The following is a 267105-nucleotide window of genomic DNA, read 5'->3' as shown; positions in this document are numbered from 1 at the left end:
GATGAGAGTGGAACATCAAATAGATCAAATAGCTGGAATCTCCTGTGCGTGTGTGCTAAGTTGCTTCAGTTGTGTCCAGTTCTTTATGACCCTATGGACTATAGCCCACCAGACTCCTCTGTCCATGGGATTCTCCAGGCAAGAATACTGGAGTGGGTTGCTATGTGCCCTTCCAGGGGAATCTTTCCAACCCAAGGATTGAACCTGCATCTCTTATGTCTTCTGCATTAGCAGATGGGTTCTTTACCACTAGCTCCACCTGGGAATCCCAGAATCTCCTATTATCCACCAAAACGATCTTACGTGTTGAGCATTTCCAAAATGGCCTGGCTCAATTTGCTATAGATAAACAATTAATAGAAACTTCTGCTTTCAAATGTGCCTTTCAAGTGTTGGAAAGTTCAGCTCAAAAAAGAGTTCCTGGAGCATCAGGCCACTCAAGCCTAGATATTGATAATTCTAGCTGCTGATTACAGGGAGTATCCCGGCTGTGACTTTGGCCTAACCCTCATGATCACTGACATAGGCTTCCTCATGTTACACTTGTAACTTTGTTCCCAGTTATGAATGCTACTCTCATCACTTCAATATTTGTTTTGATTTTATACATCACAAAATTTATGTCTCCAATGTTTATGTGTCTCTCTGCATATATGTATATGCCTAGGATATTAATGTGGAAGATTAGTACAATGAAGAAGATTCGTGTACACTTTAGACAGAATGTATTCCACTAAAGTGAGCACTGACTTTCAAGAATGTCAAACATGCAATTAAAAATTCAACATTAAACAATGTTAAATACAAGGCATTAATGTAGCTTGTATTCAACAAATAACATTTTCAGCTGAGACTGGATCATAGCTTTGGAATCGAAATAACTTAGACAAAGAGCATTCGACTTAAAATATAGAAGGTTGATGGCAAACTGGCTCATCACAGCTAGCATTTTTAAGCATGTTTCCTTAGAGGGTTTCAAAATATTTTACCAAGAGTTTTTATCTCTTTATTTCTAAAGCATTGCCATGCTCACCTAACAGAAGGGTAAACTGAAGAAGAAAAATTCCAATGTTTGGTCCTCCAGTAGCATATGAGAGGTATAAGACCAAAGGAAAGTGACTGTTTGAATGTGCTGCTGCTGTTGCTGCTGCTAATTCGCTTCAGTCGTGTCTGACTCTGTGCGACCCCATAGACGGCAGCCCACCAGGCTCCCCTGTCCCTGGGATTCTCCAGGCAAGAACACTGGAGTGGGTTGCCATTTCCTTCTCCAATGCATGAAAGTGAAAAGTCAAAGTGAAGTCGCTCAGCCGTGTCCGACTCTTAGCGACCCCATGGACTGTAGCCCACTAGGCTCCTCCATCCATGGGATTTTCCAGGCGAGAATACTGGAGTGGGGTGCCATTGCCTTCTCCGCTGTTTGAATGTATCTCCCTTCAAATCCAAATCGTACAGGTAAATATTATAAAAGTTAATTAGTCCTACAAAGACCATGGAGAAAAATAGCAGTGACCAGCCTCACCCCTGCCCATACCCAGTCCTGCTTTCCAGTGGCACCCAGTTTTCAATCTTAACTATTTCCCATAGTAGTCATTCACATTTTAAAATGATGTGTGTGCTGCTATTCTTAGTTTATGAATTTTACATGATAACCTACTGGTTTCCTATTAAGGAAATTGAAGACTCTGACTCTTGAGCTCATTGGCAAGGTTAAATTTACACAAAGAAGTCAGAATGTGAAGAAGAAAGAAAATTTGAGAAGAATTATTTGGAGAAATTTATGCTGGGATAACCAGTTCTTTTCCACAAAAGGGCAGGGATGTCATGTCAGTTTCAACTTCCTTAGCTTCAAGTCCAAAAAAAAAATTGGGCTTCAAAGTGAACACCAGAGGGAATCACACATTATCCTCCAGTGGAACACAGTAGAAATGTCTCTAACTCCTGCCCAAGAAATCTTAAAGGAAAGAAAATCCAGCAGGCTGCTTTGGTGACAAGACAGAGAAAGCGGAGTCTGTGTTGAGAATTGTACTTCCCTGATGGTGGTCAAAAGTCTGTGAAATTCAGGACCCAAGTGTGGAACCTATAGAAGGTATGGTGAACATAAGGAGATCGCCAATGAATCACAGCTGCATACAATTCCCTCCTGTTGAATGGGGACGGCACCTGTGACTGGCCCCTAGCTGATAGAATATGACAAGTGACTGGATATCACTGCTTTGATTATGTTACATTGTGTGATGAAGTGTTGGAATGTCCCTCCCATGATTAGGCAAAGATGATGGGATAGTCACTTGTGTGACTGTGTTACATTGCATTGCATAAAACTTCCTCTTTGCAACCAAGATAGAGATTCAGCTTCTCTCTTCAAAAGAGCTGCTGCCATGCTGTCTAAGTGCCTGTGAGAGGGAATATGACAGAGAACTGCATGTTCTAGGAGCTAAGAACAGCCCCTGGTTGATGGCCAGCTAGAAAAGATGGACCCCCAATCCTACAACCACTGGGAAACGGAATTCTGCCAACAATCTCATGAGCTTGGAAGAGAACCTTGAGTTCCAGAAAGGAATGCATCCCATGTGAATCTTGACTACAGCCTTGTGAGACCTTGAGCAGAGGGCCCAGCTAAGTTGTGCCCAGAGTCCTGACCCATGGAAACTGAGATAAGAAATGAGTGTGACTTCAAGCCACTGAGTAATTATTTTGTGTGACAAAATAAAATTAATATAATAGAAATGTTGTCCTGGGGTAATATAAGAAAGGAGCCTGCCCAGAGCACAAAAAGACCTTCAATAGCAGGATTCCAAGGAGTGATCATCTAAAACCAGAAGCTGACTGAGGGTTGGGAGTGGCCTGTCAGAGGGCAACATGCACTGCCCATTGCATCTGAGGTATCTGATGATGGGCGTCTCCAAAGAACTCACAGGTCAGGGGAGAAGAGGTGAACTGTCTGGTAAGTCTAGGGAGCACATAGCCACTGTAAACAAAGAATGCTATTAACAGGCCCTCGTCCAGAAATAGCACACTGAGGGACCTAACAATGAAACCCTTGCCTGACCTAGGAATAAGCCTTCCTAGCACCGTGAGACAAATTGGTCAGGAACTGCCTCCTAAACCTTGGTCAAATTTGACCAATGAGGGCACTGTAAACAATGTCCCCTACCATCCCAGTTCTATGAGGGTCAAATCATTAGCCACTATAGTTACTGACCTACAAGTATGCCTTGAAAGGAATTCAGGATGAAGCATTCTGTCTTTTGGATATATGGTAGTAGGTAAAACACATATCTAAGGAAGAATTTCAATGACCCCAGAGTCTTACATCTTCTCATAATACAAAAGCACTAAAATCATCGCTTTATCTGATCCTCATGACTAGTAGTAACCTTTTGCTGAAATCTTGATCTTGACAGCATGTGTATGTACTGGCTCCTCCTATACTTCTTTGGACTAGTTTCTCAGAGCTATGTGAGATACTGTCTTCTGTCTCCTTGGCTATAGTCTTTAGTAAGAATAAACTCAACTCAGCTCTTATGTTGTGTCTGTGTGTTTTTTGTTTGTTTTTGAGTTGAAATACCAAGGGCCAGGGCAAATTCCAGACTGACAGTGGGTTAGCAAAAACAGCTATCCAGAGAGGGGAAAGTCCTGACTTACAGCACTTACCAATTTCTGTGGGATAAACATACCCACCATGATTGATTGGGAGATGGAAATGGCAACCCACTCCAGTATTCTTGCCTGGAGAATCCTGCGGACAGAGGAGCCTGATTACCTGCTGTCCATGGGGTCGCACAAAGTCGGACATGACTGAAGCGACTTAGCATGCATGCATGCATTGGAGAAGGAAATGGCAACCCACTCCAGTACTTTTGCCTGGAGAATCCCGGGGATGGCGGAGCTTGGTGGGCTGCTGTCTATGGGGTCGCACAGAGTCGGACATGACTGAAGCGACTTAGCAGCAGCAGCAGCATGATTGATTTCAAGCTACCAACAGTTTAAAAACTCTCTCATAGTTTTCCTGATACTTAACAACTAGCTCTTGGGAGCCATTGCTCTAACACATCAGGGCTGCCTTCACTTTCCTCTACCCTCTTTCTTCCACCCTGGAAGGATTAACCAGCTTCCAGGAAGAGGGGTTGCCATGGAGAGAACAGAAGTCTGACCTTCAAAACTTGGACTTCAGTCAGGGAGAGGGTAAGAAGAGGCTTAACCTTGACTGGAGATTGATGTGGTGGTTAATACCTCAGAGTGGGCTGTTAGAAAGTTGAGCCTCCATGTTCATGACTTAAGAAGATGTCAAATTGCCTATTTTACAAGGATGAGTGAAAGGTCATAGGATCTGTCCAGAGTTTCATATACACATTCACATGCATGTGCACGCGCGTGCACACACACACACACACACATAATGTGCCAACAAAATAAAGCAATTTTCTCTGTAGGTTATCTCTATTCAAGATAGAGATAAAAATTGCAGGGCAACCATTTTCTTTGTTCTTTTTTAAAACACTATTTCTTAATATTTCCCCCTTTAATCAAAATGCCTTTCTAAACTAGGTGCCTCATAAATTCCAAAGTTCTAATCAGAGAAATGAATGATTAAACGTGTAGAGTCAATTTCCTAATGTTGTTTGTCTGTTTCAAAGTGCTGCTGCCATCTCAGGAAGCATCTACCTGTTTAAATGCTTATTCAGTTAAAGCATACAAGAAGGTGCTCTGCTGTGGGGCATCTCAGGAGATGCCAGGAAAAAAACATCTTCTTTTAAAAGCAGTGAGATGTGAGTGGCTTTTCATACCTAAACAGACCTGACAGCTAAGTGCGGCTAAGATGAATATTTGCTTCAGGAAACTCATAGAGTACAGAAGAGGAAAGACTCTTCAACCTTGGGTGGAGCCAGACCTCTGGGGTCAAGATGAATTTGTCGATACTGTTTCCATTGGATTTCCACTCATTAGTCCTTGGGTGAGTAATATGGGAGTGGTTTGTGCAGTTGGCATGGGTTACCCTTTTAGAATATTCTCCAAGGGATCAAAGTCCCCAAATTTCCCACAACATATACTGAGTTCTGGAAGAATACCACTTTGAGTCATACATCAAAGAGCTAGACATTAGTTGCCCATGGCAGCTATTCTCTGTACACCCTATTACAGTACTTTTCAAACTGAACTCTTGCCTCCATTGATTCTGTGTAAGTGAAACTGGAAAATGATGCTTAACAGAAAGAGTTCAAAAGTAAAACATTTCTTTGACATAATACTTATAGCTTCGTAAAATTTTTTGACTATCCTTGCTCTCAGATGCTGACCTCAATTCTCTCTTGACTGGGAAATAGAAGCAATTAGAAGAAAATTTCCACAAGCAACTACTAGAATATCCACCCACATTCTCTGCATACCCACCTCTTCCATGGATGAAATTTCCATTTTCCTAAGTGTCAGCCCCTCTCTGTGTATACTACATCCCATCCTTCTTGTCTAACCAAGGATATTGATATATCAACTCTTATCTCCTACACCATTCATTTTCACTGTCCTTTGAATCATTTCTATCACTATTCAAACATGCTATTATGTGTCTGATCTTAAAAAGAAAGCACTTATTCTGCCCCCACTTTCCCTACCAACGCCCTTCCTTTATCCCTTCCCTTCCTCCTGGATTGGTAATTCTACTTTTCCCTCAGGGTTAGTATTGGAGAGCCCCCAAACTCAGTCCTTGGCCTCTTCTTCATCTACCCTTTCTCCCTTAGTGATTCCATTAAGTCCCTGACTTCCTCATCATTTATATGCTGATAACTCCAAAATGTAGATCTTCAACTCGAATCTCTCTCCCAAATTCTAGATTCATAGCCAACAGCTTCCTTCATATCTTCAATTGGATGTCTAACCTCTCAAATTTAACAGATCCAAAACTGAACTCTTGACTTCCTGAATTCTGCTCCAACAGCAGCCTTCTCCATTTCATCTGGGGAAAACTCCATCTTTCTACTTTTCTCAGGCCAAAACCTTTAGAGGTATCCTCGCTTTTTCTTTTTCCCTAAAACATACAACCAACCAGAAGACTGCACTGGCTTTACCTTCAGAATCTGAGCACTTCTTACCACATCCCCTGCTCCCTGACGGTCCATGCGCTGTCCTCACTCATCTGAATGACTGTAACAGCCTTCTATAAGTCTCCCAGAGTTATTGCCCTCTAGTGTCTTTTGCAGTATAACAGCCATTAATTTGAAACAAAGTCTGTTATTCCTCTGCTTAAAACCCTGCAGTCCTCAGCATCTTCTGCAAGACAACTGCCTCAAGGGGGCCGCTGCTCTCTTCAGGCTGAAAGTGACTAGCTTCCCTAGTCAGAGAGGAAAAGATGCTTCTACTATCAAAGTAAGCAGAGCTTAGAGGTACACTCTACAGCTACATTAGATTCTACATGTTTCCATTCTAATTTTCAGGGTCCACTACTTCACAATAAATGCCATCACTTCAACATAAGAGATCCTGAAATGTTCTGAATTCAATTTACTGCTTGAGGGTAGCTTACTATGTTGCATAGGTTTCAATAAACAGTGCTTTTCTCATCACTACTTTTTTCCTAGTTGTTTGTAATTGAATTTGATATCCTTGTTAAACCAAGAGTTGTTTGAAAGGGTGTTTTTAAACTTCTAAATGGATATATATTTTTAAAAACTATTCCAATTCTGTTAATGTCTACTTTTGTGAGACTGGAAACAGTGTCAGACTTTATTTTTCTGGGCTCCAAAATCACTGCAGATGGTGACTGCAGCCATGAAATTAAAAGATGCTTACTCCTTGGAAGAAAAGTTATGACCAACCTAGATAGCATATTCAAAAGCAGAGACATTACTTTGCCAACAAAGGTTCATCTAGTCAAGGCGAACTAGTGGTTTTCCTGTGGTCATGTATGGATGTGAGAGTTGGACTATGAAGAAGGCTGAGCGCCGAAGAATTGATGCTTTTGAACTGTGGTGTTGGAGAAGACTCTTGAGAGTCCCTTGGACTGCAAGGAGATCCAGCCAGTCCATTCTGAAGGAGATCAGCCCTGGGATTTCTTTGGAAGGAATGATGCTAAAGCAGAAACTCCAGTACTTTGGCCACCTCATGCGAAGAGTTGACTCATTGGAAAAGACTCTGATGCTGGGAGGGATTGGGGGCAGGAGGAGAAGGGGACGACAGAGGATGAGATGGCTGGATGGCATCACTGACTCGATGGACGTGAGTCTGAGTGAACTCCGGGAGTTGGTGATGGACAGGGAGGCCTGGCGTGCTGCGATTCATGGGGTGGCAAAGAGTCAGACACGACTGAGCGACTTATCTGATCTGATCTGATCTGTGAGATAGTATGTTATGTATTGCTTCTTTTTTCTTGAATGTGTTAAGATTTTATATGTGTTCTAATACACAGACAACCGAATATAACTATTTCCTGTGTGGTTGGGAAACAATTACATTCTGTACTTCTACATATAGTTAATATGTTAATTTTGTTTATCAAATTCTCTCTAGCCTTCCACAGGCTAGAGACTTGTATGGACTTAATTTGTCAATTTCTGACAAAGGTACATGAAGGGAGAGAAATACCTGTTGTGGCTTTCATCACATGCAGAGAAAAAACCCCAGTCCTTACAGTGGCTGCAAAGCCCCCCTGCTTCATTGCATCTCTGGCCTCTTTTCCTATCCTCCTCCTCCTTCCTCACCACTATCTCTCTTCCAGCCAGAAGCCTGTTTGCTGCTCCCCAAACATGACTTTTGCTCTGTGTTCCCTCTGCCTGGAATGCTCTTCCCCAGAATCCACCCAGCTAACTCCATCACCGCCTTTGAAAATTTGTTCAAATCTCACCTCTCCAATGAGAACTACCCTCTCACCTTATTTAATACACAATCGTTCCCCACCTCCAAATGGCAGTTTCAATCCCCCCTTCCCTGCTCTATTTTTTTCCTCTTTTTCATAGCATTTATATCACCCTTTGACCTACTATGTCATTTACTTATTTTGCTTATTCATTATTGTCTATCTTCTCTACTTGAAAGTAAACTGTGAGAGACAGATGTTTGTCTGTTTTGTCAACTAGTTTATTTCAAAACCCTGGAACTGTGCCTGGCACATAGTAAAGACTTTGTAAACACTTGATGAATGAATGCTCTATCTCTGAGCAGAGGCTTTCATTTTGGTCACCCTTTCTGAGAATGTTCATTGCATTCTGAGACCTTTCTCAACTCTCTATTGGGAAAAATAAATAACATTTTATATGTGTTCCAATGGGTCATTAGCCATAGGTCTTGTTATGAGATCACATCACAATGCATCTATTTGCCAGTTATTTACTTTAAAAGTGTAGCAATTTAGTTAACATAAATGTATGTTATCATTACCAAAAAGACCACACACAGCCAACATTACTTAACTTTTTATGGCTTACTGCTATCAGGGCCCAGAAAAAAAAAATGTATGTACACATATTTTCTTTCAAATTCATAGTCTAAGGAACCCCGACTCTTCTTCATGAATCTCTAGGCATCCACAGATGTCAGTAAGAGACTCCGTGTACACATACACTCACAGAGGCATGTACGAACACTTGGGATATAATTTACATGGACTCTCTGATTTCAATCTTTTTCTCCATTGCTTTTTAACTTTCCCCTACATCTTACCAAGTTTTTTTTTTTTTTCCTGTTTATTGAAATGACTTTAGAGTGTTTCAGTTTCACAAAAAGCGTGCAAGTACAGGACAACCACATGAAAATCCCACGGGCAAGACATTGTGTAAATTTTCACTTCAAAGCAAATGAAATGCAAAATGAGGGTGTGGAAATAATTTCTTGGCTCATAAATATTTAATAGGCTTTTGGGTTGATGGGTGTCAAGTGGAAAACTTATAATGTACTGTATTTAGAAGTAAAATACATAGTCATGCAATTCTTTGTGTGACAAACTATATTAATCTACCAGTTCTATTCCTTATATTCAGAATGCCTTATTAATTTGTATACTGTTAATTATAATTACAAAAGGCAGTTCTGGTTGTGGTCTGTAAGCAATTGTTTACTGTAAGAAGTTTAAAAGTCTACCTAGGGGAAATAGGCAGGCTTTGTTTGTACTATAGACAAGTGGTTTTTGCAATACCTGAAGTATATGAGGCTCTTCTTTGCCACTTTACAATTATGTATTGTAGTTTTCCTGACTCAGTCACATCCCACTGAATCGGAATCTCCCAGGTGGTGCCCAGGCATGTAATTTTGAAAAACTTACAGATGAATCTTTGAAGACAAATTGAGAAGCCCTGCACAGACAGTGAGATGTATTTCTTTCTTTCTTTCCAGCTTGTATTTTGGGGTAATACCTGATTTATAGAAAAGTTGCTAAAATCAAACAGAATGCTCCCATATACTTTCATCCAGCTTCTCCTAACCTTAACAGTTTACATACTCATGAGTCATTTGTCAAAACTAAGAAGTTAACATTAATTAGTTCACTTCAGTCACTCAGTCATGTCTGACACTTTGCAAACCCATGGACTGCAGCACGCTGGGCTTCTCTGTCCATCACCAACTCCCAGAGCTTGCTCAAACTCATGTCCATCAAGTCGGTGATGCCATCCAAACATCTCCTCCTCTGTCATCCCTTTATCCTCCTGCCTTCAGTCTTTCCCAGCATTAGGGTATTTTCCAATGAGAAATTAACATTAATTAATTAATAAACATGTTAATCCCAAAGAAAGGCAATGCCAAAGAATGCTCAAACTACCGCATAATTGCACTCATCTCACACACTAGTAAAGTAGTGCTCAAAATTCTCCAAGCCAGGCTTCAGCAGTACGTGAACCGTGAACTTCCAGATGTTCAAGCTGGTTTTAGAAAAGGCAGAGGAACCAGAGATCAAATTGCCAACATCTGCTGGATCAGCAAAAAAGCAAGAGAATTCCAGAAAAACATCTATTTCTGCTTTATTGACTATGCCAAAGCCTTTGACTGTGTGGATCACAATAAACTGTGGAAAATTCTGAAAGAGATGGGAATACCCGATCACCTGACGTGCCTCTTGAGAAACCTATATGTAGGTCAGGAAGCAACAGTTAGAACTGGACATGGAACAACAGACTGGTTCCAAATAGGAAAAGGAGTACATCAAGGCTGTATATTGTCACCCTGCTTATTTAACTTATATGCAGAGTACATCATGAAAAATGCTGGGCTGGAAGAAGCACAAGCTGGAATCAAGATTGCTGGGGGAAATATCAATAACCTCAGATATGCAGATGATACCACCCTTTTGGCAGAAAGTGAAGAGGAACTAAAAAGCCTCTTGATAAAAGTGAAAGAGGAGAGCGAAAAAGTTGGCTTAAAGCTCAACATTCAGAAAACTAAGATCATAGCATCTGGTTCCATCACTTCATGGGAAATAGATGGGGAAACAGTGGAAGCAGTGTCAGGCTTTATTTTTGGGGGCTCCAAAATCACTGCAGATGGTGACTGCAGCCATGAAATTAAAAGACGCTTACTCCTTGGAAGGAAAGTTATGTCCAACCTAGATAGCGTATTTTGCCAACAAAGGTCTGTCTAGTCAAGGCTATGGTTTTTCCAGTAGTCATGTATGGATGTGAGAATTGGACTGTGAAGAAAGCTGAGCGCCGAAGAATTGATGCTTTTGAACTGTGGTGTTGGAGAAGACTCTTGAGAGTCCCTTGAACTGCAAGGAGATCCAACCAGTCCATTCTGAAGGAGATCAGTCCTGGGTGTTCTTTGGAAGGACTGATGTTGAAGCTGAAACTCCAGTACTTTGGCCACCTCATGAGAAGTGTTGACTCATTGGAAAGGACCCTGATGCTGGGACGGATTGGAGGCAGGAGGAGAAGGGGATGACATAGGATGAGATGGCTGGATGGCATCACAGACTTGATGCATGTGAGTTTGAGTGAACTCCCAGAGTTGGTGATGGACAGGGAGGCCTGGCGTGCTGCGATTCATGGTGTTGCAAAGAGTCAGACACGATTGAGTGACTGAACTGAACTGAACATTAATTAATGAGGAATTAACATTAATACATTACCTTTAATTAATCTACAGACTTGATTTGGATTTCACCAGTTTTTCCACTAATATTCTTTCTCTGTCCCAGGATCCAGGGGACCACATTGCATCATGTCTCCTTAGTCTCCTTTATCTGTGAAAGTTTCTTATTTTTCCTAGTTTTTCATGACCTTGACACTTTTGAAGAGTACTGGTCAGATATTTTGTAGAACATCTCTCAATTTTAGTTTATTTATTGTCTTCTCATGACTTGAGGGAAGGATACTCCAGAAGTAGCATGCCCCATTCATCCTGGGGAACATAATAAGGAACATAATGTTAAAACCACTTATCAATCACTGGTGAGGTGATCACATGATTAAGGTACTGTTTATTAGTTTTCTCCACTGCATAGGGACAACTTTTTTCTGTTTTCTATAGCACTCATTAGAGGAGTGATGCTAAGTCTACCTACATTAAAGGAGAAGAGAATTAAGTTCTCCCCCTCAGAGAGGGGAGTGGTTATTAATACATAAATTATTTGAAATTCTTCTGTAAGAGAGATTCGCCCCTCCCCCCTCATTTATTTATTTAATCAACCATTTATAGTAGAATGAAAGTTGGAATTTATAAAAAATTCTTTGAGATACACTTCAGTTCTCTCTCTCTCTTTGCTGAAATTTGTTGTACCTTTGGCGATTTCAAGCTCTTTCAAGTTGGTTCCTGCATCCTTTTGAAATGCTCCATCTTTTTTTTTTCTTTTTTTAATGTAGTGCCTCTCTTTTTGGCACTGTGAGTGCTCCAGGCTCATCACTGATTTTCTGTGACCCAGGACTAGAATCAGACATTTCTCCAAGGAGCTTTGATTCCTAGTGTTGGAAAATGACTTCTGGAAAGCAGGTCTAGGTGCTGGTGTGCTTGTTGCTACTGGGGGTTCACTGCTTCTCAGCCCTCTCAAAGGACAGAGCTAGGAAATATACACATGTGTACTAACTCATGTAAATACACGTATCAATAATTCTTTTGTATCCATCTGTCCAAGTATCAAACTACACATGCATTCGTACTGATGATTCCAACTCTAATCTTCTACTGTCAGGCTTATTTCAGCCTTCTTTACTTATTTGTCACTTCTGTCCGTTCCAGTTAGAAACCTGATCCCATTATCTGCAGTTTACTTACATATTTGTTCATTCCTTATATACTTGTAAAGTAGTCTCACAACTGCTAACCCATAACCCTGTGAGAAATGAATTTCCCAACTAGAGTTCAGTGTTATGTATCATTCTTTTCATTTTCAGTTTTATAGCATCTAGTAAAAACACTATTTTCCAAAGTTACTTAGAGCAGCTCCTTTTAATCCCACCAGTTTACTTTTAAATAATATTTTTGCCTTGTTACACAAGTAACATATGCTCAGTATAGAAATATGAGCAAACAAAAATAAAAAAATACAACTCATTCCAATACTACGACTCAGCAATAACAAGATAAGCACTGCTAACATTTTGCTGGACTATGTATATGTATGTTATCTTTACTAATATTGAAACTATTCTTTATATTCCTTTGTATGATTTTTTTTTTGCCTAACACTATGGATCTTTGAGGAATTATAGATTTATAGACAGAGGCATCTACTGTTAAGATTTATGTTATAAAGGCCACTCTGGTGATATGGAGAGAATACATTGGAAGTGGAGAGAAGGAAGGGGGTACTGAAATCAGAAACATTAATCCATAAGATAGAATTATCTAGACTGAGAGATAATATGTGACATATTTAGAGGGACAATGGGGATAGTTGGATTTGAGAGGTATTCAAGATAGAATTGCCAGGATTTTAGCAAACGATCGGAGATTGAAGTGAGATAGAGAGAGAGAAGTTGAAGAACTCTGACGTTTTAAGATAGAACGGATCCATCAGCAGTGATGACATTTACCAATGTCCACCAAGCAAAAGGATGGGTTTTAGAGAGAAGGTGATAGTTTCATTTTTACACATATTGAGTTTGAGATGCTTTAGGTCTTCCAGCTGGAGCAGTTGAAGGATCAGTTGGAAGTTTGTGTCTGGAGCTCAGATAAGAGGATCAAACAAGAGGCAGAACTTGTAGAGAAAATTTTGAAGTTCATGCCAAGAGATTGGGTGAAAGTCAGAGTGATCTGTAAAGCTGAGGACAAGAACAAGAAAGACAGTTGGAAACGTAATAACATTTAATATTTAGGAAGAAGGAAGAAGAATCAACAAAGTAAATAGAAGAAAAGGAAAAGTGGTCAAAGAGCTAAGAAGAAAACCAGAGGCAAGTTATCTCTAGAACGTGAAAAGTGTGAAGACTTCAGAGAACAGAGTGGCCCACTGTGCCAGGGCTGCAGTCACAAAGAGGAGAAGGTGTCCAAGGACTGGAGAAGGCAAGGAGGCCGAGATAACAATCAACTCTCCTGCCAAGAATGCGAAGGTGAAAACAAGCCAGACCATAGACTGGGATCTTGAGGAGACGTTAGGGTAGATGAGAAGCATTGTTTCCTTTCTTTCTCTCCTTCTCAGGACTGCAGACATTAAGAGGCCACAGGCTGGAGGAGAGGAGGCTTTCCAAAGTCTGATGTCCAGGTGAGTCTCCTGCCCTTTAAGTTACGCTTATAGATGAAAGGCCTAGTGAGAAGTTATGGCCAATATAAAGAAATTGGAAATTCTTTGTGTGGGTTAGGTGTGGGCAGGGCTCACAGAAAATACTGTAAGTCTTCACCATTTACACACACAAACATACAGAAGCAAGAAGAAATAATCAATAAGGTTACTTGTTTAAAATGGTGTGTGTGGGGGTTAAAGTTACAGTTGAAGCTACAGTTAGAAATCCTGAGATTCCTTGAAGAGAAACATAATGCAACTTTGTGCTTTTTACCCATGATATAGGTTTTAAACTCAGTCTATAATGTGCAAGTGGTTCAAGAACAATAATATGATATGTTTCCTGAGGGTTTCATATGTGTAATGAACTTGAGCATGAATGGAACTCCAGTTAACCACTATAATACTGTGAGAAAAATCTATGCCTCAAAAGAAAAGTCTACATTTCATCGCTTGTGTGGGAGTAAATGTTTTAGAAATGTCTAAACAAACAATTTTAACTTATTTATTTATGCTACATTTTATAGAAGAGTGCATTGAAAACATAAACAACACTGAACTGAAATAAGGGCTGTTTATTGAATGGCTCTTTTCAAAGATAATAATGTGACTCACAGAAGTTAACTGTTCCCTTTTATAATACAACATGGAATTTCTTTTGATGTGAACAAAGATACAATTATTTACAAGTAAATAGAATTTTTAATTTTTAAAATTAAGATAAGAAGACTGATTTATATCAAACTCTGACTGAATATAGGACTTCCCTGGTGGCTCAGACGGTAAAGTGTATGTCTACAATACAGGAGACCCGGGTTTGAGCCCAGAGATCCCCTGGAGAAGGAAATGGCAGTCCACTCCAGTACTATTGCCTGGAAAATCCCATGGACAGAGGAGCCTGGTAGGCTACAGTCTATGGGGTCGCAAAGAGTCAGACACAACTGAGCGACTTCACTTTCACTTTCTGACTGAATAAAGACAGAAAATTCTACTCTGTGCTCCGCACTTGCTATACTACGACACTATTCTGTGCGTGCACACTCAGTCACATCTGCCTCTTGGCAACCCTATGGACTATAGCCTGCCAGGCTCCTCTATCCATGAGATTCTCCAAGCAAGAATACTGAAGTGGGTTGCCATTCCATTCTCTGGGGGATCTTCCCAATCCAGCGAGCAAAGCTGGGTCTCCTGCACTGCAGGCAGATTCTTTACTGTCTGAGCCACCAGGGAAGCCCACCACTGTACTATACTTTATACTTATTACAGTGTAAGTATATTCTGTAGAAGAGCCTTCATGGTGAGGAGTGAGAAATAGAGCTGTGAGTGCCAACCCCAATTCTGTTGCCAAATGGCAGGTCACTTGCCGTCTCTGGATTTTGATCAGAGTACATTTTGCCAATTGTTTGATTCCAGTCTCCTATATGAAACGTGTGCTTCCATTTTCATTTCTGGAAATCAGAGAGATAAAATCTTCTGATGAGGTGACTAAGGCAAAAAGAAATTCATTGACTTACTGAAGACAAAGAACGAAGACATCAAAAGAACCAGATAAAAGACAGAATGTCTCAGTTCACACCAGCACAGTCCAGTGGCCAACAGCAAAAGCTAAGGATTGGGACTGCCCGGGCTGGAGCCCGGAGTAAGTTATTTTACCTCCACATCCCCATCCTAAAAACGGGCTAATAAAAGACCTACTGCTTAGGGTTGTTGTGAGAGCTGAGGAGTTAGATAAAGAAAAATGCTTAAAATAGTGCCTACTACATGTAAAAGACTCAAGAAATGTTAGTTATTCATATTATTTGCACTATCTTCCTCATATTTAACCTTCAGGGGCTTAAATTTCTTAGTCAAACACGATGTAGATTAAACTACTCAAAAAGTCAGTCAACCAAAGCCAGATGCAGGTATTAAGTGGCCTGAAGAGTATACAATTTGGGAAGATTATGAACGCAGCAAAGCCCCTGTCAGAAGCCAGGCATTTGAGGATCCTGAAGTGTACGCGTGATCAGCATCCTTTTCTATCCATCCTCCTCTGCCCTCCACCATCACATTATAGAACACAGCATGTTACTACGCCTTGTAAACTCTCTGGTTGTGAAACAGAACAAATGTAGGAATTCTAGTCCTGACTCCACTAAGAGGTTCTTGGATCCTCTACAACTCATGGCTGAGACACTCACAGAATGTTTGAAGTTGGAAGAGCCCAGCTGGATGTTTTTATTATGAAAGCATGCTTTACGTGCAGGCCCACAGGCCAGCTCTGTAATTGCTGGGTCCTGACATCCAGGGGGAGCAGACGGGGATGGTGAGGCTGCCAAAGAGCAGGGCCCCAAGCAGCTGCTTGCAGTACGAGTGTTGAGAGCCAGCTTTCTCAGATAGTGAGATGGATGGCTCAAGTTACCCAATGCCTGGGTGAAGTGAGCTTTATTTATTCTAAAAGAATAGAACTGAGGTGGGAAAAGAAGAGGATAACAGTAAAAGAAAGGGAAAGCAAATGATGTTTCCTGCTTGTCCATTTGAAAAGGCAAGGAGACATTTTCCTTAGTGACTTCGCTCTGACAGGACAACACTCCCTTGAATACTTCACTACAAGGCAGTGAAAGGAGAGCAGGAGCATTTGAAGGCAAACAAATGTGGAGAGTTTTCTTTTTAAAAAAAATTTTCCTAGCAAACCATCCAAAACCCGTGCAGTTGTAATTATTTATCTATACTAAGCAAGCTTAATCATGAACACACTAATAAAATTTCCTCTCCCTTTGTGGCGGTCCAGGCAAGGGTAGTGTTATGAAAGAAGGAAAAGGGGAACATTGGAATTATCTTTATAGATCATCTGTAAAATCCTTTTGAAGAAACCAGTACAGCTCAGTGATTAACATGGCTTGGCTCCATTTCTTTTCGGCTGCATCCTGGATAACGGGTAAACCTTTCTTAACCTTAGTCTCCTAGAATGTGAAACGGGGAGGAACAAGGCGCCTGTCTCATGGGAATGCTAGGGAGGCTGAATGACACAAGACAAACCAAGCTCCTAGCAAGGCACCTATTAAGTGCTCTAAAAGTGCAGTATGAGTATTGGACTATTGGGCGTGACTTGATAGTTTCTTAATCCAACATATCAATCACTTCAATAGTCAAAGCAAATATAATCTGAAGCTTTCTTAAAAGTTGTTGTTTAGTCACTCAATTGTGTCCAGCTCTTTGCAACCCCATGGACGGTAGCCCACCAGGCTCCTCTGTCCATGGAATTTCCCAGGAAAGATACTGGGGTGGGTTGCCATTTCCTCCTTCAGGGGATCTTCCCAACCCGGGGATCGAACCCATGTCTCCTATTTGGCAGACAGATTATTTACCATTGAGCCACCAGAGAACTCACAACAATAAATACACTTTTTTTTTTCTTTTTCTTGATTGTTAACTTGCTGTTCCCCAAATTATAGCTTTGTGCTTTCAATTTTTAAAATGTGAAAAATCACCAACTGAAGGCCTCCAAGTTGAACATTTCCATAGAACACCAGCTATGGCTGAAACTGCTTTAAGAAATAGTGCTCTCAGATGAGAACACGATGTTTGGAAACTTGTCATTAATATCCTATTAAAGCCTGAAATCTATTCTTGGGAGTATACTCAGATCTGTTGCAGAAGTAGAGTGAGGTCCTTGGCCCTGAGAAGTTTATCATTTAATAGAGCAACTGGCTGTAGACAGAATCACATAAATAAATGGAACAGAAGCACATAAGCAAACATTTATACATAGCTGAGCACAGCTGCTTAGGTTTACACAGGTGCAAAATAATATATCAGGGGAAATATTTTTAAATGGTTATTATAGTACTTGGCAACTAGCATACAGAGCAATGTAAGTTTTGAAACTGCATAGAACAACATACGCATGGTCTTCATAGTTGCTAAAAATATGTGGAGCCTAAAGAAGCTCAGAGATTAATGCAGAATCAAGGATTTCCAAATTTGGGGAAGTGAAAGGCAAAGGAGAAAAAGAAAGATATACCCATCTGAATGCAGAGTTCCAATGAATAGCAAGATAAGATAGCCTTCCTAAGTGATCAATCTAAAGAAATAGAGGAAAACAATAGAATGGGAAAGACTGGAGATCTCTTCAAGAAAATTAGAGCTACCAAGGGGAAATTTCATGCAAAGATGAGCACGATAAAGGACAGAAACAATGACCTAACAGAAGCAGAAGATATTAAGAAGAGGTGGCAAGAATACACAGAAGAACTATACAAAAAAAGATCTTCACAACCCAGATAATCACGATGGTGTGATCACTCACCTAGAGCCAGACATCCTGGAATGCAAAATCAAGTAGGCCTTAGAAAGCATCACTATGAACAAAGCTAGTGAAGGTGATGGAATTCCAGCTGAGCTATTTCAAATCCTAAAAGATGATGCTGTTAATGTGCTACATTCAATATGCCAGCAAATTTGGAAAACTCAGCAGTGGCCACAGAACTGGAAAAGGTCAGTTTTCATTCCAATGCCAAACAATGTTCAAACTACAGCAAAATTACACTTATTTCACAAGCTAGCAAAGTAATGCTCAAAATTCTTCAAGCTAGGCTTCAACAGTATGTGAATTGAGAACTTCCAGATGTTCAAGCTGGATTTAGAAAAGGCAGAGGAACCAGAGATCAAATTGCGAACATCTGTTGGATCATAGAAAAAGCAAGAGAATTCCAGAAAAGTATCTACTTCTGCTTCATTGACTATGCTAAAGCCTTTGATTGTGTGCATCACAACAAACTGGAAAATTCTTCAAGGGATGGGAATACCAGACCACCTGACCTGCCTCCTGAAAACCTGTATGCAGGTTAAGAAGCAACAGTTAGAACTGGACGTGGAACAACAGACTGGTTCCAAATTGGGAAAGGAGTACATCAAGGCTGTATATTGTCACCCTGATTATTTAACTTATAAGCAGAGTACATCATGAGAAATGCTGGGGTGGATGAAGCACAAACTGGAATCAAGATTGCTGGGAGAAATATCAATAACCTCAGATATGCAGGTGACACCACCCTTATGACAGAAAGCAAAGAAGAACTAAAGAGTCTCTTGATGAAAGTCAAAGAGGAGAGTGAAAAAACTGGCTTAAAACTCAACAATCAAAAAATGAAGATCATGGCGTCTGGTCCCATCACTTCATGGCAAATAGATGGGGAAACAAAGGAAACAATGACAGACTTTTATTTTGGGGTGCTCCAAAATCACTGTAGATGGTAACTGTAGCCATGTAATTAAAAGACACTTGCTCCTTGGAAGAAAAGCTATGACACACCTAGACAGTGTATTAAAAACCAGAGACATTACTTTGCCAACAAAGGTCTATATGGTCAAAGCTATTGTTTTTCCAGTAGTCATGTATGGATGTGAGAGTTGGACCATAAAGAAGGCTGAGCACTGAAGAATTGATGTTTTTGAACTATGGTGTTGGAGAAGACTCTGGAGAGTCCCTTGGACTGCAAGGAGATCAAACCAGTTCATCCTAAAGGAAATCAGCCCTGAGTATTCATTGGAAGGACTGATGCTGAAGCTGAAACTCCAATACTTTGGCCACCTGCTGTGAAGAGCCAACTCATTAGAAAAGACCCTGATGGTGGGAAAGATTAAAGGCAGGAGAAAGGGATGATAGAGGATGAGATGGTTGGATTGCATCACCAATTCAATAGACATGAGTTTGAGCAAGCTCTGGGAGATGGTGAAGGACAGGGAAGCCTGGCATACTACAATCCATGGGGCACAAAGAGTTGGACATGACTGAGCGACTGAACAACAACAATATATTTGGGGAAGAGCAAGTACAATGGATTCAAAATGAATGGGGCTGAATTGTTGTTGACAATTATTTGTGATTGATATTTGAGCGTTTCCAAGGCAATGACACCCCACTCCAGTACTCTTGCCTGGAAAATCCCATGGGCAGAGGAGCCTGGTAGGCTGCAGTCCATGGGGTCGCTAGGAGTTGGACACGACTGAGCGACTTCACTTTCACTCTTCACTTTCATGCATTGGAGAAGGAAATGGCAACCCACTCCAGTGTTCTTGCCTGGAGAATCCCAGAGATGGGGGAGCCTGGTGGGCTGCCGTCTATGGGGTCGCACAGAGTCAGACACGACTGAAGCGACTTAGCAGCAGCAGCAATGTCCCAAGAGAGGCTTCCCTGATGGCTCAAATGGTAAAGAATCTGCCTGCAATGCAGGAGACCCAGGTTCACTTCCTGGATCAGGAAGGTCCCCTGGAGAAGGAAATGGCAACCCACTTCAAGATTCTTGCCTGGAGAATTCCATGGACAGAGGAGGCTGGCGGGCTACAGACCATGGGGTCTGTAGAGTTGGACACAACTCAGTAACTAACACACACAATATACCAAGAACAAGGCTTTAAATGAATCTCACAATCCAAAAATGTTGTGTCCTTGTTACTCCACGTTTCACAGACGAGGAAACTGAAACTCTTGAAAATTCAGTGCCTTCGGTGCTAAGTGTCAGTGAGTGCCAGTACTGGCCTTTGAACCTGGGTCTGTCTGATTTTAAAACTCCTGGTGCACTGAGACAACCCAGAGGGATGGGATGGGGAGGGAGGTGGGATTGGGGGACACATGTACACCCGTGGGTGATTCATGTCTGTTGGGGGCCAGCGTGAGGCACTCCACCCGTGGCAAAGGTCATGAGGAAGGAGGCTCGACATATGCAAAGGCGGGATCGAGCCTCAGGAGTCGCCCTGGAAATCCTCAAGCATCTACCCCCATAACCAGAGCCTGCATACTTTACTACTTTGTGCTCTCACCTACACCTCTGACTTTATGGGGAGCTGTCCCCCACCACCTCTTTCGGAGAAGGAGTTAACTTAGAGCTCCAGTTAATAAAAACTCCTGGGCGTGACAAGAGTGTTTTAACCTACAAACTCCTCTGAAGGTTCTCTAGCCTGCCTGACAAGCTTGTCCGGCCACATGTGATTGCTCATAGCCTCCTAACCGTGAGAGGCACGAGATGCTTTAAACCTTCTAAAAACAGGTTCCTTAGAAAAGTTAGAAAACCATTAGTATAAGTATAGTGGGCTGATTAGAAATTGTATTGGTGAAGGGTTTTTCATTTGTTGAGCCAATGTTTGTTGCTAAGTCTCCACATCCCCTGCCCTTACACACATTAATGAATATATAGAAGAAATAAGTATTAACCTTTGATATTAATCACGTTAGACCTTAGGCTAAGCAATTCTTTCCTTAATTAAAACCCACTACACCCTCACCCTATAGGAATGTAACTTTATCTGGTACCTTCAGAAGGTGGAGTCTTTTTTAAGAATAATCACCCCTGGAGAAATAAGTGTCCTGGTTGACTGACCACTGTCACAAGGAGAGGGTCATAAATTGTCAGCAGGCCCCCTGGCCAGAAGATGATGTAACACCCCTAAGACCTCTGTATACATTTGTATGAAGCACCTGACTTTGATAAAAGTCAGGACTGCTGACCCCACGTGACTTTTGCATTACATCTCAGTGTATAAAAGTAGACGATGGAAAATAAAGAATTGGGATCAGTTTCTCGAAATACTGGTCTCCCCATGTCGCTCTCGCTCTCAAACTCTGGCTGAGTCTCCATCTGGAGCGCGGAGCCTGCCATGCTTACTAATTATGCCTGGGCTTCTAAGATCCGACCAGGGAGGCCTCAGTGTCTCCTCTCCTTCAGGAGAACGGAAGGACGCCTGCGGCCTATGTAAGTGGTGCAAACTTCTTGTCTTGAAGTTTTATTGGTCTCCCATGTAAACCAAGCTACTCAGCCTCTTTTCTCCACTGAATTTTCCTACTGAGCTATCCTCATTCTATTACTCTTTACATCTCTAATTAATACCTAATTGAAGCTATTGTATCCTGATCCTCGCCGACGCCATCCTCGCTTCGAACTCCCTGGATCAGCCAGAGCTGGACCCCGGCACATGTCAATGTATGGAGAAAACCACCACAATATTGTAAAGTAATTAGCCTCCAATTAAAATACATAAATTAACAACAAAAAAAAAACTCCCTCTTAAGTTATTATTCCACTTCCTTGCTGTCATGAACTGAAAAGATAAGAGAGGTAAAAGTGACTAATATTAAAGCAGACAGTAGGATGAAAGGCTGTTAACTAAGCCTCTTAAAGCCCCAAATGAAGATCATGACAGGACCAAACTGTGCAGAAAAGACGAGGAGGGTATGGGAAGAGGAGCCTTGGGTGAGGAAGAGCCTGCAAGAGGGGCTCAATGGCATACATTTATCTACCATCTAAAGCATTACACGGAGAAGGCAATGGCACCCCACTCCAGTACTCTTGCCTGGAAAATCCCATGGGCAGAGAAGCCTGGTAGGCTGCAGTCCATGGGGTCGCGAAGAGTCGGACACGACTGAGCGACTTCACTTTCACTTTTCACTTTCATGCATTGGAGAAGGAAATGGCAACCCACTCCAGTGTTCTTGCCTGGAGAATCCCAGGGACGGGGGAGCCCGGTGGGCTGCCGTCTCAGGGGTTGCACAGAGTCGGACACGACTGAAGCGACTTAGCAGCAGCAGCAGCAGCAAAGCATTACAGACAAACTCTTCCTTTATTACTAAGCAAATTGTTTTCACCTGAAAACTTTAACTCCCTAACAAACACTCCAGCATCACAATACCACACAGTAAAGAGCAGGTCATTCCAAACATGCATGTAGATAACCATAGATTTGGTGACGTGGTCAATTGGTAAATGAAGTGGAAAACTATCTGCTGCCTTAACAACTACTCCATCAAGTTACCTTCTCTGAATGAGCTCCTTGTACAGCATTCTCTGTTAACCTACCCATTAGAGTAAGAGTGAATGTCTCAGAAGGATGGACCTGGACTCAGGTCTCATTGGCTTTGGACCCTAGACAAGCTTCATATGAGCTCTAAGCATCATCTCTAACATATGCCGAGGAGATCTATCCTAGGGTTACGGAGAGGACTAAGAGATGATACATGTGAAACACTTAGTATGAAGACAACGCTTACCCCATAGTAAGTGCTGCAACAATTGCAAGTGCAAGTGTGCAGTCATGCCCGACTCTTTGCAACCCCATGGACTACAGCCCACCAGCCTCCTCTGTTTATGGGATTCTCCAGCAAGAATACTGGAGCCATTTCCTCCTCCAGGGGATCTTCCTGACCCAGTAATTGAACCACATCTCCTGCATTGCAGGCGGATTCTTTACGGAGGAGCCACAGAGGAAGCCTGCTTTAACATATTAGCTGTTGTTATTAAAGATGTTATAAGATAGGTAAAGCACTTTATAAGCCCTTCAAGGCAGTCAGAGGCATCCTTTCTCTTTGCTACTGAAATTACCAATGATATTCTTCTGTTGAGGATATAAAAATCTATGATTTAGCACCTCTGAATTAGACAAGCACACTTCTGCTTTGGATGGTATCACTTATTCATGTGGGATAGAGATCTAGTTAAGCACAATACACTGGAATTCCAGTAGTCAAATCTTATAGCTGCAGTGGTCTGGGGTCAGGGGTGAGGCTGCACTGCTAATCTGAACATTTCCTCTTGGGCTTTTTGTTTCCCTCTGGCTTCTTGTGAAACTGCTTGCTGGGCTCAAATGCAGTCAGGGTTTGCAGTGCAGTTGAATGATGCTCCTATCGCACAGTTGTACAAGGTTTTGTTTGGGTGCTGTTCAATCAAAATGATGTAGGGGTGGGGTGGGGGAGGGAGTGCAATCTACTGCAGCTGTTCATCATTACCCAGATAAGCTGGAGAAGCCTCCCAATTAAACTTCATGTGTAATAAAGCCAATCAGTACATGAAAACAAGAATTTCTCATTTACTGAAATTATATTTGGCTTGTAATTGCTGTCTGGGAATGTTGAGCCAGGTAGAAAACATTAAGAAAATTGTCCTCCTCCCCACAAATTTAAGCTTGGTGATCACTGAAAAAAAAAAGACCAAGAACTTCATTTGATAACCTAAGCTGTTTTTGTTCTGTTTTCAATGTAAGAATAGAAATATACATTATTTCCTCTGCTGTAAAATAATAAACTAAAGCATACTTGCAACTTTAAACCTGAAATAAATGTATGGGGCCTATAAATGTTTTCCTAAGTCCTTATGGCTTAAAAATCTAAACAACAGAAATTAATTTGAAAACATATTTTCCTTACATGTATGTTTCATCTTATCAGAGAACAAAAACAAAGTAAAGAAAATGAAGCATTTATGTAAATAAGAGATGGACACATCACCATAAAAAATAAGGCCAGTCAAATGATACCATTTTTTGAAATCTTGCTGCATATATATTACTGTACTATCTTTGCTGGATGATCAATATAATATTAAGGGTGAGAAGAATTAAGCCTCATTAATTTTGTGACTAATGGGCCCTCAAATATTTATTGAAATGACTTTAACTTAATTGAATTGAATTATATTGACTTGAAACAGGACAATTATAAGTCACTGCCACTATACTTAAATCTCCAATCTAACTAAAGAATTAAAATACAAATGCATGAAATTTTGAATGGTACAACTATGAATAACAAAACATGACTATATATAATTTTAAAATAATGACTGTTCTCCAGAACAGTAGTTGTTTATCTCTGTCCATCTTCTCTCCAACCAAACATGTGCCATCAACCTCATGGAAAATTCAGTGAATGTGGGGATGGACCCTGAGATTCCAGAACTATCTTTTTGGTTGTGAACTAAAGGCCAAAGAAGATTATGATGAATATGAGCAACAGTTATCTTAAGAACAGTCCATTCAAGGGCTAGTGCAAAGGATGAATTGCACCCTATTAAAGCAGAGGCAGTGAGTTATGAAAGCAGTCCACTTAAAGTAGCACTGGCAACTTTGAAAATGTCTACTCAGCCAGCAGTTTCCTGTGAGAGCTTTGAAATAACACCACCTGGGATCTTACAGTTGAAGTGTGGTTTAGGGCTTGTGCATATTAGTGCACACACTTAGTAGCTGTAAAGGAAGATACAGATTCAAAAGATGAAGAGAAGGAGGATGTGAAACTCTTTAAGTATATCTGGAAAACCTTCCTTCCCCCAGAAGTGATATCAAGTCAACAGAAAAAAGTAAAATTTGCTGCTGCTGAAGATGACTACGATGTTGATTTTGGTAATAGGAAAGCTAAAGAAAAAAAGCTCCAGTAAAGAAATCCATATAAGATACTCCAGCCAGAAAAATGCACAAAAAACAAACCAGAATGGAAAAAACCTCGAAAACTTCAACACCAAGATCAAAGGTCAAGAATTCTTAAAAAAAAAATAGGAAAGAACTACTAAAACACTGAAAGAATCTAGTTCTGTAGAAGACATTAAAGCAGAAATACAAGCAAGTATAGAAAAAGACTGTTTCCCAGAGTGGAAGCCAACTTCATCAACTATGTGAAGGATTATTTCCAGATGACTGACCAGGAGTCTACTCAAGATCTCCGGCAGTGGAAGTGGAGGAAGTCTCTTTTAAAAAATAAGTTTAAATGGTTTATTAAAATTTTCCATCTAATTCCATTTCTGTAACAATTGACATCTGGCAGTCCTTTTCATAATGAAGAAGAGAACCATCCCTACCATGTCTGATAAATGTTACCCAGGTTCCATTGCCAAAAGTGTGCTGTCCAAAATGCCTAGTTTAGTTTTTAAAGAAGGAACTCCACCCTTTGCTTGGTTTTAAGTACACATGAAATGTTATCATAGAGCATAGGTATAGTGGTAGGAAGACAAATGGAAATGGTGAGGAGACAAATATACACATGAAATAAATTCAAGATGTTAAATAAAAAATCAATCAATGTAATCACTAAATCATGTCCGACTCTTTGAGACCTCATGGACTAGAGCCTGCCAAGCTTCTCTGTCCATGGGATTTCCCAGGCAGGAATACTGGGGTGGGTTGCCATTTCGTTCTCCAGGGGATCTTCCTGGAGTCAAACCTGATTTTCCTGTGGCTCTTGCATTCGCAGGCAGATTCTTTCCAACTGAGCCACCTTCAGTTCATTTCAGTTCAGTCGCTCAGTCGTGTCCAACTCTGCGACCCCACACACTGCAGCACACCAGGCCTCCCTGTCCATAGCCAATTCCCAGAGTTTACTCAAACTCATGTTCATTGAGTCAGTGATGCCATCCAATCATCTCATCCTCTTTCATCCCCTTCTCCTCCTGCCTTCAGTCTTTCCCAGCATCAGGGGCTTTTCCAAGGAGTCAGTTCTTTGCATCAGGTGGCCAAAATATTGGGAGTTTCACCTTCAGCATCAGTCCTTCCAATGAATATTCAGGACTGATTTCCTTTAGGTTGGACTGGTTGGATCTCCTTGCAGTCCAAGGGATTCCCAAGACCCTTCTCCAACACCACAGTTCAAAAGCACCAATCTTTAGCACACAGCTTTCTTTATAGTCCAACTCTCACATCCATACATGACTACTGGAAAAACCATAGCTTTGACTAGATGGACCTTTGTTGGCAAAGTAATGTCTCTGCTTTTTAATATGCTGTCTAGGTTGGTCACCTTAGATAAATATAAATAATGATAGATACATAGAAAGTTGCAAAAATGGCACACAGAATCCCATTGATCTTTTACACAGCTTCCATGGTGCCACCTTATATGACTGTAGTATAATACCAAAACCAGGGAACTGACATTAGTACCATACTGATAACTAGACTACAGTCTTCATTTGACGTTCATTTTTTGCCTGCTACTCAATTGTGTGTACGTGTGTGTGTGTGTGCTTATAAGCACATGTAGTTTTATGAAATTTAATCCCCTGTATAGAATTGTGTAACCACTACCAAGTCAGGACACAGAACCATTCCCTCACCACAAAGCAACTCTTTCTGTATACCCCATTGTAACCACACCCACCTTCTACCACAGTCACTAATCTGTTCTCCATTTTTATTGCTTTGCCATTCCGAGAATGTTATATAAGTAGAATCATATAGTATGTAACCTTCAGAGACTGTCTTTTTCCATTAAGCATAATGCCCTTGAAATCTATCTAAGTTGATCCATTATGGCAATAGTTTGTTTTTTTATGGTTGAGTAGTATTCCATGATAGGAGAAGGCAATGGCAACCCACTCCAGTACTCTTGCCTGGAAGATCCCATGGATGGAGGAGCCTGGTGGGCTGCAGTCCATGGGGTCGCACAGAGTCAGACACAACTGAAGCGACTTAGCAGCAGCAGCAGTAACAAATTATTTGTAGCTTGCCATGCAGTTAGAACCTGAGAATTTACTTTTTTTAATCAAAAGTTATAAATGATCCTGAGGCACAATAATATTTGATTGACGTAGGAGCCTGGTAGGCTGCAGTCCATGGGGTCACTAAGAGTCGGACACGACTGAGCGACTTCACTTTCATTCTTCACTTTCATGCATTGGAGAAGGAAATGGCAACCCACTCCAATGTTCTTGCCTTGAGAATCCCAGGGAAGGGGGAGCCTGGTGGGCTGCCGTCTATGGGGTCACACAGAGTTGGACACAACTGAAGCGACTTAGTAGCAGCAGCAGCAGCAGCAGCAGGTGGCTCAGTGGTAAAGAAAGAATACTTCCACTAATTGCAAAGTGATTTGTCTTTTATTACTCTATTCTTCAGCTATTCATTCATCCAAAAAGTATTAATTGAGGACCTTATATGTAGAAGGCACTGAAGAGAATAACTTAAGGTTCAGTGATGGAAAGTCCTGGCAGACAATTAAAAAATGGAACAAGTACCAGGGTGGGTAAGCACAGGAGCTTAAGGAGATTACAAGTGTGGCACCCCACCCAGCGATAGTAGATATAGTTTGAGACTTGAAGGTAGAGTAGAATTAGCCAGGCAAAGAGGGACAGAGGAAAGAATGTAGAGAAAAAACCATGTTTAAAAGTTAACAATAGAATAACATGCCTTGTTCAGAAAATTTTAAGATCTTTGGTATGGCTGGAGAAAGAAGGAAAAGGAATAGACATAAACATCTAAATACTCAAATATTTTAATCATATTACTTTAATGTCTCTAATAAAGTAATATCAATAAATAAGAATCAATGGCTATGAAAGGGTGAAGTCATTTTTCTTAAGCAAACAGTAATTGCTAATTGCAGCCTGAAGGGCTTTTGAAGATTCACTTGGAAATAAACTTCACCTCATTAAACTCTATTAACAGCATTTTATTTTTTAAGCTTCTAACCCTGCCCAAGAGTCGTTGACCTCAACTTCAGGGTCAAGAGATTTGCTTCAGGCACTTATTTCAGACCCCAGATTTTATGGGAACTAAGTACTCTTTCTTAATCCAAGCGTTCATCTCTGCTGAAGGAAATGGCTCTGTTCTCTAAATGACACTAACACTTCACTTTTCAAATACATGTCAGCTGTGTTGCTGAGCAACTACAGCATATGTCATTCTGCTGCCTGAGCCAGTGACTCAGAGAAGCTGCCCTTCCAGCAGCGCGCGCACGCGTGTGTGTGTGTGTGTGTGTATGTGTTTGGAGAGGCTGGAGGGGATTAAAATATAAGATCCCAGTTGAAGCACTTTAAATTGCTAAAATCTCTGTAGCACTCCATTGGAACCAAAAGGTGATGAATTCTTCAACTGAACTGTTGAAAAAGTTATCAAGAAAACTGAAAAGGAAAAGGAAGTAAGTAAAATTTCATTTTCAGAGGTTAACTTTAAAAAAAAAAAAGCAAGTCTCTTCTCACTGGGGATCTTTGTTGTTCCAGAATGGCTTTAAGTTCACTTAGGGATATTTTAGTTTTATTTATGTTTTGGCAAAATTTATGAGCTGCAGATCATTTCCTGAAAACAAGACACTCATACTGTCACTGCCAACACTGGAATAAGTTTCATTTTATCAAGCAAAATTATTCAGGCTCACAATTTTTAAAAAGAAAAAAGTTATCCCGGATGCTACAGAGGACTTTTCTTCTTCTTCTGGAACTCTGAGGAGAATAAAGCCATGGTGTCTGCTTATGGGAGCAATTCTGCATCAGAAGACTCTGACCTGGATGTCTCCACCGACCAACTATGAATGAGGGCTTGCCGCTGCCGTCACAACAAAGCCTTAATTAAGAACCTTTCTGAACATGAGGCCATGTAGACAGACTAGCTATGGAGCAGATCTTCTGATAAATTTGAAGGTATTTCAAGAGCCCACAGAGCAGAACATCTGAAATCAGGGCTATCTTAGAAAATCTAAGCCATGTCAGCACTGTTCCTACCCTCAATCAACTTGCCATATTAATCCTGTTGACATGGATGAAGACCAAACCAAAGAAATAAGAACATGCGGTAAACATGGTTAAGAATACATATTCTCAGCCAATTATGTTTTTTTCACTGTCAGCAGTTATCAAATCCTTTGAAGGCTCAAAATGCTATAATGTAAGGGCATATCAAAAAGCCCCACTAGCCAGCTTCTCGAGCTCCTCATCTTTGCCACTTTATGTAATAAAACTAAAAAACACACTCTCTTAACCAGAACTGAGGCTAGGGAGGTGTGTGTGTGTGTGTGTGTGTGTGTGTGTATGTTGGGACAGGTCAGAGCTTGAACACACACTAAAAAGATTCTACCCATGTCATTATTAAATACCTTAAGCCAATATTATTGCATTTGTGACTGCCCTCTTCAAAAGGTAACTCTGAGTGTGACAGGCCACCCCTTAGAATATCAACAGCCCTTGATTTTCCCTAAGGACAGCCTGAGAGTAGCAGGGTCTTTCTCTCCTGCCTTGAATCCATGTTCACCCAACTTTGGCCCTTTGGTTAATGGAGCATTCAATATGAAAATAAATAAAACCCTCCTCCAAATCACTGCCAATGTTATGGCGATTGGTCTTCCCCAAATTCCTACATTGTGTATCTCTTTCCCACCCATCCCCTGGGATGGGTGGGAAATTAAATAGGACAGGCAGAAGAGCAGCAAATTTCAAACTAACCTTTTCCTCCTTTCCTCCCCACCCCCCACTTCTTCCTTGAGTCTTTGTCCTCTGCCCTAAAAGTGTCTTGTTTTTTTCCCCTCTTGTCATCTGGCAGCCAAGAATACTGACTGCAGCTTAAAGAAATAACATATTATGGAAACATCCTTTTATTAAGACAGCTGACTACATATGTTAGTGCATGTACTCATTCTTTAGATTGCTATGCCATTTTAGGACAGAGAGAGGATTTGGATGCAGTCTTCATGCTACTTTTTAAAATTTCATGTGCTGTGGGAAAAAAAAGTAAAGCTTGCCATTTTTCATTTTTGCAAGATTATGAGGATTAAGGAGTATTTTTTCCATCCCAAGATTTAACATGACTTTGAAAATTGCCCGTTAACTCCCAATGAGATCTTGATATTGTAAAGCCTGAACAATCTTTAAAAAGTAAAAGCAACATGGACTCTGTGGGAGAGGGAGAGGGTGGGAAGATTTGGGAGAATGGCATTGAAACATGTAAAATATCATGTATGAAACGAGTTGCCAGTCCAGGTTCAATGCACGATACTGGATGCTTGGGGCTAGTGCACTGGAACGACCCAGAGGGATGGTATGGGGAGGGAGGAGGGAGGAGGGTCCAGGATGGGGAACACAAGTATACCTGTGGCAGATTCATTTTGATATTTGGCAAAACTAATACAATTATGTAAAGTTTAAAAAATAAAATAAAATAAAATAAAAAAAAAAACACACACACACAAAAAAAAGAAAAAAAAAAGTAAAAGCAAAATATAGCTAATTAACAAGGAAACAAAGATTCCTTTGAAAGAATGGCATAGTACATTTCCGGAGTCTGGCCCAGAAAAGATGAGAAAGGTGATCCTCAAACATTGGCAAGTTCAAGCCTTTAGGCACCATTGTCTTTCTGCAAATGTGCACTTTCCAGCTCACATATGAGACCCTGGCATGTTTATAAGCTGGCTGCTCCTTTCTTGCCCTTCCCTCTCCTGTCTCTTTTATAACTCTTTCTCTTCTCTTCTATAGGAACTAAGCTGCAGGATGGTAAAAGGAAATGATTTCATTAGGGTGGAGAAGGAAAAAGATAGAGCTTTAGTCCCAAAATCTTGGAAGTCAAATGTGCTGTGTAAGAAAAACAGCTGCCTGCCAAGCCACCAGCTGAGTCTCCTTAAGTGGCAGAGCCTTGCTAAAGCAGATGCCCAAGGGAGGGAACAGTGTAGGGTGGGGACAGGGAAGAGACAGAACCAAGACTTGCACCATGGTTCCATGTTCACAATTCTCTCTATCCTACCGTCCTTTCCCTCTCTGTTCGAGCAGGAGCAGCACTCTCCAGAGATCTAGAGTGCTCTGCTGGCAGTCATAACTTCTCTCTCACAAACTGCAGGGAAAGTGAAAGGATTACTAATCTTCTCTGCCTTGGATTGCACAAAATGCCTATTTCTTAGATCATTGCATAATGTGCTCACTCTGAAAACTAATCTAGAAATAGTTTCGAAAAGTAAGATGCTTTTAAAAACTTGGATTTAAGATTCCATCCCAAACCAGAAAAGCACAGTTAATCCTCAGGGGGAAAAATATTGCAAGACATGTGCTTACTCTCACTGACTCTTGCTCATCCTGTCGAGCTTTATCTCCAGCACGCTTCAGAGAGGAGGAGATGCAGAATGTATTAAAATGGTCTGGGTTTTCAGTTCATGATCACACCCAAAATGGATGCTGGTGGGTTTCCTTATGTGCAGTGGGGGAACTTGGCTACTCAATCCAGCCTTTGGAGGGTTCAGATTTGGGAACAGCTGTGAACTTCTTTAAATACCTATTTTATTAGTGTCTCTATTAATACTTTTGGATGGAAATCTTGGAAATCTCACATTTATTTCTGTCCTCATAATGAGAGGATATTCAAATTATTTAATTGTTTGATGACTGGAGGTCTTTTTTTTTTTAATTAAAGTCCACCATCTAACGCACCTCTTTCCCTTTGTCATCTCACTTCCTTTCTAACTCTTTCTCAAGGGGAAGGCCTTGTCAAACTGATCCAGAAAATTGTAAGACATTGGCTGGGTGACAATTCACTAGGAAGTAGGGTCAATCTTCATCAGTAGACCCCAGCTCACTTGCATTTCTTATGGTCCTTCTAGAGAACAGACGTAACTGTTCTTTCCAACATCCTTTGTCCATGAACCTATTAAGAGGGTGCCTTAAAATCTCTTGGCTGGGCACTACAAATACTACCCTATTCGATTTTATCACTAAGTCTTCATGATAATCCGTGCTGCTGCTGCATCACATCAGTTGTGTCTGACTCTGCGCGGCCCCATAGACGGCAGCCCACCAGGCTCCCCCGTCCCTGGGATTCTCCAGGCAAGAACACTGGAGTGGGTTGCCATTTCCTTCTCCAATGCATGAAAGTGAAAAGTGAAAGTGAAGTCGCTCAGTCGTGTCCGACTCTTCGCGACCCCATGGACTGCAGCCTACCAGGCTCCTCCACCCATGGGATTTTCCAGGCAAGAGTACTGGAGTGGGGTGCCATTGCCTTCTCCAGATAATCCATGAGGTATGTACTAATATTTCCATTTTACAGATGGGAAGAATGAGTCTCAAAGAATGTCAGTAAGTACAAGTAGAGAGACAGCATCTAAAAGGAGGCAGTCTCTTCAGCCCTTGCTCTTGACCTCTGAACTATGGGACATTTCATCTTAAACTCTACTGCTGGACACTCTACATGAGTCCTGATATCCTGCCAAGGGTGCTCATGCCCAGTGCTCCCAAAATGGGGAGTGACCAGGGCGGGGAGGGGTCCTTCTACAGGCCATGGTCAGCTATATTCTAAGCAAAGGCAGGAAGAAAGCCATGATCACCCACTCATTCCTATATGGGTTCTTGTTCTTTAACTTCATGAAAACCATTCTTCAGTCCTGCCATAACCATTCTTTCTAAGGACAAGTCATATATCTGTAGACCACAATTTTATCCCCCAGTCTCCCATCAGTGGGTGATTGGACTCTTTCGTGTTTTCCTTGTCATGAGCAGCACTGCTATGAAGATTCTGTTGCACGTGTGTGGGTTTCTCCTAGGAATTCAGGAAGATGCGGAATACCTGGGTCACAGGTATGAGGATGGACTTTACATTTACTTTATAGGTCCCTGGCAAGTGTAACTCCTAGTTTAGGTTCAAATGGGGACCCCATTCCACAGGAAAGTAGTTCCTCCAAAGATGTGGGTCAGAAGCCCTGCAGACTCTAGATTGTGGAAAATAGCATACTGATGAGCCTTAGGCCACAGATAGCTAAGGACTTTACTTACAGTGGTTTAGAAGGGCTCTGAGCTAACATTAGAACCACATTAGGAAGATCTGTGTTTTATGATGTCTTTTTATGATCGAGTTAGAGTTTAGCAAACTATGCATAGTTACTTTCATACTGTGTGGGCTCAGTCATTCTCAATAAATTCCTTTACTGGTTTGTTGCAAATATTCAAATTAAGGAGCTTCTCCAAGTATTGTTATTGCTACCTCTTGATCTGGGGGAGTGACGTAAGCGCACTAACAAATATAGCAAGATTCTAGTATCTGAAGGGAGCAATCAGATAAGTCAGATACTGTTTGCAGATATTGCCTTACTGGCTTATATGGGTATGCTACATTAAACCACCATTGTAGAGATGCTTCTCCATGCCAGTTATATAGAACTGTTTTCATTTTCAAGAAAGAATCCAAATTCTGTATTTTTTAATCTCTGATTTTAATTTTTTTTAAGTTTTCTCTCTTTTCCTTCCTGCCAAATTATTAGACATCATTTCACTTTCTTTTATAATTATGCTTGCTTTTCCCCTTATGAAATAGTTTTATAATCCACTGTGGGCTTAGAAACCACTAGCCAAACCTGTTATCACTGTGGGTAATATGAGTAAATGAGGTCCGAGAGAGTCTGGAGAGGCTTTCTTCCAAGTAAAATGAATCTCATGCACTTCACTTCTAAGGGTTAAAGACCTTTTTTGCTCACTTTCTTGTTCTCAGTTGTGTTTTCAGTGGGAGAAGAAATTAAATGCCAAAATTCAAACTATTTAAGATAACTGAGCAAAGGATTCCGATCACAGTTCAGATTCTATTTCAATCCTGAAGTTTGATTTCTATGTGATTAAGTAAGACACTTAATCATCCCAATCTCTCTCAGTTTATGGAACTAGAAAATGAAAATGGCCACCTCTCCTAAGGTAAAGAAAGGCTTAATTATCATCATGTACCTATTTCTTCAGCTGGATAGCCTTGCCACAGCATGGCATTATCCTAGTGAATTGAGATTACTTAGAGCATGTTGATCCCTGGTTAGAAACCTCTAGGAAAGTCCCAGGTTTCTAAGCCTTTCATTAGGCAAAGAGCCAAGTAGCTGAGCTTTCCTAACAGATATTCCAACTGGTACAGAAACATCATACCAGGCCTGAAGGCAACTATTTTACATAGTTGAAGAGAAAAAAAATCCAGAATATTGGGTATCTAGAAGTCGAAGTTTGTCTTAAACCATTATAATAGTGTTGTACTGAAGTGGATCAAGTGAAAGAAAAAGTCAAGGAGAATGGTACATTTATCCTTCTAATTATCTTTGACTAAAATTTGCCAAAGCAGATAGCAGCAAGCTCAGTGTGGTATATTGCAAACATGATCACAAACTTGTCACTTTGGGCCAGTAGGACATTAGCAAACTGGACACAAGCAGAAGCGGAACTGACTCTTGCACACTGGAACATGCCTTCTCATTGTTCTGATAACCTGCCTCTACCATGTAAAGAAGCCTAGACTAGCCTGCTAGAGAACACAAGAACTTTTAAAGGTGAAGCAACTTCCCCAGCTGACAGCCACCCAACCCCCTCAAAGTAGAGCCACCCATAGCTGACTTCAGACATGTGAGTCTGAAGTTCAAAAACAAATGCAAAGAACCATCCAGATGAGCCTAGCCTAAATTGCTAAGCCCCAAATCATACACCGAGTAAATGGTGATTATTTTAAGCACTAAAGTTTTGAGGTGGCTTGTTACACCATAATAAACCATTGCTACATTGAACATCTCTTTCTCCTTCTTTCTTGCTGTCAGACTTCAATTCAGTCAAGTGATTTAGAGGATGGTGACCTAATCCCCACCTCTAAGAATGAGTCTTCATTGATCTAGACCATTGATCTACTATCTTGCCAATTATGGTTTATTGTCTATGCCATTGATATCTACAAGTGGCAAATGATCTATTGCCATTGACTGGTAAATAATGAAATCTGAGGGGGCAATCTGTTAGGAGGCTGGATCTTTCTCTGCTTCTAGATACTATCATGTATGGCTATGAGACCTGGAATTGCTGCGGCCCAAGGATAATCAAGATACAGAGAAAACCAAGAGACTCGCAGTAGCGCAGAGCTTGAGCTCTCACACCCTGTGCCTGTGGCCACAGCCCCTGCTTCTGGGCCTCTAGTGATGGGAGGACCTGAATTTCTCTATCGTCTGTGCCAGTTTGAATAGGGGTTTTCAGTTTCTTGCCTTCCTTGAATACTCACTCCCTGTACAGCAGGACATGCCAGCTAACAGCTAGAAATGTCACTTGAAATAAACATTTTACAGCTATTGCATAAAAATGTTTTAAAAAGAGAAACACATAACAAACAAAATATTTATTTTTCATGTTTCCACACACTTGGATTTTATTACATTCTGGAAATATTCTTTGATGTAAAAAGAAACAAAATTATGCTGGTGTAGCAATGAATACAGTTTTGGGAACATAATTTCAGAGCTACATATAGGCTTGGGTAGTTATAACCAAAGTCAGTTCTAAGACCTAAAGAAAAATGTATTTATTCATCTGTTATCAAATAAACTGATAAATTTGGCCTTTATAAAGGGCTAACTATAATAATCTTGGAGCATAGTTTTTCTACTTGTGGATGGAAATAGTAGCTTTCAATAGAAATTAGTAAATACGTAAAAGACAGCCCTTTATAAACCCAAGCAAGACCAAATGAGAGACAGAGTAAGATGTCTGCTGCTGCTGCTGCTAAGTCACTTCAGTTGTGTCTGACTCTGTGAGACCCCATAGATGGCAGCCACCAGGCTCCTCTGTCCCTGGGATTCTCCAGGCAAGAATGCTGGAGTGTGTTGCCATTTCCTTCTCCAATGCATGAAAGTGAAAGTGAAGTCACTCAGTAGTGTCCAACTCTTCACAACCCCATGGACTGTAGCCTACCAGGCTCCTCCATCCATGGGATTTTCCAGAGTTGCCATTTCCTTCTGGAGTGGGTTACCATTTCCTTCTCTGTAAGATGTCTGCCGACCACTTAAAAGAATTTTGAGCTATGGAACACTAAGTATGAAATTGTTTTTATCCATTTTTTAAAAGCCTGTGCATCTGTGATTACCTACACATTGATATGGAACTGAAGTGCAACAAACTACCAAATGTTTATTTCTGGAATCAAAAATAATGTTAAGCACGAGTCCACATCCACTCTGCATATAGCTTACTCCTGAATGAATTCAGTGAAATGACACATCAGATGCCTTTTTTAGAGGATGATTTTTTCTCTGCATGCATTTGCCAAAATGCATTCCTTTACTTCCAGAAATTCCTCAATAGGTTTCTCTTGAAGTTCTCCTTGGTCTAATTAGTGGAGAAATGCATGGGACCCAATACAAGGCTCTGAGAAGTATTGCTGTTTATTTTTTTTTAACTTTGTTTATCCTGTTATCTGTAAGATGATACTTTGTGAAATGCTTTCATATAATCTATTGACTTGGCAATATTAATAGGCAATGAGGTTCAAAAAGGATACAGTAGTAAAAATTGTGTAGATATGTTGAGGCTGGATGATTGGGAAAACAGTGGTTATTTTCATATGAAAGGAAGCATGAAGAAGGTTTCAGGTGTGGGGAAATGATGAGTTCCATTCTGAGCATACTGAGTTTGATGTGAAGACCCCTTTGGGGCTATAATTGTTCATTAGCTGGAAATTTAGGACTAGAGCTTACTAGACCAGGTTTCCCTGGCAGCTCAGATGGTAAAAAATCTGCCTACAATGCAGAAGACCTTGGTTCAATTCCCTGGGTCGAGAAGACTCCACCGGAGAAGGGAATGGCAACCCACTCCAGTATTCTCGTCTTGAGAATTCCATGGACAGACCATGGGGCTGCAAGTGTTGGAAACAACTGAGTGACTAACACACACAAAGCCTACTAGAATGATCCTGACCAGAGATTAAGGTTTCATAGTCACATACAGAAGTAACAGTTAAAGCCAGGGCAATAGATTAAATTTGGGAAGGAGCTTATGAAAAGAGAAGAAAGCGTGCCAAAAGCAAAACATCTCACTGTATTTAGGGAGCCTGATCAGAGAGTCCATATCATTTATGTCCTTTATTGTGCCCATCTTTACATGAAATGTTCCCTTGGTATCTCTGATTTTCTTGAAAAGATGCCTAGTCTTCCACATTATTTTCTTTTCCTCTTTCTTTTCACTGATCACTGAGGAAGGCTTTCTTATTTCTCCTTGCTATTCTTTGGAACTCTGTATTCAGAGGAGTATATCTTTCCTTTTCTCCTTTGCCTTTAGCTTCTCTTCTTTTCTCAGCTATTTGTAAGACCTCCTCAGACAACCATTTTACCTTTTTTGCATTTATTTTTCTTGGGGATTGTCTTGATCACTGCCTCCTGTACAATGTCACGAACCTCCGTCCATAGTTCTTCAGGCACTCTATCAGATCTGATCCCTGGAATCTATTTGCCACTTCCACTGTATAATCATAAGGGATTTGATTTAGGTCATACCTGAATGGTCTAGTGGTTTTCCCTACTTTCTTCAATTTAAGTCTGAATTTGGCAATAAGGAGTTCATGATCTGAGCCACAGTCAGCTCCCAGTCTTATTTCTGCTGACTGTATAGAGCTTCTCCATCTATGGCTGCAAAGAATATAATCATTCTGATTTCAGTATTGACCATTTGGTGATGTCCATGTGTAGAGTCTTCTCTTGTGTTGTTGGAAGAGGGTGTTGGCTATAACCAGTGTGTTCTCTTGGCAAAACTCTGTTAGCCTTTGCCTTGCTTCATTTTGTACTTCAAGGCCAAATTTATCTGTTACTCCAGGTATTCCTTGACTTCCTACTTTTGCATTCCAGTCAAGAATGGGGATACCAGACCACTGGACCTGCCTCCTGAGAAATCTGTATGCAGATAAAGAAGCAATAGTTAGAGCTGGACATGGAACAAATGTCCAGACTGGTACCAAATTGGAAAAGGAGTACATCAAGGCTATATATTGTCACCCTGCTTATTTAACTTTTATGCAGAGTACATCACACAAAATACTTGGCTGGATGAAGCACAAATGGAATCAACGTTGCCAGGAGAAATATTAGTAACCTCAGTTACACAGATGATACCACCCTTATGGCAGAAAGCAAAGAAGAACTAAAGAGCCTCTTGATGAAAGTGAAAGAGGAGAGTGAAAAAGCTGGCTTAAAACTCAACATTTAGAAAACTAAGATCATGACATCCAGCCCCATCACTTCATGGCAAATAGATGGGGAAACAATGGAAACAGTGAGAGACTTTATTTTCCTGGGCTCCAAAATCATTGCAGATGGTGACTGCAGCCATGAAATTAAAACATGCTTGCTCCTTGGAAGAAAAGTTATGACCAACCTAGACATTATATTAAAAAGCAGAGACATTACTTCACCAACAAAGGTCAGTCTAATCAAGCTATTGTTTTTCTAGTAGTCATGGATGGATGTGAGAGTTGGACCATAAAGAAGGCTGAACACTGAAGAATTGATGTTTTTGAACTGTGGTGTTGGAGAAGACTCTGGAGAGTCCCTTGGACTGCAAGGAGATCAAACCAGTTCATCCTAAAGGAAATCAGCCCTGAATATTCATTGGAAGGACTGATGCTGAAGCTGAAACTCCAATGCTTTGGTCACCTGATGTGAAGAGCCAACTCATTAGAAAAGACCCTGATGGTGGGAAAGATTGAAGGTAGGAGAAGGGGACGACAGAGGAAGAGATGGTTGGATGGCATCACCAACTCGATGGACATGAGTTTGAGTAAACTCCAGGAGTTGGCAATGGATAGGGAGGCTTCGAGTGCTGCAGTTCATGGGGTCGCAAAGAGTTGGATATGACTGAGTGACTTAACTGAACTGAACTGATGGTAAGAACCTAAGCTTTATGGAAAAGGCTAAGAATTGAAGGAGTGCAGAGGAACGAATGGCCAATGAGCACTGTCTTAGTATGTCATTGATGAAAGGAATGAGAAAGATAGGTTGGTAATTTAAGCAAGAGAATAGAGGAAAAACTCACATTTTTAAAATGTAGGATGGCCTAAGGTTTTCTGTAGGCAAAGGAAGTGATTCCCACTGTAAGCTAAAAGGGAAATAGTTGATAAAGTAACATTTCAAAGAAGTGGGGGACTAAGGTCAGGAGCCTGGTTGCTATTGATGTAAGACAAATTGATAAAGCCTTTTTAGAGAGCAATGTGACAATATCTATCAAAATTGTAAGTGTGAGTACCCTTTGATCTAGCAATTTCACTAATACAATTCTGTCCCACAGAAAAACTATAGCAGGTATGCAAGGATATTCATCATAATATTAATTGTAATAGCAAGAAATGGAGAACCTAAATGTCTTTCAATAAAGAAACATCTAAATAAATCATGGTAGACCTCTTCTACAAGATAACACACAGGCCTTAGAAACAATTAGATATATACATACATATGGAATGAAGCTGAAAAAGAATGGAGTTCAGTATCTTTCCACCGCACTGTGGAATGGACTGCATAGCTCTCCTGGACCAAGAACCATGTCTGTTTGATCAGCTTGTATATCCATACCCTAGCATAGAGCTTGACCCAGAGTAGGTGCTCAATAAATACTTGCTAAATGGAATGTTGATTTTAGAAACATGTTGCAGAATAACATGTAAAATGCAAAAATACACATGCTTAAAATATATATGTGTATGTTGGCATGTGTGTAGGAAAAAGTTCTGGAAGACTATTCAGCAAATCAGTTATCTTTGGGAAGTAGGGTTGGATGCAAAGTAGAGCAAGAGAAGTAAGTACATATTTTATTGTGACTTTTATTTAAGTATTTAAATTCTTATTTATTTATTAATATTCATTTGGCTATGCTGTGTCTTAGTTTAGGCATACAGGATCTTCATTCTTTGTTGCAATATGTGGGATCTTTAGTTTCAGCATGCAAGCTCTTAGTTGCAGCATGAGGGATCTAGGTCCTCAATCAAGGATTGAACCTGGGCCCCCTGCTTTGGGAGTATGGAGTCTTAGCCACTGGACCACCAGGAAAGTCCCTATACTATTATTTTAATCACTTCTGTATTTTCAAATTCTTAAATTCAAACATGGATTTCTTTCATAATTTCACTATGTCAATAAAAGATACAAAAATCACTGGGGAAAAGGAAAGTAGAGTGCAATAGAATGGACTAACCTTGAACAGGGTCAACCTCCTTCCCTGCAAGAAGGTAGTGAGCAAAGCCAATGTTACAGAAAGAGGGAGAAACTGAGGAGCCCAATCATTTTTATCAATAAAATAGGAGCCAGTGTCATCCCTAAGAGTGAGGGTGGTGGTAACTGGCATCTGAGAAAGATTGTGAAGGTTCGGAACATGGACTCTGTTTTAGAGCTGGGGAGGCATTGGAGATGACTCAATCTAACCACCCATTTTCACAAAGACTTGTCAAAGAATACACGTTTTTGTGAGCAACAATGCCGGTTCAGTACAACAGCCTCTAGAGATATGAAAAAAATAATTCAAAACTGATGAATACATGGATTACCAGGCATTTGTGAGGACTCTGAAAAAGAGGAAGAATTGTAATGTAGCATCTATGTCATACATGGCGTTCTGTGTCAAGGCCAGGCAGAGAAGCTGGAGCAGAGGCAAGAAGTAGTGAAGAACGGGCAAGCTGCTAAGGGGAGATGGTGATGAGTTCTGGCAGATTAAAAAAAAAAAGTTTCAAACAATAAATACATAAAGAAATGGAATGAGGAGCTGGAACTTGTGAGCTAATGAGAAAAATTCTAAGCTCAGGAAAACGGTGTCAAAATGGGAGACAGTTGCAACAGGGACTGACAGATTGGAGTTTAGATCGACGGGCTCAAATGAGGGATAGGTCACTGGGTTGTTCCACTTTCATCTGAAGAATCATGTCTATGCTAGCATCATGAGAATAGATAAGAGGATGGAGGTGCTGCTTCAATTGTAAAGGCAATATTCACTTGCCTAATAAAATATGAAAACATGCTAGTGAATGAAAAGTCTGTTGGTGAATGCTGACCTACCATTTCGAACAAGTTTAACAAGCAGTTCAGCCCTTCAGGAAGACACTGACTGATTAAGGCTAAACGCAATAGCAGTTGTGTCTGACTGTGACTTAACAGAGGGGTGACTTAAGGACAAGAGAAACATTCTTAAATTCTTTTCCTTTTGTGGTCAGCAGTGGCCTTATTTTTTGTCTGATCTACAGGTCTGAATCTGGCAGAGTTTAAAATGATAACTCATCTTTCTCTTTCCTTTACTGCATTTGATTTATTCCATGAATTGTCCACAGGCTTTCCTGAGGTACCTATCTTCAGGCAGAAATGACCAGATCCTGAGTTTCATTATTCTCCTGGGGATGGTCACAGAATAGCGCTCTCAATCTTGCTTTCTAAACCATCCATTTGCTACTGGCCACGGCCAGAATCATCATGGTGTCTGGGGATGGGTCCTTTTCTAGAAAATCAGAGCTACAAAGCTGAGTGGAACCCCAGGCTCGTCCTGTCTCTTTTTATTTTACAGAGGGAAAAAGTGAAGGCCAGGGGACTTGAGACGAGCTCAAGGCTGTGACTGAGAGGAGCAGCCCTGGGATGGAAACATCAGGTCTCCAGCACCCAGGCCAGGGCCTCTTCTCTCCACTGTGCTCTTCCCTAGGCCCTTTAGGGATCTGCTAGTCAGCACTCATCATAACACCAGGTTAAAAACCATACTAGACCTTTCCCAGAGGCGATCCCACTGAATTAAGCACAGAAATGTCACAGGCTCATCTTCAGTAGCTAGCTGGAAAGTGAAAGTGTTAGTCAACCAGTCATGACTGACTCTTTGCAACCCCATGGACTGTAGCCTGCCAGGATCCTCTGTCCATGGGACTTCAAAGACAAGAGTACTGGAGTAGGTAGCCATTCCCTTCTCCAGGGGATCTTTCCAACCCAGGGATCAAAGCTGGGTCTCCCTGTATTGCAGGCAAATTCTTTACCATCTGAGCCACCATGGAAGCCCCCAGATAGCTGGAAGAACTGCTTGTTTCAAGGTCTTTAGTATACAAACATTTTCACCCAGATTTCTTCCCTTAGAATACAAGCCTGGGCCATGATAACCCTAGTCCTTAAATTGTGCTCAGATAGCCCAGTTCACAAAGAAAGAGAATAAGACTTCATTTTTGTTCAGTTGTTTAATGATGAAATATGTCTCCTTCCATACATACATTCCCTCTCTCCAGTCCCATGGGAAGAGATCACGCCAGGCAGAGAACTTGAAAAGCAGCCTTTGCGTCTTGGTCTGCTACTGCCTGATGTTTCCCTTTCTTTCAGTTTCAAGTTGGATAATGCTGCTGACTCCACAGCGTTGTCAGGAAAGTTACTTGGGATAGTTAGCGTAAGTGTCGGCATTCTGCTTACTCAAAATGAAGAGAAATGAAGTCCTATGTAAAATGTCATAATTCTAAAACATTTTAGTAATTATAGAGTCTGAATTTGAGTGCCTGAGAATACTAGACAGGAAACCGTCCCTTAAATTATGGTCTGGGTGCTGTGTTGCGCTAAGTTGCTTCAGTTATGTCCAACTCTTTGTGACCCTGTGGACTGTAGCCCGCCAGGCTCCTCTGCCCATCGGATTCTCTAGGCAAGAGTACTGGAGTGGGTTGCTTAGTTCCCTAGAAAAGCCTGTTCACTTCTATGAACTTATTCATACGGATTTTTACTATATCTGAGTCAACAAAGGAAAATTCAAATAGAGAACTGAGTCCGTTAAAGGCATGATTCATAATAAAATCACTTTGGACTGAAAGACCCAAGTAATTAAGAATGAAGTAGTTGGAGCCATGAATTATTTGGATGGTGCCAAGGAGTAAGATGGGACCTACAATGAAGAGCTAGATGTTATCTTAGATTGATAGTGTGACCACAGCCATGTGATAGACTGAGTAGCAGGCTCCACAAAAAATGTTACCAAATATTAGGTACCATATTGATAACAAAGCATCTATAATTAAACTATTGCTTCTGAATATTAAAATGACTAAAAGTGAAAAATAGTTGCTGAATTGCTATAGATAACAGAGAATTCTATTATCATCATTAACCTATCTCTCTGTCTTCTAGTTTTCTCCAGAACACATTATTCATATAACCATAGTAACAATACTAAATTAGTAATAATAATAGCGGCTAGAATTTATTGAGTGCTGACTATTGCCAGGCATCATTCTGGGCAATTTATACACATTAACTTATTTTTACCCTCACAAAAACTCTATGAAATAGGTACACTCCCCATTTTACAGATGTGGCAGCTGAGGCTTCGAGAATGAATTAACTTCCCAAGATCACACAGCTGGCAAGTAGGAAAATTGAAGAAAATAGACAATCTGAATCTACAGACTGGGTTTTTAACAAATACATCTAAATCCTCTTCTAATAAATGACTCCAAACTGACAAACTTATGGAAAACCAATATACACCTTGTTTGCCTTTCTGTTGTCTCCTTCTAGAAGAATAACATAGCTGCTCTGCTAGTGATCTATTTCTCACTAATACACTCATTACAGTCTCTTTCAAAAATCACATTTATTAAATCCCTACTTTTTTTAATCAGAATCCTTTTCTTTGTATCAGAAGCCTTGGGAGTTGATTTAATAGGAAAGATTAGCTTTTTCTTAAAGGAAATATGTACTTGTGTATGTGTGTACTGACTCAGTCGTGCCTGACTCTTTGCAATCCCATGGACTGTAGCCTGTCAGGCTCCTCTGTCCATGGAATTTTCCAGGCAAGAATACCGGAGTGTGTTGCCATTTCCTGTTCCAGGGGGGTCTTCCTGACCCAGGGATAGAACCTGAGTCTCTTGTGTCTCCTGCACTGGCAGGAGAATTCTTCAACACTGAACCACCTGGGAAGCCCCAATGTGTACTAAACTTTAGGTAAATGTAATTAAAGACGGTGTAGGACTTTTGAGAAAACAAATGAAGACCAAAAAAAGGAGAAGAAGAAAAGAAAGCAAGAATGAGAGGGAGGAAGGGAGAAAACTATGAGTGGTTATTTGGAAGTAGTTGAAATAGTCAAAGTAAACCCAGGGTCAGTAATTAATCAACTTTACTCAAGTATGAAGTATATGATGGATAGAAGCTATCTTAAGGAATTACTGTCAAGCTGGCTGAATTACCTTCCACTGGCAGAGGAGAATGTGTTGTTGCCTGGCAAGCTCATGATGGTGTGTGTTGGCAAGTATAAAACATGGTTTTCTTTCTCAGCCTATCCATTCCCTTCAAGGGTGAAGTGTCAGGGGAAGGGTGCGGGGGGCTGACTTGAAATTCAGCTCAGTTTCAAGGAAAAATTGGTTTTACAGATTGAGATGGCTGTGATGCAACTGGATTGACCCAGAGATGGGGAGTTACGTTTGGGAGACACAGTGACGGTTCATAAACATTATTCTGTGTGTCACCTGAAGCCTAGACTGTTATTGCAACAATCTCCCAACTCGTTCCCCAGGCTCAGTCTCTCCACTTCAGCGCTCTCTCCACATGGTTAACTCGCCTGTGAGCCTCTCTCTCCCCTAGTAGTAAACTAACTCTCAGGTCCATACTTATCCATTCCATACTATCTCCCATTATCCACCCAAATGAACTTCTCACAATGACTCAGCCAGTCTGCCTTTGCCCTTGCCCTTGCATGAACATGCATGTGTCTTCACTTTTCTATTCCTATGTCTATACTGTTCTATTTGCATGACATTCCCTTCTCCATGTCCTTTCCCCACCAGTCTTCCCACGCCTAATTCCTATATCTTTGTGGAGATCTGGCACAAATCTATAATGCCTTCTCTTAACTGAGCTCAAAGGGCTCCCTTCCTGCTTAAAGCAATGGATTTGCACCCACCTTGACCACCTACTGTTACCTACATGCTACAAATCTCCCTTACTAGACTATAAGGTTGTCCCTAGTATTATCCACAGTATGACCCACAATAGCTTGTAGATCCCAAGTAAAAACACAATTTGCACATAATGTATTATGAATTTATAATGTTTTAAAAACAAGTCTTTAAAACAGGAAGGAATACAGTGTAAGAATCTTATATAAGAGGCATTTCAAAAAAAAAAAAAAAACTTGTCCAAAACTGAACTTTTCATCATCTCTGTTACCAACTTGCACCTTCAATTTTCCTTTCCATGTTAGTCTGCTCAGGCCAAAAGTATGGACCTCTGCCTCGAGACCTTTCTTACTATCATTTCTCATATCCAGCAAATTTCATTAGTTCTACATTCAAATAAATCCAGAATCTCATGACTCTTCACATCTAATGCTAATACTGTGGACCAAGCCGCCATCATCTCTCACCTGTACTATTGCAAAAGCCTCTGAGTAGTCTCCCTACTCCTTCCCTCATCTCTTTTGTCAAATCACATCACTTGTGTACAGAATCCCCAGATACTTCCCATCTCACTCAAGGCAGAAGCCAGGGTCTTCACAATGATCTCAAAGGTCCTGCATAATCTACCCGACATGGCCCTCTGCCTTTCTGACTTTATCTCCAACTACTCTTTACCTCAATCGCTTTATTCTAGCCTCTTCCTCAACAAGGCCCGCATTTTCCATACTCTGCAGCCTTCGATCTCTATCCCACAGCATTTTATTCTTATCCATAGCACTTACTTGACATAATGGATTCCATACATATATGTATTTCTCTTGCTTGTTTATTCTTTCTCCTAACCTTGCCTCAGTAAGAATATAAACTTCACGAAGGCAGAAATTTTGATCCTATTCTTATTTACTCTATTCTAGAGCCTATAAAAGTACCATTTTTGAAGTAGACATTCAAAAATATGTGTTGAATAAATAGCTGATGAATAAATCTTATTTAGAGTGTTAAATTTTCAAAGGCTGTAGGTCACCTAATGGATATAGTGGACAGTGACTTGAGAATCTTTCTTCTAAATGTCAGAATCTGCACATTTGAACTTTTAGAACCTAATCAGTTTCTCATTTGTTAGAGGAGCAAAAACTGTACTTCAATTCCAGACTATAAAACACTGTGGAAATATAAGGCATTGTTATGGTTATGTGCTCCCTATTTGAAATTTGTTTTCTGAAGTGTGTTGATTTCCCAAGGTGAGCATGTCCAGCACGTGTTTTCTGGAGAATAATGCAAGGGATGCAGAGCAAGACTATAAAACATGTGAGTTAGCATCTTACAGCCTAGCCCGCAGCTGCTCACACAAAGCAGGTTAGAACACATTTTGGACCTCTGCCCTGCTTATACACTCATCATACAGCAAGTCTCCTCTAAAAGAGTCTTCTCTTCCCTTCGTGGTGCTGGGGGTGGGGTATGTGCAAGGACACACAAAGCCCTTTTCTCAGACCTTCTCTTTTGAATGCTGCCCAATTCTCCTTAATTGTATAATTTCATTGTCAAGTCTCAGGTGCTCCTGTTTTCTATTGATCTCATCCCTGAGTTAATGGATGCTGATGCCTCCCTACTCAGTTGATTATATAACCACAGAGCATCCGTCACTTCCCTTTAGCCTGATGAAGTAATTATTCTAGCAGACCTAAAGGAAGGCCATGGCAGAGGCAATCAATAGTCCTCATTAAGACCATTCTCTCTCATCTGTTGGCTTCATCCCTTTCTCCATCAGGCTTGGATCAGGACATCCTCATTTCTATTGTCATTCCCAAATGCTCTCTGAGCCCCTTCTTCATGGGCACAGTCCCTGCCCTTGAGGCTGATGGAGCCACTGTGAAAACAAAGGACTTCCCAGCCTCCTACTGGTCCCTCAGCACAGCACTTATCCACACTAGCCAATCTTCCTAAAATGCTGATCTGAACACTGTGAGCTATACACAGTAACACTGGAGTTAAGCAATATGACATGGAGAAAAAATATATACAGTTTGATTCATTTCTATAAGAAAAAAGTAGATGGAATCTTTAAAATGGACATATATTAAAATATATTTTACATACAGAAAAATATATATAATGGAATACATAAAATATAAGGATGATGGAATTCATTAATATAAATGCAACAGAAGCCTGAAGGCATATGCATTTTCAGTGTTGTCAGTCATTGCCCCAGAGTGGTGTGATTCCTGGTTGCCCCTCACTTCCTTCTTGCTGGATATCTGTAATTTCCTATTCTACTGTAATTATACTGTATTTTACTATACTTAATATATTTGGTTTTTGAAGCTGAAACTCCAATACTTTGGCCACCTGCTGCAAAGAGCTGACTCATTTGAAAAGACCCTGATGCTGGGAAAGATTGAGAGCATGTGGAGAAGGGGACGACAGAAGATGAGATGGTTGGATGGCATCACCAACTCAATGGACATGGGTCTGGGTAGACTCCGGCAGTTGGTGATGGACAGGGAGGCCTGGCGTGCTGCAGTTCATGTGGTTGCAAAGAGTCGGACACGACTGAGCAACTGAACTGAACTGAATATATTTGGTACTTAAAAAATTCTTTAAATGCCAACATGAGCGAGTCATTTCCGGCCTTAAATTTCTTAACTTGAGAAAACGGATCACAATTTTATGATGTGATTGGTCAGAGAAGCAAGTATGAGCTCTCCTCTACTATGAGATTTCCAGCTGACCATCAAGCAGCAGGAAGTTAAGGTTGAAGAGGGGCTCTTCCGTGCACTCTCCTCTCCAGTCACGCATCTCCTCTTTGAATGATTCCAGTGGGAGTTCAGGCCACCTGAGGAGGAGCAACAGCAAGAGTTCTGGGAGAGGATGGAGCTTTTACAACTGGTTCTTCCCCATAGATAAAATGCCATGCTGTACCCTTCAGAACTGGTTAAGAAGGTAGGTCTCATGTTCTCACCACAATTAAAAAAAAAAAAAAAAAACGCCTTTTTTTTCTGTTCAAAGTTGTTCTTCCTCTCAAAAGTCTTCTCAAGCTATTGAGCAGGACGTCAGTGTAACTGAGAACAGCTCCCAAGTCTTCAGATCTGCATTTGGGAAGGATCCTTCTATTGCACCTAGAAGCGAGTAGGAGGCTGGGAAGCCCTTTCTCCTTACAGGTCTCCTCTCAAGTCCCAGAAGGCCATGCATAACTATGCATTGTGATGATGGGGACTCAAAGAGCCTTTGGATATCCCATGGTCTTCCCACCCTCCTGTGGCATTGGGGCTCTGATGCGTTTGTCCTCGACATATATGGTTCTCCCCTTGGACCAACATGCTTCCCCTCCTCTCCACAGTTGAGATGCACTGTTTCCCCTTCTGCAGCCTTTGCCCACCCTCCCTAGCCAAGTCCCAGTAAAGGGCTTGTTCTATATAGATAATTTGATGTTGTTGTTTAGTCACTCAGTTGTGTCCAACTCTTTTGTGACCCCATGGACTGCAGCCCTCCAGGCTCCTCTGTCCATGGGATTCCCCAAGCAAGAATACTGGAGAGGGTTGTCATTTCCTTCTCTAGGGTATATTTCCAACCCAGGGATCGAACCCGAGTCTCCTACCTGGCAGGTGGATTCTTTACTACTGAGCCACTAGGGAAGCCCATCAGATCAGATCAGTCGCTCAGTCGTGTCTGACTCTTTGCGACCCCATGAATCGCAGCACGCCAGGCCTCCCTGTCCATCACCAACTCCCGGAGTTCACCGAGACTCACATCCATCAAGTCAGCCATGCCATCCAGCCATCTCATCCTCTGTCGTCCCCTTCTCCTCCTGCCCCCAATCCCTCCCAGCATCAGAGTCTTTTCCAATGAGTCAACTCTTCGCATGAGGTGGCCAAAGTACTGGAGTTTCAGCTTTAGCATCATTCCTTCCAAAGAAATCCCAGGGCTGATCTCCTTCAGAATGGACTGGTTGGATCTCCTTGCAGTCCAAGGGACTCTCAAGAGTCTTCTCCAACACCACAGTTCAAAAGCTTCAATTCTTCGGCACTCAGCCTTCTTCACAGTCCTACTCTCACATCCATACATGACCACAGGAAAAACCATAGCCTTGACTAGATGAACCTTTGTTGGCAAAGTAATGTCTCTGCTTTTGAACATGCTATCTAGGTTGGTCATAACTTTCCTTCCAAGGAGCAAGCGTCCTTTAATTTCATGGCTGCAGTCACCATCTGCAGTGATTTTGGAGCCCAAAAAAATAAAGTCTGACACTGTTTCCACTGTTTCCCCATCTATTTCCCATGAAGTGGTGGGACCAGATGCCATGATCTTCGTTTTCTGAATGTTGTGCTTTAAGCCAACTTTTTCACTCTCCACTTTCACTTTCATCAAGAGGCTTTTGAGTTCCTCTTCACTTTCTGCCATAAGGGTGGTTCATCTGCATATCTGAGGTTATTGATATTTCTCCCGGCAATCTTGATTCCAGCTTGTGCTTCTTCCAGTCCAGCATTTCTCATGATGTACTCTGCATATAAGTTAAATAAACAGGGTGACAATATACAGCCTTGACGAACTCCTTTTCCTATTTGGAACCAGTCTGTTGTTCCATGTCCAGTTCTAACTGTTGCTTCCTGACCTGCATACAAATTTCTCAAGAGGCAGATCAGGTGGTCTGGTATTCCCATCTCTTTCAGAATTTTCCACAGTTTATTGTGATCTACACAGTCAAAGGCTTTGGCATGGTCAATAAAGCAGAAATAGATGTTTTTCTGGAACTCTCTTGCTTTTTCTATGATCCAGCAGATGTTGGCAATTTGATCTCTGATTCCTCTGCATTTTCTAAAACCAGCTTGAACATCAGGAAGTTCACGGTTCACATATTACTGAAGCCTGGCTTGGAGAATTTTGAGCACTACTTTACTAGCGTGTGAGATGAGTGCAATTGTGCGGTAGTTTGAGCATTCTTTGGCATTGCCTTTCTTTGGGATTGGAATGAAAACTGACCTTTTCCAGTCCTGTGGCCACTGCTGAGTTTTCCAAATTTGCTGGCATAGTGAGTGCAGCACTTTCACAGCATCATCTTTCAGGATTTGGAATAGCTTAACTGGAATTCCATCACCTCCACTAGCTTTGTTCATAGTGATGCTTTCTAAGGCCCACTTGACTTCACATTCCAGGATGTCTGGCTCTAGGTCAGTGATCACACCATCGTGATTATCTGGGTCTTGAAGATCTTTTTTGTACAGTTGTTCTGTGTATTCTTGCCATCTCTTCTTAATACCTTCTGCTTCTGTTAGGTCCATACCATTTCTGTCCTTTATCGAGCTCATCTTTGCATGAAATGTTCCTTTGGTATCTATGATTTTCTTGAAGAGATCCCTAGTCTTGCCCATTCTGTTGTTTTCCTCTATTTCTTTGCATTGATCACTGAAGAAGGCTTTCTTATCTCTTCTTGCTATTCTTTTCAACTCTGCATTTAGATGTTTATATCTTTCCTTTTCTCCTTTGCTTTTCGCTTCTCTTCTTTTCACAGCTATTTGTAAGGCCCCCCCAGACAGCCATTTTGCTTTTTTGCATTTCTTTTCTTTCTATGGGGATGGTCTTGATCCCTGTCTCCTGTACAATGTCACGAACCTCATTCCATAGCTCATCAGGCACTCTATCTATCAGATCTAGGCCCTTAAATCTATTTCTCACTTCCACTCTATAATCATAAGTGATTTGATTTAGGTCATACCTGCATGGTCTAGTAGTTTTCCCTACTTTCTTCAATTTAAGTCTGAATTTGGCAATAAGGAGTTCATGACCTGAGCCACAGTCATCTCCTGGTCTTGTTTTTGCTGACTGTATAGAGCTTCTCCATCTTTGGCTGCAAAAAATATAATCAATCTGATTTCGGTGTTGACCATCTGGTGATGTCCATGTGTAGAGTCTTCTCTTGTGTTGTTGGAAGAGGGTGTTTGTTATGACCAGTGCATTTTCTTGGCAAAACACTATTAGTTTTTGCCCTGCTTCATTCCGTATTCCAAGGCCAAATTTGCCTGTTACTCCAGGTGTTTCTTGACTTCCTACTTTTGCATTCCAGTCCCCTATAATGAAAAGGACATCTTTTTTGGGTGTTAGTTCTAAAAGGTCTTGTAGGTCTTCATAGAATCGTTTAACTTTAGCTTCTTCAGCGTTACTGGTTGGGGCATAGACTTGGATTACTGTGATATTGAATGGTTTGCCTTGGAAACGAACAGAGATCATTCTGTCGTTTTTGAGATTGCATCCAAGTACTGCATTTCAGACTCTTTTGTTGACCATGATGGCCACTCCATTTCTTCTGAGGGATTCCTGCCCGTAGTAGTAGATATAATGGTCATCTGAGTTAAATTCACCCATTCCAGTCCATTTCAGTTAGCTGATTCCTAGAATGTCGACATTCACTCTTGCCATCTCTTGTTTGACCACTTTCAATTTGCCTTGATTCATGGACCTGACATTCCAGGTTCCTATGCAATATTGCTCTTTACAGCATCGGACCTTGTTTCTATCACCAGTCACACCCACAGCTGGGTATTGTTTTTGCTTTGGCTTCATCCCTGCATTCTTTCTGGAGTTATTTCTCCACTGATCTCCAGTAGCATATTGGACACCTACTGACCTGGGGAGTTTCTCTTTCAGTATAGATACTTAATTATCAGGATACCTGGACTTCTGCTTTCTATTCCTGGTAATCGCTTTTTATTCCTTACAAGGGTCTACATGTGGTCTGTCCCACCAGTCTCTGAATACCTTGGGAGACAGGATCATGTTTTTATTATTTTACCCTCAGCATCTCACATGCCACATAGAAGTGTTTGATAAATGCTGATTAAATAAATAAGCAAATTAATGAATACATTAAGTAGATAATGGACAGAAAGGATGCAGGCGGCACATGCTAAGGCCAGATGGGGCTGTGACAACTGTCAGAGTCAGGAGACTACGCACAGAGAGCACGTATTACCCACATCCTGAACAAAAGCCTGAACAAACTGATGGGTAAAGAACCACTTTTAGAAGTCCCATCCTCTCCCAGAACTCTTGCTGTTTCTTCTCCTCAGGTGGCCTAAATTCCCACCAGAGTTGCTCACAGAAGAGACTCGTGACCAGAGAGGAGACAACAGGAAAAGAGGAACAGGAAAAGAGACACCCCGCCCCCGCCCCGCCTCCTTCCTCACCTTCCTGCCACTTGACTATCCATTAGAGACCACATGGCAGGGAGAGTTCATACTTGCTTCTCTAACCAATCTCATCACTAAATTGTCACTAGTACACAGTCCCCACAACAATCCTCTGTCTAATTATGTCCAAGATTAGCACTTAAAAATCCAAAATAGCATCTGACGTGAGTTTCTATTTGCAGAAGGGCACATGGGATGCATTAACAACACCCTCGCTAGATCCTTGGATGCTATGGACAGGCCCAACAACCAAGTGTTGAAGGGAGTGAGCAGCCCTGATATTCATCTGTTGATAACTGTAGTAGGGGACTCAGAAGAGAATTCCAGAACCCTCTGTTGATAAAGCCTCCAAACCACCAGATCAGCTGCTGCCAGAACTAAAAATAGCTTGGTCTGGTTGGGAAAGGATTGGTCTAGGAATCAGAAGGCATGGGACCCTCATCCTGCACTAACCAGCCTAATGTCCTTGCCATTTAACACCATCTAGTGAAAGTGTTAGTCGCTCAGTTGGGTCTGACTCTTTTCGACCCCATGAACTGTAGCCTGCCAAGCTCCTCTGTCCATGGAATTCTCCAGGCAAGAATACTAGAGTGGGTAGCCATTCCCTTCTCCAGGGGATCTCCCCAACCCAGGGATTGAACCCAGGTCTCCTGCATTGCAGGCAGATTCTTTACCATCTGAGCAACCAGGGAAACCCCATTTAACCTCTTAGCCTATCGCAATGTTGTGCTCTCTTCTGTGCATTGGGAATGACAGAGCAGCACCCCTTCCACCGCAGGGCAGGTGGGAGTCCCAAAAGAGAGAGTGGACATGAGGTACTTGCTGAACTCCTGGAGAGGGAGACAGAGAGAGTCGTACTAAGAGAGCAGTCACACTGGAGACACTTCCCAGTTGTAGTGTTAGCAGAAATAAAATTCTCCCTTATTCAGGCCATTGATGGTCTTGAGGTGGGCCTTTGATGATGATTACCTTTGTTCTAGTGCCTTCCAATTTGCCATAAAATAGCCAGTCTCCCTCCTCGCCTGCCTGCTCTGTCACTCTAAGATCCATGAGTACCTCATTCATGGTTATACAGGGAAGTCCCAAGCAGCAACGAGAAATGTGAACAGCTATTTTCAGCAAATGGAAGGTTACTCAAGTCACAGGATAAATAAACATAGTTATTTTTTCTCTTTAGAAATAAAGATTCTATCCTTTTTTAAGACTTTAAAATACAGTGTAGTTAAATACTAAATACTGAGCACTAACTTTATGCCAGGCTGTGTTAATGCTTTAGTCACATTATTTCATTACTCAATGAAAGTAGCATCATGATCCCATTTTACAGATGAGGAAACTGACATTCAGAGAGACCAAGTTCTGTTAAGCTCCCAGAACCACTGTAAACAAACCTAGTATTTGAAGCCTATTTTATTTCATACAAAACCCATGTTCCTGTGTATTACTTGCTTTGTCTCAAAGATAATAGTAGTATCTGTAGAAAGAAGATGAGGAGGAAGAGTTAGAAGTACACATTTAATAAAAAATTAAAAGCTCGTATGTCTTGAATAAGTGTATTTCTACCCCCACTGCTCAGGGCTCTCAGAGAATCTGAACACTACCTGGCAAGCAGGAAAAAGAGACTCTGAATGAAATAAAAAGTGTGCAGTTAACTGACATTAAACGAAGGACAGGACATAATCCTTCAGGAAACAAATGTGAACAGCTTCTGTGTACTGATGAGGTCTATGTCTGAAGTCAGAATATTATATGTACATAAATAATAGTAACAATAATAAAAATTACTATATTGAAAGTTTTTTTTTTTTTTTAGGTGAGAGTAGGACAGGATATTTGAGCATCAAGTTTTTCCCCTTTAGAGTCTGGTCATCTTGTTTCCCAAAATAAGTTTCTTGAAGAACCAACCAAACCAAATATATATGCTTAAGTTCTTTTACTTAATTTAGCAAGTTAACCAGCTTATGTGGAAGAAGATGATCATAAATTAGCTTAATGGTTCATTACAATACTATTTTTATATCTTAAAATGAGAACATTACAGATACTTTGGGATATAGGAAAGCTTTTTGCTTCTTCCAGCTTTGGTACTTTTGCACTATACCATTTTGTTCTTGAAAAATCAATGACTTTAGCATCAGATTTACCTGTTCTAGTAGTACTTTTACCACATACCTATTACCAAATGTATATAACAATACTTACCTCATTATAGTGAAGATGGAAATAAATTACATAATGCAAACTTTTGACACCTAGAAGGTACTCCAAAAAAATGGACATGTCATCTCTTCTGTCTCTGAATTTGTGGCCTTTATTTTGCAAGTTTCAGTGTGGTATAAATGTGAAAGATAGTTTTGGAATCAGTGAGAACTGAGTCCAGCTTTCTACCAGCTGTGTGATGGGCAAATGTCCTAGTCTTTCAGAACCTCCCTTTTTAGTTCTATAAAAAAGAAATAATAGTCCTATTTTGCAAAAATGCTGTGAGGCTTACAAATAACACATGCAAAGTATCTGGCATATGATAGGTGCAAAATAAATGGCTGCTTTGTATATTCTTAGATAAAATGATTTTTGTCCTATAAATAGAGCTAACAGGTTTATTGAAATGTTTTATTGCACGACTGTGAGTGATTTCAAACACCTCAGAACTTAAGTGTCATTGTATGAGTGTCTCATCTAATCCTTTTAAAGACATGTTTGGGTCTCATGGAAATGTTTAAAGCTCCTTATAAAGCCCATGAATGCAAAGGTATCTTAGCTGTAGTGGCCACTGACCCATCCACATGGGTACCCCAACATAACTGTAGCTCAACTTCACCCCAAAGTCTTGGAAAGGTTACATGACAGACAGATGTAGTAGGCATGAGATAACAGGCCAAGAGGAAGAGGTCGGGCTGTAGGCAGTATATTTGACAGGCTCATACACTGCAAGCCTTGTTTCGGGCCCCTTACAAAGCACCGCTTTAGGAGGAAAACAAGATGTCCTTTGTAAATAAAAGTTCATGCATTTGAGTAATGAAGTCATTTTCCAGCGCTGGAGTGAAAGATATTCTTTTCCCAAGCCCTCTGGGTGAGGACTATTGGGAGGAAGAGGGTGGCCAGCCAGTCTCCAGGGAAGGTATGAGCACAAAGACCGCAGCAGCCTATCCCTAGAAAAGGAGAAAGCTGCCCAAGGAAGTGGGTGCCCTCTCCCCTGCCATCTGGGAGCATCCACCTCTGGCTCCAGCCCGAATCCCTCTCCCACCCACTTTCCTGCAAACCAGCGGGGCCACATAAAAGATCTGCATAAATATAGATAAGACATCCGGCACCTTAGCTAAATAAATAAGAGAAGTGAGGAAGCAATTACAAAAGCTGAATATTCATCTGGGGCACTTGGAGGGGCTCCAAACTGAGAGGGGAGGGGAGGACGCCAGGAAAGGCCCAGCCAGAGTGCCTGAAAGACCAGCTTGGAGGGGGAGGTCCTGGAAGAGAAGGTAAAAAGGGAGTGGTAAGAATGGGTGTGGGAAGGAAGCCAGGGCAGCGCAACCCTTAGTCCCCACCCGACCGCCGGGGACAGGAGGTGGCCTGCGCTCCCGGGCTGGTCCCAAACCCATCCGCTGCTCCATGCTGAGCTTTAGCTTCATCCATCTGTACATTCTTTAGCCAGTGTCTCTGGGGAGAGAGAGAGAGAAAGTGAGAGAGGGAAACAGAGGGGAGAGAGAAAGAAGAGAGAGGGAGGCAGGGAGGGAGGCCGGCTCTAGCTTACTCTCTCACTCTCCCTTTTTCTACTAAGTTGCTCCCGGGGCTGCCCTGAGTTCCCACATCTGGATACCGCAGACGCAGAGAAGGTACCATAAGCGAGGCACCACCTCATCACAGCGGGGACTGGCAAGAACTAAGAGTGGCCGAGCCCCTGGACGAGCCCTGTCGAATGTCAGCGGAGAGATGGCTTTGAGCTCAGCCTGGTGCTCAGTCCTGCGCCTGTGGCTCCTCTGCGGCGCCGCCTGCTCCCGCGCCGCGTCTGGGGACGGCAGCGCCTTCCCTTTTGACATCGAAGGGAGCTCAGCGTTCGGCCGACTAGACCCGCCTGAGACCAGCGAGCCCCGCGTGGCTCCCGGAAGCCTGCCGCCTGCTCCCAAGGTACAGTGCCCCTGCCGTTGTCACCCTACTGGGGCACCTGCGCCCCGTGCTGCGTGCGCCACACTCGTTGTTCCCCTCCCCCGCCTTCCCTTTTCCACCCGCCTTAAGAGTTTCACCTGGACTAGGTCAGTTCAGAAACTTGAAATAAAGAGTTTTACTTTGTATTTTGGATTTGGACTTTGTGAGTCGAGAGCGGAGACTTTGGAACACGTCCTTGTTCGAGCTGGCAAAAGGGCATGTGTCCTGAATACTCTGAGTCAGTAGACTAGACTCTCGCCTAGGGCCACAGCGGCACTTCTGTGACTTTCTGCCGTTTGTATGTTCCAGTAGAGGCATTTTTGTCAAGTCACACCTCATAATGTGTGTGCCCTGCCACTGGCTTCCTGCTGCTCCTCTCCGTGATATTAGGACAGTAGGAACAGCAGTGCGCAGCCAATCTTTCGGTCACAAATTAATCAGAAGGTCCTCAGCAACAGGGGAGGGTGAGGGGTGGGTGAGGGCACCAAAGAAGCTGTTAGGAAACTGCACAGCAAATACCTTAAATAGACAGGGGCCATTATATTCCAGAAACAAGAGGTCATGACGAAAGTCAAGCCCCAAACCAAATGTAAAAATGATGAATATATGCTATTGATGATAGTCAAAGAGCTGTTGTTTGAATTCCTTGCAATAGCATTTACATTGAAAACATAACCAAAGTGTAGAAATTGGGTAAAGGAAGATGGATCCAGAGTAAGTGATTTAAGAGCTCCTTTAGCCAAGACAGACAATAGCATGTCCAGTGCGTGGGGGATGCTAAGTAGGAGGAAAATGAAGTCACCTAAGTTCATGAGAAAAGAAAGAGCAGTTGACCTAAGAAGACACACATGCATACACCCTATAGCTATGGTTACAGCAACTGTAGAACCAAAGCTAATGTGGATTGATACCATTTCTAACAGCACTGAAGTCTGGATTATTGCTACTAGTCCTACTAATTGTTAGTATAACTGTAGCTTTATTAATTACTACTGATAAGATATGCTGCGTGAAGATGGTCCTTCTCCAGGAGTGAGCTCTACCCACGCCCTAAAATGAGGGGAGGATGGGTAGGGCCAGAGCACACCAACCCCTATTGTGGTGTGAAATGTAATCCCCATGAGAAAGAGAGGCATGCCTTCTAGTCAACTTTGTACTCAGATGCGGAGAGAAGCCAGATCGGGAGACACTCCACACAGTGGGAAGGCTTCACTTCTCTACAGGCTTGGAATCAACCCCTCAGGAAGCATTATCTCCACCTGTTGCTTTGAGTGTGGAAAGTTCCAGGATGAAATGCTTGACTTAAGAGTAGGAATGCCAGATAGAATACAGGACACCCAATTAAATTTGAATTTCAGAAAAACAACAAATAGATTTTTAGTTATGTCTCAAATATTTCATGAGAAGTATTTATGCTAAAAAGATTTTTCATTGTTGATCTGAAATTCAGTTTATCTGGGCATTCTGTATTTTTACCTGCTAATTCTAAAAAGACAGGCGCGCATAACTTTTTGTAATTCTCCTCTCACAAAAAGTAAGAAAATCATTATTTTATTCTTAGGGAACCTTAAATTTATTGCTGAAACCCCAAACAATTTCTTATGCCCTCACATACCCAGTGAAATAATATGAAGTCAGCACATCAGAGTTTTAGATTGTAGGCTTTGCAGTCTGATGGTCCCAAGCTCAAATTTTAGCTTCTGTGCTCCTGACCTTGGGCAAACTACAGATGCCCAACTTGCAGATAAAGAAACTGAGGCTTAGAGAAGTTACTGATGTCTACATCATACTTCGTATACTAACGGTGATGAAATTAGATAAAATACAGAGAGGGCTTAACACAGTGACTGACAGTGTAAATGCTTTATACATCCCAAGTGTTGTCTTTATTATTATTATGAGGAATACATGGATTATTGGACTGAAAGAGACCCTTATTTGGGAATATTTCTCAGAAGTTTATTTTTATGCTGCTATTTTACTTAATATTGCTTGTCTGTACCTTTTCAATCAAAAAGAATGTCCTGTAGTGAGTTAAATTTGTAATACTGTCAGAGACTAATAGGTTCAGAATGCCCATTGAGGTTTTTGGTTTAGGGAAACAGAAAGAAGCTATTAGTCATTCAAAGTATATGATGTAGAAAGGGTGGGATTGGGATAATTATGTTCCCACTGCATAGTTTCACATAATGCCTCCAGTCAGCCTGTGGTCCCACAGAAATCCCAGTGCCCCACCAGTCGGGTTTCCCATGCTCTTTATAGCCAGGAAGGAGACCTGAAATCAAATACATTCTGGAGATTTAATAACATGGTACAGCCACTCTGATGAATTGGTTCAGGAGGCTGTATTTTCATCTATAGAAAGAGAACATGGGTTCATACAGAACATTATTCGTGGGAGGTTCGAGAAGTAGATGGAAGGATATTCTAAAAATATTCATTTTATTTGAATTGGATATATACATGTGTGTATATATATGTGTATATAAATGGTTATTCCTCAATTTGCCTTCAAAGGGAAGGAAGAAAAATATTAACGCAAGCATGGAGCAGTGGGAGGTGCTAGGCTGGTGGTCTTTCTAAGGCTCCCCCATGCTCCTCCATAGCAGGACTGACATCCTCTCCACCCCTGAGCCCTCCACCCTCAACACAGAGGAAGGCACACTGGTGCACAGTGTGAGTTGGAGAACAGATGCACTAAATGTGCAATGAGGAAAAGGATAGGATGTGCTGGCTGACCAAGAAGGAAGGCCCCTCCCTACCTTCTAAAATAAGCACAAGCTTCCCTCAGGATGCTGAGAATGTGAAAAAGAGGAGCACCCATGGGTAACTCTGTGCTAGTTGGCAGGATTTCCTCACTATCTGGGTGAGGAAAACACTGGCTTTGTTTTTTTATATAAGCAGATAATTTACTGAGTCCATTATTCCTGAGTGTATGGTGACAAGAATGATTTCAGTAGGTAGGGGTGGGGAAAGGGGAAACTAGGTAGTGTCATAAAGTAGATTTAGTATCCTAATATTCCACATTTAAGAAAACAAAGTCTTAATTTTATTATACAAGTGAATAATAGGCACAATTGAAACTAGGCACAAATCTTCGTGGCCAATATGGGGATGCAGAAGACGGGGCGGGGATGCAGGGACAGAGAGAGTAACATCCCCAGAGGAGGGTATCAAAGTGTCCTTGGAAAGAGTGACATTCTTGTCTATCAGAAAGAAGCAGGAGTTAAACAAGGTCACAAACACTAGGTTAGAGGTTGATTAAAAGAAACCATTAAAGTGAAAGTGAAGTCACTCAGTCGTGTCCGACTCTTTGCGACCCCATGGACTGTAGCCTATCGAGCTCCTCTGTCCATGGGATTTTCCAGGCAATAGTAACTGGAGTGGATTGCTATTTCCTTCTCCAGGAAAAGAAACCATTAGTTGGGCATATTTCTCAGGACTTTATGGTGCTGTTTTACTTAATATCACCATTTGTCTATATTCTTGGTGGCTGGAAAGAAGCCACCCAGAGACTCAGAAGGAGAATGGGGACTCTGCTGGAGGGGCAAAGTGTGAAGTGGTGGAGGGCCACAGCACTGTTACCGCCTTTGGTAGGTTATTGAGAAAATAAGGGAAATAACTGACAATATTGAGCAAACTTCTCTGAGAGGGGAAAACAGGAGTTTATCTCCTAATAAACCTAGTTTATCTCCTGGGTTTTGCTGCTGCTGCTCTTAGCTTCCCTCCAAGAAAATTGTGCCCCATGAACTGCATGTACAAGTATACCCTGCATGAGACAAACCTGCTTGCTAAAGACAAGCACTATGAAGGAGACTCATTCTGATGTACTTTTCTTCTAGACTCCCTTCATGGTCTATTTGTGATCCTGTACTCCAACACATGGTTAGGTGCCTGGCCACTAAAGGACTGCAGTATGTCTATTAAAAGACAGCTTAGATCTCTTTCACTATCTGCTTTCCTTTTCCTTATCTTGCTCCCAGACTTTGAAAGAGGCTCTGTAGAATCACACTAAGACTTCCAGTCACTGGCCTGGGCCATCATTCTGTACGGTTCTTCAACAGTGTGGTTGGTAATTTGACACCCTCACATCCACCCTGGCACACAGTCATTATTTCATTCACTTATGTGTGTGTGCTCTGTTGGTCTGAGTCTGTCTGACTCTCTGTGACCCCATGGACTGTAGCCCACCAGGCTCCTCTGTCCATGGAATTTCCCAGGCAAGAATACTGGAATGGGTTGCTGTTTCCTACTCCAGAGGATCTTCCCATCCCAGGGATCAAACCTGCGTCTCTTGCATCTCCTGCATTTGGCAGGCAGATTCACTATCACTATGCCACCTGGGAAGCCTATTTCATTCAATATCCTCCAAAGAGGAGGTTTTGAGTTCTGCCATGTAAACAGCAATAAAGCAAGGGCCAGGAGGAACACAAAAAAAAGCAGTCACATTCCAACCCTCAAGGAGTAAGCAATCTAGATAGGAAGATATATATGTAGCCACTATATAAAGCAGAATGAATTCATGTTCTGTAAGAATGACTATCACTAATGCCATGGGGGTAATATAGAAAAAGTACTACTCCTGGGGTAGGAGAGCATAGCACAGCCACTCATCAAACACTGAAGAAGGCTCATAGGAAACATTATTTTAGAAGAACTGGAATATAGTAACAACAAAAACAATAATAATAATGGTAATACCGTGGCCTATAGATGACATTCATTGAGTATTTACCATGTGTTGGACACTGGCCTAAGCACTTGCCATGAGTTACTTCCTTTAACCCTCATAACAGTTCAATAGACTGGCATAGTCATCATCTCATCTTACAAACATGGAAACTGAGGCACAGAGCATTTGCCCAGGCATCCTACCTGGTAAGTGGCACAGCTAGGAAGGAGTTTATGAAAGTAATTCAACTTGCAAGAGCATCTAGGAAAGTGTGGCTAGGTAAATAGAACTATATGTGGAAATAATTTTCGTCAAAGTTTGGGAATAAAATGAAGATATATAAAATACCATTCAAAGACCATTTATGCAGGGCTTCCTTGGTGGCTCTCAGATGGTAAAGAATCTGGTTGCAATACAGGAGACCTGGGTTCAATCCCTGGTCGGAAAGATCCCCTGGAGAAGGAAATGGCAACCCACTCCAGTATTCTTGCCTGGAGAATTCCATGGACAGAGGAGTCTGGCGGGATACAGTCCATGGGGTCGCAAAGAGTCGGACATGACTGAGCAACTGACACCTGACCTGCTAGATGAATAGCATAAATTACATGACCTATATTACAGAATTTATTATAAGATTGCTGAAAAATAGAGAATTCCATTTGCTGTGATTCTAAAGTTCTCAGATGTAACCAGAAGAAAAATTTTAATTGTGGTAAAATATACACAAAATTTACCATTTTAACCATTTTTAAATGACATCAGGTACCTTCACCATTCATCATCATCCATTGCCATCCATCATCATCACCACCATCCATCTCAAAGCTTTTTCATCTTCCCAACTGAAACTCAATACTGTATACATTAAACAATAATTCTCATTAGCCTTTTCCCCAGGCCCTGGCAGCCACCATTCTACTCTAGGTATCTCATATAAGTGGAAGCTACTTGTCTTTTCTTATCTGCCTCACTGCACTCACTATAATGTGTTCAAGGTTCATCCATTTTGTAGCATGTGTCCAAATTTCATTCCTTTTTAAGGCTGAATGATATTCTATTCTATGTATATATCGCATTTTGTTTATCCATTTACCTGTTGGTGGACATTGAGTTGTTTCTACCTTTTGGCTGCTATGAAAAGTTTTGCTATGACCATTGGTCTACAATTATCCATTTGAGTTTCTTCTTTCAGTTCTTTTGGGTATATACGTAGAAACAGAGTTGCTGATCCTATGGGACAGAGAAAGTTTTGAAGCTCAGATTTTTATAGAGGCCAAGCAAAAAACAACTGGGCAGTGAAAGGAACATGTCCTATGAGTGATGGGGCCCAAGAAACAGCAGAGGAAGCGTGCCTTTTCTGGGGGCACCCACCTCTGTGTTTAACGAGAAGATAGAATCTGGATTCTTCAGTGAAATTGATGACTCAATCTTTTTAATGCCCTGAGGGAAGCACAGCTGATGGTCCAGCTCAGCCTGAAGACTGTTTATTTGCAGTCCTCTGCTTTACATTTGAAATTCACCTTTCCTCAAAGGCGTGATGTGTGCATCTGGCCAGACAGATGTGGTAGGAATCTAGCTCCCCTGCTTTCTAGGTGTTTGACTTTTAGGCAGATTAGCTCAGAGGCTTGGTTTGTTTGGTTTACAATGAGTACAAATGTATTTGCCTTATTTGTGAAATTTAAGTGAAATTATGTATAGAAGCTGCCTAATGCAAAGTTTGCCCTCATTCTCTCTTCTCTCCTTCCCTCCTCACCCTCTTCCTTCCACTATCTGTTTTTATCTACCTGCAAATTTATGTTTGTAGTATTTGCTTATTTTCATCTAAATTTTTATTTATTCTGTAAATTTGATTACTCTCAACTTTGGCTTACAAATTTGTTGATTATTCAACATTGGAGAAGGAAACTAGCTTAATTATTATAATCATTGTATCCCTAATGGTTCTTTAAACAACCTTTCCCCAGGAATCTGAGTAGTTAAGAGAAATGAATGAGTTTTTCAAAATCTCGAAAAAGTTAAACAAAAAGAAAAAACGCAATAAATTTGATATGACAAGGACTATAACTTTTCCCCCATTCATAATTAACAAAAAGAAAAAACGCAATAAATTTGATATGACAAGGACTATAACTTTTTTCCCCCATTCATAAATTAAATTGTTATAATTTCCTTAAACATATAATGCCACAATACTCCTCCCCTTTAGGAATGGAGTTTTTCCTTGCTCAAAGTAACCAAATAATGATGGCCAGACATAATTCTGAGACATTTGATTGATCAGAAACCATTAAAATCAGATCATCAGCACATGCTCTGAGTTCCAAAACTTAGCATTTCCAAACAATCACTTACGTGTTTTCTAAAGCAGGTAATCTACTACTTGACTGAGATATAGTCATCACATAGAAGAATATTTAAGTATCTACTCCAGCATTTGCCAAAGAGCAGCATTCTTTTTTCAGCTGTTTTTTCTTTTTGCTCCTCGTGTGGTACAGTTAAATTCTGGGAAATGGTTTACTAAAGGGAAGTTTAACCACAGATGTTTGTAATTCCAACTTAAGTTTCCCATCAAAGTCTTAATGAAATTCAGCTGCCAGCAGTGCAGCTCTGAATCTGAGTCTTTTTATCCTGAGAAACTTGGGGAAAACAGCATTCCGAAGATGAATGGTAGTGGGAAAATGTCCATATTAAAGCCCAAATCCTGTACGTAAAGGAAAAAAAAAATACACGAAGAAACAAATTCTTTAAAAAAACAAGAGAGGAGTGGTCATATTGAGTAACATGCAATATGGCCCTCTTTTCACTTCCAGGAATTTCTTAGTTTGTGTGTTGTGTTTTCTTGGAAGCTAGAGATTCTAGTGTTTACCTAAATGGAGTCAAGTATCAACGTTTATGACTCCATGGGAACCAATGAGTTGGAGAAATCCCATAACATTAAAAGCTGCATTAGCCCAAGTCTCTTGGAGACTAGAGCAGTGATCCGTGCTGCATTCTACAGCTAACAGGACTCTCGAGCACAGTGCAGACTCTGCATATTAATATTTATTTTGAAATTATGCCCTCCATTACAGGGAGTGGCATGGCTGCTTTAAAGGAAATCGGGATGTCTAGAGATCAAAGATGTCTTCACTTAAATTCACTGTGGACGTGACTGTTACGTACTATACTGTTGTCTATTTACAAAGTGAACTACAGCATGGCACCCTGCACTGAGCAGCTCTATAAAGCTAAATGTGGGACCAAAGGAATGCATTTTATAGACACCAGCAGAAGGCAAGACAAATGTCTAGCAAAGCTTTGAATTATGGGATGCCAGGGCTGTAGAACCATTTAGAATCACAAGAGCCAGAGCAAAATCAGGGTTTAAAATCATGGCTGGCTTCTTCTTCCATAGCAGAATTATTCTATAGTGCCTTTCAAGATTCACAGTCCCAGTGTGTATGCTACCCTTTGATAAACAGTGCTATAATCTGACAAGCTAAGTGTGCCCTAAGTGTAACCTCTCTTCCTGTTGGTATGCTATTAGTCTGGGAACAGCAGAGCGGTTCTGTCATCTGTGATTCTGTCAATCCCCAGGTCACAGGTGAGGTGCTAAGTGCCTGTTATTTGGAGGCTGAACTGAGTCTGAAAGCCTGGCGACCGGCCAGTGTTTCTTTGTGGTGCATGAATGATTGCCTCATTCTGTATTGTTCCCTTGGAATTATTGTCTGTTGTGATTAATACCAGCAGACACCTTGAAATGCAACTTAAACCAGAGACAAGCCCTGAAGCCTCTACTGCAGCACAGAATTCAGCATAGAGGAGACCTGTTTGAATGCCAGCCAGTGGGCGGTTATCACTGGATGTGTAACTCTACTGGACCTTGCAGTGGGAACTGTAAAATCAAAGGAATCACAGGATATTAGATCTGGAAGGGGAGTTTAGGGATTCAAACCCTCTCATTTTATAGGTAAGGAAGTTGAGTCTTAGAGGGGTTGAGGTGCTTCACTCAAGGACACAAAGCTCACAAGCAGCAGTGCCAGGAATCATGTCTTCTGACTTCCAGCCTTATTTTCTTTCAAATTGTTTCAAGGGACTTAATCATCTTTAGCTTTAGAACTGGGGATCATTAAGTGTTTTATATATGTGTGCTGTGCTTAGTTGCTCAGTCATGTCTGACTCTTTGCAACCCCATGGTCTATAGCCCGCCAAGTTCCTCTATGGGGATTTTCCAGTCAAGAATACTGGAGTGGGTTGCCATGCCCTCCTCCAAGGGATCTTCCCAACCCAGGGATCGAACCCAGGTCTCCCACTTTGCAGGTGGATTCTTTACCATTGAGCCCTGGTGGTAAAGAATCTGCCTGCCAATGCAGGAGACACAGGTTTGATCCCTGGGTCAGGAAGCCCCTGGAGAAGGAAATGGCGATCCCATATTCTTGTCTGGGAAATCCCATGAACAGAGGAGCCTGAAGGGCTATAGCCCATGGGGTCCCAAAAGAGTCAGATATGATTTAGTGACTAAACATCAACAACAATATATATATGACTGCAGCCATGAAATTAAAAGACCCTTACTCCTTGGAAGGAAAGTTATGACCAACCTTGATAGCATATTCAAAAGCAGAGACATTACTTTGCCAACAAAGGTTCCCGTCTAGTCAAGGCTATGGTTTTTCCTGTGGTCATGTATGGATGTGAGAGTTGGACTGTGAAGAAGGCTGAGTGCCGAAGAATTGAAGCTTTTGAACTGTGGTGTTGGAGAAGACTCTTGAGAGTCCCTTGGACTGCAAGGAGATCCAACCAGTCCATTCTGAAGGAGATCAGCCCTGGGATTTCTTTGGAAGGAATGATGCTAAAGCTGAAACTCCAGTACTTTGGCCACCTCATGCGAAGAGTTGACTCATTGGAAAAGACTCTGATGCTGGGAGGGATTGGGGGCAGGACAAGAAGGGGACGACAGAGGAAGAGATGGCTGGATGGCATCACTGACTCGATGGACGTGAGTCTGAGTGAACCCCAGGAGTTGGTGATGGACAGGGAGGCCTGGTGTGCTGTGATTCATGGGGTCACAAAGAGTCGGACACAACTGAGCGACTGAACTGAACTGAACTGAACTGATACATAGATAGATAGATAGATATAGATATCTTTAAGAAAAAAACTGATTACTTCTAATATACTATCCCTAGAGGAGGAAATGGCAACCCACTCCAGTATTTTTGCCTGAAGAATCCCATGGACAGAAGAGCCTAGCGGGCTACAGTCCATAGGGTTGCAAAGAATCAGTCATGACTAAGCAGGCATGCATGCAATATACTATCACTTTACTCTTTACTGTTTCTAGTTAACCTTAAGTTGAATTATCAATAGGAAAGTCTCCCAGAATTGAGTAGAGTGGGAAGAACTAACTATTCTGGTTCTTGGCCATGCCACTGACAATCGTATCACCCTTATCAGTTAAAGGAACCTGAGCAAGTCCCTTCACCTCCCAGGGTGACTCAAAAAGAATAAAACAAAAGAATATAACAAAATTAACAAAGTCAAGGTTAATGCAACCAACAAAGTTCTATAATTGTCTAATAAATAGATCAAATTATAAACTGTTAAAGAGAAGCCAACTTAAGAAACAGAATCACTCAGGGTCCAGCTTCTGTCCTAGTTAGAACCCAAAGATGTAGAGGGAAACATGGGGTCCTGATCTGGTGAAGAGGGTGGATGGGAATGGTTTAACAGAGTCCTTGTTCCTGCTTCCTCAGAACCCCAGGAACAGGACTGAGGATGGAATGCAGAACAGAGCACTGGCCCAGCCATGGACATGAGCCTTTCCAAGGTGACTCACCCAGGAGGTTCCCAGGCAGTATCCAGGACAGAGACCTAAGTGTGCCCAATGAACATTTACAGTCTCCCACATCAGGGTTCCTGGATACTGCTGTCTGCCACTCCAGACCCTTCAGGGTGACTCTAAGCATTAAGCTCCACATGGAAAAACAGGAAGTATGACAATAGACAAGATGAGGGACATGGGGACTCGTGTCCATGTGTTTTCTAACACTTAAGTGACCTGTGACCGAGGGTCCAGAGAGGAGACTGTCTTTTCACTCTGCAAAAGGAAGGAAGAGCCAGTGAGAGATTACTGACTCATCATAAACATCAACTGATATCACTGTATTATAATAGACACAGTATCGCTGCTGCCAACTGAGCCTTTATGATAAGGTAAAGAGGAAGCCTAATTTGATAGCCTTTTCTAGCCTGGGCAGAAATCAGAACTCAACATTTGAAAGCAAATATTTTTTGAAAGGACCTTTCTGGAAATCAGAATTGTCAGTGTATCAGAATTGCCCAGGAGCGTGAATAACTATGGGGAGGAGGAGTCGACGTCATGGAGACACCAAGCATGGCCCAAGGGCAGCAGCGCCAGCAGCACATGGGCCTGTGTTGGGCATGCAGACCCCCAGGTCCCACTCAAGAATCAGAATCTGCATTTTCTACCAGATGCCCAGGTTGTTCACAGGCACATTAAAGGATGAGAACCACTAGTCTCAAAAATGCAGCTGGGCTTAGACTTTAATGGACTTCAGGAAATTGAGAATCCAGAAAAGGAAGTGTTTTTGACGTAATTGCAAAGAGGTCTAAAATATAAAACTAAATCATGGCTGCAAGAGGCTAGTGAGAGAGCTTACAGGTTCACCCCAGTACTAGTGCCTGACCTGGAAAGGTACACTTCAGAATAAAATTCAAGCTTCAAAGAAAACTGCTGCTTCAAACATCACTTCCTGAAAGCCTGGTGAGCACATAGTAGGTGTTCTGGATGGGGATGTCAAGAAAGACATGAAATGATGGGGAAGGTTTCTACTCTCTCCTACTCCCAGCACATGCAGCCTAGGAACAGGACCACTGGAGACTCTGTGTCCTTCAGAGGAAGGGAGTGGAGATGGGGAGAATTTACTCATGGAATCTTCTTGAAAACAGGGTATTGCCAGACTCAAAATAGTGGGATTATAATGTTTCTTTTGCTAATAAGAGAGGCTTTCTATAGGGAAGATGATGTGACTTTGGGGAGGGAGGAGTATGGTCTCTGATATAAACTAGAAAGATACTGACAAGAGATTTGGAAGAGCTAGTTCCCCAAAATGAAAATTGCCAAGGCTAGTCCTCAAGCTAGTGCTTTTCTAGAGGGGGCTGAGATTTGCAGGAAAGTGCTCTTGAGACAGAGCCTCTGTCTCTTCCTGCATCAGTGGAGTAGTCCCCATCCTCCTGGATGATTCCAGGTCTCCCTGATGCAGCCTCCGCCCTGAGAGGGCCCCTTGTTATTTTATAACAACCTTACAGGACAGCTGTCCTTCTTTTAATGCCTAAGCACCTGCTTAGCACTTGCTGTGTCCTAGGCATTGTTTGAGACACTCTATTATTAGTTTTGCTCGTAACATAATGAGGAAGTTACTACTATTAGCACTATTAGTCTACAGATGAGGAAACGGAGTCGTATAGAAGTTGAATAAAAAATTGAGTTACTCATTCAAGGTCACAACGCAGGGAATCTGACTCCAAGGTTTTAATCTCTGTCTTGTAAATATCCTCTAACATCTGTTTCTAAATCTCAGAGTGTCTTACAGTTGCTCAGCTAACAAGGGTCCCCAGTATCATCCAGGAATGCCAGAGTGGTCTTAGTAGCTGATGAGTTTATTTAAAGAACACTAAATTAGTGGTATGTTTATACTTTGACTTGTTTTTCAAGTTCCAGAGTAAACTCACTCTATCATCTCAGTAACAATGGGAGGTTCTTCTTTGGGCAGAAAAGCCTTAAAGATTGACATAATATCTGAATGTGTATGTATTTATTTATCTCCCCTAAGCTAAACATTAGTCGCTTCAGTGGCATCCTGAGTTTACATTAGGAACCTATAACTTGAAAGAACTTGATAGAAAGCTAAAGAAAGACCTTGAACTGTGGTAAAGGCAGAGACTCAGGGGAAATGATTAGACGAAGTATGTCCACTATAAGAAAACTGAGTGAAGGCTTAGAAACTGTTTATCTTTCTATTTTTTTTTTTTCTCTATAAATGACAGTATGGAAAGAAAGGGAGCTTAGAAACTGCAGGTTTCAAGTCAGACCTAAAAGACATATAGGCTGTTAACTTCTTTCCTAGGAATTTTCAAGCACTATATATTAATAAAATAACATGTCTGAAATAAGTGAGTTACTCACTCAGCTCAAAGTGGCTAAGAGCTGAGAGGAACCAGGCAAGGCATCAGTGATTCCATCTGGAACAAACCCAGGTAGCCTCTGCCCTCCTGAACTAGGACAGCTCTGCTAGCAGTCACTTGTGGGGTCTGTTGTTAACCTTGGAGAAAGGAAGGTGTTGGAGCAGTGCTTCCCCAGATCGTCAGGCCCAAGAATCTCCACTGCTTCTCCCGTTCCTCTAGTCTCTGGTTTGGAACTGTTTTGCTTACTGTAGTAGTTTGCTTGGGCTGCCATGATGTTATAGCACAGACTGGGAGATTTAAACAATAGAAATTTATTTTCTCACCTTTCTGGAGCCTAGCAGTCTGGAATCAAGTTGTCAGGATTGGTTTCTGGTGAGAGCTCTCTTCCTGACTTGTAAATGACCATCCTCTCTTTGAGTCCTCACATGGCCTTTATTCTGTGCACATGCAGAGAGAGAGAAAGAGAGAGAGTGAGATCATCCTCTTTCATAAAAACATCAGTTCTATCAGATTAAGGACTTACCCTTATGATCTTACTAAACCTTTATTACCTCTTTATATGCACTGCATCCAAATACACTGATATCATGCACAGAACTTTAACATATGAATTGGATGGGGGTAGGGCAGGGCGCGGTACACATAATTGAGTCAGTAACACCTACCAAGGGAAGTATGTTATGCAGTATCTCAGGTTTTAATGAGGCAAAGTAATTTATAACAGCAAAAGAGAGCTTCTGATAAAATAATGTGTTATCACTCTGTATTAACTTCAGCCAAAAGCAAAACAAACACAAAAATTTAGCATTTCAGTTCAGTTGTATGTTTCTATGAGCATGTCACAATTAATTTTATTAGATATTTTGAAATATGAAGAACAGTATATTCAGTCTTATATTGCCACTTTGTATTCCTTAGGTGTCCAGAGACACTTGATTGATCAGCATCAATGTTTTTGTTTTCTTATTTCCAAAGGGTACCTACTACCTCAGCAAGTTGCTTTGTATGCTACAAGGATGCATAGAACACAGTCAAAGAGATAAAATAAGTAACTAATAGTGTACAACAACTAAATTGGTATGTTATCAAAACTCTTATTTAGGAGGCTTTAGAAGGAATATTCACTTCTAGTGGGAAGTTCATAGGTGACTTCATGGAATAGGTGACATTTAAGTTGAATCTTTAAGACTGAGGAAAATTCAAGCTGAGGGGATCAGATAAATAAAGATCAAAGACACAAGGTTCTTCTGAAAAGGGAGATAATCCAAATTGGTGGGACTGGACAACAATGAGTCACTGAAAAATTCAAAGCATAAAGAAGCTCAATGAGAATTCATTAACATTGATCTGGAAAGGGGCTATTGGATGGATAAGGCAGTAGGCAACAGGGAGCCTGGAACCAGAGTAACATGTATTGGTAATTGTCCAGGAGAAAGTAAGAAGGGTCTGGATTTAGATGGTGGCCATGGTCTACAACAGAGAAAACAGATGCTGGGGTCATTGCAGAGATTTTATTAGATGACTTGCCATGTTTTGGAGAGTAAGGATGACAGAGGAGTCAGAGGTGCTACTGTAGAATTGTACTATATTGTTGCAATACAATTGTAGAACTGTAAATACATCATAGGGAAAAATCTCTTTAGAGACCTTTTAACACAAGACCTACTAAATCAGTAGCTTTCAAACTGAGGCTTCATGGAAATGCCCTGCCTCAGGTACAACTTAGGGTGTGGGAATGTGAGCAGTAAGAGGCAGGGACTCTGCTTCCTTTAACCAGTGTATCTTTTTAATCAGTTTCAGAGGTGAATTCTATTTGAGATTTCCCTCATGTAGAAAGAGAAAAAGGGAATTCTTTGCTCTACAATGTTTGAGAATCATGATACTGGGAGCTTCCAAGCTGATATTCTAAATCATGACGGATCTCCAAAACGTTGCCCAAAATCTCATTCAAATCAGTGCTTCCTAGGCAGTGTCTCTGTGTTACACACACCTGCCTCAGAGTCACTGTGAACTGCTGATTGCAGAGCTTCCGGTGCTCTGAGCACCTCTGCTGCAGCTCCAAACACAAGCTAGGAATCTCTAAACAATTGGTGCTCTCCTGAGAGATATTTTTATGCTTCCTGTTCCTGTCAGAAGATATTTCTGGCCCTTTCCTAGGAAATTAGGAAATTCCACTTTTGTCTCAGTTATTACCTGGGAATGCTGAGCAAAACAGCAAATGAGTTTTGGAAAGTTTTGGAGAGTGGTATTGGGCAGAGCAGATGATGGTATCTTTCAGCCCTCATAGGAACAGTCAGATGTTTGCATGGTTCTTACTTTTCTAAACCAATTATTTTATCATTATTAACATCATCTTAACTTAAAATCTAACCACCCTTTCTCACCTGCACTCTGACCTAAAAAGATAACTCTTAGTCTTACTTTCCCCTCCCTCAACACAGGATTACAACCATCTGTAGTCCTTCATCTCCAAAGGCCAAAATGCTTCCACTATGAATACTATGTCTACTAAAAGGGAGAAAATAAATACTTTAAACTTTATCTTTTTTTATTTGAATAAAAAAGTACTGTTTATAATAGCCAGGACATGGAAGCAACCTAGATGTCCATCAGCAGATGAATGGATAAGAAAGCTGTGGTACATATACACAATGGAGTATTATTCAGCCATTAAAAAGAATACATTTGAATCCGTTCTAATGAGGTGGATGAAACTGGAGCCTATTATACAGAGTGAAGTAAGCCAGAAAGAAAAACACCAATACAGTATACTAACGCATATATATGGAATTTAGAAAGATGGTAACAATAACCCTGTGTACGAGACAGCAAAAGAGACACTGATGTATAGAACAGTCTTATGGACTCTGTGGGAGAGGGAGAGGGTGGGAAGATTTGGGAGAATGGCATTGAAACATGTAAAATATCATGTATGAAATGAGTTGCCAGTCCAGGTTCGATGCACGATGCTGGATGCTTGGGGCTGGTGCACTGGGACGACCCAGAGGGATGGAATGGGGAGGGAGGAGGGAAGAGGGTTCAGGATGGGGAACACATGTATACCTGTGGCGGATTCATTTTGATATTTGGCAAATCTAATACAGTTATGTAAAGTTTAAAAATAAAATAAAATTTAAAAAAAAAAAAAAGTGACACCTTAAGCTTTTCACAGTGTCATTAAGGCAAGCTGCCAGATATTTTATTTTGCCTTATGACATATGTTCAGAATACTGAGACAGAACTGATCTTCTGATAAGTTAGGAAAGCTCCCTATATATCTCAACCCAAGTTTAAAGAGCACAACTTTCAAAAAGCTGCTGATATTGGACAAATGTTATTTACAAATGAAAAATAATGGAATTTCCAATGACTAACTTAATCAAAAAACAATGTTAATACTTAAAAAGCTTCCATGATTTACAAGATATATTCATATATATTTCCACCTTTATTCCTTGCAAACCAGGCAGGCTAGCTGTTATCAGTCTAATTTATATAAATATGTTAGTGTTAGGTTTCCCTGGTGGCTCAGACAAAAAAGAATCTGCCTGCAATGCCAGAGACTGGGGTTCCATCCCTGGGTCAGGAAGATCCCCTGAAGAAGGGAAAGGCTACCCACTCCAGTATTCTTGCCTGGGAAATCCCATGGACAGAAGCTACAGTCCACGGGTTACAAAGAGTTGGACATGACTGAGCTACTCACACGTTCACTTTCCAAAATGTGGACATGTTAAATAATTTGCTCAAAGTTTCATAGCATGGAACAAATATGAAACAGCAGGAAGGTTTACAGAATTCTAGATCATTAGGATGGGAAAAGCCTAGAAAGCATCATGCCACAAATATCATTGAAAGAGGACGAAACTGGAGCTTGAAGCTAAGTCACTTCCTCAAGGTCCCACAGCAGGTTTCCAGAACTGGAACCACCTCAAGTTTCCTGACTTTTAGAGCAATCCTTTTGTCCTACTGAATCACAGCATGGGCACCATGCTGCTGCTGCTGCTGCTAAGTCGCTCAGTCATGTCCGATTCTAGCGACCCCATGGACTGCAGCCTAACAGGCTCCTCCGTCCATGGGATTTTCTAGGCAAAAGTACTGGAGTGGGGTGCCACCATAACCAAGGCAAATAATAGGGGTGAGGAACATCTGGTGATCTGTGTGTTGGGATATTAAACAAGTTGGATCAGACAAGAGTGTATCCATGTTCACTTTCTTGTTGTGACATATCACCATTGATGCCTTATTCCTAAATAATTTAACTACTAAGATATCAGAAATTCTCTTGGCTTTTGATCAGTATATTTATCCAAATTTTTAATTTAATTTATAACCACACTACTCGTAGCTTCTTTCCTTTCAATAATTTTTGCTTAGGCCCCATATGGCTACTGATCTCTTCAATTATGCTTTCAGCACCTATACTTAAAAAGAAAGCTTTCAAGTGCAGTAAGATTTCAGAATTTCCGGCTAGAGTTTTTCTGATGGTCATATAAAAATAAACAACACATCCTGGATCTCAAAAGGAGGAAAGAAAAAAGATCTACTTCAAAAATGAACAATGACCCTTTTGTTTTAAAACAATTGAAGAACTAAGTTTAAAAATTCCCAGACCACATTATGTCTGCTTTTCCTGCTGCACACAGTCATCATTCAGGTTTCCACATGACTTTAAGAAATTTCCCTATCATCATGCAAAACAATTACAAGCTGAGAAATTAATGAAGAAAATTAAATGTGTGCTGGCACCAAAGTGGTCTTTTCTGGCAGTTGTAACCCATTGTGACTGTCCAAACTGCTCTGTAACAGTTCTGAGTTTCAGCATCTCCATTTTTATCTGTGGAGCTTTTTCACTGCTGATCTCAAAGCCAAGTCACCCTACTCTTCTAACAGAAAGTTTCTCAAAGATAATCTACCAATTCCCAACAGAACTATAGTTAGTAAAATCCAGGGACTGCCCCTGAAAACCAGCCTGCTAGGCTCCTCTGTCCATGGGATTTCCCAGGCAAGAATACTGGAGTGGGTATTTCCTTCTCCAGTGGATCTTCCCAACCCAGGGATTAAACCTGCATCTCCTGCACTGGCAGGCGGATTCTTTACCACTGAACCACCAGAGAAGTACCCCCCACCTCCACACACAAAATCCAGGGATTGCCCCAGAAATAGCACTGCTTAGATGTGCCCCGAGTCTAATAGGGAATGAGAAATAAGAACGACTTCAGGGGGTTAGGGCAGCCCCCACGTAGTCAGCAAAATAAAAAGGTCTCTGGGAGGCAGAACAGCTCTAACCTGCTGCGCACTCAATGGTTCACTTTCAAAACAGTGGGCACCATCATCCCTTGTTATCCTCCCGATCTTTGTTGTGGGGAAGATCCTCAGTATGGTGAAAGTAATACTGTTTTTAAGAAAATATAAATATATTTGTAAGATCAAGTAATTATCTTTATGGGGGAAGGATAATACTCTTTGTAAGGTGCTTAAAATCTCTGGGCTTTATTAAAGGGCTGGGCTCTTCCTACTCTCAAAGACTATCTGTGATTATTTTGGCAGGTGAAGTACATTTTTCCTGTGACCTGTGTTTTAGGACCTGCAATATATCAAAATGTTCAGTGGAAATAAGCCTTTTGTTGTTTTCTTTTTGCAGAACATCTTTTTGTCTGCTCTCCCATTCAGTTGTTTTGAAAGCTAACAAGTGTTGTACCCTTGTTTTGATTTTAAGACATTGTATCTTCATCTCTGATTACCTAAACTGTTTTGATTTTCCTTTGATTACAGTCTCTCTTTTTAAAATCTGCTAACATAAATTCATCTAGAAAATGTGCTCTCTCCTCAAAGTCATGAGTCAGCATGGATTTCCTTGGAACTTAGCTCACATCATCTAAGAAATTTACAAACTTTTTAAAAGGAGAAAAAACTGAAATAGCAGTCAAAGCTTTAAATGAGGATAGAGTTTTGCTCTGTTTCAACTGTTCAGTGACTGGGCTATTGACAGTAGAGTCAAAAAACCCAAGTGCACAAGGTTCTTGCTTTAATTATTAATAGATTCTCAATCAATTAAATCAATCTTATAGCTACTGAGAGGGCCATACAACCAAGTATTTCTATTATCATGCTTTGGCTCATCTCACTTTTGCTTAAAATGCATTAGATAGCAGAATGAAAGAGGATAATATGAAAATATTCTCTTCTTATAGTTGAATGACATTATCCCTATGCACAAATTTTCACTTGGAAATTATTGTCAGTTCCAAACTCCTAACTCCTAGCTACATAACAGTTCTTCATGGGATCCCGGTGACCACAAGGAATTAATGAGGCTTCTAGGCATACCTAACACTTAGTTCGGGGTTTAGGGCATGCCTCCAGTGTTATCTATGAAAACAGAAGGTGGTGTAGACAGAAAGTGGTATCTCCATGTGGGTATACTGTAAGCCAGAAGGTTGCTGAAGATGTCACATGAGTTTAATCGCTAATATTAAACTAATCCTTCCAAAGAAAATCCCAGAAAGTAAAAAAAAAAAAAAAAAAAGTCATTCCATCTGGTGCCTTTTATTGAAGGTTACTAGGGGCTGGGAGGAAGGGAGCAGGGAGGATGTCTACTTGAAGCAATAAAACAATGAAAGGAATATGAGTGCTAGCCTCTCTGCCTTATGGGAAGTGATTAAAAACCGTCTTGTGTTTTCCAGCCTTTTGGCTTCAATGTTCTCTTTCAAGAAAACCCTGCACAGATGCTACCTCCTCTGAAGAATCATTCTTGATCCACTACCCACCTCCAGGTTAAAAGTAAATTTCCCTTCCTCTTCACGCTCTCAGCATTTCTTTGTACTTCTCCTATATTATGACTCTTAGCACTTTCTACTATATATTATAGTAAGTTACATATATACCTTAAATGCCCCAACTAACCTCCTGGAGGCCAGAAGTATCCATAATTCATCTTCTGGTTCCCCAAATTGCCTGGCCAAGTGCCTTCAGGATAATAGTTCTTCAAGAAAATAGTTCATGCTTTCCTTATTTGTTGAATACCTGCTTTGTGCCACACACTAAACTGGGCCCTGGGTAAACAGTGCTACATCAAAGAGAGACGGAGAGCGAGTAAATGACCATACCAAACACTGAAAGCCAAAATGGTGCTGAGTTTTCTATTTGTGGCACATGTGCATTCTGACATAATCCTGTCATATACTTCTGGTGAACAAATCAGCATTCAGTGAACCATGTAGTCCCTAGGCTGTTCATTCCAGGAGCTCTGTGCCACGGGCAAGAATGCCTTTTAAGCTAAAAGCTTTGTCTTTCCCACTGTATATGGAAAAATTGACTATGCACTTTCATGGAGAAGGTCTAGCTAAGAAATGTTTATATTGGAACAAGCCCCATCTCTAAATCTGGGCTTGTTGTTGAATGGTATTTTGTTTCCTTGGATCAGGGAAGGGGTCTGGAAACATCTGTAACTAAACCATCGCTTTAAAATCAGTACAATTTTCCCCGCCTTATATGACAGATAACAAAATTACTTTAAATCAAACACTCTCAGCCTTCCTCATCCATTTCCTTTCATAAATGTGCATTATTTTGCTGTCATTAAAGCAGCAGTGCAGAGAACAGATCTATGGCACTTGAGGAATTGTCATCTCCACAGTCATTTTCTTTTCACTTTGTGTACTTTACCTTCACTTTTATAAACATGATTTAACAGAATAACTATCTGGATCAAAACAGTAATTTGGGGACAAAATTTAAAAGCTACAAACAGATGATACCAGATTGTAAAGTGATTCTGAAACTACCCTTCAGCATTTTTACTAAAAATAAAATGTGCAGGTTATTTATGGTATTTATCAATGTAAAATGGAATGAAATAAAGATTTAAACTAAATAGTATTTTACTAAAATCATAAAATAAAATTTTAGAGCAGGGAAGTTAGGGAGAAAAATTGTGGGAAATAATCGCAAATAAGATGAAAAGAATGGAAATTCTATACCAACTTTGAATATCATTCATGTTCTAAAAATAATAGAACTTATGAACAGTTCATGATATTATAGTTAACATTTTGTGAGTATAGATTTACAACTTGTTGGAAAAGTTTTTCTGTTGTTGTTTTGTTTTAATTAGCTCCCCAAATTGAGGAGCTAAATGTTCAGGATGGTAACTCATTTGCCTTGCCTTCTGTAATTGGTTAGTGTTTGATATATTTGTTTATTTATGAGCTGTTTGAAAACGGCCCTGTCATCAGAGTCTCTGAATAGACCACCACTCTGAAATACTTCATTTGTGGCCTAAAAGATTCCATCTCCTGAGCCTTCTAAGTGCTTGACACGTAGAGATGTAAAATGTTAGCTTAATGAATTCTACTGCTCCCATTCTGCAAATAAGAACACTTGGGGTTAGATCACATTGTCATTTGCCTCATAAAATTTGTCTTGTAAAATACATCAAAGGCAGCACGTAGGTTCAACTTACAATCCTAAGCTTTGAGCCACTCACAAACCCTCTGTGTGGGATCTAGCCTCCTTCAGTGTTGAAGGACGAAGGTGTTGGTTTCATGGCCCAGTCAAAATGGGAGTGATGGTATTTTATTAGTACAATTTACAGGTCATAGTTTTCCTGCTAGGTGGGGCCAGATGTGTGTCAAGCTGTCATACATTCTGCCTAACGAGACATCTGCTTCTGACTCATAAGGGAAACACCTGCATATGTTACATGAAGGGGGCATCCTTTCCCAAGGCCCATTGTCAGATCCCTCAGATGAAGCAAGGGAGGTGTCAGGGATGCAGCTGGATGTCACATAACCAGCTTCTAACAAGAGTTGACTTCTTTAGTGAGTAATTACATTATCTGCACTAAATAGAAACTGTTAAAAATTGAAACACATCAGCTATAAATTATTATATTTCAATTACAAATAATTGCCATATGCCACATCTAGTAATGCAGAGGGCTGAGGGACAATGTTTCCTATCTGAACTGAGCCACACACTCAGCGCAAACCTGAGTGAGGTTTACAGTGTTCTCCTCCCTCACCTGCCCAACTGCTCCATCCCGTCTCACCCTACTCCCTCACCCGCATGGCTGGGGACGGGTATTCAGACCCTTTGATGATTGATAGCACTCAGTTCTGAAATTCAGGAGATGGTACTAATGGAATAACTTTAATGAGATTCTTCATAAATCTAGTAACGATAAGCAAAGTTGATTCTTATCCCAGATATGCCTGGGAAAGGCAGAGATAAACAGTGTGGGCCTGTTTGCAGTCCCAGACGAGGTGTGAACTTCAGCGCAACCTTCACTTTTTTTTTTTTTCTTTTTCCTTTGGCCATATCATGTGGCATGTGGCATCTTAGTTCTCCAACCAGTGACCCGGGTACTGGAAGGCAGAGTCTTAACCACTGGACTGCCAGGGAAGTCCCACAACCCTGCACAATTCTTAACATCACTTTTCTCATCATCATCAAAAAGAAGTGTGGTTTAGTGGAAGGTACACCAAAGGTGGCATTAACTTGCTCTATGTAACTGACTTTAGATAAGTCCCTTACTTTTCTAGGTTGCAATTTTCCAAACTTTAAATGAGAGGTTAGATGAGGGAACCACTAACATCCTTGGCAGCTCTGGAATCCTGTGATTCTGTAATGCCAAGATACATTCACTACATATTCATTAAGCACCTGCTATGCAAGGCACATAGGATACAGCGACAAACCAGAAAAATCCAGATTCTGTTCTCAGGGAGTTAAGTCTTCTGAGGAAGAAATCCAGTGAACCAGGTGTCACTGCTGAGCTATGTCCCATAAAGACAGACTTAGAGCTTAATGAAGAGCTATCAGTTAAAACAGACAACCCTGGCACAGACACATCCAAAAGAAAGGGAGAAAACTAATAGCTATTGAACCCCTTCCATTGGGCTTTAAATGCACAATATTAGTTGATCCTCACAACCACTCTGGGAGATAAAATGGTGATCATTCCCTTTTCTTTTTTTTCAGGAAAAACAAAAAAACAAAAAACCTGAGACCTCATGTTAAATAAGCCAGGCAAGGTTAGTAAAACTGGAATTGGAATCAGATCTCATGCTTTCCACTGCTCCAGTTTGTCTCCAGGGGATTTAACTACAGTGAATTATGGCTTCTCTAAGGAACAGATTATAGTACACCACATCAATACACATAGGAGATAAAATGGTGAGGCCTAGAATCTGGGGGTATCCTCAATGCAAACATATTTGGAGGAGAGATTCACTCAACAAATATTTACTGAGCTGAATCACTGCCAGATGCATGGTTGACAAATGGGGACTTGAACATGGATATACATGTGTGCACTTCTTAAAATGCCAAAGAGTAGATTTTCAACATATCCTGACAACTTGGGGTGCAAATTCTAAAGAAAAATTACCTACAGATATATGTTACAGAGGGAGTGGAGGATCTATTAGCTATTGGAAGAATAAGGAGAAAAAAGAGACAGAGAGAACACATTTGAAAAGAAAATTGCCCTACCTATGAAATGCTCTGAATTTAACAACTAACTGACTGCAATTCATTGAGAAATCTATCAAAATTGATACTTGAAAGGGATCCTTCCTTTGAATACAATCTCTTATCTATGTGGATTCCTTAAAAATATGCTTTATCAACTGAACAGGGGAAATCTGTCACTTCTCCCAGATTGTTATAAATTATGAAAGAAGGGTCCAAATATGTGAAGTGCAATCCATCTTTAGATGGTGCAGTTTCAGTCTCCAGATGGATAGAAGTCAATTTGCTGGTTCTTTTCAGTCTATAACTGGCTATTCCAAAAATATGCTTTGTTAGAGACACTCATATTCATATACTTTTCTGACTGTAGTCCCTAATAGAACCACTTAAAAATCTGTTGTCACCTCAAATTAATATTTAGGATGATTACTGCTTAAAAAAGACCTTTCCACTTCAACAAAGAATAGTTATTTTCCAAGAATTGATGAAATGTACATGAAATGTAAAACTGGGTTCAGGATGTTGGAGGAGATCATGGGTGTGGTTATGGTTTTGTCTGCTTTCAGAGGTAAGTCCCAACTAGAATAAATAGGCACCCTTAAAGTCCTCCATATTGCACAGGTAGCCTAGGACACATAGCTTTACTGACAGAATAAATTAATAAGTGTAAATCAAATGGTCATTTAAACATTTTAGAAGAGTCTAAAAGTTGATGTATGTTTTAATTTAGACAGACATACAGACATGTGAAAGGCTTCCACATAAGATGAGGTAGTTATTAGCTGTATGGTAGAAAACAAAGGAAGAACAAATTAAGTAAGGAATGTTCTTCTGCTTATTTTTTTAACTGTGTGTGATAATGGTACATAAGATGAATAACAAGGAAATTAATATACACAGGCAGCTGAATCTATTATCATGACCACATTAGTCACTTCCTAGAGATGATATTTTAGAGACCTCACCAGGTCTAGACATGGAAATCCAATAGCCAGGCAATCTAAGTGGGACCTTTCATTTTTCTTCCTTTCTTTTGTTCTTTCTCTTCCTTTCTTTCTTTTTAATGGGCATTTGTATCCCCTACATGTATTTTAAGAAATAAAATATTGCCCATATATCTTCAATCTCAGTCCTCTCCTTTACTCTTAAATTGCCTGATTTCGTAGGTTTCAATTTATTTCTTTTTTTTTCCATTTCTTATACTTTTCTTTATATGCATGCATCCCTACACATTATATAACATAAAATTATTTTGCATGTTTTAAAATACAATATAAATATTATACTGTTTCTATTCTATGGCTTGCCTTTTTCTTTAATATTTTTTAAAGACTCATTCATGACTGGAGGTTTTCATTTCTGAGATTTGTCAAATTGCTCTTCAAAGTTTTTACATGACTTTTCCCTCTCTTCATTCCTTCTTTACAAGTTCAAATCCACTTTTTCAACTAACATATTTTCAGCATCTACTGGCTATTTGTTAATTACTCTAATATTAATAGATAATAAGGATACAAAGATGAATAAGACACTATCCCTGTTCTCAAGGAGCTCATGATGATTTCAGGGGGGTGGGGGTGGAGCATAAATTAAAACTTGCAATCGGGATTGCACTGGCAGCTCAGTGGTTAAGACTTTGTCTTCCAATGCAGGGGGTACAGGTTTGACCCCTGGTCAGGGAGCTAAGATTCCACATGCCTCATGACCAAAAAACAGAAGCAATGGTGTAACAAATTCAATAAAGACTTAAAAAAAACTTGTAATAGCATGTTCCATGTGCTCTAATGAGGTGTGTACAGAGTGCCATGTGAACACAGAGGAGGAGCAACTGAGTCTGAAACTGAGGAAAGGATTCATAGGTGATGAAGATAAAAAAGGCACCCCAAGACCCTGTAGCACAGTACATGCAAAGTCAAGGTGGTCAAGAGAATAGTATGCTGTGGGGTGGAAGAAATACGTAGTAAATTAGAGCAGAGGGAGCTGAGGTTGAACGTGAAGAGGTCGTTAGAAATTGTATTGTGAAATAGAAGCCTTGTATGTCATGCTAAGGAATCTTACTTACTCGTGTATGCAATGAATAAAGAGCCACTGGGAGGTCTGAGGCAGAAAAGTAGTATGGTGAAGTTATTAAAAATTACCTCTGGTAATAAAGAATGGACCAGAAGGCAGAAAAACTGATGATCAAGAGAAGAGAGTGAAGGTAATTATGATAATCCATGAGAGAAATGCCAAGATTCTGAGCTAAACATTGGTATTAGGAACAAGGAGGAAGACTTATTTTGCTAAATATTTCAAAGGAAGAGTGCAAACTCCATGAAATAATAGTATACAAAGGGTGACAGGAGGTGGGATTAGTCTTACCCAAGTGGAGGCAATAAGGGGCGCATTGTGTGCAGAGAATTTTAAAACAGTAATAAAACTTACTAAATCACAATCTGCTTTTTATTAGCACTGTGTGCCAGCAATTCTAAATAATGTCCATGACAAAATTCTCTTCCCTAAAAAATCTTCTGTTGTCTAAGTTCTAACCAGTCACTGTGGTAACTGTTAAGTTTTAACAATATAACAAATACGTAAGCTTCAAATTAGCAGATTCCAGTTAACTTAACCTTGATAAACATTGTATCCTACACAGAAATTAATTTGGAGAACATCCAGTCCTACTGTCCAAACAGATAGAGATATTCATTTAAAGAGTAAATTTATAACAGTTCAGAATTGTGTAGTTTCTAACTTGAGACTCTAAACTCTGTGATACTTCATTTACCTCCATTTAAACCACATATTTGAAATAAACAAAGATAGCATAGTGCTTGTAAAAAAGAAATAAAATGTGAGCACTTAAACTTTGTCATTCTATATGCAAACCATTCCCTGATTCTTGCAGAGTTCACTCTTTTGGAAACATTTCCAAAAACTACATTAATGCAAAATACATTCATGTGATTTAAAAGCATTAATTCATTACTTTTTCCTTTTATGCTCCATAATCTTTATCATTAACCGAGATATAAGAAGAAAAATAGATTAGGGAGAGAATATAATAAGGTCACCATGGGATACATTTAACTCCATGTGCTTAGAGACCTGGAAAAGGACTTGTCTAACAAGCACTTGGAAACAAAAGTGTGACATAGAAGAGTGAGATCGGGGTTATGTAGCGAATTTTGGGGAGAGGTTGACCTCACCAAACAAAAGTATGTAGCTAGAAAACAAGGATACAAAGGTTATCTTGGGGAACACCAACCAAGTAGGAGCAGCAGAGGAAGAGGAACAACCTACCTTCCTTCCCCTCAAATGCTCCCTGACCCCAAATACTGAAAAAGACAGGCAGGAGCAAAACCCAAAGAGGGAGTTTTCCTGCAGAGAGAGGAGAGAACTTCAAGGCATGGGGGTGGGGGGAGGCGGAAATCTCAAAAATATTAAGTGCTGGATAAGAACAAGTAACATTGGAAAAGCAAAGCCACAAAGACATCACCTGACAGCTTTGTCAGGGCAGTTTCAGCAGCACAATGGAGACAGAGGCTGAGATCGGCATAGAAGGAAGCAGAGTCAGTGTGACTGAGTTCTCACTCACCAAGCTTGGCTGGGCAAGAATGGAGGAAAACGAAGAAGGGGCAGAGCTGAGGGAAGGTGTTCTTACAATTTGAACCTGAGGGAAAAAGTCAGGGCTCATCCAATACAGGACCTGGCACCTAACTGTACTCTGCTTCTCCTCATCCCTACGGGTGCAAAGAGACGGGTGGCACGTTAGGGAGGGAGGCTAGGTGTTGGAACAGAGCCTGCTGGCCACAGATGTGCGAGCCCCAGAGCATGGATAGAGGGTGAGTCTTTCCTAAGAGGAACACGACGTCCTCTGAGGTGGGCAGAGGACATTAGGATGAATCACGATAAAGATGAGTTTTGAGAAAGAGAAGAGAGGTAGTATGAGATTTTGCACCCAATGACCTCCATCTTCTCATTAAAAGAGGAATGGTTATCTCCTGAGATTAAAAGGATAGAGTAGAGATTTGGCATGCATTTCTCCTTTCCTACTAATTCACCACAGTATTTCTTCTGTGATGCATAAACCCATGAGGAAGAGCATAAAGAATGACAGGTACTGCCAGTCACATTCTGCTTTGCATCCTGAGTGGTCCAGTGTGAAGGCAGCAATGAACTATACTGGGTACCTCAAGACAGAAACAGGTACATCTACTAGCAATGGAAATTGATGAAATACCTCAAACAGAGGCCTCATCCAAGGAAGCACTGCTGCCTTCCCAGGGCACACTGAACAGGAGCCATTGTCAGTCTATAGACAATTAAACTTCTCAATTTCTTGTAAAAAGTAATGGTAATTTAGGCAGACATTTGCAATCCTATGGGTAATGATCAAATTGGAATATCTATGGGGTCGCACAGAGTCGAACACGACTGAAGTGACTTAGCAGCAGCAGCATAAAGAGCACTTAGCTCAGTGCCTGGAGTCTGTCAATAAACGTTAGCTGTTATATTATTCACAAAAAGCAGTTGAAGAGGACAGAGATGTCTTCATCTTACAACACTGATTCCCACTAAGCCGTTAAGGAGTCATATCAAAATCCCCTAAACCTTGTAACTCTGAAGTTATTTCTCTCTCCTTGCTCTTAAGGCTAGCCCTAGTGGTTTGCATCTCTTCCTTTCTTGGAAATGTGTCCATGGCATTTGCCCCAGTAAATTAAATAAAACTGAGTCAGTTTTCAGATATTAAAAAAAAAAAAAAATTGGCAGAGGCTATGTTGTGTAACCATAATTTGGAAGGCAAGGAGTGAAATGCATAAGCCAGCAACATGAGGCAATGTGAGGAGGACCTGGAGCAGAAAGGCAGATGCTAGCAGATTTCTTTTCTTTCTTTCTTTTTTTTTTAGAAAAAATCGAAGGGAAAAAAGGCATTGCTAAAGCCCCATTATGTTTTATAAGTGGTAATCACTACTATAAATGAGCAACTTAAAAAGTGTTTTAAGTAACTTTTCAAGGAGGAAATTAAAGAAATTTTCATCAGCATTAATGAACATAATCATGCTCCAATCCAACTCTTCAAAAGAAAAATTTTTATGGCTCTGGGGCTCTAAACTTTTCTTGTTTGATCCTCTTGGTTTTACAACTAGAGAGAGCTATTTATTAGCATGCACGGTAAGTATTTCATCACAGCCTGAGTCTGGTGTTATCTACAAGTCCAAATAAGCATTTGATCAAGTACGGGGTTTGAGAACAGTTATTTGAGATCTTTGAGTGGAGTACTGGTTTCCACGCCCAAGAGAATACCAAGAAGATCTACAAAGTGTGCTGAGGAATAGCCACAGAAATACAAAGTAAATGCCACGATAAATCTCTCTCCGCTCTACAAAATTAAACGAGCTGACTTAACTGTGGACAAGATAGCGGTGTTGTGTTCCTCAGAATTCCTCAAGACCTTAATCAGTGTCTCTAGTTCATTTGATTATTAAATTGAGGTCTGGAGAGCTTTATAAGCTTGCCAAGGAATGGCAGATAGAGCTCCTAAGCAATAAGCACAAAGGTAGTTCTAAGAGCCAACTAGGAGAAACCAGCACCATGGTTTGTGTTCAGCTGATACCCTAGCTTTATGATGCCAATCCTAAGAAGAAATATCTTTGAATTGGATAAACCCCTGAGGAATGTTGAAACCACTTTCCTAATCAAGCTATGGTGAAATCACTGTCAAAATTTAAAAATTAACTTAGCTTATTGAAATGTAGGGAATTTCAATTACGCAAACGAGAGCTTAAAGAGACCCAAGGGAGGATACATGGGTAATTCTCTCCATATTCAAGTAGAGTCAATCAAAAAGGCAATTTCTTGCTAACTGTAACCCATTGCATAATGCATTTAACTTATTTTGGCACTTCCATTACAGTTTTGTATGTGAATAATCAGAACATGTTAAGTCCTATCAAAAAAAAAAAGGCAAAGTTATCAATAGCTTAATTAAGGACTGCTTTCCATGACAGATATTTTATCTTTTGTTTTTATAGATATAGAAAAGAATAGCCTGTGAGATGCCTGCATGCATGCATGCTAAGTCGCTTCAGTCTTCAGTCGTGTCTGACTCTTTGTGATCCTATGGACAATATGCAGCCTGCCAGACTCCTCTATCCATGGAGATTCTCCAGGCAAGAATACTGGAGTGGGTTGCCATGCCCTCCTCCAGGGGATCTTCCCAACCCAGGGATCAAACCCATATCTCTTATGTGTCCTGCACTGGCAAGTGGGTTCTTTACCACTAGTGCCACCTTGGGAAACTCGTGAGATGCCTACCCATGTAATAAATTATTATGTTCTTAGAAGTCACTCTTCCCCAGCAAAGGCTAAATTGATTGATTTTTATTTTTTAATATTTATTTTTATCTATGTATCTGGTTGTACTGGGTCTCAGTGGCAGCACGTGGGATCTTTGATCTTCCTTGCACATGGGGGATCTTTTAATTGCAGCATATGAGATATTTAGTTAAGGCACGCAGGACCTCTTTTAGTTGCAGCACGTGAGATCTAGTTCCCTGACCAGGGATCGAACCCAGGCCCCTTGCACTGACAGCCCAGAGCCTTAGCCACTGGACCACCAAGAAGTCCCTAAATTGACATTTTTAAATAGATTAAACTACTGGTTGCTATTAGGTCCCTAGATACTATCTGATTTTAATTCTGCTCAAGTTTTAAACAGATGGACGTCAGCATTGTGTAAGATCCAGAGACCCTTGAGTAAAGGCACAAAGCTTTAGATCCTAAATTAGCATAACATTCTATCTTAAGGTGACTAAATTTTAAGGTGACTCACACATTAAAAATGAAAAAAAATGGAACTCACTAAAACTAAAGCTAAAATCATTGTTATCTGGAAACAAGAGAAAAGTTCCCATACATTATGCCCATACAAAAATCGAATCAGGAAGGTAACTGAATGTGGGCTGTTAAATTTTAAGAATACTAATTTAGAAGATAGCAGTGACTCTGTATGCAAGTGAATGAATTTAGAGAAAAGATTTTTTAAAGCTTTCCACATCAAGTCTTAGTAAGTTAAAGCAAAAATTAATGAATCAGAATTTTAGGAGTCCAATTCAGAAAGCAAGATGAGTTGAAACATTTGTAAAATGTTTGTAGATACTTGGTTGAAGGCACAATACAAATATTCCAATAATAGGTCGAATCCTATTAAAATAGGCACAGGGCTGTGGAGTATACTCTCAGTAATGGAATTTTATTATCATTAATTCAATGTTTGTTGGAACTGGAGATGAGAGTCTGTTTCTCTCTGGGACATCAAGAACCTACTCAGAGATCTCAAGATATGTCTCACTCTCTCAGATGACAACTTCAGGCTCCTCCTAAGTCTGGTCAATTTTGCCATTATTAGTTTTTTAATGGGTGATTGGAGACCTGATTCCTAAAGAATGCTATTAGACCATTTAAGCTTTTTGGTCAACTGGGCTTTTCAACAGTAATTTTGAAGGTCCTCAGTTCAGTTCAGTTCAGTCCCTCAGTCATGTCTGACTCTGTGACCCTATGAACCTCAGCACACCAGGCTTCCCTGTCCATCACCAACCCCTGGAGCTTGCTTAAACTCTTGTCCATCAAGTCAGTGATGCTATCTGATGGTCCTAGAGATTCAGTATCTATATGAAAGAAGTGGCTTGTAGCCAATTCCAATTAATTGGCTCCTCTGTGATAATATTTGGAAAACACAGTGAGATTTTTGTGAGTTTTTAACTTGAAACAGTATTACTTTGCTTGGTACTCACTTTATTTGATAACTCCAAGAGATTTTTAGGGATTTGTCACAACCAAAGGATGCAGACTGAACTGTACTTTAAAAGACTACAATTTAAGAACTTTTAAGAAAATTCAAAACATATGATGACAGTATTGTTGGTTTAAGTCTAGTGTTTTCAAGGGGATTTTTTTCAATGAGGACAAAAATGATCAGCTGTATAAATGTTATCCTCTTTGTTAAGAAATAATCTTAATTATAACTATATATAGTGAAATAATTAACATTGTGATTATGTGATGAACCTCTGGAAATAATGCCTTCTGCAGGGATATCAACATATATATACTGTCATTTTGAGTTCTTTTAAATATAAGTGGCACATGGATATACCACACTAATTTCCTCCTAAGGATCATCTAGTTCTAATTTCTATAAATATAAAATTAGTCAAGTACACATACATTGATTTTTACTCCAAGTCAGACATCACACTAATCATAAAAAAGTAAGCAAATGGCAATTTTAACTCTTATTCTTCAAAGGCAGAAGTAAACGTTATTGATCAATCCAATCTCAGTGTCAGAGCAGGAGGCAAACTGTGTATTAAGAGTGGCTTAACAGTGGAGAGCTGTAAAAGGTCTACAAGTGATTTAGTGGAAAGTAATTGGTCAAAACAACAATGTGGCTGAAGTAACTTGTTTAGAAAGTAAATATTCTCATTCAGTGGCTTTTATATATTAATAATTGGCTATATTTTTAAGCATGTGCCTATTTTTTTTTTAATTTTCTGGGCCTTAAATGAGAGAGTTTACATTTTTTTCATTTTAGCCTGCTTTGGATTTGCTGTTTATAATAGTAAAACATTGGAAATAACCTGAATGCCCAACAAAAAGGGTTTGATTAGCATATATTAATGGTACACCAGATGGTTAACAGCTCAAATTGATAGTCAAACAATGGATCTAATTTCTGGGTCCACCATTTCTTATCTTTGTTATTTGATCTGGGTAACAATTACTGTAAGCCACACAGACCTGATCAGCAAAATGCAGGTAACAGAAGCTACCTCACAGGGCTATGGTGGGGTAAAAACAAAAGACCTATGCAACATGACCAAAGCAGTGACTTAAGCATGGCAGACATTTATGCTCAAGTAATTTAAAATGTGAATTAAATACATTTAAAAATTTTACTTATTTACGAGGGGCATCATGGTATAGTAGAGAAACAAGATTCGGGTCAGTCTGAACCTCTTACAAATCTATGTGATACTGGATACGTTGCTAATCTTCTCTCACTCTCAGTTTGTTCATTGCTAAAATCCAAGTGCTGTGCTCTGCTGTGCTGTGCTTAGTCATTCAGTTGTGTCAGACTCTTTGCAACCCCATGGATTGTAGCCCACCGTACTCTTGCCTGGAAAATCTCATGGACGGAGAAGCCTGGTGGGCTGCAGTCCATGGGGTTGCGAAGAGTCGGACATGACTGAGAGACTGCACTTTCACTTTTCACTTTCATGCATTGGAGAAAAAAATGGCAACCCACTCCAGTGTTCTTGCCTGGAGAATCCCAGGCCGGGGGAGCCTGGTGGGCTGCCGTCTATGGGGTCGCACAGAGTCGGACACGACTGAAGCGACTTAGCAGCAGCAGCAGCAGCAGGCTCCTTTGTCCACAGGGAGTGGGTTGCCATGCCTTTCTGCAGGGGATCTTCCCAACCCAGGAACTGAACCAGGGTCTCCTGCATTGCAGGGGGATTCTTCACTAGCTGAGCTACCTGGAAAGCCCAAAATGCAGATATTTACATCTAATTCACAGAGTTGCTGTGAAAAGTAAATACTATAACATGGATAAAGTACTTATCACAATACTTGGTACATAGACTTTCAGTAAATAGTAATTATATTATGATTATCATCATTATTGCAATTATCATCCTTGTTATTATCATCAATTTTTTAAAGGTTGTGGCACCATGCCAGAAGGTACATATCCCCCAAGTGCTCTCTAAATCACCCATCCACATGTTATACAGTTGTCTGCTGTAGGTCAATCTTGGAAAGGTAAGAGGATTCAGGGTGGCATTGAAAAATTGATTGTAAGACTTCTCTTGCTTACACACACATGTATATACACAAACACATCTTTGTTTAGTAAATTCTGGAGAATACTTTCAAGGAAAGCAGACAGGAATATTTTCTTTGTGAGAAGACTATTTGGCTTTCAGTTCAGTTCAGTTCAGTCGCTCAGTCGTGTCCGACTCTTTGCAACCCCATGAACCGCAGCACGCCAGGCCTCCCTGTCCATCACCAACTCCCAGAGTCCATCCAAACCCATGTCCATTGAGTCGTTGATGCCATCCAACCATCTCATCCTCTGTCGTCCCCTTCTCCTCCTACCCTCAATCTTTCCCAGCATCAGGGTCTTTTCAAATGAGTCAGCTCTTCGCATCAGGTGGCCAAAGTTTTGGAGTTTCAGCTTCAACATCAGTCCTACCAATGAGCACCCAGGACTGATCTCCTTTAGGATGGAGTGGTTGGATCTCCTTGCAGTCCAAGAGACTCTCAAGAGTCTTCACAGGCCTCTAAACATCACAGGTCTTGGATTACTTAAAAGATTGTTAAGCAGGAACAAAACTAAAAAAATAGCCCCATTTTCATTCTTAAAAATATCACAAAGGTCAATTTTATCAGTTTCTATAGAATTTCAAGAAGAGATTTAGTAAATATTAACAGAACTTTCTGGGGGGGAAATGATGAAATATTTTTACATGAAAGACTCAGCCTTAAACACTCTTCCTAAGGATACTCAAGCTTCTCTCGAACCACTTAACAATCTACCATTTCAAGAAATCCTCCAAAGTTCTACAATACAATGTCTAAGGTATCAAGTGTATGGGGTCTAGTAATGGCATCAGAAGCTCCCCATATCCAGGATTTTTATTATCTGATAGTGGTACCTTTGTGTGAATTTTAAAATGGTGCCTCCCTTCTGGATAGAAGAGTTAGAAAATACCATCCTTCCAGGTGTACAAAACCCAGCAACAAAGGAGCTGGCCAGGCTTCCAACTTTTGGTGTCCTCTCAGCAGGGGGCCAAATGACTGTTCCACACAGCCTTGTCCCTGCCTCCCTTGTCTTCCATCTCTCACAGTATGAGACCTGAGCCAAGACATCTTTCACATAAGGTCAGAGCCTTTGCCTAGTGGGTGGGTAAGTGGAAAATGACAGAGTGAAGTCACCTCCTAAACTTAGCATAAAGTAAAGATTTCATCTAGTACACAGTCTAGGTAGTGGGTGCCTGGACTGTGATGAGAAAGACTGCAGACCCAATGCAGCCCCAGTAGAGAGCAATGAGTGGGTTAGCAGGATTAACCACTGGTTTCCAACAGTATGTATGCCTCAGACGTCCTATCCTAGTCCAAACCATTCAAATCACAAGCGTTCATTGAGCAATGACCGTGTACAAATCACTGTGAGTGCCTCTTTGAAATAATCTTTTCAAACCTGGTCTCACAAAGAAATTTCATGGGGTCTTTTAAAAATACATATCCCTCAAATTTTTTCAGTAAACCTAAAATTATTCTAAAATAAAAAATCTTCCCCTATTTTGTTGCTTTTTGGGTTTTTTCTTATGTTGTGATAATTTTAGTTTTTTAAAAAATGAGTTTCTTAATTTAGCTAGGGCCTCAGGGATATAAGAGATTAGTCACTGTCATATTTAAAATGATGCATTCATTCAGGGCAAATCTTAATTTTCTTTGTCTCCTTCAGAAGAAAGAGCTGCAAGAATGCCTAAAAGACTTGAGCTACTATCAATTTAAAACACCCTTACAGAACTTTGATTCCTTGGGCCAGAGGAAGGTCTTTACTATAGTTGATGGTACAAGTGGAGCTTTTCATGTACTGCTTCCAGGCATCATGTGCTGCTTTTCATGTACTGCTTCCAGACTCTCTGCCACCACCAGGGTGTTTTTCTGTTTCAAATATACCTCCGGTCTCTGCCCCACTCCTTGGAAGGCATAGAAACAGAGGCCAGAATGGTGGTTACAGGGGCTGGGATGAGAGACAGGCAAACTTGAGAGAGGCTGGTCAGAGTATAACTTCCAGTTAAAAAGCTAGCAAATTCTGGTTATCTAATGTACAGTTAGTAATACTGTATTATACATTTGAGAGTTGCTAAGACAGCAAATCTTACATGTTTTCACCACAAAAAAGAAATGGTAATTATGTGACAAGATGGAGCTGTTAGCTAATGCTATGGTGGTAATCATTTTGCAATCCATACTATCAAATCAGCATGTTGTATATCTTAAACTTATACAATGTTAGATGTCAGTTATATCTCAGTAAGGCTGGGGGAAAGAGTTAAACAATTTTTAAAATACAATATTTATTTTATTAAAAAATGTAGATTCTTTTGCTTCACCATCAGACCTACTGAATCAGAAACTCCCCAAATCAAATGTCCTTAACTTGGGCAGTTAGAAAACTCAGAAACCACTGGTTTGGAGGCTCCTGAGATAACTAATACTAAGCCCTTCACTACTGTTATCCATTCCTCTTATAATTAAAAATTTCCACCATATGTGAAATTAGGTGGTCTGACTTAAAAGCTTCTGGTTATCTAATAACCTTTTCCTCTCTTTTGTTCCCTAGTGGAAACTGAAAAAAGGCTTACCATCAACTATAAAGTCTCCATTATAAACTGGTCCCCTCTCAGCCTTTTCGCTTAGAAAGACAGAATTTCTTTACCTTTTCTTTATTAAAAAAAAAAGTCATTGTGCTCTATTAAACTTCTTTCAAACGGAATATATTAAATTTTAGCTTTAGGACTACAGTGTTTTTATACTGTGAATGGTATCTAGTGAGTCTCTAGAGAGAAACAAGCAAGAGGAAATGGCTTTGTGTAACAGTCAGGGACCTCAGCCAGATACAATGAAAAGTTTCCTGGTCAAAGGACAGCACAAACTACGCTGAGTCAATGAGGGGTGTGATGGGAACCCTCTTACTTTGTAAGTTTGTGGAAACAACCCAGATTCTTATCTGTCTGGAATTCTTTAGATGTAAATCTGTCTGATAGGCAAGGGCTGAACTTCCAGACCTGTGACGGCATGGCATTTCTGCCTTGCAGCGCTGAAACATTCCAAAGAAATGCAAAATACATATCTGTAAAAGCCAGGAACCATGGCATACAGGAGGAACAATTTCACAGTTTCTCAACCTGACTCCTAGTGACATTTGGGTAGGGCCATTCAGCAAATGCAAGGTAGTCTACCATCACAACCCACAGCATCTCCGGGCTTAATTATCTCACCACTAGAAGGAAGGAAAACAATGTATATCTCACAGTAACGCGGATAAACAAAATACAGGGACGGCACCTACACACAACCCACGACATGTGTAAGGATTCATTAACTTCCTAACCCCTCCGTTCAAAACTTTAGGATCTGAGAAGAGGATTTTTTTAAGGGTTCAACTGTACGAGGCACATCTTGTAAGTCGTTCTGCCACAGCCAATAATTTCTGAACCCGTTAAGTCTTTATTCACAGGGATCACGATGTAGTTCTTCACCCTGATGTGGTTTTTTGTCTTGTTTTGGAGTGAAAGAAAACATTAGAAAATTTCTCCTTCATTGTTACCTAAAATCTTCTCATTCTTCCAAACAACGTTGGACGGTGTTAAAGGTGTTTCTGTTGTCCTCAGAAAGTGACAGGAGGTCGCGCAGTGCAGACGAGGTCACGGTGTGCGCAGGCAGCTGCACATCGCGAGAATTGGGTGCCATTTGTCCTCGCGGTGTCCAGACTGCGTCAGGAGCCCTCCCCCGCCGCCCCCCAAAATCGGAAAGACTGGGAAAAGAGGAAAGAAAGATATATGGCAAAGACAATTGAATGGTAGCATAAATAGTTCATTTCAGTATGTGTGCTGTAAAGAAATATGTAGATCGTTTACTAATCATCTCTTACTTCTCCCAGAAAATGTTGCCCAAAATCGACCTTTTCAATCACGAAGATGCTTTTGTTATGTCTGTTTCAGAAATGTGACGCTGGATTCTTCTTTGCCTACTCGGAAGAATGTCTGCCCTGTGACTGTAATGGTAATTCCAATGAGTGCTTGGACGGCTCAGGACTCTGTGTGGTAGGTCGGGGGCATGTATCACTTTTCATATATTTCACTGAGCCTTTGCATCTCTGGTGGAGATGAAATATTCTTTCTGGACATTTGAGCTACGGAGGAGCAAACTGCTCATCATGCTTTCTGTTTACCCTTCAGCTTTTCCTGTAAAACACCTCATATAAACTGCTTATGATTGTAAGTGGCCACCAAGGTGTATCTGTGAATGTGCCCCTGTCCCTGGTGGTAACTGCCCCACCACTTTCGGCAGCTGATTTCCAGCTATCGGCCACTGGGGATGGACCTGAAAAATAATACACAGAGGAGGAAACCATCCATCCAAATTCCTCTGTAATAGTATAGTTTGCCATATGTTTGGCTTCACTCCACGTAAACCAGGAGAATAAAACAGTTGTTTCATAGCCTATTTTATAACTTAAGATAGTCAGGTCTATAGATCAAAATTTTGTAAAAAAAAAAAAAATATTTGAACCAAATAGCTAATAAAAATGAAAACTTTGGCATTGTGGTCTTTGTAACTCTGTAATCAAGCCCTCCCCAGAGACTTTTTCCCCCTTAACTGAAATGAATTTTCTAGTAGACAGTGAAACATGATAGAGATTTATGAAGGAGACTGAGAAACCTTTTAGCAAAAGTGCTTGCTACATATTTCCCATTTTCACTGAATGGATTGAAAACCTAGTGAAAATGGGGATTGAAATATTTACCAGAAGTGACTTCAGTAGAAGTCGTAGGAGGCATTTTTAAAGACTTACACTCTAAGATCATGTTTTCCTTCATGAGCTATACTACATAGCAGAAGTGGATTCTTCTAGTTCCCAGGAGGCAAAAGAAGCTTTTCAAAATGCAAGAATATTTTTGCATAAACTGAAAACTGCAAGAATACTTAAATGCACCTATCTACCTCAAAATTAGCATAATTGATGGCATTAGGCAGATGGTTTTGATTATAAGTGGTCTTCACGGTGTGTACATGAAGGTGGTGTTTTACTCGGGCATTCCATTAAGATGCAAATTAGAACATTTCCATTTATTTTAAAACTAACAATTCACATTTTTCTAGGGACAGAAGTAAGTGGCAAATACTAAAGGTTGCTAGTGCATTGTAGTGTTTGTTTAGTCCTGGTGTTTCTATTTTCCCCTTCCCCCATCTTCTTAAATAACCATTACATCCAGGATGTCCTCTGTAGCAGTGTAGGCACACGCAGCTGCCAAATCGACCCCTTTCTAATGCTTCCATCTCCGGTTTCCTGTTATTTTAATCCCAGTGACATTTGAAAAGAGAATCCCATGAATGCACTTGAACTAATAATGTACATCTCTGATAATTTGACCAATTAAGGGCTCTTCCTTATCTGGTTTATTTAAGTATAAGACAATAGGGACTGGCCAGCCCATCAGCTGCTTTTAGGCAGTCAGTAAGATGGAAGACTGAAATAAAGGGGGAAAAAAATCTCCTGTTATGCCTATGGAGAGCTATGATAAAACTACTCTTCCTTACAATGACCTTGTCAAGAAAGGAGCTATCATGATTTTATCTTCGACCTGGACTTGAACTTCCAAAGGGGGCGGTCATCATGTGATTCCTTCATTGTTCCTGGGGCATACAAGGTTCTGATAAAAGTTTGGGGATGAACTTGAGTATAAACGTTTATAAACACACTCAGGTCAGTTGCCAATCTTCCTGAAATTACTTTGTTCCAAGATGGAACATAAAAAAAAAAAAAAAAGCCATCTTACTTATCCTAAAAGTGGTCCCTTCACCTTACTGTACCTAGAGGGAAGTGTCTTTTCCCCGATTAAAGTAATATATGCTCAAAGGAAAAAAAAAAACAACACAGATATATACTATACATGGAATTCAGAGTGAAAAATCACCCACAATCTTATCTCCAAGAGCTAAACAGGTGTCTGTATTCCTGTAAATTTAATTTAGGTAAGTAAGACTAGATGATGGGCTTCCCAGGTGACTGAGATTGTAAAGAATCTACCCGCAATGCAGGAGACCGGGTTCAATCCCTGGGTCAGGAAGATCCCCTGGAGAAGGAAGTGGCGACCCACTCTAGTATTCTTGCCTGGAGAATTTCATGAACAGGAGCCTGGCGGGCTGCAGACCATGGGGTTGCAAAGAGTCGGACACGACTGAGTGACTAACACTAAATGTAAGTGAGGAAGCGGAAGAGGCTTGCCAATATAAAAAGAATATGTTGTTACCTAGTTGGCAAATACATTGTCTGTGGTGGCACATTGGAATCAAACTCATATTTTTCTGTTTCCTTTGTCATCCTTGTTCCAGTTTGCTGGTCAAGCAGGGCCAGCTTCTCAGCTCCTGCCCTGTTGGAGCTGTAACCCCAGCTCATTCTCAGCTCCTCCTAACACCTGGCAGCTCACTCTGGACACCAGAGTTTCAGTCAGTTCTTACAGTTTGCCTGACCTAACTCATTTCTCCCACCTTCCATAAGCAACCAAAAACAAACGGCTTCTTTTGTTTCGTTTTATTTTGAAGGCTTATAATGCCTCTGTCTTGTCTTCCCCTATTTGTTTTTAATTCTCCCTCCATTCCCATGTTCAGTTTCAATTTAATCTTGTATTTTACAAACTGATTTTTAGAGACTAAGCCATTTGACAATAAAATACAGAGAGTAGACAAAGTTATGCTACCGTTTTAGACACACCAAAAAACTTAAGAGATTTCTTTACAAGAGGATTGGCAATTCTTCAAATGCAGAAAGGTGGCCAAATGAAAAGTGGCTTAACTAACGAAATCCAATATGTATTGATGGTGTTTTCAAAGGGCGGCCTTGCATCTTATCAGAATTTTGGTGCATTGGGGTTTCAGCAGAATCAGCTAGGCAGAGCCCCAGAGGCCAGGCAGCTCCAGTGGGCATGGCAGATTCTCTAGGAAAGCACCTGAAAGAGGCATGAGAAAGGAATTAAGGTGTAGAAATAGAGCAGACAGATGGCTAGTGATGGGAATGCCTGGTCACTAATAACCCATACTTTATTCCAGTTCTAGAGGCTAGGTACAGAGAACCAAGAAGAGGTCATGACTAAGGCCAGTTACCACCTAAAGAACCGGTGCTTCATCATTAGCAGAAAGCATGGAGCCCGCTGACCAGAACTAGGGTGGAGAAAATCTGACTTGAAATTCACCACTTGCACGGGGTTCCTTAGATTCTTTTGACTAGAATTGATTTGTTGATTTCATTTATCCACTTAACAAAAAAGCATTTTTTGAGTACCACTTATCTGCCTGATACTATTCTAGGATCTGGGTTAAGTGGCCTCCACTGTGTGGACTGAAGGGCTGTAGGGCAGAACACTAGTTGAAAATGCCTGTGGATGTGACCAATGTAATGAAATTCAAAGTAAGAGGACCATGGGAGCTTCAGAAATATATGCAGAAACCCCCACTTGCTCAGTAACAATTAAAAAAAAAAAAAGATAAAGAAATTTCGAGGTCTGTGCCAGAATTTCAGGGGGAAAAAAAAAGCTAAATCTGAATGAAAATAGATTTGAAACCACTCAACCACAAAAACATAATTGAAACCTAGAGAGAAAACCATCAAGCTGTTAAGTGTTCACATCTGGCTGGTGGAAATGTGAATGGATTTTTATTTTATTCTTTTCGCTTTATAGTATACCTGCCCAAGTGTTCTACAACTGTCTGTAATAATTTTATAATTAAAAAGATTGATGTTCAGATGAACTTCTACCTCACCCTAAGCACAATGGAGAAAGGGAAGTAATTCAACATATTTAAGGCGAATGAATTTTTTATTACTCCCAAAGCCTAATTAAAACCTAATTCAGGAAAGCAAAGATTTTACATCTCTAATTTCTGTAGCATCTTTCTTGTGACTTTCAAACTCTCCTTTACGTGTGTAAAGCCAAAATCAACCAATATAAGTCCATTTAAGACTACACATTTGTGATCGGTAAACCAACACCTTCATTAGGTATCAAAGAGAAAGACGAAACTGAGTAATAGGGAACTTTTTTTTTACCCCACTCCAGTACTCTTGCCTGGAAAGTCCCATGGACGGAGGAGCCTGGTGGGCTGCAGTCCATGGGGTCGCGAAGAGTCAGACATGACTGAGGGACTTCACTTTCCCTTTTCACTTTCATGCATTGGAGAAGGAAATGGCAACCCACTCCACTGTTCTTGCCTGGAGAATCTCAGGGACAGGGGAGCCTGGTGGGCTGCTGTCTATAGGGTCACACAGAGTCGGACACGACTGAAGTGACTTAGACTTAGCATAAAATCAGTATCTAAATCGAGAGCATAATTCTTACATTAAAATCTTGACAATTTTCCAATCTGTTGCAAGCTTGGAAAAGCCCAAATTTTGCAAATAGTGATTTATTTCCTTGCTAGCTAAAGTTTTGAAATAAAGTCATAAAATTACATGTGCAAAGGATTCTAAGGATGGCTAGCTCAGTGGAGTCCCCTGGTGCTTTGTGCCTCTAGCATAATAATATGATGAGAACCAAGACAGGTAATAAGTTCTCTATATGTTGTTTTTCCTTCTCCCAACCCTGAACGTGCCTCTCCTTACGTATTCCCCACCTCAGTTAATGACAGCACCATTCTGCCAATCCTCCATACTTAGATGTCCTTCGTGCTTCATCAACTTCCTTTTTCTCTTCACCAACATTTAGCTGAACACCAAATCCTACTAGTTCAACCTAGGAGAGAGCCTCCTCTGTTCTGTGCCATCCTACTGTCTTAATTCATGCCCGCCCGATGTTAATTCATCCCTCCCTGACTACTAGTAACACCTTCCCAGCTACTCATGATGCCCTACTCCAGACTCTCCTTCCCTAATCTGTCTTCCTCACTAGCAATGGAGATATTTTTTAAAAACAACTTAATCAAGGCATCCCCTTTTCTAAAATCCTTCAAGGATTTCTATTCCAGCCTCAGTGAGCTTCTCTCTGCCATCTCCCTGGACATATTTTGAGAACCACAAGTCTAGACAGACTACAGTGACTCATGAAGCATCTGACCAGCCACTAACCTGATCCTTTTAGGCTTTCTTCTCACCTTATATTGGTGCTGTGGCCCAGGTGTCTAGAGACTCCATTTCTCACATGAAGGAGACACAGCTGGTGCCCAGATGTCATTCCTGACACCTAATCTGTGATTGATTTCCAGACATAGCTTTCTTAACCATTGGCCAAAGATTCAGAATGCTTTTTTCATTTTTAAGTGAGGTCAGTTTTATTAAAAAATTAAATTTTTAAAAATTTTCCCAACAACAATATACTATTTATTATTGTCATTTTTTAATGATGCTAAAGCTGAAACTCCAGTACTTTGGCCACCTCATGCGAAGAGTTGACTCATTGGAAAAGACTCTGATGCTGGGAGGGATTGGGGGCAGGAGGAGAAGGGGACGACAGAGGATGAGATGGCTGGATGGCATCACTGACTCAATGGACGTGAGTCTGAGTGAACTCCAGGAGTTGGCCTCTAGGGAGGCCTGGCGTGCTGCGATTCATGGGGTCGCAAAGAGTGGGACACGACTGAGCGACTGAACTGAACTGATTGTCATTTTTTTCCTTTCTGGTTTTTCTTTTTTTTTTTCTTTCTGGTTTTTAAATGGCAGAACAATTAAGGTAAAGGATATTTGCAGTCTCAGAGTAAAAGATTTAAGAAACATTGTATACTGTCTCGGCTAGATCTTTGTTTTACAGACAGAGAATAGAGACCTAGAAAAGTCAACTGAGTTGTTCAAGTTCAGTCATCTAGAAACCAGAAGAGCTAGGGAATTCTCCCTGCTGCCGGCCCTGTCCCTGCCAATCTCACAGAGTGTACTTCATTTACCTTTTAGGAAATTTCATAGCAAGCTCTTTAAAAGAAGGCTGATGACTAAAGTCAGTGTTTGCACTCTGAGCACTTAGAGGTCATAGTGATTTAGAAGCTTTGCCCTTGAAGGTAATTGCTCCCTGTGGCTGCCATGGCAGAAATAGGGCCCTGACAAGGAAGCCAAAGCACCCATGGAGTCACAAAGAATGGTCTGACATCTTACAACAGGCCTGTTTTCTTCTGCACAGATGGGTTTCATCTGTCCAACAAGGACTCGGACTAGTTTGACCCCACTCTAGAGTAGCCCTGCCAGATTGCTTATGGCTTGTGCTGCATGCTAGGTCACTTCAGTCATGTCCAGTTCTTTGTGATCCCGTGGACTACAGCCTGCCAGGCTCCTCTGTCCTTGAGATTGCCCCAGCAAGAATACTGGAATGTGTTGCGATGGCCCCCTCCAGAGGGATCTTCCAGACCCAGGGATCGAACCCATGTCTCTTACATTTCCTGCATTGGCAGGCGGGTTCTTTACCACTAGTGCCACCTAGGAAGCCCTGCTTATGGCTTAAATTCTGGGTAGTTGGACAGGGCTCATTGGTTTTCCCTGGGATAAGAGACTGCCACCAATTTTGAGCTGGCTCTGGGTGTATGTTAATTTCCTTTACTTGCTCCAGATACTAATTCACCCTTTCCCACTTTGGCCTTCCTCTTTCTTTTCAACAAATATTTGCTGAAGATTCACTCAGCACGTGATGCAGTGTTAAGAACAGTGAGGAAAATGTGTTAACATCTTGTTGTCTGCACATCACACTCTGTTTTTTCAGTTTCTCATCTGTCAGGTGTCCTGAACTAGCCTCTTAATCCTATTCTGTTAACATAATTCTAATCAACAGTCAAAGGTGGCTCATGGCCATGTCTAATGGCTGATCAGTTGGCTAAAGACCGTTCAACCATGATAGCTGTGGCCCTCTGTCTAGTGTGTGGCGCTTGAAGTCCAAGCTGTTAGCGAAACAGTATGACACTTTCCAGTGCAGTCATTTTATGACTTTTTGGGAAAGGAACCTTTTCTCCAACACACTGGAGAAGCAGTATAATATGGGAATTTCCAGCCTAACTTCTAGAGCCAGATTGCCTGAGCTGAAATCTCACTTTTGAGACACACCTACCATCTGTGTAACACTGGGCAATTTGCTTAACCTCCTTGTATCTCTATTCATTTTGTAAAGTGTGAAAAAAAATAGAATTATTTTTAGAATTATTATGAAATTATTATTATGAAATTATTCATATTATTATTATGAAATTATTATTATGAAAATTAAATTAGTTAATCCACATAAAATGTTTAGAGCAGGACTTCACTATTATTTTATTTTGAGCCTCAACATAGAATGTAGAGACAAAATAAAGAGCTCAAAGTTAAGTTTGCAGTGCCTCCATCTTGCCTTTCCCAAGATTCCTCCACAGAGCCCTGTTTGAAAAAAGTTAACTGTTAAAGTTCTGGTGCATAGGTGTTACCAGGGGAATTGCTCAAACAGTAGGGTGTCTCTTCAGTGGTGTTCTAATTCTAGCAATACAGTTTTTCACTGAAAAGCCTATTCAAACTTTATACACTCTGGTGAATATAAAGATGAAAACATCGTCATGCTACTGGCGTTGCCCTGTGTGATCTAGTCTAGTCCAGTTGGAGAAAATACCAGTAGACCTGCATCACTGCCTCTTACAGAGGACTAGTGAGAAATTAATCCACCAGTTCAACAAACAGCTGCTGAGTACAGCTCCATTGAAGCTGACGGCAGGGCAACACTGGGAGACAGCGTAGGGGGAAGCACTGCTGAGGCTGGGTGTCCCTCCCTGCTCAGTTGCCTCCGACTCTTTGCAGCCCTATGCACTGTAGCCCGTCAGGCTCCTTTGTCCATGGGATTTCCCAGGCAAGAATACTGGAGCAGGTTGCTGTTTGCTACTCCAGGGGATCTTTCCGGCCCAGTAATTGAACCCGCGTCTCCTATGTCTCTTGTATTGGCAGGCAGGTTCTTTACCACTTTGCCACTCGAAGCTCAGAGCTGATGATAATATGTGTAGGGAAGGAGGGAAGGACCGAGAAGGGGTCATCAGGAAGGAATCCTGAAGCTCTCAAAGGCCTGGTGCAGATCTTGAATCATAAACAGGCATTCTAGGCAGAAGAATCAACTATTGTGAGCTTTTCTTCCAATTATCCCCACCATAAATGGAAGAATGACACAATAAACCAGCTTACTATTTCTTGTATATCATTGCATGAGATACCAGCCCATTAGCAGAATATTCTTTATCTACCTTCTAGTCCATTTATACTTTACTTGGACACATTTTATTCTTCTGAGCCCATAAATTCTTAAAATGTTTCCCCTAGTGTTTACCAGGAGGGGATTTTTTTTTTTTCGTTTCATATTTATTCCTGGTCAGTAAACTGATGCTTCCAGGATATTCAGAGCTTGATCATTCTGATCATCATTCTGAATTAAAATCATTTAATGACTAATAATCTGCTCTTCACACCAACTCTGAAGAGCGCCCCCAGGCTGCCAGCACAAGCGCAGAAGTCTTCCCCAGGGTTCACACTTTGTAGCATCCACTGGGCCCAGCATAGCTCCTCTGTGCTGACCAGTAAGTATCATTACACACCATCTGTTTTGTCAGGCCCGATATCCCTTTTGCTTGAAATACTGCTTGGTTCCCACATTTGCTGTGTATAAAATTTCTTGTGTGCCCTTGTCAATTTTCTTATCTTTTTGTCTCATAGCACTGCCAGCGGAACACAACAGGCGAGCACTGTGAGAAATGTCTAGATGGTTATATTGGAGATGCCATCAGGGGGCCCCCCCGGTTCTGCCAGCCATGCCCCTGCCCCCTGCCTCATGTTGCCAAGTAAGTCTTAAAGGAAAATAGCCTTTTCTACTGCTTGTCCCCTTTGTTTTTCTTTTCTTTCTTTTCCCTATACAGAGTTCTAGGGGTTTTGTACAATCAAAATTGAGAATCTCCTGTTGTAATGAGATTGGAAAAGATACAGGAAAGTTTTCTAGCCCAAATCCACTTTCAGGAAAACTTAAACACTTGCAGTATAGGTGATGACTCTGCTCCCTGAATACTGGGGGTGGGTTGCAGGACACATCACAGACACAGTGAAGTTCCCCAAGCTTTATAAGCAAGGCTAGGCTCATTTTTTCTCTGCTGTCCCTTGACCGAGAGAAATTGCAAATAGTGATGCCAACAGACATTATAATTCAGTGTTTTCAGCAGTAGTAGTTTCTTCCAACTCACAGAGCAGACCTTTTCTACATGTGGCAAAGTGGATTTTCAGTTAGAAATAGAGCATAGATAAACAGAGTGCTTTAGACCAGTCAGCACATAGAAGATTTCTGAGAAGATGAATTTTCACTTCTGGCTGTGTTTCCTGAATGAGAAGTTAAAGACAATACGCATACATCTTAGTGGAAATAATGGAATTCTTTTCAGGCACATGTATGTATAAATCCAGTAGTCAAGTCAGGGCTAGCCATTTTATTGGCTTAAAAATGTAGAATGTAATGTAGAATTAAATGTAGAATTAAAATGATGTAATGGTATTTAGTTTTCCAACATTTTGCATACTCGGTATCAGGTGCTCTTCTGATTGTTTGGATGTAATATTTCCTTGATAGTTGTTGTAAAGATTAAATAATGCATATAAAGTAACTAGAAAAAGTCCTGAATGCCTTACATACACACACACTCTCTCTCTCTCTCTCACACATACACACACACACACACACACACACACACACACACACTCTCTCTCATTCTTGTTTTCCTTTTTATTATGGCTTAATACAGGATATTGAAGATAGTTTCCTGTGCTATATAATAGGATCTTGGTGTTTATCCACCCTATATATAATAGTTTGCATCAGCTAACCCCAGACTCCCAATCCGTCCCTCTCCCACCCCTCTCAGGCCACCTGACAACCGCCAGTCTGTTCCCTATGTCTGTGAATCAGTTTCTGTCCCATAGATAAGTTCATTTGTGTCATATGTTCCATTCCACATATAAGTAATGTCATCCCACACACTTTCTTAGAAAGAGAAAGGAGGTGACAGCCAAGCTTCCCCCTGTTTCCCCTTATTGAACACCAGTGTCACCTAACGTTTCACCTCATCGCTTGTGATTTGTTCAGAGCCTCTGGTGAGTCTGGCAGGCAGTGGAGAAGTCAAAAGCTCTACAGTCCCACCTTTCTTTAGAAACCATTAAACTGCCTTAGCCCTTGCTTTGTAACTTTTCCTGTTCAGTGGTATTGATAATGTGTACAGAACGGATGGTACTGAGAGTGGGAGTGGATAACTCAAACACTGTGTTCTGTTATTTTTATTCATTCAAGCATGTCCTGATTTATGAGCTCCCTTTGTTTCATCAAGATATATTATTTAATTGTTCATTAATATTCTGCTCTCAAGCATGAGTCTTAACCATATCTGATGGTGTGTTCAATGTGCCATTCCCTTACCGTGGTATAGTTACTTTGTTTAATATATTTACCTCCAACTTTCTAATAACAAGTGTCACTCATTCTCCCACATGAACAAAGTTGTTATATAGCATCATCTGCTCAAAGCAGGTTTATAAGATTAGAGCTGCAGTTTCTTTAGAAATTAACAGATGAATTAGAAAGGTAATCCCAAATTCTTCATTGTGTTGTCTGACTTTTGTACTTTTTTGCACCATACATACGACAATTACTTATCTAAATTATGTGACATCAATGCTTTGAGATATGAGGCTTCTGGAACCTCATTGGCTGAGAAGTCTTATCTACATAAAATCATTAAATATTAATCAGGCACTTATTTCGTGCCAATCATGTACTGGTTGTTGGTCACAGTTGTGAATAGAATGGTCAAAAACTCCTGCCTTCCTTAAAATAGATCAGATTACAACAGTATTTTGACGCTTCTAAAGCATATGACCTCTTTATCTATGAGACAGATTATCCAGTGTCTTAGTTCATCAAGAAGCTCTTTTGAAGATTGTTAATGCTTTTAAATAAAATAAGCAGAAACTTGCCAGTCGGGTAATGAGCTTCATGTCTTAAAAGAGAAAACAGAGGTACTTTCATAGGCACCAAGAAATACCATTTCCACCCATGTTCTTTCTCTGCTTGTGTGTGTAGATCTGAGTTCAAAAGAGCAATTGAGGGACTTAGGGAATGGATTGTGCAGTTGGGTACATATTCACAGATATTCATAGATATAAAAGCTGAAGTTTCTAGAGGACAGATTTGAGATGAAAAAACCTGTTGAAAATTAACACAAAAGCAAAAATATACAAGCTGTAAGTAAAGAACATATGTGAGAGTATGGAGGAATGGGGAAGGGTAGGAGAGATCTGCTTTCTCTGTAGTGGCAATAGTTCTATTTCCTGAATCCCTTCGGAGAGAAAACTGGCTCCAAAAAGCTGGGAGTAGTCTGCAATCCTAGAATAGGACAAATTGGCCTGGATCCTATAAAGTGCTAGTCTTTGATCTGGCCTTATTATTGACTGAGTTAACTAATCTCAAATACTAATCAAATATCATATAAAATCAGACTCCCCACTGCCTCTTCCAGCTTTTCTTAAAATTCATATTGCTGCTTTCTATAAAAATCATTCATATTGCTGCTTTCTATAAAAATCAAAGTGCCAGGACTTTTATTTGAGCTTTCAGAAAGGCACCATGTGTGGAATCTCAGTTCTGTTAGAAAGATTCACTAGTTGAGCCTACAGACCCAGGATTTGGATCCCCAGTTACAAGAGCCACATCTGAAAGCAAGCAAGTGATGCTTGAGGGAGTTTTGCAAACAAACAGTGCTGAGTCTGTTTTCCTTTAAGTTCCCTGAGGGTTTTTCAAAAGCATGACTCCCTTCCACTTGGAAAGGGCACCATGGTGGTTAGTGTGGCCTGAGAAAGGCGCAGTGATTTCATTTCCCTAGCTCCAAACAGACTTTAGCCTAAGCAAAATGTAAACAGTTAATGCTGATGAAAAACCAAAAAAGGAGCTCTCGATGGCCCTGCTGCCCCTGAGTCTCCCTCCACCAAGACCAGTGGTCACATAGCTGTTCCCAGGGTGCATTTACACAGAGCTCAGTTATTTATTTGGGGTTTGGCCAGACATCCTCCATGTCTACTAATAATTGCTCCAAGTAAGGGAAATGTCATCTGTTCATAACAGTAGGACGTTAGCTCAAAGAAGATAACTCCAGGCAGATATTTCATTCCTTCAGGCCATGGGTGGGCCACTGGGTGGAACATCTTCAAAGAAATATGCATGTTCTGGAGGCTTAACTGATGGTGTTTCTTTAAGGAGGCTGAGGAATAAGAACAAGAAAAATAAAGGATAAATGCCAAAGAAATGTAATTCATTGGAGTGTTTTTAACCAAACTGCTAGAGAAAATAAATTGTGTGTACTGCCTTTTACTGAGAAGCACATGTTGTTTTCTGATTGATTTTATAAATGTATTCACACAAAGCAAACATATCCATTTGCTTTCCTCCAAAGACCATTAGGTCTTTGCTGATACATGCAGAAATGTGAGAACAGCAGGTCACGCTCCATGAATTGTACACTACCTAAGCCAAAACTAATTTAAAAGTCTTTAAAATTTTGTATACCATCCTCATAGGGATAGATTCCTGTCAACGTAGAATTTTCAAAACGTATAGAGTAATACTCCATTTCCCTGCCTTGATAATTAAAATATTTATTCTGCTGAAACAATGTTTGTTTGTTTTCTGTTCTGTGTCCTACTTTTTATTATCAAAAAAAGAAGAATCAAGAGAGAGGGTTTCATGGACTAGAATCCTTTTACTGTGGGTCCTATTTTTCGCTTGAGTACTTGCTTTGTGACTTTGGTCAGTTGAGCCAGTCCCTGCACCCTTTATTCCCAACCCTTAAGGTACACATGAAAGAAATTAAAGTTCTGTGGAGATTATAAAGCATAGTTTAGAACTGGCTTATGACGTTGAAGAGTGAAAGAGAGCTAATGCAGGAAAAAAGAGGGAAACTTTCAACATCACAGAAAGTGATGGAAAAAAGAGAAAATTCTCATATGAATCTAAAATCACAGGTAAAATTTGCTTATTTTGTATCCAGCTTTGGAATATGTGGTTTAGACTTGCATTAAATACATACACACACACACACACACACACACACACACACACACACAAATATATGTGATGTTCTACAAATTCCCACTGTTTCAAGTCAAAATAATGAAATGCCTCTATGGAAAAATAAATGAGGTAGACAATGGTGTCACCAGTGGTGTGTCACTTTCTGTCTGAGCCTGATATTCTAAGCTTTCCTAAAAGGAGGGAGATTTAATTTAAATGAAGCAAGTAATCACACCCATTTGACCTTGAGGGGGACCAACGTAGAGATGATCTAATCAAAATTAAGACAGCCTCTTCAGTGATGTATGGAATTGACTTCTAATATTCTCTTTCAATTCTAGTTTTGCAGAGTCCTGCTATAGGAAAAACGGAGCTGTTCGGTGTATTTGTAAAGAAAACTATGCTGGACCTAATTGTGAAAGGTAGGTTCCTGAACACCCGTATGCTCTGTGATAGTAAAAGGAAACTTCCTGTTTCCTACATTCATCAGTTCTGCCATGCTCTCATTCAATAGGTCTTAAGAAGCAATGAGGGATAGCATTTCGGAACCCTTTAGGGGAACTTTCCCAAGCCCCATGCTGTAGATACAGCTATAAGAATGCTCCCTAGGGACTTCCCTGGTGGTCCAGTGGATAAGAATCTGCCTGCCGATGCAGGGGACCACGGGTTCAGTCCCTGGGTGGGGAAGATCCCACGTGCCACAGAGCAACTAAATCCGTGTGCCACAAGTACTGAAACCTGTGCTGTCTAGAGCCTGTGCTCCACAACAGAAGCCACTGCAAGGAGACGCCTGTGCACCACAGCTAGAGAGTAGCCCAGCAGCAACAAAGACTCCGTGGAGTCAAAAGTAAGTGAATTAGTTTAAAAAAAAAAAAAAAGAATGCTCCATAGGTGTCCATAGCTACATCGCAGGATAAATGGGTAAGGAAAGAGGAAAATGAATGTCTGTATTTTGAAGAGATGGTTTTGGCAACGGTCCTTTCTCTCTCTCTCTCTCACTGAGAACTAGTAGTACAATAATTAATGTCCAAAAGAGAGGGAGAAAGAAAGACTTCTTCAGGCATTCCTTTATTAACTGGTCAGTTAACAGTGATACATTGAAAAAGGCACAAACCTATTATTTAACCTATTTTTTATACCATTTCCTCTCCTGAAAAGTAATTCCATGAGTTTGGATTTTCTGAATGCCTTTTTTGGTATTTATACCTAACACGTTTTTAAGTTGCTTTGGGCTTTGCTCAAACAGGAAAGGACTTGGCAAACTAGATTGCACGGCTTCCCACCAAATGATTTCTGGCAAGATATTTCCCATCCTCCCTCAGCTGCTCACAGGTTTCTAATTTAAAAGGGCTTTCACTAAAAGAGTCTCACAGAGAGGCCTTCTTATTTTTAACACAAATGCCATTAACGTCGGCCTCCCCATGTGTTTAGGCAGCAAAATGATGCGTGGTGTCCTCAGGACAGGGAAGGAAGGGCCAGAAAGGACGGGTCAGACGTCTAGTCCCATGTCCCCACGGCCGTGGGGTGCTCACTTCACACAGCACACTGCCTACTGCCCTGGTGGGGCTCACAGACTCAGCCTAGGGTTCAAAAGGTAAACCTTAATTACCGTTTCACATCCAAAGAAAACACCCTCCATGTCTCAAAGTGTAGCTCTGGAACTGTTTTGAAAAAGCCAGAGTGTCTATGGAACATAGAAAATCTCTATTTTGAGGAGATTGTTATTGTAATTGTTAAATATGCAAAATATGGATAATTCTTTTGCTAAAGAGTTGTGGGATTTTCCCCCTTTTTACTGTAAGGGAAGAGGATCATGAAAGCTAAGAGACCATGTGAAAGTCATCCTTTAGGGGGACCGCTAGAGATGATCAGACGACCTTCGGCTGATGACTGTTGGTGACACGCTTTTTCTGTATGTGGGGGCCCAGGAACATGAACCATCTGATTTACTCATTATCTGGCTCCCCAGGGATGTGAGAGGTTGTTCATCAGCCAGGGATGGAGCTTCTCATCAGTGTCTGAGGTTAAACTCAGTTTCGTCTGATAAGGATTGAGCAATATTCCTGGCTAATGGGTGCTGGATGGCTCCTGAGAGGGGAATTAATAGTCTTAGAGTCTTGCTGACTGAACACACATTCCCCCAGAAGTGAAGTAATCTGGTCCCCAAGGGCTCAGTTCTACAGAATCACACAGGGGTGTGGATAGGGTTCTGTCGGCGACAGTGGGGGGCCTGGCACAAGACAGCATGTACCCTCAGACGTGGAGCTGTGGGTGATAAATCCCCTGGCACACATTGGAGGCTCCTGGAACCTGGCATTAATCAGCAAGGCTCAGTGAGATCTGCTGCTTAGCTGGACCTGGATTGATAGGATGGAGGGGAGAGCACCAGTTTGGGAGGTGGAAGTAAAGCGCTGAGATGTAGCGTCAGCCTGGCTGAGTCCATCTCTCGGCTTTGGATTCCTTTGCGATCCCTTTGTGATTCTCCTGGGTAAGTTATTTGATCTCTATGTGGCAATTTCCACGTCCCTAGAAAGGAAAAAAATGAAAAATACCCACCTCATAAGACTGGTGTGAGGAATACTGTGAAGTTCTTCGTATGGCACCTGGGACTTAATAAATGCTCAATAATAATTACTGGTGAGAGTGTGAGTCATTGTGCCTATTGTCCTGTTTCCACCACTGGCATAATGTGTGCTTGGGACCAGTTGGCTTGTTTCCCTAAATCTCAGTTTCCTTAACTAGAAATGGTGCCTTTACTATGATTGTCTCTTACGTCCTCCCTCAGCCTCATAACTACCCTTAGAGGTTCTCATATTTTATCATTTTGCAGGTGAACCAGGATTTGGAAAGTTTGGGCTAAACATTTGTATTCTTCTCCCATTCTGCTTTTCCCAAATGTCTTCCTAAGAGTGTCCTATTTTAAACGATGATGATTAATGAGCTAGATGAACTTCTGATATGGAGGAGAAAAATGGTTAATCTGTTGACTAGATTCTCTTTGACAGGAGGCTACATCTACAGGGGTGCTGGAAGTAAGCGTCTCTTCCAAGACCTTTCATCTGCTTTAGGGGAGGATCACTTAGAGCAAATTTCTTCATATTTCCTGTCCATCCTTCCTCACACCCTGCTGTTTTAAAGAGAATGTACTGAGGTCTTTTACATTAAAAATTGACCTGATAATCCAGGGAACTCTTCCTCAAAATAGAAATGACCACAAAAACAGATTGTGGTGGAGTGGAGGTAAGATATGGTCTCTTGTCCTCAAAGAAGTCAAAGCTAGGGGAGGAGACAAACCTCAAAAGCATTGATTGCCAGACAGAAAAAAGGAAACGCCGAAGAGAAGGCTAGCAGAGGCTCTTCACAACTGTAGTGGAAGGAGAGATTTCCTTCCCATAGGGGCTGGGTCATCTCACAGGAGGTGGCCTCAGCTGCTTGTGATTTCTTTGACTCTGGAACTGATGGGAGGGGGGTCTCTGTTTTGAGTTTAATCATCAGATTGTTAAGTTTTTCCAGTTAAACTTCATCTAATATGTTTTCAGTTAATTTGTAAACTCAAATCCGCCCACAAGATCTTTTCAAAATATGTAGCTGGTTTGTATGGCTATCTCATTCGTCCAAACAAGAATGCACTGGGTGTTTCTGCACTTAGAGATCTTTTAATCAAAGGTGGTTTTCAAGTCTGACTTTGTGTATGTATCTCCTGGAAACCTTTGGATTCCCGGGCCCTGCCTAAACCCCTCCATGCCCCACTGAAAAGAGACCTCTCAGGTGAGGCTGGGGACCCATATTTTGACTCCCCGTTGGGTTCTCACAGCAATCGTCTCACTGGCTTGTGAACTACTGCTCTGTTTCAACCTTTGATACCACACCCACAGACTATAAAATAGTGCTTCCCAAACTGGGACCCAAGAGCCACAGATGTCCTCAGAAATATTTGTGGAGGTTCATGGGTTCTCAGCGAGTTTTTTCTTAATTTTGTGTTTTATTTCAGTGATAATCCCGAAGGGAAAAAAGTTCACTGAAACATGTTCTATACATTCTGTAGTACCATGTTATAATAGAGGAGGATCTATCTGCCTCAGAGCTAATGGCTGATGGTGTGTCAGTGAGACATTACAGACAGCTGGAGGTCCAAAGACATGACATTGAGGCAAACTGAGTCATCATACAGCAGAAGATAATAAGAAGAGGTGCCAAGAATACCAGAAGAAGTATACAAAAAAATCTTAATGACTCAGATAACCATGATGGAGTGATCAGTCACCTAGAGCCAGACATCCTGGAATGCAAAGTCAAATGGGCTTTACGAAACATCACTACCAACAAAGCTAGTGGAAGTAATGGAATTCCAGTTGAGCTGTTTCAAGTCCTAAAAGAAGATGCTTTTAAAGTGCTGCACTCAGTATGCCAGCAAATTTGGAAAACTTAGCAGTGGCCACAGGACTGGAAAAGATCAGTTTTCATTCCAGTCCCAAAAGAAAGGCAATGCCAAAGAATGCTCAAACTACCGCACAATTGCACTCATCTCACACACTAGCAAAGTAATGCTTAAAATTCTGCAAACCAGGCCTCAACAGTATGTGAACCATGAACTTCCTCGTGTTCAAGCTGGATTTAGAAAAGGCAGAGGAACCAGAAATCAAATTGCCAACATCCATTGGATCATAGAAAAAGCAAAAGAGTTCCAGAAAACATCTACTTCTTTATTGACTATGCCAAAACCTTTGACTGTGTGGATCACAACAAATTGTGGACAATTCTTCAAGAGATGGGAATACCAGACCACCTTACCTGCCTCCTGAGAAATCTGTATGCAGGTCAAGAAGCAACAGTTAGAACTGGACATAGGACAGTAGACTGGTTCCAAATCAGGAAAGGAATACGTCAAGGCTATATATATTGTCACCATGTTTATTTAACTTATATGCAGACTACATCATGCAAAATGCCAGGCTGGATGAAGTACAAGCTGGAATCAGATTGCTGGGAGAAATATCAATAACCTCAGATACACAGATGACATGACCCTGATGGCAGAAAGCGAAGAACTAAAGAGCGTCTTGATGAAAGTAGAAGAGGAGAGTGAAAAAGTTGGCTTAAAACTCAACATTCAGAAAACTAAGATCATGGCATCCAGTCCCATCACTTCATGGCAAATAGATGGGGAAACAATAAAAACAGTGAGACTTTATTTTGGGGAGCTCCAAAACCACTGCAGATGGTGACAGCTGCCATTTAATTAAAAGACGCTTGCTCCTTGGAAGAAAAGGTATGACCAGCCTGCTGCTGCTGCTAAGTCACTTCAGACGTGTCCAACTCTGTGCGACCCCATAGACGGCAGCCCACCAGGCTCCCCCGTCCCTGGGATTCTCCAGGCAAGAACACTGGAGTGGGTTGCCATTTCCTTCTCCAATGCATGAAAGTGAAAAGTGAAAGTGAAGTCGCTCAGTCATGTCCGACTCTCAGCGACCTCATGGACTGCAGCCTACCAGGCTCCTCCGTCCGTGGGATTTTCCAGGCAAGAGTACTGGAGTGGGGTGCCAGACAGTGTATTAAAAAGCAGAGACATTGCTTTGCCAATAGAGTTCCATATAGTCAAAACTATGGTTTTTCCAGTAGTCATGTATGAATGTGAGAGTTGGACCATAAAGAAGGCTGAGCACCAAAGAATTGATGCTTTTGAACTGTGGTGTTGGAGAAGACCCTTGAGAGTCCCTTGGACTGCAAGGAGATCAAACCAGTCAATCCTAAAGGAAATCAGTCCTGAATATTCATTGGAAGGACTGATGCTGAAGCTGAAACTCAAATACTTTGGCCACCTGATGCGAAGAACTGACTCATTGGAAAAGACCCTGATGCTGGGAAAGATTGAAGGCAGGAGGAGAAGGGGACAATAGAGGATGAGATAGTTGGATGGCATCACCAACTCGATGGACATGAGTTTGAGCAATCTTCGGGAGTTGGTGATGGACAGGGAAGCCTGGAAAACTGCAGTCCATGGGGTCACAAAGAGTTGGACATGACTGGGCAACTGAGCTGAACTGAACTGAGTCCTTACACAGCACAGGGCAGGTCATGCATGCTGCAGTCAAACAGTCCTCTACCATCTCACATTGTAAATGGTCATTCAGTTGCAACAACATCATCTGTTGCCTGAATTATGCTGTTAATTTGAATTTGATTCATTTTATAGTTTTGTTGTGTTTTATTTGGAAAATGTATTCTGGTTTTTCAAGATATATAAGAGTCATAGACATAAAGAGCTACACTTAGTTTTCTTTTTGAAGTATTTAAGGATGATTTAAGCGAACACTGGAAGAGATAGTCTGTATAAATGTTTTCCTTTTCACAAGGATGCATACAACATACATGTTTGAGCAACACTGGTCTAAAATAGGAAAGACATGAGCCTCTTTAGTACTGTGCAAAATAGCTCAAACATGCTGGTCTTCCCAGTAAGGTCTGAGTTATTTAGCCTACTCTGGGCCCTGCCTATCTCTTCCCAAAGCCCTTTCTCACCTGATAATTTAAACTCCCCACACTGGACCTGCTGCTCTTAACACCAGCTGTAGAGCCTGCCACATATTGTTGCATTTAGATGATGATCATGGTGATAATGGTAAAAATAATCAGGAATATTAACTAGTGCTTATTGTATGCCAGGTACTGTTGTCAGCACTTTCTTTGCAGGCAATGATGCATTTAAACCTCAAAGAAAAATCCTATGAGATACCATTTTCATCCTTATTTACAGAAAAAGAAAGTGAGACACAGAGAGGTTAAGCCATTTGTTCAAAGTCAAACAATTTTTAAAAATCTCTTTGAACTGTGAGCTTCTCAACAGTAGTATCTTATTTATGTCTCTCTCCATTCTTCCCCCATTACAGTATCTAGAATATTGTAGGCACTGAGTTACATTTGTTTCAGTAATGTAAACTTTAAAAATTTTTTTTACTAAAAATCCCAGAACTTTTATTATTCCTTTAAAAAGACTCCACGCAGTGACAAGAGTCAGATATTTCTTGCACCATTTGACACCCTACTTCTCACCCCATGCCTGGAAAATCAAAGACCCAGAATTGAATAGAGGTTGCAGATGTAAGTTATCTTCTGATGCAAATAATTATAAAATGAACAATCATATGGACAGGAGTTTTGAATCTCATTCTCCTTCAGAGTGACCTTCCCTCTGCTCCTAAGTAGTAAATTTTATTTAAAGATGGAGGGGCCTGAGACTCAGATCCTTGAGGAGATTTAATCTAAGGTCACACAATTGACCCTCATTGTTCAATGAAGAGTTTTCAGTTACTCAAAATATATGATATCCATGCTCTAAGTAGTCCATATTGTCTCTTGTGGCAGCTTTAACAGTGTACCTTCATCCATTCAGCTCTTTGGGGGATCGAGAGACATGCTGAAACCATATGAGGATTTATTAGGTGGCTCTTATTGCTTAAGGATCAGGAAAGAAGAATGGAGCAAATTAAAGTAAATTTAAGGGAATCTGAAAATCCTAACAGGAAAGGCTGAACATAATATCATCAGAGACCATGATGATGAAAGTGACAATGATTTTGATAATGACCTTGAAGTTAGAAAAAAAGTAATAACGAGGAAGCTAACATTTATTGAGGATTATATTATGATTCAGGCTTCCGAGATGGCACAGTGGTAAAGAGTCTGCCTGCCAGGGCAGGAGACTCAGGTTCGATCCGTGGGTTGGGAAGATCCCCTAAGGTAGGAAATGTATTCTTGCTGGGAATATCCCATGGACAGAGGAGCCTGGAGGGCTACAACCCATGGGCTCACAAAGAGTCAGACGCGCCTGAACGTGCACCATATTATGATTTGGTGATTTAGTCTGATTCTTTATGCAGGCATCATGTTTTTCAAACTTAAGCTGTCAGACCTGTTATCTGTACAAAATTCTTCTCATAAGCCCTACTCTTGCCTGCTCCATTTCTGGATTCTTGCCCTGTGACCTGAAATGGGTTACTTATACTTCCCTAGCTTTAGTTCCCTGGAGAAGGCAATGGCATCCCAATCCAGTACTCTTGCCTGGAAAATCCCATGGATTGAGGAGTCTGGTAGGCTGCAGTCCATGGGGTCGCTAAGAGTTGGACACGACTGAGCGACTTCACTTTCACTTTTCACTTTCATGAATTGGAGAAGGAAGTGGCAACCCACTCCAGTGTTCTTACCTGGAGAGTCCCAGGGACGGGGGAGCCTGGTGGGCTGCTGTCTATGGGGTTGCACAGAGTCGGACACGACTGAAGCGACTTAGCAGCAGCAGCAGCTTTAGTTCCCAGTCTTTCGTAGAGAAGTGGAGAGCATTTATCTGGCACCTACTGTGTAACAGATACTTTTTTTCTTTGTTTAATTTAACCCAAATGACTATAGAGCCATGTCCTCCTCAGAAAAGCTTTTGTGCCACCTGGGCTGGGAATTTTGGTATCTTTGATAAAGGCATTCAGTGAGGGCTAGAATGTAGTCCTGGGAAGAGAAGCAAAGGAGAAAGAGCAGAGGACAGGGAAAACACTACAAAAACTCCCCAAATAATAATTTTTCATCAAAAAAAATTTTTTGACCAAAATGTTTTTTTCAAAAAGCATATTTTTTCCCCTCATTTTGCCAAATGATATGATCACTGACTGAAATGACAAAGTTCATATGTCACTGTTTTTTCATTTGCATTGTATATTTATCAGCTCTATTTTCTCTGAGTGAATAAAGTCATTAGTATAACTAGAAATGAAATTACAGGAGCAAATAAAAGTGCACCAGTCCTGGGTACCTGGACTCCAGTGCTGACTCTGAATCCAATTCCTGGTCCTTCTGTATCCTTTGTAATTTACTCTTAGAGGGCAGGAATTAGGCATATTAACAGATAGCATTTAATTACTCACCTGTTACATCATTAATGGGTTAATTAGTTGACTCATTAATGCCATACTTGTGGACTGGAAAGAGTATAAACTTGGGAGTCCCACTCGATGCTTGAGCCGTGTAGTGGTGAACCAGTCATCCAGCTTCTTCATCGTCTGGTTTTCTCATCTATGAACTTGGAGTCAGAGGGGGCTTAGTACAAAACCTTTGCGTTCTCAGGCTAGAACATCTGTAGGGTTGAAGTTGGGACTGTGACTTTAGAGTTGCCTGTGAGACTGCCACCAAAAGACGTTCTTGAAATTCAAAGTAACTCAAAGTAGGTCTCTACTGTGGTTGAGATTCTGACTTAGAGAAGAGAGAGTTTGGTTTTTCTCTTGTAGAAAACCAGGAGACCGCCTATGGAGATCAAAAACAGTGGAATCAAACAGAGAAAAGAAAGTAACTGGCATCTGGCTTCTGTGAGCTTGGACAAGTCCGTTCACTCCTGGACCTCAGGCTCCCAGTTGCACACTGAGGTGGCAGATCCGCATCCCATTTTAGTGAGCCTAAGAATCCTAATATTCTGTTTGGTGGACTGCAGCCCAGGATAGTAATTCAATCCAGCCGTGAGTTCCACAGAGGAATGATGTATGCTGACTTGGGGACCAGAGGGCCTGTAAACTAGAGGTACAGAGACATGAGTATGAATAACAAAATGTATCAAACGTTTCCTCTTTGTGGGTTGTGTGGCACTTAACATTCATTCTTATCTTCTTCATGGTCCTCGGTATCTAGAGTTTGTATAATTATGCCTAATTCCTTTCCTGTTCTTTCAGTGCATAGGCTGTGTGTTTTTCCTCTTCCTGTCTCTCCATGCCTTACACAAAATAGACATGAATTGTCCTTCTGTTGGTTGAATTCACTCATTCATGTAAAGCAGCAGCAGTGTGATCCAGGGTGGAGTGAAGAAAAGAACATCAGGGTCAGAGGGTCTGGGTCATATGCTGTCACTTCCTGGCTGTGCGAGACTGGGAAATCAAACTAGCCTCTAAACCTCAGAATGCCAGGCCTGGGTGCCCTCCCTCCTGGGTGTCTATGGTAACTAAATAAACTTACTTAGTTGAAGCCATGAGATGCAATGCAAGCGACTGAACATACACCATCATTACGATTACATCAAAAAACTGAGACAGGAATAAAGCCTGGGAAAACATACGCAAAATGTTGAACAGTGATTTTGTTAAGGTCTTGGGATTACAGGTGTGATTTTTTTTTTAATTTCTCTGTTTTTCAAATGTTCTGAATCATAATTCTTTTGCTTTAAATGGAGGCCTTTAAAAATGTGGTGTCTTATTATTACTGGCTGGGTCTTATTGGTTTCCTTGGAAAGTCTTGCTTTCCACTCCCAAGGCCAAGGTTCCACCCGAGGCCCTCCCCACCCAACCCTGGTCTCCTATTCCAGCCCACAGTCCATCCTGAACTCTGCTGCCAACACTGGCTTAACTCACTATTACTTTTATCACACATGAAAACCTTCACTGGCTCTCTTCCTTTTTCTCTCTCTTCAAAACTAACTCCTGTGCCGAACCTTCAGTCCCATGATGGTGCAACTGCATGTTCTTTCCAGCCACTCCCAAAGCTGCTTCAGCCCACCTTAGCCAGTCTTCAACACCAATTTAGGGTCCACAGCAAAACAGGGACAACAGCCAGCCAGAAAATGTGTATGTTGGCTCAAACCGTATTCTTACAAAGTTTGAAGCAACCTTTAAAAACTGAGATTTCACATACAAATCCAAATTTCAACATTTCCTTTAAAAACAGTAAGATTTACAGGACAGATCATTCCCTCACAGGTATCCTGTGGAAACAGCTGATAGGAGCTGAGAAGCACCTGCCCCCTCAGATGAGACCTATGGTCCCATCACGCTCAGCAGGGCTTCTGCTGGCCTACAGGTTACCTTTTGGAAACAGTAAAGAAAGGCATTTTTCCTCTGGGCAGAGACAGCCCCACCCAGAGTGCGCAACTTGGCAAAGCCAGCAAAGGCTGGAAAGATATCAGTCTCTGTTCTCCAACTGGGCTGGATTCTCTTCATTAAGGGCCAGCTGGCATGACCATAGGCATCAGCTCTGCCCCCACAACAAATGCAGCTAGGTATCTGGCCTCTGTAGGCTTATACATCTAAAACCTACAGAGTAATGGCCATCTGGCTCCAACTCCACTTATCTGTGGGACTCCCTCAGCTCTGCCCTCTGCTTCATCTCCACACTGTCTTCTTTCAGTCCCAGGGTGGCTGCCAGAGCCGGTCGTGCTGCCTGCCTCTTTATTCACCTGCGGATGGAGAGAATGCCTTCACAAAGCCCTCAAACAAGAGCCCGAGCTCCACTCCAACTGAATCACTCCTGTGCCAAACCATTTTGACTGGGACAGTGCCAGGCACTGATTGGCTCAGGTTTAGTTTATCAGAACAATCACTCTGGCAAGGTGGAATATATACCAGTGATTCTCAGTAAAGGTATTATTAGAATTTTGTCCAGAACAATTCTTAGCTGTGCCCTAGTGGCAAATCCCATGGCCACTTTTAGCATATCGAGTACCAGCATCCTGTGGCAGCAGTGCATCCCAGTCACTGGGGTGTGCCCACAAATGCCCGCAAACTGGTTATAGCCAGACACTCCTGTGCCTGAAGGTCTTGCTGAACTGAACAGGCTGGAACACAATGGAGAGGGGGGATTAATTCTGGGAGAACAGTCCAGAAATTCATTATACTTTCTTCTAGGTAGGAAAGAAGACAAAAAGGAAGAAAACTATGGATGCTCAAGTTTTAACGTGTGATTCCCCTTCAGATGTGCTCCTGGTTACTATGGAAACCCCTTGCTGATCGGAAGCACTTGTAAGAAATGTGACTGCAGTGGGAATTCAGATCCTAACCTGATCTTTGAAGATTGTGATGAGGTCACTGGCCAGTGTAGGAATTGCTTACGCAACACCACTGGATTCAAGTGTGAACGGTGCGCGCCTGGGTACTATGGAGATGCGAGGAGAGCCAAGAACTGTGCAGGTACAGTGCTGTGCACACTGCTGCAGCCACCCGACGGGCGCACGCGTGACAGGAGCAGGCTCTCTGTCAGTGCCAGGTTCAGGTGGATTTCTCTTGGGGACATACTGCAGTTACCCCCTTGACACTTTCCCAGGGTAATATGGAATCTTAGGGTATGCATCCCATATTCATAGGGGTAGATATTTTTGTCACGACTAGTGTAACTGAGCTCATGGGTAGAATGAACCATGAGACACTTAACACCAGTGACCTTTTGTCTTACCATCTTCATGTCCTTCCAGTTTTGACCAAAGAAGTAAATCAGACTTCTGCAGATAACCTATCATTGACCAGAGGACTGAATGAAAACTTGCGTGGTTCACATCAGTTTTCTTACTCTGCAAACTATGTCTTTCTTTTTAGTTATATTTGGTAAAAGTTAGCATTTCAGTGAAATAGATTAGCAAATCCAGGAGTAGTTTCATCCCCCTATTTCTTCAAATTATCAGAGAAAATATTTCAGGGATAGTATCTTCCTGGATAGACTTCAGTTAGACTGAAAAGTACCAATTTTATTTGGGATTTCTCCCAAATTACCTCATAGAGTGAAGCTCTTCAGAAGTAAAGTTAAATTGCCTTCCTGCAGGATTAAAGGAAGGCTGAGACTGAGTATTCCTCCTTTTATGTGCCTTTGAGATGAAGAAAACTGAGGAAGAGGTATTGTGCTCTTGTGGCTTGCTTCAATTGGAGATACTCTCACTGAAACAGGTTTCCACTTAAAGAGATTTTTAAGAAGTGAAGAGTTTGAAATTGAGAAGAAAACAAATATGATCTGCAGAAGTCACAGAAAAGTAACCATGCCTCCAGGAAAGCTGTATGCACAGAAGCATAACCCTGAGAATAACAGAGGGAGGAGAGGAGCACTGTGTCCAGTCAGACTAGAAAGAAGTGGGCCTCAGAAAGAGGGTTGGCAAAGCCAAAGACTTAAACATTGGCATCCTGATTCTCAAAATATTGACTAAACTTAAGTTTAAATGGCATGGATGCAGATCACTCTTAGAAAAAAAGCTAATGTTGGAAGCAATAATGCATGACCTTGCTGAATTGTTTCATAAATCTGAATTTTGTGGAACATTTTAACAGCCAAAATGTAATAAATGTATGTTATCCTTGAAGCCAATTTTTTATGATTATTCTGTAAAGACAGTTAAGAGGTGGGAGGAAATTCACAATTCTATTCCAGCTTACTGCTAGCCTACATAACTGAAGAAATCCTTTATAAATATTAAAAATTAATCTCCACCCCAAAAAGCATTCTTGAAAATTATCAATAGATTAATAATGGGCTCTCAAGTCTTCTAAATTCATGTGAATATGGTCCTAATTCTTTTCACAACATTGTTCCCAGCTGTCCCATTGGTAGCTATCATTGGGAGGTTTGGAGTCAGTCTTGTCAAGGGTCAAGCCCTGTAGGAGCCAAGAATCGCTCTTGGGTCCCCTCACTTGCTTCTAGTGGGCGGCTACTCCCTCACACCTGGCAGTAATCAAACCTAGACTTGGACTAAACTAGAGAATCTGACTGCGATAAAAGGATGACTTGGATTCCAGCTGAATGATGGACTCTGTGATCATTTTGTACCTTGTGAAACTGACCCAGATCTTTTTAAACTGAAGCAGTTGCAGAGTCATGTCAGAATCTCAAAAAGTTGGGGAAGGAACCCTAGAACATTGAGATTTATCTACTTTTGGCCCAGGATCACCTTTGAAAGTCTCACCAAGCTGGGGCTTAATTGGGTAAGAGAAGTAATCCCTAAATCATGTATTCCTCATGATCTTAAGAAAGAATATAAATTAATCCCCACTGAAGAATTATATACTGATAGCAAGTGTTTCTGCAAACCACAAAACATTGTGATACTTTAGGCATTAAGAAAATGAATCCCTAATCTCTTGTTTTTGTTTCCCACAGCGTGCAATTGTGGGGGAGGCCCATGTGACAGCATAACCGGAGAGTGCTTGGAAGAAGGTTTTGAGTCCCCTACAGGCACGGACTGCCCAACCATAAGTAAAAATAACAGTACATGATTGACTAACCCCACTTTCTCTAATATGCTGCAGGTGTAGGATTAAGAAGATCTATGCAATCCCACCCTCGCTAGAAACTGAGTCCCACCGTTGGCTTTAACCCTGTCTGTGCCTCAACCAAATGGACCCTAAGCAAAAGACATTCAGTCCACTTGATTCCAATTGGCAAATAGCAGGTTGCATTTAAACAGCTCTATTTTAGAAAAATTATTTTTGTCAAGTCTTTAAGTTCAACATCTTACTTCGTAGGTAAAGTTGGAAATACAGTTGCCAATGACTGAGTTCATTTTAGGTCCTTTTCCTATATTATCTCTTCAGGTCCTCAGATAATGTAATCCATAGACAATGCTTTACAATATTTGGTAAACTCATATATCCAGATATTTAAGTGCTTTTCCCCAGATCACTCCAAATCTGAAGTGGCACCAGTAATATAATATTCAGTCCTTATGAAAAGGAGCTGCCTTCTCTCTTTCCTGTCTCGCCTGTCATTCAAATCATGAAAGTGAAAGTGAATGTTGCTCAGTCGTGTCCAACTCTTTGGGATCCCATGGATTATACTGTCCATAGAATTCTCCAGACCAGAATACTGGAGTGGGTAGTCTTTCCCTTCTCCAGGGGATCTTCCCAGCCCAGGGATTGAACCCAGGTCTCCCACATTGCAGGTGGATTCTTTACCAGCTGAGTCACAAGGGAAGCCAAGAATACTGGAGAGGGTAGTCTATCCCTTCTCCAGTGGATCTTCCTGACCCAGGAATCGAACTGGGGTCTCCTGCGTTGCAGGCAGATTCTTTACCAACTGAGCTATCAGGGAAGCCCACTTCAAATCATGAGTAGTTCTAATGGTCCAAGAACCTGCTGAAACATTTCAAAACAAATGCCCAGAGCCAGTCTTAATGACTTCTCAAGCGTCCTTTAAGCCAATAGCCTAGAAAAGTCCATGATTTATTTTTAGAAGGCTTTAAGGAAAGTTTTGCCTTAGAAAGCCTTCTATCAAGAAAGTAACTAATATTTGGCTTTAAGTAGAGTGTTTTAAAGACTACTTTAATATTAGATATCCCTTCCCCCAAACAAAAACATCTTGGCCCCTCAGTCCCTCTGGGCACAAGAGATTAATATCACGATGAATCCCATATTAGAAGGTGAGATAGGATGGAAGGCGCACAGGCTGGGCAAAGTTTGCATACTGACAGCATAGGTGATCCTCTATGCACAGTCACTTTAAGGACATCAAGGTGGCTGCTTGGCCTCTCTGTGTCTCCTCCACCAGCCTGATGTACTGGCTGGGGAGTCATTCCTTAGAGAGAGCATATGAGGAAGACTGCATTAAACTTCAAGTAACAAATTAACATATTAACAACCATTAACCCTTTAGTCTCCATTTATCAGTTCTCTAGATGAGAGTACATCTGGTGGAAAGAGGTTGGAAACAGAAAAATTTCAAAGGGTGTCCTTAGTGAGTGTATCCCAGGAGGGCATTGGATTGTGGGGGTGATGACAGTGGTCAGAGGAACTCGCACGTGAAATGCAGGAAGCAGTGAGAAACCGCCACCCTCCTCACCACATGTGCAGGGCCGTCAGCTGTCAGAGAGTAATATTAGCAAACAGTGAGATCCTGCCGACCTGTTCAGACAAGAAGTCAGGCCATGGGGAGGCACCGGGCCATCCGTGCAGTGAGGAGAAAGCACTGGAACCTGAACAGTCAGTAAGGAAAGCTGCTGGGAGAGGAGAAATGGCAGGCGAGTTCCATCTTCACTGGCCGGCACCAAGCAGAAACCCACAGCCTGACGTGGAGGGCATCCTCCCAGACAGCTTTCCCCTAACCAGAGAGAAGTGGGGAGAAGGTTCTTTTCAGCCACCTGCCGTCTCTCAGATGCCTTGCCCTTTGTGCTTCCTTTCCTCCTCAGCTCAGCCATTAGCGTTCATGGTAACCTGCTTTTCAGTTGCATGTTCGTTGTTTATGTTTTAAGCAGGGATAGTGCCCAATGTACACTTTGGTCATTTGAGGCTCTCTTAGTATAAGGACTAGTCCAGAATAGCTCCTCAGGAAACAAAAATGCGAATAGTATTAACCAAGGAAGGGTATATAATGACCAACTTAGAGCAGCATGCTTCCCAGCTGACCTTTGATTTTGGGGAAATGACATGCCATTGTACCACCAGGCTGCGATAAATGCATCTGGGATCTGACGGATGACCTTCGGTTAGCAGCGCTCTCAATTGAAGAAAGCAAATCCAGCCTGCTGAGTGTGTCATCTGGTGCCGCAGCTCATAGGCACGTGAACGAAATCAACTCCACCATCTACCTCCTCAAAGTATGCAAGAATGGTGTACTTTCTGTGTATTTTCACTCTGGTTTCACAGGGTCACTCCAAGTACCTCCTACCCTTTTGTTATCTGAGTCCAGTAATTATATTACAGATTGCTAGACCTGGGAAATTATGAAAAGTTGATTAGAGTCATGCACTCCATCCTAAACCAGGAGCTGTCATCTATGAAAAAGGCTAATGGAAAATGAAATGACTAAAAAACTAGTATCTATGTACAAAGCTATTGATAGAGGAGAAACACTTATTTTCTTAAGCTGTACATTGGTTACTTAAGTCAACATAGCAAACATACTATTACCTTAGCTTCAGTTTGCTATGTTTTCATGGGTTTCTCTGAAAACTCATACACTCTTGTTCTCTCTCTTTCCTTTCTTTCCTCCCTCTTTCTTTTGCCCTTACCATTCCATCTCACTGACACACATTTTTTCTCATTTTTCCATACTCACACACACACTCAAATACACAAGCATGCTCATATGCTCTGTTTCTCTTCCTTGATCTAGTGGTTAAATCTGATAAGCAAGTTAACGGCAGACAGTAGTCAAAAACTGTAACAGTGCTTATACATCTAAGCTTTAAGAGGTGTTTTTTCCCTCTCTAAATTATAGGCTTCTATCACAACCAACAGATACTTTTTAAAACAATGATAATCAGCTGAAAGGTTAATAGAACTAATTCCAGCATACTTTTTTATTTTGTTAGTCAAATTAACGTAGTGGTTAAGAGCATAAATTTTGACACCAGAATGCTTAGATTCAAATCCCAGCTCTGACACTTACTAGCTTTGTGACCTTAAGTAAATTATTTAACCTCTTTAGTTTTCATTCCCCTCATCTAAAATTGAGGATAATTATTACACCTATCTCATGGGTTGTTGAGAGAATTCAGTGACTTGTTATATAGAGAGCAGTCAGAATAGTATCTAACATAGAAAGTGCTCAATTCTCTGCTTTTAGGAGGTACAGATAATATCCACAGCAATTGCCCAAATTGGCAAAGTGTAAAACAAAACAAAAATCACAAAGTTGTAAAGCTGGATGAAGTCTTAGTAAGCACTTTATTCCCAGTTTAGGAATTGTTTTTTGTCCAAACTCATCTATTTGGACACATGAAGGCAATAACTCTCAGAGGAGTCACCCAGACTCAGTCCTCCTGATACTGCTTGAATCCTCTTTTCCCAAAAGGACAGCTTCAAGGTAGAAATAGTTATTATATCAGATATAATAATATTGTAGCTGATAGGAAGTCAGTGCCCAGATTGAAGGACTTACTCAAAGCAATTGAAGGAAAGCTACACCTGGTGCAAACTCCTCAAAAATGGAAATGAAAAGGGAAAATTGTCTGAAATAAAAATAATTGTTCTTCTTACACTAGAAAGAGGAAACTGAATTTCTAGAACTCCATTTTCATTGATCAAGGTGGGTTATCATTTCCTCGAAGACCTGCCAGAATTGAAATTTTAAAACTCAGACATGCAAAGCCACCACCCGTCTATATTGAGCCTTTTTGCAAATTTGCAAAAGGTACCCGTTCCCCAGAACCAGCACAGCCCACACCAGATTCTCCAGCCTACTGAGGGGAGCTCACAGAATTTCTGTCCCCAGAGCTCTCAGTCCCCTCATGCAGACCTCAAATTTCATACCAGCTTGCAGTAGCCTGTGGACCCCGCTATTTTGAGAATAAAGGCTAACTCTCTACTGTAGTCCTCTTAGACTGAAAGGGTTTTCTGTGTATTTTTACAAACCTGGTGTGCACATCTACTGACTATGGAAAAATACATATTTGGTTTTTTTTTTAATCCACAGACAAAATTGTCAGAAAGAGAAAACCAGTATGTCCTAAGAAAGATACAAATCAACAATGCTGAAAACACAATGAAAAGCCTTCAGTCTGACGTGGAGGAATTAGCTGAAAGGGTATGTATTTGGTTTCTGAGACTAACTTCAATGAGGGATTTAGCTAGTGTGAGACTGGCTAGTCACAAATGATTGAGGCTTAACACAGCTCAGAAAAATGCAGGGACCCAGGTGCCTTAAGATAAATCAAGGCAAAACCTGAGGATAAAGTTAATACGTTTGGTCTCTACTATATCTTCCCATTTTGATTGGTTTCCTTGAAAAACCATGTTTATGGGCAACTTTCGTTGTGTTTGCTGCTGGTAAATATCATTGATATGTATTTCATTTGGATATTCGTTCAGCTGTTTGCCTTAACATTTTATGGCTAAGAGCTATAGAGTGTCCAGAAGTAAACTTTATTACATAGAATATAAACTTTAAATGCTTGCTACAGGATGCATTAAATAATGAAAGAGGAGAAATTGTGTTGAGAAAGCAATTTTGCAGTTTGGCAGGGGAAAAAGAACACTTTGGACCCTCATTTTTTACCATATACTATTAATAAAATGAACTTCAAACAGATTAAAGACTTTAGTTTAAATCTAAAATTTTCAAGAAAACAGAACTAGATAATTATTAAATCTTGAAAGAAAATAAAAATGCAATTAAATATAGTGTGAAGAATTATAGTAAAAAGAAGAATAGATTTGACAAGGTAAAATTGCAAATACTCAGTAAAATAACTAAATAAATGAAAAAAGTCAGTGAGACTAAGAAAAATGTTGAGGGAAATGTGGCTTGTAAAAGCTCTCACAGATTAACAAAAACATTAAAACATGAGCAAAGTCATTCCCCAAGGGTCTAATGGAAAAATATCCATCTAATAAAAAAATAGAAAATGCAACTAAGCTCCAAGGCACCATGTTTAATATACTAAAATCTTTAACACATTTTTTCCCCTGATTATGTTCCACCAGTTCTGCCCAGAGTACCCTGGAATTTCTGCTTTCAGATACTAATATTTGATATAAACTGTTGTTCTTTTTGGAAACAATTCTCATTTTCAGCAAAAATAATGGTTAAAATGACTCTGATAATCTCTTTTGACCTTGGACCTCTTAAACTAAGAGATTATGCTTCTAAAAATATGAATTACTTTAATTGAATCCTTGGAAGATTCAGCTGCTTTTATTTTTTTTTTTTTTAATTTTATTTTATTTTTAAACTTAACATAACTGTATTAGATTTGCCAAATATCAAAATGAATCCGCCACAGGTATACATGTGTTCCCCATCCTGAACCCTCCTCCCTCCTCCCTCCCCATTCCATCCCTCTGGGTCGTCCCAGTGCACCAGCCCCAAGCATCCAGTATCGTGCATCGAACCTGGACTGGCAACTCATTTCATACATGATATTTTACATGTTTCAATGCCATTCTCCCAAATCTTCCCACCCTCTCCCTCTCCCACAGAGTCCATAAGACTGTTCTATACATTGGTGTCTCTTTTGCTGTCTCGTACACAGGGTTATTGTTACCATCTTTCTAAATTCCATATATATGCGTTAGTATACTGTATTGGTGTTTTTCTTTCTGGCTTACTTCACTCTGGATAATAGGCTCCAGTTTCATCCACCTCATTAGAACTGATTCAAATGTATTCTTTTTAATGGCTGAATAATACTCCATTGTGTATATGTACCACAGCTTTCTTATCCATTCATCTGCTGATGGACATCTAGGTTGCTTCCATGTCCTGGCTATTATAAACAGTGCTGCGATGAACATTGGGGTACTCGTGTCTCTTTCCCTTCTGGTTTTCTCAGTGTGTATGCCCAGCAGTGGGATTGCTGGATCATAAGGCATGTCTATTTCCAGTTTTTTAAGGAATCTCCACACTGTTCTCCATAGTGGCTGTACTAGTTTGCATTCCCACCAACAGTGTAAGAGGGTTCCCTTTTCTCCACACCCTCTCCAGCATTTATTACTTGTAGACTTTTGGATCGCAGCCATTCTGACTGGTGTGAAATGGTACCTCATAGTGGTTTTGATTTGCATTTCTCTGATAATGAGTGATGTTGAGCATCTTTTCATGTGTTTGTTAGCCATCTGTATGTCTTCTTTGGAGAAATGTCTATTTAGTTCTTTGGCCCATTTTTTGATTGGGTCATTTATTTTTCTGGAGTTGAGCTGTAGGAGTTGCTTGTATATTCTCGAGATTAGTTGTTTGTCAGTTGCTTCATTTGCTATCAGCTGCTTTTAAATGCATATAAAAATTGTGTGCCCCTTTCTCCATGCAACCATCAACATTTGAGGAGCAGTGAGATCTCTTAAAGTTCAAAGGAAAATACCATGAAAGAAATCTTTGTGAAAACTCATTGTAATTTCATTTCTATGTCATGGCTGGAACTTGCTGGAAGTGTCTCAAATTCTTGAGGAAATGTTTTCACCAAGATTAGTTCCTCCCATAGCTTAGACATAGAGTTCCTGATTGTTTTCTTGTACAGTTTTCCTACTTCCAATATTAATTAAATTCAGGTTTTCATGGGGAGGAAATAATGTAAGCTTAAAAGGAATATCACAGTAGAAAAGGCTTCTGAGCAACAAGAACAGACCCCCAAAGCAGGAAGTGGATGATGAAGCTGCTAGAACATTCACCAGCTGTTCCATTGATTCTTACTGAAAATAACATCCTTCTTGTGACATCAACAGTCCTGATGGTACAAGAACCTGCTGAAACACTTTGAAACAAACACCCAGAGCTAGTCTTAATGACTTCTCAAGCATCCTTCAAGCCCTTGGTCTAGAAAAGTTCATAATTGATTCTTAGAAGGATGTAATAAAAGCTTTGTCTTAGAAAGCCTTCTATCAAGAAAAGTTCACAATATTTAACTTTAACTAGAATGAAGAATTTCACTGTAGATTCCCATAGTGTGCTAAAAATCACAGTAATGTTGCCTCTTAAAATTGAAAATGTGGTTGATCCTTGAACAACACGGGTTTGAACTTCGAGGGTCCACTTACACACAGGTGTTTTTTGATACTATGGTACAATGGTATTACATGATCCACAGTTGGTTGAGTCCAAGGGTATAGAACCTCAGATATGGAGGGCCAACTGTAAAGTTATACCTGGATTTTCAACTGTATCGGTGCCCCAAACCCCTGCATTGTTCAAGGGACAACTGTACCCTCTGTATGCAAAGTATCTGTTACATGAATCTAATGTAACCCAAATCTCACAGTTTACATTAACTTAAAGTTACTGGGTTTTTGCCCCAACTTCCATATCTAAGTCCTCTAGCCCTCTTTTGATAAATCCTACTGCCTCTTCCCACCCCATACTTAGGGAAATTTACCTACGTCCTGAGAAACCTGTATACAGGTCAAGAAGCAACAGTTAGAACTGAACATGGAACGATAGATTGGTTCCAAATTGGGAAAGGAATACGTCAAGGCTGTATATTGTCACCCTGCTTATTTAACTTATATGCAGAGTACATCATGCAAAATGCCGGGCTGGATGAAGCACAAGATAGAATCAAGATTGCCAGGAGAAATATCAATAACCTCAGATATGCAGATGACACCACCCTTATGGCAGAAAGCAAAGAGAAACTAAAGAGTCTTTTGATGAAGGTAAAAGAAGAGAGTGAAAAAGCTGACTTAAAACTCAACATTAAAAAAATGAAGATTATGGCATACAGTCCCACCACTTCATGGCAAATAGATGTGGAAACAGTGAGAGACTTTATTTTCTTGGGCTCCAAAATCACTGCAGATGGTGACTACAGCCATGAAATTAAAAGACACTTACTCCTTGGAAGAAAAGCTATGACCAACCTAGACAGTGTATTAAAAACCAGAGACATTGCTTTGCCAACAGAGGACCATATAGTCAAAGCTATGATTTTTCCAGTAGTCATGTATGGATGTGAGAGTTGGACCATAAAGAAGACTGAGCACTGAAGAATTGATGCTTTTCAGCTATGGTGTTGGAGAAGACTCTTGAGAGTCCCTTGGACTGCAAGGAGAGCAAACCAGGCAATCCTAAAGGAAATCAGTCCTGAATATTCATTGGAAGGACTGATGCTGAAGCTGAAGTGCCAATCCTTTGGCCACCAGATACGAAAAACTGAGTCACTAGAAAAGACCCTGATGCTGGGAAAGATTCAAGGTGGGAGAAGAAACGGACAACAGAGGATGAGATAGTTGGATGGCATCACCGACTTGATGGACATGAGTTTGAGCAAGCTTTAGGAGATGGTGAAGGACAGGGAAGCCTGCCATGATGCAGTCCATGGGGTTGCAAAGAGTCAGACATGACTGAGTGACTGAACAACAGTAACTTCTGGGAAACCCCTAAAGGATGCCCATGCATTTGTGTTCCCAAAGAGCTGCTGCTCAAAAAAGTCTCTATTTTGCCACTGCTGATCATGTCTGTAATGAAATACCAAAGCCTCTGTCAAGATTCCACTCTCCCGTGTTCCCAAAGGCACCATGCTCAGAGCCAGAGTGGACTAGGCTACTAGCAGAAGTGAAGATAGTGACCCTCTCCCAGTCTCAGTGCTGCCCTCTGCCATCTGGATCTAGAGCCCAGTCTCCCAAGAGCTGGCTCAGGAGGGTGCCACACTGTTCCCTACACTTCTCCATCTCCTCCATCTCATCCTTCCTCCTTCAACTACAGCAACACATATGAAGACCTTTAGGATTGGAAGGAAAGTAGATCACTTCCATACATCAAAAGCCTCATCTCCAATCCTGATAAAAAGACAGGACAAAAAGTCAAAATATGTTTCAATTACAGTTGACCAGAAGACTGTACCCACTCCAGTGTTCTTGCCTGGAGAATCCCAGGGATGGAGGAGCCTGATGGGCTTCCGTCTATGGGGTCACACAGAGTCGGACACGACTGAAGTGACTTTAGCAGCAGCAGCAGAAGACTGTAGAACTTCAGCCTTGGCATTGCAGAAGATTAATTTAAAAAGCAAGGAGCAGCAGACAATGCTGAAGAGGGTCTCAGAGGCCAAACCGTGAAGAACCTTGCCCACCATGCTCATCCTATGGACTTTGGAAGATATTGGAGCATTTACCTACAACAATGAGCTGATTAGGTGCGAAGTTTCGGAAACATTGCTCTGCAGTGGGGATGATAAATTGGTGAGTTTAAGACTGAAGACAGGGACACCAATTAGTAGACTGTCACAGTAATCCAAACAGGCGCAGTCCGTTGCTACCTTGTGTTCATTGGGAAGGAAATTGCAGTGAACTGGGATAAACTGAAACTAGTGAACAAGAAGAGAGGCCAGAAGGGCAAGTGAGATCAAAGTGATTCAGTGACCAGTTGAATATGAAGAGTTGCAAAGATGTAAGCTATTAGACTTGGAAAGATAAATGGCCAAGACTGATAATTCAGAATGGATTCTCTGGACCTCATCAGGTGAAGTACCTGTGGATGCCAGAGATTTGAGTCTGTAGCTCAAGAGAAGAGATCAAGGCTGGAAAAGTATTTCAATGTTTAGGAGATAGTTAAACCCACACAAGTAGACATCACCGTACTGATTGTGAAATGGCACACCAGTATTCCTACTGCCGTTTTGTCTGGCACTGCCTCTGTTTATGCTTATCTTAGAGTTATTAGTAAAAGATCCCCTTTCACTCTCAGAAGAGTCCGGACCATGCTAGATAATGATTAGCATCCTCACTCAATAGAATAGTATTCTAGGTACACTATACTTTATGCCCTGTATAGTAAATGAAATTCTTGCCACCTTTATATCAAATGGGTGTCAGAATTCACTGCTGAGATGAGTAAGTGATTAATCCATTTGTAATGCTAAACATCAACCAGCTTACAGTTGTGAGCTAATTTTTAAATAGTTTTCCTTAGAGCAGGATGCACCTGTTTTACCATGTGCCCATATCATTATTTTCTTCCATAATCAAAGTTAAAGAAAACCGTAGAACTTTCAAATATATTATATCAGTAATTTTGCAGTTTAAAGTAGCAGATGTTCCTCTTTGCTGCTGTCTTTTTTTAAATGTATGTATCTAAGCGCCCTCTGGTGTTGGTCAAAAGAGCTTGTCTTTGAGTTATTCTCTAGCTGTCTTTCATTACTTTGGTGAATTCAGTTTCCATATCAAGAAATAAATGAACACAGTAATAACAATAAACCTTTTCCCTTGAAGGATGAAGCCAAAGCCAAAAATATGCATGTTGTATTTTGTAAATATAACTGAATTTAAACTGGACCAAAAGTCAACTTTAAACATTTTTTAATGTTTTATAGGTCTGTGTCCCTATTTTTTAAAAGTAGCGAGGGATGACATCAAGAATAAGATTCATTTTATTTTCTACATCATCTAATTTTAAAGTGACCACAAAGCTTGTGTTTCCAGAAAGCATTAGAACAGGGCAAGAGGGAGATTGAAATTGTGGGAAAAGAACATGTGACTCAGATTGCTGTGTCCATTCAGAGAGCATGCATTTCAGCGAAGGAGCGGCAGTATTGCTGCACAGGGAGCTTTGGAGGGATTTTGGATACAGTGCCAATGAAAAGCTCCTGGGGCATGTGTTTGCTGGGATACCATCTCCGCATTCTCCTCCTTAAAGGACCAGTGGCTTGGGTTATGCTGTGTGGTGGTTGTTCAGTCACTCAGTCGCGTCCAACTCTTTGTGACCCCAATGCCTGTAGTGCTGGGCTCCTCTGTCCCTGGGATTTCGCAGACGAGACTACTGGAGTGGGTTGCATAACAACATTCCAGGTAAAAGCATGGCCTAATCCTCCCACTGGAACAAGAGATGAAAGGAGAGAGATTTGAAACAGCCACTCTCCTGTTCTGGGGGCCTACCAGCCAGCACTCTGTGTAGCAGGTCACCTGGCAATCCAGGCAGGTACAGCTTCTTTGTCAAAGAGCTGAACCAGAAAGACACTGGGCAAGGCGAGTGGGCGCTTGATCAAATGCCAGACTGAGGAAGTGTCCCACCTCTTAAATATAACCCATGAATCCATCTTTCTGATGCCAGAGTATGTACCCATCCCCATGCTGTGCATCCAGGCCAGTGTCTTGGCCTTGAACCATTTTTTTAAGACATGCTTCCCTTGTGGCTCAGACAGTAAAGAATCTGGCTGCAATGCATGAGACCTAGGTTCAATCGCTGAGTCAGGAAGATCCCTTGGAGAAGGAAATGGCCTTCCATTCCAGTATTCTTGCCTAGAGAATTCCAGTATACTTGCCTAGAGAATTCCATGGACAGAAGTGCCTGGCGGGCTATAGTCCGTGGGATCGCAGAGTTGGACACAACCAAGTGACTACACTTTCACTTTACTTTCTCTTCTGTCTTTATACACACAGAGAGAAATACGCATGTACACGTGCACACCCACACATCCTTTCTTCAGGAGCCACATTTGAGTTGGGGGTTCATCTTGACAGATCCTACATGTGAGTTCTGAAACAGAGTTGAAAGAATGAAATCAGCTTCTCAGAGAAGAACTTCATTCACTCTGAGCCAAAACTGCTTGAGTAATTATTTGTACACAAGTGCCTTCAGTGTTGATGGGAATTTGGAAGGCAGCACTGAAAATAGCGTTTAGCCTAGTGAGCATAATCCTTTCAATCTCTGTGGTAATTTAGTTGCAGCAGTGGCTGGAACACCCAGAAGCCACTGGATACATGGAACATTTTGAGATCTGCCTGCTTTCTCAACATGTTTCCCTTTGAACCCTTAAGGATTTCAGTCAGCACAATGTCAAACTGATCAGCAGACATGGATAATTCCCCAGTCTGGCATCTTGAGATAGAGTAAAAATTCAAAGGGTAGATTACTTATGAAAGATGGGTGGTTTGGATTGAACTGTGACTGATGGCTTAGGAATAGAAATAGCATCTGTAATTCTAAAGCTAGTCATCACATCCATCTTCATGCATGAGTCCATTTTATATGTTACAGAACTTTCGCATGTCAGGGAAATTTATGTTTACAGAATACATTATGCTCACCCACCCCCACATGCATATACACAGCCTTTCCTTCTCGTAAAATTAATCTGTTGTTTATACGGATTATTTATAGGAAAGCCAAGCTTCAAGAAAGGTCCAGTTGGCTCAGAAGGAAAGCATGGATACCATTAACCACGCAACTCAGCTTGCAGAGCAAGCCCACAATATGAGGGATAAAATCCAAGGTAAATATATTCTCTACTGGTTCAGCTCCATGTCAAGGAATCACTCATGTTATTAACAGCAATAAAAGTAACGGCTACTGTTAGTGTTTATTGTGTGCCAGGACCTGTTGTTAGAGTGTTACCGTTTCAAACTCATGTAAGATCTTCTTTCACATTTGTTTGTCTGGGACTTCTGAGCACTCATCTCCACTGTCTATTTTCAATAATAAATGTGGAGAGTAGAGGAAATTTCCTGACAGTCCAGTGGTTAGGACTCAGGCAGCACAGCCAAAAGGAAAAAAAAAAAAAAAAAAGAATGTATGTAAAAAATCATTCCCTTTCCACACATTTCGCAGAAGTGAAATGCCAGTATACCTTTCCAGTAGAGGAAATTACATTCTGTGTTGTCTCTAAAATGCAAGAGTTGAGTAGGAGTCACATTTTTCTCAGTTATTCGCAGTGAAACCCTGCCTTTAGAATGGCAGCAGACTGTCCACGAATCCAAGTTACCCTGCGCTGCCTCTCATACTGTCCTAAGAGCCAGGCAGGTGCATGCTCTGGTCCCCAGTCCAGAAGAAACGCCAAGAGTGGGTGTGGAAGGGTTCTTTGCCTTAAGGCATAAAACTGGCAGATTTACCTTTCTTCTTGAAGGTTTACTTACTTGTATTCCAGCTTCTCATAAACGCAGGCTGCATTTTGAAGACTATCTTAATAGCACGCTGAAAGCAAGCCTTCAGTTTACCAACAGAAAACAGGCGATTGCTTTGGTTCTAAGATAAAGAGAATTTACTTGGGTTACAGTCTGCTAAGATACAGTATTTGTGTGTTTCCGTAGTTTTTATTATCCTATATATTAAGAGCTGGATGACAACTACAAGTACATCTCAAGGGCACAATGACAGTAAAGGGACCCACAACGGAAGATTCATATCTTTATCCTGAGGTAGAGGGAGCATATTCCAGGACAAGGGATGTATTGAGCCAAGATTAATCATTCGCTGTATTTCCTTCGGTGCCCATAATACATAATAAAAACAAATGGTATGCATTTCAAACATCCCCTGCTCCCATCCTTACTATTTCATGCTTTTGCATCTACCAATAAAATGTTCTTTCCATATAATATTTTATAGTTAAAATTGATTTATTCAAAAAGTAAGATTAAACCTAGATTAGCTGATGTCATCTAATTAAGAAATAAATGTCCCTCTCGGCAGCAGAAAAAGCTTGCATCTTAGATCTTAGCCATTCAGGGGGAAAAAAAAAAAAAAAAAAACAGTTCACCTTTGCTGTGTAACTCAAATTGTGATTCTAGGGTATTTCATTTGGAAGGAATCTAAGCCTTCTTATTTGACCCTTATTTGACCGTAGGACATAGAATAAGAAGGAAAAAATACAAAAGAAAGGTAAATAGAAAACAGTAATTTCCATCAGTTTCTACCTTTTTAAAGTAATGTATGAACAGCCTTCAAAGACCAAAAGCATAAATGTTATTCTCTGTATTTCCTTTTTCTAATCTAGAGCAGACATGGCTAAAATAAAATAAGCCAGATTGTAAATATAATATCTGCATCAAAATGCCAAGAAATTCAGCATTGCCAATGCTAGATCTAAGGAAAATATATATGTTTAGTTTATTTCAAGGGTTAATATTTTATACTTTACTTGATAAATGAGTACTTAATTCCTTCTTGAGTTTTAAGTATATTTTAGTTTCTAAAGCTTTTATCAGTAATATTTACAGCACTGAAAACCTCTGCCCCTATTTATCTTCCTTGCTTCAGAATTCAGGGATGCTGCACACCAGGAGTGTGTCATTCCTTATTCCCAGCCATCTCTAAAGTAACTACTGGTGACCTTCAAGCTATTATCCATATGAAATACAAGCCCTTATCCTGGTATGATTTATGTGAGACCAGTGTTGTTTACCCATCTTGTCTGGCCAACCATATAGATCATAGTAAACCACAGACAGACAATTTCATTTATGCCAGGAAGATAAAATGCTTCCTCCTGGCGCTACCATAGGACAAGGTGGCAATTACATAACTTTCATCTGATCATATATAGTAGGAAGAGGGAACCAGAGGCCTGCTCAGCTCTGCCAGTATTCAGACAACCCATGTATTGCCTCTGAGCCTCAGCCGTCCCTCTGGTTCTGAAATGGATACTACTTATGGATGTAGGCTGAGAATGACCCAGAGTCAGAATTGAACAGTCTTGCCAGGCAGTCATACCACAGAAAGCAAAGAGCAGTTGCAAAAAAAAAAAATGTATATATTAATGAGCAAAAGCTCACATCCTGCTGTAAGAAACCTCTGTGTTATATCTAGTCTGTACAACAATCTGAAAGACTAACTTAAACAGCCATCAGTGTACACTCATTTTGGCTTAGAGCTTAGGTAAAATCCTTGGCTAAATTACAATTAGTATCTCCAATGCTTCCTATGTGTGACAGGTGATACATCAGAACATTTTCTCCGAATTATATATTTTATTATATAAAAGATTGATCAAAGACCCTAGATTTGTGTTTCTTAAATATTAACATTTTTTAATCATAGTAAAATCAGACTCAACTGAAATCAGAGCAAACTAGGTATTAATTCCATTCCTGTTCTGAAGTTGCCAAATGAAAAGCAAAGAGTGACTTCCTTTGGTTTAACCTCTCCCTGGAATATATGATGAACTCCAGGGCCGACACCAGTATTCACAGCATGACCACCACCACGCTGTCTTTGCATCGGGTCTCTGTCTCCGTTTTAGGATCAGCCCTGCCCGTTGCCCTCGTTGTTCATGTTTTCAGTGACGTCACTGTCAGACTCCCCATCACTTCCCCCTCCTGCCTTCTCTCACCGTGCCCTTCCTTTCAGAGATCAGCAGCAAGATGCTGTATTATGGGGAAGAGCAGGAACTTAGCTCTGAGGAAATCTCCGAGAAGCTGGTGTTGGCACAGAAGATGCTTGAGGAGATCCAACGCCGTCAGCCGTTCCTCACCCAACGGGAACTTGTGGACGAGGAGGCAGATGAAGCCCATGAATGTAGGTATATTCAGCTTCTAGAGGCCAGCACATGTCTGCTTCCTTTGTGGGTCCAGGAGAGGACACCCAGTCACAGGGCAGCGTTTGGTCAAAGCAACCAATTCCCAATATTCAGAGTCACTGAGCATTTAAAGTGGCCTCAGGGAGTTCTTCAGGACAACTTGACTCTCTATATATAGACCAGGAATTTTAAATCCAGACCCAACCTTCAGCTTTTGAGAAACTGCTGAGATTCCACAAGGAATCTACAAGATTTTACTCCTGAGGAGAAAAAAATAGGAATGTAGCAGCTGGTGAAAAAACAGGGGAAGGAAAGCTAAGGGAAGCAATTCCCAAAACTTTAATAAGAGAAGTCTCATTGAGAAGGCAGTAAAGATGTAAACAAAACAAAGCCCAGCAACATTGATGTTCGGATGTCCATGAGTGACTTTTAATGACTTTGAAACCTCACTGGAAATTTAACATTTCCTTTAATGATTAATGTAAATAACAAACCACAGTAGTATTAGTGAATCTATGACTTGGTCATTATGTCAGTTATCAATTACTATCTCACAATCTACCCCAGACATTAAAACAATAAGCATTTATTTGTTCATGATTTAATAGGTTGGCAATTTGGGTTGGACTCAACCTAGACAGATCATCTCTGCTCCATGTGGTGAAGTTCACTCACATGTCTGGGGTCTTAGCTGGGATGGCTGGGCATCTCCCTCCACGTGGGGTTTTATTCTCTGGAAAGCTCACTGAGCTTGTTCATATGGCAGAAGCCTTCCAGGAGGGCAAGAATGGAAAGTACAAGGTCTCTCAAGGCCTGGCCTTGGAACTCAGCAATGTCATATTCATTCCATTGGTCAAAGTGAAAGTGAAAGTTGATCAGTCATGTCCAACTCTTTGCAAGTCCATGGACTATACAGTCCATGAAATTCTCCACACCAGAATACTGGAGTGGGTAGCCTATCCCTTTTCCAGGGGATCTTCCCAACCTGGGGATCAAACCCAGATCTCCCACATTGCAGGCGAATTCTTTACCAACTAAGCCACAAGGGAAGCCCAAGAATACTGGAGTGGGTAGCCTATCCCTTCTCCAGGGGATCTTCCCAACCCAGGAATCAAACCGGGCTCTCCTGCTTTGCAGATGGATTCTTTACCAACTGAGGTATGAGGGAAGCCCTCTGTTGGTCAAAACCAGCCCAGATTCAAGGGTGAGGAAAAAGACTTGACTCTTGATAGAAGAGTTATAAAAAAATTGTGTCCATTTTAATCTACACAGTCAACAAAAAGAGGCTACAGGTTTGTGTATCATATTTCAGTTGTCACTGTTATTTCACAATGCTAAATTCATCAATAATTCAAGAATTTTAGTAGTTACTGGTTTCACCCCTAAATCTTATTAGTTAACACACTGATAAGGAAGCACATGTATTATTATATTACCAATTTTTATATATCTTTTTAGTGCTACATATTTTATCTTGTACATTTAAAAACATATAAGAAGGGATCTGAATGAAGGCTTTGCCAGGTTGTAAAGGGGCCCATGATACAGAAAGGGTTAAGAACACCTACATTAGATCATTTTCCTACAATTGTCACTGTCAACTTCTGTTAAAACTTGTTGTGAATATTTTAATAGAGGAGTAATTTTGGCATAAAGGTATATTGTGATAGCAGACTTACAAGGTCTTAGAAACAGTAAGAAATAAGGCAGAATCTCAGGCCTGTTTCTGAGTCCAGATGAGGCCAGCAGTCAGGAAGGCTGGAGCTCTCATGTCACAGCCAGATGCTTTGCCTGTTTGGGGATTTAACAAGACTACTCTGGGGAAGTGGAACCAAATACATCTCCCACTTAGCAGCCTTCCACCGAGTAAAGGCATTTTTTCAGCCACTTTCTCTACTCAACCGTGAACTTGTATCTTCTGTTCATGATGATGAAAGTAAATACAAAACCTCAATAAGACAGACTGATAGTCCCTGGAGAAAAAATAGAATCAAGGTACAGAAGCAATGCATGTAACTTTGATTAGAGAATTAAGACATAGGCAAAGTTTAAGAATATTTCATTGCCATTTAATCTTTCAGAATAATAATTCTGGAATACTGATTCCAGAATAATGATTAAGTTTGACCTAAATAAAGGAGCTAACTAAAAATAGCTGCCTGGAGAGAATACAGAAGATGAATGGTTGTACATTTGCCAATAATAGACAAAATAATTGGAGATATCTCTAATAGTAAAACTGTAGTATATCCAAGTTTTGTTTGTATGGTAAAGCTATTAATAATCTGTGTAATAATAAACCTAGTTGAATGACATCATTTCCACATAAAGCATCATCTTGACAGGAAAACTAATCAACTCCCTTTTTAGCTGATGGTGGTCTAGGATGGTCCAAACCCTACAAAATAGTATTTAAAACTTCAAATAATGGGGCCATTTTTGTGACCAACAGCTTTAATGTCTATTGCTAAAGACGTCACCTGCCAAATTTGCATCTTTGCTTCTGTGGGCTGGGATGGGAGGAGAAGGGAGGAGCCCAGACTGAGTTTCTGTGTGCCTTTCTCCCCAGTGCTAAGCCAGGCTGAGAGCTGGCAGAGGCAGTACAATGACACTCGCTCTCTGTTTCCTGTGGTCCTGGAGCAGCTGGACGACTATAACGCCAAGCTGTCAGACCTCCGGGAATCACTCGACCAGGCCCTTAACCATGTCAGGGATGCTGAAGACATGAACAGAGCCACAGCAGCCAGGCAGCGGGACCACGAGGTACGGTGGACACTAGATGTAAATGCATTGGGGGCATATATTAATACAACACGGCGTTATCCTAAGAAGAGACAGTTGGTAAACAGTTTTCAAAATATTGGTACATTTAAATCTTTGTTTTTAAAATTATCTGCACATTTTTTGCCACTGTCATTTGCTGATATAAGTGTGTACAACTAAAATCAAGTTGAAACTGTTGCAGTCGTTTAGTTTGTGCGTTAAGAAGAATGCAGTTGTTCTTCGTGCTTCTGTCCGCCTGTGTTGGATGTATTTCTCTTGTTTGCAACTGAGAAAACAAGGCATAATTCCTGTGTATAACTTCTTTTATACCGAGAGTACTAAAAATCTCAAAGCAACCCAGAACCGTGTTTCCTGTAAGGATATGTGTGATTTTGGAAGGGCCTGATTAGCAAATCTCACAGCCTGACTCATCAGCAGCTGCAGAGATAGGGAGTCTAATTCAAGCTAAGGTCTTACAAAGAGGTGAAAAAAATTTCCCAGGCTTGGCCAGAGCTTGCCAAAGCGGTCACCTTACAGGGCCAGGATTTGTGCATGCCCACACCTCCAGATTTAGAACTGGTGGTGCTCACACTTCTATCCTGAGCAATACATGCGCTCACACCATCACTGTGAATGGTCATTTTCTGATAGGAAGACATGTGCCTCTAAAAGCAGTGTCAGAAATAGGAAGCAGCTATGAGCAAACTCATTACTTTAATTGTGTTATCAGCAAACCCAACTTAAATCAGGTTCTCCATACTGATTTTCAGTCATCGCTACCTTTCAGTAAGTCATCATCAAATTTCCTGAATAAAAGTGAATTGTACTTATTGTTGCCATTTTGCACCACTGGAGCCATATCTTAGCCAATATTTTTTAGTATAATAATGGTCAGGATAGCATTTTTGTTTAAAAACAAAAACATGATTATCTGGCACAACAAAATTATGAGTGTAACACAAAATAAATTCTTTAAGCAGAATTTAAGAAAGTTATTGGGACTCATCCTTATCCTTGAATTTTTCCCACCCTCACGTCTCATCAACCACAGGATCTGGCCCACTTTACCTTTGGAGTAGTTTTAACTATCTTCCATCTTTTCCCTTCCTCTACGACTTCTTCAGTGTGGGCCTTTGTTATTTCTCAACTAAAATAGCCTCCTCCACTCCCCTCCATTCTTGCTTCTGTATTGTGATCATCTGCTAGTAGATGTCTCCCCCACTCACCATAAGTGTTTTACTATCACATTTCACTGTAAGAACTACAGTATGGCTTAAAAAAAAAAAAACACGCCAAAATTTCAATCCTTATACAAAACCAAAAATAACCACAAAGTTTGATCATTTTGATGTGTGCAAATAATAGCCACACAACTAGTGATTACATTATTTATTTTGTCTTCCTACTCCCAATGTGAAAGGATAACCGAATAATAAAAATCTATATCAGATGAATATGAGATTCTGTCTATTTAGGGACTCTGATAACCAAAGTTCCACCTTCCTAAGACTTTCTCTGTCTCTTTTTTAAGTATGAGGAGACTTTTATTTTTTCCATATGTGAAGTGGATACTGAAGCATGCTGAAAAATGCTAATTATGTCATTTTTCACTAATTATTAGCTTCTAAATTTTCTTCTGTTCAAATTGTCCATCTCTCTGTGAGAATATCTTTGTTTCAAAGCTAATTTTATTCATTTCTGTCTAATTCTATATCTGGCGAGTGACAGAAACCCTTTAACTTGAAGCACCTCATTTCCAGCTACTACCGATGAGCTCACCAGGCAGTGCTGTTTGCACATGGTTTTGAAGCTTGGTTGTTACTTCCGGGTGTTAGCTGTGTTCCTATAAGGCAGCTCAGATAGACGAGCTTCCAGAAGAGATCATATCCCAGATTCTGTAACGGGAAAACTGCTCTGAGAGATCTAGATAATACCAATCTTTTTCACCCTTCTTCCTTACATACTTTAAAATATTGCTTTTGTACAGAGCTATATAACTACCTGTCCTTGTGAAGACAAGAATGGTTAACCCCAGATAGTCATACTGTATTAAGCTTGATGGATTTTGAAGGGATATTGATTTTTTTTTAAGTTCTTACTTTAAGAGGATGTTCCAATGAGATGCTTTTCTGTCTCTAGACCTATGTCTTCCCCTGTAGCAAGGTATGTGGAGAAAATGGGTTTCATTCTTCTTTTCCACTAAATTAGAAAAGAGAGTCCAGGGAGTGAGACAGGACATTAAAATGAACTTTAAAAGTTTTAAAATATGTCATTCAAGTGTAGGCTTTTGTAATGATTTCTGTGATATCGTACCATAACAAAAATTTCAATTCCAATTTAAATTACCATTTCTAAAGTAACTTCAGCTCACTTTTTAACTCAGATTACAAAATGAGGCTTTTACTTTTTCCCCTCCTAAAGTTTCACTCTGTGTTCCTTTCAATCTCTGAAGTGCCACAGTGTCTCTTCAGAATCACAGCATCCCTGACTGTGAAACTCCAGAGTGGCAAGTGTAAATGAAAGTGATCATCAGAAAATATATCCACACTTGGAACAGCCCCATGGAAAAATGGAAATTTCTCCAAAGAAGAAATACAGAAGGCCAAGAGGCACATGAAAAAGATACTCTACACCACTAATTAGTAGAGAAATGCAAATAAAAACTGCGATGAGCTGTCAGTTCACACTGGTCAGAATGGACATTATTTAAAAGTTTACAAATAACAAATGCTGGAGAGGGTGTGGAGAAAAGGGAACCCTCCCACAGTGTTGGTGGAAATAAAAATTAGTGCAGCCACTATGGAAAGCAATATGAAGATGCCTTAAAAAACTAGCAGTAGAACTACTATATGACTCAGCAATCCCACTCCTTGGCATATACCTGGAGAAAATCACAATTCAAAAAGATGCGTGCACCCCAGTATTTGTAGCAACACTATTCACAGTAGGAAAAACATGGAAAAAAAACAAAATGTCATTGACAGATGAACGGATGAAGAAGATGTGGTATATACATACAGTGGAGTACTGTGTGTGTGCTCAGTAGTGTCTGACTCTGTGACACCATGGACTGTAGCCTACCAGGCTCCTCTATTCATGGAATTTTCCAGGCAAAATTACTGGAGTGGGTTGCTGTTTCTTTCTGCAATAGAATACTACTCAGCCATAAAACGGAGAAGGCAATGGCACCGCACTCCAGTACTCTTGCCTGGAAAATCCCATGGATGGAGGAGCCTGGTAGGCTGCAGTCCATGGGGTCGCTAAGAGTCGGATATGACTAAGCGAATTCACTTTCACTTTTCACTTTCATGCATTGGAGAAAGAAATGGCAACCCACTCCACTGTTCTTACCTGGAGAATCCCAGGGAGGGGGAGCCTGGTGGGCTGCCGTCTATGGGGTCACACAGAGTCGGACACGATTGAAGTGACTTAGCAGTAGCAGTAGCAGCCATAAAAAAAGAACCAAATAATGCCATTTGCAGCAACATGAATGCAACTAGAAATTATCATACCAAGTGAAGTAAGTCAGAAAGAGAAAGACAAATCCCATCTGATATCACTTACATGTGGAATCGAAATATGGCCCAAATGAACCTATCTCCAAAACAGCAACAAACTTGTAGACAGGGAGAAGAGACTTCTGGTTGCCAAGGAGGTGTGTGGCAAGGGAGAGGGATGAACTGAGAGTTTGGGGTTGGTAGCTACAAACTATTATGTTTAGAATGGATAGACAACAAGTTCTAATGTATAGTGAGGGGAACTATATTCAATATCCTGTGATAAAACATAATGGAAAAAGAACATTAAAAAGCAATGCATATGTGTGTGTAACTGAGTCACTTTGCTGTACAGCAGAGGTAGCACAGCATTGTAAACCAACTATACTTCAATTTTAAAAATTTTGAAAAGGAAAAAAAGGAAGAAAGAACTCCCCTGGTAGCTCAGTGGTAGAGAATCTGCCAATGCAAGAGACACGGGTTCTATCCCTGGTCCGGGAAGATCCCACATGCTGCAGAGCAGCTAAGCCTGTGTGCTACAGCTACTGAGCCTGTGCTCTAGAGCCCACAAGCTGCAACTACTGAGCCCATGTGCCACAACCACTGAAGCCCGTGCGCTCCACAAGAGAAGACCCCTCCATGAGAAGCCCGTGCGCCACAACTAGAGAGTTGACCCGGCTTGCTGCAACTAGAGAAAAGCCCGTGCAGCAACGAAGACCTAGCACTGCCAAAAATAAATAAAAATTTTAAATATTTTTTTTAAAAGAGGGACAAACTATATCCACACTTGGGCAATTTACCTCTTCAAAACACCTGAGCATCTAACATAAAGAGTAGGAAGAAGCGAGATCAGAATTTTATGCTTTGATATTAGGGTCACTTTAAATTTCTGAAAGGACTTTAAGATTCTTTTGTATATATTTTATTCCTGTCCAGATGAGCTATTTGTGCCTGGCCCAAAGTTAGCACATGATAAATGCTTTCTGGAATTAGGTCACTTTTCAGTGACTGCAGATACGGAGCCTGTGTTCAGTCCCGTAGCCTTGGCCCCACTTCACATTTATGGAGAAAGAAGCAGGGGCCCTCTTTGGAGTGTCAGTTCTCTTTGATGTGGTGGTACTGTAAGTAATAATCATAACTAAGTTCTTCAAGGCTCCTGAGGAGCTTACTTTCATTGTCTCCATTTTATAAATGAGAAAGCTGAGCCTGGGCTGGGTGGAATTCCCCAGCGTGGCACAGCGATTCAGTGGTGGGTCTGAGATAGGATCTGTCTGAGTGCAGTGACAGCAGGCTGACGGCACTCTCCCTAATGCCTTCCTTATCTAAAGTGACCTTCTCTTTCTCTCTCCCTTGCTTTTCCTCCTGCAGAAACAGCATGAGAGAGTAAGGGAACAGACGGAAGGGGTGAACGCGTCTCTGAGGACGTCTTCCGACTCACTGATGATGCCACGACTGACCCTGTCAGAACTTGATAGCGTAATAAAGGTAAGGACACATGTGACTTTTTCAGGTTAGTATTCATAGTAGGTTAGAACATTAGCTCAGTGTCACAGAGGAGCAATCGACTCCATTCTATCAAGTTAGGTGGCATTGTTAAACTAAGATCGGTGACTGCATTTTTCAGTTTCTTTCATTGTTCAGTTGCCACTAGCCACATATGGCTACTTAAATTTTAAATTACTCAAAACGAAATAAAATTTAGGACTTCCCTGGTGGTCCAGTGATTAAGAATCCACCTGCTAATGCAGAGGACAGAGGTTCAACCCCTAATCTGGGAAGATTCCACGTGCCGCAGAGCAACTTAGCCCACGCGCCACGATTGCTCTGAGCCTTCATGCCGCATCTACTGCTGCAAGCCTGCTCACCCTAGAACCTGTGCTCTGCAACCGAAGAAGCCACCACCGGGAGAAGTGCTCGCCTTGCAATTGGAGAAATCCCTCTTGCAGCAAGGAAGCCAAAAGTAAATACTTTTAAAAAAATTCCTCAGTCACATTAGCCACGTTTCATGTGCTCAGTAGCACCACATGTGGTTGGTGGCTGCCATTTTAGGCAGCACAGCCAGTCACAGAAAGTTCTGTTGAAAGTGCAAATGTAGATGCGTCCTACTCACTCTTTACGCATAAGTTGTATGTTTAATAAAGCTGGGATTCAAAATCAATGAAAGCCACATTTTTTTAAAGTAGAAATTTTACAATAAATGCAGTGAACCAAACTATCACTGAAGTACTCTTGGCTCATTTTTATTACCTTTAAAAGGATATTATCTTAAAGTCATCTGATCCATCCTATTCTTTGACAGTTCTAGCTTCCTTTCTATCCCTATTCCCATCTGGTTCCTCAGTGATATCAAAACCCACATGAATGAGTCTACCAGCTCTCAGACCTCTGGTTCCTTCAACTTCTCCTGTCCGACAAGCTCTTCCTCCGCATCCACCTCTGTAATCCCTTGTATGACCAGACCCAGGTCTTATCATCAATAAGAGTACCTCTCCCAAATCCCAGTATCAAACACCTCCCTCCCTAAGCTTGGAGAAGGAAATGGCAACCCATTCCACTATTCTTGCCTGGAAAATTCCATAGACAGGGGAGCCTGGCAGACTGCAGTTCATGGGGTTGCAAAGAGTCAGACACAACTGAGCAGCCTAAGCACCATCTGTTATTGCCCTTACTGTAGAGTGTACACCCCAGAAACTCTCTAGCCACTCCAAAACCTCCTCCATCTCATTCGCACTACTCCTTTCATAGTCTTCCTTCCTTCAGTTCAGTTGCTCAATTGTGTCTGTCTCTTTGTGACCCTGTGAACTGCAGCACGAGCAGCTCAAATTATCAGTATAATCATTCTTTGCAAACACCCTTTACTTCCATACATACTTCTTTCTCTGTTATACTCACCTGAGAATTCTAATCTCATAACCCAGTAAACCCAAGTACCCTCAGCATCATGGCCACACCAGAGAAGCCAGTATGACTGGTGGGAAACCCACCTCCCGTCTATCAGTCTGGCTGGTGAACTTGCTTCATGCTTCATTAAAAATAGGAACAATGAGAAGAGAACTCCCTTCATTTTCGCTCCCCAAATCTACCAGTCTGCTTGCATGTGTATCCTGCTTCTCCCTTCCTTTCTGTTCTAATTAGTGAAGTGTCCCTTCTCCTGTCAGAGTTCAGCCCCCCACCTGTGTTCTGAATCCCACGCTTCCTCTGCTCAACAGTAGGGTTGCTGGGTTTCAGTCCATCAACTTGTGGCCTCTGTCTTCTGTTTTGCCCAGTTCTTACTCTACTGAATCACTACTGCCAACATAGAAACGTAGAAACATCTAGTATCTGATATCTTTTAAAATTAAAAAAAAAAAAAAACTTTCACACCCTCTCTGATCTCTGCACCATTACTCTGCTTCACAACAAAACATGGCAAGAGTTCTATATAGTTGCCATTTCCTCCTTCCAGCCCCCCACTGTCTACTGTACTCAACCCATTTGGAGAAATTACTGGTTGTCATCAGTATTAGAGTCTCTGAGGAGAGCTATCAGTAAATGCTACCCACCTTCAGGACCTAAGTTCTAAAAAAGTTGAAAAATAGTAAATATGAAGATCAAGAATATCACCTTTATTTCAGTTAAATTGAGGTGTGGCTTTTTAAAAGATCTCTTAGCCAAGTGGGATGGCTGATACTCAGTACCAGCATTAGCAGGTCTGCCCACTGTCATTGCCAACACCGCAAGGTTCGTGGTGATGCCCTGGGCAGCTTGCACTGTATGGAGGAGCACAGGAAAACTCAGCTTTCTGCTGGCAGCTTGCTCCCCGGAGGCAGTAGTCTGGAGTTGAGCAGAATCTATATAGTTATACCCCTGAATTTACCAATTAAATAAACCACTTCTCCTCTCAGAGCAAAGTAAGGAAAAGGTGCAAAGGTCACTAACTGAGCTCCCTTCATAGAGATGGAACGTCACATCAGGAGCTTGAAAAAAATGCTCCTCACTAACAGTTGGCTTATGTCTTCTAGATAAAAAAGAAAATTAAGTGACCTGCTGAGAATCAAATAGAGGTGAGGGGAGGAATTCATATTGGCTTTGGAACAGTGACAGTGTTTAGAATCACTATGTTGAATGACCAGGAGAGCAAATTTCTTTTCAGTGTTGAGGGCCCAGCCAAGGCTGGAAGTAATAGGTTTATAGTAGCATCCTATGTGTGATCTTTAGCCAAGATCATAGGTCCACAGTTGAACTGAAAATTAAGAGAGGTCACATGTCAAGGTGAGAGTCAGTGAGAGTAGTCAGCACAGGAAGTGCAGGTGAGAGGTCAAATAAGATGAGAACTGAATGATAACCATGAGACTTAGTAGCTCAGAAATCATTAAGTAAATTTCTTTGTTGGTGGAGCAGTGAGGTAAAAACCAGACTGGAATAAGTCAAAAGTGTGAATTTTAAAAGGATGAAATAGGGATAGCATGTATAAACACTTTATTTGCAGAGGTGTTCTATTTTGCTATGAAAGGATTAAAATTAGGGAGAAGTGAGGACAGTGGAGCATTTCTATTTAGTTTTCTTTTTAGACGAGAGATGGCAGAGCATGTCTGAATCAGTAGAGGCGTTGAAGATGCAAATAGGTAAATATCTATGCATATAGTCTTTTAGACTTCCTGGTGGCTCAGCTGTGAAGAATCCACCTGCAGTGCACGTGATGCAGGTTTGATCCTTGGGTGAGGAAGACCCCCTGGAGGAGGGCATGGCAACCCACTCCAGTATTCTTGCCTGGAGAATCCCATGCACAGAGGAGCCTCGTGGACTACAGTCCATAGGGTCACAAAGAGTTGGACACAATTAAATCGACTAAACATGCACACATAGCCTTTTAGACTCTTGTGGATCTGGCCTGAAGCTTACTGAACTTCACAGTAAGGAGGAATAGAGATTATCTTTGGTGCTCCCTAGGAAAAATATTTTAAGTCCCTCTAAATTCAGTTTTTTTCAATATTTTCTTTAGAATGCATCAGGGATTTATGCCGAAATAGATGGAGCCAAAAGTGAACTTCAAAGAAAACTATCCAACCTGAGCAACCTCAGTCATGATTTAGTTCAGGAAGCTGTTGACCATGCACGGAACCTTCAGCAAGAGGCTGATGAGTTGAGCAGGTAATACCCTGGTTGTAAGAATGCAGGTATCTCCAGACTGAGTAACTTATTTTTGTTCACTTTCACATGACAGGGTTGCTGGGATACAGTGTTAATAGTTTGTTTTTAGGGTTGGGTTTCTGTGTTTGTTTGTCTGTTTGTTGGTTGGCCAGTTTGAGAACCAGTTGTTTACTGAAATTGCTCTGGGGAGACAGTTTTTCAGTTTTAAAAAATCTGTCAGATTAGAGATCTGTGTTGTAGCGAGTTAGCTCTGTTCCACAATTAATAGGATAACCTAACACGTTTTAGTTAGGGATATAACTGCTCCACAAAATATTATCAGGTAAATCAGATCCCTCTGCAAGGTCTAATTCTGCCGTCGTTTCAGAGACAGCATGAGCTTTTCATACCCAGATGTCTTAAGTAAAGCTGGTAGGAAGTCAACAATATAAGGGACTTGCGTCAAATCCTCTAGCTGCTCCACAGTGCCTAGCCAGAACTATTTTATTTCAACACCTGTTAAGAGAGCGTTGGTTGATGGTTTTCCTCAAAGTATCTAGAAGAGAGTCATAAGCACTCATTTAATGTTAATTTAAATGTACTAAAAGATTGGAGTTTAATTCATGATCCTGAAAAAAATAGGTAAATAATGAGATCATTGAAAAGAAAGATTGCAAATCTGGCGATTAGAAACAAGGATTGGTAAAGGTCATGAATTAAATAAGAACCAGTGTTCACTTCTGTTCAAAACTAAATCAGCTTTTTTTCTGATTGCCAAAATTTTCAAATATCCTTCCAAGTCTCCCAAGAAGAGAGGGCAGGTTTGGAGTGGGGATGGATAGATCATGGGTAAAATCTTGGTGTGTGAGATAGTGTTGTATACAGCTCAGTGTCATGTTCCCAGGAAATGGGTTTTTTATCAAGCCAGTCAAATGGAACTTGGAGAAAATTCTAGCTTTGGTAATAACTGTATTGGTAGGTTATTGTTTTTGAAATTAATTTTATGGCTGTCTTCGTCGTTCTTTTGTCATTTAGTAACTGCAGCTGTTTGGGAGTTCCCCGGTGGCTCAAATGGTAAAGAATCTGCCAGCAATGCAGGAGACCTGGATTCAATCCCTGGGTTGGGAAGAACCCCTGAAGAAGGGACAGGCAACCCAATCCAGTATTCTTGCCTGGGAAATTCCATGGACAGAGAAGCCTGGCAGGCTATAGTTCATGGGGTTACAAAGAGTCAGACACCACTGAGCCTCTAACAGCTCATTGAATGGGATACCAACACAAACCTCTAAATGTCACCCAGCAGCAGAGTTCTAGCTAGAACTTCTAAGGAAGTAACCCCACGCTGTACATGAAACATAATCAGAAATATCAATCACCTTAAGTCTCCTTTTTATGTTTAGCATATTTCTACATATATTCAGGAAAACATCCAAATTTATAGATGTCTTCCCTTCAAAATGTGAATATTCTTCGACATCTATCTGGTATACCCAGTAGATTTGCATATTTTATCTCAAATAGAAATACATATAATTCATCAAGAAGCTTCCATTTCAAAAGAACGTTTTTTATTTTGCATATCAATATAGTACCCTTTTTGTGCCTAGTAATGAAAACAAAGAAATAAAGGCTTTTTGTTTCAAATTCTTAGGTATATCTGCTCACCAACTCTAGCCAGCACAATTTTTAAGTATTTAAAATATTGGTAACATTTTATACCTTTTATCCATTTCTTTTAAAACCTTCTCAGATTTTACTCTCTTTTCCATTTCTGAACAGGGAGTTATAGGGAGATAAGTAGCAAACATTTGGATCAGAATTACCTTTGCAGAGCAGGGCTGCATTATAATTTTCATGGGCTGTAAAAAAAAATTTAATTATATGTCATAACTACCTTGATATAAAAGCTAATGTAAGAATTAGTTATCCTCGCTTTTCTTCTTCTGATTAAAAAAAAAAAAATTAACATGAAAGCATCTTTGTGGGCCCTTAGTGTGCCTAATAGATATCAGCCCTATTGTAGAGGAGCCAGAGTGATGGTGAACTTGGACAAAAGAGAATAGAGTTGCCAAGGAAATACAGAGGACGTCTCTCTGAGCCTAAGCCAGTGCGCAGAGACTGAAACTGCATGAAGGAGGCTGAGAAATGATTAGCTGAGCTCAGTAGGTCCAGGTGGTGCGAAGAGAGGAGCCAGTATAGAATCTGTAGTGTCATGTAGATCACATCACAGTGACTCTTCTGAGAAGTTACTGATGAATAAAATGATACTAGTCATCAGTATCCAGAGTTCGGGGGGAAAGGATGGAACTGGTGGGTTTAAGACTGAATAAACTTAAGACAGAGGGTTTAGGATGGGCTGCAGAAGTGAGGGTGGAGTTCATAGTATAGAGGAAGAAGAAGAGTTTGTCAGTAATATGAATTACTATGTGGATACCCATACAGTTTGAAATTTCCATTTAGGAAATAGTTTAAGTGTAATAATAAGCCCTGAGATTCGCTAGATGCCAGGCACGGTACCAAGCACTAAACATATTTTATCCCTGTTGGACCTCACTTCAATCCTTTGAGGCGCATATTGTTATCAGCCTCTGCATGGAGGTGTGTAGTGCATGATGTGCTGTGCTGTGCTTAGTCGCTCAGTCCTGTCCTACTCTTGTGACCCCATGGACTGTAGCCCTCCAGGCTCCTCTGTCCATGAGGATTCTCCAGGCAAGAATACTGCAGTGGGTTGCCAAGTCCTCCTCCAGGAGATCTTCCCAACCCAAGAATCGAGCCCAGGTCTCCTTCTTTGCAGGTAGATTCTTTACCATCTGAGCCACCAGGGAAGCCCAGGAATACTGGAGTGGGTAGCCTATCCCTTCTCCAAGGGAACTTCCTGACCCAGGAATTGAACCAGGGTCTCCTGCATTGTAGGCAGATTCTTTACCAGCTGAAGCCCCCCAGTGCATGATGGGTACCAGTAAATATTAGCGGAACCTTACAGGAGTCAGAGGAGACAAAGGCAGAGAAAGTGGTGTAAGGATCAGGGTGACTGTGAGGTGGGGCTGTGCACTTAAGGGGAGCAGCTAGGCCTCAGCAATGAGACAGACCTTAACCATGTTTGCCTTGGGCAAGTTGTGCACCCTTCCGCAGAGCCTCAGCAACTTTTATGGGAAAGGAATAACAATGTCAACGTCACAGGTGTGGGAAGATGTAGAGATATAGTATATGGAATGGGGCTGACCCTGTATCTGCATGTGATGCTCAATACATATTATAACCCTTCTTCAAGAAATATGTGACCTGTTATATAAAAGAAAGAAATAAGATTGAATAAATAGAGTGAAACCAGCTAATATTTATTAATAACACCATGCTGAGGTTATGCACCCTTTCTGAGAGCCTTACTTTCTTTGACAGGAAGGGAATAACAGTGCTGAATCGGGTAAGCAGTAGGTGGGGATGAATGTGGGTTCATTCCTCTGCCTGACGCCACCACATAAACAAGCTCTTGCTTGAAGAGGTACAGATGCTGTTTTAAAATCAGCATTTCCTTTCCCTGAGGCCGCTGCCAGGCAGGCAGTTGCCAAGGAGCCAAAACAAGGTGAAGTCTTGAAAGAACTAAAAGCAGAGGAATGGGAAGACGATGTGCCCCTAGGAAAGGCCACGAGGTGGGAGAGGGGGTAGTGGAGGGGTGAGGAGGGGGCGTGTGGGTGAGCACTGCCCAGCCAGGTAACTTTAAAAAAATAAAAAGGAAGTGCCTATAGTCCTGGAAGTATTCTAATCAGACTCTAAAAATGGCCCTATTTCCCAAGGAGGTAAAAAGAGGCAATAATGCCAGATTTGTTCATTAACAGGAATTTGCACAGTTCAGATATGAATGGACTGGTACAGAAGGCTTTGGATGCTTCAAATGTCTATGAGAATATTGCCAATTATGTTAGTGAAGCCAATGAAACAGCAGAACAGGCTTTGAATATCACTGATCGAATTTATGATGTGAGTATTGCCTCATTTTAACATTCATTTTTATATCAATATGTTGCCTTTTCCTGGCTTATGACTTTGTCTCCTAATGTCATCTCTTGAGTTTCCAATGTCATTCAAATGGCAGAAAGAGCAGCAGAACTGAGAAAAGACCATTTTATTTATGTTATGAATGCTTCAGTAGTACAGGTTCTTCAAGATGTGTCATACTCCAGTCAGTGAATGCCAGTTCCTTTAACATAAGCTTTTTTAAACCAAAGTCCCTGAATAGAAAATATTGAAGACTAGTTCCTGCTGATACAGAAGATTGTTGTTGTTCAGTTGCTTAGTCGTGTTCGACTCTGTGAGGCTGTGGACTGCAGCACGCCACTAGAGAAGATACTTTATGCATGTATTCAGATTTCCTCAACTCAAAAACATTGTTTATTTAACAGCTTCTTCATGACAAGCACTTTCTTTGGTGGGGCCTTGGCCAGGCACTGTTCTGAGTTCACTGAATTTTCTTCAAAAACCATTTATCTTGTAAATATCAAAGATATTATTTTTTCATGTTTACATTTGACCTTAATTTCGAACTATGAAAATGAAGCTGTATGAATTTTGTTTGCTGTTTAGCAGATAAAGTGTAAACCATTTAAATCCTAGAACGATGAAAACTTGATTTCTTTTGCTGTCATTCCTACTTTCTCTCTCCGATTCCTTTGTAGGCTGTGAGTGGGATTGATACACAGATCATTTACCATAAAGATGAGAGCGAGAACCTCCTCAATCAAGCCAGAGAGCTGCAAGCAAGGGCAGATTCTAGTAAATATCTTCACTTTCCTGTCTGCCTTCTGATTTGTAGCTGCTTCCTTCCTTTCAGACAGTGTTTCTACATGTAAAACAGAGGTTTCAAAATTCTAGAAATAGAAAGAAGAAATTATGTTTCATTTGAATATTGCCTTAATAGTTCCTGCTCATAGTCAAGGTATTTAAAAAGCGGCTGTTAGATATTTTAAAATAAATTGTGGTTTTAAAAAATGTCCATGTAGTAAAATTACATGGAAACATATAGTGGATATTCTTGCTAATCAAAAAGACTAATTAGTAGAAACTTGCTATAAATACCAATTTTCAGGGAGTTATTACCATAAAATACACTTCATCCTAAAATTATATCACACATAATGTAACCTTGCTTGAAGAATTCAGAAGCCCTTTAAAACTTTACCATGAAGGTCTTCTCTGGTGGTCCAGTGGCTAAGACTATGCCCCCAGTGCTGGGGGAAGGGAGGTGGGTTTGATCCCTGGTCTGGGAACTAGATCCCACATGCCACAACTAAAAGATCCCGAATGCTGCAACGAAGACCTGGTGCTGCCAAATAAAGAAAGAAAAGTAAATATTCAAAGTTTACCATGAAGAGATGGGTCAGCACTGAGTCAGGAGGACAGGGTACCACAGAGCCCTCTGGGTTTTTTTGGACTTTTTTGTAGTTTGTATTCTACCCAGTTGCTGCATTTAGGACAACCCTAATGACCACATGGAAAGAAGCACTTCCAAAGGCTGAGGCCTGCATCTGCTAAATCAAACAGGTCTAACATTGGGAGAGGGAAGGAAAAACAAAAGAGAAATGATTCTGGTTAGCTTTGAATCTTGTTGCTGCTGCTGCTACTGCTAAATCGCTTCAGTCGTGTCCGACTCTGTGCGACCCCATAGACAGAAACCCACAAGGCTCCCCCGTCCCTGGGATTCTCCAGGCAAGAACACTGGAGTGGGTTGCCATTTCCTTCTCCAATGCGTGAAAGTGAAAAGTGAAAGTGAAGTCGCCCCGTCGTGTCCAACTCTTAGCAGCCCCATGGACTGCAGCCTACCAGGCTCCTCTGCCCATGGGATTTTCCAGGCAAGAGTACTGGAGTGGGTTGCCATTGCCTTCTAGAGTTACACTATTGCAATCATTGATCATATATCAAACTATGCATTTGATCCACTGCTTCAAGTCTAGTCATCATTTCCGTTGAAAGCTCAGTCATATACTTGGTAATACAAGAAATAATAATCTTGTGAAACAAGCAAAATACAAATGGTATAGTTAATAACATTAGTGGAATTAAAAGTAAATATTTTAGCCATGAGCCTCCCACACCAGTTTTTTTTAAAGATTGCCGAGACTAGGGAATGGGTCACTTACAGCAGAAATCTTGAATCTTGTTATTTACTCTTAAAAACAAACTGAAAATTTTTACTAAAACTTACTTATCTCTGGGGTAATGAGCTCATTCCTAAGGATATTCGAGCATTGACTAATGAGGTCAGAAATCCATTATCTAGCTAACTTCTGCCACCTAAAAATAAAGACCAAGTTTGAAACTGAAGATTTCATGTGATTTCATCAAAGTAATTAATCCCAAGTCTAAATGTTCATATTCTCTTTTTTTTCCAAAGAAAATAAATGCATTTGTTTTTATATGCAGACTCTTTAACTATTTAATTACATAAAACAACTATTTTCTGGGTGAACAAAGACATTAAAAATGCTGTTTCTTCATTCTAATTAATTTATTATACAAGTCTAGTCTTACACATGCTCTTTAGAAAAGAATTAGAATATTAACAGTAAAGAATTAGAATATCAATAGTAAAATATTTTTGGATAAATATTGTCATATCTGTGTATTGCTTTTGTAGTGAAGACCAGAATATGTGGGTCTTTGTGATGCAGTGACAAAGTATTTTAGTCTCCTTAATAATTTGCAACGTATTTTCTCTGTCTTGTCATTATTGAGTTGTTGAACCTTGTGAAAGCAGTTTTTCTATTCTAATAATGCTGTCTCTTCAAAGTTGCATATTTTATGCACAGATTAGTCTCTCTGGTTTGGTCTCTGAATATTTTGCAGATCTGGCCACCTATTTCATGATCTTGTTTGGTTAAATCCCTTCATATGTTTATTTGCAAAAGAGACACCTATGGGGACTTAGGATTGTGTGGCTCAGAACTTGCTTCGCTTTAGAAAATATGAGTGTTTGTAATATAAATTCACATTTTCAAATTGAATCATATTCATCTCTTGAGTTATATTGTAATGTCAGATTACTGTTAATTCATTTCCAAATGAGTTCCAATGATCAGTAATCTTTATTCACCAGGTTTCCTTTTCTTCATTATCTATGTCAAATAGTTAGCAATCTGTAATAAACTCAGGAAGCTACTATTTTTAAAAATCTTCTACTGAATTCATTTGTAAAATGGAAAATGTTTATGTAAGACAGTAAGTTCCAAATAGGACAGACATTTTATGAAGCATTTCTTCTTTTGAACATCGAGCCCCAAATAGATTTTCTTTCTTCTATTTTTATCAGACTCCAAATATAGTTAAATATATTTAGCCTCAATGTATCAGCCAGTGTTTTTTGCAGTAACAGACCCAAAAGAAAGAGTGAAAAGACTGCTGTATCACAATATGAAAAAGTTGAAACTAAACAGAGAGAAGGCACAAAGCAATTCCAAAAGATGTTTAAGACCCTCCTTGAAATCTGGGGAGTTATTGACACTAACCAGAGGAAACAAGGAAGAAGCGCTCGTACTTTAGTTATGTTGTACTTGGTACAAAGTACATTGACAGAATCAACTAAGCATCACCTATATACACCCATTATACACATGTATGGGGAAAAAATAACTATACAATAAAACCAAGCACACCAATACTGTATAATTGAAAAGAGACAGTATACCATGGGAGAGTATATATCTGTAAGCCCATTAGAGAGAAGGAAAAGAAGAATGGGAAGTGAAGAAGTTACTTATCTGTCAAGAAACATACATTTCCTGATGCTTTGGAAGTAAACAAAGCATGAACCGATTCTTGGGAAGTTGATCCTTCAGTTTAGGTGACGAGATTTTACATCGTGACTTGTTTAGATTTTTGCCAAGATAGCCCCAATTAAGGTCTATGCTACAAGCACATTTTCAAGAATAATTTTTCAAGGAAAAGACTTATAATCAAAACAGGTGCTAGAATGAATGGAAAATCTGATGTATGTAATCTGGAGAATTGTATGTATGTGCATATGTATAATAAATCTAATCAGCAATTAAGCCCTCCCATAAGAAAATCTCAAGGCTCAGGTGGCTCCACTAGTGAATTCTCCAAAACACTTGAAGAAATAACTCCATTAGTATATAAATTCTTCCAGAAAATATAAAAATTGGAAATCCTCTGTTTTTCCATGAAGTCAACAAAATTTAGACATCAAATCCTAAGAACATTATTAACAAAGAAAAATATAAGCCAAATTCTCTCAGGAACAAAGATGTGAAAATCCTATCAAAAAATTGGCCAATCAAATCTAGCATACATGAAATTGGTAATACATGATCAAGTTAGGTTTATTACAGAATTTCAATATTTTAACATTTAAAACATTAGTAGCAATTCACCACATTTACCAAACATAGGAGACCACTCATATGCTTATCTCACTATGTACAGGAAGATCATTTAGCAAAATTCAGTACCCACTCATGTTTTAAAAAAACTCATAGCAAACTAGGAATAGAAGGAAACTTCCATAATCTAACAAGGAATAATAAAATAATATTCAGCAAGCATATATTCATACTGAAATATTGAAAGCTTCCCCATTAGGATTGGAAATAAGACAAGGATGACCCACATTATCAATTCATTGTGTAAGTACCTAGTTTAATTCTGGGTAAAACAATTAGAAATTAACTTTTAAAATAACACTGTTTGCCGTAACAAAATACCTAGGAATAAATCTGATGAAAGATGCTAAGATCTTTAAACATCAAACTATGGTACACTACTGAAGAAATTAAAAGATGAAATAAATAAATAGAGATCAAAATGAGAATTTAGATCTAAGGAAGAATAAATAAAAACTGTATTATATTTATATATATTTAATATATATAAATACATATACATTTTTATATAATAAAAACTTCCATTAAGTGAAAGTTTTTATTATATTAAAAACTCTATAAACTGTATTATTTATATATGTTTTTGTTCAGTTGCTCAGTTATGTCTGACTCTTTGCAACCCCATGGACTGCAGCAGGCCATGTTTCCCTGTCGTTCATCGTCTCCCAGAGTTTGCTCCAACTCATGTCCATTGAGTCGGTAAGGCCGTACAACCATTTCGTCCTCTGTCATCTCCTTCTCCTTCTGCCTTCAATCTTTCCCAGCATCAGGGTCTTTTCCAATGAGTCAGCTCTTCGAAACAGGTGGTCAGAGAGTGTTGGCACTTCAACTTCAGCATCTGTCCTTCTAAAGAATATTCAGGGTTGATTTCCCTTAGGATTGACTGGTTTGAGCTCCTTGCAATCCAAGGGACTCTCAAGAGTCTTCTCCAGTATCACAGTTCGAAAGCATCAATTCTTCAGCACTCAGCCTTCTTTATGGTCCAACTCTCACATCCATAATGACTACCGGAACAATCATTGCTTTGACTATACGGACCTTTGTCAGCAAACTGCCTCTCTTTTTTAATACATTGTCTAGGTTTGCCATAGCTTTTCTTCCAAGGAGCAAACATCTTTTAATTTCATGGCTGCAGTCACCATCCACAGTGATTTTGAAGCCCAAGAAAATAGTCTGTCACTGTTTCCACTGTTTCCCCATCTATTTGCCATGAAGCGATGGGACTGGATGCCATGATCTTAGTTTTTTGACTGTTGAGTTTTAAGCCAGCTTTTTCACTCTCCTCTTTTGCCTTCATCAAGTGGCTCTCTAGTTCCTCTTGGCTTTCTGCCATAAGGATGGTGTCATCTGCACATCTGAGGTTATTAATATTTCTTCCAGCAATCTTGATTCCAGCTTGTACCTCATTCAGCCCAACGTTTCTCCTGAGGTGCTCTGCATATAAGTTAAATAGGCAGGATGACAGTATACAGCATGACGTACTCCTATTCCAATTTTGAACCAGTCCATTGTTCCTTGTCTGGTTCTAACTGTTGCTTCTTGGCCTGCATACAGGTTAGGTGGCAGGTAAGGTGGTCTGGTATTCCCATCTCTTGAAGAATTTTCCACAGTTTGTTGTGATCCACACAGTCAGAGGCTTTAGCATAGTCAATGAAGCAGAAGTAGATGTTTTTCTGGAACTCTCTTGCTTTCTCTATGATCCAGTGGATGTTGGCAATTTGATCTCTGGTTCCTCTGTCTTTTCTAAATCTGGCTTGTACATATAGAAGTTCTTGGTTCACGTACTGTTGAAGCCTAGCTTGAAGGATTTTGAGCATTACCTTGCTAGCATGTGAAAGGAGTGCAATTGTTTATTTATGAGTGTAATGTATTATTTATATATAAATAAATATAGTTTTTATATAATAACTTACATTAAGTGTGGGCTTCCCTGGTGGCTCAGACGGTAAAGCATCTGTCTGCAGTGCAGGAGACCCGGGTTTGATCCCTGGGTTGGGAAGATCCCCTGGAGAAGGAAATGGCAGCCCACTCCAGTATTCTTGCCTGGAAAATCCCATGGACCGCGGAGTCTGGTAGGTTACTGTCCATGGGGTCGCAAAGAGTCAGACACGACTGAGTGACTTCACTTTCACTTTACATTAAGTGGAAGATTTGAATTTGTAAAAATAAGAGTTTCTGCCAGAATATATCTGTAGATTCAATTGGAATTAAAGTACCAGAACTATATATACACATATGGGATGTTTCTAGAATTTCTTTGGAAATGGGCGTGGATAGGGTAGGCAAGAATAGCCAGCACGGTCTTAAAGAATAAAAAAAACAGTTGGAAGATTTAAACTACTCAAGACTTTTAACTGTACAGAAATTAAGACAGTGATACAAAAGGTATAAAAAAATTATATTCTATCATTTCTTTTGAATAAAGCTTAAAAATAGACACAGCTAAGGAACAGAGGTAGGACTACCTTCGGGTAAGCATGGAGGTCCCAGGAAACCTTAAAGGGCTAACCATGCTCTTTTTGTTGCCCTGGGTATTGGTTATATTTGGCGTTCAGTTTGGGAAAATTCATCAAGCCATGTGTACCATTTTCTAGATGCGTGTTGTGTATCAATTAAAATTTTATTAAAACAAGTAAGAAAAAAGAACTATTCTTATCTAACCAGTCTGCTCTTAGTCAGTTGTGCATCTAGGTGTTATTAGTCACAGCAGTACTATATTTTTCAATCAAAAAATTAGCCATTATCTCTATACCTTTATGAGTTACTTTATGACATCCTATATCACTCCCAAGCAGTGTTACAGGTTTTCTGCAGTCCTTTACCTCTTACTGAAGTGCCACTTCCCAGAATTGGCGTTCTATGTTTATATCATATTCAGAATATTGCAGATGACTCCATTGTACAAGGGGCTTCCCTGATAGCTCAGTTGGTAAAGAATCCCCCTGCAATGCAGGAGACCCTAGTTCGATTCCTGGGCCAGGAAGATCCGGTGGAGAAGGGTTAGGCAACCCACTCCAGTATCCTAGCCTGGAGAATTCCATAGACTATATAGTGCATGGAGTCGCAAAGAGTCGGACATGACAATGACTTTCACTTCACTTCATTTTCATGGTACAAACCAGAATTTTTTTCTTTGAAACAGAGATTTCACCACCCCACCCCACCCCAATCTTTGCCCTACTTGTACTTCTTTTGGCTTCTTCTCCACAGGCAGTGATGAGGCAGTGGTGGACACCAGCAGGCGCGTGGGTGGAGCCCTAGCAAGGAAGAGTGCTCTCAGAAATAGATTAAATGATGCCATTAAAAGACTACAAGCCACAGAGAGAGGTGAGGATCTCAAACAAAACTTAAGCTCATCTGTTTGTTCACTAATATTAAGGTAAACCTCTGAGGAAAGAGTAAGTGATTCCCTGCTTATTAATCTTTTTATAAATAATATTGCTTTCTGATGACAAAAGAAACTTCATGTATCTCACACACACACACACACACACACACACACACATACACAAAAGTCCTGAAAGATAATAAAAGCTGTAGCTACATCACCTAGGGATGACAATTAAATTTAAGAGCATTTTCCTCCAGTCTTGTGTGTGTGTGGGTGTGGGTGTGGGTGTGTGTGTGTGAATGAGATCAGGATGTTTATACTGTTGGGTAACCTACTTGTGAACATTCTTTTTCATTAACAAATAAGCCCTAATTTGGTTATTGGGTTTCTCTGACCCCAACAATAAACAGCTGCTCTCTGTTACATGGCATGTCTTTCTTATAATGCAAGCAGAGAGACCACCTAGCCAGAGAGGGAAACAAGAGCACTCATGTTGCCTAATCTGAAACTACGGGGGTATCTCAGAAAGATGTGATGGGAAGCAGATGTGCCTTTCCCAGCATAGTGATAGTTAGCACATTGCTGCTGGATGTGGTGTTTCACTACACGGAGCAAATCCGGCAGCAGTACCACCGGACACCAAAGCCCTGGCCAGATGGGTCCATCTCATTGGCATCATCAGAGCTACTACATGCTAAGCCCTGGGCTGCATTTTACAAACATCATCTCGTGTGGGAAAGTATTGCTTTTAGGCTGATGTGAACCCCAAGGCTTGTCAAGTCTGGGGAGCTTGCTCTGAAAGGTACAGCAACACAAAGACGATGACGCAGGATTCAAAGCCACACCATCACGAGTTCAGAGCATGAGAGGTTGAGTCAAATGTTTCTCTGGTTAAAAAAAAGAAGAAGAAGAAGCTAAACCTCACCTGAGAGATTTTTAATTGTTTTTATTTACAGAAGTAATGCATGCCCATCGTAGAAAAATTAGAAAATATGGATAACAAAAGAGAAAAAACAAGAGAAATCTGTTATAATTTCATTATCTAGGAAACAAGCATTTTGTTGTAAACTTGTTTTTATTTTAAATATATAACTTAAAAATTGCATTATAGATCTCTTTTGAAACTTACCTTTCTTATTCAAAAATACCTTCCCTTACCAATTTATGTCTGTACTAGAGCATAATTTTTATGGCAGAAGGAAAGTGATGTTTACAGTGGATTTCAGGCAAACATTTTATGAGTTAGTATCTCACACACATTTTGTATAGTTTTCTCACCAGGTCTCTAACCTGAAGTAATATTACTCTTTAAAAAAAATTACCTCTAATTTGGAAATGTTTTAAATGAACTACATGATTTTATTGAGACTTTAGAGTGTTTCAGTCTCATTTGTCAATACTGTTTACAGTATTCTTATGCACCTAACTTACACCATGATTAACATGCATGTAAAGGTCTCAGTTTGACTGAAAAGCCTGAATTTGAGGTCTGTTTCATCCCAGTGATTAAATGAGTATTCATGATCCCATCAAAGGCCCTACTTCTTTGCAAAATAAATGTCCTTGTGCTCTGTGTGAAGGTGATGCCCAGCAGCGCCTGGGTCAGTCCCAGCTGATCACCGCGGAAGCTAACAAGACCACAATGGAAGTCCAGGAGGCAACCGCCCCGATGGCTAGCAATCTAACCAACTGGTCACAGAATCTTCAAAGTTTTGACTCTTCTGCTTACAACACTGCCGTGGACTCTGCCAGAGATGCAGGTATCACCTAGCAACTTCACAACTTGCATCCAGTTGAGGAACTGGTCATTAAACCCTGCATATCTTTCGTTAAGAAGCAGTTTTTTTTCATTTGAGTTTCAGATTAGAATGTTGTAGAAGTTAGCTTGTGTGCTTAGTCGCTCAGTCACATCTGACTCTTTGCGACCCCATGGACTATAGCCCACCAGGCTCCTCTGTCCAGGCAAGAATACTGGAGTGGGTTGCCATACAAAACAAGTAAATAAAAAGGCATATTGTAATATGAGAGTTCATAAAGACTCTAAAGTGGCTCCATTTCTCTGAGAGAATTGAGGGGAGAAAAACCCTGTTTTGTACACATTTTCATAACCAACATTTAATGCAATGCTTTAAATGTACTCTACTGCCTTTAATGTTAAAGACTGTTATACTATATAATAATAGTCATTTTATAGTATGGCTCTTGTGGTCAGTGATCCAAATAACATACACTTACCTCTGTATTAATAAACACACTAAACTGATAGTAGCTAATTATTTACCTAATTTATTTCCTTTTGTTGGAGAAGCAGTTTGTTTCCTAAGTACAGAAAAGAGATGTTTCCTAGGTCCTCACTGAAATAGTCTCCTGAAGTATGAAAATGAAAGTAGCTCAGTTGTGTCTGACTCTTTACGACCCCATGGACTGTACAGTCCATGGAATTCTCCAGGCCAGAATACTGGAGTGGGTAACCTTTCCCTTCTGCAGGGGATCGTCCCAACTCAGAGATCAAACCCAGGTCTCCCACATTACAGGTGGATTCTTTACCAGCTGAGGCTCCAGGGAAGCCCTATTCTCCTGAATCTGAGTTTAATTTGGCTCCAGGAAGAGGCTTGCTTTTGCTCAGCTGCTCATGCTCGGTGACCATGCCCTGCCCTTAGCTAGGAGTTTGCCCAAAGGTATTTGTTTTGTACTCCAATGGTTCTCAAACACAAGTGTGTATCAGAACCACCTGGACCCCATCCCCATATTGCTGGTCTGGGGACCACACATTGAGAACCACTGCTTCAGTCCATGAAACTTTGAAGAAAGCTATGCTATTCTCTGTTTTGGATTTTTTTTTTTCCATCAAATTGTATCCTCATGATTTGTGCTCTTTTCTCTGTGTGAATTATATATTCCCTCCTCCCCCGTCCCCCCCCCACCCCCGCCTCACACACAAAAAGAAAATAACCTTAAAAATCAGTATGATCTGCTGATACTACCACCTTTGTCTAGGATCATAGGTCATGACTCCCCAACCCCCAGCCTTGGCACCACTGCCACTTTTCCGGGCATGCTCCCTTATTTCTTCCATCCAGCTCTGCTTCTGCTGGGACCACTGCAGTGGCATTGTGATGTGTGAACAGGCATCTTAGAAAAAAACCTTCCCACCCACCCCACCTTGCCCAACATTTCTTTTGACCTGTTATATCAGTTAGAAATGTAAGCAGAGCTTGTGCTCTTTAGTGAAACATCTGTGTACTTGTCATGGGTCCCGCCCTTTAGAAATGTACATTGTATATCAGCTTGCTCTGCATACAATTTATAGATCAATATATATTGTAAACATTGCAGGATAGAAACTGATTATGCTTTGGACTTAACTATTAATTTTTTAGAATTAAATATAGTTTCATTATTTTCTTATAAAATTAGTTTCTTATAGTTCTACCAGAAATAACCATGCATTTGTTATCTCTTCACCTGATTGCTGAAGTAGACTTAACTACTGAGATATCTACTCAAATGATTCATTTTTATTAACCACAGTTGGAAACCTGACAGAGGTTGTCCCTCAGCTCCTGGATCAGCTTCGTACGGTAGAACAGAAGCGGCCTGCAAGCAATGTTTCCGCCAGCATCCAAAGGATCCGAGAGCTCATTGCTCAGACCAGAAGTGTTGCCAGCAAGGTAACCAGTGAAGAGAGTCATTATCAGTCACTCAGTGATAAGCACAGCGTGAGGCTGAGCTTAGATCCTTGGGCAGCTTCCAGAGCTGGGAACTTTCTACTGTATTATCCAGCTTGATAGTTCTCAGCTCCATCTGTTCATTAGACTCAGCGAGGAGATTTGAAAACCAAACCAATTCCTGGTCCCAACCATAAAGCAATAATGGGGCTGTCTAAATGAGGGCTCAAAACCTGTGTGTTTTTTGTTTGTTTGTTTGTTTTAAGTTCCTCAGTGATTCTTAATGTGTAGCCAAGATTCAGAGGTATATATTTAGCCTAGTCAACATAGCTCATAGAGCAAAAGGAACCAAAGAAGGCCAACCCCAGTTAAAGACTCAATTTTACTATTACTATTCATTATCCTAACAGCTGTATTTGTGTAATTACTAAATGCAATATTCTTGCCCATCTGCCTTTTCTAAGAATTCTCTGGCACAGCATAGATGATACGAAACTTTTACTGACCTCTCCACAGGCTTAACACATAGCAGCTAAACTGAACAATTTCAACAAAGTCCCCATTCTGACATGCTACACAGAAGCAACACAACACCGTAACTAGTGCCAGCATTGATAGGAAATACCCTAACACAACAATTAACATTTTCACTGTGGCACAACAGGGCTTGTTCTTGGCCCCTTTTCTAATTTGTTTTTTATTCATTTATAGACCAGCATGATTTTTTTTAACAACCAAATTGTATGGTTGTATTTTCTCAATTGCGAGTCAACTTGAACAGACTATTGGCCCTAATCACTGACAGAATTAAGAACTGGAAATCAACTGTTTTGTAATGAAGGAAATTATTATTGCTAAATATACCCAACTTTTAAATAATATATGGTAATTAGCCCTACGCCACAAATCACCTTTTAGATACCTTGGAGAACATTTCAAAAAAGATTTATTGTCAGTAAATGGCATTTCCAAAGCTAGGTTTCTGTGAATGCCTTCTGGTACTTTTATTTCTATGGAGTAGAATTTAGGAGCCTTAATCCCCTAAAACCATTTTCTGAAGAAAGTCCTGGCAATGCCTTGGGGAACCCACACAGCTCCCCAAAGGGAGATGCTTTCTAATACAGTAGATATCTTTTTCAAACTCTCAATTTTTACAGACTTTAACCCCATATACTGCTTGATTATTTACTAAGATGTATTGTATTCGTCTCAACTGGCCACATAGGACAGCTGCACTTTAGGCACTTGGAAATATAATCTTGAACTCACTGGCCATCAATATTAACTAAATTAATATTAGTCAATTGATGTAATATATCTAATTATTCATAAATATTTGCATAATGGCATGAATATACACAGTGCTTACACTTCTGAATATTCTGAAAATCACCTTGAATCAGACCAGGTCGGCATGTCACACTGGGCCTCTTAGAAATGCATTTTCTGAATTGTGCTTCATTGTGATGCCTTTCTAAGGATTATTATAAGGAATGTCTTAATGAAGTCATCATTACAGTTATTATGATAGAGCCAGACACTGGAAAACACTTTATAGTTACCTTGTTTCATCCTCTTAACAAATCTTTTGTCCTCATTTAACAATGACGAAACTGCAGGTTAAGTGATTTGCTCATGGTTCCACAGCTAGTAAGTGGTAGAGCCAGATTTCAAGACCTCATATAAGACTTAGAAGCTGAGTCTAGACCCCTCCCAACTGTCTAAACATGGTCTAGGATACTGCTCACAGCCTCACCAGTGCTCCTCTTTTGAAGACCCTAGGGAGAAGGTCCTAGCTGTATTAGAACCCAAGATTAGTTATTATTCTCCTGATCAATTAGTTGTTAAATTTATGGGCCTTGTGAATTGTATAACAAAGTATCCTTTCAAGCTGTTTAGTTCACTTTAACCAAATAGGTAGTTCATTGTGGAATTCATATTTACCCTCATTCTTAGACCTACTTTGTTGCCTTTTTGTTTTGCCTTTTTCTTTCACCTAGCTTTAAATTTAAGCTGTATTATCTTCTTTATATCCTTTCTCCAACAAGATAAGGACAAAGTAAACAAAGGCTTGGGGGTCATGAGTAAAGCTCAGAGACCTCCTAAGAAATGAGGGAAGCCCACTGAGAACCATGGGAAAGCACTATGCCCATTTCTGTACTTCTGCACTTTAATGAAATAATTTTCTAACTTCAGATCCAAGTCTCCATGATGTTTGATGGCCAGTCAGCAGTCGAGGTGCACCCCAGAGCCAGCATGGATGACTTAAAGACCTTTACATCTCTGAGCCTGTACATGAAGCCTCCTCCTGTGAAGCAATCGGAACTGGCTGTGACTGCAGATCAGTTCATCCTGTACCTCGGAAGCAAAAACGTAAGAGCAAGTGGTTTTACAAGATGGAATTACATTAAAAGGAAAGATAAGTGCTTTTCTCTTGCCTCAAAAAAAAAAAAAACTACCTGTGCAAACAAACAAAATTCCCATTCTAGCACCTCAGAAGGTGTAGATCAGAAGGCCAAGACTAAAGTAGCAAGTCCTTCTTTGTGTGGGACAGGTAATTCTTCCTCTGTGGGGGATATTTTTGTGGTTTCCTCATATCACCCTCACGCTGCAAACTCAGGAGTCTGAATGCTGCATTTCAAAGACATCCAGAGTACAGAGACTTACTATATTTAATGCTGAACCCTGCTTGAAGGTATTCAGCAGTCGGTATTGGCAGGCGGCATTATATTCCCAGATTAATGAAACAAGGTTAGCACCTTCTGGGCAGCCATCAAATGTCCACAAGCCCAGAGGTGCTTGCCTTCCTGTCCAGGGTATACTTAGACAGGCACAGAGGGGTGTGGTGGGGGGTGGGCAGTGGGCAGGGGCCTCACACTGATGCAGCCATAGGGAGGCTGGAAAGAAGGAGGCGCTGCCCAGTCTAACAGGCACTCTGGTAATAATTCAAGCCAGATATGCCTTATAGACAGCCAAACGTTTAGATTGCTAATTGTCCTTTAAAGAAATGAGAACAAAAATGATATTCATTCATATAAATTTTATTTATAAGACTTCTTAACATTTCAGGCCAAAAAAGAGTACATGGGTCTTGCAATCAAAAATGACAACCTGGTGTACGTTTATAATTTGGGAACTAAGGATGTAGAGATTCCCTTGGACTCCAAGCCTGTCAGTACCTGGCCTGCTTACTTCAGCATTGTCAAGATTGAAAGGTAAAGTGAATCCATGACGCAGGGCTGATCTGCACATTTCGTAAGAAATCTATTGAATGCACTCACACACACACAGATACATACACACAGTCTTTCTGTGGATGTTGCTCCTCTTTCTTCCATTATTTATGTATTTCTTCACAAGTACCTTGATAGGAAACAAAAAATTAGAAAAAATAGTCATCACTTCTAAATAGAAATCTGATTATTAGTTGTTTTTTTTTAATCTGGCCAATCCACAAATCCAGTTCCAAGGTGGACTGTGGTTCTTCCCCTTCCCATTGATTGTTGACATTATGTAAATGCTTACAAAAATGACAAAATCAAGTCACCAAGTCTGTGATGAAGGGATTTTCACATTTTGACATTTAAAAAAAAAAAGTATTTTATACAAATTATCTAGCTACTAAGGAGTGAAAATTCTTTATCTGAACAGGGTAGGAAAACACGGAAAGGTGTTTTTAACAGTCCCAAGTCTAAGTAGCACTGCAGAGGAAAAGTTTATTAAAAAGGGGGAATTTGCTGGAGATGACTCCTTGTTGGATCTGGATCCCGAAGACACTGTGTTTTATGTTGGGGGCGTGCCATCAAACTTCAAGGTAAGCTATCCAGCCATATTTTTACTTAATTGCAAATCTACAATGATTGTTTTTAGAAGTCCATAACACCTACAGTGACTCGGGGTTGATTGGAAACCTTGATACCTTAAAAACAGAGTTTAGTTCAGTAGGTGGTAGAATTCTGAATCAGGGTCTGTAAATATGCTGTGTAAATCTGATCTCTGCTACACATATTTTCATAGTGTCAAATACTTTCATGCTATAGCTAAAACTTGAATATCAAATGTGTTTCATCCTGATACATGCATTTATAATTAATATTACCCCACCTACTGCAAGAATGCCTGTACCTTGTAGGTTTATAGCTAGTCTTCAGGTTTACAGATGACAGTTTCAAAAACTCAGTTATTTCAGCTGATACACAAGCAGGAAATGAAATACCTGGGATGTGGGAGGGGGTAGGATCTAGGGAGACAGATGACCTGATGAAGGGCAGATTCAGGAAGGGCCCAAGAAGACAAGGAGTTGATCTACAATTTCAGGTGCAGAACTATTACTCACTAGTTAGAGGCACATTATTGAACTCTTCTGAGGATTACTTTCTCTCTCTTTATCTGAGGACAGGAATACCTACCTCATGGAGCTAGTGTGAGGATTGACTTTGGTCATGAATCCATTGTCAGGCGAGTGACTGGCACATAGTATATTCTCAGTAAACCTACACCCTGTCTGCTAAGATACGAACAACTGAACAATCATTCTATATCTGAATGGTTTAGCATAGAATAGACATAAACTCAGGTCTAGAATGATATTTCTGTCAATGTGAAGGTCCCCTTGACCTTTGTCTCCCAGCCTGATCTGTGTGGACTGGATGAAATGTAGTCATGGGAGAATTGACTTCACTTTGTTTCACAGCTCCCTGCTAGCTTAAACCTGCCTGGCTTTGTTGGCTGCCTGGAATTGGCCACTTTGAATAATGATGTGATCAGCTTGTACAACTTTAAGCACATCTATAATATGGATCCCTCCAAATCAGTGCCCTGTGCCAGGTAAGAGCATGCTAAGAGCACTGAAAATGTGATGGCTATGCAAGAGCTGCAAATAGGACAAGTGTGGGTCAGTACTCAGGTTTTCAGTCTTTTCTTGGGGAAAACGAATTTTGAAACTGCTTAATAGTCATGCATGTAAACAACTTTTCAGTTCTTCTCTATCATAATGAGCATGCACAATTATTAAAAAGTTAAACTCCTAAATTGCAGCTTTGGTTTTGGATAACAGAAACTAGGGTCTCACTAGAACGTTCTGTTATCTTAGCACACGGGGTGCTAAGAAAAAAAAATCCATCACAGACAATTTTTTCTAAATGCTTCTTTATGTCTCACATGCAGACATCAGGACTTCATTTAAATGCTGTAAGACCCATGGAAAATGTCATGAGAATGGGTTGAAAAGAACCTCATTTGAAAGCATAACAGATACTGTCATGTTTATATGATCCTCGCATTTTTATTTCAGAGACAAACTGGCCTTTACGCAGAGTCGGGCTGCCAGCTATTTCTTCGATGGCTCTAGTTATGCCATAGTGAGGGATATCACGAGGAGAGGGAAGTTTGGTCAGGTGACTCGCTTTGACATCGAAGTTAGAACACCAGCTGACAATGGCCTCGTGCTCCTCATGGTCAACGGAGTGAGTAGAAAGTCCTACATCTTCTCCCTTATTGCCTTTACTTTCCACCATGCATGTTTCTAGGAACCTTCCCAAGTTGAGTGTGTCATGCCATAAAGCTGAAGGTTTAGTTTATAAAGCAAAATTGGTTTTCTTTTCCTGCAGGGACATGATGTCAGCAGTAAGTAAAAGCAGCCATGAAATGGCATTTCCCTGCACTATATTTTTAGATGTATATTAAATATAATACATTCAATAAACTAAGAGAACTTTAATGAAAATCAGCACCAAGATCTAAATGAGCATCAGTTCAGTCGCTCAATCATGTCCAACTCTTTGTATATGTCTACAGAACTTTAGCACTTACTTTTTAAATCATATGCCCTAATCAGTTGAAAAAGAGTTTGAATGCTTAACATATGTGTGTGTGTGTGTGTGTATATATATATATGCATTTCTTTATTAATGATATACACACACTATATATGAATATAATATTCAAAACTAGGAGAAATATAATTTATATAAATATAAAATGTTGAAACAAATGCAAGTTTAAAATGGTGGTAGTGGTTTAGCCGCTAAGTCGTGTCCAACTCTTGTGACCCCATGGACTGTAGCCCTCCAGGCTCCTCTGTTCATGAGATTCTCGAGGCAAGAATACAAAGAAGTTTAAAAAATTATTTTTATTTTGCTAGTGACACAAAAATTATTAATGGTAGTGTTAGTGAGAACAATGTAATTAAATATGTTTAAGTATTTTTAAAGTCACATTAAATTCTTTGTAATACTAAAGTCTTATCATGAGTCCAGTTTATTTCAGTACTAAGTTTTATTGGCTATCATAACTGGACAAGATAACTCATATAAATAAAAATGTAGGAAGTATATCATTGGCTATGCTTAGTAAATCATGATATCATTATTATTTCATTCACTGATTGGTAGAAGTTGTCTTTGAAAATGGCTGGCACATTATCAGATAGTATATCATTTTGTAAACTTTAACAGAAGAATTCAAGACCATTAAAAATCTTCATTTGAAAAACTTTTAAACTTTAAAAAAAAACAAACTTTTTTTTTCCAAAAAAGTTTTAGTAGAGTAGATATGAGAGTTTTTATGGTAGTACATAAAAACATGAAAAATTACATTGTTTTCATCAGCAAATTTACTTAACAGTAGAAAAATTTTCAGATTTTTTTTTTTTTAAAAAACCATCTCTCCAGAGTACAACTTTCTTCCCCACCAAAATAGTTTCTCCTTCATTGTTATAATGTCCCTACCTTGAAACAACAGATCAAGTATATATTTTAAGTAGCTAGTGGGTTTCATACTACTAAAAGACATTTGTTATCACAAATAAAAGTCAATAAGATTAGAATAATTCATTTTATAAAGCAAATGTGTAATGCTCTCAAAATTTGACCACATTTTTACTAATTTGTAGGAATTAATCTGAAAATATCTATGTGTCTCAGAATATTTTCACATCACAATATTTCAGTAGAAAATCATTATAAATATCCTATTATTAAGTGGCCTTATTCATAAATCCATGTAACCAAGTACCCATAAACTGCAGTAATTGTAATAGGCTAAACACAAAGAAATCAGTGCAGAGTGGGCCGTGGCCCACCTTCAAGTGTGGAACTTCATTCTCAAAGTGTGAATCTGAATCCTGCGAAAACCCACTCAAAGGACAAAATGAGGGCCCAGAGTAAATCTATGTATTAAATATTAAAAGTTGGCTTCTCAATTTTAGAGTTTTAAAATGAGTATAAATAGAAGTTGAAATATTTTCTTTCTATCCCCCAGTGGATTGTGTACCACATTCTTAGGAGTATATAAACTCTGTCCAAGAGATAACTTTCAGTGAAATAGGGACTTTACCATCACCAACTCAATGAACATAAATTTGAACAAATTCCAGGAGATAGTTAGGGTTGGGGAGTCGGACACGACTTAGCAACTGAACAACAACCATAATACTTTATTCTTCGTATCCACTGAATTCTTGTGTCTATGAACTATCTTCTAAAACAAGCATGCCTGACCAGTAAATTACTTGAGTGTTATAGAATTACTTTGGTTGTTGAATATCATGTGATCTAAGTGCATAATAATTCCATGTTTATTTATATAAATCCAGTGTTAACAGAAGTGGGCCTTCTTTTCCTTTTATCCATATTTACTGATAATTTTCCAAGATTCTTTTCAGCATACCTTGGAATTATTTTTCAGTGGTACCAATTTTGCTCTTAAAAATGAAATGTAGTCACATCTGTTGGCCTGTTACAACTTTCAAACATTGCCTTAAAATAGGGCTGTTGAATACATATGGCCTATAGTACTCTGTTTTCAAGATTGTTAAAAATCAATAAGGTAAATTTAAATTTTTATTAATTCACAAGTAAAAACAGTAGAAGATAATTGTTTTAAATTGTGTATGAATATTAAAACTTTGGTATATGAGATGTAACTGCTGATCTGAATGTAGTGGTGATTTTTATTTCATAGTAAAAATTTCATGAGACTTCTGTATTCTTCAGACAGTTTTAATAATAAAGAGTATACTGTTATTTCTCAAATTCAGCTAAACCTGCTCTTTCTTAATAGCAGACTCTCATGTCTACAGCTTTTTTTCTTCTCCACAGAGTATGTTTTTCAGCTTGGAAATGCGCAGTGGTTACCTACATGTGTTCTATGACTTTGGGTTTAGCAACGGCCCTGTGCATCTTGAAGACACATTAAAGAAAGCTCAAATTAATGATGCAAAATACCATGAGGTACTGATCATTGCAGTTTGAATGTGTTGTTTTATTTGTATTTGGATCTATTGATCTAATCACATGGTCAAATGATATAGGTGAGAAAGTAATTAAACTGAACACTTTCACATATAAAAACCAATGAAAGGCTCTCATATACTCAATTCCAGGATAACATTTGCTTTAAAAGAGTGGACATTTTTATCATACTGGAGTTTCCAGTAAAAGAGTCAGTGAAGATACATTTTAATTGCTTCATTGATCAAAAGACTCCTGTTGATATTCAATATATTGATTATGATGGCACTTCTGTACATTTGTTGCAAATGAGAATGTAGATATAAAGCTATTTTGTTTTTGCTTTTTCCTTGAGTCCCATTAAATATAAAAAGAGTAGATGTAAGTGAAGAATTTCCTTTTTAAACCTTTTCTCTGACACTTAGAAAATAGTAACACAGGTTTTCTTATAAATGAGAACCCCCAGAGAATGCTCATCTGTCTTGACACAGATGTGCAGTATACTGATATTTCATCTGTTTTTACTAACAACTACTTTAAATCTATACTTTAATAAAATATGTAGAAGTCACAGTATCGTCTAAGTTGAACTAAAATGCAGAGTAGAGGCTATATTTCTCTTTTCAGTTCAAAGTCCATAGCCTTCATGAGGGTGGTTTACAATAGAAGAATATTTTAACTATTTCTCTGACTGGAATTTTCCCACATTCATTAAAGCTTATTGTGTCACCAAAAAATGACATCTGCAAACATGCAGACCAGGGTTCAGAAGGCACTTTTTTCCTGAATCCCCTCAAAGGAACAAAATATTAATTAAAAAGTTGATCTCATAACAGAATTTTTCTTGGGCTAGCTGTGAATCCATATGGAATCCTTCTCCAGCAAATGGGAACTTCTGGTAATATGACTAAGAGTTTTCATGTCTGTGAGTAAGGAAGGAAGAGCTATTACCCATTTTGTAAACAAATAAGCATAAGATCATGGAGGCTCAGCTGTTACAACATAATTAAATACTTATGAATAATAAATTATTATTAAATAATTAAAATACATAGCAGTCTTCAAAAAGCTGATTGTTAAGCAATTATCAGGACTTATTATGTATTATTTCTCCCAGATCTCAATCATTTACCACAATGATAAGAAAATGATTTTGGTAGTTGACAGACGACATGTCAAGAGCATGGATAATGAAAAGATGAAGATACCTTTTACAGACATATACATTGGAGGAGCTCCCCCAGAAATCTTACAATCAAGGTAAGCTTTTTTGTCCTTGTTAAGCTGTTTGTTCCTAACGCACTGGGCTGAGGACTCCACATCCAGAAGAAGTGTAGTAAATGTTTGAGCCTTCCCACCTACTACTTCTGTGCACATGTGCAAGGGCACACACACAATCATATACCTGTGTGCCCTGTGCAACCAGTCCTTGTGACCCCCTTAAATTAGCATCGGGTAAATGTGATCTACAAAAGGCTTTATGTATTACTCTTAGAACATAGTCTAATGCAGTATTTCTTATCCACAAGAAGAAAGGTGGAGCATATGTGAAAGCAAAGAAGCATTGTGTCCATTTACTTTTGTTTTAGTATTAATTTAGAGTTATTTGAACTCTCAAATAGTATCTGAGAGTAAACCAAAATTTTAAGCCTGTTCCAGGAGTTGTGAATTAAGTATGTTGTTGTTGTTTAGTCGATGAGTTGTGTCCAACTCTTTTGTGACTTCATGGATGGTAGCCTGCCGGGCTTTTCTGTCCATCAGATTTCCCAGGCAAGAATATTGGAGTAGGTTGCCATTTCCTCCACGAGGGGATCTTCTCCACCCAGAAATCAAACTTACGTCTTCTGCATTTGCAGGCAGATTCTTTACTGCTGAGCCACCAGGGAAGTATGTGTGCGTGTTAAGTCTCTTCAGTCGTATCGACTCTTTGCAACCCTATGGACAGTAGCTCACTAGGTTCCTCTGTCCATGGGATTCTCCATGCATGAATACTGGAGTGAGCTGTCCTGCCCTCTTCAAGGGGATCTTCCCAATCCAGGGATCGAACCTATGTCTCCTGCCTTGGCGGGTGGGTTCTTTACCACTAGCGCTGCCTGGGAAACCCAAATTAAGTGTAATGAAATATTATTCTGATATATTAAAAAATTCAACTGTCTCTTATTACACTCAATTCATAGCATGAGAGATCCTAAACTGAGAGAAGCGTTAGGATATTCCGATATTCCAGTCCAGTCACTCTCAACCCTGGTTCTCTTTAGAATGACCTAGAGAATGTTTATAAACATCACTACCCACAGTCATTCTCCAGAAATTCTAATTTTTCTGGGATAAGACCCCAACTTTAAGCTTCCTTTCCAGACTAAATATCCTCATTCCTTCAGCCATGCCACTTGGGATCTTTAACCATTGTGGTTGCTACATGTGCAACTTAATCTATCAATTAGCATGTCATCCAGGCATGATCTTGTGAGAGCAGAATACAATGGGACTGTTACCCCTTAGTTGGTCAGTGTTCATCTAAAATACATTGAAGTCATTGCAACTTACTCAGAATTAACTTCGTATTCATTCAGTATCCAATACTATGTTCTTGGGCACTTCCTATCTATTAGGCATAGTGATGGGTACTGTTTTGAGCAAAATGCCATCTTTGATCTTAAAGATAAAGGATTTCTCACTTTCCTATTGCTCCGAAGACCCAACGTTCATTGAAAACTTCTCTAGCCTTGGTTGATTAGTGTGTTGCAAACAAGTAATTGAGTTCATGACTCAAGTAGGATTAGTGGACAACTGAAGACCTGGGTTCAAATCCTAACTTTCTACTTGTGACATAGGAAAAAAAAGACTTAATATTTCATTTATAGGTAAACCATGTGAAACTGCCAAGAGTTCACAGTTTTTGATCTATACATATGTCAATTCATTATGGTTGAACCTATTAATCATCTGTAAAAGAGAAAGAATAGCATCACCATCTAGCTCTCTGAATTGTTATAAAGATAAAATGAGCTGATGTAAGTTAAAGGATCTTGAAAACTATAAAGAAGTAAACAAATTGTCTCCATGCAGAATAAAGCTGTTCTGTATGCCAAGATTAGAAATTACTGTGTACTTATGAAAGAAAGCATGGAAATGTGAATAATTACAAAGGCATTAAAAATAACTATAAATAAAATCAAATTTGACATCCTGCATATGTTAGATGATGTCATCATCACCTCTACCACCATCATCATCACAGCTGTATCGGTAAAGACTGATTTTCTTTTCCAGGACCTTAAGAGCACATCTTCCCCTAGATATCAACTTCAGAGGATGCATGAAGGGCTTCCAGTTCCAAAAGAAAGATTTCAATTTATTAGAACAGACAGAAACCCTGGGAGTTGGCTATGGATGCCCAGAAGACTCTCTTGTAAGTACACAATTGAAAGGTTTTTAATAAATAAACAAGAACCTTACCTTTCTTAAAAGCTGAAAAAACTCTTTTCTCTGTGATCCTGTGTACACCTTGGGTTCCTTTCTGCCACCAGCAGACAGAAGGATCATTACGCTAAAAAGGCTTATGGGAATCCTCTGGACTTGTCCAGTTGCTTCACCCTTCAATGGCTGGAATGCCAAAGCCCAGAGAGGCTACGTGAGCATCTTCACTCACTCACAGTAGAGGAATTAGGCAAGCTGAAACCCCATCTGTTAGCAGCATACAGAAGGAAGGCTAACAGGCCTGAATTCTAGCATAAACCAGAAATTAAAACATAACTATTAATATAGGAGCTAGCAGATAAGGCCTTTCGTATGTAGGAAATGGACATTTTAGGCATTTGATAATTATCACAAACTATATTCATACTTTCTTTGGCACACAGATATCTCGCAGAGCATATTTCAATGGACAGAGTTACATTGCTTCAAGTCAGAAAATATCTTTTTTTGATGGCTTTGAAGGAGGTTTTAATTTCCGAACATTACAGCCAAATGGATTACTGTTCTATTATGCATCAGGGGTAAGTATTTGTTTTTTGTGGTGGAAACTTCTTTGTGGTGATTGTTTTGTCTATTAAAAATACTTCTAAGCACATTAAAAGTAATTTTCAATTCAGATTAATTTTGACTCCTGTACACACATGGAATGTCTCATTTCAAACAGTTTGTAAAATATTATAAATATATGTGAGTTTTTAACCTGGGCTTCATAAACCTCCCTAAGGAGTTCATGAAGAGAATTTAGTAGGTCTGTGAACTAGGTGAGAAAAAATTAAATCTTTATTTTCTCTAACTAAAATTTAGCATTTTATTCAATTGTGAATGTCAGCAACAAACCACAGTAATATTAGCAGTACCTATGATTTTGTCTTTAGTAGAAATTAAAGGTATTTTTCATTCCATGTTATATATATCTCAAAATACCATTTTTGTTTATTGCTACTTCTAAATTAAAGTAGTTATTAGATCTGCTACTAGATTTTATTATTTAGTGCTTTAATGTAGAAGTACATATATATCACATATTTATCATTTTGGTATTTTGAAACTGTATTTCAACATAATTGGTTTCCTTTGTATTCCTACATATTTTATTGAGTGATTTTAAAATATTTTATGAAGGAGCCCATATGTGTCACCAAACTATCGAAAGAGTCATAGCACAAAATATGCTAAGAACCTCATTGTATATATACAGTACGTGTGACTCAATTTATGAAATAGTTTTTTAATTTGCTGTAGAACTTTAGCTACAGTCCATGGGTAGCAGTCCTTGGGGTCGCAAAGAGTTAGACACAACTGAGCAACTGAACTGAACTGAACAGAGATATACTAATACTATGTCAAGAATAAAATAACTTTTATAAAAGTTTGGTGACCTTAAAGTATTTATGTTGAGAGCTAACTGTAGAGATTGAGGCCCATATCGGGGAAGAAAAGGAAGATTATCATTTTGCCAATATTTTAAGGAATATTGCCAAACAATAAAGAAATTCAGAAAAATAGATGTTAACTTCTGCTATTTTTTAATTTTCTGCCTCTGTAAATGGAAAATGAAACATTTTTTTTCTTTTTTTTTCTGTTCCTTTTTTTTTTTTAATTGGAGGCTAATTACTGTACAATATTGTCGTGGTTTTTGCTGTTCATTCACATGAATCAGCCATGGGTGTAATGTGTTCCCCATCCTGAACCCCCCACCCACCTCCCTCCCCATCCCATCCCTCAGGGTCATCCCAGTGCACCAGCCCTGAGCACCCTGTCTCATGCATCGAACCTGGACTGGCGATCTATTTCACATATGATAATATACATGTTTCAATGCTATTCTCTCAAATCATCCCACCCTCGCCTTCTCCCACAGAGTCCAAAAGTCTGTTCTTTACATCTGTCTCTCTTTTGCTGTCTTGCACATGGGGTCATTGTTACCATCTTTCTAAATTCCATATATATGCATTAATATACTGTATTGGTGTTTTTCTTTCTGATATACTTTGTATAATAGGCTCCAGATTCATCCACATCATTAGAACTGATTCAAATGCATTCTTTTTAATAGCTGAGTAATATTCCATTGTGTATATGTACCACAGCTGGAAAGTGAAACATTTTTTTTTTTATGCTTTTTTTTTTAAATTTTATTTTATTTTTAAACTTTACATAATTGTATTAGTTTTGTCAAACATCAAAATGAATCCGCCACAGGTATACATGTGTTCCCCATCCTGAACCCTCAACTTTACAAAATGGTATTAGTTTTGCCAAATATCAAAATGAATCCGCCACAGGTATACATGTGTTCCCCATCCTGAACCCTCCTCCCTCCTCCCTCCCCATACCATCCCTCTGGATTGTCCCAGTGCACCAGCCCCAAGCATCCAGTATCGTGCATCGAACCTGGACTGGCAACTCGTTTCATACATGATATTTTACATGTTTCAATGCCATTCTCCCAAATCTTTCCACCCTCTCCCTCTCCCACAGAGTCCATAAGACTGTTCTATACATCAGTGTCTCTTTTGCTGTCTCGTACACAGGGTTATTGTTACCATCTTTCTAAATTCCATATATATGCGTTAGTATACCGTATTGGTGTTTTTCTTTCTGGCTTACTTCACTCTGTATAATAGGCTCCAGTTTCATCCACCTCAAGCCACACTAGCAAAATAACTCTTGCCTAGTCGTCTCACTACCTTCCCAAGGAAGTTAAAATACTGGTTTTTCAAAAGTGAGGCTGATGACAGAAGAGAAATGCTTGAGTAAAGAAAGTAACTGACGCTGGGATAACAGCTACTTAGCATGACAAAATCACCTGAAATTTTCAGTTTAAATACAAGACATTCCTCTTTCCATTAAAATGTGTCTAATTTTATAAGCAGCATACCAGTTCAGGCAATAGAGTATTTTCTTGTTGCTGTTCATAGAAATTATTTTTCAAGCAAACCTCTCACATGTGTGTGTTCCTTTAAGCAGTCCTATAAGTAAATGCTGAAAACATGTCCACCTTTTGGATCCCTGGCTTCCATTGTTAAAAAACCTGTGCTTGCGTTTCAGTCAGACATGTTCTCCATCTCACTGAATAATGGCACTGTAATCATGGATGTAAAGGGAATCAAGGTGCAGTCGGCAGACAAGCAGTACAATGATGGGCTGTCCCACTTCATCATTACCTCCGTCTCCCCAGCAAGGTATAGCTCCTCACTTTATGTTCTTTCCACCACGTGGCTTTACCTGTAGGACATGAATTCGTCCAATGACCACTACTAATAGTAGACTATCTCTTTTTTTTTTTTCTTTTCAAAAAGATAACTTTTATCTTTTCATAAAGTTCTTTTTTTTTTGCTTTTTATTTTTTTTTAATTTTATTTTATTTTTAAACTTTACATAATTGTATTAGTTTTGCCAAATATCAAAATGAATCCGCCACAGGTATACATGTGTTCCCCATCCTGAACCCTCCTCCCTCCTCCCTCCCCATTCCATCCCTCTGGGTCGTCCCAGTGCACCAGCCCCAAGCATCCAGTATCGTGCATTGAACCTGGACTGGCAACTCATTTCATACATGATATTTTACATGTTTCAATGCCATTCTCCCAAATCTTCCCACCCTCTCCCTCTCTCTCAGAGTCCATAAGACTGTTCTATACATCAGTGTCTCTTTTGCTGTCTCGTACACAGGGTTATTGTTACCATGTTTCTAAATTCCATATATATGCGTTAGTATACCATATTGGTGTTTTTCTTTCTGGCTTACTTCACTCTGTATAATAGGCTCCAGTTTCATCCACCTCATTAGAACTGATTCAAATGTATTGTTTTTAATGGCTGAGTAATACTCCATTGTGTATATGTACCACAGCTTTCTTATCCATTCATCTGCTGATGGACATCTAGGTTGCTTCCATGTCCTGGCTATTATAAACAGTGCTGTGATGAACATTGGGGTACTCGTGTCTCTTTCCCTTCTGGTTTCCTCAGTGTGTATGCCCAGCAGTGGGATTGCTGGATCATAAGGCAGTTCTATTTCCAGTTTTTTAAGGAATCTCCACACTGTTCTCCATAGTGGCTGTGCTAGTTTGCATTCCCAACAGTGTAAGAGGGTTCCCTTTTCTCCACACCCTCTCCAGCATTTATTGCTTGTAGACTTTTGGATCGCAGCCATCTGACTGGTGTGAAATGGTACCTCATAGTGGTTTTGATTTGCATTTCTCTGATAATGAGTGATGTGGAGCATCTTTTCATGTGTTTGTTAGCCATCTGTATGTCTTCTTTGGAGAAATGTCTATTTAGTTCTTTGGCCCATTTTTTGATTGGGTCATTTATTTTTCTGGAGTTGAGCTGTAGGAGTTGCTAGTGTTTAAAAAAAATGGTAGAGGAACAACTTACTTTTTTTTTAATTGCTGTTAATTTTTAAAACATTCAAAATAAGTCACTCTAAAATTAATTAACAGGTATATAAAAATTTTCCCAGTGAAACCATAAGCTATAATTTCCTTGAAGGAAGTACCAGTACATACCACTTAAACTAAATGGAGTGCAGTGTTTTGTACATAGAAAAAGTTAACAAACAACAGGTTTCATTAGGTTTTAATTAAACAAATTGAGAAAGTTACATTTATGGTCACATTTTAAAAAGTCTTTGGAGAAGGAAATGACAACCCACTCCTGTATTCTTGCCTGGAGAATTCCATGGACAGAGGAGCTTGGTGGCTACAGTCTGTGGGGTCACAAAGAGTCAGACACAACTGAGTGACTAACACTTTAACTTCACTTTAAAAAGTCTTAACTTTATCTTTAAAGTATGTAATACTGTATTTCTCTTTCATAAAAGGAAAATTCTTTCTGCAAAAGCAATATATTTTCTGTTGCAGACTGCCGCTATTCTGTGTCCATTCCTGGGGAGCCCTCCCATTAAAAGAAAATGTTAATAGTTCTTTTCAAGACACCATTTCCAATCACTGTCAATGTGCTTTAGAATGAAAATAGCTTCCCACAAATGTGATTAAATGATCACTATGATTTATGTTCTGATTTTTCCACACCAAAAAAAAAAGAAAAGTTACTGATGACTAGTCATTTGAACCTGCTTCTATGGATTTAAATTCCAGTCATGATTTGGAGAGTCTTTTCTGCATATAGAAATATTCATCCATTTTATTCTGAGCCTCACAAAGAGTCTGGCAACTTGTTATCTTGTCATTAACCAAATGTTCCATTTCTCAATTCCATGAGAAAACATACAACCTAGAATGGAACTCAAGTAATACGTTGGCTGTGTAGTGCTTAAAAAAGCTTTTTCCCTTACAGGTATGAATTGATAGTAGATAAAAGCAGACTTGGGAGTAAGAATCCTACCAAAGGGAAAGTGGAGCAGACCCAAGCAGGTGAAAAGAAGTTCTACTTCGGCGGCTCACCCATCACTCCCCAGTATGTTAATTTCACCGGATGTATAAGTAATGCCTACTTTACCAGGTACAGTATTTTTAGTATTCATAAATCTGCATGATCCATAAAGACGTTCAAGTTGATAATTAAAATATTTTCCTTAATAAAACTAAGAACTATGAAATATTGGGGGCACAGAAGGGTAGTAAATAAATGCTTGCATGTGCTTGAAAAACTGACACACTTGGGTTTGTGTGTAAGTTTTTTGCCTTTTAATTTTTGTATGGCATCGGCTAAGTAAGCCTTTGTTTCTTCAGCTGCAAAATGCAGATAATAATAGGGCCTGCTTGGTAAACTTGTTATGAGGATTAATTGAGATAATGTGCATAAAGCACATGACATACAGCAGACTGTGAATGTTAAATGTGGTTACTTCTGTACTTACTGTCAGTGGTATAATACAGAGCAACATACCCAAATCATCCTCAGAGGTTTAAGAGTTTTTTATATTAATTTAATGCATGACTATTTTTTCCTTAATTTTCTCTTGTTGAAATTTGGTTGATGTACAGTATTATGTCAGTTTCAGGTATACTACATAGTGATTTGACATCTGATTGTTGTTCGGTCTCTAAGTCAGGTCTGACTGTTTTCAACCCCATGGACTGCAGCACACCAGGCTCCTCTGTCCTCTGTTATCTCCTTGAATTTGCTCATATTCATGTCCTTTGAGTTGGTGTTGCTATCTAACCATCTTATCCTCTGCCACCCGCTTCTCCTTTTGCCTTCAATCTTTCCCAGCATCAGGGTCTTTTCTAATGAGTCGGCTCTTCACATCAGGTGGCCAAAGTATTGGAGCTTCAGCTGTAGCGTCAGTCCTTCCAATGAATATTTAAGGTTGATTTCCTTTAGGATTGACTGGTTTGATCTCCTTGCAATCCAAGGGACTCTCAAGAGTCTTCTCCAGCTCCACAATTCAAAAGCATCAATTCTTCGGTGCTCAGCCTTCTTTATGTGTTCAACTCTCACATCCATACGTGACTACTGGAAAAACCATAGCTTTGACTAGACAGACCTTTGTCAGCAAAATGATGTCTCTCCTTTTTCATATGTTGTCTAGGTTTGTCATAGCTTTTCTTCCAAGGAGCAAGTGTCTTTTAATTTCATGGCTGCCATCACCGTCCACAGTGATTTTGGAGCCCAAGAAAATAAAATCTGTCACTGCTTCCACTTTTTCCCCATCTATTTGCCATAAAGTGATGGGACTGGATGCCATGATCTTAGTTTTTTGACTGTTAAGTTTTCGGCCAGCTTTTTCACTCTTCTCTTTTGCCCTCATCAAAAAAAAAAAAAAGAAAGAAAAAGAAGTTCTCTAGTTACTCTTTACTTTCTGCCATTAGAGTGGTATCATCTGCATATCTGAGGTTGTTTCTATTTCTCCCAGAAATCTTGATTCCAGTTTGTGATTCATCTAGCCTGCCATTTCTTATGATATACTCTGCAAGTAAGTTAAATAAGCAGGGTGACATTATTCAGCCTTGACGTACTCCTTCCCCAATTTGGAACCAGTCCATTGTTCCATATCCATTTATAACTGTTGCTTCTTGACCTGCATACAGATTTCTCAGGAGACATTTGCGTATATGAAGTACTCACCAAGATAAGTCTACTAACCATCTTTCACCATACTGTTATTATAATGTTATCAACTATATTCCTTATGTTGTTTATTAGATGCCCATGGCTTATTTATAAGTGGAGGTTTGTACCTCTTAATCCTTTTCACCAATTTTGGACTCATACCTCCCCTTCTGCATCCACCCATTTGCTCTCTGTATCTGTGACCCTGTTTTGTTGTTTGTTTTGTTTTTTAGATTCCACTTTTAAGTGAAATCATATAGTAGTCTTTCTCCATCTGACTTATTTCATTTAACATAATACCCTCTAGATCCATCCATGTCACAAATGGCAAGATTTCATTTTTCATGGCTAACTAATATTTCATATACATATACATAGCCCATCTTTATCCATTCATCTTCATCTATCAGTCAACGCTTAAGTTGCTTCCATATTGTGGCTGTTGTAAATAATGCTGCAGTGAAACTAGGGGTGCATGTATCTTTTCAAATCAGTCTTTTTGGTTTCTTCTGGTAAATACCCAGCAATGGAATTGCTGGATCATGTGGTAGTTCTGTTTTAATGTTTTGAGGAGCCTGTTTTCCATAGTGGCTGCACTAAGTTACATTCCTACCAACAAAACGTGAGGGTTCCCTTTTCTCTGCATCCTCACTAACACTTCTTGTATCTTGTCTTTTTTATGATAGGCATCATGACAGGTGAGTGGTATCTCTTCGTGGTTTTGATTTGCATTTTCCTGATGATTAGTGATGTTAAGCATCTTTTCATGTGTCTATTTTATGTCTTTATGTCTTCTTTGGCGAAATGTCTGTTTAGGTCCTATGCCCCCTTTTTCAATCAGGTTGTTTGGTTTTAATGTTCAATTGTATGAGTTCTTTGTGTATTTTTTATATTAACCCCTTATCAGATATATTATTTGCAAATATCTTCTCCAATTCGGTAGACTGCCATGTTGTTTTATCCTTAACATAGACAATGAGAACCCCCTGAGTTCAAAAACATGCAAGGGAGGAATTTAATACAGATTAAGTAACACAGATGAGGTCCCCATCATCCAGGACATGGTGAGGAAAGACATGTTCATCTGTCAGAGTGTGCTGGTGCCAGGCACAGAGTTATTGGTTAATTGGTTAAATGATCAATTAAAGGGTTCTAATTAAGATAGTGGTTGGTGGATAAAGACCCATCACATACACACACACACACATACATTAATTGCTAAAGTTCCTTGACTTCCATAGTTTCATCATGTAATTCTGAACAACATTCTTAAGATTTTTCTTTCCTCTGTTATAAACACAGGTTGGATAGAGATGTAGAGGTCGAAGATTTCCAGCGGTATTCTGAAAAGGTCCACACTTCTCTTTATGAGTGTCCCATTGAGTCTTCACCATTGTTTCTCCTTCACAAAAAAGGAAGAAATTCCTCAAAGCCTAAAACAAATCAGAATAAAAAGGTAAAAAAGATAATGCTGCACCAACTTCTAGATTGCCCTTTTATTCCACACATACAATTCTAATCACTGGTGCTTTATTGAATTTACTCATTTGCAACTGTGTTTGTATGAAAGATATGATTTCTGTAGTATCTGATATTGCAGTTTACCAGATTTGTTGTATTGGTTCTTATTCCCAAAGAAACAGTTTGAGTAAGCTTTTGCTCTTACTTCCAACTGCTTTCATTACAGTGGTTAAAATTGCTCTGTAATTTATATAAAAATACATACTATTTACTGTGATCATTCTCTAGTATCATTTGTTGTTGCATAACGGCCTCTAGTTTCTGTCACAGTCCTAGAAATCATTGGTTTCTGATCTTACCTTGTTTTCCCTCCTTCCTTGGCCTTGCTTTTAACCACTCACATCCACAGTTGATCTGCGGCATCAACCTGAGTGACTTTGCATTCAAAATCTTGAGTCTTAAATTGCAGCCACTGATGACTGTTCTCTCATTCGTTTTACACCTAGCATGTACATTATTTGCCTTCATTACAAATGAAGGTCCAGTTCCTTCTCATTCTTTCAGTCTGACCCTCCCGACTCCTTCCTGGCCCAATGTAAACAATGCAGTCAAATGCCAGTGCCGCCGTCTGGTCCAAGCCATTGTCGTCTCTCATCTGAATCACTGTAATAGCCTCCCAACAGGCCTCCCTGTTTTTACCTTGTTCCCCAATAGTATATTCTCAGCACAACAACCAGGTCCTTTTAAACATGCCTTATCATGTTACTTCTGTGTTCAAAATGGTCCTCCCACTGCACTCAGATTAAACGCTGAAGTTCCTACAGTGTCATAGAGACCCTTGTTCTCACTTGCTCTTCTCCTCCTAGTGATCTACCGGCTGTTTCTAGAACAAGCCAGGTACACTCCTGCCTTAAGATCCTCCCTTGAGCTTTCCTCTTATCTAGACCATGCTTCCCCCAAATATCTGCATTGACAGCTTCTCAAGTATTGCCCAACTCTCATCTGATCAGTGAGGCCAGCCTTAACCCCTATTTTATTTTATTTGTTTTTTTAATTGAAGTAGAGTAATATAATGTTACATAAGTTACAGGTATACAGTATATAGTGATTCATGATTTTTAAAGGTCATACTCCATTTATAGTTAATATAAAATATTGGCCATATTCCCCATGTTGTTCAATATATCCCTGTAGCTTATTTTATACCTAATAGTTCGTACCTCTTATTCTCCACCCTTGCACTGCCCCTCCCCACTTTCCTCTCCCCCTGCTGACCACTAGTTTGTTCTCTCTCTGAGTCTGCTTCTTTTTTGTTATAGTCACTAGTTTGTTGTCTTTTTTAGATTCCACATATAAATGATATCCCACAGTATTTGTCTTTCTCTGACTTATTCACTTAACATTATGTTCTGCAAGTCCATCTATGTTGCTGCAAATGGCAAAATTCTGTTCTTTTTATGACTGAGTAGTAGTCCTTTGTGTGTGTGTGTGTATAATGTATGTATCTTCTTTATTCATCTTTTGATGGTCTTTTAGGTTGTTTCCGTATCTTAGCAAATGTAAACAATGCTACTGTGAACATTGGGTATATGTATCTCTTCAAATAAGAGTTTTTGTGTTATTTTGGATATATCCCCAGGAGTGGAATTGCTGGGTCATATGGTAGTTCTGTGATATTTTTAGTTTTTTGAGATACCTTCATGCTGTTTTCCACAGTGGCTGCACCAGTCTGCATTCCCACCAATAGTGTAAGTGGATGCCTTTTTCTCCACACCCTCACCAGTTTGTGTTCTTTTTGATGATAGCCATTCTGACAGGTGTGAGGTGATAGCTCACTGTGGGTTTGATTTGCATTTCCTTCATTTCTTGGATTTGCCCAGAACACAGACTTTTTTGGAGGTCTTATCTTTTCGCATATGAGATTAAGAGTTTTGGGCTTCCCTTGTGATCTCATGGTTAAGAATCCACCTGCTAATACAGGGGATGCAGGTTCAATCCCTGGTCTAGGAAGATTTTACATGCCCTCCACTTGCCACAATTAGAGAAAGCCTGTGCACAGCAATGAAGACCCAGCACAACCAAACAAAACAAAAAAAAATATATATATATATATAGTCAATCTGTTCCAGTCTGTATTACAATATTGTTTTATGGAAATTCCACACTGCTTTGTTTGACTAGTAGAAATCCTCCTCTACTTCCAGGACTACGGTGGATTTATTTTTATGTGTATAGTTCTTCTGACATTTCGATGGGAATTAGGGAGGGGGAAAGCTATGTGCATTCATTCAGCAATCCTGAATCAGAAATTGTCCTCTCCCCTCTGATCCTGTGTCTCAACCTGACTCTTGCTGTGTTCTCCAGCTCCCTAGCTCCAAACATTTCCTCTCTCTTCTTACTTTATTGCAAGATTTCTTCCCAAGTGGATCAGATTAGGCCACTCCCTGCTTTTCAAACCTGTGGTGCTTCTCATCACCTAAAAAACAAAACTCCATCCTTTACCAAGTCATCTAAGGTCCTTTCTATCCAGCTACAACCTGTCTTCCAATTTGTTGTTTAAAAGCCAAATCAATTTTCAGTCCTTAAAAAGCAGGAACCATGTCTCACTCACCTTTCTGTTCCCCACCACACACTGCCCACTGAAGGCACACAGAAACATTGATTTTTTTTTTTTCTTCTTCACTCCTACCTATTAGGTACTCAATAAACATTTGCTTGAATAAATGAGTAAATAACTGAATGCTCAGATTTACTTGCATTTACTTTTGCTTCAGAAATTGACTAAATAACCATTAAATATTAGTCTTTAGTTTCAGAACTGTAAATTTTAAAATCAATAGTGCAATTTTAAGAGCACAAAATAATTTTTAAAAATTGTTCTATATCCTGTCACATAAGTTTGCTACATATCTTATCACCCAAAACATTCTTTAAAAAATATTTTGAAGATGTTACTAAGTATTTAACTTTTTATGCAGGTTATGTAAATAATAATATGTGTATTCAAGTGGTATTGTTGCATATGATATGAGGATTTTATTTATCAAGTCTCTCAAGGGTCTTTATTGCCAATTTTTTCATTTTCCACCATTGATTAAAATGTACATTTAATTTAAATCACAGAGCACTCGTCTCTGTAGCTTCACTATACAAATTGTTTTCAGACTGTAAATGGGAATTTGGGGTTTGTTAACATACTCTGTTGTCGTTTTTTGTTACTGCTGCAGCTGCTGCTGGCATTTGCTTATGGTAGTAGAGGAATGGAGAGGTCTAATATTTTACAAGTGGAATATGTACAAAGAATATACACTTTAATTATTTAATCATCATTATTAATGATAAAAAATTAAAAGTGAATTTTTGCTACTAGTATGTCAGTTTTATCCCTTAAATGAGTCATTTCCTACTCTTACAGGGAGAGAAAAGTAAAGATGCTCCTTCGTGGGATCCTGTTGGCCTGAAATTCCTAGAGAGGAATATTCCAAGAGACTCGCACTGCCAGCTTTCCAACAGCCCTAGAGCGATAGAGCACGCCTATCAGTACGGAGGGACAGCCAACAGTCGTCAAGAGTTTGAACACCTAAAAAGAGATTTTGGTGAAAAGTAAAGTAACACACTATCCGTTTAGAAACTTGATGCCATGGCTGGGCTTCATCCTTACTTGCCATATGTTATTTTTCCTATAATTTTTCTGTGCTACTTTAATCTTATTCTTTTTTTCATCAAAACAGTTACTAAATAGTACATAATTCATACTGTCCAATAAATAACATTCTCTGTGACTTTCTTCCCAAAAGTAAGATGCATATAACAGCATTGTCCTAGGAGTTTGCTGTACTTAATGAAAAAGTAAATACAATCAAAGAAAGGAAGATGGGGGAAATTTTAAATGACTCATCATGTAACCTTACTGTCACCTTCCCTTTCCGACACAAATTGCTTTCAGACTGTAAGTGGGAATGCGTCTGAAGACACTAAAAATACAAATGCACTGTGTCTCTGTTGACCCTCAAGCTATCTCTAAAGTTCATCACTTCTTCCTGGTGTTTCACAACTCTCCAAGTTATTTAGGATTATTTAAGATTTCTTTTAAAGTATTAGCACCCAGATACTCATATATACAGAGAAGGCAATGGCGCCCCACTCCAGTACTCTTGCCTGGAAAATCCCATGGGCGGAGGAGCCTGGTAGGCTGCAGTCCATGGGGTCGCTAAGAGTCGGACAAGACTGAGCAACTTCACTTTCACTTTTCACTTTCATGCGTTGGAGAAGGAATTGGCAACCCACTCCAGTGTTCTTGCCTAAAGAATCCCAGGGACGGGGGAGCCTGGTGGGCTGCCGTCTATGGTGTTGCACAGAGTCGGACATGACTGAAGCGACTTAGCAGCAGCAGCACTCTTATATAGCTCTTTCAAACATTCATACCATCAGTGGATTCAGTAAGAAACTCCTAATTTCCTATTTGCCTAATAGGCAGAATCAGTATTTTGTATTCTTCAGGAAAAATACAGAGTTAATCAAACTGGAAATTAGCTTAATAAATGTACCTTATCTATGGCCTAAAGCTGAATTTCTAGAAATTTTATTTGATTTCTACACATTTTGGTAGCTGTTTTTAGCATGTGATATCCATTGATTAATTTTTATGGGGAGAAAATTGAATCTGTATTTTAGATAGTACATAAATCATATTGTTTCTATGCAAATTTTTATATGCATATTAATTGCTCTCTATTATTTTGTCTACATGAAGCTTCCTTAGCATAAAGATTTTTACTAAATTAAGTGCAATCAGTTTTTCAAAGCAAGACATGATATTATCCTTTACTGAAACACTTTTTAAAAAATTTTTTAATTGGAGGATAATTGCTTTACTATGTTGTGTCGGTTTCTGCCATACAACAATGTGAATCAGCCATAATTATACATATGTCCCCTCCTTCTTGAACCTCCCTCCCACCCCCCACCCCATCGCAACCCTCTAGGCATCTCTGGTTTGAGCTCCCTGTGTTATATGGCAGCTTCCCACTAGCTGTCTATTTTACATATGGAAATGTGTACGTTTCCATGGTACTCTCTCAGGTGGTCCTGCCCTCTCCTTCCCTCACTGTGTCCACAAGTCTGTCCTCTGGTCTGTGTCTCTATTCCTGCCCTGCAGATAGGTTCATCAATACCATTTTTCTAGATTCCATATGTATGTGTTATTTTATGAAACTTGTTTTTCTCTGATTTACTTCATTCTGTAATAACAGGCTCTAGATTCGTCCACCTCACTAGAACTGATTCAAACTCTTTTCTTTTTATGACTGAGGAATACTCCATTGTACATATGTCCACAACTTCTTTATTCATCTGTCAATGGACATCTAGGTTGCTTCCATGTCCTGGCTATTGTAAATAGTGCTGCTATAAACATTGGAGTGCTGGTGTCTTTTTCAGTTATGATTTTCTCAGGGCATATGCCCAGCAGTGAAATTGCTGGGTCTTATGGTAGTTTTGGGCTTCTGAGGTGGTGCTAGTGATAAAGAACCCACCTGCCAGTGCAGGAGACGTAAGAGATGTGGGTTTGATCCCTCAGTAAGGAAGATCCCCTGGAGGAGGGCACGGCAATGCACTCCAGTAATCTTGCCTGGAGAATCCCATGAACAGAGGAGCCTCGTGGGGTATAGTCCATACGACGCAAGGAGTCAGACACAACTGAAGCGACTTAGCACGCATGCATATGGTAGTTTTATTCCCAGTTTTTTAAGAAATCACCACACTGTTCTCCATAGTGGCTGTATCAATTTACATTCCCACCAACAGTCCAGAGGGTTCCCTTTTCTCCACATTTTCTCCAGCATTTATTGAAACAACACTTTCTTAATGTGGGATTTATCCTTGTTGTATGAGGAAATGGAGGATTTACATTTTTGAATTAGCAGTGCTTACCTGATATTCACAATAATAATAAGATGTAATTAGAAGTAATGTTGCTTGGGATTAGATCAGATGGCTTTATTCTTCCTTACGCTGTATTGTCTTGGGAAGTTAGAGATCACAGTCTTCTTTGACAAGTGGTAAGCTTTTCCTTTTCATTTACCAGATCCCAGTTTTCCATTCGTCTGAAAACACGTTCCTCCCATGGGATGATTTTCTATGTCTCAGATCAAGAAGAGAATAACTTCATGACTCTGTTCTTAGCCCATGGCCGCTTGGTTTTCATGTTTAATGTTGGCCACAAGAAACTGAAGATTAGAAGCCAGGAGAAATACAATGATGGACTGTGGCATGATGTAAGTCGAAGGCAGAGAATATTATCAGCAAACGTCCACCATTCTGATACCCACTAGTGGTTTCTTTAGAAACATCCATTTACAATTTTGTTGCTATATGTTCAGAGTTCAGGTTCAGAAGCTTTCGTTAATTTATTACAAAAATCTTGAAGCTTATTATTTTAAAAGAAATATAATCTGAGTATAATTTTTTTGACAGATCAGCTATTTTTAGTGCAGTTATTTTAAACAAAAGATCAGTGGTCGGCATAAGCTGAAGTTTGGTTTCTATAAGGATTTTTCACTTGACTGGGTTTTTTTCCACTGCCTATAATATTCTAAATTTTCTATGATTGCTGAGTGTCTCCTAGATTAAGCTATGGAAGGTACAAAATAGAGTAAATCTGTTAGGAAGAAAGGATACAACAGGTAGAATAACCTAAATATCAAAGCAATTCAGTGTGTGTATAGTGGGAAAAATAAGCAATGTCAGCTGTATTACTGGGAAGAAAGGATACAACAGGTAGAACAACCTAAATATCAAAGCAATTCTCTGTGTGTGTATAGTGGGAAAGTAAGCAATGTCAGCTGCATTACAATTAATTATAATTAAATTTAGAAGTGAGAGCATGTAGGCTGCCAGCTGGGACAGAGAACTCTGCTAAACATAAGCTGTATTCAGAGATTAAGCCTCCTGACCTTTGGTGAAAGGACCACTCTTTAAAGAACTTCCGCAGCACTGCAAATGATAGCACAGTTGGGGAGAAGCAGCACAGCCTTTCCACTAATCTTTGGATGTACTAAAGATACGCTGTTGTCCTTCTCTCCATCAAGGTGATATTTATTCGGGAAAAGAGCAGCGGCCGAATGATAATTGATGGGCTTCGAGTCTTAGAAGAAAGTCTTCCCCCTACAGGAGCTGACTGGAAAATCAGGGGTCCTATTTATTTGGGAGGTGTGGCTCCTGGAAGGGCTGTGAAAAATGTCCAGGTAAGCCAGGTGTGATCAGGTAGAGCCATCGACCTTTAGAGTTGAAAGATTGTTTAATGTAGCCCTTGCTTCACGATTAGAAAACTGGCAAAAGTAAAACTGTACTTTGGCTGGAGACGGGATACATAAGTGGGTATTGTTTTATGGTTGTCTGTCCACCCTGTGACATCACAAAGCCTGGAGTAACCTTTTGATTCTAAGGTAGAGGTGAGATGAAAAATGTTTCAGAAGTATAAACTGTCATGAAAAGTTATGTCTCAAGGGCATGCTTATTTGTTCAGCAAGTACTCATGCTTTTAGTCTTAAAGAACACCCAAAAGAGAATTCCCTGGTGCTCCAATGGTTAGGACTCAGTGCTTTCACTGCCCAGGCCTGGGTTCAATCCCTGGTCAGGGAACTAAGATCCTGCCGGCTGCATGGCACAGCCCCAAAAAAAAAAAAAAAAAAAATTACCCAAAAAAGAAAGCAAGTCATTATATTATATATTATTGGGTTAAAAAGAAAAACTTTCAGGCCATTATGTAAACTATGATCTCATTTTCATTTCTTACACACACATACACACAATTTGTAATTGTACAAGGAAATGTGGTTACCCCTTGGGGGACATGAGGATATGGTAGAAGAAAACAACATTATTTTTGTAATGTAAAAGTTTAAAATATTGGACTTTCAAAAATATTTAGCAAAAAAAGGAATGCATCAAAGGACTAAGCTTATTTTTAATATAAATACAGGTTTGACTTTAACACAAAGAATACACTTCTAAGATCCATTAAATGGCTTCCCTGGTGGCTCAGTGGTAAAGAATCTGCCTGCCAATGCAGGAGATTCAGGTTTGATCCCTGGGTCAGAAAGATCCCCTGGAGAAGGAAATGGCAACCCACTCCAGTATTCTTGCCTGGAATTTCCCATGGACAGAGGAGTCTAGCAGGCTACAGACCACAGGGTCGCAAAAAAGTCAGACACAATTTAGTGACTAAACAACAACAACAAAGATCTATTAATATGTGTGTGTAAAGCAAAAATGGGGGGAAATGTTCACATTTAATTTGATTTTAGATGAGTAGCCCCAATTCCACGACAGCTTCTTTAAAAGAAAGATTTCTAAAACTGTGAAATCGGTTATCTAAAGTGGCCCATGTTTCATGTCCTGTGGTATGATAAATGTTCAAACACAAGCCAGTAAAGCAAATTCTCTGCTGTTTATTTAACCATGGTAGATTTAACAGTTTAGTTCTTTGCTTGCCCTCATCAGCATTAGGTGATCTAGGGCACAGCTGTCTTTCTTGAAGAAAACAAATGAGAATATTTCTAATTCAGTTTGAAAACCACAGCTTTAATTTACCTTGTTGTGAAAAATGTTGAAATTTTTGTACCTTAATTACGGTAGAATGTTATTATCTAATACAAAATTGTAGCTTCAAAGATCTAGTTAAAAAGCAACAATCTGGAAAATGATTGATTATTCAGATAGCTAAAACAAATAGGGCAAGAAATTACTAGGTTCCTCTCAGGACACAAATCCCTTCATTGGTGCGTCTGTGAGTGTTGAGAAAATGGATTTTAAGAAATGCCTTCTCCTCTCAGATAAACTCAGTCTACAGCTTCAGTGGCTGCCTCAGCAATCTTCAGCTCAATGGGGCCTCCATCACCTCTGCTTCTCAGACATTTAGTGTGACTCCTTGTTTCGAAGGTCCAATGGAAACAGGAACATACTTCTCAACAGAAGGAGGTTACGTGGTCCTAGGTAACAATGACTTATGTTAAAACATGAATCATGAAATACTTCTTTCCTGGAGATGGCTAACAGGGATATTGGGCCCAAAGTTAAAAACGAGAATAGCAAACTCAGCCCTTGAAAATGGTCACTTTTCTTAAGGACCACCTTTCTCCTCTGCTGCCGTCCTAATAGACACATGGACCATGCCAATCCCTGTTTGCTTTCCCCAACCAGTGCTTCTCCACAGCTGCCAAACCTCTGGGGATAGACCATCTTGGCTCCTTTAGACTTTCTGTGCTGCACCATGGTCTAACCTGTGTGGTCTTTTGGCTACCTCACACACTGGGGTTTTCTCTGTTCCTTCTAAGCAGCACCCATTGTTCCTGCTAAGGAAAGTTCCACTTCCTCCCGTCTCCAGCAACTCCAGCAAACAAAGCTATCCTTAAAAAAATTTTCTTTCTGGATTTTTATTCTCAACTCCTACTCTCACTCAACAAAGTTTTCATTGTGTGCCTCTGGTATGACAGTCCCTGTGCCAAGTGATGGAACATAATGGTTCTAAAAATAAGGAAATAAAATCCTAAACAGACTACACACAATCACCATCCAGTCCATTCCAACAGCATTCTGTAGAGCAACCATTAGGTGTGAGGAGGGCACCAGAACAGGTGCTGAGAAAGAAGACAGGAGAATGTTCCTGCCTTCAACATGCCCTGAATAAAGACCTGACAGTGCAGCAGTTATCCCTTCTTAACCCATCCCCACATCCGACAGAATAACCAGAGGCAATGTTTCCTCTCTGTGTCTAGTTCACGATTTTACTTTCCTTTCTCCTTCTTTATCCCTACGAAAACACCGACAGGCACGTTCCTCTGCCTTTCATTGAATTTCATTGAAAAGAACTCAAAGGTTTAGACAGCCTGAAAAGCATAGCAACCTGCACAATTTATGTTCTCAATAAACATTAATAGCAGGAAAACTTTAAAAAGTGATCTATAAGAAGCCACGTGAAGTGAACACTATTAAGATGCCCAGCTTTGCAGTGAGTCTCTTGGAGTGAACGCAGCTATTCTTAAGAAGAATTCATGTTCTTGCATCACTGCAAAAACAGCTCCTAACCGCTTTTGCTGTTCTTACTTTCTCTTTCCTCCCCAATGCTCTGCAGCACTGGCTCCAGTGATCTTTTTTAAGAATTATTTTAAATACAGATCTGATCAAGTCAGCTCCCATGGTCAATGTCTGCAGTATAAAGTCTGTCTTCCCTACTGGAGCCCTGCAGCCCTTCCCCGTGTGGCTCCTGCTGGCCTTCCCTACTCACCCCGCTCCACCCTCGCTCTCAGGGCATGGATGGTCCAGCCACACTGGCCTCTGCGGTGCTCCCCAGACATCCCAGACTCTGCACTTGTGTTCAGACCAGTTCTTCCTAGTTAGCTCTTTCCTGCTTCTTGTTTTTGAAATAATAAATGATCCTGCTAGTTGGAATCAATTTTTCCTCACCTGAGCTCCCATAGCCATGACGTATTTTCAGCATGCTGTTTCCACCCTGCACTCCAGGCCGGCTCAGAGCTTTCCATGTGTTTGACATGGAAAATGACACTTTCTACTTATCTACTGAAAAATGTATCAAACTTTCCAAAAGAGAAACAAAAATATGCAATTACAAAATCATGCCATGGTTACAAAATTTAGATTGCTGTTCTTGAGAACCAATAGTATTTCTCTCCACAGATGAGTCTTTCAATATTGGATTGAAGTTTGAGATTGCATTTGAAGTCCGTCCCAGAAGCAGTTCCGGAACCCTTGTTCACGGCCACAGTGTCAATGGGGAATACCTAAATGTTCACATGAAAAATGGGCAGGTAGCGTGTTAAAAATTGTTTTAACAAGTCTGTCTTCTCTGACCTTGGATTCTAGATCTGAAGCAGTTTTATTTCACAGAATTATTTCATCAATCTTTCCTAACTGAGGGGAAAAACAAACAACAGGAAAGCTAAAACATAAAATTGAAATGCAGGCAATTTTTGGATTCAGATTCATATGTTGGGAATTGATTTGATTAGAGCAAAGAGCCATAAAATTGTGGCAAAGCCAAAAAAATCAATAATTAAAAAGTTTTAATAAAAGAATCAGAAGAGGAATTTTTTACAACAAATGGAAGCAGCAAACGTTCATCTGTCTATAATATGTATGCATACCATGCATACATTCTTTTCAGCTGCTAAAAATAAAAAAAATTGTTATAATTAAACACCACTTTCATCCTCAAATAATATTACTAAAGAACATTCATGAGAGTATTCAAATAAATATGAAGCATATTTTCATCAATGCCCCTAACTTAATATAATTGATTTTCATTTGAGTTCCAGTATATTCTATGAAACCATATAACAATGAGAACAAATCCTTATATGGTTCTTACTGTGGGTCAGATACTATTCTAAATGCCTTATATGGGTTAACTCCTTTAATCCCAACAACTCTGTGAAGTGAGTATTACAGTTATCATCCTTATTTTGCAAATGAGAAACGTGGCACAGTGAGGGAAGTAGGAGCGCTCGAGTATGAGCCCAGGCAGCTGGCCCTAGAGGCCAGCTCTTCCTCAGTACCTTTACCTGCCTTGTACAGCACATTCCATCTTTAAAGGAATTCATTGTGCTATCTTACTGTTCCTCTGACCCCTCTTCTCTCTGCTGTCTTTATTTTGTTCTCTTTCTGAGGAACACATTTCCTCTAGTCTACTGAACAGTGACCCCTTGTGTTCAAATTGCAAAGCTAATGTCTGGATGTTCAAAGTTTTGCTTCCCTGTGGTAAATCTAAGAAATCTCATCTTATCTCAATGAGGAGAAATGAAATGAAATTCCACAATGTGCCCTGTTTTTTGCAGGTCATAGTGAAAGTCAACAATGGCATCAGAGACTTTTCCACCTCAGTGACACCCAAGCAGAGTCTCTGTGATGGCAGATGGCACAGAATTACAGGTGAGGAAAGCTGTGTGTCCTGGGTTTCCCTGATAAAGTGAGCCTATACACCCACCTCTGACATGATGACTTGAAAGAACTTAGTCTGTATAACATGACAGAATAGGTAATAACTGACAGTCTAAAAGTAGTCAAGAAAAGAGAATCAAATGCTAATGTACTAAAATGTGTGTATTGAATCCACATGTGATTTGAAAATATTAATGCTGCCAGAATAGTCTTATGGAGTTGTTTAAATAATGCATTGTTTATGAAGCAAAGCAAAAGTATCAGAGTATTCTAAATATTCTCCCTTTCAAAGGAAAATTTTACAGTGATTGGTTAGACATTGATGTTTTCAGTGATTAGAGGGAAGTGTATGGTTTATTCTGGAATAAATAAAAGCTATTGCTGTAATAAATTATTCCCTTTCATGTGAAAATTAATCACCTCAATATCACTTATGACCACTCTTTTCCCTGTATTTCAGTTATTAGAGATTCAAATGTGGTTCAGTTGGATGTAGACTCTGAAGTGAACCATGTGGTTGGACCCCTAAATCCAAAACCAGCTGATCACAGGGAGCCTGTGTTTGTTGGAGGTGTTCCAGGTAAGAGTTACTTAAAGTGAAAGTTTCCAAATCCAAAAAAACACTTAAGTTCTCATAACTGTTATTACGGTATTAAGAGTTGACCTATGTATTTTTATAATTCACCTAGTAACTCCAAGAATTTTATATACAATATAATTTCATGGGAGACTTTCTCAGGTGGTAGAGTGGTAAATAACCTGCCTGCCAATGCAGGAGACGCAAGAGATGTGGGTTCAATACCTAGGTCAGGGCTATCCCCTGGAGTAGGAAATGGCAACCCGTTCCAGTATTCTTGCCTGGAAAATTCCATGGACAGAGCAGCCAGGAGGATACAGTCACTGGGGTCACAAAGAGTCGGACACCACTGAGCGACTGAGCACACACACATCCTTTCATAGGAAAATATATACTGACAATTACAAAGCACACAGCACATCCAAGGATCAAAACAAAGTAACAGATAAGAACCACACGCAGCATGCTAAACAGTAGATACTACTCTCCCTCTGCTGTGTCTGCTGAATTTTTTCTCTTCTCTTTACACACACCTCTCACATACACACAGCAAAACACACTGTTTTCTCTCTTACACAAAGAAAACTCATTTGCTATTGCTGCTGTAGGATCTGAGAACCTTAGAAGACTAAAAGTTTGGTGACAATTACTCCTCTTCCACACTAAGAGAGAATACACAGTTCTTCCCGTCCAGGACTAGTGTGAAACGTGGAAACAGCTGCAGACCATAAGTTCTGTTGTTCCTACATAGTGACATTCCCTGCGAGAGGTTCCCAGCTGCAATTCTGTAAACATCATCAGTAACATCAATGCTGTCATCTGCCAAGAATGGTGGATAGTCCCGGATGGTGATGGGGCACTTATGGACCCCCCACAATTACTTTAAGCCTCTAAAGCAGGGACCATGACCTTTTGTTGAAAGTGTTTATTTCACACACTTCATTCACTTGGGAAACCTGAATGATAAAGGTAGCATGAGGGAAAAACCAAGCTTTTACAACTGGCATTTGGTGAGGATTTAAAGAAAAAACTTAACATAGTTTTTCCTTGCATCCTAACTATACTATTTTAGACTGACCCATGTAAAGGCAAATAATGCTTTAACCAACAGAGTGAGAAAGATTAAGCATCCAGTCTTCGGTACTCACAAAATAGTAGCAACTAAGCAGTCCTCTGCTTTGTAATGTGGATTTTTCAAAATGCCAGTATAGACAATAACAACTCACTGATGAAATAGGAGACCCTCAGAAAGCAATCTTTCTCCTTTACTTCTATTATCCACTCCTGTCTCCATTCCTTAGTCCTCTCCTCCTGCTCCAGGCTTCAGTTCTGAAATACTGGCAAAGACCACATTGCACTTCATGCAGGTACAGTGAGGAAGATGGGTGCTGTCCGTCCTTCATTTCTGCACGTTGCTTTCTTCCTGGAGATCACAACATAGTTTAAAATATTGCAGGTTCCCAGAGGCCTACAGGATCAAAGTCAGCCTAGCATGCAAGGTCCTGATTATCTCTCCCCACTTTGCGCCCTTGCCTCTAGGGCCTCCCCCTACCTCCTGGGGCTTGCAGTTCTCTGAATGTTCAGTAGTGAACTTTGCTCCAGGCCTTCACACAAGAGCAAAAGGCCTCAATTTCTAGAAAGTGTTCTTCTTTCTTGCTTCTCCCACTTCTCCACCAACTTAACTCCTATTGACCTTGAGGATCCAACTCACACTTCTTACACACATGCCCCACCCCACCCCACCCTGAATATCACTTTTATGGTACTCACTGCAGAACATTGTTGAAGCTAAATAGCATACTTCTTGCTTCCAGAGAGCATGACTTCATCACACAACAAACATGTACATGCTTTTGCTTCAGTCGTGTCCGACTCTTTGCGACCCAATAGACTACAGCCCACCAGGGTCCTCTGTCCGTGGGGATTCTCCAGACAAGAATACTGGGGTGGGTTACCATTCCCTTCTCCAGAAGATCTTCCTGACCCAGGGATCAAACCTGCATCTCTTATGTCTCCTGCATTGGCAGGCAGGTTCTTTACCACTCACACCACCTGGGATACTGAGTGTCTATTAAGCACTGTGCTAGGCTCCAGGAGATGGACCAAACAAACATGGCCCTCCCTCACGGAAGTTACAGTATTTGTTCTTTACTTTGCACCTGAAGTGCTTACTGCATCATTCAGACACATATTATCTCTCTGATTTCTGGTTTTTTGAGTCTCATTCCAGCATGACACACTACCATCATCTCTCACTACAAGACTTGCTCCACAGGCTGGCTGGGCAGGATCCACCTGCAGCCAGATTCTGCCTACCTGAGACATATCATGAATAGCAAATTTGAGCTAATGAGCCACCACACAGGAATTAGCAAGGCCAGTGAGGCCTACCCACCAGCCTGCACCAGTGCAGCTTTTAATTCCATCTACAGATCATGCAGCAAGTCTAGGACAAAAAGTATAATTTAAGCTGAACATCATTAATCACATAATTTTTGAGCTGTTCAAGATTAACTCCACTAAAATCACATCAGAAACTGGGGCATGAAAAAGAATAACTAAAGGAAATTAGGCATAAACAAAACCACTGTATGTACTGAAATCTTAGAATCCCAGCCAGTGCTCTTATACCAGGCAGAGCTCTGGTAACACACTATTTCTATCAACAAAGAGTTAATGCATTGAAATTCATGAAGTTTGTATCAGAAAATTCAGCTTTATTGTATGATCATTTAAAAATCAAAATTAGATGTCAAGTTTTTGAGTTAGCAACTATGCATTCGTCTGCTGAAAATCTTGCGTTATTCTGTATATAGTCAAGCTTTCAACCTGAGGAATGTTTGCTCTTAGAATCGCGCGTTGATTTTATTAACCGATTACTTAGGGTTCTGGGCACTTTGCCACCACTGTCATAGATTGTGTAGTGAATTATGCAAAATTATATGAACTGTTTCCTCTAGAATTTGTCCCCCGTGAACCAAACAGTGGTAAGCCTGGGCAGAGTCAAAATCCATGTTCTAAAACTAGTATCTAAAATGAACAGAAGAAAGAGATGTTTTACCGCTTATATTCTTTCCTGTTCACTCTTTATTCTGATGGTTTACATATACTGCACAGTCTTGAAGAACGACAAAAGTATGACAAAAGTCATACTAATCTAGAGACAAGGGGAACTGACCTCTTAGACCCCTTCCAAATCTAGAACTTGATGCTTATCATTCTAAATATGAAATACTATTTCAGTGATTTTCAATAAACAAAGCTTCTGCATATTCTTAATCTACATTGCTTAGAAAACTTATTACAGCTGCCTGATGGTATTTAACTTGCTGTCCTTTTTTATGTTCTTTCCCAAGTTACTGATTTCTGAGTGTTTTCCATCTTTTTATCTGCCACTGTTCACATAGCTGTTTTGTACCTAATAATAAACTTTGACTAAATGGATTTTAATTTCATGATATTCCTAAGGTCCCTAAATTGCTTTAAATTATATTGCTTCTATCATTTCAACACATTTAATTGTGTCTGTACAATTAATAAGCACAAGGCTTCTTCCAGATCTCTAATTAAGATAAGGGGAGAAAGTTCCTCTGGCATACCCCAGGGCACCTGTACCCACACAAAGACTAGGCTAGTTATCTTTATCCTATTTATAGTTCTTAAACCCTGAGAGCTCAGGAAAATTAAAATTTAGTTTATTTGAATTCATTATTTTCTCATTATATTTTATGAGCTTGGCAAAAATGTGGAGGATTAAGGATGAAGGGTAATGATACGAATTAAACAGAAACATTAGCCAATTCCAAGAAGAGTCTGGAAGCTGAATTTTCTTTCCTGTCTCAGTAAATCATACAAAATAAGTGAGGCCCAGGTGAAATTAACTCTAAAAAGCATAAGCAAATCCTGAAAACTCACTGCTGAGATTTTTACTTGTAAGTGGTAAATTTCAGTGGTAAATACACAGCTGAATTATACTCAAAACTCTAAAATTACTACGTTCATATTACTTTAAAAGCAGATAATGTTCCTAAAAAAATAAGTAAATTACTATATTCCATCTTTGACATGTAGATCATCTTGATAATGTAAGTGGTTATGACATGTATTTTTGCTACAAAGTAGTATTTGGGCTTGGGATGCCTCGATTGCAAACTTGGTCTTCATTTCTTTTTTCAGAGTCTCTACTGACACCACGCTTGGCCCCCGGCAGACCCTTCACAGGCTGCATCCGTCACTTTGTGATTGACGGGCGCCCAGTGAGCTTCAGTAAAGCCGCTCTGGTCAGCGGTGCCGTGAGCATCAACTCCTGTCCAGCAGCCTGACACAGCAGAGCCATCCAAGCACAAAGTTCTTTAGAGCACTGAAAGAAACACAAGGCCAGCCAGGAGGAGTGGCAGTGCTTCCTCTCGGTAGAAGCTTTCATCTAGTTGAGCAGGACTTAAATGAGTCATCAGGGACTGGATGTTTATTTCTTACTTGGATTCTTACCGTGGATCCAAGATGTCTGCCATGGATAACAATCAAAGGAGCGTTAAACTTACCTGTATTTTATAACTTCCTGCTGGTGAAATTCCTGTTCCTGTTTCTAATAAAATAGAAGGGATTCTAAATAAACACTGGCACATATTTTTAAAGTGTGGCTAGATCCTCAGATTCCTCTTTCATTTAGGGATGATAACATTCAACTTAAACCAAACTGTCTTTAGTATACGTCCTTTATCCTGAAAAGATTTACTGATTTACATAAAACCTAAAATTAGATGATCAGATTTGCTTTTACCACTTTGGTCTATCAGGATAGCAAGAATATTTTAGGTTTATCAAGGTTTAATAAATTTCTAACAAATTATCAGAATGGTAATTTGTTTCCAGATAAGAAAAAAAAAAAGGATGCCTCAATCAAATAAATGCTTACTTTTTTTCCCTTTACTTCCTTAAAAGAAAAATAAAATTGTGTGAGGAGAGGCTCTTGTAGGATATTGTTACAGTGCATTTTGTAGGAATCATGAAAGACATTATATAGCAAAGAGTAAGACAAAATCACGCATCCACTTAAAGTATAAAAGTCCTTTTATTAAAAGTTTTTCCCCACATACCTGCAACACAAATAGTCTTATTTATAAAATGTTATAATCATATTAAGGTATATATAGTAATAAAATCTAGAAAAGGAAAAATTGGCTTTACTAGCTGATAGGATATTAAAATATAGAAACTGAAATAAAAGAATTATACATGAAAAGAAAATCAGCGTTGAAGACAAAATGAGAAAATAGGCCCTCTTATCAACAGGACTGAAGGTATGTAAGAAGAGTAACGGGGGTATGGGGAGGAAGTATAAAATGTTTTGAGGAATTACTAAGGGAATAAAATAATCTCTTACATATATATATGTAATTATTTACATTCCCCTACTACCCTCATGTCTCTGATACATTAATAATGATGATGATGATCAGTGAAAATAGCTAATATCTACTCACAGAGGACTTACTAAGTGCCAGCCTCACAATAAGGTAAATTGAAGTAGGTTTCACTTGATCATCACACATCCTACGAGGCAGCATTTGCAGATGAGAAACCTGAGATTTAGAACTGTTAAATAACGTGCCAGCTGTCATTCAGCTAGACTGAGGAGCCAGAATTGGTAACAGGACCGCTGCCTACCTCCAGAGCCAGCGTGAGTGTCCCCTTCCTTCTTGCCTCCAGGGGACTGTCTGCCATCCAGCTGAGGCCAACCCTCAGCTGGTCTCCAAAGCTGGAGTCACAAACTCAACCACCTACCAAGCCAGAAAGGTATCATAAGAGTGATGCTGGTTGGGTCTGACAGAAAATCAAAAGGGCACTTGCCAAGGCTCATCTAGAAGGGCAGCAGGTACTCGGCCAATTATTACTATAAAAGAACACAAGTCTTAAAGGGCCAGAGTTTCCAAAAGAAGATGGAAATGTGAAATTTGAGGGGTTGAAATGGCCTGATTTTTCAGTTAGTAACTAATTAAAAACAACAGCAATTAAAATGACAAAAATACTGGGCAGACCAAACAAAACCTTCTGAGAGCTAAGGGGCTCTGGGCTAATGTGGTTTCTGGGCTAAAGAGTCTGAATCCAGTAGGGCCTTAACTAGTATAGGTTGAACCAATGCTTCAAACACACTAAGCCCTCACAGTATTTCCTACACTAGATCCAAGCAGGAGGCAGTAGCTCTGAAACACCCTGCCATTTTCTTTTCCCAAAATTTTCCAGAGACATCCTAGAGGGCCCTTCTGTCCCTTCATTCTCAGCAGTGGCCCAAAGTCAACTCCATCAGCCAAGCTAAAGACTGGCTGGACCTCCAGTAGCTCCAGCTGGTGTGTACACAGACTCACATATATGCAGACTAGAACCACAAAAATTCTTTTTTAATATCTTCTCTACAATTACAATGACATTCAGAAACTTTTGAGTTTACCATTTATAAAAGCTTGATTCAGTTCTTAGATGGAACCCCATCTTCTCTCAACTTCCGTCTAGGGAGCAGTTGTCCTTTCATAGTATATTGGAATTTCATATAGAGAAACATGGATGGATGTTTGGAGTAATTTTGACTGGTTGTCACTCATGACCCCTGCCTGTTCAAAGCACCTTCAAAATGAGGCCTCCCATAGCCCAGGTTTGAAGGAGCAGCCCTATTCGGGCCTGTACCCTACCGTCCTTATCTCATGGCCATAGCTGATTGGGAGAGGGCTTCACAGTGAAGCAACATCCCATTATCGAGTGGTGTGAAAAGATGAGTTCCAACAACTGAACATTTTCTCATGAAACTGTGACTTGCAAAACACAAAGTATTGAGCACATAGCAATAAAAGCTGAAGCACAAATGATCTCATCTAGAAGTATGGTTTTAAGTGTTTACCATACACATTTATAGACACACACTTCTCATTCTATAAACATACAACAATATATATCCACCTACAGTCCAAAGGGTCGCAAAGAGCCAGACATGACTGAAGCAACTTAGCCCACACACACCTTTTGTCCACTAAGAACCACCTCAGTTCTGGGCTCACAGTTTGTAAGGGGATATCTCAGAAGACACTGAGCTATTTCTGTTCCCTGGGCCCTATTTCCTTGTATGTAACATAGCAGTACAGGGTGTTAAGTAGGGTCTTTGCTTACCTTAATCGGTGAATACAGACTTCAACCAAGACCATAAAGCAGTAAATACACAATTCAGGTTCACCACACTGAGGCGTGAAGCCAATCCTTTCTCTTTAGGACTGGCTCAGAGACGTCATTTCAGTATAAGCAGTAAAACCACAATGCCCCCAACATACCACACACACAAACACACACACATACATACACACACACACACACACACACAGAGTCTGTGTAAAGAAAGGCAACAATAGAGGTACTCTCCTGCGTGTCAGGTTTCATGAATTTTGTCTATTATCCACTGATGTGTTGTAAAAACCTAGAACAGTACCTGACATGTAGGTATGTGCTCAATAAATATTCTTCGAATAAATTTCAGGAAAGTAAGGTTTCCATAAAAGTTACCCCCTCATCTTGCCTCCCAAGGCAATCACGTATAAAGTACTTGGCAATCTTCAAAAAGGAAAAAGTGATACTGACTCCTCCACTTGGGTGCCCCTGAGCCCTACGGATCTCTGATTTACCTGAATTTATGCAGACAATCCCTGGAGGAGGGCATGACAACCCACTCCAGTATTCCTGACTGGAGAATCCTGTGGACAGAGGAAACCGACGGGCTACAAAGGGTTGCAAACAGTCACACATGACTGAAGCGACTTAGCATAGAGAGAATTCCAAGGAAAAAATGGCATATCATATCAGAGAGACATGCGTTCCCTCAAGTCTTTAGTAACCTTTCAAGTCTTGAAAAGTAGACGAAAATGTTGGCTACCATGGATAAGGTCACTCAATCTATAAACTTCATAGCACCAGAAGACACCATTCCCAGAGGATACTACCGGGGGCAGGATGGTGTGGGTACAGTTGTAGATGAGTTTTATAGGTGAAAGCCTGATAATCTGCCACATCATGGGATGGGCAGGTTATTTCCCCTCCTTGGATGCAGTTTAGTTACTTGGAATCAATTTAAGCTTTGTTACGGCAGATTCAGAGCAGCCTTCAGTCCAGAGCTATCCTCCACTCCAGACCCACCCCCACTGAGGCAGTATCTAACTGATATATCATTAAATGATTTTTCCACTATGGTTGAAACACAAATTATTCCCAGCCTTGTATGAGCTCGGAGGAATTTTTCATGACTCCTTTCTCCATTCCCATCACGCTTTCCCCAGCCTTGGGCAATTTTCTTTAATGGATTTTGTTCTCTTCCTTTACGGAATCTTAAATTTTTGTTTGGCAGATAATTAAGTTACTCATGAATCACCTTGCTTCTCTCAAGTCTTATTTTTAAGCTTTGTTAATGTTCATGTATGTTAGTTTTTAGTCTACTGCTAGTTTAGACCTCCTACTAAGATTTATGACCTTTCTGAGATCTCTATTTAATGCCACACATGTTCACAAAGTCTTTCCAATCTGGCTGGTTGGAATTCAGACACCTCTCACCACTATGTGAGCTCTCAGAGTTTCTCCATTTATAAATCCCTGATGAAAAGTTTTTATTTCCACCTCATGTAGCACACATGCATCTAAGTCCATGTAACTATAGCTAATAAACCTTTAATTTAAAAGGCTTATGGATAAGCCTTATGTAATGTAGGAAAGCAGACAAGAAACTGGGGAAACTATCTGACACTAAAGTCAGTCTTCTGGAGAAAAGAAAATTTTATAGAATGAAGTGTGGCAACCATCAAGAGGAAAAGAAAGCAAGCTGAGTTTCTTGGAACCATTACAAGAAGAAAAAGAAAACAGAAAACGCTGGCTTAGACCTCAAAACTGAACCTTAAGTCTAATCAAATAAAATGATCCATCTGAAGTTTCTCAATACTAACTATAGACAATTTCAAGATGACTGGCTGGGACTTGAGGTAGAGTGTGATGAGGAGACATCATTATTCTTTGGGGTTAGAATCATAGCCTTGACCTCATTATAATAAGTTAACCAATAACCTGAGCTCCCTTATGATAGCAGTGCATATGCTTTGCAGATTAACCATGGACTAAGAATCTCCTTTGGTCTTGGGTATTATTCCAAAATGCATAACCCACAGGGTTCCATTTCTCACCCAGTATAATCATTCCTACGCAGAACATTATCAAAAGATGGAAACTGGCTTGGGGTATTCAAGTGAAAGGGTTCAGCTAAGTAGCAATTCAAATATAAGCAAAGGAAACCAGCCCAAAACACATTAAGCGTTGAGGATGAGCCCTTCCTGTCTGATAATCAAGGTGACTTAAGCTTCACCATGAATTATTGATATTAATGATCCACTGTGAGCAAGATGATCTCGAAGGTGCTTTCTAACTGTGAAATATTAGTCTGTTTTATCTATCAAACATAACTGATGACTTATCACTGCACACGTTTTACAGACTACATTTCTGTCTTTCCCAACTAAAAGTAAATATTTCAACTATTGTCATCATCCAAAGGTGCCACCACTTTTATTTGTTTACCAGATCATAAGATGATCCTGGCCCATTACCCTTGACCTAGTCAGACCTCTACAAAAGACTTAATGGTGCTATTTGGGATGCATTTCCTTGCTGCTTTGTGCAAGTGGCTTTCGCATTGCTGCATAGACAGTGATGGGAACGTCGGTTATTGTCAGGCAATGACTTCCAGGGCATCTTCGGAGTTGCCTAAATAAAACAACAAATGACATGTAGTGAGATATAAAAAAGGAAATTTTTTTCAGAGCACCAAAGTTTGAATGCATATTCAGCTAAGTCATTTTGAAATCTCTCAATGTCAGAAAATAATTTTAACACAGTGGCACTAACAGAGCAGACATTTTAGACTTACATTGCAAAGAAAATGTTGCTAAATGGTGTGCCATACATTTAATCAAAGGAAATTTATAAAGATAACCTTCCATATGTTCATTCTGAAAGGTATGCAGTGATTACTTAATAGCCAAGAAAAGTGAAGGGGGAAGTGCATAGTTGTAAACCTAAGTGATAATACTATGGCAATTCATATGTATATGCATCTTAAAATCACTCCAGTTGAGTGATTTAAAAACTAGACTATTTGTGGAAAAAATATAAAACTGAACATATGACTCCATGTACTACTCAAATGTCGATAGGATCTCAAGTTTAAAAGAGCCTTAAATGACATCTAGTCTAAAAATACACCAAGTGCTTGAATTTCCTTTCCAACATCCCCACCAAACAATAACCCAACCTTAAACATTTCTAAAGACTAGTGATAACTATTTCTCAAAGTCCTCTGTTTTATACCTGAACAACTCTGATGTTTAAAGTACCTCCCTTATTAAGTTTAAATTCGTGTTCTGAAAATTTCCAAGCCATGAGAAATCAATGTACTATTTGCTATGGTAAACAGCAGAAAAAATCCTATTATAGTTTTCTTCAGTTTTGCAAAAATGATTTTGTTTCATAGAATCTTCACCTCTGTATCACTTACCTTCTGCCAAATGTCAAGTAAAAGCCAAAGTGACACTAAATCTGAGGCCTGAGTTTTTTCATATTTTATAGCCTTATGCCTAGAACAGTGTCCTGCACATAAACAACACTGAGGTTTGCTTATTTGATGGACAGCTATATAATCTTGAAACTATAAACAAAAAAATCAAGATAAATATTTACCCCCAAAAAATGGTCTACCATTCAGACTTACAGAGGTATAATACACAGACTCTATGCTAAGAAAACCTAGGCTCTGTTAAGATTAATTTAATGGGACTTCCCTGGCCGTCCGATGGTTAACACTTCACCTTCCAAGGCAGGGGGTGTGGGTTCAATCCCTGGTCAGGGACCTAAGACCCCACATGCCCTCCAGTCAAAAATGGAAACATAAAACAGAAGGAGTATTATAACAAATTCAATAAAGACTTTTAAAAAAATGGTCGACATCAAAAAAAAAGAAAGCCTTTATAAAAAATACCAATTTAATAACAGCAATATTCCAGGGCTTCTTTCTTACTAACTGAATGTTAACTAAAGCTCGTATTGGTGATAGCCATATATGTCTCCTCAGTTATTAGGGTAAGAAGACTTTTTACCTGGTTGGTGACATCTCTTTCCCATTACAGGCAGCACTGGAGCTCAGTCCAGGCTCCAGCCCAATTGAAGAATCTCCCCCTTCCACCGGAAACCTCCTTGGCTGAGTCCCAAACTGAAAAGGCATAATTCACTGAAAACCTAGGTTAGAAAGTTAAAATAAGAGAGATGAGAGGTGCACTGTTTTCAAAAAGCTCTTCGGAATTCTTAGCATTAATTCTGCTACAGGCACATAGAAACATTCTGAAAAATGACATTTTTAAAGATCTATAAAAGTGCATACATACTCTATACAACTCTCTCTTACATACAATTTTAAGTCTTGAGCAAATATAAAATGGCCACTAGATAAAATTAAACTGTGTCCTATGGTTAACATAACTGAAATCCATTTCTGCTATATGAAAAATAACTATCTGACTTTGGTTATGGCAACAACAGGCTTGACCTCCCCGCCTCTCTGCCTATTTACGCACTTCTCCTCCTTTGATACACAGCCGTTGCACATCTATGTGATATCTACAGCTATTCCTTCTGTCCCTGGTGATCATTCGGTAACCCCTGCTCCTCCACGCTTACGGTGCGTTAGTTAAGAAAGTGCAATGGGAGACTTGGATTGACCTGGATTCAAATCCTGGTTCTGGCACTTCCCAACTATGTAATCTAAGGAAAGATACTTAACCAAGTATGCTTCCAAAAATAAACTGAGCTTAGTAATGGTATCTACCTCCAGGGTAATAATGAGGATTAAATGAAGTAATACATGTAAAATGCAGTGCCTAAGACATAGTACATGCTCAATAGATGTAAACTACTATTACTCAGCAGTTGCTAAGCATCATTATATATACATATATAATGCAATGTATACATGAGATATGTATGATACACACACAGCTACACAAAATAAGCTCCTTACTGCCCACTGTTGCTTCTGCTTGGAATTCTTCCCCACCTCACTGCTCCCACTCTTTACTTGTTAGGACCAAATCATTCAGTCTGAATTTAAATTTCACTTTCTCAGAGGCGCCCTTTATAACCCTCCATTATAAGTTTTCTTAGCACTCTATTACTACTCTGTAACAGTTATCATCACTCTGATTCAGGATTTCTCAACTGCAACACTGCTGACATTTAGGATCATGTAATTTTTGTTGAGGAGGGAGGAGGCTGTCCTGCGCCTTGGGGGAAGTTCTGTGGTACCCAAGGCCTCCACTCACTTACACACCAATAGCGCCCTACCCCCAAAGTTGTGACAGCCAAAAATGTCTTCAGACATTGCCAAATGTGTCTTGGTAGAAAAGGGGAGAAAAATCTCCACCTGTTAAGAACCAGTGCTCTAAAATTCTGTAAATGTTTTTCCTTAATCATTGTCCCCCCCGCCCCCACTCTCATTCTATGTCTTTGCCACCATGGATTAAATCCTTAATGCCTAGAACAGTGCCTGAGAAAGTGAAAGTGAAAATGCTAGTCTCCGACACACTGCGACCCCATGGACTGTAGCCCCCCAGGCTCCGCTGTTCATGGAATTTTCCGGGCAATAGTACTAGAGTGAGTTGCTGTTCCCCTCTCCAGAGGATCTTCCCGACGATCGAACCAGCATCTCCTGTATTACAGGCAGACCCTTTACCGTCTGAGCATAGTAGCTCTGCTGCTGCTGCTGCTAAGTCGCTTCAGTCGTGTCCGACTCTGTGCGACCCCATAGACGGCAGCCCACGAGGCTCCACCGTCCCTGGGATTCTCCAGGCAAGAACACTGGAGTGGGTTGCCATTGCCTTCGCCAATGCATGAAAGTGAAAAGTGAAAGTGAAGTCGCTCAGTCGTGTCCAACTCTTAGCGACCCCATGGACTGCAGCCTACCAGGCTCCTCTGTCCATGGGGTTTTCCAGGCAAAAGTGCTGGAGTGGGGTGCCATTGCCTTCTCCGATAGTAGCTCTATCTTGTATAAATTCACATGTCTTCAGCAAAGGACAGGAAAAGTGAAAAATATCTCATAACTGTTTCTTATGCCTAGTGCAGTATTCTATGCCTAATAAGTATTTATGATGGTAATAATAAAACTAAATTATTAAAGCTTTGGAGTTTGAATATTCTAGTAGTTTTTATAGACTGTGTATCAATTATTGAGGGAAAAAAATGTCACATTCAATGATGAGTTAGTAAAACCATAGTAAAAATCTATGGCTTAGTTTAACTATTGTATGTAAGTATTAAGTTTCAGCTAATTTGATACATACTTACCAAAATAGGCCCAGTCTGATTCCTGTAGAGGTGAATAAATCAATTGCTTCTACTGACCTTCCAGGGAAGGCTGGAACTGCCAAAGGAATGATGATCTAATGTTCCAGTGACACCCAGAAACTGTGACATCAGAAGATTCTTTCACATAGTTTCCTGCCTGCTAACAAATAAAATATCACAATTCACAGCTCCAGCACAAGCTAAAACTGTGCTAAAAACTGTATCTAAAGTATATATGAGGGTTTTATTCTTGCTGTCATGGCCTTGTTTTCTAGTAATATTAAATATTTTAATCTATGAATGCTACATCTCTATTCTAAATCAACCATCTAACCAATCTGCACAAAATCACATGAGATTCTTCTCACTTCATACGCTATTTTTCTCATTATCTTTGTCTCCCAGGCTTTCCCTTAATTAATTACCCAGATTAATTCAATCTACCTATTCCTCATCCCACTGAAAAGCCCTCAAACTGCACTTCTACAAATTTCTCTCTAGTTCTTCCTGTGCAGGACTTTCTACAACCTCTCTTTAATGCCTGGACTACCTCTTATTTCTTGTTTTCTCAAAAGAGCCTTGAAATTCCTAAATGACAGGAATAATGACAATTGAGAAAGGGAGAACACATCTCATACAGTCTTCTCTCTTCTGTTCCCTGAACTCTGAGACTCTCCTCTGTTCATACCATCTTCACCAAATGAATGATGATCAAAGAGCCCAGTGACACCCAGAAATTATGACATCAGAGATTCTTTCATATAGTTTCCTACCTGCTAGAGAATAAAGTGTCTCAATTTGTCATTCCAGCAACAAGCTGAAACTTATCTTCTGGACCAAACTCTCTCTCCCAATCTCTGTATGAACAACGGTTTACCATACTGAGCGTAATACTTAAGTTTAATGCTTAAGCCAGGAAATTAATTTTCAGCTAATCATTTTTTTCAGTTTCCTTAGCGATGACTGAACTATTAAATGCTAGTGAGCATTTTTCACATTTAATGAAAGTCTTTTTTACTACCTACATTTTATGCAAAGTTCCCACTGTTCTGCTTTCATATGCTTTATATAGGAGGAAAATAGCATTTTACATAATTAAGTTGATGTTAGACAAAACCTTAATTCTACCTTCTCTTTCTTACTAAGGTGCTATTTGTGAAGAGTTTATCACAATTTTAGCTCAGAGAAACCATTTAACTGTCATGGTCAGATAAACTGAAATAATTACTAGCCATTATTAGCTGATATATCTCTGGGACCAAACATTTGGTCCTTAGGATGGCATAATGTTTTTTAACAGTTTGAATTATTTATGGAGGTGGCAGTGTGGAACTCATGGCTTTTGGCATCAGAATTGGGTTTAAATTTGAACACCATGTTAGCTCTGAGACTTTGAGCAAATCACTAAGCTTGTAAAAAGGTACTAATTCCTACATCACGGAGTTGTTTTGAGGAATAAAAAGCTAATGCCTGGGATACAAAAATTCAATCAGCACAAGTTCTCTTATCTTTTTTGCATAACTCTTAAAATCAGAGTGTTGAGGCACTGATTTCACTTTTCAATCACTGACATTGACACTACCTTTAAACTGCAAAATAAGGTATTTGCAAGTGATATGTTCTTAAATTCCCCCAATTTATCATTTTAAACTAGTTTATTTGGCACAAGTTGTGCCAAATTTCTTCTTTAATATGGATGATACAACAAAACAAACCAAAAAGTAGTCTTAATGATGAAACTATCCAGTACGAGTATATACATCAGAGTATCTTCACAGAGAAATGGATGAATAAACAAATTATCAACAGCGAAAAAATGGCGAAACCTCTAAATACTCTCTCTCAAGTCTCATAAGCCCATGAATAAGTGATCTTTCACTCTTCAGGATATTGATTCATGTGATACAGAAAAAGAGTAATGTTTGAACTGGTCACATCCTAAGAAAACAGATCCATTAGTAGAATTACCTCATTCATACAAAAAATATGTATTTGCTGATAATCCACCATAAGCCAGGCATGTGTTAAGTACTAAAGATAAAATAGCAAATCAAATACAGTGGCTGTCCTAGTGGAGTTTCCAGGTTAGGGGAGAGGGCACTAGACCGGGACAAAACCTAGAGGATGAGCAGGCATTAACTACGTGGAAATGAGTGGGAAGCAAAGACACTGAAGCACCTGGGAAGAGGGCAAGCAGACGAAACAGCATGTGCAAAGGTCAGGGGCCAACAGAAAGGAGAACAGAAGATCCACAAAACAGAAAAAAGAAACCAGGTCAGAAGGAGTGAGTAGTGCTTAAATCAAGCAGGAACATGAACCCAGTTAAAGAGTTTAGACTTTATCTTATGAGCAAGGGAGTCCACAAAAGAATTTTAATCTCCTGGAAAATATATTTAGGTTTCACTGATTTTTCTCTATTAAATTTTCTGCTTTGTATTTATTTGATTTCAACTCCAATCTTTGGCACTTCCTTTTTACTGTTCACTTTGGGTTTGTTTGTGTTTGTCTAGTTTCTTAAAATAGAAGCGTAGATCATTGATTTGATACCTATTTTATTAACATAAGCATTTAATTCTATTAATCTCAGTCAAAGCACTGCTTTAGCTTCATTACACAAATTTTGAAATTTTGTATTTTCAATTCCTTCAGTTAAACTTTTTCTTTCTGGTTTCTTCTTTCACCTATGGGTTATTTGTTAGTGTTAGTCACTTAGTCTTGTCCGACTCCTTGTGACCCCATGAAGCATAGTCCACCAGCCTTCTCTGTCTATAGGATTCTCCAGGCAAGAATACTGGAGTGGGTTGCCATTTCCTTCTCCAGGGGATCTTCCCTGAGATCTTCTCAACCCAGGGATCAAACTTGGGTCTCCCGCATTGCAGGCAGATTCTTTATCATCTGAAGTACCAGAAAAGCCCTTTAGAACAGTGATATTTTGTTTTCAAATATCTGGGAATATTCTAGTTATTAATATCTGTTACTGATTTCTTGATTCCATTGTTATCAGAAAACATTCTTTGTATTATTTTAATTCCTTTAAATTTACTGAGACCTGTTTATGGCCAGAATATGGACTATCTGGCAAATGTTCCACGTACACTTAAAAAGAATGTGTATCCTGCTGCTGTTGGGCAACGTGTTCTGTACATGTAATTAGATGACTGACAGTTTTTCAAGTCTTCTACGTTATTTTCTGTATACTAGTTTATCAATTATTGAAATAAGGATATTGAAATATCCAACTATAATTATGAATATGTTTCTCTTTTCTATTCTGCCAGTTTTTGCTTCACATACTTTCAAACTCTTATTAGGCTCATAAATTTTTAGTAGTATTATGTACTCTGGATAAATTTTTATTATCTTTCTTTATCCCTAGTAATATTCTCTACTCTGAAGTCTACTCTAAAATTTACATAGCTACTTTCTACTCATTAGTATTAGTGTAATGTATCTTTTCCTACAGTTTTAGTTTTAATATCCCTTGCTCTAAAATCTACTCTAAAATTTATATAGCTACTTTCTACTCATTAGTATAATTTATCTTTTCCTATAGTTTTAGTTTTAACCTTTATATCCAATGTAGCTGTCTTATAACCAGTATACAGTTAAGTCTTGCTTTATGAAATTGGAACCTATTATACAGAGTGAAGTAAGCCAGAAAGAAAAACACCAATACAGTATACTAACGCATATATATGGAATTTAGAAAGATGGTAACAATAACCCTGTGTACGAGACAGCAAAAGAGACACTGATGTATAGATCAGTCTTATGGACTCTGTGGGAGAGGGAGAGGGTGGGGAGATTTGGGAGAATGGCATTGAAACATGTATAATATCATGTATGAAACGAGTTGCCAGTCCAGGTTCGATGCACGATACTGGATGCTTGGGGCTGGTGCACTGGGACGATCCAGAGGGAGGGTATGGAGAGGGAGGAGGGAGGAGGGTTCAGGATAGGGAGCACGGGTATACCTGTGGCAGATTCATTTCGATGTTGGGCAAAACTAATACAATATTGTAAAGTTTAAAAATAAAATAAAATTTAAAAAAATAAATAAATAAATAAAAATCCACCCTGATGATCTCTGACTTTTAAATTAAAGTGTTTTGATTATTTATATGTAATATGATCTTGGAGTAGGAAATGGCAACCCACTCCAGTATTCTTGCCTAGAAGGTTACATGGATGAAGGAGCCTGGTGGGCTACAGTCCATGGGGTTGCAGAGTCAGACAGGCTGTGACTGAGCATGCATGTATATGTAATGTGATAGATATGACTGAACATAAATCTGCCTTCTTGCTATTTATATTCTATTTGTGCCATTTATTTTTTGTTCCCCCTTTGTTCTTATTCTGTACTTTTGAAACAAATAACTGAATATATTTCATGAATCTATTTTATCTCCTTTATTGGTTTATTGCTATACAACCTTGAATGTTGCTTTGGATTACTTTAAGGCTTAAGGTATACATCTTAACATTTCAGTATGCCTTCAATAACACTATACTACTTTTAATGTGAGAAAATTACAGGAGTATATTCCATTTCCCCTCTCACATCCTGCATTACTTTGTTGTTATATATACTTCTACATATACCATAAACGCCACAACACATCATTATTTCTTCTTTAAGCAATCATCTCTTTAAGAAATTTTTCAAGAGAAGTATTTTGTGTCTACCCACATATATATCATTTTCAGTGTTCTTTATCCCTTGGAGTAGGTCTACATTTCCATTCAAAGTCATTTTCCTTTTTTTTCCCCTGCCTGCCACAGATACTGTGTTTTGGTGTCATGTTTGCAAGTGCTTGTGGTGTACTTCCAAACGTTGTTCATCAAGTATTTCTGGCTCTCTGTTTTCCAGAATTTGTAATTCCTGCCCTCCTTATGATTACTTGGAGCCCATGTGACTAGTTTTATCCTGACTTATATAGACTTAGGTCCTGCCATAATAAAAACATAAAATGTAAGTCACTAGCATAGCAGTCAAGCAGCAAGTATCAAGAAAATTATTCCTGGAAACTTTAAGGATAATGATAGTTATCTAAGTTGTTCAGTGGCAAACCTATTGGAAAAAATCTTTGGAAAACTCTGTGATAACCTAGAAAGCAGCTGATTTGCTAATGAACTTGAATGCTAGGTGAAGAGGTTGAAAGACAGAATGTAAGTAAGTAAGTGGAGGCCTTGGATGCTAATCCTAGCCAAACCCAGGAGAAGCAAGTTGAGATCAACTGAAGAGCAGCTCTCCACCTTCTATTTACTTGTTTATATCCTAACCCACTGAATCCTATTACACATACTCAGCGCTACACAACATGGTCACAATTTTTTTGAGTATTTAGGGTGTATCTTCAATTATGCAAGCCTCTTGGAGCTGGATCTATGTCTTAATTTCTTCTGAATCCTCCAGAAGGTCTAGAAGTTAATGTTGGGAGCATGCGGCTTCACCATACACAGCTTAGGTCTCTGAAGCGCCATTTTAGTCAGAGGGTATAATCACCTAGTTTCGGCTGTACCCTGACACGTCTATCGGTCTGGGGTTTCTTTGTGCTCATCCACAGTCTGTTTTCTATCAGAACAAAGGGCTTGTTGAATAGATAAAGTAACGCAGCCTCTCAAGTAATCGGAATAAACGGAATTTGACCCACTGACTCGAGCATTAAGACTGAACGAAGACTAAACCTCTGACAGATCAAGACAGCTTTAAAGACACGTGTTTTAAAATCCTACTCCAAAGCCTAGTTACCCGCCAGTTACCACGGCCTCCGGAGCTGCCGACGCTCAAAGATGTTGATAAGGCAGCGAGGATCCGCGGTCCGGAGGCCCAGTCACTATGGTAACGGTGAGACGCAAGTACACTTGCGCGGCCTTCTGATGGAAAATCTAGAGAGGAGCGGAGCCACGGCGGCGATTTGCGGCAGCGGAGTGACTTACGGCCGCCCCGCCCCCTTGGAGAGCGCCCGTTGGTGGGCGCGGAATACGGAGGCTGGCGCGGGCTCGGGTGCGGTGGGCTGGCCGTGCCGAAGCATGACCCAGTCGGTGGTCGTACAGGGTAAGCCTCCTTGGGAGGATGGAGACCCAGTCGCCGCCGAGGCGAGTGGCCCTTTTTTCCGCCTAATGTCTGTTCTCTTTTCTTCCTGGAAACAGTGGGCCAGTGCGGAAACCAGATCGGCTGCTGCTTCTGGGACCTGGCGCTAAGGGAGCACGCCGCCGTCAACAAGGTATTGCTAACCCTAACTCCCCACCCGCACCCCAGATCTGTCACTGAGGCTCTTCCAAAAAATAAGCAAGAATTACTCTCTGTGAGCTCTTGTCTGGCCAATATTTTTATATGAGATCTTCTCGGTAGAGGGCAAACTGGGTTTTGTTTTTAAATTTTATTGAAGTACAGTTGATTTAAGGGCTTCGTTGGTGGCTCAGCGGTAAAGAATCCGCCTGCCAATGCAGGAGACGGGGGTTTGATCCCTGGGTCAGGAAGATTACCTGGAGTAGGAAACGGCAGCACACTCCAGTATTGGTGGTGGTTCCCAGGTGGCGCTAGTGGTAAAGAACCCACCTGCCAATGCAGATATAAGAGACCCTGGGAATCCCGTGGACAGGGGAGCCTGGCGGGTGACAGTCCATGAGGTCGCAAAAGAGTGGGACACGACTTAGCAACTAAAACAACAACATGGTTGATTTACAATGTTGTGGTTATTTCTTCTGCACAGCAAAGTGACTCAAACTTACGGACAAACGTTAAGGACAAATTTAAGTTGGCGTTAGACACACAACAGTCTTAAGGAACACTGGCCAGAGACCTTAGTCTTAATTCTCAAAGTTGCATCTTTGTCAGGGTTCTTGGGCGAAGCAATGATACAGCATATGTGAAAGTAGTCGTTCAGTCGCTAAGTCATGTCCGACTTTATGACCCCGTGGACTACAGCAGGCCACTCTGCATTAATAGGTAACATGTGTGGTACTGTAATCCTTAATTTAACCAGTTAGCTTTTTAAATGATTGCCAAGACTCTAAGGAAAGCTTTCATTTGATGCACCTGTTCTACACTTCTGTGAAGACATCATTCTTCAGTACCGTCAGCTGAATTTAATCCAAAGATCTCATGATATTTCCTGTTCTCTAGATTGGAAGAATGAATCTCAGCATTTTATGATGATTTGCTTTTTTTTTATTGTAGCTGTATGCCAGCCTTTAAAGTACTGTGGGATAATTAAATTAATAATCCTTAAATTAAAAGGATTTAATTTGGAAAAGAGGCTAAATGTAATCAAATTCCAATACATATATTTTTTCTTTTTAGAAAGGGATTTATGATGAGGCAATAAGCAGCTTCTTTAGAAATGTGGATACCAGGTAAGATGGGGTTAAAGTTTATCACATAGCATAATGATTATTTTTATGTCAGCAGTTTGGGATACAATTTTTCAAAGGACAATAACAGTTGATAGCTGTAAAGAAGTTGTCCATCTTTTTGTTTGTTTTTCTCATTATTGAAAGCATATTCTCTTGTCATTAATATTCTCATATCATTCAGCAGAGCAGGACTACGTTTCCTTTCTATTCCTTTATATCAAGAAATAAAAAGAACCTTTAATGTGTGTTCTTTTACTTGACCTTGAAATAAAGTTTCACTAAAAGGAATGCTGAAAATTTCCCTGAGACTATCTTGTTAATGCATTCAATAATGGCTAACTTTTGAAAGAAAACTGTACTGTTTACATTCCTGTGATATTATTTGTGGTCAGCAGTATTTGCTCTACAAATAGAATGTGCTAAAAAGAAACAAACCAGATGTTTTCAGATTAGTTTTGTTAATTTAATAAAGAGTATATGTAAATATAGAGCTTCCCAGGTGGCTCAGTGGTAAAGAACTCAATGCAGGAGACGCTGGTTGTATTCCTGGGTCAGGAAGATGCCCTGGAAATGGCAACCCACTCCAGTATTCTTGTCTGGGAAATCCCATGGACAGAGGAGCCTGGTGGGCTACAGTCCATGGGATTGCAAAAGAGTTGGACATGACTTAGCGACTAAACAACAACCACAATATGTAAGTATATATCTTTTACCTGAAAGAGTAATATGATGTTCAGGGTATTTTTTCTAAGCTTTTAATGTTAAGTCATGAAGTTCATGCATTCTCAAAATGCTTAATACAACTAAACCTGCTTGGCTTGAACTGAAAAATAAATGGTTTATATGAGTTTTAATCTAATAAAAATTTCAGTTCTACTTTGAATTAGTTGGTTGGATATCTGAGGCAGTTATCTCCCAGGGAAGGCTAGTTAGGCCCCACTTTTTGGTGAATTTCAGATTTTGATCCTCAGGCTTGCAAACTCAGAAACTTCATTGACACCTTGAGAATGGGTCCACTGCTCTCCAGTACAGGCAGAAAACCAAACTAAAATGGGAGATTAAAAAGCAGAAAGTCAATGTAGTCATGGACAACAGGAACTATAACTCAAGACTAGATACTTATTATCTTTCACAGGCACATTCTGTTCTGTAAGAAATGTATCAGGATATCTAAGTAATAGAAGGTTGCTTAGTGACCATGGAATCAGACCAAAGTAAGTTAGATATATTACCTAACTTAACTTAATGACTGGTGTTATTTATCTTTATTAATATGAAGACATCTGTCATACAGACTAGGTTTCCTCTTGTTTGTACACTGTAATATCTTCTCCCTTAAGAGATTCAAATTTGCCTTTGCAGTACTTCCTTGTAGGTAGTATTCTAACTAAATTCGTACTCCCATTCCCTCTGTAATATTCCTTTTATTGTTACATAGTTGAGACTCAGCCTGGAAGCCATTCTCTCTTAATAAGGTGATTTTACATAACTATAGTTTCATCTCCTTGGTTTGTTTTATAGTTTAACCTGAGAGCATTCTTATTTCCCTAGTATCAAGTTTGAAGAGAAGGCCTTGGCATCTTGCTCTTCTTTCCATGCGCTATGAATACATGCAGCATCTATTCCACAAAGTAGTACAAAAATTCTTTTTCAAGAACAGGACTACATCTTTTTATATACTACTTTATCGATTTGAGGAAATTATCATACCTTTTTAATAGCATGATATGAATTTACCTATACCAAGGGTTGGCAAGCCTTTCCTATAAAGGACCAGATGGTAAATATTTTAGGTTTTGCGGACCATAAAGTCCATGTGCCACATCTCATTTAGTCTGCTCTGATAGCATGAATGCAGGTGCTGCTGCTGCTGCTAAGTCGCTTCAGTCGTGTCCAACTCTGTGCGACCCCTATAGACGGCAGCCCACCAGGCTCCCCCGTCCCTGGGATTCTCCAGGCAAGAACACTGGAGTGGGTTGCCATTTCCTTCTCCAGTGTATGGAAGTGAAAAGTGAAAGTGAAGTCGCTCAGTCGTGTCCGATTCTTCACGACCCCATGGACTGCAGCCTACCAGGCTCCTCCGTCCATGGGATTTTCCAGGCAAGAGTACTGGAGTGGGGTGCCATTGCCTTCTCCGGAATGCAGGTATAGATCATACATAAACAAACGATGTGACTTTGTTCCAGTAAAACTTGTTTTCACAAGTAGCTGGTCATAGCTGGCCTGAGGATTATATTTTATCAACTCCTGACCTATGGCATCATCTATATTCAATGCAGCTTTTCTTCGTATATTTTGTCTTGTAAACTATACTATATTGACCTCTACACTGTTTGTGGTCACAGATTTAGTTACTTTGGTAACCTATCTTCAACATGAAATTCTAGAAACAGCCTTAGATACTCAACAGTATATAACTGGTAGTTAGTTGATGTGTGTGTGGCTGCAACAGGAAGCCTCTCTAATGGTAGCTTAAACAGTAGATGTATCCAGTTATGTCACATTCAAAGAAAACTGGAAATCGGATGATCTCTGTGTGGAGAAGTGCCCTAAAGACCAAGATACTGTCATATTGTTTCATGTGTTGGTTTTTTGACCTCATGTTGTTTTACTTGTATCTATAAAATGACAGCCTCCACTGCCCGGAATCCCATCCATGTTCATGTTCAAGATAGGAAAAAGGACCAGCTGCGTCTGGTCATTTCTATCAGAAAGCTTCCCAGAATAACTCCTCTTTATCTCACTACCCAGAACTAGATTTCATGGCCAGCCCAAACTGCAAACAAAGGCAGGAAAATAAGTACCTCACTTTTTCAGCCTGATGGGAGATGGATAAGGGGGATGGAGGTTAAGAATGGCGCCTTTGTTGCCTTTTGTGTCTGCCTCTCTTGGCTTATAAGTAGCTTTACTCTACAAGTGGAAGTTAACCTTATTATCTAATAGCATTATTACCCATGGGCAATCTTACGACTTTTTCTCATGTTTTATCTTTCAGAGTGGTTGGTGATGGTGGCAGTATTTCCAAAGGGAAAATTCGTTCTTTAAAAGCACGTGTAAGTTGTATACACTTGGATTCTTACATTGCATGTGTTTTTAAAATAACTGTACTTCTGTAACTATCATTAGAATAAAATTTTACTTTAACTTCTCAACTTTTAAAATATTTGCTAAGCCACATTTAATATAAATATGATTAAGCAGACATTTGTGTCTCCATGAAACTTCAGGGGAAAAATTTTGTGCTTAAAAATGCTGCATATTTAGCATTTTTTGTCTAAATATTTTAGGGGAAATATGTGTCTAGATAAATAATAAAAGCCATCTTAACTCTAAGCCTAAAATACGTTCTCAGTCCAGTTGCTCAGTCATGTCTGACTCTTTGTGACCCCTTGGACTGCAGCACACCAGGCTTCCCTGTCCATCACTGACTCCTGGAACTTGCTCAAACTCATGTCCATCAAGTTGGTGATGCCATCCAACCATCTCATCCTGTGTCATTCCTTTCTCCTGCCTTCAGTCTTTCCCAGCAGCGGGATCTTTTCCAGTGAGTCACTTCTTCACATCAGGTGGCCAAAGTATTGGAGCTTCAGCTTCAGCATTCAATCCTTCAGTGAATATTCAGGACTGATATCCTTTACAATTGACTGGTTTGATCTTGCAGTCCAAGGGGCTTTCAAGAGTATTCTCCAACATCACAGTTCAAAACCATCAATTCTTCAGCAATCAGCTTTCTTTATGTTCCAACTCTCACATCCATACATGACTACTGGAAAAACCACAGCTCTGACTAGATGGACTTTTGTTGGCAAAGTAATGTCTCTGCTTTTTAATATGCTGTCTAAGTTTGTCATAGCTTTTCTTCCAAGGGAGCAAGTGTCTTAATTTCATAGCTGCATTCACCATCTGCAGTGATTTTGGAGCCTAAGAAAATAAAGCCTGTCACTGTTTCCATTGTTTCCCCCTCTATTTGCCATGAAGTGATGGGACCTGATGCCATGATCTTCATTTTTTTAATGTTGAGTTTTAAGCTAGCTTTTTAACTCTCCTCTTTCAACTTAATCAACAGGCTCTTCAGTTCCTCTTTGCTTTCTGTCATAAGGGTGGTGTCATCTGTGTATCTGAGGTTACTGATATTTCTCCCGGCAGTCTTGATTCCAGCTTGTGCTTCATCCAGCCTAGCATTTTGCGTGATGTACTCTGCATATAAATTAAATAAGCAGGGTGATAATATACACTCTTAACATGCCCCTTTCATGATTTGGAACCAGTTCGTTGTTCCATGTCCAGTTCTAACTGTTGCTTCTTGACCTGCATACTGGTTTTTCAGGAGGCAGGTGAGGTGGTCTGGTATTCCCATCTCTTTCAGAATTCTCCACAGTTTATTGTGATCCACACAGTGAAAGGCTTTAGCATAGTCAATGAAGCAGAAATAAATGTTTTTCTGGAATTCTCTTGCTTTTTCGATGATTCAGCGAATGTTGGCAGTTTGATCTCTGGTTCCTCTGCCTTTTCTGAATCCAGCTTGAACATCTGAAAGTTCATGGTTCATGTACTGTTGAAGCCTAGCTTGGAGAATTTTGAACATTACTTTACTAGCATGTGAGATGAGTGCAGTTGTTCAGTAACTTGAACATTCTTTGGCATTGCCTTTCTTTGGGATTGGAATGAAAACTGACCTTGTCCAGTCCTCTGGCCACTGCTGAGTTTTCCAAATTTGCTGGCATATTGAGTGCAGCACTTTCACAGCATCATCTTTTAGGATTTGAAATAGCTCAACTAGAATTCCATCACCTCTACTAGCTTTGTTCGTAGTGATGTTTCCTAAGGCCCACTTGACTTCCCATTCCAGGATGTCTGGCTCTAGGTGAGTGATCACACCATTTTGGTTATCTGGGTAATTAGGATCTTTTTTGTACAGTTCTTCTGTGTATTCTTGCCACCACCTCTTAATATCTTCTGCTTCTGTTAGGTCCATACCATTTCTGTCCTTTATTATGCACATCTTTGCACGAAATGTTCTCTTGGTATCTCTGATTTTCTTGACGAGATCTCTAGTCTTTCCCATTCTATTGTTTTCCTCTATTTCTTTGCACTGATTACTGAGGAAGGCTTTCTTATCTCTCCTTGCTATTCTTTTGAACTTTGCATTCAGATGGATATGTCTTTCATTTTCTCCCTTGCCTTTCACTTCTATTCTTTTCTCAGCTATTTGTAAGGCCTCCCCAGACAACCATTTTGCATTTTTGCATTTCTTTTTCTTGGGGATGATTTTGATCACCGCCTCCTGTGCAGTTACAAACCTCCATCCATAGTTCTTCAGGCAGTCTGTCTGTCAGATCTAATCCCTTGAATCTATTTGTCACTTCCACTGTATAATTGTAAGGGATTTTATTTAGGTCATACCTGAATGGTCTAGTGATTTTCCCTACTTTTCAGGTTAAGTCTGAAGTTTGCAATAAGGAGTTCATGATCTGAGCCTCAGTCAGCTCCCAGTCTTGATTTTACTGACTGTATAGAGCTTCTCCATCTTCAACTGCAAAGAATATAATCAATCTGCTTTCGGTATTGACCATCTGGTGATGTCCATGTATAGAGTCATCTCTTACATTTTGGTAGAGGGTGTTTACTATGTCCACTGTGTTCTCTTGGCAAAACTGTTAGCCTTTGCCCTGCTTCATTTTGTACTCCAAGGCCAAACTTGCCTGTTACTCCAAGTATATCTCTTGACTTCCTGCTTTTGCATTCCAGCCCCCTACGCAACTTCCATCACCAGACGCAGCCACTACTGGGCGTTGTTTTCACTTTGGCTCAGCCTCTTAATTCTTTTTATGGCTGTTCCTCCACTCTTCTCCAGTAGTCTGTTGGGCACCTACCGACCTGGGGAGTTCATCTTTCAGTGTTGTATCTTTTTGCATTTTCATACTCTTCATGGGGTTCTCAAGATAAGAATACTGAAGTGGTTTGCCATTCCCTTTTCCAAAATACATTCTCATGGAGGTTAATTTTCATTTGAATATGGTGAAAATTTTCTTTTCAACATAGTTATTGCTCCCAATACAAAGCATGCATTCAGCCATATTGTAGTGAATGAATACATTACCATAACTATGTAAAAACTCCTGAACAAAAATACTTCTAGTCAATAGCTTGTGTTTAGTCTCAAGCTAATTCTAACAACACTTCTGTGATTGTGTCTCTGCAACAAACTGTTTTTTCCAACTGTTGATCAGTAATATTTGATTGTGACAAAAATAAAGGTAGTTTAGATGCTATGTAAATAATTGAGATGATAAGGATCAGACCTGGAGGAGTGGCTAAAAGAGTAGAGAACAGTAGTGTTGTGGTACCTGGGTACCATCTCCTTGTGTTTTAGGAGACCATGTGCTTATTAGGATAATTGATTAACCTAATTAGAATAATCGATTAACCTTTGGTATAGTTCATGCCTTAGGGAGTATGTTAGTCCCTACCAGATCTTACTCAGAGATAAAGAAATGTTGACTTTTCCTAGTCCACTCCCAGTTTGAGCTCTTTCTTACCACCATACCAGTGAGCAAGGTGGGAAATGGAGGAAACACTGTTGGGAAAGAGTAAATCAGCATGTTTCTGTAGCCTTTGACTTTTTTCCTAGAAAGTTTTCTTCCATTTCTCCTTAGTAGTCTTGGTATCATGTGGCTACAATCACTGAAGAGTCTAAACTTTAAATGATAACTTGGTAGTTGGGTTCCTCCCCTGTGTCCAATATCTTAGGTTAACAGGCAAACACTCAGAATTTGGTGAATCCTGTATTACAAGTAGGGAAGGCTGAAAGGCCTGATAGCTATCACCAGGCAGCTCTGGAATAAAATAATAAACATCAAATCTTAGAAGCTGTGACTCCAGACCTAGGCTGGCTAAGTGAGGAGAATAATTCCTTCCAATTGCCATTAACTTCCAAGGGAGAAACAGTGGTCTGATATGACAAAGGAAAGATCGAAAGAGTTATAAACTGTCAGGGTTTAGTGCTAAGTGACTATGAAAATGGTGATTCTCTCAAAACTGACTTCAGGAGGTTCTCATCTTCTTTTTAGTAATAGATGTTGTCTCCCATGTCAGTGAAGCTTGTGGCATTTATGAGTTTGTGAATTTTTATTGTGAGTTAGTGGTGGGGAGGGACACCATCGTCATCTTTGACATCTGTCCAGTACCTTGGCTTTGCACATATAAGTAGTTTACTGATTTGAACTGGACAGTTTTCAGCTGTGATTTCATAAAGAGTAGCATGGTTGTACCTAGTGAGCAAATACATTAATGCACCCTACATTCATTGAGAATTTTTTCTGGTTAAGGTTACCATCTAGACTTCTGAGACCTTGTTCTCAAGACATTTATAGTCACATAGGCACATAAATCAGACATGGCTGAGTGACTTTTGCTATAGCTATCCGTACTTTCCCCTGGAGAAGGAAATGGCAACCCACTCCAGTATTCTGGCCTGGAAAATTTTATGGACAGAGGAGCCTGATGGGCTACAGTCCATGGGGTCACAAAGAGTCGGACACGACTAAGCAGCTAACCCTAGGCATATGCATAAAAGAATTGTTAGAAAACCAGAGAGAATCATTCAGTTCCCTTTTTTCCTACTTATTCTTTGGATAAAGGTTCAGAATCCATCTTTTCATTGTATTCCACTTTTGGAGCAGAGTGAAATTAATTTTTTAATTTTTGTAACAAATTCTATATGAAAGCCTCAAAGATTTGATTGGGTTTAAATTATAAAAAGAAAAATGCAACTATAAGCTCAAAAATGGTTTTTATTTATAGAGTGACTAAAGAAAAATATGCTGATTACATTTTATTTCTCTTTCTCAGGCTGTTTTGATTGACATGGAGGAAGGGGTAGTAAATGAAATTCTTCAGGGACCATTGAGAGATGTATTTGATAGTAAGCAGCTCATCACTGATATTTCTGGCTCGGGGAATAATTGGTGAGATTATGCCGAATGTAAAAATCAAATGTCATCTGAAAAACATGAGGAATCTTTGTTTCATTCTGTTAGGTCCTACTGACATGAAAGCAAGATGTAATTTGCCACGCCTCACACTAGGCCTTTCAGCCCATCATCTTTCCCTTCATAGGTGATGGTGTTTCACAATGCTTGGAGGCTGTCTGCATCCTAGTTGTTTCTCTCTCTCTCTTTTTTTTAAAGAAAAAGATGAATCATGAAAAATTCATTTACTAAAATTTCTCCTTGTAATTTGATTCTTCGTAAATGCTAGGTAGTGACAAAAATTGCAAGTATAAACTGTTCTCTTACCTATTACTATAGGTAATAGTAAAGATGCTATCAAAGTTTTCCTGTCAATCAGATTTAATAGAAAATGATCATACAAATACCGAGATGCAAACCAGCATGTATAACTTATTCTGTAACTTTTGAGTTACACCTGACCACATGTTGTGTGGGAGTCATTCTTACATTTCAGTTCACTGTAATAATACTTGCAAATCTGGGCAACCAAAAAGGCTGGCAGAGCCTCATGAATATTAGTACCAGATGAAGTGTGTGGCATTTCATCTAGTACTAACATGATGTGACCAATGTTTTTCTCATATTTTAAGCCTAAGGTCCATTTAGAATTTTTTATTTTTCATGTCTTTCTAGTTGACCACAATCTGCTTTTTAATACATAACATACACCATAGTCAGAGATTAAGTGAAGATGAGGAAAAAAATCTATGTAACTAAAACTCATTTTGTTGTATTTATACCTTAAGAGAAGATAAATTTTAAAAACTGTAGTTTAATATCCATTGATAGTGAACTATCTTACCAGGTTATTTATGGATTATATTTTTAAATATATATATGTGTGTGTGTTTATTTGCTCAATTTTCTACCAAATATCTTTGAGATTATATAATATGATTTATTGATATTAAACAGGAATAGAATTTACTTAAAATGGTAAAAATACCTTTTCAAGTTTATAGTCTTTTAAGTCAGAAATAATAAAATCTTGAAATAATAAATGCAAGATTTTTTTTTTTATCTGTATTCTTTTTTCTAGGGCTGTGGGTCACAAAGTCTTTGGCAGTCTTTATCAGGAAAAGATTTTAGAGAAGCTCAGAAAGTCAGCAGAGCACTGTGATTGTTTGCAGTGTTTTTTTATAATACATTCCATGGGAGGAGGTAAAATTATTCAATCATTTGTCTATTACAGTGTGAAAATGCAAGTGGGTATTCATTTTGCCAACATTTCAGGCCTTTACTTTAAAAAGATAGAACTATTAAGAATTAAGAGTATGTTTATGAGTGCATGTACATAACAGCTTTTTATCTTAACTTTTTGTCAAATTGTGTCACTCTGACCATTTTTTACAAACTTAAAAGCATTTAAAGAGCCAATAGAACTGAATCTGAACAAGCTTTTCTTCTATGTTTAGTGGAAAGTAGATTTCAGTATAAGCTTTTTGAGAATGCTGCCTTTCTCCTAACAGTTTCCTTATGTGAGTCCGCATCCTAACTAGAGCTAAGTGTTTGTGCATATTCATAGATGTGCTTGCAGAAGAATATCAGTACCCTTTCTTTAACCACCTTCAGCCCTTTCTTGTGTTCAATAAGAGAAATAAGTAAAAGAAATCCTCTTAGCTCCTTTAAATCATTCCTTACATGGTAATTAACCACCTTAACCTAGAATAAATGATCTGCATTGCTTTCTTTCCCAGGGAAGCCTGTACCTTGCAAGTGAAGTATTTTGCTCCTCTGTTCCATGAAGTAGAAACTGATCATAATTTGTTAATTTCAAAAGAGAATTAGCCTATTTTAAAAGAAAAATTTGCCACACTTTTTTCCTCCAAGCTGAGATTAAGATTTTTATATTCAACAGGTTATGTACAATTGACTTTCATTATTATTCAGTATGATAGTATTTGAAAATTAAAATTGCAGTGTAACCATGCCTTTAGAAGGCCATTATAATAATTAAATTAAGAAACTAGTTTTCTTTGTACTGACATAATTAACCTGCAGATTTTGAGTAAGTTTTCCAAAAAATATCAGTTTGATTTATAGTTCTTTATGGTACCTTTTTATATCCCTTTATTACTCAGAATCTCAGTAGATTGTACTTTATTCATAGTTCACTGAAAATGGCAAATATACTTGAAACAATATTGAAGTTTAAAAATGAAGTCTTTTCCCACATCTAATCCCTAATCTCTCTCCTCACAGATAGTCAAGTTTGCCAGTGTCTCTCCTTCCAGATATTTTCTGTGCACATTTTGTGTGTTTTTACATAAACAAGATCATGCAATACATATTACTCTACCATATTTTCACCTTAAATTGTTTCTGAACCTTTTTTCAATATCAGCCCTGTCCGATTGTGTAAATATATAATTTTTGAAGTCAGTTCCTCATTAATGGATGTCAAATTGTCCATGGCTTTTAGTTACGACATAAAAATCCCCAGCAGACATTTGGTATCTGCATCTTTGTTCGTTTGTGCCACAATATCTGTAAACAATATTCCAAGATAGGAAAGTGGAACCAAGGTTTGTTGGTACATTTTAAGTTTTGATTGATACTACTAAATTATCTTGCCACAATACTGCGCCAATCTGTATTATTAGCAGCAATTTATAAGAGCTTATTTCCCCACACTGTCACCAACACTGCATATTATAAGACATTAATATATTCAAAATTATATTGTGTTAATTTGCATTTTTAATTAGATGAAATATTGAGTATCTTTATATCAATTTGCAATTTGATTTATTATTTGGTTTATTTTATTGTAATAATTATAATTATTATAATTTATATCCTTAGCTCATTTTTCCATTGCATTATTCATGTTTTTTACTGTTGATTTGTAACTCTCTTTATTAAAGAAATTTAGTCCTCCATCATATGTTTTGAAGATTTTTTTCTTAGTTTGCCTTTTTTTCCCATATATATGGAAAGAGGAATTTTATTTTTAATGGAATCAAAACTGTCTTTCTCTATAATGGCTTTGGTTTTTTATAATGCTTAGAAAGTCCTTTTTAAGGATTAACCCCAAAAAATCTCTTTTTAACCCAAAAAATCTCCGTCACTTTCCTCTAATATTTTTAACATCATAACTTTTTAATATTTATTCACATGGGGTTAGAGCATTGGCTTTTAAACTTTTCTTTCATCAGAATAGCAAGAAGTACATTTTATATCACAGCCCAGCACACACACACAAACATGCACAAACTAAAACAGATTATTTACCCACACTATATGTGACTTACTAATATTTCTTTTGTTTCATTTAAGAAAAGAGAATACTAGTCGTGGTCTTATAAATTAGGTTTATAACCCACTAACGGTTCACAAGCCATACTTTGAAAACCACCAGGATAAAGGATTCCAGTTCTCTCTCTTTAAGTTTTAAGTTCTTAAAAATATCTGAATTTGTGTAAATAGAACTCTCTGTGTCAGAAAGTTACCTGAATGGAATTCTTAGAGTTTCTGCTTTTAGACAGATAGTAAAAAAGTTTCCTGTTTTAAAATTATGTAAATTATAGTTGGTCATGCTTAGCTTTAAACCGTTTTAACTCCGTGTTTTAAGTTGCTTCATGTCATGATACCATTCATCATTAAGATTATGTAGGTGCTACACTAAAGATGTCAAGATAGTTTGGTTTTTTTAAGTTGCTTCACATCAAGTGTAGACTGAACACTGTCTTAGGTGAATTTTTTACTCTTCGATCAGTTCTCTTGGCATCGTATGCTGCTAAGTCACTTCAGTCATGTCTGACTCTGTGCGACCCCATAGACGGCAGCCCACCAGGCTCCCCCGTCCCTGGGATTCTCCAGGCAAGAACACTGGACTGGGGTGCCATTGCCTTCTCCGTATAGATATAATTTAAATGTAAGAAAGTGTGAAGTGTAGAAAGGTCTCTTATCATCATAGCCAGACCCTGAGATTGAATTCATGACTTTAAGTCTCACTACCTATATTGTCTTCATTTCTTTATCTGAAATTAATTAGTTAATATATATATATAATCACAGGTATGAGTTGAAAATTGTCTTTAATAAATATTTTTACCAAAAATACCCCACAGAAATCCAGGTTCTTTACAATTACATTCTGAACCATTTATGCTGTTTTCTTTTTGAAATCTTAATCCTCAGGAACAGGATCTGGACTTGGCACATTTCTTTTAAAGGTGCTCGAGGATGAATTCCCAGAAGTATACAGATTCGTGACTTCAATTTATCCTTCTGGTGAGGATGATGTCATAACCTCACCTTACAATAGCATCTTGGCAATGAAGGAACTTAATGAGCATGCAGACTGTGTTTTGCCCATTGACAACCAAGTAAGAAATGGCATTGTAATTTATGGACATATTGTGTATACATTCAGTCTGTGTCATGCTTGTGTGTTTATGTGAAACAATCTCCACTTTTCAGCCTTTCCATCTAAGAGAAAAAATAAATTTAAATTGATTTTTTTTGTCTTCCTGGAAGAATTGTCATCTATGCCTTCCCTTCTTAATTAGCTTCTTTCCCAATATTTTTCCCTTAAAAGTCTTTATTTGACATCATTAGCAAAATTGACCTCATGGTGAATTCTGGAAAGTTGGGTGCAGCTATAAAGCCAAAGAGTCTGGTTACTTCAGGTACTGGAGTTTTTAAAAAGCGGCAGGAGAAACCTTTCGATGCAATGAACAACATTGTGGCAAATTTGCTGCTCAATTTAACAAGGTAATTCTATTCACAGTGTACCGAAGGGCAGTTTAAAAACTTCACTGTGCTTTTGATGATGTTTTGCAGTAGCATTTTTTAGTTAGTCTAAGTTATAGAAACTTCTTTAAAAATTTTATTTAAAAAATTTTAGTTTGTCTAGTATTTTCAGATCTTTGAATGATAGATCAGAATTTTATTTTCACTGACTTCAGAGCAGCATTTTCCCCAAGTACATTCCATGAAATATTAATAGGTGTTAAATGATTATAGGTTTTGTGGGAGATATACTTGAGAAACACTTTGGTTAGACAAAAGCAAATGTTTTTTCTTTTCCTTTCTGTAAATTAACCTTTTAAACCAGCTGATATATAACTTTATTAGCTGGTCCAAAATATTTGTTTGACTTTGATCTAAAAGATTACTTTGGCATTATTCTAAATTATAGCACATATAAGCAAACCCTGGGGGAATTTATTAATAGTAAGATTTATAGAATTAACTATTGAACTATATGTGTTTGATTCAATCTGAAGTCTGTTTTAAGTAAAAATTTATGTATATAATTAACAACTGTGGTCATGTGTCTGGTTATACTTTAGATAATCCAGAAATAAGAATTGCTATAGATGTTGTGTTATATTTTAATTATCTTTATACATTATGTTCATGATACTAAATTTCACTAATATAGAAAAAGCATTTATTCTCTACTAAAGTACAGTGTACAAAAGTAAAGTGCCTGCTGACTAAATCAAGCTACATTAATATTTTTCATGTTTTAATGTTAATTTTTTAGCTCTGCCAGGTTTGAAGGATCCCTTAATATGGACCTGAATGAAATCAGCATGAATTTAGTTCCTTTTCCTCAACTGCATTATCTTGTTTCAAGCCTAACACCTCTGTATACACTGGCAGATGTTAACATTCCTCCTCGAAGGTAAGATGTAGTAACTGTATTTCAATTACTTGAGGATTCAGATTACTTTAAAAACAAACACATTTTTAAGAGATAAGTGTATAATAACTCTAGTTGTTTCTACATATCATCTTCTTTGTGAGAAGTATATAAAATAGTTGATGACAGCCTTTTTCTATTCAGTGAATGCTGCTTCAGAAGTCAGTTTAAAATAAAAAATTTAAAAATAGAAGTCTTTTTAAAAATCTGAATATTAAGTTGTTTGAAATTAAATCTAATAACTGAATTTTAAAGATATAATTTTTATTGAAAAAGATTTAACAGCTTTGAAGTCTGACATACTTAAGCATGAATGCTAACTCTGTCACTCATTATAGGACCTTGGGCAGGAGACGAACTTTTAGTTTTCTCATCTTTAAAAATGAGAGTCAAAGTACCTACCTCATATGCATTTTGGGTGTATTAAATATGAGTATCTTTTAAAGCTCTTACCACAGTCTAGCACCATAGAAGGCTTACAGATATTGCTCTATTCAGTTGAGTTCAGTTGCTCAGTTGTGTCCGACTCTTTGCGATCCCATGCACTTCAGCACGCCAGGCCTCCCTGTTCATCACCAACTTCCAGAGTTGACTCAAACTCATGTCCATTGAGTCAGTGATGCCATCCAACCATCTCATCCTCTGTCGTCCCCTTTTCCTCCTGCCTTCAATCTTTGCCAGCATCAGGGTCTTTTCAAAAGAGTCAGTTCTTTGCATCAGGTGGCCAAAGGATTGGAGTTTCAGCTTCAGCATCAGTCCTTCCAATGAATATTCAGGACTGATTCCCTTTAGAATGGACTGGTTGGATCTCCTTGCAGTCCAAGGGACTCTCAAGAGTCTTCTCCAACACCACAGTTCAAAAGCATCAATTCTTCGACACTCAGCTTTCTTTATAGTCCAACTCTCACATCCATACATGACTACTGGAAAAACCATAGCTTTGAATGTTTGGACCTTTGTTAGCAAAGTAATGTCTCTGTTTTTTAATATGCTGTCTAAAGTCTCTCACTGTTTCCATTGTTTCCCCATCTATTTGCCATGAAGTGATGAGACCAGATGCCATGATTTTAGTTTTCTGAATGTTGAGTTTTAAGCCAACTTTTTCACTCTCCTCTTTGACTTTCATCAAGAGGCTCTTTATTTCCTCTCTGCTTTCTTCCATAAGGGTGGTGTTACCTGCACATCTGAGGTTATTGATATTTCTCCCAGCAATCTTGATTCTAGCTCATGCTTCATCCAGTCTAGCATTTCTCATGATGTAGTCTGCATATAAGTTAAATAAGCAGGGTGACAATATACAGCCTTGACGTACTCCTTTCCCGATTTTCTCTGTTATAGTTGTTATATATCATTTCCAGAATACCTTGTTTTGTAATTTAAGTATAAAAGTTACATCAATTTACTTAACAAAAAATGTAGTTGAATAATACTTAGTATATACAGTGATGATGAACTTGATAAGGTCACACTGACATTCACAGTTGACTCAGGAAAAAGGTCTTGTCAGACTCTGTTAGAGGAAAATCGGAATTCCCTGGCAGTCCAGTGGTTAGGGCTCCAAGCTTCCACTGCAGGCAGCCTGGGTTCCATCCCTATTGGGAGAACTAAGATCCCTCATGCTTCACTGTACAGCCCAAAAAATAAAATAAACTCTTTTAGAGGGAAGTATGTAAGTGATAAAGTGAAAACTAGATTACAGATCTTTTTTAAGAGTTTAAATTTAAATTTTGTCAAGCTAATTCTATATTGTGGAATGTCACAGTGATATTGATTAAATTTTATTTGAGCAAATAGCCAACTATGCCAACTAGTAGGCACAGTCTCTTTTTCTGTGTGAGATGCTAATGAGCTTAAGCAACTTGCACAATTTATTGAACATGGGAGACAACCATAAATGTTTGCTTGTATTATCAGCCCAGCATATTAAAAATGAGTATATTGGTGAAAGATACACCTTCACTGTGGACATACAGAATGTAAAGTGGTGCAAACTATTTATTGTACAGTAATGATTATCCAGACATTTAAAGTTAATCCTTAAAAGCTAAAGACGTGTAATTTCTAATTAAGTTCAGCATAATCCTCCTTGGTATATTTTGATAAAAATACCATGTCAACATTTAAAATGTTTGTTTATATAATTATAACTTGTTAAAGGTTTGTTTTTAATTAAAACATGTTAGGAAAATCGGTAGAGAACTTTAAAAATGTTAGACTCTTAAGAAACTAATCACAATGCTCTTTCTAGCGTTGTGTTCATCTCCTTTTTGCCTCTGCTATACTAGAGGTATTTCAAAGGCCACCATATCTATATACAAACATATTTATCCTTAAGCAAATGATAAATTGCTTTAAAATTATACTGTTAAAAGGCATAGTTTTAAAACTTTAATGTATTAGTAGTCTCCAACAACTAAGAATGATTTTTGGTTGTGCTTTGTATTAATAAATGTCATCTAGTCCATTTTTATCAATGAAAATAAAAAAAACACATATTGGAATGTGTATATGCTCCTTTAGATTCCTTATTTCTAATGTAAATATAAATATGCCAAGAATTATAAATAGCTCCTTGCTAATTGTTAAGTTTTTTGACAAATAGTAAATCAAGAATGAGTTTGCCTGCTTATTGTATAGTGGTTCTTAACCTTTTCTGGATTAAATGTCCAAAAGCACATACCAAAATTTTGAACACAGTAGAGGAATCATAAGTCCTCCAAAGCTCACCATCCACTGAGAGAGTCCTCTATCCTTCTTACTAGAGAAGAATGAGAATAGAATATAGCCTCCAGTAGAGTAGGGAATTGTTGTTCACTGCTGGGTCTCTTGCACCTAGAATGGTGCTTGGCATTTAGTAAATATCTACTGAATGAAATCACAGCATAGTGCAATTTCTGTGGCTCTTCCTAGACAGTCTGCAGATTCAACACACAGAGTTCTGGCTAGAGTTATCAAAGGAACTTAATCATACTTGTATTGAGTTAAGTAGGATTTAAGAATCAGACTGGGGCCGTATTAAAGGCCTAGGAGCCTGTTTTATTATATAAACTTCATCAGTCACTTTTATCTTCCTCTCTTTAAAGAATCAAAGAAGTTAAAAGACTTTATTCACTTAAAAGTATCCGTTTTCAGGAATAATAGTAGAAAGTTGTGTCTCTTTTAGAGAACTTAGTATTGTCCTTTGATAGTTTCCTCTTAATTATTCCTAACTAATTTGTAATATATTTTATAGACAGTAGTCTTAATAGGTTTTTAATTAGTTTTGATAGTTCTGATATTATGAAGTAGATAAGCATATTGAACTACGTAATAGTGATGTAAGTTTTAGACATTAGTACTACAGAGTTAACTGATGATTTAGTCAACATTTTGTAGCTATCTGAAATCACCAGTATATTGCAGAAGCTTTATCACCCCCCTCAAAATTGCTTGATTTCCTCTCCTCATATTTACCCAGATTGCTTTGAGAAAATGATAGCTGAGATTCAGAATATAATTGTGTGTGGTTTATTTACCTATAGATGACTGTCTTTTCATCTTATAGTTACAGATAGAAGAATGATATAATATTTGTATAAACAGTGACTCTTCCATTGTTCTAGGCTGGATCAGATGTTTTCAGATGCCTTTAGTAAAGATCACCAGCTAATTCGAGCTGACCCCAGACATAGTCTCTACCTCGCCTGTGCCCTCATGGTTAGAGGAAATGTACAAATTTCTGATCTCCGCAGAAACATTGAAAGGTTCGATTTTATACTTCTCAAGATAATGTGTTATGTGTACTGTTTGCAACCGTGGAGCATGTAGTTAAGTAGCATTGTGAACTTCAATTGAAGCGTGACCTTGAGCAAGCTACTTAGCCATCCTGAGCCTTATTTTTCCTCAAATTTAGAAAAGAGTAATAGTCCAAAGTTGTTCATTATGTTATGCACATTAAATGATGAGATGCTATCTTCTCATCATTTAATGTGTAAGTGTTCAGGAAATTTAACTATTGTTGTGTTTATTACCACCACTGCTACTCCACTGCTTCTTAGTTTCTTTTACTATTTATTGACAGTCTTTTGGTGAAGTTGCTTTATTGAATTTCAAAGCAAGGAAAATTATAATACCTTTATTTCTTTTCATCCCCAGATTTCTAATGTTAAAGAATGTTTCTAGCTTCTTGAATCACCATTACAGCCAATTTAACATCCCTTAGTTCACTGTCAGACTATACCTTGATACTGCTAGTATTAAAAATTAGATAACCTACATTATAATCTAAGCACTTAGAATGGTACCATTAGTAACATCCTAGTTTAACTAATGTGGGCGGCCATAATATGGCAGACATTTTAGCACTTTAATTCTTACCTTTGAGTTTTTGCATCTCAGATTAAAACCTTCTCTACAGTTTGTCTCCTGGAATCAAGAAGGCTGGAAGACCAGCTTGTGTTCGGTACCTCCCGTGGGCCATTCCCATTCATTATTAGCATTAGCAAACAACACGTGCGTGAAGCCTACCTTCATAGAACTGAGAGAGAGATTCTTAAGGCTCTACAAGAAGAAGGTAACTATCAGTACACCTTTCAACTGTGTGTTTATTTTGGCTGTTTACAGTCCATGGAGTTGCAAAGAGTCATACAGGACTGAGCGACTAAGCACACACAAGGGGTATTCTCAAGAATTACACTAATATAAAGCAGGCGTGATCCTGTTTGCTGTATCAATGTATTGATTTTAACTGAAGAGGAGAGGCTTACTCACACTCTAAATGAGAAATCTCATGAGTTTATAGGATTTGGGTTCTCATTTCCCTTGTAAAGCTGAGTGAACTATCACTTTAATAAGAATATTTACATTATAGGATAGTTGTCTGTATTAAATTCCTAAAACTGGTCAGCGTTGGTTTTTTTATTTATAGGCTCATCTTCATCACTATCTACAAATTGAAGGGATGGAGGAAAGCTGTTTCACAGAAGCCGTGTCATCTTTATCAGCACTTATACAGGAATATAACCAACTGGATGCCACAAAAAGCATGCCTGTGGAAGATTTACCTAGACTAAACGTAGCTATGTGAAAAAGAAACCCCAAAGATAAAACTTTTTTAATTTCACATTTTTTACCCCTTTACCTTTCTGTTTCAGAATTTTTGTGATTCAGAAAGCCTAATGTGTTTTTCATATTGGGAAGACTGTCTTTAGAATGGTTTCCATTTAATTACAATTTGTTGATGATACCATTGTGTGAAATTAGCAAGTACTAGTGCCTTAACGTCAAACATTTGTCTTCCAAAAAAGTCTTGTTTTCTAAAATTAAGAGAACAGAGCTCAACATTTTACTTTATTTATAGTCTCATATTTAGTCATTTATACAGAGATAATCATGTCTACAATAAAAAAATCTTGTACAGATATTTTTATAATTTGTTTTCATAGTCTGTTTAAATTCTGACTCTTTAAAAGTAAATACAGGAGTAGAACATAATATAAATATTTCTTTTGTGACAGCCACTAACTTCAGGAATAGATTTTATTACAATTTAAGGAGGTTTTATTTCTTCTTTGGGTAACCACTTGTTTGCACTCAAAAGAATCACAGTTTACAATTGTATTTGTATTAAGTTATTATAAAATGTTTTTTTAATCAAACCAGTTGATTTTGTAATAATAAATGTTCACATTTTAAAACTGTTCCTTGTTATCAGTTTTGATTGTCACTATTTATATAGCAAACAGAATATTACTAAGCTTGATACTTTCTTTGAAACTTTGCAGTAAATTTAATAGTCTAGTGAAAGTGTTCCAATTACTATAAATCTCCAGTTTTAGTCTTCAGCATTAATTTATTATGTATTTCAAATTCACTGATGGACTTACCATTTAAGGAAGTAATTTTGAGAAAATTTATTTTCAAGCCAAAAAAAATCTTGTGTGCTTTCTTTAGTGTTATTTTTTTAATTTATTTCCTTTTCAAAGTAAGTATATTACTGCTCTTGGTTCTTACCTTGGAAATCAAATTTTTTACAGTTTGGTATAAAAATTTAGATAACTGTCAACAGTGGTCAAAGAAGTTCCATTTTTTCCTTCCAAAAGAAATCTTAATTGATATTCAGGATAGGGCAATGGAAATAATAAATATATTTACAGTTTAATCTTACTCCTGTTTAAGATTTAATCTTATAGGACAAAATGTTCTCTTGTAAATTGTATAATTTTTCATTTCAAGGAATATGTAGACAGAACCAACTATTACATAATTATACATTTTAAGAGCTCAATTTTAAGGTTTTCATATTTTACATATATTTTTAGGAGAACCTTTTTTTAAGCTTCTAATGCCTTAAATACAGTTATCTGAGAATATCCAGGCATTCTTACTGTTTTAAACTAATAAGGCAAATTTGCCACCCTCTTAATACCATTTTAAATTTTGATGTAATAACATGATTAACCTTAACTTTTCCTCCTCGTGCTTCATTTTATAGAATCTTGAGCTCAGAAAATATATCCTCTGGATCTCTGCAGTTTCTCTGACACACACAAGATGTAATCCACAGCATCTTCCATTTAAATGACCCTTCATTTGGGCAATCAAATTGAACAGTAATCATTTTAGACTTATTAGGCACACAGCATCTCTTATCCAAGCATATTCCACAGAAAGTGGGTCTATAACTCTGAGTGCTTGCGCATCCAGAAAAGACAAATTTTTCAGCTTTGACAGGTTGGAAAGTAGGTTGGCACGTTTTTCCTTTGGGAATCTGAAAAGATATATAACAAGTGGTCACTCTTTAAACTTGATAACATTAAGTAGTCACTCTTTAAACTTGATTATAATAGTTCAGAAAAGTGATACTTCATAGAATATAGACTATTATACATACACACAGAAAATAGTTGCATTTAGGGCATTAATAGTTGCATTTTATTAATATTAATATTTATTAATAGGGTGTTAATAGTTGCATTCAGTCATGTCCAGCCCTTTTCGACCTTAAAATTCCCTCCCACAAGAGGACTTTGAAAGTCCTCCCTGTGCATCCTCCATCCACTCCCCAGTGTTTTTTTCTTATCTGCCTTTCACTTAGTTCCACAATAAATGAAAATCTTTGTTTTGTTTAATGTCAAGGGCCAAGACTTAGAGAATTAGCTAACACAGTTTAAGTAAATGGATAGATGAATAAACATCTTAATCCCTCTGAAACTGTTGACTTTCTGATAGGGAATAACTTGGGGATAAGACTGGTTTTGTAGCATTTCTAAAAATTAGTCTCGAGACAGTCATCTTGCTTAGTTCCAGAAATAGGACCAGCTCTAGTTACACCAAGCAACCTTAGAGTGTGTATTATGACATTACAGTCCTTTGGGAAGCAGTAACTAAGCAAAGCATTCTGGAAATGGTGTGGTTCCCTCTCCAAGCTGGTGATATATAACTTAGGATCAAAACTGCTCTGCTGTTCATATGTTTGTTTTCATAATTACAGTGTAGCAACCAATATCTTTTATTGATGGCTCTGATTCCACTACATAAAATTAATATAGGAAAAAGAATCTGAAAAAGATCTTCTCCTAAACAGTATACATGGTGGGGTACCACAACAAATCAGACTGATCGAGACCCGACTGTTACGTTGTTAGAATATTCTAGAATCCACAGGTTAACATTTTCTTTCTGCTCGATGAAAATTTTTCCCACAAAGTGCAGCTAGTTAATATTTGCTTTCCTTCAACATAGTTTGACTCTAAGAGTTTCATGAAGTGGTTTTATTAACAAATACCTCCAGAACACACACATACACATACTCACACTTTTCAAGAGTCTCAATATTGAATTATAATGAAGTTAAATATAATTAAACTTTACCTTTACTGTCTTTGATATATCACTGTCACAAGGCTGAATGTAACACAGTCTTTTCTCTTTCCTCATTTCACAGTTGCTGTTTTCATTGGTCACCCTGTTAGATATTCCCATCCCACATGTTCTGGAGCAAGGGGTCCACTTTGTTGCTTGCACAAGACATTTTCTTTTCCAAATCAGTGGGAGATTCCTGTATGCTAAAATAGAGGAAGGAGAGTACAGGTACTTAAATATGTATGTACTCATGCAGATAATTTTTAATCCTGATGTTTAAGCTAATAGTTTACAGATCTGAACTTTATATAATGTAACTCTGAATAAAATAAGCTGATGGTCTAATTAATTATTCTATTTTCCCTACTCCCCAAATTATCTTTTGACCAAATATTATAGTCCAGTAGCTTAGGAATAAAAATGCATTATCTTTGAGAAACTGGGTAAAATACCCATTTACTTCTTTCTGCTTAGCCCACCCCCTGAGTACTAAACAAGCGTATACTTTGATGGACAGCCACCTTTTCTCTGCTTCTTGGCTTATGCTTGATGTTATTTTCAACAGATGTTGAAACAGACATGAGTAGGATTAGGGAATTCAGGATATTAATCAGACAATGTGGTCTTATTAAATTTCATGGTTATATTAAAATCTAAAATACAAAAGTTAAATCTGAGAATTCAACTGTCAATGAGACCAGTTATTTTTTTGACCACTTAAAAATCTAGTCCTTTAGAAGATTCTCTACACTAAATAATCATATACTGAGTCATGAAAAATGTGCCATCTATTTTATTCAGTTTAATTGTTAAATTCCCTGTGGTATCAGGCCTAAACCTTCCATTGTCTAGACATTTCCTGCCACTTCAGAATGAATGGAAAGCATTTCCTTCAGGTTAATATACATCCTAAAGTGGGTGCTTCAGAAGTAAGGTAGAGATTTGAGTCTGCAATTGAACACAGCAAAATTCTGGCTACGTTACTTTAAAATGTCAATTTAAAAAGGACTGCTCCCCATGCCTTCTTGATAGGAAATATCAGTCACTTGGAAGTATGTGCTGTCTTTGCATACAATGATACTTTGTCAGTTTTATTACAGTAGGATCTTGCAACTGCACACAGAACTAAGGGAGAGGAAGCAGAAAAATGGAGATACCTGGAAGGCAGGCAGCAGTTTAAAGACATCAGCGCAGGAAGCAGGGTAAAAGCCTGGCGCATCTGCAATAAATAAAAGTAGCTTAAATTGTCGTGTTACCAGTAATCCCCCTCAGAGTTAAGCCAAGAGCTGCAGTTCAGGAAATGTGCTTAGCATTCATTTAAGGGCAAGAAAACTGGAAGAAATTGTAAAAGTTTAGTGTCTAATGAGCAGTGAGTAAAGCATAGAGGCATCAAGTCATTGCATGCTTCCTGCTGTCCAAGTAAAAGCTAGATTCCAACTATGGACTCTGGAATTAACTAAGTTACTAGACAAATACATCTTAAAGTATGTGTGTGTCCTTGTGCTTCATTTTAAAAGCAAACTTGTTTGGGCCTGTAAGTACAGTTTTAAAGGTAAGCAAGAGATATTAAACTGAACATATACATCCTCTGAAACAAATCTAGGTCTGTATATTAATAAACAGCACTTTAGAGAGTCTAATTTTTTGTAGCAAAGCACTAACCACTAAGAATGACCATCTGACTGTGTCCTACACCAGGTTCCAAGTGAATCCACTGAAGCCACTCTACAAATGAGACCAACTTGACTTTGATCCAAAGGCCTTTCGGTTCGGTTCAGTTCAGTTCAGTCGCTCAGTCGTGTCTGACTCTTTGTGACCCCATGAATTGTAGCACGCCAGGCCTCCCTGTCCATCACCAACTCCTGGAGTTCACTCAGACTCACGTCCATCGAGTCAGTGATGCCATCCAGCCATCTCATCCTCTGTCGTCCCCTTCTCCTGCCCCCAATCCCTCCGAGCATCAGAGTCTTTTCCGATGACCTGGGGACAACTGCTGCTCTGAGTTGGTCTCACCAGGGAGGTTCACAAATGGGTCCTAAAAACTTGTCACGCAGATTCAATGCAGAAAATCAACTGATCTTGTCTATTTGGAAAAAGAATTTGGCTTATAATTTTAAAAAGTTTTAGAGCATTAGTAGTATCAGGCTGTTAGCTGAAAAGCCATATATGGTAAATGCCTATTTTCCATAGCCTGTTAAATTTTTTTTGAATTAACAGTCATAATTGGAATCCCAGAGGATGTTCCCCACTTTAAGAATTAGGTTTTAAAGATCTAAAACTTATTTCTCTGATTATGGTTGCTTTTATTAACTATTCCTATAACACAAGTGAATTTAGGAGTCTTTAGCATATATAAATACTCCATATTTCCATGGCACCTTTCATTTACTAAGCTTTAAGTTTCAAGAAAAAGCCAGTCTTGATTTCTGAATGAAAACATGGATGTGAATAATAACAGGCATGAGTATTGCCCCCTTTTGAGTCCTTCACCTGTGCTTCAGCTGCTGGCAATTTTGAAAACTCTGTCCCCCCAAAAACCCCAGCACCTAAATAAGGTGCTAACTCAGAGCAGACCAAATACAAGGGTCACGAATACAGTGACACCAACTATAAATGGCCAGGTGCTCCAGCTGAGTAATGCAGAATCTCACTGTAAGTTTCTGACTCCTCACATACCTGGCAACCTACTTAAAGATGCCTGTGTGCACATTTATTTAGAGGCTGGTAATTATTAAGCTTCACTTTCAGAGTGAAGGAAAGGGTAATTTTATCTATTTTTAGAAATATTTACAAATTCAACAAATACCCTCTAATATTTTTCATCAGTAGCCTTTCATTTCTGCTTTTACCATACAAAAGAGTTGTATTGGAACTGGATAGTTCATACTTCTTGCCCATAATAATACAAACAAAAGTTTTTCCAGGCTAGGGTACATGTCAACAATATTTGGTCAGTTTTCCTATGCATGAGCATGCTAAGTCACTTCAGTTGTGTCCAATTCTTTGCAACCCTGTGGACTATAGCCTGCCAGGCTCCTCTGTCTGTGGGATTCTCCAGGGAAGAATACTGGAGTGAGTTGCCATGCCCTCCACCAGGGGATCTTCCTGACCCAGGGATTGAACCCACATCTCTTAACATCTCCTGTACTGGCAGGCAAGTTCTTTACCACTAGCACCATCTGGGAAGCCCTGAGAGGTTAAATGGAAATAAGTAGAGGTAGTAATTTAGAAGAATTTCCTGACCTAGTAGAAAACTGGAATAGTTTGGGAGTTCTCTAGTGGTTAAGATTCAGTACTCTCACTGCCATGGCCTGGGTTCAATTCCTGGTTGGGGAACTGAGATCCTTCCTGCAAAGCCACCTGACCAAAACAAAAAAAAAAAAAAGGAAAAAAATCTAAAACACTATAAAATTCCCTTTTCAGATACTTAAAGCATACCTGCCTGAGGCAAAGACCAAGTACAATGGCACACTCAAACTAAATCTCACACTGACCACTAATCAGTAAGTGCGTACTGAGTCCCTTGGTACATAAAAGGAACACGAAAGAAAACCAGGCAAAGTCGGACGTGAGAACTAGTTCTACATAACAAGCACCTGGCATTGTTTTGTAGCTTGTTGAGAGCTGTTTCTGTGACGACCCCAGGCCACATTTTGACTGATCAGTCTTCTCTCCACCTTTAGCCCCTGAGCAGTGCCTCTTGGCCAGCTTTGGTATGAACAGAGGTGTGCATCCGATGGCCCCGCTGACACACAGGCAGCTGAACAGGGGACTGGGCTGAAACACCTGGCCATTCTGATAATGCACCCCGTTGAACTCACATCCCACAGCGATGAGATCTGAAAGGAGAAAAGAACAGAATCACCAAAGAACTGCTAGTCTAGACCTCCAGCTGGAAACCCTAGAGCAAACTGCTCTCTCCTTTATGTAGTTCTCAATTTCCTTGGTTCCATCTGGAACCTCCTTCACAGAACATCTGTAAAAAGTGAACATGAGACATTTTCGTTAGATTTGGAGATAATCCTCCCCAAGTGATCACCTTCAAAATTCAGACCCTGTTCTGCAGTAAATTAAAAAAAAAAAAAAAAAAACCCACTATGAATACAGCACTGTGTGCGTGCTGCATGCTAAGTCACTTCAGTTGTGTCCGATTCTGCAACCCCACGGACTGTAGCCCACCAGGCTCCTCTGTCCATGGGATTTCCCAGGCAAGAATACTGGAATGGGTTGCCGTTTCCTTTTCCAGGGGATCTTCCCAAACCAGGATCAAACATGCATCTCTTACATCTCCTGCACTGGCAGGCCAGTTGTTTACCACGAGTGCCATCTGGAAACCCCCATAATACAGCACTGGGATGAATACACACTGAGATGACTGTAAACCTCAGAGCTGAGCTGATGGCTGGTGAGACACATATCCCCAGATGTTCACTAATAGGCTGGGATATTGTCCTAGAAAGTTGGGGTAAGTGAATGGATGAAGAAATCATTATCTGTTTACAATACTGCACAGTAACTGATTTTGTTTTTAAGAGAACTGGAAGAAAATGTTCACTTCCTCTGAGGGGTATCTTGACCTGGATCAGCAGTTCTCACAAAGTGTGGTCCATCTGAAAGGGCAGTACCTGAGGCCCTTTCACAGAACTGGAAGGTCAAAACTTTTTCAGAGCACCAAGATGTGACCGATTTTGTTCACTCAGTTGATATTTGCTCCGAACGTGCAAAAGGACTGGTGGCTGAAATGGCTGCTGGCACCTTAGAATGACCATGTCAGACTGTACATGTTAGCCATGGTATTTTTCCTTGCCATGCACTTGTACAGAAGTATACTTTTTTTTTAAAAAAAAAAAAGAGTTCTTAGTTTTACTAAGAATGTCTTTAACAACACAGATTTTATTAAATCTTAATGATCAAAACATCGTTTTAATATTCCATGTGAAAAAACAGGAAGTATGCATAGGGCTTTCCTGTAAATACTGTACCAAAGTACGATAGTTACCTGGAGGAGAAGCACCTAGGTTACTGTTTCAGTTGTGGACCTAACTAGCCACATTTTTAGTGGTAATTTCCCCAGAAGAAGTGACTGAGCGACACATCATGGTTATTCAGACTTGGGTATTTGGCAGATATTTTCTTAAAAATCAACAAGGTGAGCCTATCACTTCAAGGAAAACAACTGACAGTACTTATCGCCAATGACAGAATTTAAGGCTGTCGAGCAAAAATCAGAAATCTGGAAAACTTGTGTCCAACACTGAGATCTTTATACCTACCCAAGACGTAGGCTTTTCTGATGAGTTTGGTACTAAATAATGTGATTTAAAAAAGAAAAAAATCTCCATAAACCATTGTTCCAAACTGGTATTTTCCAAATAACTAGTGTATGCTATTGTTAAAAAATTATGCATGAGGAAAAGCCCTGTTCCAAGTGGGTCTTTGACTAAACCAATGTATTTTAATGTCACAGAGTCTGATAAGTTCATCAACGTAGTTTCAGAGTCCACATGATTAGCAGTGATGCAGCTAATTTTTCGAAACTCCACTTCAGTTATAATATGAGAAAAATATAATTATTTCAAAAGTTAAAACATTCCTTCCTTTTCCAGCAATATATCTGTGTGAGGCTGGAATCCCTTCATATATTCCAATCTAAAACAACATATAGCAATATACTGAATGCAGAAGCAGATGTAAGACATTAGAGAGATTTGCAAAAATGTCAAAGAATTCCACTTTCACTCGTCTCTAAATTTTTCTTTGTTTTTAAAGTAAGTTCTTTCACAAATAATATTATTTCTATTAATTTGCAATGGGCAGGTTATTTCATTTCAAATGAATTAGTAAATAGTTTTAAATTTCTAACCCATTAAATGCCAAGAAATAATTGATAAACAGAACCTCTTTGGGTCCTTATTAATTTATAAGACTAAAGGGATCCTCAGACCAAAAAAAAGGTTGAAAACCATTGTTCTATATGACGAATCAGCACATTCTCTGTAAAGTTATATGGCCTTTATAGACTATTTGGTCTCTGTTGCAACTACTAGATGCTGCTATTATAAAGCAGCCACAGACTATATGTAACTGAACTGGCATGGCGGTTCTCTGATGAGACATCATTTACAGAAACAGACTGTGGGCCAGATTTGGTCCCAGAGTCACAGTTTGTGACCCCAGTTATAGATCATCCCCATCCCCATTCTCATGGCTGTGCTCTGTTACGATACTCATCGTACTGTACATGAAATTACATTTTTGAGAATTTACTACATACCAGATATTGTGATACCAGATATTTGGGGTTTTGTGTCATCATTTCATTTGACCTTCCTAAGAACTCTATAAGATAGAAAGTACATACGATATAACTGAGCCAGAGAGGTTAGGCAACTTGTTCAAGGTCACTCTGCAGACAGAGTTCAGAATCTGAACCCAGAGATAATCAATATAATAAACCATGAAATTAAAAGATGCTTACTTCTTGGAAGGAAAGTTATGACCAACCTAGACAGCATATTAAAAAGCAGAGACATTACTTTGCCAACAAAGGTCCGTCTAGTCAAGGCTATGGTTTTCCAGTGCTCATGTATGGATGTGCGAGTTGGACTATAAAGAAAGCTGAGCGCCGAAAAATTGATGCTTTTGAACTGTGGTGTTGGAGAAGACTCTTGAGAGTCCCTTGGACTGCAAGGAGATCCAACCAGTCCATCCTAAAGGAGATCAGTCCTGGGTGTTCATTGGAAGGACTGATGTTGAAGCTGAAACTCCAATACTTTGGCCACCTGATGCAAACATCTGACTCACTGGAAAAGACCCTGATGCTGGGAAAGACTGAGGGCAGGAGGAGAAAGGGACGACAGAGGATGAGATGGTTGGATGGCATCACCGACTCAATGGACATGGGTCTGGGTGGACTCCGGGAGTTGGTGATGGACAGGGAGGCTTGGTGTGCTGTGGTTCATGGGGTCACAAAGAGTCGGACATGCTGAGTGACTGAACTGAACTGACAGAGGCATCAGGCTCCTGAACTTGAATAATTCCACACATTTACGCCAGCTCCAGAGACGTGCTCTCAGCCCACACTCACAACTTAACTTCTGCTAGTAATTAATCTTCCCACTTAGACTGCTCTACAGAGTAACTTAACCACTCAGTTGACATGAATATTTCCCCTTCCCTTAGAAATTTTACTTTTTATTCCTAAATAAATCAACATCTTCGATTATTGTTAAGGCATAGAAATTTAGATGGTCTTGAGCAGTCTCCCCAGGTAGCGATAGTGGTTAAGAAACCACCTGCCAATGCAGGGGACATAAGAAACACGGGTTTGATCCCTGGGTCCAGAAGGTCCTCTGGAGGACAGCATGACAACCCACTCCAGTATTCTTGCCTGGAGAATCCCAGTGGACAGAGGAGCCTGGTGAGCTACAGTCTACAAGGTTGCAAAGAGTCAGACATGACTGAAGCAACTGAGCGCACTCCAGTCTCCAGAGCTAAGACCCTCCCTTCATAAAGCTGAGGGCCTAATTGAGATTTGGGGTGCCCCACCCTCTTTCTTACAAATCTGCCTCAGTAAAAAGTACAGTAACTTGATGGTTAGTTCGGAAGGCTGAGATTAAAGAAGTGTATCAATACTAGAGATATATACTTACATATTAAGAAAGAATATTTTTCAGGTACACAAAAGGCTGAATTCAGATTGCATTTGATAGTATAACAAAAACTGTCCTTTTTGCCATTTTAATAAGTCAGGCTGTTTACATAATTTCTCCTATTTTTATCACTAAAAGAACTTCAAGATCATTTCAATGGAATAAAACAACGGGTTTCTGAACGTGTGTGTAACATCTGCTCAGTTCAAATGTGTTCAATATGACAAGGCCAGTCTCACTGGTGCATGAAAACTAAGCCCACCTCAGATTTAGTCAAATGAAGATGATTATTCCAATGTAAAACTGCAGAAATAAGTCCTGTCTAGACTCAACATCTTCCAGCCGGTCCAGAAGGAAACACTTACATGCACACACTCCGGTCTCGTACCTAGGCCTGTCTGCTGAGTAGTCACAGTACAGCCCTTTGTGGGGGTCACAGAGGTCAGCTTCGTTGCAGGTGTCCCCTGGCTGCCTGGCACAGATTTTACAGCATCCGCAGCCATCTCTCACCAGGCTCACTCCAGGAGGGCAGCTGGGCTTCCGACGGGGGCACTGACAGGGCCAGTGACAAAACTGCTTTCGATGGTGCGTTTCTGCCACCTCTGCAGGACTTCCTTCGACTGCTGTGTCTGACAGCCCAGCATCCTGGGCCCTGCAGCAGAACTTCATTGGACAATAAAGGTGGTGTTAGAAATGGTTCCTCAAACCAACTTCAGAGGTTTTCTAGAAATAGATATCACCCAAATTATTAATACTAGAATACAGCGTGGTAAGTTGTAATAATATCTATCAGTATTTGACATGATTGTGCATGCATGCTCAGTCACGTCAGACTCTTTGTGACCCCATGGACTGTGGCCCACCAGGCTCCTCTGTCCATGGGTCCATGCAATTTCCCAGGCAAGACTAGAGCAGGTTGCCATTTCCTTCTCCAGGGGATCTTCCCAACCCAGCAATCGAATCCGCATCTCCTGCATCGCCTGCTTTGATAGCAGCTTTGTCACTGAGCCACCTGGGAAGTCCGATCGACATGATCAGTCTCTCCTTAAACTTTTCTGCACTCAGCTTCCAACACATGACTCTTTCTTACTCCTCCTTTCTCACCGATGGCTCCTTCTCAGTCTCCTCTGCTGGTTTCTTCTCATCTCTGAGCACTGGAGCTCCCTGGGGGTAAGTGCTCTAAAGTGACATTCCTGGTTGTATCTCGTATCTCCACCCAGGCTTCTCTTCTGAGCTCAGACTCAAACTGCCTACTTAACAGATCTCCACTTAGACATGCAATAAGCATAGCAAACTTCACAAGATCAGACACATCCTCCCAATTCTTCCTTCCAATCTGCTCTCCCTTATAAGGGAAAGAGAGAGGCAGGTGCGTCAGAGGAGATGTGATGCTAGAACCAGACGGAACATGAGGCTGCTGCTGAAGGGAGGTCACGGGCCAAGGAATGCAGGCAGCTTATGAAAGTCAGAAAAGGCAAAGGGCACATTCCCCCTAGATGCCCCAGATGGAACACAGCCCTGCTTTGATTTTAGCTCTGATTTTAGACTACAGAGGCCAGAACTGCAAAAGAATAAATCTGCACTGTTTGTGCCACTAAGATTGTAGCCATTTGTTTCAGTAGCAACAGGAAATGATGCACTCTCTGTAACAAAGGAAGACTATGGGGCTCAGACTGCTTAAGATACTCCAGGTCACACATCAAGTAAATAGAAGAAAAGGTACTTAAACCAGGCAGGCAGCTTCCAGAACCTTCCCACCTCCCTTCCCTCGTCCGGGTCTTGCCACAGATCAGATTGGATATTGAACAGATCACTGAATCTCTGCATCTGGTTCTCCTCTCCAGCCCAGACTCTCCCCATGGGCTCACAACTAGCTCAATCCTTTCTGCAGGATTTCTCCCACTTTGATGTCCCACAAGGACCTCACTTTCTTGCCCCAAGAAACTGCTCTCAGCTGGTCCCCATTTTAGTGAATGGTGTGACACCATCCACTGAGTTTCCCAGCCTTGCCTGCTCCATCTCCTTCCTCCCTCACACTTGAAGGTCACAGACCTGCAGGGAGGTCCAAGCTCCTGAGCACAGCATCTAGGGCCCTCCTTGTCTCTTGAGTTCTTTACATCCCTTGCTGCTGCTGCTGCTAAGTCGCTTCAGTCGTGTCCGACTCTGTACAACCCCATAGACAGCAGCCACCAGGCTCCCCCATCCCTGGGATTCTCCAAGCAAGAACACTGGAGTGGGTTGCCATTTCCTTCTCCAATGCATGAAAGTGAAGAGTGAAAGTGAAGGCACTCAGTCATGTCCGACTCCTAGCGACCCCATGGACTGCAGCCCACCAGGCTCCTCCGTCCATGGGATTCTCCAGGCAAGAGTACTGGAGTGGGCCACCATTACCTTCTCTTAGCTTCCAGCAAATGAAAATGCCTGCAGTTCCCTGCATATCTGAGGTTGTTCAATCTTCCTACAAACTTCTTCACCCACCCCCCACACTCCCTCACTGAGTTACCACCTTTTCCAGAAAACTTTCTGTAACTTCTCCATGCTCCCTTTTACCTGTGTACTGAAACTGTGAATAAGTGCCTGTCTTCATCACTTGCCATAAAGCTACCTAACCACAGGAACCTGAGGTTCACTTGCTGGTGTATTACTAGCACTTAGAACAGAGCCTGGCAAGTAATTTCTGTAATTCTCAACTTTTATTTGATGGAACTGAAGGCAGTTAGATTGATCCAGAGATCTAAACCTCTTTCCAACTTAAAAACCCTACACTTTAAAGTATCTGTTTGAAATTCCACCATTAAATCTTCAGCCTTTTTTTTTTCCTTACCACTGATGAAATATGTATTCTCCAGAGTAACACTTTCAGCTACTATTTGAGTTGAATGTACAATGTGAGAATAGACTTTGAGGGTACATGCTGGGCTTCTGGAGGATGAGGAGGGGCAATGGAAATTCAAAATGTGAAAGGAGTAGAAATAGCAAGGGTAGAAACAGTGAGTGCCTGCTTCTCATTCTTGCCCAGGTTCAGCCGTGGTTACCAGGGACCCCTCGCCAGGCTCAGTGGCCTTTCAGCGGGGCTCATGCTCCTGAACTCTCTGTCCCCACGTGACCCCCCCTCTCTAAGGCACTGGACTCTCAATTCTCTGCTCTCCCTTGACTTGCATGACACCAGCCCCTCCCTGTCACCACAACCCGATTCTATCCCTACCTCTGGACATATTTTGTCAATCTCCTTTGCAGGCTCCTGTAACCCTAAATTTGACTTAGATTTAGGTTCCTGGGTGCTTCATGACCTTAATGGATTGCTGATCTCACTGTCTCCACTCTCACCCACCCTCTTGCCTTCGTTTTTAACCCTGCTGCTACTGCTAAATTGCTTCAGTCGTGTCTGACTCTGCGTGACCCCATAGACGGCAGCCCACCAGGCTCCCCCGTCCCTGGGATTCTCCAGGCAAGAACACTGGAGTGGATTGCCATTTCCTTCTCCAATGCATGAAAGTGAAAAGTGAAAGTGAAGTTCCTCAGTCATGTCCAACTCTTAGCGACCCCATGGACTGTAGCCTACCAGGCTCCTCTGCCCATGGGATTTTCCAGGCAAGAGTACTGGAGTAAGGTGCCATTGCCTTCTCCGTTTTAACCCTATGCAGCTTCAAATATAAATTTCCATCCAGGACGACTCCACTGAGCTCAGACCCACATAGCTGACTGCCTACTGGACATCTCCACTAGCATCTCCTACAGGAAAACTCACATAACAGACTCATCATTGGCCCACCCACCTGAGACAGTGTTTCCATACTCTGGAGGTAGGAAGTTGGGAGTCATCCAGGTCCTCTTCCTCTCCCGCACCTCCTACGGTCATTTAGCAACTAATCCTTCTTACCATCCTCATATCCCTAAAACTAGACCTTCTTCCCTCATTTTCACTGCTACTGAGTACTGTTGCAGTAAGTTCCTAACTGGTCGCCTTCTCTCAAGAAGGACTTCAATGAATCTCCCACTTTTTAAGGATCTTTTTAAAAAATATCTGTTGGTGCCCAGCATCTCCACCAACAAACAAACAAAAACGTATCTGATTTTACTTCTCATCTTAAAACCCATCAGTGGCTCCCTACTGTCAAGAGTATACAGTCCAAACTTCTGAGCAGGGTATCTAAACCCTATGGGTGCTGATTCCCGCCTTCCTCTCTAGCTGCATTGCTCAATGCACTCTCCTCCCATGCCATGCACTTGACAAGAGGGACCAGGCTGGCTTCTCCTCATGTTGCTTCCTCTAATGAAGTGCCCATTCCCCAAACTTCCCACCTGGGGACACATGTTTATCTTTCTAGTTCTTGAAGCATTTCTATATAATCTCCAAGGTGACAAAGTAACACTGTTGAAAACCAAGGATAGAGAGAAAATCCTGGAATCGGTCTAAGAAAGGGAGAGCATTACATACAAGAGAAAAAACAATAAATATGTGATCTGACGTCTCATTAAAAGAAGGAAACCAAGATGTCCTTCAGTAGGTAACTGGATAAACTGTGGCACATCCAGACAATGGAGTAATATTTCAGTGCTAAAAGCAAATGAGCCATCAAGCCTTGAAAAGACAGGCATATTACTAAGTGAAAGAAGTCAACTGGAAAATTCTACATAGTGTATGATTCCAACTATATGACATTCTGGAAAGGGCAAAATGAAGAAGACAGTAAAAAGATCAGTGGTTGTCAGGGGTTGAGGGAAGGGATAAACAGGGAGAACACAAAGGATATTTTGGAAAGTGAAAATGCTCTGTATGATACTATAGTAGTGGATACACATTATCATGCATTTGCCCAAACTCACAGAAGGCACCCCACCAAGAGTGAAAGCTCATGTAAGCAATGACAATGAATGGTTATGATGTGTCAATGTAGGTTCACTAGGTTCATGTAGAACTCCTATTACAATGTAGTTCATTAGTTGTAGCAAAGGTACCACTGTTGCGGCAGACACTGATAATCAGGGAGTGGAGGGGGCAGGCTGCAGCAGGTGGTACACAGGAAATCTCTGAAACCTTCCTCTCAAATTTGCTGTGACCCTAAAACACCACCAGAATATTATGGCTTTAAAAAAGGAGAAGGAAACCAAGAACAAGACACATCCTGAGACAATGCCAAGAGGCGGGGAGGTGGGGGGGGAGAAACTGTCAACCTGGGACTCTATCTCCAGTGGAACTATCTTTCAAAAATGAAGGTGAAATTAAAGACATTTCCAGATAAACAAAACCTGAGAGCAACTGTTGCTAGCATGCCTGCCTCACAAGTGGTAGTAAAGGAAGCTCTTCCACCTAAAGGGAAGATTACAACAGACAGTATGCTAGAAATATAAGAAGAAATCAAGGGCGCTGGAAATGGCAAATATGTGGGTAAATATAAAGAATTACATATAATTTTCTCTTTTCAGATATTTTTATTGTTTTCAAAATCAAAATATTAAGACAATAAAAGAATCATCAGAATAATACAACAGAAAGAATGAAGGCTTTGACCACAGAGCTACGCTTATCTTAGATAACATTCATTTATTTGATCTTTGAGCTTCAATCCTCCTCTGTAAAACAGGATCAATAATATCAACTTTGCAAGATTATTTTGAGTTACTATCTTAACCACTAAAGTGTGAAGCACATTTCTTGGCACATATTAGATTTTCTATACATGGTAGGTACTATCAAACCCTTCAAAAATTCAGGCCCTTAACTTTGCCATTAAGCATAATATTTTCTTGTTGCTCTATCTATAACCTCTTTTTGTTTTTGTTTTTTTATTTTGGGCACATCTCTCTCTGTTGGAACACTTGCTGCTTAGGGATATGCTGTGGTTCTCAATCCACACAAGTGGCAGGCATTTTCCTAAAGGGCAGTGGACCAGGTGATAGACAGCCCCATCTCCCTCCTACTGGGGAAAAGCATCTCTCCATCCGTCCACATAATGGTACCACTGACAATCTTGTTATGACCCTTTTAAGATCTTAAATCTCTCCATATATAACAATTTTCAACCCCCCGTTTTCTAAAATACATCTGCTGCTTAACTACCTCAATCAAATTAACTCATATACACACATCCTTGTATTCTAAAACACCAGGTTTCAAAAGCTCTGTCCTCTGAACTAGCAAAAACCTCCATGTAGATAAATCCATAAAATAAGCCACCCCATTTCAATCGTCTTGATTGAAAAAAAAAAAATGCTAAAGCAAAGAATCCCTCATAGTGAATTAAACTTCCCTTTGGTCTGCTGCTCAAAATATTTAAAAATCCTGTGGACTGATTCTGTCTCATGAAAAGAGAAAAACACATGGGTTAAGAAAAGACCAAAAAAAAATAGAATGTTTTAAAAAATATTAAGTGTTTGCTTCGAAGTGTTCTCAAACAACCACAGGCTTAGCTGAAAAGGGCCGTCAGGGTCACTTTTTCCAGCAGCTCTGTGCAGTTCGCCCGCCTGGCGCCGGCAGAGGGGCACCGCCACCCACCCCGCCCGCAGGGCAGCCAGCTCTAGGCAGACTCCAGTTAAAAAAAGAAAAAAATACATTTTATGAAAACCTGGGGGCTGTTCAAACATATCAGAAGCAGGATTAAGTGCCCTACCCCAAAAGGGAGCAACGTTTTCCACTCTTCCCGGAAGCTAATGAACTAAAACAGGACTTGATTAGAAGAAGAACATGGCTCCCTACTCGTCTGGAGCTATTTCCACAAGAAACGCACCCCTCCACTTCCCCCTTCTTCTCTTCCTTTTTAATTTCTGACCTGAGGAAATGAGGGCCACCGCAGCCCCCGGGGGGACGGAGCGGCGGGAGAGCCAGGACGTACCTGCGACAGTGCGGCCAGGAGAAGCGTGGAGAGCAGCGGCCCCCGCATGGCCCCGGGCTGGCCTCGCGCAGCCGGAGATGCTGCGAGGCCGGCGCACAAGGCTCTCCTCTGTCTCCTGGAGGAAGGACCCACGCCTCCACCTCCCAGCTCCCGACTTTGTGCTCCAGCTCTCAGGCTCTGCTTTCGCTTTCCCAGATCCCTTTTAATACCCTGTTTACTTTCAGGCGACTCTTCACATATTTACCTTCGCGGTGGCCTGGAGCGTGCTTCTCCCGGGACTGAGAGGGGGCAGACCAAGGGTGACTTCTGTTTGAAGGAACTGTTGTTCTTCCCGCTCCCGGAGATCAGAGCCAGCCTTGAGCAAAAGGGTGATGTTAGACGCGGTTACCGCCTTAACCCTCAGCCTCTCCTCTGGGTTTGCCGCCCCAGGCCCTCTCTCTGCTGCTTGCTTGTTCTCCAGGGGCCCTCAAAACACAGGGGCAATTCTGGCCTCTGACCACCCCATCACAGCCTGCTGCTGCTGCTGCTAAGTCACTTCAGTTGTGTCCGACTCTGTGTGACCCCCATGGACGGCAGCCTACCAGGCTCCCCCGTCCCTGGGATTCTCCAGGCAAGAACACTGGAGTGGGTTGTCATTTCCTTCTCCAATGCATGAAAGTGAAAAGTGAAAGTGAAGTCCCTCAGTCATGTCTGACTCTTAGTGACCCCATGGATTGCAGCCTACCAGGCTCCTCCGTCCATGGGATTTTCCAGGCAAGAGTACTGGAGTGGGGTGCCATTGCCTTCTCCGCCATCACAGCCTGCCCCTGCCCAATTCTCCCACCACATTGTAACAGGTCCGCCCCACCTTCCCTCACTCAGCAGCTTCTTATCGCAGTGCAGGGTGCTTACCTCGGTTACAGCATGTTTCTCCTTCCAGGTGATTAGGTTTGGAAATACTGTAGATGGAACCCAGGTGGACGCCTACAGTCTGGGGCCCGAGAGAAGCCGCTTTCTGCGGCCACAGCCCCATGACAGACCAAAGTTAACCCCAATCTTTTAGGGCTAAGACAAAACAGTTACACCAGTGGCAACCACTCATTTAACAGATGAAGATTTTTTTAAAAGCCCCTTCCCTTCTAATTCTCACCTCCCCAGCATGTGTGGTCACCAGCCCATCTCCTCCTGTGTCCAGTAGTTTGTGGCTTTGTTACCCAGCTTTCAACTATGCTCTTTGTCTGTGTATCTTGGGGCACCTCCGATGGGGTTTTGTCTTCTGTGGATCCAGTGGCCCATCTTCCTGCCCCCATTCTAGGGCCAATTTCTATTCCCTGTGATCTGTCCCCTGTCTTCGATTTACCTGTTACCTCTCCTGGGCTCACTGCTCACCTCTCTTTCTGTGTATAAAGACACAGTGACTGAAGGCCCAAGACCTGGAGAAAAACTGGGCTTCCTGCCAACAACAAGGACTCTGGGATCCTCAGAGAGCCAGGGACTCCATAAAATGTGCAAACATACCCCACATGGTTTACTAAGTAGTTAATTACACCGTAATCACACACACACCAAACAACAAGGAATACCCAGTGTAGGTATGATGTCAACTCCTCATCTTCCTGCCTAAGAAATAGGATAAAACCCGTGTAACAGGGAAAAACTTTCGTATTCTATTACAAGTTAATCACTAAAGGGATGTTGCCTATAAGCTAAAATTAAACACCATGGCCCATCTCGGGGAACCAGCCTCCCAGGTAATGAGAGTAAAGCTATACCAATAAAATACCTTTGTTTAGCTCACAGGAAACACCTGGACCAGACCCTCCTGTGAATAACTGCAGGAAGGAAGAAATTAACACATCCCCTCTGCAGGCTGACAGATCAGGAAATGTTTGACTTTCCTCCCTTCCCTTTTAGTACAAAATAAGCTTGAATTCTAACTCCGGGAAGATGGTTCTTTGGGGCACAGTTCCACCATCTTCTTGGCTTGCTGACTTTCCAAATAAAGTTATGTTCCTTGCCCAAAGAATTCGTCTCTAGATGGATTGGCCTGTCATACAGGGAGCAGTATAAGCTTGGTCTCCCTAACACCCGAAAACAGCCTAATGAAGGAAGATGGGTCTGTGTTAGTCCAATCTGATCCATTATTTTTAAGTCTCTGGTTTAACACCATCTGATCTTTTGGTTCCCAGCCTCAGGGATTCATGCACTACAGTGGTCATGAGAAAGGATCATCTCTCATTTCCTCACTGGTTCATCGAAGGCAGAAGAATCTAAGCCCAGGATTAGCATATTCATGAACGACATCCCTCCTTTTCTGAATGTGATACTGCACCTATCTGTTCAGTGTCTGAACTTAAGGAGACTCACACCCGTTCCACGTGTTCTCTGTAAATGCTGGCAGCAGCAGCCATTCTTCTGGAAATGACTTTCCTCCCTCTACAGTCTTTCTGCCACAGGGCAGGGGAAGGGGTCAAACTCCCATCCTTGGCTCTTGGTAGGAAAGGAACATCTTAGTTGAGAATGAACTTGTGAGTTCTCTCCCCCAGCATACAAGATAGAGGGGCTCTGGGCTACTCACTGCAGCTTCTGTTTAGACATCTCCAGCCATGGGAGTGCTCCTATTTAACAACTTCAAGCCCACTATGGATGGACTGAATGAATACGGCTTTTCTGCAATCTTCTACTTGGGACACCAAGAGCCATCCTGGCGTGTGTCTTGCTCTGAACACATTCCTCTGTTATCTCATTTAACAAAATGCTAATCTGCCTAGGCGTCCATTTCACAAGCGTTCAGTTTGTGATGTACATTCAAATAGACATGTACATTGAGCATAACTAATATTTGCATCATGTTTCATGATTTACAAGGAAGTTCACATGTATTATCTTTTTTAATTTCACAGCTCAGTGAGGTAGGCAAAAGCAGTATTTAAAACCATCTTCATTTAGCAGATTAAAAAGCTGAGGTTAAGTGATTGTACTTGGTCCACAAAATACACTTAATCCCTGCCCCCTAGAGCTATATAATCTACTGAGAGAGAAGATGCTGAACAAATAAACATGCAAAGTATCCCTGAGGAAAAATTGAATAAAGGCTAAAGGCTAATAATAAAGAACAAAAAACTACAGGGGAGAACGACAGGTAGGAGCTAAGTTGAATCAGCGGCAGGGGGAACTAAGAGTTGAGATGGGAAGCCAGAGGGAGAGTGGGGAAGAGTCCTGGTGCAGGGCTCTCTCCACTGGCAAACACACACAGGAACAGCATCACAGCGAGGACAGTCCCTTCTCCTGTGTCACCTGGGTGGGCAGAGATCAGCACCCACAGCTCTGTCAGTGCCCCGAGCAGGGGAGCGGGGAGTCCCCTTTCCTCACCCCCTCAGCAGTCCCTCCCTCTCCTACTGGTGGTGGAAAGAGAAGCATTGTCTGCCCCAGAAAAGAGACCAACATTGCTGGCGCAATCGTGCCCTGAACGTGTGCATCAGGGAAACTAGAGCTTCCCCGTGGCTCAGAGGTAAAGAATCTGCCCGCCAATGCAGGAGACACAGGAAATGCAGGTTTGATCCCTGGGTGGGGAAGATCCCCTGGAGAAGGAAATGACAACCCACTCCAGTATTCTTGCCTGGGAAATCCCTTGGACAGAGGAGCTTGGTGGTCTACAATCCAAGGGGTCACAAACAGTCAGACACAGACACAACTTAGTGACTAAACAACAACAACAAACCGTAATAATACCACAGCAAACAGTGATCAAGTGCTCAAGGTGCCCCATCCCTATTGTGCTGAGTGTTGCACCTGTGTGGACCCAGCTGCTTCTCCCAGCATCACTGCCGGGAGGTACAGTTATTACCATCTGTGAGGAAACTGAGGCAACGCCATGTGAACAGCAAGAGGAGAGACTGAGATCCCAAGCATTTAGCCCCCTGCTCTGCTGCCCTCTGCATGGCCTCTGTGTTACAGAACAACCTGCAGCAGGATGATTCCGTGAGACCGTTACTCTGCATTGCATTCTCTACGATTTTTCCCCCTCCTACTCCCGTCTCTAGTTTTAAGAAGTTAGTGAGGTCATTTAGAGTTCCGGACACAACTGAAGTGATGCAGCAGCAGCAGCAGCAGCTAAACAGAAGGATTCCCTGGTGGCTCAGACAATAAAGAATCCACCCGCAATGCATGAGACCTGGGTTGGATCCCTGGGTTGGGACGATCCCCTGGAGGAGGGCACGGCAACCCACTCCAGTATTCTTGCCTGGAGAATCCCACTGACAGAGGAGCCTGGCGGGCTACTCTTTGGGGCCCCAAAGAGTCGGACATGACTGAAGCGACGAACCTTGCCCTTGTGCTTGTCCAGGCAGAAAGGAGCTGCCACAATGCTTTGTCTCTTGGGGAAACTGGATCTCACGGAAGAGGTGATACTGGGAGAGGAAAAAGGAGGGAGTCTGGGGCAGCCAAGGGGATGAGGAAGCTCAGGAAGCCCCTGAGTGGGGGTTAAGGGGTGGGGAGGTGAGAACAGGACGCTTCAGCCATTCTGCACAATTCCCCGAGGACCTCTGTATCCTCGCAAGAGCCTTCACTGCCCATTTGGATGTGAACCATCAAGGTGTGGGCAGGAACCTCAGAAAGAGAAGCCCAATGGCCTAGCCTCTTCTCCAGGCACCAGCTAGGCCTCCTGCATTGTTGTTCAACCTGCCTTGATGGTGGTGGTAGACCTGGGAGGAGCCCACCGATGGTCGCTTAGAATAATAATACATTTATCTCCAGATGGAGATGGGGGAGGTTGGTTCGGAGCCAGCGTTAATTTAAATTTTAACTTTAATCAAAATTAATTAATTGAATTGCATTAATTAAAACTTTAATTTGAGGAAAATGAAGAAACGGATATTCCTACACCCCTGGATCTGTGGCTTCACACTCATCCTTGCTACAAATACTGTAAGTCTCACAAAATCGCCATTCTCCTGGAGTGTGTACTCTCTCCTGAAAACTCACAGGCCTTGAAACCAAAACCGGGGCTGGGAGCCTCCACAGCATCTCCTCTGGCTCTCTGTCAGCTCCGCCTGGGTCAGCAGCTAGGTCTCAAATCGGGGATTCTTCCAGTCCGGTTGCTACTGTGGACTCAATGGTGCTGAAGGACATTCAAATGGCAGATGTCCAATGAAACCTTGTTGGTTATTTAAAAGGACTCATCAAAATCACCCTGAAGCTACTGAAGTAGTTATGCATGTCTCTAATCTTGCATAATTTATCCACTGTATCCTTCCATGCCCTTTTCTAATAATCGCCGGTCTCACGTACCTTTTTCCTATGTGTGTATCTTCTGTTAAATGCATCCCATTTTTTCCCCCACAAAACTCTGCCCCTAAGATTCTGACATGAATTTCACTATACATGCCTGGAAGGGCAGGTGTACACTCTCTTCTTCTCCACTAACCAACAAGCCTAGTTCAGCAGCACCTGTGCGCACTCTGAGGGGCTGCGGTGTGTGTGCTAAGGTGCTTCAATGCCGCCACCTTGGAGGGCAGGCTGGAAGGGTTGCCAGGCTCGGCTTGGCCTCCCGTCCAGCTTTTAGTGAACCAGGTCCAAGAAGGAGCAGCCACAAATCAGCGGCCCTGGCATCTGCTTGGGCCTCGAAGCAGAGTCTCCTTGAAAAAAGGCAGGTGCCCTCATTCCCAGGGCATCAGAAAGTCAGGTTGTGGCCCAAGGAAAACAAGGCCAAATGGCTCGGAGGATCTAATTCACTTTGTCACTTGGCTCTGTTAGACTGGTTTGCAAAAAGAGCCCTGTGTGGGAAAGAGGGCTGAGGCAATCAGACGCAGGCGCTAAGGGGCCTTCTGAAAAGTTGAAAGGGAGAAGAGAGGTAGTTTCCATATTTTGCAATGTGGGTGGAGCTCATCTTTCAGGAAGGAAAATATGCATAATGTGGTGTCATTCCTGAGCATGAAAATGACCATTTGTGTGAATCATAACCCAATTAGACGGGCAGGCCCATTGGCAGACTTGGAGCCAGTGGACTCCAGTTCACAGTCCAAGTTCTACTACGTACCAGCTCGCTGACCTTGGACAGTCTCCACCATACCTCCCCACCTCTGGGCTTCTTTACCTGCCAGATACTGCTGCAGATTTATCTTCCTTCAACACAGATTTGACCATGTCACCCTCCTACTCAATACCCTTCTTCTACTCCCTTTTTCAAATAGATGCCTTCAGATTGTGATGCTACGGAAGACTCCTGAGAGTCCCTTACACTACAAGGAGATCAAACTAGTCAATCCTAAAGGAAATCAACCCTGAATTTTCATTGGAAGGACTGTTGCTGAAGCTGAAGCTCCAATACTTTGACCACTTGATGCAAAGAACTGATTCATTGGGAAAGTCCCTGATGCTGGGAAAGATTAAAGGCAGGGAAAGATTGAAGGCAAAAGGAGAAGGAGGCGGCAGAGGATGAGATGGTTAGAGATCATCGCCGAGCCAATGGACATGAATTTGAGTAAATTCCAGGAGATAGTGGAGGACAGAGGAGCCTAATATGCTGCAGTTCATGGGCTGGCAAAGAGTCGGACACGACTTAGCGACTAAAAACCACCACCACCACCTCCCCTTTCACCCAGGATAAAACCCTACTCCTGGGTAGCACAGTGGGCGGCCATCTGTGATACAGCAACCTCCTCTTGGGCCTCTCCTGTCCTCACCCCTGCACTTAGGCAATACAGAACTACACTATGCTACATGTTCCCCCAGCCTCCTGCCTTTGTTTGTGAGGTTCTACCGGGAGAACCCTCCTCGCCGTTCACTCGCTTGGTTATATCCAAGAGCCTCCCCTGAGAAGCCTTCCTAACCAGCACCTCTGAGCTCCTCAGTCCCTTCATGTACCACAGATGGCCTTGTAAAACCTGTATTGCAATTCATGTGTTTCCATGGAAGGTTGTGAGATTTAGCTAATAACAAGAATGGTAATAATAATGATAGGATGCCCAGTTAAAATTTTAATATATATGAGACACATTTATACTAAAAATTTATTCATCGTTAACGTGAACCTCAAATTTAGCTGAACATATGTTTATATGGATTTTCCCTACTGGACTGAGTCACGTGAGGGTGGAGACTGATGAGACTGTATTCGTATGACAACCCACTCTAGTATTCTTGCCTGGAAAATCCCATGGACAGAGGAACCTGGTAGGCTACAGGCCTTGGGGTCGCAAAGAGTCAGACACGACTGAGAGACTTCACTTTCTTTTTTCTTTCTAGGTAAGCACAAAATGACTGGCTTAAAATCTTTATTTCCTTTACATGATTGGCACCTGGAATTTCTAATATCAAGTTATTCATTTTACAAGCAAATGAATAAACACGACAGTCTTTTTTTTTTTTTTCTTTGCCTTTTCTTAACCTTTTGAAGGTTAAATGGTGGTGTCCCAAGCACAATTTAGACTGCAGTTTCTCATTTTCCAGATCCAACCTGCAGTGGATACTGATGGTCGCTAGATGGCGCAATGGACCAACGTACGGCCTCCGCCCCGCTGCGGGATCCGGTTAAGAAAGAAGGCGCGGCGCTGCCGCAGAGCCCTGCATTATTGATTGTAAGGCTGCCGCAGAGGTGGGAGGAGCCCGCCGCCATCTCGCCAGGTCTCCCGCAGCATCTGGGACGGCCCTTCAAGATGCTTTCCCCTCCCTGCCAAGTCCCTTGATGTGGGAGGAGAGAGCTCTGTGTTGCACAGTTTTCTCATTCATAGGAATACCGGATCTCTTCAATAGTCAGAATTATTTTTGTTTCACGTTGTCATTGTGAACAACGGCTCCTAAGAATAGCAACTGTACTTCTTGAAGGCCACCGCCTTTTAAATTAACATCTGTTTTTAAATATTATCGAGTATAATTAAAATAAATCATGTAGGGGTGGGACGAGGGTGTTCATCAGCCAATTATAAAAGATTTTTTTTATAAATGAAACGGATGAAAATAAATAGATGAAAATAGTTTGGATGTAAAATAATTTCATTATATTGTTATCCTGATGCAAGTACGTTTTCTTCCCGCATTGTAACTGGAAATCTGCACATTCTAACTGAAAAGATGCTCTGAAACTAAACAGTGGGTGTGGCCGCCATGTGATCCATGGTTGGCAGCCCTCACTAATGACCAGTAGAGGGCGATAATCCATTCAGACAAAAAGAATCAAGGGCATAAATGCATGCAGCCAACCTTTTATTGTAAAAGGGAACTCAAAATGTATATTCACTCACTAGTCCTTTTATCTAGCCAATGGCTTTTCTTGAAATATGGATTACCGATTAGAGTGCCCTGTTATTTCCTTTCTTTGCAAACCACACACACACACAAAGCCCATCCTCTGTGTTGCTTCACTGGGTTTCCTCAGTGAAATGAGAATGTAAATGAGAGTGTAAAGACAGTACAAAGCATCTGGACTCGAGAATCCTTCTAGATACTGTAATTGATGATCATCAAACGTAATTCAACAATGCTTTTTATATCAACTTTCCTTCACTGTGTCTTTCCAAAGCATTAAGTTCAATTTTCACTGGCAACCCATCCCTTTCTTTGTGTACCAAGGTATCACTAGTTTTAATAGTATCTGGTCAAACTGTGTACTTATTGGAAAACAATCAATTGGAATTAACAGGTTAGGAAAGAAGCAAGCAATGCCCCGTGGACCCTAAGCAGTAGCCTCTGCTGTACCACCAGCCCTCAGTGAGCTGTGGGCATCAGTCAGCATCTTAGCTCACGCTACTGCAATAGAACACCGCAGACTGGGTGGCTTACCCGTGACAGAAATCTATTTCTCATAGCTTGGGAGGCTGAAAGTCTGAGATCAGGACACGGTTGGATTCTGGTGCAGCCCCACTTCCTGGTTGAAAAACAGCAGTCTTCTCTCTATAGGCTGATGTGGGGAAGAGACAGGGAGAGAGTTCTCTGGGCTCCCTAATATCATCACAAAGGAGGCTGGATTTCAACATACAAATTTTGGAGGAAGACAAACATTCAATCATCACAGTCACTACATTTCACAAAGGAAATGGAGAGCTAGTTAATCTGGCCAATCCCTTACATGGAAGTCATTTAAAGAGCTTCTCCTTAAATTCAGACAAGGAATCATTGTTTTTCAAAAGACCAATGAAAAATATATCCTAATCTACCACTTACCAAATCCACTTGCAACATAATTGAGTCAATTGCAAAATAACATGCTACCCTAACTTAAGATCCAGCAGAACAAAATGGGGCTCACTTTCACCCCCAACAGGGCTGTCAGTCAATGAGGCTCATCCACAAAGGCCTCCCCAAAGTGAGTCTCATGTCAAATTTTCAGTGTGGATAGCAGCTCTTCAGTTCTGGAGGCTGGAATGCCATCTGTGTCCCCTGCCAGTCACACAGACACTGTTCTTAACAGCCCCTCAGATTTTATGCCCAAACTTAGTATATCCAACTGCAGCAAGCAAGAATTTTAGTCCTGAAACTCAGACGCATGAAAAATATCCTATATTTTTAGGATCCCTTACATCAAGTTAAATGTGACTCCAAGTCCCCCTTCTACTAAGCTGAGGGGCAGTTGAATCATAATCATCATTGGACACCTGCTCGTCCTGATCTGTGTCAGGGTTGCAGGTTCCTGCAGCCCACAGGCCACGTTGTCCCAGTCCCTGCGATTCCTCGGGCTCTGAAGACCTGGCTGTTTCTGTGCCACTCTTGGGGCATGAGGAGCCCTGGTGAGCTGGAAGCTCCTGCATCTGGGGCCCAATCTCTCTGTCTAGGTACACTCTGGGAGTGTCCTGACCCCTTCTCAGCACACAGACAAGGTGTGGTGAGCAGCCCCCACTCTCACAAGACCTCTGACCACTCGTAGGGGGAAATCTCTCCCTCAACACCCAGCTGCCTCCAAAGACACACCTCCAGGGCAGAATTTACTGTAAACAGGAGCAACTGGGACCCCCCGACACACACACACCACCCTTAGCATCAAAGGGTGGAAGAAACAGTTTGTGGATTGGCACTGCATGGAAATGAGTTCTTTTTTAATGAGGAAAAAAACAATTTTAATGATTCAAAGCAGCTTTCATCAAGAATACCTTGTCTTTCCTGAACAGTTATAAAAAGAGGAGGGATGGAAACTTCCCCGCCATGGAGAACACAGGGCCCCTGCTGTTGGACTCTGGAAGCATCTCCATATGCAAACATTTCATCTTGTTAACCAGCAGCTCCAGCTCAGACATCACTTCCATCCCACCTCTAATTAAGCAAGTGTATTACATTTCAGTATCAGCAATAAATACTCCTCCAGCCCAAGATAGTTCTACTATAGTTACACAATGATTCTACTATAGAAAAGAAAAAATAACTCACGTTTATGTGATTCTAGTGTTGGCTTTGAGAAAACGAATATGGGAGCAAGTCAGAAAGGAATTGGCAGGAGGTATAGTGATGAGAAAGCATGCTAGAATTCACAGCCCCTGGGAACAGAAGGGTCGGTCTGGGTCAGTGAACCACTCTGTCAGGGACCACTTCCATTAAGGAACTCCATTAGGGAAACTTTTTGATGGAAAGATTCTGCAATATAGGGTTTGCTATGATTGTGTGCTTGCTACTAGGTACTTAAAATATGGCTTAATATAACTGAGAAACTGAATTTTAAATTTTACGTTAATTAAATTTAGTCATATGTGGCTTTGTTTTGTTGTTTGTTGCTGGACAGCACAATGCTGTGGTCTTTTTCACTTTTAATCTATGACATGTACATCACCTACTTTCATAAAAGTTCCAAAAAGGATTACCAAAAAAAAAAAAAATCAAGTGTAGCATGAAATGGAAAAATTGAAAAAAATTAATAATAAAAGAAGAAAGCAATTCTCTGAGAGAGAAAAATAGATGTTCCCAGACACATGGAATGAGTTAGTCCTTGCCTTTGAAAATTAAATTTATTTCTAAATTGCTGGAAAGTGAGGCAAACACGAAGAGTCACCAGGAGGCACGGTGGAAATGTAGAGTTAACAAGTGTTTGTCTGCCAGCAACCCTTATTTTTTTGGAACGGTTGCCGTGCCTCTGAAGCTCCCAGCCCTTGCCCACGACATCTGCTTGGTTATGACATAGCAACTTGGGGTGATGCCCCCTCTGGCACCTAAACTGGCCAATCACAGTGGTCCACCTGAAAGACTGGACTTGGAACACGGGAGAGTGTGACGTCTCCCTGGGCCAGTGGACCTGAGCGTGAAACTCGGGGTCTGTGGAGCTGAGGTGGTCTGCACCGAGGAGGCAGGAGGACATGTGTGGTGAGGGTCATGTGCGCAGGTTCTAGGCTCACCAGCTCTCTTACCTACTAGCCGTGTGACATTGGCCACAAGCCCTGACTTTTCCAGGCTGCATCTTCGGTAAAATGGGAGTGATCTTAGTTCAGATTTCACAGAGCTGTTGTAAAAAATAATAATAATAAATGTAAGCACATAAGTGCTTCACAAATATTATGATTAATTATAATAATATTTCGGTTAGGATCCTGACAGCATTCAAGTCACTGGACTGTGTCCTCGCCACAGTCTTAATGATTACCAGCCCCTGGGCTCCAAGAAACACATGCCTCCTCGTACTCTTAAAATAATATTCTGTTTCAAGTCAGCGAATTCAGATTGGATTTCTAGTGACAGTACCCAGCCGAGTTCTAACTTGTGTGCCATCTTTTGGACTGCCACCTGTCATCTTCTCTGTGCAGATGGCCGGGTGGACCTAACCTTCCTCAGATGCTTACCACAGGCAGGGTGTGTGGGACAGGAGAGCTCAGATAGACACAGCTTTAAAGGTATGACCGTTGGTGGACTTGTGCCATATTTTTGGCTGCCCAGTAACCACACCCATTTATTTGGGAATAAGCCTTCCAGCATATGTGTCTTGCGGGGAGATAGGGCCCCATTTCCTACTACAGGAGCTGGGAGTTGCCAAGTGACACTTTTCTCCCCTCCCCTGGCAGATACAGTGTGGACACATGACCTGGGCCGGGATCATTGAATGCTCAAAATCAGGACTCTGGAAGGAACGACACAGATGTGACTTGTGGCTGTCATGGTGACGGTGGTGCTGACGTCCAGACTCCAGTCCGGAGGGGCTGGCACTGATGCCAATGGGCTGCCCTGATTATTCCTGAGATCTGACCAGCATGGACTCCCCCTGCCCAGCCTCCCAATTTCCAAGCCTAGTTCTGCAATCTTCCTATCCCTTCTGTGAGTTACCCAATATGTTGCCAATGAACTCTTCTGCCTTTGGTCTGTACCCAAGAACCTTGCTTTTCCCTTTCACCTCTTTGAGTAACTAAATGACCAAAAATAAACACATCTTCCTCCCTGGGCTCTTGCTGGACCACCTTCAAGCTACATTCCTGCTCCAGCCCCCAAGGTAGGCACATTTCTATCAGTTCAGTTCAGTTCAGTCGCTCAGTTGTGTCTGACTCTTTGTGACCCCATGAACTGCAGCATGCCAGGCCTCCCTGTCCATCACCAACTCCTGGAGTCCACCCAAACCCATGTCCATTGTGTCAGTGATGCCATCCAACCATCTCATCCTCTGTCGTCCCCTTCTCCTCCTGCCCTCAATCTTTCCCAGCATCAGGGTCTTTTCAAATGAGTCAGCTCTCTGCATCAAGTGGCCAAAGTATTGGAGTTTCAACTTCAACATCAGTCCTTCCAATGGACACCCAAGACTGATCTTCTTTAGGATGGACTGGTTGGATCTCCTTGCTGTCCAAGGGACTCTCAAGAGTCTTCACCAACACCACAGTTCAAAAGCATCAATTCTTCGGCGCTCAGCTTTCTTTATAGTCCAACTCTCACATCCATATATGACCACTGGAAAAACCATAGCCTTGACTAGACGGACCTTTGTTGGCAAAGTAATGTCTCTGCTTTTTAATATGCTGTCTAGGTTGGTCCAAGGAGCAAGCGTCTTTTAATTTCATGGCTGCAATCACCATCCACAGTGATTTTGGAGCCCAGAAAAATAAAGTCAGCTAACTCGTGCACAATCCTACAGTGCTTGGACTGCCACTGGGCCGTGTTTGACCTGACTGTTGCACCACAGCCCAGCCTGTGATGGAAGAGGTCAGAAGGACCGAGCGGGTACCAGACACGCTGCTCTGCTTCCAAAGTTACCAGTTTGGGGGCTAACGTCACACTCTGGAGAGAGGAAAAGAAGTTGTTTCCAGAATGAGTGAAAGACGTGAAAGTCACTCACTCATGCCCAACTCGTTGCCACCCCATGGACTGTAGCCCACCAGGTTCCTCTGTCCTTGGAATTCTCTAGTCAAGAATACTGGAGTGGGTTGCCATTCCCTTCTCCGGGGGATCTTCCCAACCCAGGGATCAAACCCACATCTCTGGCATTGGCAGGCAGTTTCTTTACTGTCTGAGCCACCAGGGAAGCCTAGAATGACTGAATGTATACACAAATCAAATGGTCATCTTTTATTTAAAGTGTATGTGCCAGAGCACCTCTAATAATGATCTTATCCTTTAGGTTAATAAATTAGTATTCTCTCTTGGTGGAGTAGAGTTTATAGTTTCACCTGACATACAGTTTTCACCTAACATCCCAGAAACTTTTCGTTCAACAGTCTGTCCAGAGGTGTGCTTTCTCTGAGTTCTGGGTAGACATGAGCATATGTATTGCTCTTCACAATAAACACTAGATAATAAACCTTCGTTGTACAAATGAACAAGGGAGCTAATTCACGAGGGAAGGAGTAGAATGAGGAGCCTGCTATTCGTGTTGGCCCTGGAAGGACAGACCTTCCGTGAGCTTGGTAATGGAGAAGGAAGCGAACAGCTGATGATCCAGAACATCAACTCATTACAGAAGTATGAGGCTGTTTGGGTCTGTTTTGCATCTCGAGGAGAACTGATAATTAAATCCTTCTGTGAAGGTAGCAAGCACATGGAGCAGGAGACGTGGGCTCAGGCTGTGAGACAGTCACTCATGGGGCCACGAGTGGTTCGCCTCTGTCTCGGGGTGGGGGAGCAGTGTTCCACTAAGCTCCCCATCTTTGCCCACCCGGCTCAGCCCCATGAAGCTCCTGGGGCAACAGACTCTTCTTTCCTGACTCAGACCAATTCGGATGACTTGGCTGATCTCTTATGGCCTAGATTTCTGATTTCCCCCCATTCTTTATTTAACCCAAAGCTTAAAGAACCATTTTGGACACCCTTTGTCATCTCTGTAAATCTAACTACATTTCTGTTTTGTTTTGTTTTTTACCGCATCAGGGGAACACAACTAGACAATTTTCTACCAATTTAGGACTGGGTACCTCAAAATACTGACTTTGAAAAATTTAATTTGGGGACCTTGGAGGCTCCTTTGAGAACCAGGCAGTCAGGCATCCAGGGTAGCAGACCTGAGGTCTAGGAGGCTGATGACTATGGGCCAGGAGAGACGTGCCTTCCAACCCAAGATGAATGAAGAGCCCACAGGCGACCTCTCTGGATGACATTACGCTGAGTGGAGCTGCTGTGCTGGCTCCGTGCCTCTGGGCCAAATTCAGATCTCACAGGGATCACCATTCAGGACCTGGAATTTTGCCCCTCTGACTGGCCCCGAGGTGGAGTCAGTGCTGGTGGTCCTCAGACCCCCACCTGAAGCCCGAGGCTCAGGTCCACAGTGAGCAGCATGGCCATTACTTCAGCAGCAGAGGTTGACAGTCTCCCAGAGCAACTTCTGGTACAGCAGACACGCTCAATAAAGGAACCCCAGCATGCAGAAGAACCGATCCTTTGCAACATTTCTATTCCCTTTCCCCTAAAGCAGTGGCTCTCAACTTGAGCTGCCACTGGGATGACTTGGGGAGCTTGAAACCTCCCAGGGCTTAGGACTCACCTCAGACCAGTGGCATCAACATCTCGCAGGGTGAGACCCAGGCGTCTGGATGTTTCCAAGCTCCCCCGGGGCGATGCCAGTTGGCAGTCAGAGCCGAGCCTGGCTGCCCAAAGCGAGCCCCTGTCCGGAGTCGTCGGTGTGAACCGCAGCCCTGCCTCCTGCTGGCCCTTCTGCTACTGTCCCCCTGCCTGTGGAGCCTGTTCCCCATCTGAGCTTGGGAATAGCGCTCATTCGCCCATTTGCCGAGGTCCCTGCCTTCAGGCCTACCTGTGCTCTCGGCGCTGACACCCCCTCTGCCCTCTGCTGGGGTATGGCTCCCAGAGTGTGTTCTACACAAACTCCATGGGGGATACTAATAGATGCTATGGAAAAAT

At 40.2% G+C, this 267105-nt stretch overlaps 4 protein-coding genes and 1 pseudogene across 9 annotated transcripts; 3 read left to right on the top strand and 2 right to left on the bottom strand.

Moving 5' to 3' along the window:
- The first annotated feature begins 24308 nt into the window (after positions 1-24308).
- Positions 24309-25179, top strand: LOC102392150 (annotated as a pseudogene).
- A 30096-nt stretch (positions 25180-55275) lies between these two features.
- Positions 55276-206433, top strand: LAMA4 (laminin subunit alpha 4). 4 transcript variants are annotated; one of them, XM_044924414.2, is made up of 39 exons: positions 55276-55421; positions 55721-56067; positions 93196-93297; positions 101886-102010; positions 106611-106691; positions 117979-118193; positions 120142-120237; positions 122421-122572; positions 124393-124503; positions 132502-132613; positions 135466-135633; positions 138204-138397; positions 143263-143379; positions 146876-147024; positions 150840-150981; positions 151677-151773; positions 158607-158723; positions 160308-160487; positions 162259-162398; positions 164592-164768; positions 165465-165610; positions 166047-166209; positions 167089-167222; positions 167689-167860; positions 170495-170626; positions 171744-171886; positions 173900-174038; positions 174490-174627; positions 177158-177291; positions 179411-179575; positions 182432-182585; positions 186006-186193; positions 188676-188865; positions 189679-189834; positions 191425-191584; positions 193286-193416; positions 194446-194539; positions 195009-195128; positions 199302-206433. In XM_044924414.2, exons 2-39 carry the CDS (start codon positions 55873-55875, stop codon positions 199445-199447), a joined length of 5475 nt encoding a protein of 1824 aa, XP_044780349.2. In that variant the 5' UTR covers positions 55276-55421; positions 55721-55872; the 3' UTR covers positions 199448-206433. The 4 variants fall into 4 exon arrangements, with proteins under 4 accessions (XP_044780349.2, XP_044780348.2, XP_025150512.3 ...); XM_044924413.2 differs by lacking the exon at positions 55276-55421 and adding an exon at positions 55467-55620; XM_025294727.3 differs by lacking the exon at positions 55276-55421 and having other exon boundaries at positions 55468-56067; positions 120142-120216.
- FAM229B (family with sequence similarity 229 member B) lies at positions 204680-206418 on the bottom strand. The gene is made up of 2 exons (XM_006070089.3): positions 206294-206418; positions 204680-204905 (listed from the first exon to the last, which is right to left on the bottom strand). The coding sequence occupies exons 1-2, from the start codon at positions 206416-206418 to the stop codon at positions 204788-204790; spliced, it is 243 nt and encodes an 80-aa protein (XP_006070151.1). The 3' UTR covers positions 204680-204787.
- Positions 206434-214304: 7871 nt separating the features above from the next.
- On the top strand, positions 214305-235237 carry TUBE1 (tubulin epsilon 1). Of its 3 annotated transcripts, none has more exons than XR_003112028.2 (12): positions 214311-214590; positions 214686-214759; positions 215839-215891; positions 218887-218944; positions 223743-223858; positions 224943-225064; positions 228047-228234; positions 228447-228622; positions 229401-229541; positions 233162-233302; positions 233956-234111; positions 234466-234628. XR_003112028.2 is itself a non-coding variant. In XM_006070087.4 (12 exons), the coding sequence occupies exons 1-12, from the start codon at positions 214326-214328 to the stop codon at positions 234622-234624; spliced, it is 1668 nt and encodes a 555-aa protein (XP_006070149.2). In that variant the 5' UTR covers positions 214313-214325; the 3' UTR covers positions 234625-235237. The 3 variants fall into 3 exon arrangements, 2 of the variants coding, with proteins under 2 accessions (XP_025150513.2, XP_006070149.2); XM_006070087.4 differs by having other exon boundaries at positions 214313-214590; positions 233937-234111; positions 234466-235237; XM_025294728.3 differs by lacking the exons at positions 233162-233302; positions 233956-234111 and having other exon boundaries at positions 214305-214590; positions 234466-235237.
- A 723-nt stretch (positions 235238-235960) lies between these two features.
- CCN6 (cellular communication network factor 6) lies at positions 235961-252090 on the bottom strand. Its single transcript, XM_006070088.4, has 5 exons — positions 251887-252090; positions 245419-245716; positions 240998-241240; positions 237411-237604; positions 235961-236307 (listed from the first exon to the last, which is right to left on the bottom strand). The coding sequence occupies exons 1-5, from the start codon at positions 251932-251934 to the stop codon at positions 236026-236028; spliced, it is 1065 nt and encodes a 354-aa protein (XP_006070150.2). The 5' UTR covers positions 251935-252090; the 3' UTR covers positions 235961-236025.
- Between the last annotated feature and the right edge of the window lie 15015 nt (positions 252091-267105).

This window comes from Bubalus bubalis, chromosome 10 (assembly GCF_019923935.1).
Source record: "Bubalus bubalis isolate 160015118507 breed Murrah chromosome 10, NDDB_SH_1, whole genome shotgun sequence".
NCBI lineage: Eukaryota > Metazoa > Chordata > Mammalia > Artiodactyla > Bovidae > Bubalus > Bubalus bubalis.
Note: the sequence above shows the minus strand (reverse complement) of the source record. Positions and strands in the feature narration are given on the sequence as shown.

Excerpts from the sequence above, each read along its gene's own strand:
- LAMA4 (XM_044924414.2), top strand. The coding sequence starts at position 55,873 with ATGGCTTTGAGCTCAGCCTGGTGCTCAGTCCTGCGCCTGTGGCTCCTC. Across the intron at positions 132,614-135,465 it reads TATGAGGGATAAAATCCAAG|AGATCAGCAGCAAGATGCTG; the intron begins GTAAATATATTC and ends CCTTCCTTTCAG. Across the intron at positions 186,194-188,675 it reads AAAAGAGATTTTGGTGAAAA|ATCCCAGTTTTCCATTCGTC; the intron begins GTAAAGTAACAC and ends TTCATTTACCAG.
- FAM229B (XM_006070089.3), bottom strand. The coding sequence starts at position 206,418 with ATGCCTTTTCAGTTTGGGACTCAGCCAAGGAGGTTTCCGGTGGAAGGG. Across the intron at positions 204,906-206,293 it reads AAAGAGATGTCACCAACCAG|GCAACTCCGAAGATGCCCTG; the intron begins GTAAAAAGTCTT and ends TGTTTTATTTAG.
- CCN6 (XM_006070088.4), bottom strand. The coding sequence starts at position 251,934 with ATGCGGGGGCCGCTGCTCTCCACGCTTCTCCTGGCCGCACTGTCGCAG. Across the intron at positions 245,717-251,886 it reads TCCTGGCCGCACTGTCGCAG|TTCTGCTGCAGGGCCCAGGA; the intron begins GTACGTCCTGGC and ends TGTCCAATGAAG. Across the intron at positions 241,241-245,418 it reads CGAGACCGGAGTGTGTGCAT|ATCTCATCGCTGTGGGATGT; the intron begins GTAAGTGTTTCC and ends TTCTCCTTTCAG.
- TUBE1 (XM_006070087.4), top strand. The coding sequence starts at position 214,326 with ATGTTGATAAGGCAGCGAGGATCCGCGGTCCGGAGGCCCAGTCACTAT. Across the intron at positions 214,760-215,838 it reads AGCACGCCGCCGTCAACAAG|AAAGGGATTTATGATGAGGC; the intron begins GTATTGCTAACC and ends TTTTCTTTTTAG. Across the intron at positions 228,623-229,400 it reads TTGCTGCTCAATTTAACAAG|CTCTGCCAGGTTTGAAGGAT; the intron begins GTAATTCTATTC and ends TTAATTTTTTAG.